General features: G+C 47.7%; 11 protein-coding genes and 1 pseudogene across 31 annotated transcripts; 5 read left to right on the top strand and 7 right to left on the bottom strand.

The window, feature by feature from the left end:
• Window positions 1–9,305: 9,305 nt before the first annotated feature.
• On the bottom strand, window positions 9,306–44,698 carry SLC43A2 (solute carrier family 43 member 2). Of its 7 annotated transcripts, none has more exons than XM_057716226.1 (14): window positions 44,618–44,698; window positions 43,513–43,726; window positions 35,091–35,298; window positions 33,418–33,473; window positions 32,624–32,700; window positions 21,520–21,612; window positions 19,828–19,961; window positions 19,540–19,742; window positions 18,950–19,096; window positions 16,388–16,526; window positions 14,913–15,042; window positions 12,658–12,731; window positions 11,322–11,445; window positions 9,306–10,778 (listed from the first exon to the last, which is right to left on the bottom strand). In XM_057716226.1, the coding sequence occupies exons 2-14, from the start codon at window positions 43,670–43,672 to the stop codon at window positions 10,617–10,619; spliced, it is 1,707 nt and encodes a 568-aa protein (XP_057572209.1). In that variant the 5' UTR covers window positions 43,673–43,726; window positions 44,618–44,698; the 3' UTR covers window positions 9,306–10,616. The 7 variants fall into 7 exon arrangements, with proteins under 7 accessions (XP_057572209.1, XP_057572212.1, XP_057572210.1 ...); XM_057716229.1 differs by lacking the exon at window positions 44,618–44,698 and adding an exon at window positions 44,555–44,604; XM_057716227.1 differs by lacking the exon at window positions 44,618–44,698 and adding an exon at window positions 44,132–44,212.
• A 4,829-nt stretch (window positions 44,699–49,527) lies between these two features.
• SCARF1 (scavenger receptor class F member 1) lies at window positions 49,528–59,398 on the bottom strand. The gene is made up of 11 exons (XM_057716814.1): window positions 59,167–59,398; window positions 58,824–58,885; window positions 58,478–58,579; window positions 57,203–57,728; window positions 56,352–56,570; window positions 55,813–55,941; window positions 54,917–55,020; window positions 53,934–54,054; window positions 52,736–52,860; window positions 52,499–52,645; window positions 49,528–51,824 (listed from the first exon to the last, which is right to left on the bottom strand). Exons 1-11 carry the CDS (start codon window positions 59,382–59,384, stop codon window positions 50,965–50,967), a joined length of 2,613 nt encoding a protein of 870 aa, XP_057572797.1. The 5' UTR covers window positions 59,385–59,398; the 3' UTR covers window positions 49,528–50,964.
• A 651-nt stretch (window positions 59,399–60,049) lies between these two features.
• Window positions 60,050–62,972, bottom strand: RILP (Rab interacting lysosomal protein). 2 transcript variants are annotated; one of them, XM_057716815.1, is made up of 8 exons: window positions 62,745–62,972; window positions 62,578–62,671; window positions 62,386–62,492; window positions 62,053–62,298; window positions 61,654–61,799; window positions 61,143–61,265; window positions 60,435–60,524; window positions 60,050–60,194 (listed from the first exon to the last, which is right to left on the bottom strand). In XM_057716815.1, the coding sequence occupies exons 1-8, from the start codon at window positions 62,970–62,972 to the stop codon at window positions 60,050–60,052; spliced, it is 1,179 nt and encodes a 392-aa protein (XP_057572798.1). The 2 variants fall into 2 exon arrangements, with proteins under 2 accessions (XP_057572798.1, XP_057572799.1); XM_057716816.1 differs by lacking the exon at window positions 60,435–60,524.
• Window positions 62,973–63,660: 688 nt separating this feature from the next.
• PRPF8 (pre-mRNA processing factor 8) lies at window positions 63,661–95,496 on the bottom strand. The gene is made up of 43 exons (XM_057714967.1): window positions 95,429–95,496; window positions 95,118–95,228; window positions 94,437–94,605; window positions 92,072–92,236; window positions 91,767–91,985; window positions 91,435–91,647; window positions 91,183–91,308; window positions 90,982–91,087; window positions 89,851–90,041; window positions 89,604–89,723; window positions 89,329–89,518; window positions 89,076–89,195; window positions 88,831–88,965; window positions 88,357–88,486; window positions 87,782–87,978; window positions 87,450–87,656; window positions 87,172–87,335; window positions 86,885–87,011; window positions 86,574–86,766; window positions 86,123–86,310; window positions 85,742–85,980; window positions 85,369–85,515; window positions 84,970–85,180; window positions 84,658–84,774; window positions 72,541–72,788; window positions 72,259–72,438; window positions 71,917–72,052; window positions 71,632–71,801; window positions 71,329–71,458; window positions 71,062–71,208; window positions 70,620–70,780; window positions 70,121–70,312; window positions 69,337–69,574; window positions 69,075–69,203; window positions 68,063–68,176; window positions 67,805–67,978; window positions 67,330–67,523; window positions 66,370–66,609; window positions 66,130–66,271; window positions 64,748–64,888; window positions 64,473–64,612; window positions 64,166–64,368; window positions 63,661–63,993 (listed from the first exon to the last, which is right to left on the bottom strand). The coding sequence occupies exons 2-43, from the start codon at window positions 95,215–95,217 to the stop codon at window positions 63,839–63,841; spliced, it is 7,008 nt and encodes a 2,335-aa protein (XP_057570950.1). The 5' UTR covers window positions 95,218–95,228; window positions 95,429–95,496; the 3' UTR covers window positions 63,661–63,838.
• LOC130840014 (40S ribosomal protein S15a-like) lies at window positions 83,646–84,156 on the bottom strand (annotated as a pseudogene).
• A 13,771-nt stretch (window positions 95,497–109,267) lies between the features above and the next one.
• TLCD2 (TLC domain containing 2) lies at window positions 109,268–114,578 on the bottom strand. The gene is made up of 4 exons (XM_057716715.1): window positions 114,291–114,578; window positions 113,984–114,066; window positions 113,036–113,118; window positions 109,268–112,457 (listed from the first exon to the last, which is right to left on the bottom strand). The coding sequence occupies exons 1-4, from the start codon at window positions 114,464–114,466 to the stop codon at window positions 112,008–112,010; spliced, it is 792 nt and encodes a 263-aa protein (XP_057572698.1). The 5' UTR covers window positions 114,467–114,578; the 3' UTR covers window positions 109,268–112,007.
• Window positions 114,579–126,067: 11,489 nt separating this feature from the next.
• Window positions 126,068–137,081, top strand: WDR81 (WD repeat domain 81). 4 transcript variants are annotated; one of them, XM_057716413.1, is made up of 10 exons: window positions 126,068–130,000; window positions 130,708–130,815; window positions 131,068–131,258; window positions 131,383–131,573; window positions 131,823–131,988; window positions 132,068–132,233; window positions 132,923–133,612; window positions 134,233–134,378; window positions 134,678–134,857; window positions 135,848–137,081. In XM_057716413.1, the coding sequence occupies exons 1-10, from the start codon at window positions 126,313–126,315 to the stop codon at window positions 136,166–136,168; spliced, it is 5,847 nt and encodes a 1,948-aa protein (XP_057572396.1). In that variant the 5' UTR covers window positions 126,068–126,312; the 3' UTR covers window positions 136,169–137,081. The 4 variants fall into 4 exon arrangements, 3 of the variants coding, with proteins under 3 accessions (XP_057572396.1, XP_057572397.1, XP_057572398.1); XR_009050040.1 differs by lacking the exon at window positions 135,848–137,081 and having other exon boundaries at window positions 132,923–133,626; window positions 134,678–134,809; XM_057716414.1 differs by lacking the exon at window positions 130,708–130,815.
• Window positions 137,082–138,049: 968 nt separating this feature from the next.
• On the top strand, window positions 138,050–144,402 carry SERPINF2 (serpin family F member 2). Of its 2 annotated transcripts, none has more exons than XM_057715840.1 (10): window positions 138,050–138,113; window positions 139,244–139,310; window positions 139,453–139,491; window positions 139,594–139,656; window positions 139,934–140,135; window positions 140,596–140,739; window positions 140,886–141,089; window positions 141,543–141,685; window positions 143,219–143,423; window positions 143,913–144,402. In XM_057715840.1, exons 2-10 carry the CDS (start codon window positions 139,248–139,250, stop codon window positions 144,323–144,325), a joined length of 1,476 nt encoding a protein of 491 aa, XP_057571823.1. In that variant the 5' UTR covers window positions 138,050–138,113; window positions 139,244–139,247; the 3' UTR covers window positions 144,326–144,402. The 2 variants fall into 2 exon arrangements, with proteins under 2 accessions (XP_057571823.1, XP_057571824.1); XM_057715841.1 differs by having other exon boundaries at window positions 138,056–138,113; window positions 139,417–139,491.
• Window positions 144,403–153,553: 9,151 nt separating this feature from the next.
• On the top strand, window positions 153,554–164,630 carry SERPINF1 (serpin family F member 1). 2 transcript variants are annotated; one of them, XM_057717157.1, is made up of 8 exons: window positions 153,554–153,674; window positions 157,544–157,629; window positions 159,016–159,214; window positions 159,821–159,976; window positions 160,373–160,576; window positions 161,604–161,746; window positions 163,290–163,500; window positions 164,244–164,630. In XM_057717157.1, exons 2-8 carry the CDS (start codon window positions 157,552–157,554, stop codon window positions 164,501–164,503), a joined length of 1,251 nt encoding a protein of 416 aa, XP_057573140.1. In that variant the 5' UTR covers window positions 153,554–153,674; window positions 157,544–157,551; the 3' UTR covers window positions 164,504–164,630. The 2 variants fall into 2 exon arrangements, with proteins under 2 accessions (XP_057573140.1, XP_057573141.1); XM_057717158.1 differs by lacking the exon at window positions 153,554–153,674 and adding an exon at window positions 155,377–155,395.
• A 451-nt stretch (window positions 164,631–165,081) lies between these two features.
• On the bottom strand, window positions 165,082–207,194 carry SMYD4 (SET and MYND domain containing 4). Of its 7 annotated transcripts, none has more exons than XM_057714006.1 (12): window positions 206,865–207,191; window positions 205,844–205,989; window positions 192,342–192,486; window positions 182,749–182,838; window positions 180,320–181,484; window positions 177,987–178,043; window positions 171,374–171,556; window positions 170,779–170,942; window positions 169,465–169,597; window positions 168,158–168,274; window positions 167,829–167,952; window positions 165,082–166,709 (listed from the first exon to the last, which is right to left on the bottom strand). In XM_057714006.1, the coding sequence occupies exons 2-12, from the start codon at window positions 205,975–205,977 to the stop codon at window positions 166,556–166,558; spliced, it is 2,466 nt and encodes an 821-aa protein (XP_057569989.1). In that variant the 5' UTR covers window positions 205,978–205,989; window positions 206,865–207,191; the 3' UTR covers window positions 165,082–166,555. The 7 variants fall into 7 exon arrangements, 5 of the variants coding, with proteins under 5 accessions (XP_057569989.1, XP_057569990.1, XP_057569993.1 ...); XM_057714007.1 differs by having other exon boundaries at window positions 206,978–207,191; XM_057714010.1 differs by lacking the exons at window positions 205,844–205,989; window positions 206,865–207,191 and adding exons at window positions 191,814–191,911; window positions 199,730–200,683.
• An 82-nt stretch (window positions 207,195–207,276) lies between these two features.
• Window positions 207,277–254,997, top strand: RPA1 (replication protein A1). Of its 3 annotated transcripts, XM_057714013.1 has the most exons (18): window positions 207,277–207,426; window positions 217,159–217,209; window positions 218,441–218,519; window positions 219,179–219,287; window positions 228,157–228,245; window positions 237,775–237,867; window positions 240,664–240,808; window positions 242,001–242,103; window positions 243,358–243,426; window positions 243,576–243,768; window positions 243,927–244,066; window positions 244,490–244,638; window positions 246,880–247,012; window positions 249,031–249,207; window positions 249,755–249,862; window positions 250,107–250,150; window positions 252,450–252,536; window positions 253,986–254,997. In XM_057714013.1, exons 1-18 carry the CDS (start codon window positions 207,394–207,396, stop codon window positions 254,011–254,013), a joined length of 1,830 nt encoding a protein of 609 aa, XP_057569996.1. In that variant the 5' UTR covers window positions 207,277–207,393; the 3' UTR covers window positions 254,014–254,997. The 3 variants fall into 3 exon arrangements, with proteins under 3 accessions (XP_057569996.1, XP_057569995.1, XP_057569997.1); XM_057714012.1 differs by lacking the exon at window positions 250,107–250,150 and having other exon boundaries at window positions 207,278–207,426; XM_057714014.1 differs by lacking the exons at window positions 217,159–217,209; window positions 250,107–250,150 and having other exon boundaries at window positions 207,313–207,426.
• Window positions 220,247–221,063, top strand: LOC130839715 (motile sperm domain-containing protein 3-like). Its single transcript, XM_057714015.1, has one exon. The coding sequence runs from the start codon at window positions 220,247–220,249 to the stop codon at window positions 220,952–220,954; it is 708 nt and encodes a 235-aa protein (XP_057569998.1). The 3' UTR covers window positions 220,955–221,063.
• Window positions 254,998–261,361: the final 6,364 nt, after the last annotated feature.

Below are 261,361 nucleotides of genomic sequence, written 5' to 3'. Positions count from 1 at the left end.
TCCCACATGCCACGGAGCAACTAAGCCCGTGCAGCACAACTACTTAGCCTGCGCTCTAGAGCCCATGAGCCACAATTACTGAGCCCACATGCCACAACCACTGAAGCCCATGCACCTAGCGCCCATGCTCCACAAGAGAAGCCACCAATATGAGAAGCCACCGATATGAGAAGCCCGCGTGCCACAGGGGCACAAGAGTAGCCCCTGCTTCACTGCAACTAGAGAAAACCCGTGTGCAGCAAAGAACAAAAGCAACCTAAAAATAAATAAATTTACTTAAAAAGGAAGGAAGGAAGGAAGGAAGGAAGGAAGGAAGGAAGGAAGAGAAAGTAAGGAAGAAAGAAATCGAGCCTTGGAGAAGTACGGAAGCCCTGGATCCAGATTGTTGGGCAGAGCTATTGTACTCTCTCTCCTCCACCAACCCATGTGAAACTTCTAACGTATTTCTTCCCTTTGCCTATGGCCTGTTAACATTCGAATAACTTATCTCCCACAATAAAATCATTGATTCTAATCATAAAAAGTGAAACAAAACAAAACAAAACAAACCTTTCTTTTCTTCAAGCTCCCTTGTTTGGCCTCACTGTGCATTGGGCACATGAACAACTCACTTGATCTTGGACTTTGGGTCGTAATGTCTTGTAATGTCCCAGGTGATGGTGAGTGGGCTGCCCAAGGCGGAAACTTGGGAGAGGAGGGTGGAGCAGGTGGTAGTATTGCCATGAGGCTGTGATTACTGCCCCAAGACAGCCCTGAGTATTGCAAGTGTTGGCCATCCACTCCGAGCGCTAGAGCGTGATTGCCCCAGAAGTTCACGCCCAACCCCCTTGGGGAAAGACCAAGAGAGGAGACATCACGACCCAAAGTACAAGATCAAGTGAGTGGCCCGGACCCTGGTCCCCTGACACCCCAGCATAGGGTTTTTTCTCCTACATAATATCAATAAATCATTATTTAACAATTGTCGTGTGCTCTCTCCAGGAAGTAACCAAGCCCTGCTGCCTGGACCTTGCAGTCCAGTTGGGAAAACTACATCTACTCATTCACTCCATAAAATATTGATTGAACGCCTTGCCCTGTCCTGGGCCTTTCTCTAGGCACTCAGGATAGAGGGGTGACCAAGAAAAACAAGGTCCTTGCCTAGCTCAGTAGGGCGAGGCAGAATATAAATAAATGCAGAAATAACTTTAAGTAGAGACGAATGTTATGAAGAGGCTGAACCAGGTGACTGTGGGCAGTGCTGGTGGTATTAGTTGGGTGGTCAGGGAAGACTCTTAGAAGAGGCCATGTTTTGGGAATTCTCTGGTGATCCAGTGGTTAGGACTCGGCACTTTCACTGCTGGGGCCCCGGGTTCGATCCCTAGTCAGGAAACTAAGATCCCACTGCTGGAAAAAAAAAAAAAAGGAGAAGAAGAAGAAGAAGAAGAAGAGGCCATGTGTAGACAGAGACCTGAATAAGAGTTGAGACGAAAGAGCTTGGAGGGCCATGCAGGGACTGGGGGGAAATAAAAAGCGAAACAACCATTAAAATACCTGAAAAACAGCCTCCATCTGGAGGAGTTCACGGAGAGGAGGCCTTGCACTTGCAGAAAACTGGAGACAGAGGTAGCTGGCCATAAAGGTGATCATGTGTGACACAAAGAACAGTGCTGGAAAGGGTCCAAGGAGAGGCCTCCTAGGCTGGAGAGGTGTAGGAAGTGTCTGGGGACAAAGGGGATTTGAGCCAGGTTTGTCTAGAAAAGGGGAATGGCATCTTCGGAAGGAAAGGAACGTATGCAGAGGTGCAGCGGCAGGGTTCTATGTGGGTGGAATTTGGGGGGTGGGGAGGCCAGGGTAGAGCCCCTGGTCAGAGCAGGAGTGGTTCATGGGGTAGACACACACACACACGGGTGGGACGGAGGGTGGGGCCTTGAGAGCCGAGTTAGAGAACTGGCTTTAAGGAATCCCCAGTCCTCATCACTCAGAAACAACTGTTAGCCCGATTTTTGCCATACTTGCCTCATCTCTTTTCTTTTCTTTAAAATAAATTTATTTATTTATTTATTGGCTGCATTGGGTCTTTGTTGCTGCACACGATCTTTCTCTAGTTGCAGCAAGCGGGGGCTACTCTTGGTTGCAGTGCATGGGCTTCTCATTGCAGTGGCTTCTCTTGCTGAGGAGCATGGGCTCTAGGCACACGGGCTTCAGTAGTTGTGGCATGCGGGCTCAGTAGTTGTGGCTCGTGGGCTCCAGAGTGTAGGCTTAGTAGTTGTGGTGCTTGGGCTTATTTGCTCCACAGCATGTGAGATTTTCCCGGCCCAGGGCTTGAACGCGTGTCCCCTGCATTGGCAGGGGGATTCTTAACCACCGCGCCACCAGGGAAGCCCTGGATAATTTCTTATGAATCCACAATGCCATGATCATACAGAACAAAATTAATAATTTCTTGATATTATCTCATACCCAGTTCATATTCAGATTTCCCTTATCATCTAAAAAATATAATTCTGTAGTTTATTTTAGATACTATCAGTATCTGAACAAGGTGTGTATTTTTCTTTTTCTTCACATTTTATTTTCAGTTGTTCTGTTTCTTACATCTCTTATTCTAGCAAGCTTTGCTTCAGGTGTGCGTAAGAGTTAGGCCTTACATGCTGGGGCCACAGCACTCTCCAGGGTGCCCCACTGTGAGCCAACAGTCCCACTGTGGGAACAGACTCCCTGCTGCCTGATGCCCTGGAGTCCCAGCCCTGCCACTTCCCACCTGTGTGACCTTGTGCGAGTTACTTAACCTCTCTGGGCCTCAGCTTCTTCACTTGTAAAATGGGGACGATGGTAGTGGCTGCCTCGTGGGATTGCCGGGCATCCGTAGATGAGGCAATGTACACAAAGCAGTTTCATTCAGGACGTGGCACATTTCTGTGTTTTCATTCTGGAGGAAGGGATGCTGTGAGGAAGGAGGGAGTGACACCACTGCCCCTCGAGGCTACTTCTGCGTGCTCCAGGCTCAACTGGCAACAAGGATATGAATCTCCAGCGTCACAGAAATCTTTCTGCCTTGCATATCTCTGTCTCTCTCCTTCTCTGTACCCATCTTCTCTCCATCTCTCTAGCTACCCTCCCTCTCCTTCTGTCTCTCTTCTCCATCTCTTGGTATCTCTGTCTCTCTGTCCATCTCTCTTTATCTTGCCCGTAGAAGTCTCTCTGTATCTCTTTCTGTCTCTCTTTCTCTGTATCTCCCTCTCTTTTTTTTTAATTTTTAAAAATTATTTGGCCGTACTGTGCAGCATGTACAGGGATCGAACCTACATCTCCTGCATTGGAAGCACGAAGTCTTAACCACTGGACCACCAGGGGGGGTCCCTCTATCTCTTTTTGTTCTCTCCCTGTGGCCCGCTCTGCTCTGTCTCTCTCTTTCTGCTCCTTTGTAACTCTCTGTCTCTGTCTGTTCTCTCTCTCTCTTTAATCTCTCTTGTTATCACTCCTCTCTCCGTCTCTCTGTGTTTCTCTATCTCTCTTTACCTCTCTTCCTGTCTCACCTCCCTCTGCGTCTCCCTCCCTCTCTCTCCCCATCTCTGCCATCTTAGTCTTTGTTACTCTGCTCTGGGTAATGCACCTTTAACCTGTGTTTCTTTCCTCCTCTCTTTGCACTGTCTCCTTTTTTCCCATCTGCTATCTCTGTTCTGTCTTGGACGCTCTCTCTCTCGCCCTCGTCTTGCTGTCTGTACATCTCACGGATCTCATGGTTCTGGCCCTCCGCATGGTTGCTCCTGGCTGGCTGGCCCTGGTTACCGCCTTGCTCACAGCCACACCTGTAACCCATCTCTGGGTATCTCGAGGAGGCTGTATTTCACTGTTTCCATCCTCTGCTCTGTCCCTTCCTGGCTGCTGAGAGCACACTCTTCTCCCAGCCTCGGTCTCAGTCAGTTTCAGCCTCTTCTTGGTTTATTTCTGTCTCTCTGTCTCTCTCTCTTTGTATTTCATCCTCCAAATATTTATTGAGCAGCTGCTCCATGCCAGGCACCATTCAAGGCACTGGCAGTATCGCAGGGACCAAAGCAGTGCTCGTGCCAGCACTCAGGAGGCATTCGTTCTAATGGGGAGAGAGACAGACAGACAGACAGAAGAGCAGACAAAGCATGACCCTGGCTGCCGGGCTTGTCCCCCAGGGCAGAGGAGTGTGTCGGCCAGGCCTGTGAGGTTGGCTGGCTCTGCCCTGTTCTGGGCCCGACGATTCCCTGTCCCTAAACAGGGACTGTGGGTCACTCTAGAAGCTAGACTAGAATGTTTAACCACTTGCTCACTCAACAGCATTCATTATGCACCAGGCTGGGGGAGACTGCGGGGCTGCAGTCCAGACAAGCACAGCATCTGCCAGGGTGGAGGAGACAAGGCAGTGAGGCTTTACCTCAACCCTCCTCTCCCTGCTTCTAACAGCGTCTGGCCTGCACATGGTGAAAAGCTACTCGAGCAGCTATGATATTTAAAAAAAATTTTTTTGAGCCAACGTCTGAAAATGGGGATTTTTTATATAAAACTCAGGATTCCCAGCTTCTCTTGTAAAAATCAGAAGATGGGGCAACACCAGGCTCATTTGCACATGGCCTTAATTGGCAGGAGCTGTCAAGGCTGTCCTCTTAGATGGGGCTGGGGCCCCCAGGTCCCCACCAAGTCCTCTTGTTTCCCTGGCAGAGAGGTCAAGGTCTAGCTGCCCTTGTGTCGCCACAGAGCTTGTGCTGAGGCTCTACTTATATCAGAGAAATATTTCTCTGCGATATCTCCATCAAAAGCGGGAGAATGAAGGTCACAGCAAAGGGATGTGGCAGAGCCCGGCTTTTGAGCTTGCAATCCTGACAAGTAGGAGCCCTCATGTACATCCATCTAGCATCTCTGCCCTACCTGCTGTGCAAGGGACTTGCGGCACATCCCGTCCACAGCTGACCCCCGAGGCTATCCACCTCCCTGCCCTGGGCCTCAAGCCCCCTCCGCCCCAGCAGGGTCAGGAACAAGGCCTCAGACAACCAGGCCATCCCCTCCCATCCCTAGTGGTGGGGATCTCCTTAGGGCTTCTCTGGGGAAGCCCAGTGGCTCTTCTTTTCTGCTGCCACTGCCCAGGGCCCTGGCCTGGCAGGACGGTGGCCAGCTTGGTGGGAAACCTGTAGGAGGAGCAGGTGTACCCATGACCACTGACTTGGGACAAAAAAAAAAGGGGAGGCAAAGATGAGCACCCACCTCAGAACCAGAATTCCCAGCAGCCCTGGGCTTCCCACCCAAGAGAGCCCTTCCTCTTCCCCTCCCCCAGCTCTGCAGAAGTCCAGCTCAACAGCAAAGCTGTGCCGCGGTGCGTGCAACCTAGGGGCGGGGTGGCGGTCAGGGAGAACGTTTCAGATAAGTGACAGGCAAGAGACAAGTAGCAAGGGGATGTGTGACTTAGAGAGAAAGCGACACAGGGGCCGAGGAGGAAGCAGTTCTTAGCCATTCTTGGCAGACATTTATTGAGTGCTTACTGTGTGCCAGGAAGTAAGCGGGTGCTGGAAACAGCCAAGGGCCAGGAGGAGTCAGGGTCAGCTGCTGAGCGGCCAGTGACACTGCACTGACCCTGCGGTGACACAGGCACTATCCCTTCAGGCACCCACTCGGAGGGCCTGGGCTGGGTCCTTGGACAGGGCCTGCCTGGGCCTTTCCAGCCCCCAAAAGGGATTCAGCGAGGTGAGACCCTCTCCCTCTTTGTCCAAGGAGACAGGCACACAGACAAACTCCCACACACTCCTCCAAACACGTTCACACCCGATGTGCCTGGAATACACCCCAGACCTCGACACACATGTGCACACGCGTACACACACACACACACACAGAGGCACAGCCAAGCGGTTTTACAAGGAGGTGGTGTGGAGGTGTTGCCTACAAGCCGTGCCCTGAGTCACCCACCTCAACAGAAAACTATCAGGTGCCAAACACCCACCATTTAGAGGTTATCTTGAGAAGCTTTTGGGCCGAGTCTCTTACCAAAACGTGAAAGATGCAGAAGTGAGCAAGGGGACAACTGCTTAAGGCTTTTGCTTAGAGAGGGGGTCCTGAGAGGGGTAGCGTCGGCAGAAACAGACGTCACTTCCTTTACTCGGCCACAAGTCTGTGCCTGTCAGAGCTGCCTAAAGCCTGTCCTGTTACATGGGCGGGGGGTGGGGTGGAGGTGGTCCTCATCCCCTGTGCTGACTCCTCCAGGGTCATAAACATAATGCCGTCACTTGTTAAGTGCCTATTAAGTGCCAGTACGATAATGTGCAACTGCTTGACATCTGTGTCCACCCAGCCTCCCAGGGAGGGTATTACTGCCATTTTACAGATGAGGAAACTGAGGCTCAAGACTTGCCTAAGGTCACGAGATAGTATGTGTGGTGAGGCCTGTGACCTATGCCCTTCCCTCGTGGCCTCCTCAGCACGGGGAGATGGAGTCTCTGGGAAGGGCTGAGGGGGCCGGGAGCGGCCAGAGGCCCTGGTTCGGTCTTGGATCTGCCCGGGAGGCTAAGAAAGACTAGCTTCAGGGCTGGACATGCTGCCTGCAGAGACCAGGGGCCCAGGCAGTGGCTGCATGTTGACGGGAGAGGTCTGCTCTGCAGTGCGCCACCCACGTGGAGGATGCTGTACCTCTTTCCTGACTCCGTGTCCTCACCACAGGGCTGGGGATGAGTCAGGGCCTGGGTGGGGGACAGGCTTCCAGAGCCTGCCTGTTCACCCTGAGCCCACCCCAGGGGAGCACTGCGGCCTGTGGAAAACCCACCCCCTTTGGGGGTCCTGGGCTCTTAATCCTAACCCCACAGATGGGGTACCTTACTGCCTGACTGCACGAGAATGCACTGTATTATTACAGCCCCGGAAGCCTGACTGTGTTGAGAAGACTTCTCAGAGTATTCTGGCAGGAGCCCCACGCCATAGGAGGCCCACAGCCGGTCCCCTCCCCATCACCCACCCCCAGTGGTGCATATCTGTTTAAATTCATGCAGGCAGAGGTGCAACTGTATCAAAAACTCCACTGGGCTTTCTGTGCCACTGTCTGGGACAGTCCTGCACATGCAGCCCCAATACCAGAGGGCTCCCCATCTTCAGTATGCTTGGGGCCCAGGGCAGCAGGATGCCCTCCTCATGCTGCACAGCCCTGGGCCAGGACAAGGAGGGCTTGAGGAGGAGTTTTCACCAGGCTGACACCAGGTACAAGCGGAAAAAGGAGATGGAGCAAAACAGAAGGGAACTCACAACCTGCAACCCCGTCTGTGGTCTCTACGAGGCTGGGAACCTTCCCTAGGACAGGCCCAGGCAGCGAGGGCCGCAGGCAGAGGCCAGGAGGGCTTGGAGGAAGCCAACCAGAAAGGAACACCTGGACTCAAGTCCAGGGAGACTAGAGAGGCGTGGGTCTCCCGGCAATACTCCTGAGGCTGGCCTGGCCCTGCTCCTCACACTCTGATTGCACCTGCAGGGATGGGTACCACTTCCTGCTCCTTCCTATCAGGAGCCTGGAGAACACACGGCCGAGGCCATGTGGTCCCTTCCCCACGCCTCTCAGGGGTTGGGGTGACCAGAGACTTGCTCCCCCAAGTTACCATCAGTCTCTAGGGCCAAGATGACTCTACTAAGTAGAGCTCACCCTATTCTCTCCGAGGAAGCTCTTGGCTCCAAGAAACAGAGACCTCACCTGTGTCTGCTTCCCTTCCTCAGGCTGTCTCGCCCTGATCCTAAGGCCTGGTGGCCCCTGGGGCTGCTGCTCTGAATGGAATGTCCTAACCTAGAGGGCCTGGGCTGCTCCAATGACTTAAAAACCATATGTGAGTATGGGCTCTCATCTTGAGCAAGTTACTCCACCTCCCTGGGCCTCAATTTTTCCAGCTATAAAATAGGGAGGTATTATCAGGTAGTATCAACTCCTGGCTTGTTAGCCTGATTCAGTGATGGTAATGGGAAAATATGTAACTCATCCATCCTGTACAGTCAGAGCAAAATGACTGGTAAGGGAGTGGGGGGTGCCTGTGGTACCCAGCCCATCTGGTACCCAGCTCCCATTTTCATGCCTCTAATCCCCATGTACTATTGCTCCTTGACTATCTTCCACCCTGAACTCTGGTTTCTCAATGCCTGCTTCTTCCCACAAAGTGCACACGCCCTGCAGGTGGGTGGGAGAGAGGTCGCAGTGCCCGCTTTGGCTGGGCAGGGCACTGCCGGGAACAGCACAGGCTGTGTCTGTACAACATTTTCCCAGTGGGAAGGGCCCTTGCTAACCAGTGCCTCCCCAAATTGCACTCCTTTGTCAGTGGGTCTCAAATGTTGGGGGGGTAGGACCAGAATCACCAGGTGGGGCTTAGCAAAGTATAGACCCCAGCTTCCCTCTAGGTCAGAGGCAAGACCCAGAGGCTACATATTAACCAGCACCCCACAAGCTCCTGCTGCAGGTGGTCACTGGGCCACACGCGGAGGCCGGCTCTGATGGTTAAAACCATTCCTCAGCCGCACACCACACGCCCCCTGGGGAGCCGCACAGCCCACCGGCGCCAAACTCAACCTTAACTCAGCGTTTCCCAAATCTGACAATAAAGCTTTTTTTTAAAAAATATTAGGGAACTCCCTGGCAGTCCAGTGGCTAGGACTCCGTGCTCTCACTGCCAAGGGCCAGGGTTCGATCCCTGGTCAGGGAACTAAAATCCCACAAGCCAGGCGGCACGGCCAAAAAAAAAAAAAAAAAAAAGTGAACCTCTCACAGAACCAGCATTCAAAGGAATGCTTTGGGAAATGGTGATCTCATTCCCTCTCTTTTTAAAAAAAAAATCTGTTTAAAACAAATATTTGCTTTTGAATATTTGAGTGGGTGACGCCTGGGGAGATTAGGTGCATCCCAGGGGCCCGGGCCCGGCCCTTCCTGTTGCCACCCACTCTTCCCGCCACATCCTGTCTCTCCTCTCTTTGAGCCTGCGGCTCTCCTGGGGTCACCGTGTCCTGGGCTCAGGAGGAACCCTCAGCGTGGTTGACTGGTGACAGGAAGTCTGAACAGGGATGAAAGGGGTCAGGACTCGCCTGTTTGGCTGGGATAAGCAGCAGAGGAGGGGTGGCCACACTTCTAAGGTGTCTGCACAAACCCAGTTTGTTTGGGGGTGGGGCGGGGGAGGAAGGTCTTTTCCTGCCCACGGCCCCTCCCGAGACGGCAATCACACCCAGAGAGACGGTGAGCGGCTGAGTGCGACTGGGGCCGGTCCGTGGCAGAAAACCTTGTCCTGCCTTCTCTTCTCAAGCTCACAACAGGCACATGTAGTCATTAACTGGTATGCTAGAAGGGGCATCCCTTACCAGGAGGAAAATGGATTTATTGCTTTATAAAAAGGAGTCTGATAAAACTTCAAAGGAAAAAAAAAAAAAACACCTAAAAATCAATCCACCCCTCTCAGAGCTCCCGGGACGCCTCAGACAATTTCTGAGGGTCGTCAACGTGGGTGGGTAGGTAAGCCAGGCCCGCCTGGCAGAGGGGGGTGGCCTTGCCCACGTGAACAGCGCCAGGGCCCTGGGAGCGTCTGCCAGCAGGGGGCGCTGTGGCCCTGCAGCCGGGGACACGCTCCCCATCCTGAGCCAAGCTGGCCTTGCCGTGGGCCTGGCTGGCTCTGGGAGGACAAGGGGAGGCACCCATAGCCCACCCCCCACCCCTACCCCCCACCACACACGTGTCTTACACACGGCACACGTACACACACCCTGGGCCTCTCACAATCCTACCTCCCCACCCAGGCCTGGACCTCCACGTCTGGCAGCCACAGCCTGACTTCCACCCCCACAAAAACAGCTGTGGGTGTGGGTGTGGGTGGCACCCTGCTGGTGTCCCTTTCACTCCCTTCAGGTCACAGACTGGACAGAGGGTGGCAGCGGAAACGTGCCCCCGGCTCAGGGCCTGAGGGAGGAGGGAAGAGACGGCGGCTCGGCCTTGACCATGGCTCACGTGACCACATGGGACCGTTCAGCCCTCCGTCCACTCCCCAGGCTTTAAGCCAGGGGGGCTCCTCCACAGGCCTCGAACAGGAGGACAGGCCAGGGACAGGCCACAGGGGGCTGGAATCACGAAGGAGTTGTAGCACCAGCAACAGGAAGCGGGTCCTTCCTTCCGCAGGCAGCTCAGACCGGCCGGGGGAGGAGGTGAGGGGCCAGGCGAGGGGGGTGCAGACAGCGCAAGCCTTTGTCCTCAGGCAGGCGTGGTCGCTGGACATGCAGCCGAGCGGCAGGTGGCGGGCAGTGGATGGCAGACGCCTCTGCTTTGCCAAGAGGCAGAATCCGGACACACTTTGTGGGGAGAGGGCCTGCCTGCCTGGGGTCCTCCTGCAGGCACCACGGAGCCCCGAGGCTCCAAGCCGCCCCCCCCCCGCCGAGGGTGGCAGAGCAAAGTGCAGAGCGCCCCTGCCTCCAGCAGGAGAAGCGCCCGTCCAGGCCCTCTCCCGTCCTCCCACCGCGGAGCTCCAAGGCAGGACCAGGGCCCCGGGAGGGAGCGTGGGCTCCAGCGTGGTGAAAGACAGGATCCTGGGGGTGTGTGGAGGTCCTCCGGGGGTGGGGAGGAGGACACCGGGGAGTCACTGGAGCCAGGGCGGGAGGCCACAGTTCCCAGGCGGTGGGCGCTACACGAAAGCCTCCGGGTTGGACGAGCCGTTGAGCTTGAGGAAAAGCTTGTGGTCCTCCCTCTTCTGCTGTAGCTGCCGCTCCAGCCGGCGCCGGTAGCAGATGAGGTAGAGAGGGAGGCAGAAGCCCAGCATGCTCACGACAAGCAGCCCCACGTTCACCTGCGGAGGCGGGGGTGAGAGTCGCCATCACCAGGGGCCGGGGGAGGGGAGCAGGTGGGGGCCGTGGTCTTCGCAGGGCCCAGCTCCAGATCCTTCCTCACTCTCAGGTTTGGGAATGGGGAGCAGGTCACAGGAGGGGAGAGGAAAAACAAACGAGGAGTTTCAAGGGGTCCGAGGGCCTGTCGTTCCACATTCCAGCCTCAGAATTCCCCAGCAGTCCACGGGCAACACAAACTACTGATAAACTCCATGGGTGGGGCCTGGATCGGGACAAGCTCTCAGCACCTGGTTAAGAATCCCGGCCTCCGATAGGAGGGGCAGGGACCGCAACTCGGTCCGATTTACCCCAAAATCAGGCCCAGAAAGGACACTCTTCTCCTCCTGTCCCTTCTGTCCATTCCATGGGGTCCCTGAGTTGATCCTGACAACGTTCCCAACCGCCTGTCCCCGGGGTTCTACGAGCCCGAGGGAGGCCTCCCAGCTCCCAGTCAGCAGAGTGGGGCAGGTGCCCGTAACCCACTGCCCCCCACCCCCGCTTCTTACCCACAGAGGGTCTCCTTGGAGGGGACCCATCATAGCCAGAAACAGGGGCTGCTGCAGGAGAGCGAAGAGTGCACTGATCAGGGACTGCAGACCTGTGAGGCTGCCAAACTGCGTGGAGGGGTACCTGCCGGGGCGGTGGAGAACCTGTCACCGCAGGGGCCACGCTCCGGCTTCCCAAATGCTCCTCGGCCCCAGCCTGGCCCCAGGTGCTGGTGCCCCCAGGCTGAACCTCCAGCGCCAGAGAAGAGGCGGGAATGGCCTCAGAGAACGGTGGGGTGTCCCTCCTTGGACTGCTTTCTGCTGAGCCATTCCGCAAAGTGAATTTCTCTTTTGGACCAGCGTGAGGCCCCGGGGCCCATGGGTGTCTGGCCGAGCCGAGGGGAAACCATGGTGCCTGCAGGAGTCTGCGGCTTGGGAACCAGGCCCAGGGAGCAGGTTGGAGGCTGGGCCTGGCTTGGCTGCACCCTCATCCAGAGGGGTGTTGTGTAATCACGGAAACATAGCATCACAGCCCTCGGCCGACTCCCTCAGACGCTGCCAGGGCAGCCGCAACTTCCTCCAGGCCTGGAGGGGGCGGGGGTGGAACACGCAGACCTGGAATGACCCCCATGGGATACGGCTGGGAGGGGGAGAGAGTGCTGGCGAAATCTCAGCAGACATCAGGCATCGTGGCCCCAGGGAAGGGCTCCTAGCAAGCAACGGCTGGAGGAACGGACTGGTCTTCGGTCAGAGAGAGGCCGTGGATGGTGTCTGGGTTCCAGTGTTTGAGCCAAGCCCCGGCCCAAGGAGGGGGAACGACTGTGGTTCCTTAGGTGTATGTGGCCTCTTGGAAAAGGAGGCAGGTTTCATTTTAGCCAACGCCTGAGAAGGCTGTGGCCAGAACCAGCCCTTTGAGGACCTGGGTGGGGTCTGTCAGGTACATTCTGGGCTCAGTTATTCATGTCACTGCTGCTGCTGGAGGCCACTTGAATGTCAACATTTAGCTGTGGGCAGTCAGAGCCCACCCCTGTCCTCCCTACGGGCAGCTAGGGGAGGCCCAGGACTGGCTGAGCAGCAGCCCCTGAGGCAACAGCAAGGTACACCCTGGCGAGGGGGACCGACTCCGTGCTAAACTTAGCCAAGGCTTGCGGGCACCCAGCTGTCTGCCCACTGACCTGCTCCCGCCAGGTACGGCCTCCCCCTGACACACCCAATGGAAGCCCCGGTGCCTAAGGCAAGTGGATGGACCCCACGTGGGCACAACGGCCCCCTTCAGGCCCTCCGTCCCACCAGGGACCTCCTGCCGGTCACTGCCTTACCCTCGGCCACCAGGCCACCCACAGCCCCCAGCACTTACACGGCGGCGTAGAGGCCCCCGACGGCAGAGTGGATGAATCCTCGCACGATGGTGTGCAGGATGAAGGAGAGGATCTGCAGGAGGGAGAGCCGAGTGTGAGCAGGAGACGTGGGGGGGTCTCACCTTGTCCCCCCCCCCCCCCGTGGAGCTCCTGGGGTCCTGGGCAGAGGGGGCACTGGCACCCTGGAGTTGGCGCGCGCCAGCGCTCCAGGGCCAGCTCCTGATCTGCCAAGGATTCTGAGAGCTGACTGTTAAACAGTCATTACTGACAATTCAATTGTAATAAAGTACAATTCAACCAATTACAGCTGACCTTTAAACAACACAGGGGTTAGGGTGCCAACCCTCCACGCAGCCGAAAATCCACAGATAATTTACAGTTGGTCCTCTGTGTCCAGAGTTCCGTATCCTTGGATTCAACCACCCACAGACCATGTGGGACTCAGTATTTACTACTGAAAGCAATCCGCGTATGAGTGGACCCGCGCCGTTCAAACTTGTGTTGTTTGAGGGTCAACTGTACATTGGAAACTAAGTGAACGAATACGCAAAACCCATCACACCCGAATTATTTTATTCTGTTTTACTATTAGCCGCGCTCTGAAGGTTTTTTTTAGGTCTATCCTAAGTATCATATGATGGTGTGTTACTGTGTCTCCTTCCAACTCCACAGTCGGTAACACGTAACACCGTATTTGTTGATATCAACCATGGTGAGAGCACTGACACCATGGAAACTGGCAAATATCAGAAACCAGGGCTCCCCCCACCACGCCAGCACCTAGAGTCTGCTGCTAAGTGTACGCACGGATGCAGCACTAGGCAGGAGGTCACTAATCGTGACTCCTGCCTCTGCCGACCTGAGGACCGTGCCCAGGTCTCCCTGGTCACCCCAGCCCTCCTGGCAGATGGCTGTCCCTCTCCCCTCTAGCTCTGCTTTCCTGAGGGAAGGCCACGGTTGGCTAGCTTAGCAAGCACTTGTTAACGACTCCTGAGAGCCACGAGCTGTCTACTTTGCTACCGGGACCCTTTGTTTGCTCTTTGCACACAGCCCTGCTATCGGGCTCAGCAGCCAAGACCCGTTCCCGGGAATGCGGGTGGCGGAGGCAGTGGGGGCTGCTCTCTGCCGTGTTTCGAGAAGGCTGTGCCCGAACGTGCACACATCCTTTGCAGGCTCCCCCTTTCCACCTCAAATGCCTTGCTGCCTTTTCACAACTTGCCTTTCAATAAGAACTGGATAACACAAAACGCAGATGACTGTCCTCACTGAGCACTGCCCCACAACTGGACAAGGTGGTCAGGGCAAGAGTCTGCCAGGCGTGCAGAGAGGGCCACCACCAGGAGGCCAGGAGGGCACCAGGGATGCAATGACACTCCCATCTGGAACGCGTACGAGTCTCTGGTGGTTTACTCTGGCTGCACCCACAGTGTTGGCACAAACACACGATAGCTAGCACCTGTGGGTGGTGCACACCTGGGTGTTCAGTGTACTTCTGCACCTGGGTGTTCAGCGTATGGCCGCTTGCAAAAAGGAAGGGACTCTTGCTTTCCTCCTGGACCTGGCCCAAGATACTGTCTGGGCTTGGGTCACACCCATCTGGAAGCGATGCCATCACTTGTACCCCTTCAAAGTTCATAAACTTGGGGACTAGAACTAGAACCCTTTTGTGGACCTAAGGGTGGAGCCAGGCAGGTAATAAAATCGATCTTTCTCGAACTCTCTGCCAAAAGTCAGGTTCCAAAAGCACTGGAAATCTGTGCAAAGGAATTAAACTTTTGAACCCAGATGCCAAGTGGTCACCAGAGTCTTTCTTGAGGCCCTCCTGTACCAGAGGAGCAGACGTTCCCACCAATGCCACAGACTGGCCAGACCTCTTTGGACATCAGACTTCAGCTGTTTTGAGCAAATGCAAAACAAGCAGCCACACAACTACACCACATGGTTCCACCAATGGTAAGATGGTAGTATTCGTGGCATGTAGGATGCCAAAGGACCAAGAAGAATGATACACTTTCACAGAGAAGAGTCTTCTGTGAAAGGCAACGTAACTTTCATTCACAGCTCACTCCCAGCACTGTGCACGTCCAGAGCCCGGCAGGTGGGAGGCCCTCAGTAAATTGCGGTGGGCTGGCTGACAGGTTGGTTGGTTGAAGTAAACCGTTCTCTTTGGGGACGCCTCCCCCATGAGACATCACGCACCTCTCCGTCTCATCATCCCATACCCCGCCTGGCCGCTCCCTCTCCCCACACCCACCTGTAGAGGCAGATTGGGGATGAGACAGGTCACCCCAAAGCCCACGAGCAGCAGGTTTGTGAAGGCGAAGGCCCGCATGGCGTTGGTGATCTTCTGGATCTGCCGGTCCCGCCTCTTCTTCTTCTCACCTCTGTGGAAACACGGAGCACACACAGGAGCTCGGGGATCCCTGGAGGACAGGCTCTCCCAGGAGGTCAGGCCCCGGGAGTCACATCTTGTGGACAGCGCAAGACTCAGAGTCCACCCCCGCGCACGCGCTAGGGACTGCGGGGACTAGACTGGCACGAGGAACACTCCCCACGGCACCCTCGGGACTGAGCGCGGAGCGTGAACCTCAGCGGAGAGGGCGGACACGAGAAGACAGGCACCGACGCCCCACAGGGCTTCCGTGCAGGCTGAGGGGTGATGATGGGGAGGGAGGAGGTGGGTGCGCCCAGGTCAGGATGCGGCAAAGCCGCCTTCACTACTGGCTCCAACCTCACCCAGACCCTGCAGGGAGCTGACGCGAAGTCCGATAATCAGACAAATAAGGGAGAGAGTGGACTTCCCCTTGGCGGGCAGGAAGGGGTGAAGGAGAAACAAGGATGTGGCAGATGGAACTGGAATGGGCACCAACAGCCTTCTGGCTGCAGGACCTGACCTAGATAACAGAGCATTCTCTGTAATTATTTCCCTGTGAATTCACTATGGCGGACTCGAGTCTCACCACCCACACAGATACGCCACGGACAGTCGTGTGACATCCAAGGGCTCAGAGGTGTGCAGGGAGGCCCAGACCCACTACTTTCTCACTGTGTGACCTCAGGCAAGCCACTCGAACACCTAGCTTCAGTTCCCTCATCTGTAAAATGGGTATAACTCATCGAGGTGTTGGGAGGCTTACCTGAGCTATTGTGCATTAAGTGCTTGGCACACGGCCAGGGCCTGATACAATAAAGAGTAGCTTCTTATACTAAGGTGGAGTCAGAGAAGACAGCCCTTACTGATCTTAGAACCCAATCCTTCTACAAAGTAGGACTCTAGTCCCTTGTTTAATTGTCACAATCATGAACAAATCTATTAACATGTATTAAGGTTATAGCTGTTTACTACTCACACCCAGTGGCCCAGACCTTGCAGACAGACAGGACTGCTCTAAGGATGTCTGCCGGGTACCGCTCGTGCTAAGGATCTGCGTGCGTCCCTAGAAGCAAGCGGTGTGATGGCCAGTCATCTGCATAGACCTTCCTCTGGTTTCTCTCCTTCTCTCTTCTAGCTCGGTGCTTCCTAAGCTTTTACTTACAAAAGATTCTCCTCACAGAAGCGACAGACCAAAACGTGTGCTGAGCTGAGTGAGGGCAAGAACAGCTTTGAGCACAGCCCTCTCTCGCCTCTCCTGCTGACTTTAAAACCTCACCGCCCACCCTGAGGCCGCCTAGCACCCGACCGGCGGGCTTCTCCCTCCGGGGGCCGGGGCACGGGCTCTGCCTACGCACTGGCTGGCGTCTTTCTCCTCCGGCTCCTCAGAGGCGTCCTCACACTCCTTCAGCCTCCAGTCCATGATGTAGCCGATGACGGGGGCTGTCAGCAGGCAGAGCAGCTGGAGCACCCCGAAGATGGAGGTGTAGAGGCCGACTGCGGAGGAAGAGCGGCCGGGTCACGGGGGCTGCCGGCAGAGCCTGCGACCCCACAAGCCCTTCGGCGGCCTTCCCCAGAATCCCCCTTGTCACTGCGGGTCATGCCGGCAGCCCGGAGACCTTACCCTCTGAAGTCAAAGCCGGAGCAAGGGGCAGGCCACCCTATTCTTTTCTCTGAATCGCTCGCCGATTTCCGAGAAACAACTAATGAAATCCAGTATGTCACAATGACCTCCCCTGGAAACTCCAGGAAGTCTCTACGACTTTGGGAACCACAAAATTACCAACGCCTGGGACTGAGGCTTCGTGTGTGACTGGCCATCAGTTTTCTGCCTCTAGAAATATACCAGGAAGGCACCACTCACAGGGGCTCTGACGTAAGGGATTCAATCTTCAAAGAGCCTTAAAGTTACCATGGGATTTCTCAGACAAATGGAAGCTGAAAGTTGACTGCCTCACCCCCACCCACATTTCTGGCCTAGAGGGATGTTTGAAGTTCAAGGAGCAGTGTTTCTCAGTGGAACAGAGACAGGCTAGGAGGGGATGTCACGTGTTCCCTGACAATCCCCGCCCCTACTGGCTTACCGGTAGCCATCACTGCATCGAGAAAGCAAAAGTGAAAAAGCAGAGAGGAGTGCGATTAGCAGCAGCAATGTCACAGGGTGTTACAGCCAGGTGGGGTGTTACAGGAGGCAGGCGAGCTCTGGGCCCAGCACACACGCCATTCCCCGCTGAGCCCTGACTCTCAGAAGTGCCCAGCATGGGTGCCTGCTGACGTCTTCCTGCCTGCTGAAGCCTCAGTCATGTGCAGCTGGTGCCTCATCACAGGCGGGCTGGTGAAATCAGGCCTGCGGCACTTGCGGGGGACCGTGATGGGGAAGTGGCGTGGGTGCAGAAGACTTGGCAGAACCAGGGTCTTGCTGCCTTTGCTGCCGCCGTGGGCGGAGAATCCACCCCACACCCAGCGCAAGTATCTGACCAGCCGGCGCTGGTCTCCCATCCACCTACCAGCCCTCTGACCCTGACAGCCAGACGTGTGTGTGTGGGGTGCGGGGTGAAGGGGTGGGGATGGTTTCAGGCACAACTGCTCACAGGAGCAGGATGGGGGAAACCAGTGCCCAGTCAGCTGCAGACCGAATTTCCTGGCCCAACTTCCTCTACTTCTTGAAACTGACTTTTTGAATGCGGGAAACAGATGGAAAAAATGCCTCTTGGGCAGCAAAAGAGTTCTCAGAGAGTAAAAGGCCATGACTCAGCAGCAGGGAGATTTGCCTTCCAAGGGCCAGAGAGGGCCTTTCTCTGTACACGCCTGGGTCTCCACCTGTCTGGGCCTCTGGGTTTACAACAGAGGGCATTTAGACACGCTAGCTTGGCTCTCCCCAAAGTGAGGTGCACAGATTTTAATGAATGTTACATAATAAAGGGCTCCTGGGGTAGAAATTTAGGGGAATATCATTGGACGACACAGAGCGAAACAGGTTATTTTTTTTCTTATCTTCGTGTTTGCTACACATTTTTGCGACGGCACATGATAGGGTTTTTCCGCATTGCTGCCCGTCCAGACACCCATTTTCAGAGTAGAACCCGTACTGTCTGTGTCCCTTTGTCACCTTCCCCTTCTGTTAAGGCTGGGTTTCTCATCCTCTTTACAAACTTATGCCTAGTGTATCTTCCCGGGGTGGGGGGAACAATTAAACCAACTCAAGAGCTGCACACCAGTGAGACCGCCTGTGAAAAGGATTTACCAAATGTGTTTGTCCCGCTGAGGGATGACTCAAGCGGACTCAGCTCAGGCCCTGAGGAAGCACTGACTTTCTCTGTAGAAACGAAACCTCTCATCAGCTTGTGTGCTCTTTGGGAAAAGTGGCAGGTTGGTTATCCGTTCTGTTTACCAGAATTAACAAGCCTGGACTGGATTACACACGAGGAAGGCTCCCCCTGGCCCTGCTTCCCAGTTCACAGGGCACAGATCCCAGGGCGGGCACAGATCCCAGGGCTCCAGCGGCAGCAGCCCGGCCCCCGCCTCGGCCCCAGCCTCTCCAGGCGGCACCCCTGCGGTTTCCCAGAGGATTCCTGACTAATCACCCTTCAACAAGCTCTCAGGTGGAGTACCGTGTTCTCGGCAGTGCTTTCATGTACACACACACACGTCCACCGGCTCCCTCAGGCAACGAAAAACACACACCCCACACCCCAAACACACATAGTTATTTTAGTCCTCTCCTCCCTCTGAACCGGGAAACTGACGGGGACATGAAAGGACACGTGGGCCCGGCTGTGACGAAATGGCTCGTGACACACCACCGGGCCCTTGGATTCTGCCGTCTCATGGTCCTCCCCGTCCAGCCCCAGCCCAACACCCTCTGGCCAGCCGGCGGACCGCCGCTCACGGGCTGCGCCCTGGGCCCAGGGGCCACCTACCCACGTCCTGGTCGCCGCTGACCAGGAACTGGAGGATGTTGTTCATGGCGCCCATGTAGAAGATGAGGCGGAGCTGCGTGACGCACATGGTGACCAGGCTGAGCAGCAGGATGGGGCTGAACACGCTCTGCATGAACGAGGGGGCCGCTGTGGGGAAACGCAGGCGCTCAGTGGGAACCGGGCGGCACTGCCGTGGCCCCCGGCCCACCTGCCACCCAGGGGCTGGGCGCGCGGGGCCGAGAAGCCTGCTTTGCCGACCAAAGCACGCAGGACGGGGTGGACGGCTGGCTGCAGAGGCTGGGTCACTCCGTTGTACAAGACAAGTCGGGGGAATCCCTCACCCTCTGTGACCCTCAGCCTGCAGGGCGGGCTGGATGGTGCCGCCTGACCTCTGGGGGTGAAGTGGGGATCAGGGGAGACGGTACCCACGAAGCCCACAGCCGGTGCTGGTCCCTGTGAAGGGGCTGGGGCTGCGGCTTCCACGTCTGGATGGGCCGCCCCCAACCTTGTCCCTGGGCTGCGGGTGTGGGTGCACGAGCCCCTGCTGACGGCTCAGGCAGGCTTGGGACGTTGGGGCCGTGTGCAGGTACCTGTGGCGTCGGGCTGGCACTTGACCTCCAGGTCCACGGTGGACAGGCACAGCTTGTGGCCCTCCTGCAGCGCGGCCTGCTCCTTGGCGCTCCGCATGGAGCTGCCCACGCTGAGGCGGCGCCCCACCGTGGTCACCTGCTTGTAGAACTGCTTGCCTGTGATCTTGTGGTCAAAGCCCAGCCAGCTGAACTTGATCTTCACCCTGGAAGCCACAGGAGTGTGTCTGTCTCGCGCTGCCCGGGCCCCTGGCTGGCGCGGGGGTGGGGGCAGACGGCACGTCCACTTACGTGTAGTCCATGTCCTCTGGCCCCGGGAAGGGCTCCAGGGGCCAGTTAAAGAAGCAGTTGAGGAAAACCAGCCCAGAGCAGCCGGCCCAGACCACGAGGATGACGATGAAGGAGGCACCGAAGTCATAGATGACCTGCAGGGCACAGTGGGGTAGGGGTTGAGGATGGGGCAAGGCAAAGGGCAGAGCTCACAATGGGAAGCTGGCGCCAGCGGCGGGTAGGGGCCCCCAGCAGCCCTGCTCTCCCGGTGCTCAGCTGCGAGGGGAGGCGCAGCCCTGTCAGCCTGGGTGTTTGATCGTCAGGCGTCTGCATGCCAATAATCTCAGCTCGCCCTGGGCCAAATGCCTCCAACTTGGACCACATGTCATCTCTTTGGAGACGCCTTCTCAGACCACCCATCACTGTCACGTCACCGGTTCACGGCGAACAGCCCTGGCTGAGAGTTTTGACTTTTGATTAATTTTCTCTTCCATTATCAGTCCAGCTCCCCGAGGACAGGAACCTCCAACCTTGTCCACTGAGGTTTCTTGCGCACCTTGAAGCGTACACCTGGTAGGTGCCAAAAAAATACTCGGGGAATGACCAGCTGGATGTCTCGCTTTGCGCCTCTGTGAAATGGGTGTGACACTGGCATGTGCCCTCATGGTGTCAAGGTGGGGGTTAAGCAGATGTGATCCTGGTAGAGGGCTCAGTACAGGGCCTGGCAGGTGGGACGCCTGCGAGCCTGTTAATGTCATCACTGCCATTTATTTCCAGCATGAGAGTCCCCAGCGTGGTGGCGGACAGCTGCCCAGCTCCCCGGGGAGGGGACCAGTGGTTAGACAGTGAGAAGAGGAGGAGGGGGACTTGTAGGCTCCTCCGCACTCCAGGAACGCGAGGATCCCTAAAATCCACCGACCGCTGGCCCAGCCCCTCCAAGCACCTCGATGCCCAGGTGGCCGGTCTTTGCTTCATTTTGTTTTGTTTTTTGGCCGCGCGCCGCAGCATGCAGGATCTTAGTTCCCCGACCAGGGATCAACCCGTGCCCTTGGCAGTGGCAGCGTGGAGTCCTAACCACTGGGCTGCCAGGGACGTCCCCGGCCCATGCCTGTGACTCCTCCTCCTCCTCCTGCTCTATGGCCTTTCCCCCTTGGACCTCAGGAAAGGGGATTTATTTGGTGCCGGTGCCACGGCAGGGAGAAGCCCCTTCTGAAGCCCTTTCAGGAGCAACAGGATTTGGAGCAGGAACTGGGACTGATGGACGGTGAGGTGTTTGCTCCAGCCTGACCCCGCGTGACTTCCACGGGCTCAGAATCCTGCCTGGGAGGGAAACAGCTGAACCAACTTGGCTGAGAGCAGCGCTCTGGCAGTGGCGAGCAAGAGCCCAACAACAACAGACCTGGGGGTGGGAGGACTGGAGTTGGACTCAGGATGGGGGACACTCAGCCCCTCTCTCTCCCCCAGCCCTGAAATGCAAAGGCAGCCTGCAGTCACACCTTGCAGTAATATGCTTGAGTTTTCCATCCCTCACCCCCACCCCCACCCCCTGACTGAGTGGGTTTCTTTTCTTACTCCCACGGTGCCCAGGTGCATCCTCCCAGATGGGGGTGGAGGGAAGGACGGGCCCCAGCACCTACAATGACTTCCTTCTTCGGAGAGGGCTGACGGAGTCTTGAAAGAGACCTCTGCTCAGACACTAGTTCACACCCTCACCTTGACTCCTGGGAAGGTGACTGCCGAGGAGGCATAGGATCCAATCATCAAAGCAATAAACGTGGACCGAAGGTCACCAAACATGTTGGGCAGCTGAAAGACAAGAAGCAAGGGAGACTTCTGCTGAGCGAACAGACAGGGGACGATGAAAAAGGCGGGGAAGAGAGAATCACGTCATCCTCAGGCACCACTGCTCATCTGCTCTCCTCCTCGTGTAATTCACGGGGGAATCAGTCCAGGAGTAATCACAGCTATTTGAAAGTTTTTTCTTCCCAGACTGAGGTTGAGAGTAATGCAAAACTCAGCCTCTGCACGTGAAAGAGCTGGTGGACCTCCTGGCTGGCAAGCATCCTTCCTCTCTGCTCCGGCAGAAGCCAGGGCTCTCCATCTTTGCAGGGTTACGAGGAGACAGCAACAAGCAAAGTCAGGGGCTTGAGGCAACCCTCAGAGGGCACAAGCCTGTGGAAAGCAAGACTCTATTTGGGGATAAGAGCATCATTTTACAAATAAAAATATCAGTGTCCCAGAAGGACCAGATGTCAGCAAAGGCTGCTTTTGGTTCTGAGAAGAGTAGGTCTCTGGAAGGTGCCAATCAGAATTCTGGGGGCTGGCCCAGGAGGCCTGCTTCTGAATTTCTAGGTCTAAGAAGGGCTTTCCCTTACCACCTGGAAAGATCAACGGCAAGAAAGGCCCAGGCTCTCTTCGCTGTGAGGCCACTTTTCCCATCTCACAGCAGCTTGCTCTGGGCCCGCCTGACTTGCCTGCGCAGCTAAAACCCTCAGTCATACAAATCCAGGTATGGTATAATATGGCAACGCGGTCACGGACTCAAACAGACATGGGGCAAAGCGCATCCTCCCAAACAGCAGTCTCGGCTGCTCTGGCTAACCTCAGGGCAGCTCACCCCGTCTGCTGTGAAGGTTTCCCATCCACACCCAAAAGGTCCCTGGCATCGAGAATAGCTCTCTGGATCTGCCAACCTGCTTCACTGCACGCAGGCTGTTCATACGGACCTAATCGATGCTCCCCTTCCCCATCTGTCTGGAATCATTTGGGCTTTTATCAAACATGGGCCATGTGATGGCTGCCTGCAAGGTAATCCACTGTTGCTGAACAGAGGCAGTTTGAATGTGTTTACCTACCTGCCCCTCATCATTTCTGCCTGTTCTGACCACAGTGAAAAATGAAGCGATATCATCAAAATTAAAAATGTTTGCACTTCAAAGGACATCATCAAGAAAATGAACAGACGCACAGAAGGGAGAAATTTTTTTACAAATCGTCTATCTGATAGGGCACCTGAATCTGCAATACACAAAGAAATCCTACCACTCAGTAATAAAAACATAAATAACCATTTTTAAAACGGGCAAATAGACATTTCTGAATAGACGTTTCTCCAAAAAAGATATACAAATGGCCAATAACTGTATGAAAAGATACTCAGTGTCATTAATCATAGGGAAATGCAACTCAAAACCACAATGAGATACTGCTTCATACCCCCTAGGGTGGCTATAAAAAAAAAAAAGATAACAACAAATGTTGGTGCTGATAAGAGGAACCAGAACCCTCCTGCACTGCTGGGAGGAATGTAAAATGATGCAGCCACTTTGGAAAACACTCCGGCAGTTCCTCAATTGAAGATAGAGCTACTATATGACCCAGAAATTTCACTCCTAGGTATATACATACCCAAGAGGGATGAAAACACACATCCACACAAAAACACGTACATGAATATTTATAGCAGCATTCTTTTTTTTTTTTTTTGGTCGCATGCAGGATCTTAGTTCCCTGACCAGGGATCGAACCCGGGCCACCTGCAGTGGAAGCATATGATCTTAACCACTGCACAGCAAGGGAAGTCTCCATTCTTTATAATACACAAAAAGTGGGGATAACCTCCATGCCCATCAACGGATGACTGGAGAAGCAAAATGTGGTACATTCACACAAGGGAATATTATTCAGCCACAAAAAGGAATGAAGTACTGATGCCTACTACAACATGGATAAACCCTGAAAACATTATGTCAAGTGAAAGAAACCAGCCACAAAAAACCACGTAATTTTGATTCCATTCATATAAAATGTCCAGAATAGGCAAACGCATAGAAACAGAGAAGAGACTAGGGATTGCTGAGGGCTGGGGTAGAAGAAGCCGGGAGGAATAGGGAGGAAATGCTAATGGGAACAGAGTTGTGATTTGGGGTGATATCACTGATTCTGGTGATGACTGCATAACTCTATAAATACACTAAAAACCGCTGAATTGTATACTTTAGGTGAATTGTATGGTATGTGAATTACGTCTCAATATCATTAAGAAAAAACAATCGAACAAACACGAATAAGAGATTTGAGATGTTTTGGGACCCGAGGATTAAAAAGGAACACGAGGAAATCAAGAGTGTATGGCCAACAAAGCCATCCTATGGCATGAAGCCAGGGTGGCTCTCCAGCCTCCCCAAAGAATCCCCAGCACACAAAGAGCTCTTCTTCCAGCCCCCTCTGTCCACTCAGGCATCTCAGAAATGTGATGTGCTCATAGGTACCCAGGCACACCCAGGTGAGCACTAAAGGCGCCCAATCTTACCCTTTGCACACCTGCCTCCCAGGTATGCTGTGGTTAAGAGGACACGCCTCGGTTCCTGAGCTTGCACATTTGGGCTGTGCCACGCTGGCTACTCCAGCAAAGCATCTCAGGCATTTCTGGGGCCATATCTGCCCCAGGGGGAATCCAAAGATTAGTTTTGCTTGTATGGAAGGAGGAAACTGTTCCAGCCTGGGATGCCACTCCAGCCAGGGCATGTGAAGGAAGAAAAGGATCAAAGAGGGCTTAGAGGGACTTCCCCTGGTTAAGACCCTGCACTTTCAACGCAGGGGGTGCAGGTTCAATCCCAGGTTGGGGAATTAAGATCCCACATGCTGCGCAGCACAGCCGGGGGGAGGGGTGCTGAGAACCCAACCAAAAGAGCAGATGGAGGGAGGACAAGAGCCACTTGGTGCAGTCAAACAAGGAAACACTTTTGTTGGAGCAGTCACCTTGGGGTACAAAGAGTGTCCCCAACTTTTTGACAGGGCAAGGGCTACTTCTGAAAAACAGCTGGCTTGCTAGCTAGCCCTTTTTCTTCTAGCCTAACCCCAGCTAGAGGCCAACAGAACAACAGGGGCTTGGGGCTAGTGGGCAACTCTGACCTCATCCTCTGGAGTCTCCTCCCTAGACCTGGATCCAGGCGAGAACGGGAAGCTGGGAGAGGAGACCGACCTGACCCCTGGCCCTGGATGAGACCCTCGCGCTCATGCCTGAACAAGGGCAGCAGCCTTCCAGCTGCCACTCCCTGCCTGGAACATTCTTTGCAACACCCTGAAAATTCTCCTCCCTAACGTTATTTGGGTCAGCAGGGCCATTCCTAGGGCGTACAGAGCCTCAGGGCAAACCACACTGTGCAGCCTTCTCACCAACATGTACATCTTGTATTTAAATTATGATTATTTTTCCGGATTAGAAAAACAATGTGTATCCATTGTAAAACATCTGGAACAAAGTACACGTAAAGAATGAAAAATTCCCCTGATATTGTCATGTTACCATTTTGATATACTGTATTTCCTTTCAGTCTTTTTCCTATAAATACCTATAGCTTTGCAACCCAACTGAGATCATACACTGCATATTATTTTATGAACTTTTTTTTTTTACTTGATCTATTATAAATATTTTCTAATTTGGTATTCATCTTCAACATAATTTGTAACAACTGCCTGGTATTTCCTTTCCTGTATGGTCTATAATTTATGCAACCATTTCTCTGATGGTCTCAGATCCTTTTTAATTTTTATCATAAACAACATTTTAATGAACATTCTTGAAGATAAACATACATGCGTATAGCTATTATTTCCTTAAGGTAAATTCCCAAAAGTAGAATCACTGGGCAAAAGGGAATATACATTCTTAAGTTTTTGTGATAACTTCCAGAAAATTTATACCAATTGAAACTGAAAAAACTTACATTTATTGATTGCTAATAACTGAACATTTTTTTCCTACAGTTTTTAAAATCAGTCATTTATAGTCCTCATTTGTCCTTTCTTCCTATGAGGATGTTAATTTGTTCATACTGATTTGGTATAGGCTCTTTATATATTAAAGACCCTCACAGTTTATCCATATACTATAGGTATGTTTTCCTAGTTTGTCCTTTAACTTCTTAAAGGTGGGTTTTGTTTTGTTTTTTTTGACCAATATGTGTTTAAATAGGCAGTCAAAGTCTGTTGCAGCTTTTAGGGACTACCTAACATTTGTGTCAGATGAAATCTCTCTGAAAACAATATCAAGGATGACCTTGACCAGTGAAACCCAAAGCATAAACATTCTGGCAGTAGTCAATGTGTGGTCACAAAATAGCAAGCACAGGATACTAGAAGGTTTCCCAGGGGCATTAATTATTTTTCAAATGTTAATACTAATTGTGTTTTATCCCTTAAGCTACTTCCTTCCCTTCCTCCCAAAGCTGTCACACCTGCCAGAGGAAATTTACCCCATTTGCTGTGGCCAGCAGCTGCTTGATCAGAGGATTTTTCCTTATTATTAAGTTATATAATAATGTAACATAGTTATGCTAATATATTAGATAAGATAATACCATTATTATTGTAACAGCAACTATTATCCTAAAAATCCTCAAAACATCCTTACCAGGTAGGTATCCCTTATTACCCTCTCTTAATGGTACCAAACTTTAGTAGTAGAAAAGTCAAGGGACTCCCCCAAGCTGGTAAGGGTCAAACTTGGGATTCAAAGTAGATCAAGCTTAAGTGCCTAGCCACTGGGCTACTCTGTCTCTTGGAAAACTCACATGGCCCCTGAAGGGTACATACTTGATTTGGGGGACCTCTCATACCTCTCTGTGTTCCTTATTAAGCATTCTGTTTGCTCTCCCCACTAGAGACTTCTCATGGTCCTTTCCAATGCTCCTTTTAGACCTACCTGCCGCCTTCTCTCCCCTTGACCTTCTCTGGCCGACCTCCCCACAGTCCAGGGCCACGCTGTCAGGTGGACTTGCATTTGGCTGTGGACTCTCTCCTGTTTCATTTTCTTGTCTGAGTCTCCTCCCTGACGGGTATCCACATCCCCCTCCCTCCCTCCCTCTTTCCCTCCCTCTCTCTTTCCCTCCCTCTCTCCTTCTGCCTTGCCCGACCTCAGCTGCACATAATGGCCACTCAGAAGCCCTGGTGATGGAGTGGGTGGTGGCGGAGTACTGAGCAGAGAGCCCTAGTGCTGGCTGGGGGTGCCAGGTGGAGGTGGAAGAACCAGGTCTGTGGCCAAGCAGGAAGCTGTAGTGGAGCTGCAATGACAGATGCGGGGGAAAACACTCAGCAGGGGTGGCTTCCTGACCTTGGGTTCCCAACTGCACTCACAGGTGGGGGGCGCGTCCCACCACCACCCCTGCTGCCTCGGGGAGGACTGGGGCTGGAGGGGGCTCAGCTAGGCAGAACCCGCCCTCCGTGCTGGCCGGGCTCACACAGGGATGCCATCCCCACGTGAGCTGGTGGTGACTCACTCTCTCAGCCCCTGCGCTGCACTGTAAACAGGCTCCGGCTGTGTGACCTTCCCAGAGGGGAAAACAGCAGCTGCAGACGGCCCCTCCCCTGGAGTGCTGGCCACAGAGCGCGGCTACTGGACAAGAATCACCAGAAGCCTGGGCTCCAGCACAGGGAGGATGGGCTGTCCTCCTTGGAGGACCCTCTTTAAGATGTCTCTCTTCCCAGGGGCCCCCAAGTCAGGCCTGGGACTTGCTGGTAGGCAGGGACAGAAGAGCCACTGCGTAGCCACCTAGCACCGACTTTCCAAATCAGTGATCTCCCGAGCCCACCAGCTGGGGGCTCACCCTGGCCCTCGGGGAGATGCCACGTGCCGCCCGGGGTGGGGGAGGGGCTGGTATTCTGGCCCTCAGGCCCCTTCCTGAGCCTTGTCCTCAGGTGGCTGCAGTACACACCCAGAGCTCTGGGCAACCTGAATAGGCTGGGATCCAGGTACCAGTCTGGACAAGTGGACTCAGCAAAGCTGGGTTCTTTTCTAACCCTTCACAACTGGCAGCTCCAAGCGCACACTGCCAGGAGAAGGTCCTTGTGGTCACCTTTCCGCTTCACTGCTGAAGGGGTGGGGAGGAGAGGCCACTCCCCCAGCCACCTCGTCCGCTTTCCCAGCCAGGTCCAGCCCTGCCGATGACCCCACTAAACGTTCTGTCCACCCCTGAACGAGTCACGTGCTGGGGGAACTTCGTGAGGCAGAACCCTCTGATGGGTGAATTTTTCCCAGGCCCGTGCTGAACAGGTGACTGCTTCGGGTTCTCAAGGCACAGAACAGAAACCCAGAGGCAGAGCTGGCTCCCAGGCACCGGGAGACTCCCGCGCACCTGGGGCACGTGGGATGCTGTGGGGACCCTCTCCTGGCTGTAGAAATGGGTCAGTGGAGCAGGAATGCTAAACTCCCACACAACCCCCCCCCCCCGGTGGGGGAGGGGGAGCAGATCTGCCTCACCGCTGTTCCCTGAATCCTCTCCCTCCCCTTCTCTTAGGTGTTTGAAGCGGGATGTTTATTTCTCTTCAAACCCAGATCCCAACTCTCATGGGATCATTTCTTCCTCGAGTTCAAAGCCAGACTTCAGTGAATCAAATAGGAAAAGCCCACAGAGAAATGCTTCATCAAGGAGCCTGGCAACACTTTGTCATCACTTTTCTGGGAGGGTTTCGGCTCAGAACTCCCCGGCTCGCCCACACCGACAGGGGTCAGAGTAATGAAGTGGAAAAGACGTATCCACAGTGTTGGCAGCATCTGCTCCCATCTCTAAGCAACCCCGGCCCCGGATTGTCGGGTGGCGGCTCAGAGACGCCACCACGGCCACCGGCCGGTGTTTTCCTCAAGGCCACCGGCCGGTGTTTTCCTCAAGCCGATGAAGCGCGTTAAAGACTTATACAAATGCAAGGCATTGAGCAAACAGACCAGATTGTGCTGTCCAGATGTCCAAGGGGGGAGGCTGAGGCTCGGCACCGCGGGGTGTGCCCTGCACCACCAGTGACCGCACCCTGCTCCTCCGAGGGCGTCTCATCGCCCGGGGCCCTCTGCAGCAGGGACCTGGGGAAGTCAGTGCTAGCCATGAGGCAGCCCACCTGGCATGGGATCCAATCTCCGCTCTAGGGGGCAGGATCACCTGTGAGTACACACCTCTCGGTCTCTGCAGGGACGTCTACAGGCCTGTGGGGAAAGGGCATTCTGCCAACGTGGGGCCCCCTCTCCACCAATGGGAGTAGCGGTTCACAGTCCCCGGTCATCTTTATTTACACCACAGCCCATGCAACACAAAACCCCTTGGGACTCAGAAAGTCCCCCAGTTAAGATTTCCCTGGCAACACATTCCCCCCAGATTCCCAGGTTATCACGGAGTGATTATCCACGGCCCCAGAGCTGTTGTGGGAGATTTGATTTAGGGAGTTCCTAAAGGCGACCCTGAAGACTCCTTTGTCCCCCAGATTAGACCACGGGTTGAAGACCTGAACAGAAAATACCGTTGTGCTGCTAGCTCGGCGTCTCTGGGAACCAATCCTGACAGTTCTGCTTTTTTTAAAGGCCTGGGCTGTGTCAGAACGAGATTCAGCTCTGCTCAGCAGAAGCCTCGACCAGCCCAAGAACATTGCCCAAGAACTCCAGCCCTGCCCTCGCTGATCGGCTTCTCATTCCCCTTTCGGGGTCTGTTCTGGAAAGGCTCCTTATCTGAGGCCTCACGGGACAGAGGAATGCCCAAGGAGGTCCCTCAGGCCAGGGGCCGTGTGGAGGTGGGAACGCATGACATAAAAAGTGCTTGGGGAGTCGAGCCATGGAACTACCAGGGGGCTGGGGGTGGGTGTCGGCCCCTGCCTTCCGACAGGGAATTGTGATTGAACTAGCTTCTTGGTGTCGCCAAGAAGCTTGGTTGTCAGACTTTTTCTGTAAAGGGCCAGAGAGGGAGTATTTTAGGTTCTGCAGGCCATGTGGTCTCTGTACAACTTCACTCTGCGGCCACAGCACGAAAGAAACAAGTGGGAGCGGCTCTGTGCCAGTAAAACGCTGTTTACAGAAACAGTGGTCTGGATGTGGCCTGGGGGCAGCAGTCTGCTGACCTCTGCTCTAGAGCCAAGAATGGGGAACTTAGAGGACAAGCCACCAGCTTCCCTTAAGCAGATTCTTGCTAACCAAACGCTTCAGGTGATGATCAGATGGTTTTCTTGCCTGGTTACTATCTGCCCTGTGCAGCCCTAACCTCCCTGTGGGAGAGCCAGGAGCTAACAGGAACACTCCTGCTGCAGTGCGTTTGGCTTCACACAAGACCTGCTAGAGGCTGATGAAAGCAACAGACTCTCCCCTAGAAAAGTGCACCTGCATGGCGCATGTGTGCACGTGTGCGCACACACACACACAAAATTTGCTTGCTGAGAATCTCAAGGGAGTGCCCAGCCCTCCTGAAACTTATTCACGGACCACTTAGAGGCCTAAGATATCTAGGGTGAGACCCCTTGCTCACTCAGGAAGACAACTAATTTTTCTGTATATGAAAGAGCACTTACAAAACACCTCCCCCCCCCAAAAAAAAGAAACAGCCTGTAGAAAAAGATAAATGACACAAAGAAACAATCACAGGAGAAATACAAGTGATCACAAAAAAGAGGTGAAAAGATGCTCTATCTCCCTAACAAAGAAAAAAAATTTAAAGCATAGTATATCATTTTTCACTCGATTAGACTGGCTAATGTTTATAGGATTGATGACAGGGTATTGGAAGGGGTGTGGAGGAAAACCTCTCAGACATGCTAGAAGGCTCGCATCTGTGTATAACCTTTTGGGAAGGCCATTTAACAGTCTATATTAAAATTTAAAACATGCTGAGGCTGGGGCCCAGCAATCCCACTTTCAGGAATTTATTTTACAGAAATACACGTACAGGGATGTTCACTTCGGCAGCATCATAAATCAGAAAAATTGGAAACCAACCCAAAAGTCCATTAGCAGGAAGCCGGCTACATAAATTATGGCACTTGTATGTGACAGAATCACATGGAACTGCTTAGTAATGAGGCCAGTCTCTAGAGTTTAAAATAATAAGGTAGATTTCTAGGGACTGGCAGGAAAAGACATAAAAGATACATTGTGAAGTGAAAAAGGCAAGTTGTAACAGTACTTCTTTTACATTAGTACATGCAGATTTTTTTTTTTAAATACCGAAGAGTCATTCTAAACTTATGAAGTCATTAGGCTTACAGGATTTTACAGTCCACATTTTACATTTCTAAAATACTGACTTTTTAAAATAAAACTTTTTTGTTTTATAATCATAAGGAAAAAAGAATTCTTATGACCTACTAGCCTCCCCTAAAGGTTTCCTGGACAAAAACTACGAACTCATTTTAAAGACTTTCTTAAGGGGGACTCATGGTGTGGTGGTTTTTAATCTATTTGTCTTAGGCTTTATTACAATAAAGCATCTTTCTCCATTTCAGAGCATAAGCTCCTCAAGGACCATCTCTTTCTTTTATCCTGAAATTCAGAACTGCCATGACCTAGGCAGAGTGTGGCTCAAATAATGAGGGTGATGCCAGATTTTTATTTTTCACTTTGATGAAACAGTTGGTCACGTTCATGCTGTCAAAGCACAAAGAACCGCGGCTCCTGCGTCTCAATTTATACAACTTAGTGGAATCTGTGTACGTTTGACAATTCTACCATATTTCTTAGAGTTTCAACATTTCTCTTCCCCTGGGAATTTGAAAGGGAGGGAGATATATCCATTTTTTATAAATCTACCTGGTTAAAAAAATAAAAATGCATGAAAGAATACAAAGTCAATCTCCTTCACGCCACCAGCGGCAAGGCATCCAGAGTTTCCAGCTATGTGTGTGTCCCCTACTCCCCGAGGACACCATATGTGTGGTCCTGGGCCGAGCCTCCTTCACCTGACACAGACTCCACCGAGTGTTCCATTTCCACGGACCCAGACCCAGGCAGTTCATCCTTCCCACCAGGGCAAAGTTAAGGCAAAACACAGGAAGGGTGAGCAGAAGAGGCACTGAGCCCGGCCTGGCCTCTGGCTCACAGCCTGCAGGCAAGGGGTCACAGAGATGTCAGTACCTCTTCAAGCTCCTTACAAGAAGACTAGCAAGCCTCCAGGGCTCCCCCAAAGCTAAACGAGGGCCCTTCAACAGCATGACTCCTGACTCATTAGTGGAAAGAGAAAGCAGAAGTGAATGCACTGCAAATAAACAGGGATGGGAGGTACTGGTCACGAAAACTTTCTCAAGGGGAAACTGAGGGAGGCCAGACCTTCCTGTGGGACAGAGAACTCTCTCTGCAAGCCTAGCGTTCTCACTTCTTTCCCAACGGCCAGCTCTGAAAGGCACAGCTGTCCGACCAGGTGAGCCTGCTGACAGCTCCCTTCTTCCTTCTTCTTTGACTTTCTTTCAACCCGGACCTTCCTGCAGCCTCTCCCACTTCCAAAAGAAGCACATTTTGTGGCATTCTGGTGCTACCATAGAGGAAACTCAGCATCCCGAGAAGGCTCTCCCTGCCCGGAAGGCTCCCTGTGCCCTGGCATTTACAAAACCAAGCAGAGAAGCAGCCTGTGTGTTTCCCGGAGTTTTTCACTCAGTGCTGAACAAAGCAATGGTTACAGGCAGGGTGACTCCAAGAGAGGTTTGTTTTCAGGTTGCACTGTTAGCCAGAGCTGCCAGAGAAAAGAAAAGAAAGTAGTTTGTTTTTCCTCCCTGGCCCTGCCTTCTCTGGGTACATGACTAGTGAGCTGGTTTCCTCGGCACCTAAGTCAAGGTCAGGAGGCAGGGGACGGGCCGCTCTGAGAGTCTTTAAGTCGGCCTGCAGGACCTCTCCAGTTTGGGAGGCCAAAACTGGCTTTGCTGCCACAACTTCACCACCAGCAACCCTCTGCTGCTTGGGATACCCTGGCAGATGCAGGCGAATGGAGAGCAAGGAAATCGAAGCCAATAAAAGCTGCCTCAGATTCACAAGAAGGTGACTGAACTGGAGATCCTCTTTAAAAAAACCAGTACTTACTGTTAACGAGGTGAAAGTCATGCACATCCCACCAAAGCCATTCAGAGCCAGGGCGATGAAGATGAGCACGGAGAGGGCTGGAAGGAAGCAGGGAGCTCATAAGCAGGGAGCCACGCTGAGCTTCAGGGAGGCTGGGGCCTGACCCAGCGCCTGGCAAGGAGCCGGCTCTGAACATACGCAGCTGAGTGACCAGCCATCAGGCGTTAATGCCGGACACCTGGGGACCTGGCCCAGCCTCTGCCTCATCCTCCTCTTGCCTATTTTATGGAGCTTGGGCTCTTGCAAAAGGTGCATCCCCGTCCTCCTTTCTCCACTAACCTTAGCAGCAAGGGAGAGGCCTAGAGAAGCTGCTTCACTGAAACCAAAAATACAGGTACCCAAGAATCAGGAGATGAGCCCGGATAAGATTTTGGTGAAACTCAAGTCCTATTTTGGTGTTTGTTCTAAAAGTCCCTGTAGTATCAGCCAAGCCCACGACCCCTGCATACACCCCTGCAGTTGGCCTGGTTCTGAAATTGGCATCAATGAGGCCATCGGGGATTGGCCTGGCTTGGCAGTGAGATGGGTGTTTCTCACCCCCTGGGAGCTTCTCTCAGGTCCCTATCTGGGGCCATTATTTGGTTATCCAGCCACCCATCTGTGAGCTTCAGGGAGCTCTCTGAAACTGGGTAATGGCCTAACAGGTGTCCCTCTAACTTGAGCAGTGAGCACCAGACCTGGCCCAGCTTCCTAGAGCACCTCTGGGCACTCTCTCCCCAGTCCCTGACAAAAGGGTAGAAGAAAAGCTTACTTACAGTTTGGGTTACTTGCTCCATATGCGATCAGCAAGCAGGAGACAGCAAAGCAGGCACTGAAAAGAAACAGAAATAGTACACTGTTATTATTGTTATTGTTCATATTGCTTATTTGGGGGTATTTGCTATGTGTCAGATGCTTTCAGAAAATTCACACACATTCTTTTGTTTAACAATTCTAAGGAGTATAATCGGCTCCAATTTACTGATAAGAAAAATAAAACTTAAAAAACAAAACCAAAACAAGGTCCTACTGTAGAGCACAGGGAACTCTATTCAATATTCTGTGATACACCATAATGGAAAAGAATATGAAAAAGTGTCTATACATGTATAACAGAATCACTCTGCTGTACAGTAGAAATTAGCACAACGTTGTAAATGAACTATACTTCAATTAAAATAAATTTTTTAAAAAACAAGTGTTCAAAATAAAATAAAATAAAATAAAAAACTTAAAAAACCAAAAAACAGGTATTCAAATACTCAGGAAGAAACAAACACAAAAACAAAAACTACATTCTCCAAGGTCTCCTAGCTAGCAGGTGGCTAAGCTGGAATTCAAGCCCCAAAGCCAGATCTAGTAAACGCCTCGCCGCACTGCCCCCTCCATCCCCCAGACTGGAGAGGGCGCCAAGGCTGTGAAGCGAGAGAGGACACAGTCCATTCCCCAGGCTCCCGTGCCCGCTCAGCTGGGGGATGGACAGAACCCCGCCACCCCACCGGGCAAGGGGCGATGAAGGGCAGCTTCCAAATCCCCTATACGTGGCTCCAAGCTGGGGACCAAGTCCTCTTGAGCTCCAAAGAATGAATGAAACGGATCCCCCACTCATTCCCTTCAAGGCTACAGGCCTCGCTCATTGCCAACCAGTGCCCTGCACGATGCTCATCCCCAGTGGGACTGGCTCGGGGAGGACCCTGGCCGGGGAGGACCGGCGGCTTGGTGGACTGGCCCTGGGACTGGCAATCTGGAGGCGTATAGCCCAGAACACACCCCGGGAGGTGCATCGGGTGACCCACTAAGGTGCCAGGGGTAGGGAAATACTATGTTACAATTTTAGAATTTTGGAAATTTTACAGTTTTCTCTTTTATAATTTTCAATCTTGGCCACTTTAATTGCTACTTTTTGTACATGCATCATAAAGCACATAAAACACTATATGAGATGATGGACTTGCCCTAGTGGCCATCACTTCATGATGTATGTAAGTCTGATGATTTTGCTGTACCTCAGTCTTATACAGGGCTGTACATCAATTATATCTCAATAAAACTGGAAGAAAAAAATAAAATAAAGCACATAAAACATTAAGAATGACATAAGTGTATATTATTGACAATTACATGTGCTTCTATTAGAGGTATGTATTCATAATCTTTTTTCCCCATGGGGATGTAAGATCAGAAAGACTGGAAACCAGCGTTCTTAATGACAAGCAATTCCAGGCCCTCCCAGGTAGGCCTGAGCCCTGTGACTTTTTTATGCAGACAGGCACAATGCAAGGATCACAGCAGCTACTGATTTGGTGGTAGATGAGGCAAGATCCCCATCCTGGGTAGACATTTTTTTGGGAGCTCCACAGTACATCTAATAGCAGGTAACCAGGATTCCCTACAGTGGGGAGTCTCAGCACAGGGGTCCCACCTGCCCGCCCCTACCCCCAGAACTGACCTGCCCAGCAGCCTGAGCTTCCTCGGGCCATACTTGTCCATGACGATGCCCAGGGGCAGGGTGATGGCACTGAGCAGGAAGGAGCCCACAGTGAAGGCCAAGTTTAGTATCTCATCCTGGGCCTTGCAGCTGAGCCAGCCATTCATCCGGCTCATCTCCTCGTGTTCTGGCTCTGCCGTGGCCCCCACTGTGCTGTTGGTGACATTTTCTGTGTGCAGAGGAAGGGAAACCTGATCACAGGGTCGTGGCAGGGATCCTCAAAGATCAGAGGGGCAGGTGCCCACCCAGAGTCAGCCCCCTGGGAATGCCAGGGCTGGCACTGGGCCCCTTGAGGGCTCCAGCTACCCCCCAGCAGGCTGGGATGTCCACCTGGCCCAAGCTCCCTGAAGCGATAATGCAGAGATTCTTAACTTTTGTTGGGGGTGGGGGGTCACAGATGCTTTGGAGAATCAAATAAAGAAAGCTCTGCTTCTGCTTCTTAGAAAATGCACACAAAGTCTCACCCACAGTTTCAGGGCCTTCAGGTGCCCCTTGCAGCACCCACGAGCCCCAGGTTGGGGTTCCCACTCTGGGGTAACCGACACCTAGAACAGCAGGCCTTGGCACCCAGCATGGGCTGTGGGTGGGACCCTAGGCTGGAGAGAACCTTCTCTGCAGCTCCGCTCACGGAAAAAGTCTGCGGCCAGTATACAGGAGGCCGACCCTAGACCACTTGGGAAAGACGGGCTACTGGTCTCACTGCACTGCCCTGGGTCAGCAGAGGGGCAGGGTGAATGGGCCTCCTTTGCTGCCCAGTACGACAGATTTCTCAAACACAGCCCCTGTGCTAAACCCTCCGCAATGTGCTCACAGCATCAACCACCACATATACTGTGTCATGGAACCCCTGGGAAAGGTGTTTTTGGTTTTTGTTTAAAAAAAAAAGTCCCAAGTAATTTGCTTTCACTTGCTGAAGTGCACCTTTTGTCTTTTTCTCCCTGGGGTCATGATGTCACTGTCCCCTGTGGCCACGCCTGTGCTGTAATTCCAGTCCTTAATGATCCCCTCCAAAGTCCACCCAGCACCAAGACAACGAAAAGACGGAGGAAAAAGTGCTGCGGCAGCGGAGGGCGGGAGGGTGGAGGACAGGCCGGCACGTAGCTGAGGAACGCTCTCCTCTCGGGGACTGCTAGTTAAGAGATGCTGACTAATCCTGCAGAGAGAGGAGCAGCCTCTGATTAGAGGCGAGGTCACGCTGGGAGACTCAAGGAAATACCTCTCTTCAGATAACTGCATGCCTCCTGAGTGCAGCCCTCTGGCGCCAGGGCTGTAAAGCTGAGGTCTGCAAGGCCTGCCCAGGCCTCTCTCGGGGGTGACCCAAGGTCATGGGAAAAGATGCACTTTGGGTGAATCATGCTATATGCCAACCTCTGACCAACAAGCCCTGTGGGGGGCACGTTGAAGATGGGGTGCTGGAACCTGGCCTCTGGGTTCCAATTTTGGTTCTTCTACTTCCTATTTGTATAGCCTTGGAGAAGCGACTTCACCTCTACCTCAGCTTCTTTATCTGTAAAATGGGTATAAGTACCTACCTCTCTAGAGTTTGGGGGAATATAAAAGAGAAGATCCAGATAACATTCTAGAGCTCACATAGACACAGAAAGTGTTTAATCAACAACTGCTAAAAGTTGTTATTACTCCTCCTCTTCCTCCCCCTCCTACTGGTGGCTCGGAATGCGGGTAACGGTGCAACTGGCTGGCCGCAGAGCCGGATGCAGTAACTGGGAGCAGAATTCCATAACTGATCATTCATCCACAGCACGAATCCATGTCATCTCCCACTGGGCCGGGGGCCCTGAAGGACAGGGACTGTGTTCTAGCCACCTGTGTCCCCACCACCTCCCCTTGGTCCGGGTGCACAGCAGTTGTTTACTGAATGAATGAAAACAGCGGTATCAGATCACGTTGACCAAAAGGATCAAGAGAGAAGCAATGAAACAGGACACATGGAACCAACTCGAAGACAGAGGGGATCGAAGGAGATTACAGTCACAATGTCAACCTCCTGAAGCCAAAGAAACAAAACCTAACAAGTCAGGTTCCCACCCCCCTCCAATCCCCGTCACTTTCTCTCCGCTTTCCAAAAGATGCCCCACCACGCCGGCAGTCAAAACACACCACAAACAGGGTCAACCGAGCCCATTAAGATCCGGCTCAGAACTGTCACACACACTGCCTGAGCCAGCGGGCCTGAGCTGCTGGTCCACCGTGGGGCTGCTTCCGGAAAAGCAGAGCTGCTTCCCAGGTCGGCACTGGTTTCAGGTGTCAGCTCTGCCGGCAGCAACAGGAACTGAATGTGAAGCGGGAGGACAGGGTCTCCGCGAAGCAACGGCCACCTCCAGGTTGGTGTGCAGCTGTGAGCAAACCAGCACAGGTGCCACAGAGTGGGTGGGGGAGGGGGCACCCCGGGGTCCAGGATTGCTGGCTTGTGAGACCCGACTGTGGCCACGTGGGGTCTGGAGGCTGTTACGGCGCTAGAGGACACAAAATCACTCAGGGCTGGCGGTGCTGCGGGGTCTACAAGCAGGGAGCCAGATGGGGAGAGGAGGGAGTGAGACAGCACCATCTCTGAGTAGAGGCACCAGGGTGCCCTGCTCCCAGTTCTCCCAGAGAGGAACCACAGCTGGACCTAAATCCATGACTGTACTCCCCGAGAGAGAGAAGATGAAATCCCAAGGCAACATACATGAGGCAGGCTCCCTGATTTGCTCTAAGTGAAGATGGGAACAAAAACATCTTGAATTGTTTAGAGATCTGGTCACCCTGTAACCAGACGGGGGCACAGGGGGAAAGAAGTCAGAGTGGAGGGAAGGGACTCTGTCCCGCCCATCCTTCACCCCAGAGCTGTCGCAACAGGAGCAGACCTTACACTTTGGGCCACCAGCCTCATCTTAAATCCCTGCCAACGGGGCCACCTGGCCCTCTGCCCTCCTAGCTCTGGGCGGTGATGTCCGGCAACAGAGGAGCCAGGGGTGGGGGCGGTGGGGGGGAGGCCAGGCGGCCTCTCGTTGGCCCAGGGAGCAACGTGAGTGCCCCCTGCCCCAGCGGGAACTAAACCTTCCATGAGCCCGAAGCTTTGTTGGCAGTAAACAGCCCACACGCATAATCACAGATCCAGCAGATGCCCAAACAGTCACATCCAGGCTGCTCCTGTCGCTCTGCTCCCCACCGGGACCACTGTGGGCCGGAGAGACACTAACAGATAAACACCCAGGAAGTGCCAAGCCCCTGGGGTGCCCCTCGGCTCCCGGCCTGGAGCTCAGCCCTCACCCCGGCACAGCCTGCTCTGTGCCTCACCTGCACCTGTTTATTACAGACGCGGCCCGGCCCGGCCCAGCCGGGGAAGGTGAACCAAGAAGACAGGCAGGGGGGCTTCCTAGGTGGCGCAGTGGTTAAGAATCCGCCTGCCAATGCAGAGGTCATGGGTTCAATCCCAGCTCCAGGAAGATCCCACATGCCGTGGAGCAACTAAGCCCGTGTGCCAAAAAAAAAAAAAAAAAAAGAAGACAGGCAGGGACCTGGCGTGTCCAGTGTGCAGAGAACAGGCGTAAGGCTGCTTAGGAGGAGACCCGGGGCAGGGAAGGGAGAACAATGCCTGCCCTGTTCGGCCCCACTCACAGCCTCACACACAACATCTTCACAGAGAAAGAGAGGGAGAAAAGAGGGTGCTGCGGCCCTGGGAGGCTCCCCTGACCTCCCTGGATCAAGAAGGGGCTCCCCTGACCCCAGGGAAACAAACCCGGACAGCTGCCCGTATGATGCTTGAGGGAGCAAAGGACCCCTGGCTGGAGGCCCCTCCAAACCTAAGCAGCGCCCCCTCAAGAGAGCAGGCCCCTGGACCCCCTGCTGATGGCCCCCCTGCCCGGGATCTGCTGGCTCTCTCAAATCCCTCGTCTATCCGGCAACAGGAAGCAGCATCTAAGTCTGGCAGGGGGTATGTAGGCGAGAGGTCAGCCTCAGACACGGCAGACCTGAGGCAGGACGCAGACAGTGAGCGGACCGTGCGGGGCAGGCCAGGGCCTAGCCCCTGGGCTGTGGGCACAGAGTGCCGGCCTGTGCTGGCTGCTGCGTTCCGTGCTACTGACTCCTGTGTCACTGAGTGCCATCCCACCCACCCCGTATTCCACATCTGGATACCAGGAGTGTCAGAGCAGGTAAGCCACTTCCCCACAGTCTCATAGACAGTACATGGGGAAGTCAGACTTGAAAGCAAGCTGTCGGACCTCAAAGCTCCTGCTTTTAACCTTCTGGCTGTGCTGATGCTGTACCACCTGCGTGAGAGGCATTTCAGAGAGAAAATGCTGAGAGAATAAAGACCCACAAGGCTGTCAGTGTCAGGGGGAGTGCCAGGCGGCCCTTAATGTCACCTAGTGAGAATGGGACTGCCCCCAAGATGCTCCCACGAGGTCCCTGAAAGCCAACCAAGCTGGACAGGACCTTAATGGGACACCACCAAGAAGCCAGACAGGGCACTGGATGTGCAGGAGGGAAATTAGGTCATGGGAAGGAGGAGGGCAGGGTTGGCAGGGAGGGCGGAGGGCACCAGCTCCTCTGTGACACGTCTCGAGGCTGGAGGCCCCAGCCTCCCTCCCCAAGTACAGAATTAAAAAAAAAAAAGAAAATCCAAAAAACTGAGGGGGATAGTGAAAACAGTCCTACTGACAGCAATAAAAGTGAAAGGATGAGGGGACTTCCCTGGAGATCTAGTGGTCTAGGACTCCATGCTTTCACGGCACAGGGCACGGGTTGGATCCCTGGTTAGGGACTAAGATCCCACATGCCGCACAGTGCGGGGACGGGGACACACACACACACACACACACACACACACGAAAGAATGGGTTTTCAAAAGCTACCACCAGTGAGTGGCCTTTGGCGGTGGGAGGAGACCATAAAAAGGGAGGGCCATGAAGTGGCAAGAACGGTCTCCTGTCCACATCTGCAGCCTCGGCCGGGGCTGATGGGGACCAGGCCTGGCCCTGCTTTCTCAGGGTCCCGGGGGCCAGCTTCCTGCTTTGTTTCAGTGAGGGGACACACAGCCCCCTGGCCACCACAAGCAGAGTAACTGCGTTGGTCAAGAGCACAGAACTGGGGTCTGCTTGGGGGTCCATGGCTGGGCCGTACGGTGGCTTCCTCGGGCAGAAGCCACGTCTCCCACCTTCAGGGCCCCCACCCCACCCCGCACCCGGCATGCGGCAAACCCTCAACAATTCATAAGAGGCCAATAGGTGACTCTGACCTTCTCTTCTGCCTCAGGAGCTTCTTTCTGCTCCAGAATAAAATCCAATCTCCCCAAGACCCCGGCAGGCCCTGGCCCCGGCCCCTTCCCATCTCTCCAGTCATCTCCTGCCTGCCTGTCCTTTCTCTTGTCTCTTTCAGCACACAGCCTGCCCCAGGGGCTCACTGCCCCCTCCTCTCCTGACTCGTCCCTCTGGCCTTCCACGTTTCTGCCTAAACATCAGAGAGCACCCCCACCCAAGCTGAACCAGGTCCCTACGGTGGCTCTCACCCCTGCTCTCTGTTGGGGTCCGACCACGACCACCATTTGGAGCCACGTAGGTCTGTGTATGACTCTTTGATGCTGGCAGACTGCAGACTCCCTGAGGGCCTGGATTGCTCTGCGCCCAGCACAGCAGCTCAGAAAATGTTTAATGAATGTATAGGTCAGATGAAAGAAGAGATTAAACTTCCACAGGGTGCACCAGCCCCCTGAGCTGATCCTGCCAAAGTGACAGAGAAAATTAAGAAAGAGGTTGGACGTGCATGGTAACAGCGGCCATCCAGGGGCCAAAAGGACACAGTTCTGGGAAAGCCGAGGCTGGGAACCCTGTCCGCTCCAGGGGGCCTGGGAAGGCAAAGTCAAGTAAGTGCCAGCCCCAGGTCCCCAGCCCCTATCATCCATCCTGACTTTCCGGGGGACAGGGATAAATAGCTGAGGGGAAATGGAAAACCCAGCTCTTTCTTTCTCCCACCTCACCACGCTGGAACCCGACACTGACATCCTTTCTGTGGCCGGATTCTGGCTGGAGTCCCGAGAGAGAGAGAGCTTAGAGAACCTTTCAACAGGTTCAGGCAAATTTTCTTTGGAGAACAAACCAAACATCAGTCCTAAAAGCAACAAAAAGCTGATGAATTTGCATTTCAATCAGCCTGTAGACTGGTCAGCTTTTCACAAGCCTAATTCAATAAAGGTAATAAATGGCCTAACTGCTTCTCTGCAATTCAGCTGCCCCCCAAGTATGAAGATATTAGGCCGAAGCAGAAATCTTGACCCCAAATCCTCCAGGCACTCCCAGCCAGACAAGACACAGGGATTCCTGGCCCCAAAAGGCAACAGGTTACTCAAACTCCAAGAAACAAGGAGCAAGAAGGCCAGAGAGATAAGCTGTGTGGAATCAGCAGGCCTGCCCGCCGCGGATGCTGGGTCAGCAGGTTTGCCACAGTCAGAAAAGCCAAAATTGGAGGCAGGAACAAAAGCACAGGATAAGAAGTTGATGTTCAACCCACAAGCCTGACCCTTCACCTTCACTCTGATTTACAGGAGGGACCAGGCAAGCCTCGCAAGGGCTTAAACAGCAACTCAGCACTGCATCGGCACAATCTCTGGGGCTCCTCCCACTTCAACGAAGGAAGAAGCCAAGGCTGAGGCAGGAATGAAGTGACCAGCCCCAGCGCCGCCAAGACCACAAAATAAATTATGTCAGTGGACAATGCGGGAGAAAAAAACCCTAGAACCTGACCCTCTGACACCACAGCAGGTCAAAAAAAATTTGACGACCATAGCCCTCTAGTGTGGACCAGATGCAAAAAGCTTCATGTGGGGATGATGCTTCTTTCTGTTTTTTAACCCCTCTGTGCAGCCTGAAAGAAATCACCAGAGGCCAGTAGGAAGAGTCATGATCTACAAGGGAAAAGAGAGGGAGGGAGAGGAGGTGCCAGCACTCCAACCTGTTCCCTTCCAGAGCCATTAATCTCTTAACATCTCTCGAGCAAAGCAGAAAGCTTGTTCAAGGAACAAGGTCTGAGTGACTCTCCCATCTCCCAAGATTTCTTGCTGATGTGGGGAAAGGTCTGCCAAGAACCCTTAGGCTATTAGGAAATATTTCTGAGTGGCTAAAGGCTAAAGGTTATAAGTGATGTACTCTCTGCCCTCTCTCCGGCAGCCTCAGCATCCCCTCCCTTTCTCCTGTCCTTAACCTCTCCCAGCTGAAGCTTCCCAAGTGACTGGAATGCTCAGGAATCTTCCTGGGAAGATCAGAGTAGGAAAACAGGGAGGATTCTACTTGGGCTTATAGGCAACATGAGTTGGTCCAAAGCTTTCTCTTCCCCCAAAATTAGAACTCTAGGGGGTAAAAAAAAGGCATGCCGGTGGTATGATTCAAGGGGTCAGACTTGGGCTAGCTCGATCCAATGGAACTTGGGCAGGGGCTGCTGACAAAGGTATGGGGAGAGACATTGCTGAGTTCAACCATTAGGTAGTCACTGCTGGGGACAGAGAGCAGAGGAAAACATTTTCTATCAAGGTTGCCTAGGAAGGGGAGTAGAAGATTAGAGGGTGAGAGCCACTTGGATCCCACTGTTAGGCTGAACCCCACTGACCTTCAGGAATCAGGATCCGCAAACAAGGTCATTGGGTGTGACCATAGGGGTGGGGTTAGATTTCTTGTAGACAAGCATCCTCAGCCTTCATTCAGCTACTCCAATGTGTGGCAAAGGGAGAGGACAGACCTAGTGTCATTTCCATCTATAACCCCCTTGCCTCTCTTCCGCCCCCCCCCCGCCCCCCCAACGGGGGTAAAAGGCCACTGAGATGTTCTCACAGCCTGCGGGAGGAAATGTTCTTTGGAAAATCATAAAGCAGCAAAAATAGACAAGAAATTGTATCTGACAAGCCCTTTAGAGACTCCATAACGGCCTGACCGAAAAACATCTAGATTTTAGATGAACCTTCCACGGGGTGAAGGCCAAGCCACTTCCTCTCTCTTGCTGCGCCCCAGCCACTGAGTCAGGAGTTCCTCTTTCTGACAGTCAGAGAGTAACATGTTTACTGCAAGGCAAGTGATGTTCCAGGCACTGGGAGGAGAGGAGTCCAGTCATGTTCTGGTGGCGGAAAGAACACCCTGGACTTGGGGGTTCTGGATCTATTACAGTCTACAGCTGTGCTGCCTCAGACAAGTCAGAAGATGTCTGATCAGTTTCTTCAGCCACAAAACAGGGACCATGATGTGTACCCTGCAGAGCTAGCTGAGGATCACTTGGGCCTTTTGCTTACTAGGAGGTGCTGCGCAGCGAGGTGGTCCTGCTGGCTGGGTCTACACCACCATCCGCCCTCTCCCAAAGCCCCCACGCCAGGAACCACCCCGAGTCCAAGCACCCGTCTCACCTGGCTCAGTACACAGGTAGGAGTAAAAGCCCTCCGACTTGAGCATGATGAGCAGCGAACCCCAGCCCAGGAGGACTGCCGAGAAGAGGAGGTTTTCCAACACGGCGGTGCAGGCCATCCACCAGCGGCGCCGATGGGCAGTGGCCAGGGTGGGCGCCATGGCGAGGCGAGGCGAGGCGCGGCGGCCCGGCTCGGGCTCGGGCTCTGCAGCCACCTGCGCACAGACCTCGGCGTCAGCGCCCGGCCCTACCCAGCCGGGGTGGCCTACCCAGCCGGGGTGGCCAACCCGGGCGGCTGCCGCAGCGCGCAGAGCTTGCCACCCCTCCGCGGCCCGGGAGGCAAGTGCGCGCAGGAGGGAAGCCCCAGCCCTGCCCGGGCCCTGGGCCACCCTCTCCGCCGCTGGTGCGTCCGCCTGCCCGCAGCTCTGGGAGAGCCGCCCCGGCCACACAGGGAGACGTCTCCCTCGGCTCACTCGGGGGGAAACTGAGGCATGGAGACACGAAGGGACTAACGCCTGCTCAGGGACGTGGAATTCGTCCTGGCTCCCAGCAGGACTGACGCAGCTTGGGGGCTGGCAGGAGAGGCAGCCTGAGGTCCGGATACCTGGGCAGGGGCATACCTGAGGGCTGCCACTCCCTGGGGCCCTCACCCGCGCCCGCCCGCCCTGGAGACCCTTCCCCAGGCCGGGCTCCCTCAACCATAGGATCAGCCCACGGAGCTCCAGAACGGCCCGCCCACGGCCCACTCATTGGCCCGACGGCACAGGAACTGCCGCGCCATTGGCCGCTGTCTAGGTCGCTAGGCGCTGCGGCCACGCGAGCCCCGCATGGGAGAGGCGAAGCCGGTTCAAACCGGCGGCGCGGGCCTCCTGCGCGACCCCCATCCGGGGCCGTTTCCTTCGGCAATTAGCTGGTTTCTGTGGAAGTGGACCCTCGTCCCCCTGTCCCTCAGCTCCCTCCTCGATTCATCTCTTTCCCGGCGGCTCCCCATCCATTCAATCTCTCTCCTTTCAAATGCGCACAGCTTCTCCCTACGCCCTTACTCGTGCGCCTTCTGCTCCCCCAGCACCCAAGCCTGGGGCCCAGACTCCCAGGATCCAGCTCACCCGGCTCCTCCTGGTGTGTATCGGGCCCGGCCGGCGCCTTTTCTGCCCCCCCTTTTATTCCAGCCCTTTTATTCCGACCCCAAGAAGAAAACAGTGCCGCACGCTGATTGGCCGAGTGGGGCTGGAAACAGGCGTTAACCAATCGGCAGCCACCCGCCCCGCGGCGAGCAGAAGCCGGTTCCGGCCGGACTGAGAGACAAACAAGAGAGCTGGGGGGGGGGACCGGGGGCTGCGTCGGGCAGGGTTTTGGTCTGTTGCTTTTAACTGGAGTCAAAGTCGGGCCGGGCACCGCCAGGGGCATTGCCCCATCGCCTCTCCAGAGCCTCCTCCGGAAGCCCTGTCCCCGGATTGGGTCCTCTGCCCGGCGTTCCGGCGCCCCCGGACTTCCCCTAGCTCCATGCGGGGCCGCCTCGCGCGCCCAGCTTGGCTCCCGCACTCCGCTCTCCTCCAGCGCGCTTCGTAGTCCCCAGCTTCTCTCGTGCCTCGGGCACCACGCCCGATGCTCTGGCTCGTGTGGGTCATCCCTCTGTCGCCGCCTGCATTGCCTCTTCCCCACGCAACGCTGCCGTCCTGTCTGCCATCGGCTTTGTGTCCTGAATCCTCGCTCTCCTGCCCCCTGTAACCCCCATCCAGGCGCTGTCTGCACGTTCCGGATCCCCGGACCTCTGGTCAGGCATGGTGTGCCTCTTCCCTGCCCTCCTGATTCACCGACCCCACTTCTGGGTGCCGTCTGCCCGGTCGCTGGAAAGAAAGTGCCCCTCGGGGATCCCCAAGTGGGAGTTCGGGGCTTGTCTGTTTCCTAGGACGTTGTTTCCTCAGGTGCCCATCCAGACGCTGACCGCCACCCCGTTCCCGCTCTCCTTGGTCCCCTTGGGGACCTCCATCCAGACCGGTCATCAGCTCCCTGCCGGAGTTGACTACCCCATTCCCACTGCCCGGCGCCACCTCCACCCCCTTACTCCCCGTTCCCCAGATGTCTCCTTCAGGTTAGGGCCCCCTCTGCAGTGTCAAACTGCCAGCACAAGTCAGGTCTCCGGGAAAGCGCGTGGGGTCGGGAGGGCTCTAGGCTCCTGGTCTGATCGCCGACCTGGACATGCCCCGAGGAACCGCCAGGGCAGGGGGATGGAGCCTGGACTCTGGAGGTTCAGCTCCATTTGGAGGTTCTCCCCTATCGAAGGCACTAGCGCAACCTCGGCGGGCCCTCGGCCTCCCGTAGATTCATCTTGGTCCCTCGGGCACGCTCTGGGAGCTGGCTTGTCATCCCAGGGCTGTGGGAGCCCCAGCAGCCTCCCGCTCCATGTCCCTGAGTCCGAGTGCGCCCCCTGCCGCCTTGAACTCGCCGCTGGCCACCTTACTCAGACCACGCCTGACTTTGTGGGCCTGGGGAATCCTGGCTGGTTATCTATCCGGTTACCCCACCCTGAAGAATCTCACCCAGGGTTGCAACTGTCACTTGACAGACTTCAACCTTTCCTTCCCTCCCTCCTAGAGCCACCTGCCAGAGGTCTGTCTCCAGGCAGTTGTTCCATACATATTTCTAAACTGTTTCAAACACATCTCTAAAATAGTTCATTTTCTCCCGTTCCCCCCAAAACGTTCCTCCCATCCTTTTTCAGATAATAGCATCACTACCTGCTGAAGTTAAACACGGTGAACCATCCTTTCAGCAAATATTTGTTGGGTATCTGCTGTTATCCTCCCTCTCCATCCCACCCCACCCACACAATCCGTATCTCCTAAGTGCTTATCTAATTTGCCCATGTATGTCTATAGGACTGCCAACTGCTGTTCATTCAGGTTTCAATCTCAGCCACTCGAATCCCTCTCTCCGCCCCACTCCGTCTCAGCGAGCTATGGGAAATGCAAATCTAACCTTGGTAAATCTGACCTCTGTTAGAATGCTTCAGAAACTCTTTACCATGTGCCCTGCAGGATGAAGTTCAAATTCTCCAACCTGACCCACACAGCCTCCTCCCCTACCCTGGCTGACCTGCCTGCTGCTAGATGCTCCAATCACATGGAATTGCTTATAGTTCCTGCAGGTGATGTTTTCTTGTCTGACCCTCAAATATAGTCCCTCTGGAGCAGCACCTCCTCCAGGAAGCCTTTCCTAACTACTCCTCATGATATTCTCCATTATCTTTGTCCACTGATTGTCCACTGTTCATTTGTTTGTCTCTCCCTTTTCCCATTGACTATGAACTCTTTGGGGGCACAAACTATGTCTTACTCAGTTTCGTATAACCAGCTCTTAATACAGAAGCAGAAAGCACACGCACAATATGAGTTTGTTGAATGAAAACATGAACAGGGACTTCCCTGGTGGCGCAGTGGTTAAGAATCCACCCTCCAGCGCAGGGGACATGGGTTTGATCCCTGGTCTGGGAAGATCCCACATGCCGCAGAGCATGGGATCTAAGTCCACGTGCCACAACTACTGAGCCCTCGTGCTGCAGCTACTGAAGCCTGCGCACCTAGAGCACATGCTCTGCAACAGGAGAAGCCACTGCACTGAGAAACCTGCACACAGAAACCAAGAGTAGCCCCTGCTTCCCACAACTAGAGAAAGCCCACACACAGCAACAAAGACCCAACGCAGCCAAAAATGAATAAATAAAATAATAAATAAATCTTAAAAAAAAGATAAGAAAACATGAACAAATGAAGAGGTGAAAGGTGAAAGGTGTCAGCCTCTAGGGACAAAGTATTCAAAGCTGGGAGAATGATTCCAAAGTCCCAAAACAAGCATTTCAGAACTGAGATCTGAATCCAGGTCTAATGTGAATGAAATTCTGTTTTGTTTTGTTTTGTTTTGTTTTACTGGCCGTGCCTCGTGGCTTGTGGGATCTTAGTTCCCAGACCAGGGATTGAACCCAGGGCCATGGCAGTGATAGCACCAAGTCCCAACCACTGGACCACCAGGGAACTCCCTGGGTTTGGGTTTTTTCCTCCAGTCTGTCAGGTGTGTTAAAGGCCCCACACCAGCGTTGCTGGGAAATCATAAAGAAATAAATTATTATGTATAAAATAAGCTACAAGGAAATGTTGCTCAACACAGGGAATATAGCCAATATTTTATAATAACTATAAATGGAGCATAACCTTTAAATCTTGTGACTCACTATACTGTACATGTGTAACATGTAACATTGTACCTCAACTATACTTCACTTAAATCATAAAGAAATAAAACCACTAAAGTACTAAAAGAAAATGCAGAAGATTATGTCACTGATTTTAAAGTAGAGAAGTCCTTTCCATCTTTCCATTATGCATGACATTAAACCTGGAAGTCAAAAAGAAAAAGACTTGTCTAAATTTAAAATTTTAGGGACTCCCCTGGTGGTGCAGTGGTTAAGACTCCGTGCTCCCAATACAGGGGGCCTGGGTTCCATCCCTGGTCAGAGAACTAGAGCCCGCATGGCACAACTAAGACCTGGCGCAGCCAAATAAATATTTTAAAAAATTAAGAAATTAAAATCTTTAACTTCTATAGAGAAAAAGAAGAAAGAAACTATAAACAGCACTAAAAGACCAATTACAGGGACTTCGCTGGTGGTGCAGTGGCTTCCCTAGCAGAGCAACTAAGCCTATGCACCACAACTACTGAGCCTATGTGCTAAAACTACAGAGTCTGCGTGCCACAGCTACTGAAACCTGCACACCTAGAGTCTGTGCTCTGCAACAAGGGAAGCCACCTTGATAAGAAGCACACCCACCGCAATGAACAGTAGCCCCCACTCACTGCAAGTAGAGAAAGCCTGAACGCAGCAATGAAGACCCAATGCAGCCATAAATAAATAAATAAATAAATAACCAATCACAAACTGGGCAAGGAATTAATATCCTTGATATAAAAGTACTTATAAATCAATGAGAAAAAGAACACCTCAACTGAAAACTGGGGAAAGAATATAACCAAATAATCTATAGGAAGCATACAAATAACTGCTAAAGATATGAAAAGAAGCTCAGTCTTAGCATAATCATAGAAATCCACATTTTACTGATACTATTTTTTTCATTTTTTAGTGATTCAATCATATATATATATATATATACACACAAATATATATATGCTTGAAACACTAAAAATACATATATTTGGCCCCACAGTGCGGCATGAAGGATCCTAGTTCTCCAACCAGGGATTGAACCTGTGCCCCAACCACTGGACTGCCAGGGAATTCCCAATATACATATGTATCCTTTTTCACTGTAGTTTATTACAAGATATTAAATATAGTTCCCTGTGTTATACAGTAGGACCTTGTTTATCCATTTTATATATAATAGTGTGTATATGTTAATCCCATCCTCCTAATTTATCCCTCCCTCCCTCCCCTTTGGGAATCATAATTTTTTTTTATGTCTGTGAGTCTATTTCTGTTTTGTAGATAAGCTTATTTGTATCTTTTTTTTAGATTCCACATATAAGTGATCTTATATGATATTTGTCTTTGTCTGACTTCACTTAGTATGATAATCTCTAGGTCCATCCATGTTGCTGCAAATGGCATTATTTTATTCTTTTTTATGGCTGAGTAATATTCCATTGTATATGTTGACCACATCTTCTTTATCCATTCCTCTGTTGATGGATACTTACATTGCTTCCATGTCCTGGCTATTGTAAATAGTGCTATGAACATTGGGTGCAAGAATGATACCATTTTTGATAGCTAAAAACCACAAACAAAAAACTGTTATCTGGGGAATTCCCTGACAGTTCAGTGGTTAGGGTTCTGTGCTTTCACTGCTGAGGGCCCAGGTTCAATCCCACAAGCTGCAGGGCACAGCCAACAAAACAAAACAAAACATAAAACTTTTATCTGTACAAAGAGTTTAACTTTTTAAAGAAGTTTTAACATGTTATTACTTTAGTTATTGTGTGTGTGTGTGCTAAAATAATAACAAGGTACCACTTTTAACCTATCAGATGGGGTGCGGGGAAATGGATACCAACATAATTTATGAGAACACAAAGCCATTCAACTTTTTTTGGAGGGCCATTTGGAGTAACTACTCAATTGTTTAATGTTCTTACCCCATAACCCAGCAATTCCACTTCTAGGAATCTTATCCACAGAAAAACTAGCAATAATGCAAAAAGAAATGTAGACTGAGTTGTCCACTGTATCATTTATTGTATTGAAACAATTATGACTGAATCACTAACCCACATCCCATTGGTAGAGGATGGTTTAAATAACCTGTGTTATTTCCATGTGATGGAATCCCATGTAGCCATTTTTTATAAAGAGAGGTAGTTTTATATTTACTGACATCAAAAGATAGCCAGGATATATTGTTAAGTAAAAAAACAAATTGCAGAACAGTACGTTCTTTTGTTTTCATGCGCACAGAAAAACATCTGAAAGGAAGCATCTAAACTGTTCACGAGATTCTCAGCACACTGGGACAGAGGGGCTTGCTCTTTATTTCCTGACTGGGCAATACAAGTATGTGAGGAAAGAATTCAGAACTAGACCAACAGGCATTCCGTGAAAATTAAGTCTGGCCCCTCCCCCCTCCCCCGGAATCCTCTGGGGAGAAGGGAAATCTCATTTTTACTTTAGACATGTCTATAATGTTAGTACTTTTTATTTTTAACAAAAAACATTGCTTATTATAATTTTAAAAGTTCAACCCAGTGAGAAAAGTAAAATTAATGTTCTCTGTAGAAAATTTGCAAGTCATGCAAACCTTTAAGAAAATAAATATCTGCCACAGTCTCATCTCCCAGAGAAAAATGCCATTTGATGCCTTTCCCTGAAATCTTTTTATGCACATACATCTTAAAAAAAAAAGTCTATAAAACAGTCACAAAATAAACGCGAAATGGAAGAATTCTAAACATGCGTTCTGAGGCCAAAAGGAATGAAATTTGTAAAAAGAAAACTGACTTTATACACGTAGCAGGATAGCATGAACATGCTCCCATATTAAATATTCTTACACAACTTGATTATTGTGGTTGTTTGGGAACCTTTCATAAGGAATATTTCTTTAACTAATCTTTTATTATCGAACATTTAGGTTGTTTCCCATTTCAGAAAAATGTTTTGCAAATGAAGGAAAGAAGAGCCTTTGGGGGGTAAACAGAGTCCAGGGCAACAGAGAAAAAGCCCCTGTAGCCATCTCTTTTTCCTTCCTGACCCCATCCTGTGGGGTCCCTGCCCAGGCCTTCCAGACCCACTTCCGGAGCATGGCCAGGGCCCAGAGCCGACGGGCCTCCAGCTCTAACATGTCCCGGTGGAAGCGCAGAGGCTCCAGCATGTCTTTCCTGATCCCGGGCAGTTCCGATGCCTACGCCCCACCCGTAGTCTTCCCACTCACGCAAGTCCTCAGGGCTCTGGTGGCCCAGAGATGGGTACAACATTCTCATACTGGGGCTCCTCCTGCCCTTCCTCTTCAGCCAGCTTCTGGGGATCCTGTTCTAGGGGGACACCCTCAGGGACCAGCTCCTGGTCCCTCCTTGAGCTCTCGATGCCATCTCCCATCCCCCTGGCCACTTCCTCTGGCCCGGTGCCTGCAGACTCCAAGGCCCCAGTCAGCTCCTCGTTTGGGGCTGAGCTGGAGCTCTGATTGGCAGAGCCAGAGGCCAGCCCGGGGCTGCCCTTGTTCCGACTCAGGGCCCGGCGTGGAGGCTTGGGGATGGCACTCTTGACCTTGGGCTCTCCCTGGCCTTTCTGGAAGCTACCAAAACGGCGGAGGACAGACCGGACGGGGCCCTCCGGTGCCCGGGGTGTCCCTGCCAACATGTAGATCGTGGTCACAGAGCCTGTGCTCTCCTGGACGCTGCCCTCAATGGCTTCCACACGCTCAGCCACCGTCCGGCCACCAAGTGGGAGCCGACGGCGGCCAGTGACTGAATCCCTGGGGCTGGCGGCACCAGTAGAGGCCCTGTCCGTTTCTGCTTGCTCTGGGCCTGTGGACTCCTCAGCCTCCTGGCTTTCAGGACCTGGCTGGGCCCCCCGGGAGAGCCTCTTGGGCTTTCGGAGAGGGCTGGAGAGCTCCCCTGAGCCTCGGCAACTCTGTGGTGCAAACTTGGTGCCTTCAGCAAAGGAGACCGATGGCCGCTTGGCCCGAGCTAGGCTGGACGTGCGTGGGATGGCAAAAGGCGTGGAAGCGTCCTCAGGGGGAGGGAAGGGGCCTCTGGCCAGGCTGGCCTCTGATGACTCTGCTTGGGTCACAGGGACCATCCCTGGCAGAGGAGACAGAAGAGTTTGGCCAGAGCTGGACTGGCCACCCCAGTCCATCCTGCTTACCCAGCTCAACATCTTCCCGGAGGCCCCCAAAACAGGGCAGCGGAGAGGGTGAGGATGCAGAGACTCAGGGGAAGGGCCTGAGTTCAGGCACACCCTACTGCTTCTACCCTTCTTTCGTCACCACTAACCCCCCTACTTTGCACTGATGCCACACTCCAACTATGCTAAAACTGTTTCAGTGCCACACGGCCATGTCCCTCTTACCTCTGGGCCTTTGTGTACACTGTTCCCTCTTTCCGAAACGTCATCCCCACCTCTCCCTAACTTTCCCTGGGCTACCTCCTACTGATTCTGCCAGACTCAACTCCAATACCACGAACACCGAGACATCTTCCCTGGCCCCGGCCCCCCGTGATGTGGCTGGATTACAACCCTGACTTGCATGTCTCCCACAAAAGCATGGATCACTCTGTCCTACACGTGTCTGATTACTGCCATCAGACTATAAGCTTGGGGAGGACAGGAATCTATCTTGTTCTTTACTGCGTCCCACAGCCAGGAAACCTGACGGGTACAGAGTGGGAGCTTGATAAAAGTTTGCTGAAGGAATAAGGAAGAGGTTGTGATGAGTGGGGCTGCTTGGGGGCTGAGTAGGCTGTTTGGGGGCTACCTTCTTGGGGTGGCACGCAGTAGGCGGGACCCTCATCCTCTTCTCCAGACTCGGGATCAGAAGAGAAGGAGTCGTCGGAGGCCCAGCCGGCTGAAGGTGGCTCGATGAAGCTGTGGTTGAAGGGAATCTCCGGATCGTGGTGTGAGACTGTGCGGGGCGGGTAGGGTCCAGGTCAGGTACAGAGCCCAAGGGGAAGCCTTGTCCCCTCACAGCCCCTGGCCCTTAGAACCCACTTACCTGTCACCCAGGGAAGCTTGTGGCTGCTGAGGGAACCACAGGGCAGTGCAGAGCCCAGGGTGGAGGTCAGTGCCCCCCAGACCTGCAGCTTCATCCTGGACATAGCGGTTCCATCTCTCGCTGGCCTGAGGGCACAGGAGAGGGGTCAGTGCGGGAGACCCCTGGTTGGGGGCAGGAGAAAAAGGCCAGGACCATTCTGGTCCCGGGATTCATGGACCCAGCACAGCACCAGCTACCTGGCGGAGCTGCCCCAAGGTGCAGCAACATGTTATTACCATCCCAGCTGAGCTCCAGCTCACCTATCTTTCTGGAAGTGACACCACCTCCAGGAAGCCCACCCTTGTCTCCCCCCAAGCTGAAAGTGACTGCTTCACTCATTACCATTCCTCAGACTATCTGTTCACATGTCCTGGTCTTCCTGGGAGGGGCTTCTCCCCAACCCCAGGCTCTATGCCCCAGGGTGGGGGGGGGCTACTGGGTCTGCTGATCTGAGGATGCCCCACAGCACAGAGGGAGACGGGCTCAAGGGGTAGTGCATGAACTAAGAAGAGCGCATGGGACAAAAGAAAGAGTCCAGAAAATAGGGCACAGGCTTCGTGCATGCCATGACTAGCTGGGTCACCTTGGGCCTGTGTCCTCTGGGAACTGAGAACGGTAATCCTCCTGCTCCCACCCCCTGCCCTGTTCCAAACCTCCACGCTGCTGTGAGCTCCAAGGAGCCAAGAAGGATGAAGAGGTTTTGCAAAGGAACAAAGCTCTGTACGAGGAACGTTCCCCGCAGCAGCCCTCAAGCCCCAATCCCTCCTCGCCTCTCCTCTTCTCGGAAAGCACATTCTCTGCTAAACCACTGCTCAGGCTTTCATGACACTCTCCCTTCTGAGGCCTGCTCTCTTCCCCTGCCTGCCCAGAGCTGTCCTGCTGCTCCTGCCTTCTGCTAGCCTGGTGCCCGGGGCCCCCTGCTCATGCATGACTCAGAAACCAACCCCCCCCCCCACCTTCCCCAAAGGCTTCTGAGGAGGGCAGGCGGCGACCTGGTGTCTCCAGGCCATGGCAATCGCCAGCTACATCACTCGTTACCTCTGTCCTACGTGTGTGACAAGGCCAGCCCACCCCCACCCCTGAAAGGAAACAAGATGCCACCTTGCTTCCACCCATGGCCTGAGCTGTGGGGTCGGGAAGGGACGGGCCAATCTTCCACCTGTCCTTGGGGTCCAACCGGGCAGCCCAGCAGCAGCAGGCACAGCAGGCGATGGCCAGGAGGAGCAGCAGCAGAGGCACGAGGATGCCCGCGATGAGGGCGGCGTCCTGACTGTGAGATCCTGGGGAGAGCAGGGGTCGGGCAAGAATTCAGGGCCTCCTTGTCTCCCATACATCATGTCTCATCTCTAGCTCTGAACTGCCTACTCTGGGGGGATTCTGGGAATCTTCTACCTGTGGGCCCCTCTCTCTCTTCTGAGAGATGTAGACTCTGCTCAGCCTGGAGGCCCCCTCCTCCAGGCAGCTTCCCTGCTGGTCTGTCCTCTCCCAGTGGTCCACAGACTGTTCCACAAACTCTTTTATTTTTAATTAATTCATTAATTAATTTTGGCTGTTTTGGGTCTCAGTTGCTGCACACGGGCTTTCTCTAGTTGTGGTGAACAGGGGTTGCTCTTCGTTGTGGTATGTGGGCTTCTCATTGCGGTCGCTTCTCTTGTTGTGGAGCATGGGCTCTAGGTGTGTAGGCTTCAGTAGTTGTGGCACTTGGGCTCAGGAGTTGTGGCTCACAGGCTCTAGAGCAAGACTCAGCAGTTGTGGTGCACGGGCTTAGTTGCTCCGCGGCACGTGGGATCTTCCCAGCCCAGAGCTCGAACCCGTGTCCCCTGCATTGGCAGGCGGATTCATAACCACTGCACCACCAGGGAAGTCCCTGTTCTACAAACTCTTGCCCCCAGTTCGCAGACCTAATGAGACATCCCATTGTCCAGCCCTGCCCACTCATTTCCTGGGTGTTAGCCCGGTTTCTCAGGGGACAGGGGCTCTGTCACATCTTCAGGAGGCCCCAAAGCATCCACATAGATTTCAGGTAAAGAGAACATCTCTGAAGTGGGCGCAGCCTCTCTGGCAAGTGATAAGGCCCCAGAGCCCATGTAAAGGGCCGTTCTTTCCCCATGACTGCTCCCTGCACCCTTGGTTCCACCTTACCCAACTGGCAGGCCCCAGAGACAGGGTGGCAGATTCCCCCTGGACATTCGCAGGGAACAGAGCAGTTGTTTCCATGGAAGCCAGATGGGCATGAAGTGTTGCAGCTTTGGGGTGACAAAGAGAGACAGGCTAAAGGCCGGGTGAGAAGGCAGGGAGGTGGGCAGGGGACAGGGGAGGGTAGATTTCTGGGCACTGCTCCCCACCCCGACACACACACGTCCCTGGGTGATGCCCATGCAGACTCCTCTGACCTCTGAACCACATTCTAAGCTTCCCTGGCAGTGTCTGGAAGAATCCCTTAGCCCCTAAGCCCATCTTCCAGAGAGACCGCCCACAAACTGCCCCCTGGCTCCCAGGCCCCCCAGGGTGTAAGCCACAGGCAGGGCTCACCTCTCATGACCCCCATCTCGCCCACCTGGCGCTAATGTGAAATAAGCAAGATGCCAATGGAATCCAGAGAACCTTCCTCAGGGTTTGGAGGTCTGAGCCAGGCCCAGCCCTCCCCCTAACTCTCTGGGCCTTGGTCCTCTCCTCTGTAAGATGAGATCTCTTCCAGTTGATACTACATTCTGTCCTACAGGTGGGAAAACCTGACATTGGAGACATTGACATTGCTTATGTTTTCACCACCTGAAGACCTTAGGGAAACAACAATGGGGTTTGGAGCCCTCCTCCTAAATAACTTGTAGTTTGGGAGCCAGGCCTTTTAGATTAAGCATCACTCTGACCCTCCTTTGGAAGATGCAGACCCCACAATAAGAGGAATAACTTTTTAGTTATGAGGATGCTGGGTGGGAATCTGGGAGTCAGAGAAGCCCAGGAAGGGAACTTTAGGAAGCAGATTGCCCAGAGGCCTGACCTAGGCCCCTGCCTCCTTCCAGGACCCCAGTCCTCACCTGGGCCCCCAGTAGCCGGCGTTGCAGACACACTCCCCAGTCACAGCATCACAGGACCCCTGGACACAGGTGAGGCAAATGGAGCCACAACCCTCCCCAAAGGTGCCAACTGGGCAGGGGTCTTCACACCTGAGGTGAGGCAAGACTCAGAATGGGGAGCAAGGCAGGCCTGGCCCCCACGGGGGGCCCCATCCATTTCCCCCCACACTTCTAGATTCAGAGACCCAATTGTCTACTTTTCAGCAGTGAAGCTCAGGTGCAAACAGGGCCTTGAATTTGAGGCCAGACCCAAGAGGTGACAGACTACAGATCCCTGGAGGGAGAGGAGGGCGGGAACTTGAGTGGTGGGGAAGGAAAACCGTGCCCAGGACCCTATTAGCACCCATCTCTCCTGTCTCAGTCTTCACCAAGAGGCGGGCCCCACAGGCCTGTGTGACTGTATGCATTGGGGGAGGGGGCAGCTCTCCCAGAGGGAGCACCTGGGGTGAGGATCTAGAAAGAAGTTATGCCCCCCACCCTGAGCAGGCTGGCCCCCTCACCTGGGCCCCAGCCAGCCAGGGTCACAGTGCTGACAGTGCCCGGTGTCTGGCTGGCAGGCCTCCCCAAGCCGGCAGTGGGGGCACTGCTGCCTGCAGCTCTCGCCAAAGGTGCCAGGAGGGCAGGGCTCATTGCACTGGGTCCCATTCCAGCCCGGCTTGCAGGACTCGCAGCTGCCTGTGTCTACAGAGCATGGCTCATTCTGCTTGCAGTGGCCACAGCTGGGAAGAGAAGGAGACCATGGAGCACTGAGAAGCGGAAGGATGAGGCATCCACCCAGGTCCCCAGGGGCTGGAGGACATCCCGGTCCCAGCTGGGTCACAGGCAGGTTTGAGCCTCAGTTTCCCCATGTTGTACAACAAAGAGGCTGGACAGACTATCTCTGCAGGCTCTAGTAGGATTCCAGCTCTTTCCTAACCCCCCTTTCTGAGCCCCATCTTCCCTGGGTCCCAGGGTCACCAGGAGCTCCCTGCCCAGCCAGGGAAGCCAAGTGACCACCCGAACCTCTGCCTTCCCTTCTGACTGTGGGTGGAACTGGTCAAAGTTTGAAAGCCACTGAGCCTCAGAGGGACCTTGCAATCCTTTTGCCACCTGATTCATTTTTTATCTGTTTCTACGGCTTGCTAGTAGTATTGATATTTTGTTTAACAGTAACCGGATGAAAGTGGTGGGCGAGGCTGGACTTCGGGGCATCGAGAGTCTCTTTTCCCCCTTTCACCCCAACCTTGTCTGTTTCTGCGCTACCTCCTCCCTGCTCCCCCGGGCTCATCCCCGTTCCCTCCCATTCTCTCTCCCTCGTTCACACGCCCTCCTCCCTCCCTTCTCTCCCGCATCCCCCAGCCGCCTGGCTCACCTGTCGCGGCACTGCAGCCCGTAGCGGCCGGCGGGACAGGGCAGCTCGCAGCGCGCGCCGCGGAAGCCAGGCGGGCAGGTGCACAGGCCGGTGGCGGCGCCGCAGCGGCCGCGCACGCACTGGCACGGCTGCCGGCACTCGGGGCCCCACCAGCCCGGCCGGCAGGCGCAGCGGCCCGACTCCTGAGCGCACGGCGAGCCGTGGCAGGCGCAGCGGAAGCTGCAGCGGCGGCCCCACCAGCCCGGCTCGCACAGGCACGAGCCGGTGGCCTGATCGCAGCGCGCCGCCGCCGGGTTGCACTGGCACGGGCGGCGGCACGTGGGCGACCACCAGCCGGGCTCGCAGCGGCACGCGCCGGTCTCGGGGTCGCAACGCCCGTGGGGGCCGCAGGCGCACGGGAACTCGCAGCGGTCGCCCCAGCGATCGGCTTGGCAGTGGCACACGCCCGTGGCCGGCTCGCACTGGCCGTGCGGGTGGCAGGCACAGCTCTCCCGGCAGTCGGGGCCCCAGTACTGGCCCGGGCAGCCTGCGGCAGGGGGTGGAGGCGGGGTGGGGGGGGGGAGTGAGGGTGTGCGCGGTTGGGGGGGTGGGACGGAAGGGGGTCCACTTCCACAAGGAAGAGGGGGAGCCGGGCCCGCCCTCCAGGAGCCGGGGACAGCCTGTCCTCCTGCGGCACAGCTCACTTCCTGCCCCAGCCTCTGAACTACACAAATCCTTAGCACTGGCCCAGCCTCCCACTTCCACATTCCAGAACACACTTAAAGATCATGAGTGGGAAAGGGCCTTGCCCAGAGTCACACAGAAGTGGGTGAGCAGAAGCCGCATCCCCCCCAGTGCCTCCTCTCAACCCTGACTCCTGGTGGCTGCCCTCTGGCTAAACTGCCCACCAACCCCTTTCCCACACCCCACTTCCTGCCAGAGAGGGCGGACCCTCCAGGCACCCTCCACACATGCACGAGGTGTACGTGGGGAAACCGAGGATGCATCCACCGTGCAGTTACCATGGCTCCCCAACGTCCTTCCGGAAGTTGAAAGGGAAGATGAACAGCCCAGAACTGAACCTGTGGGAGGGCTTTGTGGAGGTGGATAAAAACCAGACTCTCAGGGCATCCCCTTGGAGTGTGTCACTTCCTGTGTCTGGACCTCAGTTTCCTCAGCGAAGCTTGGAGAGATTCTGGCCCTGCTGTTCTAAGATTACATTCCTACCTGCTTTGCCTCCCCTCTCCCCAAGTCCTGCCCGGCAACTTTATCCCTCAGGAGAGATTCAGGACTCACGGGAGTTGCACTGGGCCCCGAAGAATCCAGGTTTGCATCGACAGAGGCCTGGTTTCACACATACCTCCTCTTGCTGGCAGGCGTCCAGCCCCTCGCAGATGGCTGAAAAACACCCCACCCAGGTTGGAAGGACTGGAGTGTGGCCAGGGGACACTCTGCCCCTCTCACTGGCTCCTGGTGCCCTGCCCCCCTCAAGAGCTGTTTCCTCAGGGCTGGGGGAGGACCCTAGCTCTAGGGCTCAGGAGGACAAATAGACCCCAGGAGGGTAGGAGGGAAGGGTCATGGGGCTATGTCCTCCCTTCTCCTCTGGTGGCGGTGGGGCGGGCGGTCCAGCCTGGTTACTCACGGATGGTGCATTCTCGATCTTTCTGCCTCCAGCCTGGGCAGCACTGGAGCTCAGCAGAGGGGCTGTGGGGCAGAGAGGGGTCAGCCGGGGGGCAGTCTGGCTCCGCAGGTGGATCACTGTCTCTGGCTGAGATGTGGGACGCTGCCTCAGCCCCAGCAGGCAGGCCTGGCCAAGAGTCACAGCCCCAGTGTCCCCAACCCCTTCCCTCGCTGTCCCTGGCCATCCCACCACCTGCCCTGCCTACCCACGACCCTCCAGGCTGTCCCCAAGCCTCTCTCACTTCAGGCCTCCTTTCCTCACGTCCCCCCCCCCACCCCGCCATCAGACCCCCCACAAGACCCACCTGCTGGCTATGCAGACGTGCCGCCCATTGGGGTCCAGCTCAGACCCCTGGGCACCCCGAGTCCAGAGCAGCAGCAAAGAGAACAGCGGCCCCAGCCCCATGGCGGCCAGTGCAGCGGGAGGGCTTCGGTGAGTCTGGTCCCCACGGCTCCCAACCCCCTCCCTGCTTCCTCCTAAGGCTTTTCCTGAGGAAACCAGGCCGGAGGGGCGGGCTGCCATGAGGCACCTCCCTGAGAGGGTGGGCAGGAGCTGAGAGGACCAGACACCACAGAACTGAAAGCAAAAGGAAGGCCAATGGCAAGGGCTGAGTGGGGGCTTCAGGGGCTGCTCTCAGTGTGGAGGGGCCGGAAGATGAGGCTGTACGTTGCGGGTACTGGGACAGGCGATGGGGTGAGCCGTGGATATCCGTTAGGTCACACTCCCCACGGGAGGCTGGAGCTGGGAGAAGCCTCCCCGCCCAGGGACAACCAAGGGGACCTTCCTGGCAGAGCTGGGCAGGGGCAGACCACGGACAGACAGACATGGAGCAGTTTCTGGGTATCATGGGCAGTTGCTTTATTACATGAGCTTAGGCCATCCGTACAAACACCTGGGATGGAGGTACTCGGCTCTCCATTTCATGGATGGGGAAACTGAGACTCAGAGAAGCAGCACTTTTATCTGGCCCCGGGGGCTTGGCACAGAGATAAAGGAAGGAAGGTAGGCTGAGCTCCCCGTCACACCCCGGCTCAGGCCAGGATTCGAAAAGAGCCTGGGGAGGCTGGGGAAGGAGGGAGCCCTGTCCTCATGTGAGGTCACACATCCACACACACGCTCCAAAGTCAGGCCTCTGGGGCAGCGGAGACCCCAGATGAAGATATTCCTCGAGAGCAGAGCAGGGCCAGTCAGGAGCTGGGGGCTGTCGGGCGGCCCACAGGCTCCAGGTGAGGTGGCTGTGGGGCCTCCTCTCCTCCCTGTAGCTCGCTGGGAGCTGCACTGCCGGTCTCACCTTCAGGGGCCTCTGCTTCACCCCGATACCACAGGCCAAAGCTGGGGGGAGAGCCGAGAGGTGCTTTGAGCCCGGATGTCAGGGAGGTCAAGGATAGGGGCTGAGGGAGGGAGTGCTGCAAAAAGGGGACTCCAGAGGAAGAGAGGGCAGCATGAGGCAGGGCGAGGTAAAGGGGCCACCAGAGGAGCGGGGGGGACAGGCACACTCCGTGCGCAGGGTGCAGCGGGCAAGGGGGGCCCCCCACCCCCACCACCTCTGTCCTTCCTCTTCCCCCAACATACAAACTCTGTATTCTGGACTCAGGGGGTGGGGGTTGGGGGTGGTCTTCCTTATCGCTGGAGAGCAGGAGCCATGAGCCATCCTCATCGTCACTGAGGCAGAGGAGAGAGGAGATGTGAGGACCAATACCAAGGCCCTGAGGGACAGCGGGAGTCCAGCTGTGTGCAGCCTTCTGTGTGGCCCCCAGGAGCAGGCAGGGGAGGACAAAGTGACGTCAGGGCCTCCAAAGGCCAAGAGAAGGAAAAGCTGGGGAGACAGAGGGTATCTTGAGGCATGTGAGATGTTAGTTCCCTGAGCAGGGATGGAACCCGTGCCCCCTGCAGTGGAAGCACGGAGTCTTAACCACTGGACCTTCAGGGAAGTCCCCTCCTGAGGCTTTTATTTGCTACCTTGACACCCAGCAGGCCCCTGACAAGGCTGCAGCTGCAGCCTTGCCTCTCTGACAGCAAACAGATGCGCTGAGACAAGAAACCGAAAACTGACTGTGGAGAAGCAAAGTCAGCAGTCTTTTCAGCAGGATGTACAGCCAGTGTGGCAGGTGGGAGCAGTGAGATCCAGAGAGAAGGGTGGTGGGCTCAGGGGGTGACCAGGCCAGGTTAGGTTCCAGCAGTGACTAAGAGAGGTGACAGGCTCAAGGGGTGACAGGTACAGTCTGAGGGAACAGGCTCAGAAGGTGAGCAGGCTCCATGGGAATGGAGGCAGGGACTCACCTGCTCTCTGCTTCCTCTGGGGTCCCTAACATCTTGGCCTTGATCTTCTTCCGTTGCTTCCTGATAGCCACCTTCATGGCTTCGAGGAGAAGCCCAGGGACCCGGTGGTCTGTGAGCAGCTCCCTACAGAGGAGGGGCAGGGGCAGAGAACAAGTGGTGGGGATGCCAAGAGTAGGTCTCGTCCCAAGTACCTGTGCATGTTGCTCCCCCTTTTGGAAACACTCTGCCTTGCTAACCCCCGACCTTAGCTTAGATGTCACCCCTCCCAGGAATGCTTCCTCGACGGCTGCTGTGGCTGCTGTGACCCTTCGCACTGGCCCCCCCACCCCATGTAGAATAAGTTCCAGGAGGGCAGGGGCTTCCTGATAGACGTCCTCCAGTGCCCAGCATAATGCCCAGCACACGACACCGTGAGTATATCAATGACCCAAAGAATGAGGCCGGTGCACCGACGCCTGGGAACAGGTGCGAGTGGCTCCCCGGAGCCTCCCGCCCTGCCCGGCGCCCTCACCGCTGGAAGTAGGCCAACTCCTCCTTCAGCAGGAACACATTGGCTTTGAGCTCATTCCTCTCCTGAAGGAGCTGCTCAACCTCCTCTCGGCTGAAGCCGCGCTGCCCTACTTTGGGGGGGCGCCCTGGCGACGACGGGGCATCTGCCTGCGGAAGGACGGGCTTGGTCGGGGGGTGCCTCGGCTGGACAGGGACGCTAGCAGGTGGCTGGCAGGGAGACCTGGGAGGCCAGAGCGCTACCATAGATGCCAGACCGGTGCTCTGGCTGAGACTGGGGGGCGGAGCATGGCTGGGGGCGCACACTCGTGCCACCTTCCAGCTTCCCGGGGCTCCTCACCTACGCTGCACAGCAAACCTTTCCCAAGTGCCGGAGTGGTCCCTGACCTCATCCGGCCCTCACCTGGTCATCAGGGGTCCCCGGGGCTCCTGCGCCCGCCGCCGCCGGCTCAGATTCCCGTCTCTGCTTGCACCCGGGCGCCGCAGCCAGGCCCTGCCCCTGCTCCGGAGGCGGCTCCACGGCCGCTTCGCGCCGCGGCTCTCGTTGGCTCTCGCGGTCCCGCGCGGCGCGCAGCTGGATCTCTACGGCGGCCAGCTTGTGCCGCAGCTCCGCATTCACCAGCAGGAGGCGCTGCAGCTGCTCCTGCAACTGGGGGCGGAGCCAGGGGCTGGTGGGCGGGGCGCCGGAGGACCGGGAGAGCCCCGCCTCCGCCCCGCCCCCCCGCCCCGCCCTCACCGCCTCGGTCTCCAAGCTGCGCTGCCGCAGGTCGCGGTTGTGCGCCCGGAGTTCGTCCCGCTGGCGGTCGGTCACCTCCTTGAGCTGCCGCAGCAGCGCGCGCTCCTCTGAGGAAGGGGCGTTCTCAGCGGCGGCCCGTGGTGGGAGGCCCTGAGCCGCCCGGCCCCCGGCCCCGGGCCGGCCCGCACTCACCCTGCGGCCCGGAGCGCAGCTCTCTGCGGAGGCGCTCGTTCTCCTCCCGCAGCCGCCGCAGCTCGAGGTCGGCCTGCTGCGCAGATACCTGCAGCTGGAGAGGCCGCGCTGTCAAGGCCAGGCCCCGGCGGCCCCGCGGGCGGCGGGGCGAGGGCGCCGTGACTCACCGAGGCCGGGGCGGGCCCCACGGCCGCCTTTTCCAGGAGTTCCAGCGCCTGCACTACCAGCGGCACGAGCCCGGCCGCCGCCTCCGGGCCGAAGCGGCGCGCCAGCTCCTTCAGCTCGGTGCCCAGCGCCCCTGCCAGGTGGTACACGAGCTCCGCGGCCGTCCCCGACCCCGCGGCCCCCCGCGGCCCCCAGCCAAGCGCCCCGGGCACCGCCCTCCTGGGCTCCATGTCGCCTCGGGCCGTGACACCCTCCTCCCCTCAGCTGGGACAGGAAAAAGCCACTCAGACCCAAGAAGCGGTCTAGGACAGTAAAGGGTGGGGTAGAAGCGGCAAGGGAGGGGTGATTAAGGGAAGAGGCTGGGGAAGGAGAGTCTCAGTGCCCTGGGCCCTGAGCTGTTGAAGCCCCCAAGGTCACAGGAAGCAGGACAGCCAACTTCCAGCCAGGCGTCCCGGAGCTGAGGCTCAGGGCTGTAAGTGGTCACTTTCTCGAGCCCTCCCCACAGGGCCCACACCAGGCTCCACCCCTGTGTCCGGAGTCATGGGGCCCGACTTGGCTGCCAACTCTCCAGGCAAGAGGTGAGAGGTAGGAGGGCTGTCACTGGCCTCAGCTGTTTCCAAGACGGAGTGACACAAAGCTTAAGGGGCTAGGCTGGGCACCACAGCTGCAGACTGCTCCAGAAGATGCTGAAAAGCGGTGAGGGTTTGCAAGAATTTTCGAAGGACATTGGCACATGTGGTCATGGCAGGAGTGTGAAGCCCCAAGTCCCCTTCAGTTCTCTGAATGTAGAGGATATTCACCCCCACAGCTCCTGAATAGGGGCCTCAAGGATCAGTCCACCAGCTTGCTGTCAACAAGTCTGGCCTGTGCCATCCCTACACCCAGAATTTAAACTCCGGGGGAAAAAACCTCAAAAACTCCTATTTATACAAAATTTATTATACTTTGTTCACAATTACAAGTCACCAGGAGGTCAACGACATAACAAGCACAAAATAGAGGGAAAAGGGGCCAAGCTGCTGAATGTCACCAGCTTGTCTGTGGGAATAACAGGCTCCGGCCTTTGGGAAGTCTGAAGCAGGAGGTGAGGAAACAACTAGGCATAAAGGTCCTCTCGGTCCGCAGAGTAGACCTCGCCCTCCTGCAGGAGAGCAAAGTTGAGGAAGTGGGAGGGTCTGTGCACCTCGTGGTAGAACTCTTTGGGGTTTGCCAGCTGCAGCTCATACTTCATGTTGGGATCATGCCGGACACCTTGGAGTAGAAGGAAAGGGCCAGTGTTGACAAGATCCACCTGCCTCACCCAGCTGGGTCCCTGGGCCATCTCCAAACCAGAGTTCGGCCCCAAGTGGTAAGGGTGATGGCCTGACCCCATCCACACTTTCCCGTGTGCCCCCGCCACCACCCCACACCCTGCCTCACATACCCATAAAGTTGTAGTTCCACGAGGACTGGGCAGGGACCATAAAGAAGCCAAGGAAGCGGTCCGACAATAGCATCTGGACCCTTTCGTAGTGCGAGGGTAGGTAGCCCTTGGGGTTGTTGCCCTTGTCTGTGTTCTGGCGGCCCCACTCATAGCCACTGGGGGTCAGCTTGTAGGCGGTCAGAGTGCAGGAGCCTGGTGTGAAGCTGGAAGAGGAATGAGGACAGAGTCAGAGCTCAGGCCAGCTTTCTGGGCCCTGGCCTGCAATGCCTGCCCCATCATACTTCCTCCCAAGGTGGCCCAAGCCCACCTGCAGGTGATGATAATGGTCTTCTCGCCATCCCAAGATGGGTTGTCAGCCATGATCTTGGCATGGGTGGTGACATCCTGGGGTGACAGCTGGGGGGACTCATTGGGCTGAGTGTGGATCCAACCTAAGGGTTCCATCTCCTATGGGCAGAGCAGTGAAAAGCTTTTTAGAGCCCCGTCTGTAGACAGGAATCCCACCCATGAGAGTAACACCCCTGGCCTTCACTCCACCACCCTGAGAGCAGAAAGCCCTGGTTCTCCCACACCCCCACTCACCTTGAGGTACTCATGCTGGGGCAGCTGGCCAGGCAGGTGCACAGTCTGGTGAGTGCCCCACTGTGGTACCATCACGATGCAGCGGATCTCCTTCACCTGGGGGTTATCTGGTGGGCTCACCCCATACAGGTACCCTGCAATCTGGAGACAAGGGGGTCAAGAACCAAAGAGATTCTCAGTACCAGCCCAGACTTGGGGGCTGTCAGCCCTGTGTTTAATGCCCTTCTCCAAGAACAACGACAGAGTTTCTCAAAATGTGGTCAGAATCTCCTGCCTCAAAAACGCCTAGGGATGCTTACTCAAATTGTTAAACATGGACCTCATCTCAGATTTATCACATCAGAATCTCTTGAGTAGTACCAGGAATCGGCACAGCTCAGACATTCCCCAGTTGATTATTTAAGTATTTAAGTACCGTATCCATAAACAAATGAGCACACAAGCACGCAGCTCATGCATTTCCACAAGCTGAACACATCTTTAAAACTAGCACTTGACAGTACTTTAAATTTTACGTTGTCATAAACAAAGCAAGAAAACTTGTGTCCCTACAAACTCACCCAACACAGGATACTAACAATGTTTTCAAATTCACCAAACTAGGGCTACAAATTAGTGTTTTATAAAATATGATTTTCCCTGATTACTACTAAAATTGACCATCTTTTCATATATTTCCCACCTTCAGTTCCTTTTCTGAACTACCTTCATATTCTTTGCCCATTCTTCTACAATTATCTTTTATAAAAATCAACTTCTGAGAATTCCCTATTCTAGACCCAAACCCATTATATCTTAGGGTTATGCAAATATGTTCTTCCTGTTTTTAGTTTGTCTTTTGTGGTACCCTTTGTCATGCACAAGTTATTAATTTTGATGATTGTTTTGTGTTGTGTCTTATTTAAGAAGGTTATCCCAACTCTAAGACAATATTTCCTTCTAACACTCCACTGCAGTTTAGTATTTTACGTTCAGATTTTTACTCCACCTGGATTTGACTTTTGTAAGTGCTGTGAGGCAGGGATCAAGCCTCCTTTTGCTGACCGTTTCAGTATCATAAAGCACGCTAATCGCACAGATGAAGTGGGATCAAGTGATACGCCACATTCACTATCTACACGTGAATCTGTTTCTGACTATATGATATTCTCTTCCAATAACTTCTAGGCCAATAATACATCATTCTCTTACTTGCCATAGCTTTATAATGTTTTGGTATCTGGTAGGGGCCAAAACCCTCCTCCCTGTTTTGGCTAACCTTGTATAGTTACTCATCCATGAATTTCAAAACCAGCACCTCCAGTTCCAAGAACTCTCAGGTGAGTTTTATGCACATAAAATGCTTGGCACACACTGTGGCCTAGTTGAAGAAACACACTCACTTGAGCCCGAAGGTCAGATATGCAGATAAACTTCTTAAGCACATTCTTGGGAAGAATATAGGTATAACCAGTCTCCTTGATGTCATCAGATGAAACATAGATGTGATTGGTCCTTAGGTGCAGGTTGGCAGCAGAGATGGCCCTAAAAACAGGTAGAGAATGTTGGCATTTCTCAACTCAAGCACCGCAGGTAGGACCAGTAGGCCTTTCCATCCCTACCCCTCTTGCCCCTTATACTACCTGACCCTCCATTCAGTCTTAGATGAGAAAGTCTGGGTCTCATAGTTGCTGGTGGTCGAGGTGATGATTTCGTCACCGTGCTTGTTGACAGTACGAGTCTGGGTTGCAGTCAGCTGCGACTGCTCCTTGGTCTGCTTCTCAATCTCAGCTATCTGCTGCCGCTGCTGTGACGGTGCCGAGATCTCCATGCCCAGGATGATGTCTCGAATTTCCGACTGTGTCAGTGACGCCACATTCACACTGTGGGGACAATGTGGGTCATACCACAAGGATCCCCTCCCCTTGGTCACTTATGTCCTAATGGTAAGAGTGTAACTTGGTGGGACAGGGGAGCCCATACTCTGACCCCAGATAATCCTCAAGTGACACTTAATACGGATAAGATTTGTCACATCCCAGGCTGGCTCTGTGCCTGTCACCTTTCAGCTGTGCTCAAACCTGCTCAGCTTCCATAGTGCCCACTTCTCCTCAACAAAAAACGCCCTGGAACTGGAAAAACTCCCCAAAACAGAAATCCTAGAACAAGTTCTCAATCAGAGTTGGTATGTCAGTCACCCTTACCGGGTGTCTGGAAATCTATGGACATTTTTGGCTGCCACAATGACAGGGAAGGAGAGAGGAGGAAGATGTGTGTGTGTGTCATTAGCTGTGGTACCTGGGGGTCTGGGATGTTAGAACTTCCTGTAATGTATGGACAGTAAGGAAACACCCTGCTCAAAATGGCAACAGTGCCTCTGCTGAGGAACAGTGCTGAAGAGTCAGTCCCAGCCCTGAGATGTGCACACTTCCCACACCATCTGAAGACACTGCCTACCTGCCTCTTCTCTAAAGGCATCTCCAGGATAATTTCTTGAGAAACTTCTGAGCTTAAAATGTTTCAAAAAACCCAGAAGGCATATACTGAGCCACCCATTTTACCCTTTCCAGATCGCTCATCTGCAGCCCCCCCCCACCACTCACTTGTTTTTCTTGCCATAGTCGGCCAAGATAAGGTCCTTGAGCTGCACCTCCACCTTGATCCACTCCTCGTCAGTCAGAGTGGGCCAGATGTGGTGCGGCTCTGTGATCGTAGTCTTGTCTGGCTTCAGGATCACCTTCGCCCGGTCGTTGTTCACATGCAGGGCGCGCAGAATCAGGATGAGGCGGGAGAAAGCCTGGGGAGAGACATGGCAGCACAGGAGGAGGTCAGCTACATGATGTTCTTCTCCTCTCCTCCATCCTGTCCTTTCAGGAGACCCAAGAATCTCTTTTAAACCCTCTGGTGCCCCCCTCACCATGAGTCAACTTGATATGCAGAGTCACTGGCCCATCATAGGCTGAAGATGTGAAAATGGCCCCGTAAGAAGCCTGTGGGAAAACCTAAGGCACAGGACCTCCTTGTGACCCCCAAACCCACTGCTCTTAGAGTGACCCTCCTTGCGAGGTGGCTTCATACCGTGTAAGATGAGATAGTCTTGAGCCAGTCATCATAGAGGTTAAACAGAACCATCTGCGGCTCAGTGGCTTTAAGGATGAGATCCCCAAACTTTTCCACCTTGAGACAAGCCTGGAAGGGGAGCTGGAGCTCTGATCCTTTGATCACAATATTGGGGAAGTCCAGCAAGTGCACCTGAGACAAGATCGAATCCAAGTTTAGAAACGGAACCAGCAGGTCTCAGCCCTTGTTCCTTCTACCTCATTCACCACCTCTCACCTCCAATGGATCCAGCATGCCCTTCCTGGTGACAATGATCTGCTTGGGCTGCTCCTCCACCGGCAGAGATCGGATCAGGGCAGCCACCTCCTCAGCTGTCTTCCACTTAGCCAACTAAAAAGCAAGAGGGAAGGACATGGAAACTGAGTCTCCACCTTCCCAGGTCAACTAGAACAGAAAATCGTAGTCTTAAAACAATTCGACGGTGTTTCCATTGCGCACTGCTATTGACTGTTAGGTACTTCAGAAGTATAGGAAAAAACATTCAATGGCTTTGCCCCTAAAGGGTGTTTCAACCCAGCTGGCCAGGCAAAACTCACACAATACCACAAGCTAGTATCTGATTATATACACACTATGTCAGGGACAAAAGAAATTAAGGCTAAAGGCCATAAAAAGCTGCACAAAAAAGAAGTCTTATGGAATGAATAAGACAGTGATTAACAGGGCTAAGAGAAGAGTTCATTCTGGAAGCAAAGACCTGTAAGCAAAGCCACAAAGGTGGAGATGCTCATCAGGGTTTGGGATGCCAGGATCCCAGACTGACTACCAGAGGGAACATGCTACAGAGGAGGAGGGACTGCGGCTGGACAGGCTGCAGCCCAGCCAGATAGTAAGCATCTAGGAAACCAAAGAGTTAATTCAGCAAAAAGAAAGGGGCTACCAAAGGCTCTGAGGAGGAGAAGAGATATGGTGAAAATGACACTTTAAGAGTGCCTGTTCCCTTTAGAAAGATGACTTTTCATAGCCCTCTTCAAGATAGGTTAGAGATGGGAGATTCAGGAAGCAGAGGCCAGCTTGTAGGTAATGAAGGACCTCAAATATTCTTGGACCTCTTATAGGAGAACACTTTCCAAGTTCAGTAATTCAGGGAAAAAGTTTAAATGAGATGTCCTCAATCTTACAAAGAGAGAAACAGGAGATTCTCTCTCTCTCACATACACAACACCCATATACCAAAGAAAAAGAGGCAGCAAGGTTCCACAGCCTCTCTACCCCTTAATATACTCACCTGCCCCAAACGCTTCTGTCCAGCCCACACAGATGTGTGAATTATCTTGAGAAACAGCTGCCCTGTACGTGGGTTGAAGATGAAGATGGCCCCATTGATAGGCTTGGTGGTCAAGTTCCCTTCAAAGGTCTAAAGAATGATTACATCAGTTAGCACAGTCTAGACTCAACAAGCTTGCCTTCCTTCCAATATGCACACACTTGCCCTGTCACCCTCCCCTAGGCATATACAGAGCCCCACACCCCCACATTGCATCTCTCACCTTATGGATAGTCACTCTGTAGACATTTGTGTCATCCACAAACCAGATAATCTGGTTGGAGAAGAGCTCACCATAGTTCTGAGAGGACAGATAGGGCTCAGTGGGCTCAGATGAATACAGCTGCAGCCCCTTACGGATCCGTTCACGTAACACATACAAGGCAGGGTTTGCCTTCATGATCTTGGCCATGGCCTGCTGTATGAGAGGCTTGCTGCCAGGGAACCAGTTTCCATAGGCACTGTAACGGTGGAAGAGGCAAGAAAGGTTAAGACAAGGCTGGCAGTCCCAAGGACGAGGCAAACTGCAACTCCACAGAGGAGGAAACGGCTGTTGGCCAGGCTGAGAAAGAGTGCCTACTCATGGATGTAGAGGCAAGGAAGAAAGAGTCAGTGACCCAGAGGAGGAAAGGGCCAAACCCTACCTCACCTGGGCAAACTGAAAAAACACATGTATATTAAAGTATGGGGCAGCGGGGAGGGATAAATTAGGAGGTTGAGATCAACATATACACACAACTATATATAAAATGGATAATCAATAAGGACCTACTCCATAGCACAGAGAACTCTACTCAATACTCTGTAATAACCTATATGGGAAAAGAATCTTGAATAGATATATGTATACGTGTAGCCAAGTCACTTTGCTATACACCTGAAACTAACACAATGTTGTAAATCAACTATACTCCAATGTAAAATAAAAATTAAAATAAATAAATAAAAATAAATAAAGTGTGGGGCTCATGAAAAATATCAGTACATGCTTCTGAGCCTCAACTTACCTATGCAGGTTATAGGCCAGGTCAATGGCAATGAGTACACCCGTGGGCGAAGGGTAGATGCTCATGTTGTCTGTGGTGTAGTCCAAGAACTTGGCCCGGGCGTAGCGCTCAATGTCATGGGAATCATAGTCCCCCCAGCGCAACTGGATGTCGATCCAATACTTCTGAGTGGTGGTGCTGTCCATCACATCCCTGAGGGTTGGAGAGTGGTCAGGAGTCTACGCTTCCAGGAAGACACTGGCCTGACCAATACCCCAGAACCACAAGAACTCTCAAGCACTACATCTAAATCTCAAAACCAAACCCTCTGCCTGTTCCAAATCAGCAAGACCCACCAGAGAATTAGCAGACCTGGCTGAGGGTGTTGACAGAATCAGGGGTAGCACCAGCTTCAAATTACAAAGAAAGGCAGCAAGGGATAATTTCTAAAGTAGTGCTGCTAGAAGAACACTAAAACTAAGCTTCCTAGACGCCTAGGGCTGGGTTAGAAGGCACTTACTTAGAGTCGGCCAGCAATGAGGGCCGGGAGACATTCCACTTATAGGAGGCAAAGAGCAGGATATCTGCACAGGAAGAGTTCATCTTATAGGACTTTCGGGGATGGATTGTCTCCTTTTGTACTGTCTCAATTTCCAGTGCATCCAGTTCCTGATCAAATACCTGGAGGCAAAGGTGGAAAGGTTATGACTGGTTATAGAAGCCTACTAAGAATGAGGGATTACAGAACTGGGAGATTGGGGTTGACATATATATGCTAGTATGTATAAAAAATTACTAATTAAAAAAAAACAAATGAAGGCTTACAGAACTTAAGATAATGTGGCACGTGGGACCACAACAGAAATCTCATCCTTGGAGCTCTGAGGGTGGATTTCCCACACCCAAAAGAGAAAGCTGACTGGACTTTTTGTGGCATCCTCTCCCGCTCAATTCTACCCCACCTGACACAAGTCCATAACGATGCTCTCGTGGATCTTCTGCCACAAGTGAGCTCGGAAGATCTGGATGAGAGAGATCTTCAGTGTGGGTATCTTGCCGTGCATGAAGATACCTGTCAGGTCCAACTGCACCTGAAAGCCTACGTACACCTGACAAGAGAAAGAGAGTGACACTAGAGACCGAGATACTTTGGTTCTCAGGACATAATTAAGGAAGTACAAACCCTTGTTTTCACCTTTCCACCTCCCACGTCTACCAATCACACTCACGTTGGCTCGGTTGATGGTAGGGGACCACCAGAGAGTGAATCTACGATTGGGAATCTGGTTCAATCCCGATCGCTGAGCGTTGGTTAGCTTCTTCCACTTCATAGACTCCTCAAAACCACTGGCCTTCTCCCTGGGAAGCAGAAGAGACCAGGCAGTGAGGTCCTGCCATCCCCCAGAGCACTGTTGACTTCCTGGGGTGGCTGCCTGGGAAACACCACAGCACAACACAAAGGCACATAAGGGAAGAGTTCAGAGGGCTGTGACATGTGAGAGGTCACTGTCAGGGGAGAACGGAATCCTCACCAGAAAAGCCCCTCCCAGGTAGGGAAGTAAGTGCCCTTGAAGAGAGTATGTTCCAGAATGCCTTCCACACCACCCAGGGCCTGGATCATGTCTGTACGGTAATTGTTCAGGTTCCAGAGCTTCCCATCATGCCGCTGGTGTGTCCACCAAAAAGGGTTCTGCTTCAAAACCTAGATGGCAAGGCAGGTACAGTAAAGCTTCTGAGTGCCCACTACCCCAGGTTGCCGGCATGGCCACAGACTCTCCTAATTCAGGGAACATCTCTCCACTATCCCCTCCACGTACCTGGTACTGCTTAAAGTCAGTTCGAACACGCCAGCCCTTATCATATGCCAATGTGTGCCGGTCCTTCTGGAAGAGAGTGTTGATTCGAGGAATGCCACGATCCCATGAATCTTCTAGATCTTCTAGGGTCAGTCGTCTGCCAAGGAAAAAAGATCAAAGTTAAACACATACTTACATGAAGAGTTCAGCAATCCTTCCTGCTAAGGATAAACAGCATCAGACATAGAACCTACTTCCTTGATTCCATCAAAAGAAGGCATGCTCTGCTCCTGACCTCCAGGCAGGGTTCAAAGGTCACTCCCCCACTCCCAACAGGACTGCTACACCCTCCTGGATGCCTACCTGTTCTGAGCAATGGCCTCTTGTCTCTTGAGTGCATACTCAGCCCAGACTCGCTGAGAATCAATGAACTCACTCTCCCATGGCTGTATGTAGCGATACAAGTTGGGAATCAGCTGGTCTTCCTCATGGCTCATTCCTGAACGAAAATGTGTGATACCTACATCTGTCTGCTTGGACCACCTGTTTGGGGGCACAACCAAGATAAGAGAAAAAAATGAGGGCTGAAAATAAAGAAACATCCCCTTCCCTCAGGGTCTAGTAAGATTTTCAGCCAAGTCCTACCTGAGGTCAGACTGGGGGATGAGCACATGGCCCATGGAGAGCATGCCAAGTCCACCCAACTCCTTTGGGGTATAGAACACGACAGGGGGGAACCGACTTGGCATCTTGGAGTTGAGGCCAATCTTGATTCGTGTCTGGATCTTGTTCTCACACTTCACCAGCAAGTCCAAGAGCTCCTGGGTGTTCACCACAGCCTCCCGAAAGTATGTCATAAGGCCAATAAGAGCTGTATTCCACTTATTCACAATCTGAAGACAGTGAGAAAGAAAGAAACTGTAGATAAGGCACTGCGGGGAGAGGGTGTGTGGTTGGGGATCACCAGATATTAGTTATATTCTCTCTACTTCTCAAGAAAGATTTGAGCTCAGTGTCATTAGGGAAGTGTGTATAAATCAAAATCACTATGAGATACTACTTAACACCCACTGCCACGGCTGTAAGATAGTGACAAGTGTTAGCAAGGATGTGGGAAAATGGAACTCTCATATACTGCTGGTTAGTGGGAATGTGAAATGGTGCAGCCACATTGAAACATTCTGGTAGTTCCTCAAAAGGTTAAACAGAGTTACCATGATGACCCAACAATTCTACTCCCAGGTTTACACCCAAGAGAAATAAAAGCATATATTCATACAAAAATGCATACACAAATGTTCACAAAGGCATTATTTGTAATAGCCAAAAAGTAGAAAAAAATCGAATGTCCATCAACTGACAAGTAAATAAAATGCAGTACAGCCATAACGGAATATAATTAGCCATGAAAAAGACTGTAATACTGACACGTGCTACAATATGGATAAACCTTGAAAACATGCTAAGTGAAAGAAGCCAGATGAAAAAGGTCACATACATGATCCAATTACATGAAATGTCCAGAATAAACAAACCCACAGAGACAGAAAGTAGATTAGTGGCCGTCAGGGGCTGGGGGCAGGAGAGGGCACGGGGAGCGAGTGACTGCTAATGCGTTTCTTTTTGGGGTGATGAAAATGTTCTGGAATTAGTGGTGATGGCTGCACAATTTTATGCATATACTGAAAACCAATGAATTGCATACTTTAAAAGTGTATTCTCATCTCAATAAAAACATAAAATTATAAAATATAAACAATGTTAAAATAAGACCAAATATAGTAAGAGAAAACGATTAAAACTTAACGGAGGAGGGACTTCCCTGGTGGCGCAGTGGTTGAGAATCCACCTGCCAATGCAGGGGACACGGGTTCGATCCCTGCTTCAGAAGATCCCACGTGGCACAGAGCAACTAAGCCCATGCACCACAACTACTGAGCCTGTGCTTTAGAGCCCATGAGCCACAACTACTGAGCCCATGTGCTGCAACTACTGAAGCCCACACGCCTAGAGCCCATGCTCTGCAACAAGAGAAGCCACAGCAATGAGGAGCCCGCACACAACGAAGAGTAGCCCCCACTCACCGCAACTAAAAAGAAAGCCTGCAAGCAGCAAAAAAGACCCAACACAGCCAATAAAATAAATAAATAAAATAAATTTATAAAAAAAAATTAACAGAGGAAATAAAAACTAACGGGGCCACAGAAACTGCCTTCCCACTATAAACTAGAAAACTAAACAAAGTATATAAAACAGTATTTTAAGAAAACTGACAAATACGCAGCGCCGGCCACGTCCCTTGAGAAAAGGGAAACAATGACGTGAGCCCCCTAAACCTATGGAAAGCAGCAAAAACAGTTCTAAGGGGGAAGTTTAAAGCAATATAGCCCTACCTCAGGAAACAAGAAAAATTTCAACTAAACACTCTAACCTTACATCTAAAGGAACTAGAAGAATAAACAAAACCCAAAGTTAGCAGACAGAAAGAAATAATAAGGATCAGAGCAGAAATAAATGAAAGAGACTAAAAAAAAAAATTCAACGGGGGGGGGGTGCGAAGGATTAGGAGATTGGGACTGATATATATACACTACTATGTATAAAATAGGTAACTAATGAGAACAGACCGCACAGGGAACTCTACTCAATCCTCTGTGGTGACCTAAATGGGAAGGAAATCCAAGGAAAAGGGGATAGATGTTTTACATGTGGCCAATTCACTCTGCTGTACAGCAGAAACTAACACAACACTGTAAAGCAACTATACTCCAATTTAAAAAAAAAATGTAAAAATTGGTAAACACTTATCCCGTAGGTATTTTACAAAGCTAAAGTAATAAAAACATAAACCTACCAAAGAAGTCAAAAGCAAATTTATTTACATATTAAATCATAATATAAAAGCAAGAATACCACAAATGATATCATAATACAATGATTTTAGGCTAGGAGGATTAAAAAAACTTTGCTCCTGTCTGTTTTACGTTTTCCAGATTGTTTTCCATGAACAAGTATAATCTATTATAAATTTTAAACAACTTTATTAAACACACCAGATTCCTTATGGACTGATTCCTGCATTTTTTTTCTCTAGTGTAATCTCCACACATATTTTCTCATACTCCCTATGTTTAAATAACAACCAGTCAACTTGACATGTGTTGAATTTTTCATGATTTTTATATGGCTAAATTTCTGTATATGTTCTTCATTTTACAATATGAACTCTCAAAGATTTTTTTATTTTACTTTATATTAAAATTCACTTTTGTATATTAAAAAAAATTAACAGAAAAGTTCAATGAAAGAGCTCATTTTTTGAAAAGATAAACAAAATTGATAAGCTTTTAGCCAGACTCAAAGAAAAAATGAGGACTCAAATAAAATCAGAAGTGAAAGAGAAGTTAAAACCAACACCACAGAAATATAAACGATCATCAGAGATTACCACAAACAATTACACACCAATAAAATGGACAACCTAGAAGAAATGGATAAATTCCTAGAAATGCACAATCTCCCAAGACTGAATCGGAAAGAAATAGAAAATATGAACAGAATGATTACCATAATAAAACTGAATAAGTAATAAAACAAACTCCCAACAAACAAAAAGTCCAGGACCAGATGGCTTCATGGGTGAATTCTACCAAACATTTTAAAAAGGGTTATTAATGCCTATCCTTCTCAAACTATCTCAAAAAATCAAAGAGTAAGGAAGGCTTCTGAACTCTTAAGAGGTCAGCATCACCCTGATACCAAAACCATGCAAAGACACCACACACACACACACACACACACACACACACACACACACACACACACACACACACAAAACTACAGCCCAATATCACTAATAAATATAGATGCAAAAACCCTCAACCAACTATTAGGAAACTGAAAGGATCATACACTATGATCAAATAGAATTTATCCCAGGGATGCAAAGATGATTCAATATCTGCAAATTCATCAATGTAATACACCACATTAACAAACTGAAGCATAAAAATCATATAATCATTTCAATAAATGCAGAAAAAGGTTTTGACAAAATTCAACATCCATTTATGATCAAAACTCTTAACAAAGTGGGTATAGAGGGAATACACCTCAACATAACAAAAGCCATATATGACAAGCCACAGGAAACACTCAACCGTGAAAAGCTGAAAGAATATCCTCTAAGATCAGAAACAAGACAAGGATGTCCACTCTCACCACTTTTATTCAACATATTATTGAAAGTCCTAACCACAGCAACCAGACAAGAAAAAGATATAAAAGAAATCCAAATTGGAAAGGAAGAAGTGAAACTGTCACTGTTTGTAGATGACATGATACTATATATAGAAAACTCTAAAGATGCCAACAAAAAACTATCATAACTCATCAATAAATTCAGTAATGTGGCAGGATACAAAATTAACAGAGAAATTTGTTGTGTTTCTGAACACTAACTAAGAGAAATTAAGAAAACAACCCCATTTGTAACTGCATCAAAAAACCAAACCAGAGCTTCCCTGGTGGCCCAGTGGTTAAGAATCCACCTGCCAAAGCAGGGGACATGGGTTCAATCCCTGGTCTGGGAAGATCCCACATGCCGCAAAGCAACTAAGCCTGTGTGCCACAACTACTGAGCCTGTGCTCTAGAGCCCAAGAGACACAACTACTGAGACCGAGCACCTAGAGCCCTTGCTCCACAGTAAGAGAAGCCACCACAATGAGAAGCCCACACACCGCACAAGGAGTAGCCCTTGCTTGCTGCAACTAGAGAAAGCCCGCGTGCAGCAAAGACCCAGTGCAGGCAATAAACTTAAAAAAAAAAAAGGCAGAGTGTATTCATTGCCAGTAGACCTTTAGTACAAGAAAGCTTAAAAGAAATTCTTTAAGCAGAAGGAAAACAACACCAGATGGAAACCTGGATCTACATAAAGTAATGGAGAACACCAGAAATAGTAAGTATGTGGGTAAAATGTAACAGACATTTTTTATCATTTTGTAATTTCTATAAAAGATAAAAAGGCCGTTTAAAGCGAAAATAGTAACAAAGTCTCACTGTGTTTATAATACAGGTGCAGTTAAAACACATGACAAAAACACTACAAAGAATAAGGGGAAAAAGAAAGTATTCTATTTTAAGGTCATCATACAATACGTAATGTGATAGTAGACTAGTGGTCACAGTAAGCCAGAGATGTATACTGCAAACCCTAGGGCAACCAATAAAAAACAAAGAAGTGTAGCTAACAAGCGAAGAGTGGAAATAAATTACAATCATACCAAAAACCCCACTCAAACCAAAAGAAGGCAGGAAAATGAGTTACTCAGTTTTCCTGGGTCTGTCCCAGGTATATATGTTATGAAGCTTTCATTTGATTTTCTTCTGTTTAAAAAGTAAATAAAATAGGCAGGAAAAGAGGAAAAAAGCAGAATTTAACTAAACCATATTGATAGTTATATTAAACTTAATTGGAGTGTCTAGACTATCTGTAATGCAAAGACTGTTAAACTGAATTAAAAAGGCAAGAACTAACTAAATGCAACCTATAAGAAGTTAACGTTAATTGTAATGACAGATTGAAAGTATAAAGATGGAAAAAGACATCCATGCACACACAAAACAAAGCTAGCGGGGTACTACTGCTATCAGACAAAGTAGCCTTCCGAACAGAGTCTTACAAGGAATAAAGAGGGACATTTCATGGTGATAAAGAAGTCAATTCATTAAGAAGATATCGTAACTCTAAATACACTACATACCTAATACCAGAGCTTCAAAATACATGAGGCAGAAAAAGATGGACCTGTTAAGCACAAGACTCAAAAAAAAATAAAGCATATAATTATGCCCAAGGATATGAACAATACCTCAATACATATTCCTTCCTGGGGTGTCAATAGAGTTGCTTCTATCTATTGAAATGTCTACGTGTGTACCAGTTGTAAAGTTCATTTCTAATTCTAGCTATATCTTCAGGTACATGATACAGCATTCCACCTGGTACACTCCTTGGTCATCACCCATATGCAGGTTCCTGGACAAAAAAGTTTGTTGGTTTGCATTTTGGTCTCAATGAGATGGCTCCCTGCTCCCCTCCTGCTAATTTCCTGATGACTCCTTGCTGGCTTCCCATCTGCAAGCCAATTACGCTTTGCCCAACTCTGACTAGATATGTAAAAGATACCAGAACAGTCTGAACTTCAGACTTTCTTCCATGCTCAAAAAACACATAAATTTCTGGAAAAATGTCATGTGTCTTTATGCTATAAGCTTGGATGCCTTTAATAAAGTGAATGGTGTCTCTGGGGCCAAAAATAAAAGAGGAACCTGAAAGGGGAAATAAATTCACAACTTTCAACACTCTTCTCTCAGTAATTGATAGAAATAGACAAAAGAAAAAAAATACATAGGACTTGAATGACACAATCAATGAAATGAACCTAAATGACATTTGTAAAACCCAACAATAGCAAAATACAGATTCTTTTTCAAGTACACAAGACAGTCATCATATATGCTAAACCGTAAAACAAGTCTAAATACATTTGAAGACACTAAGATCATAAAAAGTGTTTTCTGACCATAATGAAATTAAACTAGACACTAATGACAGAAAAATACCTGGAAAACCCCTCAAATATCTGAAAATTAAGCAGCTTACTTCTAAGTATCCTATGGGTAAAATAAGAACTCACAAGGGAAATTAGAAAACATTTTTAACTGAATGAAAATGAAAACCTATCAAAATTTGAGGGATGCAGCTAAAGCAGTGCTTAAAAGATTTTCAGCACTGAATATTTCTATTAAAATGAAAGGTCCAAAACTGTCATCATCTAATCTTTTACCTTAACAAACTAGAAAACTAAGAGCAAATTAAACCCAAAGTAAGCAAAACAGCAGAATCAATGAAACAGAAAAGAGAAAAATAAAAATCAAAGAAACCAAAAGATCAATCTTTGAAAAGGATAAATAAAAAGAGAGAACAAACCACACAATACCACATGATATAATCAAGATTTTAAGGTAAGGAATACATTTGCAGACAACTACTGAAATGAAAGATCACGTTGGCTGGAGTTATCATAGGAATTAGTCTCCAGCAAATAATATTCAGACAGGCAGAATGAAGGGACCCCAGGGTGAGGGAACAGCCTGAACCAAATCACAAAAGCAAAACTGAATATCTGGCTTGTGCTCAGGATGACACAACCAAGGCAACAAACCTACAGAAAGGAGAGCCAGGGGCCAGAATGGGCTACATCTGGGAGCAAAGCTTCGGCAGGACAACTCTGAGGCTTAGTAAGTTCTTAGTAAGGACATAGTAAGTTTTCTGACTTTATCTGGTCCTTGGAATCACAAGCTGCATGGCTTGTATCACAGAACACTCCAGTTCTGCTGCAGTTACTAGCGCTTTACTCCCAGAAGGGAATAAGTATGAATTCCCAGGGAGTATCACATTCCTTTAAGAATAGCAAAAGTTCCTGGGGATGAGGGGAGGCAAGAGGGAGAGTTACATCAAGTGACTCCATGTACTAGGTACCATGGTAAGAACTTCACACATATTAAGTCTTCATAAAAGAAACAAATTCAATTTACATAACTTGCCCATCATAGCACATGACCAACTTGGAAGGGAACGTGGGATAATAAAACTGATGTTAGGATGATGGGATTCTGGGTGTTTTCTGGGTTTTGTTAGTATTTAATTTGTTTTTACTGTAAATGAAAACATAACTGGTAGAAAAATTAATGGGGACTTTTACTGTATTCTTTTGAACCATGGTATCTTAGGCAACAAATTTTTTCCATTTAAAACTAAACATATGGCTGGGGCAGGGGCAGGCGAGATGAACAGACAGAGAACAGAGGATTTTCAGGGCAGTGAAAATACTTCATATGATATATTAACGATGGATATGTGTTCTTCACATTAGTCCACACCCTAGAATATATGCCACCAAGAATGAACCCTAAGGTAAATTAAGGACTTCAGGTGGTTGTGATGTGTCAATGTAGGTTCATCCTTGGTAAAAAATGTACCACTCTGGTGAGTGACGCTGATGATGGCAGAGGCTCTGCACGTGCGGGGGCAGGGATTACATGGGAAATCTGTGTCTTCCTCTCAATTTTATTACAAACCTAAAATTGCTCTAAAGAAACAATGTTTTCAAAAAAATAAAACAAAACAAAAGGTACAATGGAAGTCAAAACAAAACAAAAAAGAACAGAGAAATATACCAACTGCTGGGCAAAGATGTTCTTTTCCTCTGGCTTTAGACTTTAAGTCATCTACACATGCTCAAAGGGATTCCCGGGTGAGGGGGACAGAGAGAATGCTGTTTGTGGGAAGCCAGGGAACTCAGCAGGAAGGTGGCCTTATGGTCCTTCATGAGCTAAAGCTAAGTAGGCTGCACCCTGTAAGTCAGATGATCTAATGTAGTGCCTTTCTATTTTCCTTCTGTTAGTCCTGGCCCTTATCAAAGTCTTGTTTAAACGTTCCAGTCTTATTTCATAGCCACTACTAGGACTAAAGGCATCCTGGCTTCAAGCCTGGGCTAGTGCACGGCTAAATACATAAAGCAAGAATGGGGCAGTACCTAAAGTGGCAGCATCAGTAATGATTACAAGTCCTGGGGGGGATGGCGGGGGGGTGGGGGGTGGGGGAAATTGAGGGCAAGAATAGGGCCATAAGGTCCAGCCACCTCTAGCCCTACCGGAAGATTTTCCTTCTATTATCAACCTTGAAAGACTAAGAAATTTTACTAAAAGAACTGCTTTACCTTAACACACCTCAGGAAACAAATTCCAATATCGATTTATCTGATCATAATCTCTGAGTTCCCCCTAATCAATGAGAGCAAACGTTTATTACAAAATTTGTTGAATAAACAGCTTATTATAAAAATCATTTAACTGTCACAAAAGCCCTCTGAGCTAGCTAGCATATCAGTATCCCCATTTTATCAGTAAGGTAACTGAGGTGCAGAGTGGGTGGATGACTTAACGCAGATCCCAATAGTAATGTGGCAGAGCTATGACCGAACCCAGTTTGACTCCAGAACCCATTATTCTAAGGACTATATTAAACTGCCTCCCTGACCTCTGACATTCCTCCTTTACTCAGGCTCTTACCTTTCACACATCTATTCCTTTGATCCCTGCACTTTTTCCCAGGGCCACTAGCCTCTTCTGGTCTCTACCTTCTCTCCTCTCCCCATATCCAGGATTCCAACAGGGGTCAGCACCCTTGACTGCCCTGCATCCGAGCCCTTGGCACTCCACAACAGCCCTCGGGCAAAACCCCAATCCTAAACCAGCACTGCAATCTAGCCACCTTCTTCAGCCCGTCGCTGAGTGCTTGAGTAGCTGAGTGCTTCTGGGAAGAGCTCACACTCACTCATAGCTGTTTTCACTCTAAAACCCTCAGCACAGTTTCTTCAACAGTCAAATCACACCCTCACCACTGTGCTCAAGTGCAACACTCCATGCCCCTCACTCCAGCCCAGGTGAAGCTGACAAATGCAAGATTTGTTATAACCTCCTGCTAAACTTATCTACATTCACATCTAAGCAGACCTCTTTTCACTTGGTTCAGAGGATGCTTCCCTCCGCCTGCCCTTTATCCCTGCTGAGCCAACTCCGCTCCATCACTCGTCACACTTCCTGCTGCACTCTGAACCGCTACTGTCTCCCTCCTGTACACATACACTCCCATCACTCCCATTTAAAAATACCTGCCTTGACCTCTAGCTCCCTCTAGGTGGCGTCTGATGTCCCTGATCCTCCTCTTGCTCTGGCAAACTGACAGTCCTTGCCGTCTCCACTCCCTCACTTCCCATAAAGCCTCACCCACTGCAATCTGGCATCTACCCCCACTATTTCTGAAACAGCTCTTGCTAAGGTCACCAATGACGTCCTGACTGCCAAATCCAATGGACACTTGTCAGGCCTTATCTGACTGAAACACTCTTAGGCAACCGACACTGCTAAGTGCCCGTCCCAATTCCTGACAGGCCTGGCGCCCGTGGCCTGACACTCTCCCAGTCTGGCCACGCTGCTCAGTGTTCCCTATGGTTCCAAACTCATCCCTCTGCTCATCTCACTCCTTACACTTTTTCCAGATAATCTTGCTCACTCTTGAGCTTTCAACAATTATGTTGACAGACTCCTAAATCTACATCTGCAACCCAGACATCTTCTCCAAGCTTCAGATAGCAAAGTTCTCTCCACTTGGACATTCTATAGGAACCTCTAAGTTCCCCCTAACTGCTCTTACTTTCTCACCTCATTTCTCTCCCTGGAGCTTCAAACTCATAATGCTTTTCATCAAATCTAAGAGGTAGTACTGAGGAAGACAAAATACACACACACACACACACACACACACGTACGTATATATTTATCTTGGAATTGAAGAAACACAATATAAATGCCTGCTGGAAACTCTATCTGGATGTCCTCAGCAGTGACAAACTTTTTAGATCCTAAACTAAATCCATTTATCTTCTCTCCTAAACCTGTTCTTCTTCCTGTAGTCTTCCAGTTGATGGCACCAACATCCACCAAGTCACCCATACCAAAAACTAAATGTTATTTTGACTTTCTTTTCCTCTGGCATTTCACCAAAATGAAGCTCTGCTGACTTTACCTACTATTTACCAAATCTGTCCCCTCTCTGTACCTCTACACTCACTGCTCTCACCATTTCTATCCGGGCTTCAGCAGTAGTCCCCAAACCTCAACTTTCATCCTTCTCTTCTGAATCCATCCTCCCCACAGCTGCATGAGTGAACCACCTAACAGAAATCTGAAAAACTCACTCCCATGCTCAAGACCCTTATGGGATTCTTAACAAAGTGGGTAACGCCCTCCATGACCTAGCTCTTGCTTATCTACCAGCCTCCATCTCCTCCACAATTTTATTGCCATAAACCCCAAACTTTTTATGGCCCCACATATACCATGCTAGTTACCTCTTCATACTTCTGACTGAAAGAATGCCCTCCCTCACCTGCCTCTCACATGCTATTTCTTTCAGGAAGTCTTTCTTTCTTCCTCTCCCAGACTGCGCTAGATTCATGAACTAAAGGAATCTCACAAACTCCCAAAAAACAAAAGAGCTCTATAAACACATTGTACTGTAGTTCTCTTAACTATGCATCTGTCTCTCCAACTAGGCAGTGAGCTCTCAGAAAGCAGAGACTTTCTCTCACCTGCAGTGTGCATGTAATGCCTTGAACACAGTGACTATCAACAAACACCAATGGAATGAATGAGTTACACAATTCTTGTTATCTGACTCTAGGAGGATATAAACCAGCCTAAAAAAGACAAAACACTTTTTCCTCACACTATACTCCAAAAAAATGTATCATGAGGGATTTTAGGTAAGGAATATTAAGATAAAAAAAGTATCCTCGGGACTTCCCTGGTGGCACAGTGGTTAAGAATCTGCCGGCCAATGAAAGGGACACCGTTCGATCCCTCTTCTGGGAAGATCCCACATGCCGAGGGGCAACTAAACCTGTGCGCCACAACTACTGAGCCTGCACTCTATATAGTCCAAAGAGAAGCCCGCACAACAAAGAGTAGCCCCCACTACAGAGTAGCCCCCACTCGCCACAGCTAGAGACAGCACGTGTGCAGCAATGAAGCCAATGTAGAAAATGAATAAATTTATTAAAAAAAAAGTATCCTTAACAGAACTATTACTAAAAAATTGACAGCCTTCTTTATATGTTGCATATTTAAAGGGATATGAAGGCCAGAGGAGAGAAAATGTTATTGCTAAGAGTTACTCTAAGAGAAAGTAGGATGAGGTGATTTTTTTTTAATCCATTGAGGCATTTTATTTCTATGTATTACATTCTAGAAAAAAAAACCTAGGATTGCCCCCCATGTGGTTTCATGTCTTGCTTCTTTGCGGTCCACGATGCCAGATGGAGTTCTCAGTACAACAAAACCAAACTGATGGAGCAACAGCAGAATATTCTGCCATTTTTCTAGATCTTTGGGTCACACAGCAAATATGGGGCTGATTACATCATGACACTTGTTTAACCTGCCTGTGAAGTTCACAATTTGCCCGCTCCATGATCATCAATGATTTCAAATTCACCAGTGTAACTCTGCTTCATCATCACAGTTAGAAACTGGACGATGACTCTGGAACACAACCTAATAAGAATCTGGCATTTCCCTCTCTTTTTGGCATTACTGCTCTTGAGAGCATCAGCCAGGACATTCATGTGCATCATTAGTGGAACGGGAAGAGAACAGAAAGAGCAAGGTGACTTTTTAAACCTTGCAAAAACGTAAGCGCACACAGTTAACAAATCCTCGGATTACTCTTTCTCAATTCCAACTGCCTTCTGCTGGGCCTCTGGAAGCAACTGAGGAAGAAAATAAACACTGCTTTTTTAACACACACGCTGTTACTGGTCAAAAGATGAACTGTATGACCTGGATAACAAGCCCAGGGAAGATGCAAAAATGGTGATTTTTGTTCAAATTTAAAAATGCAACTTCTACTCTTACCTTAGTTTAGAATTAACCACAACTACACAGAAGAAAGCTACAGAATTCCTTCAGGGAATTCTCAGGAAACAACTGCGAGGTGATTTGACACTCTAAGCTCTTGTACCGTAAAGCATGGGGACTGGTACACTGAGCACAGTTGGGAAGAAAGGAGAGAGCGCAAAGCAGGGAAGAGGTGAAAGGGATGTGAGAGGGAGAGAGGACACAACTGCCATATGTACCTTGGTGAAGGTGGTGGAGCCAGAGGCCATCAGAATTTGACGCACGCGGTTGTGGAAGCGCTGCATTGACTCATCATCCACACGCAGGAAACATTGAGCTGTCCGCTCCTTAGTAACCTAAACCACAAGGTCAAGGTTAACTCTCTGGAACAACCACAAGAACAAGAACCCACGCTGAGCACCACTAAACTCTACCCTCCGAACAAGGCTCAACTGACTGATGATGGAAAGCTGTGCAGTGTTCCTCACCCCCACCTCCCTGGGAGGTACAGTGGTGGTAATGTTACTCCTACCCTCCCTCCCGGGCTGTACCTCATTCTGTAGGTTCCAGACCCCATCCTTGTGGGTGAACTCCTCATAGCTGGTGCGGCATTTAGGCAGGATGCGGCACTCAAAACCACACATGTTGAACAGCAGGTTGGGGTTGTCCTTACTGTACACAGACACGAAGCTGTTCTCCCACTGAACTGTAGTCACTGAGCGTGGCAGACGGTTCTTGATGTCCCAGAACACTGCCCGACCTCTGCCCACAGAGAACACAGGGTCACATCAGTCTCCTGGAAGGAACTTCCCTTCAAAGGCCAGACTGATGACATCCTGACGAAGTACCCCCTCTCACCCAGGACACCACCTCATAAATTCCCTCTAACTGTCCTCTGGGTCCCTCAGATCGACATCCTCCCAGCTCCCATGGCCCCAACTTAGACTCACAAGTTGACATCATGCTTCATCAGGCGCATGCGGGCGTCTCGGGGCCAGCACTTCTTGTTGTTATAGCCAACGATGTTTTCATTGTTGGGGTCAGGGTGCTCTGTCAGGTAACGCTGGATCAGGTCCCGAGCCTCATCTGCTGTGAACCTGTACCAGACAAGGTGTGTTGCTGAGGCCCGAGTACACTGGGATCTCATGAGCCCTACAGCTCCACAGATGAAGGCCACCCCCGGCCCCCACCCTACTCCCAGGACTTCATCCCATTTTAGAGCCCCAACCCAGCAGCATGTCAACTAAGATACAACAGCTGCTTCCACAAGCTGGACATATACCTCAACACCCTGCAAGGGTAAAAATCCAGGCAAGCGCTCACCTGAAGAAAATATGGATGCGATCAATGTATCTGCAGAAGAGACGGATGGGGTGGGCAGCCTCAGTGGCTATGTCTTGGAAACTGAGAAAATCGTTTGGCATCTGAGGGGGCCCAGCCATCTCACTGGCCCGGTGCAATCCCAACACAAGCAAATCCATCACCAGGCCATAGTACTGTACGATGAATGAGGCAAACTGCAGGCCTCTGATGATCCCGTATGAATTTGTATGGTTCATGTCCTAGAAAGAAAGACAACTCAACCGTGGCCAACTCCCAGGCTTCTCAGGGCCCATCCTCTTTTGCCCTCCCCTCAGCAAATCCCAACTCAGTAGGCCAACCACCCCCCCCCCAATTCTTTGCCACCCTGCCCCCAGGACACACCTTGTAGTTGATGACGACGTTGTTCTTGGCTGTCATGTAGTCGGCTATGTTGTGGTCTACAATGAGGCGCAGCAGCCGATTAAGCAGGGTCAGGTCGATCTTCTCATACATCTTCTCAAATCGTGACTCCAGCATGACGTTGCACTCGCCCTCACTTGTCTCCCACACGTCCTGCAGGTTGTTGATGCCTGAGGAGTAGGAAACACAGGTCTCCAGCAGCTGAGAAATCCCCTCTCAGGGCTAGTGCCTACGGTAGCTATCCTATTCACAACCCGATCACACAACCACTCTACTCAGTCACCGGGATTGCTAAGAGTCAGCTCTGCTCAGTGGAACACCAATACCATTTCCTTGGTACCATGCACAGAGAAACTATGCTGCGTGCCTGAGAATTTTAATGTGGACCTTAACATATCTTCCTTCCTCAGGGGCAATCCCAGCAAAGTTTTACCTTGGCACCACTTGTAAACAAGCAGAGGTGGTGGTTCTGTGTCAGCAGGCTTGATCCAGGGTGGGAAAAGGCGGCGCTTGTCAGCTTCATACCACAGGTACTGGTCCAAGTAGGCATCAGTTATCTTCTCCAGCGGCTCCACATCATACACTGGCACCAGGTGGCTATAGAGATCCATGAACTCAATGCCCACCTGTGGGACAAGGAAGCTGGCTTACATCAACCCACCAATCATCTGAGGCAACCTGCCACCCTGGGAGCCGTGAATGAACAACAAAGCCAAAGGAAAATGTGGGGGGCATCTCACTCACTTCTTTGAAGGCTCTCTGTGTGAGGAGGTGACGCTTGATGCGGGACAATGCCTCATGGGGGTTGTCATAGGCTTGCTCGATCAGACCTAGCTCCTCCCTCTGAGATTGGTTTAACCGAGACTTCACACTGACAAGGCAAAAGGAAAGGTAAATGGGAAAACCAAGAGGAAGCTATCTCCAGAAAGGACTGAGGCTAAGCCTTGTCTCTTCGGACTCTGACGATGATACCATTCTCTCCTCATCATGTCCCCACAGGAAATCTGTCTACTCTACTCTACTCTACTCACCTGTACGCTTCCTTGAGCCGCTCCAAGGCCAAGATGAGCAACTTGGTGTCGTGCTTGTAGGAGAGTGGGGGGAATGGGATGGGTGAGAACCTACGGCTCTCCAGCCAATGCACGGTGGTGGTATACACTGCCACTGCTTCCTCTGCTGTGATGTAAGGCCCGTCCTGAAAGGTGGACATGAGAATTAGCTTCCCACCGTAGCCCCATCCCACCAGGGCAAGGCACGGTCCCAACTTCGCAGTCCACCCTCCTGCCCAGCCCAGCCTACTCTGCCCAACCTTTAGGTAGTTGTGCTGCCGTTCTTGTTCTGCCTTCAGGTAGAGCCGAGTGAGGCGGCCCAGGTTCTTTTTGCAAACAGTCTTGTCTACAGTGGCCCCACGGCGGATCCGTTCTCGGTTGTAGTGGGCAGTGTTGGTCCACCAGTCAGCCTTGGCCTTCACGTATCGAAGGATCATATTCTCTATAGGTGTTGGCAAACCAGGGACCTGAAAGTGCAAAAGGCACAATGAGAAAGTGATGGGAGCCACACGGCCCAAGATAGGCTGGGAGTGGTAATCCTGACCCCAGGAAGATGATGTCCCTGCCTCCTCGGAGCTGGGGAGACACCCACCTTCCAGGGAATGTTGGCCTTCCAGCAGCGCCAGGCCTCACTGAGGTGCTGCAGGATTGTCCGGGCCTTGTTCTGTTTGATCCCCTCAGGCATCATGTCCAGAATGTCATGCATCACAGCTGCCCGAAGCTCAAGGTCAAAATGGGACTCCACTCTCTGCTTTGTTACAGTCTTTGCCACCCCCTTTGAGTGTCGGCCTAGAAGTGAAAGTGAGAAAAAGCAAGATTTGTTGCTCCTAACAAGAGTCTCTACCATCATGCTATTGCTTTACCATGGTTACGATGAAATCAGTAAGTGTAAACAAAGCCCAGCACATGTAAGACAAGTTACATCAGATATTCACAACTCTGCTTCTGAGGAATTTCCATCCTGTAAATGCTGGACAGCCTCAAGGCCGCTGAGTGACGCCCAAGACACAGAACACTAGGTCAGACTCACTGGAGACTGGATGTTAGAGGCAATCCAACAGAAAGGGATTCTCAGTCTCAAACAAGGACCAAAGACAGAACAGGAACACACATGATCTACCCTTGAAGCGATAATGGGAGAAGTTGGACACGCAGAAAACCACTTACCTTCGAACTGCCGGGCCAGGAGGTTGCCCAGCCATCGCTCCAGCAAAGGGGTGATGCCACGCATGAAAAACAGCCAGACCCGCCAGCCAGCAGCCCAGAAGCCACAGCCAGGGCCCTTCCCTACAGGGCCCTAGGATTCCAAGCAGAAGTCACGAATACAAGTTAACAATGCATTCAGACAACAATAGAAAATGGGCCAGAGATGGGGCAAGAAGCACATGTATGGTAGTGATGGGCGAAAAAAGGGAAAACTCTGAGATCTCCATATCCAAAATGAAGTGAGGAAACCAGTAACTGAGATTCTCTATTTAGACCTAAAATTGGGCTTTGGGGGGGGAAGTGCTAAGATTCACAAGATGAGGGCAGTAACGAAACACTCAGAGCCTCTCCAAACAGGTCCCTGGAAAGAGCCCTGACTTGATGTAAAAATGAAGATGGGTCTGAGAATATGACCAGATGAGGGCAGGGTCCTACCGTGTTGAAGCGGTAATAGATGAGATGCTTCAGGTCCTTGCACATGCGGATCTGCCGCATCAGCTTATATTTATACCGGTACATGCCCGTCAGCTGCCCCACATGGGCAAAGATATACTGCAACCCATCTGCCAGCTGCAACACAAGTGCACCATCAGGCTTGAAGCTAGAGCCAGCTCCACCATTAGCCCAGGCTTCACTCAGCTTCCCCACCTGGAACAGGCACTGGGGACTCCTAGCCTCACCTGGAAGGCATCCACATTGCCCAACCGATACTGCACATGACTGTCCACCACCAGCTTCGTTAAACGCAGTACTTCTCGACACAGATGGAAAGCATTCCCAAAACGAGATTTCTTTCTTTCCTGGAAAAGAGGCCAAGAACAGAAACAACATTAGTCAGCAACAGTCTGGACTGGATGCATGCCTTCCTTAGAGGCCAGAGCAACATCAGTCCATCCCTCAGCCCAGGAGACCCTTAAGGTCCAATGCAGGTACCTTGGTGGTGAGTGTCTTGACAGGCTTGAGGTTGAAGTTGTAATCCAGGTGCAGATAGTTGAGGTTTTTACGGTGAATGAGAAGGTTGAGCATGTTATAGCCCTGGCGGCAAACCTGCAGCCCCACCTCCACCCAGTCCAGCTTTGTAGACTGAAAAAATTTGGTGGCTTTGAAGGAGCGGAACAGATATCTGGGGTGGAATAAGGAGTAAGAGTTAGCCTCCTGATTATCTTTGGAACAGAAGTCACCTGAGTAGGGGCCCTAGGGCGCCTCACCTCTTCTTTTGGGCTTTAGGGGGCCGGTGCTTCAGGGCATTCAGCACATAGTACTTAAGCAGCTTCTGGTAGGAGACCCTCACTTTCACAGGCTGCCCAGCAGGACAATGCTCCCGATACCTGAAGAAACGAGCCCATTAGAGCCTGGCCCGTGTCTCCTTCCAGCCACTCTGCTAAAGGCTGTGCACCCGCCCAGCTGGAGGCTTCTCCCCATACATCCCCTACCCCCGTCAGGTGGAAGTCTCACCAGTTCTTGACAAGGGGGATGTCTAGGGCCCGGCGGGTGCGACCAGAGCGCAGGTTGAAGGGCCGTGGGGCCCAGAGCAGGGCAATGCCATTGGCTGTGTTGTCTGTGTAGAGGGGTGTGTCCTTCAGGAAGGGCTCCACAAACTCTGGGAGCTCGAACTCCTCATCATCATCTGGCAATGGTTCCTGGCTCTGAAAGAAGAACCCCCAAGGGTTTAGCTCCTGCTGAACTGAGCAGAGACTACGAATCAGAGAGAAACTCTCTGGGGCCAAGCACAGTGGCTACATATGCCATGGAAACTGGGCTGCCTGAGAAGAGAAGCCCTGAAGGGCCAGGGCAAAGGGGGCCAAGGGAGCCGAGAACAAGGCAGGGCCAACCAGGAAAGTAGGCAGCACTCCTCACAGCCCAACTGGCTCACCACCAAAGGCCTCCCAGAGGACCCCCCAATACCAGGAAGAGGTAAACACTGCAATCACCTCCTGTCCAAGCTCCAAAAACTGGGCTTGGGGAAGGAGATCTGTTCATGTTAAGAACATGATGGCACATGGATCAACATCAAAAACATTACACTAAGTGTCAGCCCCAGCCACAAAAGACCACATACTGTATGATTCACGCACATGAAGTGTCCAAAGTAGGCAAGTCTATAGAGACAGTAAGCAGATTAGTAGTTGCCTAGGCAAAGAAGGTTCAAGGGAAATAGATAGAGTGACTACTGATGAGTATGCAGTTTCTCTATGAGGAAATGAAATAACTGTGGTGACTGTTGTACAACTCTGTGAATAAAGTAAAAACCACTGAATTATACACTTTAAAATGGGTGAATTGTGTGGTAGTGAATTATAGCTCAATAAAAGGATTTTAAAAAAAAGAACGCACTGGAAACAGACCAGAGTAAGACTATATAGAGTCACAGAGAAGAAATAATAAAGCCCAGGTGGCTGATCACAGAAACCAAGACAATAACTTGGTCTGAGCCAAGTGCCAAACTCTCAAATTAGCTGACAGCTCGAGGGGAACACCTAAGGATGGGAAACATGTCTCCCTCTAGCTGAATTTCTATCTAGTAATGCTCTGCCTGGTCAGGAAATTTCTCCTGAAGAGCTGAGGACAAATGTCCTCTCCTCTCACCTTGACAGAGTGTCTGTGGGAAATTGGGTTGATCAAAGGATCAAAGTAGAAAGCTGGCAAATCAGGATCCTCGGTTTTGATGAACACAACATTAGGAGTATGGTACCTGAAATGAAAGAAGAGTCAACCACGGTTCTCCTGCCCTGGTCCAACCTGAACGCCAGCCTCTCCTCTCCCCCAGCGGGGCTCTAGGTCTCTCACCAGGTGAGGTGAACATGGTGAGGAAGGTTGTTGTACAGGTAAGGAAAAGCAATCTTGTACTCAGTGCGAATAGGCTGCCGGATGATGATCTTGTTAATGTCGTTGAACTCATTCCAGTCTTCATCCCTCGGGCACAAAATCAAGGATGAGCACACTAGTTGGGCAATTTGGAAACTAGAATGGGATCTTCAGGATCAAGATTTGATTTTATTTAACCCAAGCGGCCTAAAATCTCTACTCCCTCCAACTTACTGTAGGTTGATGTCTCGGACAAGAGGCTCAAATTTGGGGCCTCCAGGAATGGCCATGTTGAGTGCCTTGGAGGTAAAAAAGGCCTTCAGATCAAACAGATAGAAGTAATTGTCATCTACCAAGTCTGTCAGGAGCTGATTGGCCAGGCGGTAGAGAGTGGACATCATAGGCAGTGTGAACTGCCAGCGTTGGTAAGTGGAACCATTCACATACCTAGGGAAAAAAGAGAGACCCATGATAGGCAGCCAAGCCGTACTACCTATTTGCTCTCCCAGGACCCCTTCTGGAGTTCCAAAACCCTCACAGGAGTGGTAACTCCAATCACCACTCACTTCCGGCTATCCCTCAATGGCTGGTGGTCATAGAACCAGTCCAACACAGGGGCATCCTCCTCAGGGTCCAGCTCTAACTGAATGGCCTCCAGTGGCTCAACATCTAGGATGTTGTCAGCATAGTCCAAAGGCGGCTCCTCATCATCAAAAGGGGGGAAACGCATCCTCTTGAAATGCCTCCTATCTCTTTTTTCTCGACGCATCATAATCCACATTGACCTGGAAGTCAACAATGTCATGGAACAGTTTCCATCCACCGCCCCCGCAACTACCACCACCACACACCATATTCCAGCCCTTCTCACCCCCACTGGGAGATGTAGACAGGCTCAATGACCCAGGGAATCTCATTGACAAAGGAAATGGCTCCAGTGATGTGGTACAGCACAGGCACATCCCGAATCTGCTCCCAAGGCATAGGCATGTTCTCCAGGAGCTTGAGGACTGCATGGGGCATGTACTTTAGGGCACTGCAACAACAGGAAGGGAGATGATTAGAAATGACAAGCTAGGAACTTCCCTAGTGGTCCAGTGCTTAAGACTCCACACTTCCACTGCAGGGGGCACAGGTTCGATCCCTGGTCAGGGAATGAAGATTCTGTATGCACAGCCAAAAAAACAAAAACAAAAAAACAAAAAAAGAAATGTCAAAGTATTCTGCTACCTGTGCCATGCAGAGAAGTCACAAAGTATCCCAGTATCACATTCCACAGAAATCCTGCTTACAGTCCAAACTCTCAAACGTAGTACACAGGCCCTCCAGGACCAGGAACTTTGCCTCCCCACTTCTAACTGTGCCACTTTTCTTCTTAAACTTCACTGTCCACAATACTGGGCTTCAATCCCTCTAAGTCAACAGCTGTCCCCCTAAAGACAACTTTTAGAGTATTTCACATTCTATTCTCTCTCTACCTTTCCATAGATAATAATAAAATATTCACCACACTTTATTTTAACCATTTGTCTCATGTCTATTATGTCACTAGGCTGTAAGCTCCAGAAAGGCCATTATTTCCTGTTCAGGGCTATATCCTCAGCACATAGTACAGTTCTAAAAAATATATATACATATGTTTTTTTGAAATAAAATTTCCATGGCTGTCTTAGGTTGGTTCAGTAAGTGGTTGACATTTTTGTGCAAAAATGGAAAAGGGATCTGCTAAGGTATTTGTACCTGTACTCATATACCTTGGGGACACAAGAAAACAAGAGTACAGAGACTTGAGGAGTTAACTATCCCCCAAACTTGAAGATTCTGGGCACTTAGAAGTTATAGGAAATAAGAATGTACAGGTCTCCTGCTCTGGGGTTTAACCCACTCAAAGGTAGAGATACCTTATCATAGCACCAAGAAGACAAATTAAAACCTCCAGTCCCAGATCAGGAAAACAAACCAGGGCAATAAAGCGCATAACTGAGGGACTTCCCTGGTGGCACAGTGGTTAAGAATCTGCCTGCCAATACAGGGGACACAAGTTCGATCCCTGGTCTGGGAAGATCCCACATATCGCAAGCAACTAAGCCCATGCGCCACAACTACTGAGCCCATGCGCTCTAGGGCCCACGGGCTGCATCTACTGAAGCCCTCACGCCTATAGCCCAGGCTCCGCAACAAGAAAAGCCACTGCAATGAGAAGCCCTCGCACCGCAAGAGCAGCCCCCAGCTCGCATGAACTAGAGAAAGCCTGCATGCAGCAACAAAGACCCAACCCAGCCAAATAAACAAATAAATAAAAGACCATAATCAAGAACCCTCCTACACTGTTGGTGGTAATGTAAATTGGTACAGCCACTATGGAGAACAGTATGGGAGTTCCTTAAAAAACTAAAAATAGAGCTACCATATGATCCAGCAATCTCACTCCTGGATATAATCCAGAGAAAACTATAATTCGAAAAGATATATGCACTCCAATGTGCACAGCAGCACTATTTACAATAACCAGGCCATGGAAGCAACCTAAATGTCCATCGACAGATGAATGGATAAAGAAGATGTGGTACATATATACAATGGAATTTACTCAGCCATAAAAAATAATGCCATTTGCAGTAACATGGATGGACCTAGAGATTGTCATACCGAGTGAAGCTAGACAAAGAAAACAAATATCCTATGATACAGTTTATACGTATAATCTTAAAAAAAAAAGGTACAAATGAACTTATTTACAAAACAGAAACAGAGTCACAGATGTAGAAAACAAGTTTATGGTTACCAAGGAGGAATAGGGGAGGGATAAACTGGGAAACTGGAACTGACATATACACAATACCACATACAAAATAGATAACTAATAACAATCTACTCTATAGCACAAGGAAAGCTCTACTCAATACTCTGTAATGACCTATATGGGAAAAGAATCTAAAAAAGAATGGATACATGTATACGTGTAACTGATTCACTTTGCTGTACAACAGAAACGAATACATTGTAAATCAACTACATTCCAATAAAATTTTTTTTAAAAAAGAGCAAAACCTGAAGATCTGGAAATTATGACAGAATTCTAGTTTTCTCCCTTCTTTGATAACCACCCAGATGAGCTGTCACAGAACATTCAAGTCCCAAAACGATAGAGCAGCTGTCCAGGGCTGAAACGTAAGAGACGGGGAGATGGGAAAAGGGCCAAACTCCAAATGAAATGCTTCCAGGATGCTCCTTACCCCAAGTACACCCTTTTGTCATGGCGAAACTTCCTGTTGGTCATGTCTCCATGGTCTCGAATGATCTTCCTGACATGTTCTGGAGGCATGTCTTCCTTCTGGGCATCCACAAATCCAAACTTCCGCTTTTCCGCATAGCGCTTGGCCTGCAATTGCTGCCATTTTCGGGCTACCAAGACACCTCGGTTTCAAGAACTGCACACCCTTAGCCTACCACTCCCAGCTCTTGCCCCAGGGTAAGCTCCTGTCAGGATGTATAACAGAGAGCAAGCACCCAGCGGAAGCACTCCCTGCCAATTCTCTTGTCAACTCGCTCCGCTTTATTATTATTTTTTTAACACGTTTATCATTGCCTGGCATTTCTGTTACAACACAAAAGTTTTTTGTTTTTACTGTCTGTCTCCCTCACTACAACTTAAACCCGTAAGGGAAGGGGTTTTGTCTGCAACGCTACTGTATCCCCCACTTTCTGGATCAGGGCCTGCAAATAACAGACGCTTTTACCTTTCTTTAAATAGACGGCTTTAGAGACTTGATTAAATGAAAAAATAAATAAACGGAGGCCAATAAGCGCACAAACACCTCATGTTTGGACACTTGCCAAAACCAGGAAACTGTGCAAACCCGCTGCGCGCACGCGCACACCCGCCCCCAGGCGCCGCTCCCACACGCTCCCTTCACCTTTCTCCTGAAGCTTCTCCTCCGACATGTAGTCTGGCAGCGGGGCTAGAGGGCCGGGCACCGGGTTACCCGGCCCTCGGTAAGGAAATACTCCGGCCATGCCCGGAGAATCTGGGGAGCAGCGGAAGAAAAAAAATTAACGAGAGACAGGGCCCGGGCCCGCAAGGGGGGGGCCGCAGGAAGGCGCCGAAACCCCCGCCCTGCGGTCCCGCCTGGCTCAAAGGGCGCCCAGCCCGGCCTGATCCTTCCGGCCGCTCAGCCAGACCCCGACCGCGCCTCCCGCGGCCCGGCCCTTAAAGCTCGCCACGCACCCCTACAGCCCTTCACACAGACAGCCGCTTCCCTGCAGGGCAATGGCGGCAAGCCTACGTCCGCTCCGCGTTCCCAAAGCTAGGAAGTGCGCAACCTGGGTTCAGCAGTTGATCCAATAGGCGCCGACGTGCTCAGACAGATTAGAGAGCCCACCAATTAGAGTTGCAATTCGGGCCGGAGGGGGCGGGTCCACGGACGGAAGTATTTGGACGCGAGGGGGTGTGGTCGGAATAGACGCAAGCCCCGCCTTCCGCGTTCCTGGAGCTGTCTCTGGGGCCTCGGCAGCAACGGGCTTCGGCAGCAACTGGCCTCGGAGCGGTGGAAACCCAAGCTTACAGAGTTTTAATAAATTTGTCGAGATTTGCACGTTGTTCTGTATCTTGTCTCATGTATGTAGACTTGAGGTGCAGTACTGGCTCCGAGTCAGTGAGTCTTTTGTTCTTGCATTCATTCACTAATTCAGCTATCATTTATTGAATGCCCACTGTTGTATTGGGGTTGGGGGAAGGGGGGTGAATAGGGGAGCGGGCGGGGGGCGAGGGGCGTGGGAGGGAGAAGCCAACCTCAAGGAACTCATCAAGTAACCGGGAGGGTAGGCAAGAAACCAGGCTCTCACAATGCCCTGTGATGGGAATTTGGGGGCAGGGCATATAACCCTGCCTATTATGTCAAGGAGGAGTTAGGCAATGAACCTACGAAAATAGAAGAGGTCTTGGAGGACAGCATTGCCGGGTGTTTTTTTCCCCCCTCCTTCTCTATTCCTGTTTTCTGTCTTTGGCAACGGTGACCCTATGAAGTGTATAATGAGTACCCTATAAATGCTTCTTGCCTCCTTCAGGCTCTGTCTACCTCTTGCTGCTTAAATTGCCCTCCGGCTTCTGCCTTCCTTGTTTTACTTTCCATCCCTCTTGCTCCATTTTCTGGTAACAACTTTGAATCTGACCTAACAGATAAGTTTGTTTGAACTCACACCAAGTTTATTGTGGAGTATTCGGAGGACTTGTAACCTATACAGCTTCCTCATCTAGTTGGGAATTTAGGACTCCAAGGAGAAAATGAGAAATATGCAAAGGAGAGTCCAGGCAAATACTGGCAGGTGTGGAGGTTCATATAGTTCGAAGAAGAGAGAGGAACATTATTAAAGATGTGATGGAGATGCGTGAATATGAAGGGTTTGAGGTGGTAAAAAAAAAGAGGAATAAAAAAAGAATCCCAGGTGGTGGTAACTGCTAGAATGAGAGTTTAGGAAGAGAAACAAACATCGCGTGTTGTGAAAACAGCCAGCCAATCAACCTGGCTGCAATAGAAAGTCCAGCTTCTTCTTTTTCATGTTCATTATTGTCATTGTAGTGAGGTCCTTACCACTTGTATAAGATTCACTATGTGCCAGGCATTACTCTAAAACCTGGTAAAATTCTAATATCATCTGTTTTCATTAATAGTATTGTACTAATGTCAGTTTCCTAGTTTTGATTGTCCTACTCCTGTTATGTAAGAAGTTTTCAAGTGGATGAAAGGTACACAGGAACTCTCTGTACTATTTTTTAAACAGCATTTTTGAGAAATAATTTGCATTCCATAAAGTTCACCTGTTTAAAGTATACAATCCAATGATTTTTAGTATATTTACAGAATTGTGCAATTATCTCTACCTGGTTCCAGAACATTCTCACCATTCCCAAAAGAAACCTTGTACTCATTAGCACTCACTCTCCATTTCCTCCCACCTCCTACTCCTCAGCCCTAGGCAACTACTAATCTACTTTGTGTCTCCACAGATTTGCTTGATCTGGACATTTCACATAAATGGTATCATAGAATAGTGACTCTTGTTACTTTGTGACTGGCTTCTTTTACTTAGCATGTTTTTGAGCTGCATCCTTGTGACACATGTATATTTTCTTTGGAGAAATATCTTTTCAGATCCTTTGCCCATTTAAAAATCTAGTTGTCTTTATACATTTTAGATACAAATTCCCTGTCATATATATGATATGCAAATTTTTTCTCCTATTCTTTGAATTACCTTTTCATTTTCTGCATGGTATTCTTTGAAGTACAAGAGTTTTTAATTTGTATATAGTCTACCTCATCAAATCTTCTCTTCTATTGCTTATGATTTCGGTGTCAGATCTTAGACATCGCTGCCTAACCCAAGTCACAAAGATGTAATCCTATGTTTTCTTCTAAGAGTTTTATTGTTTTAGTTCTTACCTGCAGGTCTATGGTTCACTTTGAGTTCTTTTTTCTGTGTTGTGTGAGATAGGGGTCCAAATTCATTCTTCTGTATGTGGATATCCAGTTGTCCCAGCACCATTTGTTAAAAAGACTACTCTTTCCTCTCTGTCAAAAACCAACTGACCTTTTGTTTGTTTCTGGATTCTTAATTCTATCCCACTGATCTATGTTTTTCTTACACTCTCTGTGCTATTTTTGCAAGTTCCATGTGAAACTAAAAAAGTATTTCAAAATAATAAGTCAGCTAATTTAACCCTCAAAACAATCTTACAAAATAGGTTTTATTATCCTCATTTTACTGATGAGAAACCCAGACTAAGAAAGGTTGAGTACCCTCCCTTGGGGCGCATGATCTATTTGTCATTTTCTCTCTAACTTTACCTGCATTAGTTCATTTAATTGTCACAACAATTCAATGAGGTAGGTGCTATTATTTAGCCTCATTTTACACATGAAGAAACTGAAGCTCAGAGGAGCTGTGAGCTACTTGGTCAAGGCCCCAAGGACAGCAAATAATAGAGACAGTAGATACTGGCTCTGGAGCTCATGCTTTTGTTTTGTTTTGTTTTGTTTTGTTTTGGCTGCATCGCGTGGTATGGGGATCTTAGTTCCCAGACCAGGTTCAACCCTCGCCCCCTGCAGTGGAAGCTCAAGTGTTAACCACTGGAAGCCAGGGAAGTCCCTGGAGCTCATGTTCTTAACCACTCTGCCATGTTCTGCTAAGAAGCATAGATGTTGTCGATGAGAAAATTGAGGCCAAATTAAAGCTGGTCTTGAATTCCAAGCAGAGCTTTGACTATTTGCCAATGATTTGACCTATTTGACAATGACAAGCTTTTTCTTTTAAAGCTGGAAAACACTTCTGCCAATGAAATAATTTACAAATGAAGAAACTGACACTAAAAGAATTAAGAACTTCTCTTGGGACTTTCCTGGTGGCGCAGTGGTTAAGAATCCGCCTGCCAATACAGGGGACACGGGTTCAATCCCTGGTCCGGGAAGATCCTATATGCCAAAGAGTAACGAAGCCAGTGTGCCACAAGTGCTGAGCCTGCGTGCTGCAATTACTGAAGGCTGTGCTCTGCAACAAGAGAAGCCACTGCAGTGAGAAGCCTGCTCACCACAACGAAGAGTAGCCACTGCTTGCTGCACCTAGAGAAAGCCCATACACACCAAAGATGATCCAATGCAGCCAAAAAATAAGAATATAAAAATAAATTTAAAAAATAAAAATAAAAAAAGAACTTCTCTTAAGGTCTCTTAACTGGTCAAACACAGTCTGTCTTGAGTTAGTCTGATGAAGCTAAGTTGAAAGTGACCAAGCCAGAAACAGATTGGAACAGAAAATATTAGCTGTCCTTATTATGGACCAGTCATTGCAGCCAAGCCAGTCTCCTCATTGTTTGAGAAGTTTAAAACTGGACATGGAGGTGACTGTAGGATGTACAGGTGAAAGAGTCCTCTGGCTAGAAATAAACAGGTGGCAGCCTAGGAACTCAAGTGAGAGGTTGAACCATCAGTCTATCAGACTAAAGCCATGAGAGTCAGTTCATAAAAGAAAGAACAACAAAAAGCAGATGGGGGAGGCTGGAGAAACGCATGATCTGGAACAGGAGGAGACCAGAAAAAGCCAGGGAAGGAACACCTGGAAAAATTGGGAGAGGCCCACAGGAAGGAAAAGCTTCAAGGAAAAGAAGCCCTCTGCCATGTTAGATGATGCAAGTGGTAGAAGAAGACTGAGAAGGGACACAGCTTGATAAGAAAGAGTTCTCTGACCTAGGAGAGCAGTTTCATAAAAATAAGGGGAGAGGAAGCTTCCTAGTTGCCGAGGAGGTTCATAAAACAATGAAGACGGAACTTCCCTGGTGGTCCAGTGGGTAAGACTCCGCATTCCCAATGCAGGGGGCCTGGGTTGGATCCCTGGTCCAGGAACTAGTTTCCGCATGCATGCCACAGCTAAAAGATCCTGCATGCCGCAAGTAAGACTCAGCACAGCCTACATAAATAAATACGTATTTTTTTTAAAAATGGAGACAATGGAAATCCACCATTCATTTGAAAACTTTGGGGATTCCCTAGCGGTCCAGTGGTTAAGACTCCACACTTCCACTGCAGGGGGCATGATTTAATCCCTGGTCAGGGAACTAAGATCCCGCATGCCACTAGACATAGCCAAAACCTTAAAAAAAAAATTGAACATGAAAGACAAGAATTTGAACTAGAGCAAGAGCGTTAAGAGAAATTGAGATGGGAAGGAAGGTAGATTAGAATCATAGAACTGGCCAGGACATCAGATTACCTTGTCCAAACTCCTATTCGATGCACGAAGTCTTTCCAAAGCATACTTATCCTTAAAGATTTCATTCTACGGACTTCCCTGGTGACGCATTGGTTAAGAATCCACCTGCCAATTCAAGGGACACAAATTTGATCCCTGGTCTGGGAAGATTTCATAAGCTGCGGAGCAACTAAACCCATGGGCCACAACTACTGAGCCCATGAGCTGCAACTACTGAATCCCACACGACTAGAGCCCATGCTCCGCAACAAGAGAAATCACTGAACTGAGAAGCCCTCACACCATAACGAAGCGGCCCCCACTCGCCACAGCTAGAGAAAGCCCGAGCGCAGCAATGAAGACCCAACACAGCCAAAAGATAAATTAAAAAAAAAAAAAAAAAAAGATTTCATTCTACAAAGGCTTAATTCACAGTTCTGCATAGCTCCAGGTTCTGGCCTTGCCAGAGTTCCGAGATTCAGAGGCGAGCAGACCAGACCAAGGCATGTCTGCTGGGAGCTTGCCTTCTAGATGGGAAGATAGACATTAAATAGCTAGTTATACAATTAAGATGTTTAGTTTTAGTTCTTACAAAGTTGCATAGTCTCATAGAACTTGTTACAAAGATTTGTTCCAAAGAACAGCCAACTGTACTCCCTGTGACCATCTCGCTCCCCAAAAGAAGTCACTTTTATCAACTTCCAGTCACTTTTATCAACTTCCGCTGATTATTTTGGCATCTATTTCCATATCACCAAGTAACAAGCTTGTATTGCTATTTCTTGACTTTCTACTTTGAAGCATTATCTACTCACTTCCCACTATAGAAAATGGAGAATCTGGGAATTCCCTGGCAGTCCAGTGGTTAGGACTTGGCGCTTTCACTGCTGTGGCCCAGGTTCAATCCCTGGTTGGGGAACTCAGATCTCGCAAGGGGCTTGGCATGCCAAAAACAAACAAAAAACAAACAAAAAAGGAAATCCAACTCTCCCTTTAGCCTCTCATGGACACACCACTCTTCCCAGTACCCCATACTCCAAATATGATTATATTATAATTTTCATGAGATTAATAATCAATGTTTACATAATTGTGCATGCAGTAATAATAGCTAGCCCTTATATAGCATTTACTCTGTATCAGGCACTTTTCTAAGCACATTAACATTAATTCATTTACTTCTCATGATAATCCTATTAATTTTGTTGCATTATACAAATGAGGGTACTGGGGCACAGAGAGGTCAAGTAGCTTGCCCAAGACCACATAGCTAATAAGTGGAAAATATGAGATTTAAATCCAAGTAGTCTGGCTCTAGAATCTAGTGTACCCTCCCCAGCTTTCTGTGAAGGACAGAGCAGTATTGGAATGAGCGCCCAGCCTCCGAGATGCTCATTTATTTCCCAAGTCTTCAGGTACAGACCTACCTCCTGGGCAGACATCTTCCCATTGCCAACCCATGTCCCCTGTATTGTGAGCACAGAGTGTTAACCACTAGACCACCAGGAAAGTATCCCCTCTCTCCCACCCCTCTGTCAAGTGCACTCACTTCCAGCTGCCTTCTATCTTTCATCAGTAATTTACATGAAGTTGAAATGTAGAAAAACAAAACCAATCATGCAAAAAACTTTATTATGCCTCTCTATACAGATGGTACCCACGGATTTGTAGCTTACTCAAGTAGTAAGCTAGGATTACATTTCTTTTCCTAAGCAACTGTTTGTTTTGCCCATAGTTAATAGCTGCATTTGCTTAGGACTCTTTGCCAACTTCTCCTCTGGCTCTTCATTAGTTTTTTTTTTTTTTTTTTGGCCGTGTTAGGTCTTCACTGCTGCCCGTGGGCTTCCTCTAGTTGTGGCGAGTGGGGGCTACTCTTCATTGCAGTGCATGGGCTTCTCATCGCGGTGGCTTCTCCTGTTGTGGAGCACAGGCTCTAGGTGCACGGGCTTCAGTAGTTACGGTGCATGGGCTCAGTAGTTGTAGCACACGGGCTTTGTTGCTCTCTGACGTGAGATCTGCCAGGACCAGAAATCAAACCCATGTCCCCTGCATTGGCAGGTGGATTCTTAACCACTGTGCCACCAGGGAAATCTCTTCATTAGTTTTTTTTTTAAACAAATTCTTTTATTTATTTATGCATTTAAATTTTTTAATTTTTTTATTGGCTGTGTTGGGTCTTCATTGCTGCACGTAGGTTTTCTCTAGTTGCGGTGGGGGGAGGGGGGCTACTCTTCATTGTGGTGTGTGGGCTCCTCATTGTGGTGGCTTCTCTTGTTGCAGAGCACGGGCTCTAGATGTGTGGGCTTCAGTAGTTGTCGCACGTGGACTCAATAGTGGCCACTGTGTGGGCACAGTGGCTCACAGGCTCTAGAGTGCAGGCTCAATAGTTGTGGGGCACAGGCTTAGTTGCTCCACAGCATGTGGTATCTTCCTGGGGCAGAGATTGAACCCATGTGCCCTGCATTGGTAGGTGGATTCTTAATGACTGCGTCACCTAGGAAGTCCCCTTTCATTTGTTTTTAAATCTCTCTTAAATTGTTCAGACATATAAAGTAGTCTATCAATTTCACCTTCCCCCTCAAAAAAAGTCTTTCCCAGAGCTCTGTGACCTGCTGTAGTATATACCAGTTTCCCTCTCACTTGCTGTACAGCTCTCTTCCTAGGATCTCCCTTCACCATTGACCTGTGAAGTCCTTTTTCCTCTTCCATGTTGGATCTCTTGTTTTCCATATCTGGGTCTTCCTCTTTCTTGATTGGCTCCCTCATTTTCGTGGAGTATATTTTATTTTCTAGTAGTTTTCTGAGAAGAGTACATGGGAGATATATTTTTTTGGACTTTGCGTGTCTGAAAATACCTTTATTCTGCCCTTGTGCTTGATCGATGGTTTGGCTGGGTATCAAACTCTAGTTTTAAATAATTTTCCTTCAAATTTTTGGTGAAATTGCTCCATTGTCTTTTAGCTTCCAGTGTGGTGTTTAGAAGTTCAATGTCATTTTTTGAAAAACATTTTATTTATTTAATTATTTATTGGCTGGGTTGGGTCTTTGTTGCTGCGCATGGGCTTTCTCTAGCTGTGGTGAGTGGGGGCTACTCTTCATTACAGTGCCAAGGCTTCTCATTGTGGTGGCTTCTCTTGTTGCAGAGCATGGGTTCTAGGCATGTGGGCTTCACTAATTGTGGCACTGGGGCTCAGTAGTTGTGTCTCACAGGTTCTAGAGTGCAGGCTCAGTAGTTGTGGCACCCGGGCTTATTGTGCTGCAGCATGTGGGATCTTCCCAGACCAGGGATTGAACCTGTGTTCCCTGCATTGGCAGGTGGATTCTTAACCACTGCACCACCAGGGAAGTCCCTTGATGTCATTTTTTTTAAATAAATTTATTTATTTATTTATTTATTTATTTTATTTTATTGGCTGTGTTGGGTCTTTTTTGCTGTGCGCAGGCTTTCTTTTAGTTGCGGTGAGTGGGGGCTACTCTTTGTTGTGGTGCACAGGCTCCTCATTGCCGTGGCTTCTCTTGTTGTGGAGCACAGGCTCTAGGTGCATGGGCTTCAGTAGTTGCAGCACATGGGCTCAATAGTTGTGGTGCACGGGCTTAGTTGCTCTGAGGCATGGGGGATCTTCCTGGAGCAGGGATCGAATCCGTGTCCCCTGCATTGGCAGGCGGATTCTCAACCACTGCGCCACCTAGGAAGCCCCCCTCGATGTCATTTTGATTCCTGGTGTCTGTATATAACTTTCCCTCCCCTCTGAAGCATTAATCTCAATGTTCAGAAATTTGATTCTGTTGCTGCTTGATGTGAATCTATTTTCTTTCACTGTTCTCGGAATTCCACGGATACATTAATATGGCAGCTCGTAATCTTGGTTTTGAGATTTTTCTGTCATGATTTCATGGATGATTTCTTTCTTCTTTTCCCTTTCTTTCTTCCTTTCTTCCTTCCTTCCTTCCTTCCTTCCTTCCTTCCTTCCTTCCTTCCTTTCTTTCTTTCTTTCTTTCTTTCTTTCTTTCTTTCTTTCTTTCTTTCTTTCTTTTCCTCAGTTCTCTCTCTCTCTGTGACTCCCATTATTTTGATTTTGGGTTTCTTGGACTGGTACCATGATTGTGTCATTTTTGTCCCTAATATCTTCTTTCTAGGAGATTTTCTCAACTTAATGTTCCAAATTTTCCAGGAATTTTTCATTTTCAATATCATACTTTCAGATTTCATGTACTGTTTCTAGTTCTGTCTAATTTAAAAGACAATTTTGGTAGTATGTTATTTCATGCTTACAATATATTCCCTGATCTCTCTGAGGAAAATAGTAAGAGTTTTTTTCTGAAGTTTTATTCTCCATGAATAGTTTTTGCTTTCTCTGTGTTTTCCCCTGTTTTTCATATTCCACGTATTTCATGTTAGATGCTCTCCTCAAGTGCTCACAATCGGTCCTTCAGTTAAACTTGTAATAGGTACTTCCAGTGAAAAGATAGGGCTTCCTAGGTGGTGCAGTGGTTAAGAATCTGCCTGCCAATGCAGGGCACATGGGTTTGATCCCTGCTCCAGGAAGATCCCCCATGCCTCAGAGCAACTAAGCCCGTGCGCCACAACTATTGAGCCCATGTGCCACAACTAGTGAAGCCCACACACCTAGAGCCTGTGCTCTGCAACAAGAGAAGCCACCCCAATGAGAAGCCCATGCACCACAACAAAGAGTAGCCCCTGCTCGCTGCAACTAGAGAAAGCCCACAAGCAGCAAAGAAGACCCAACACAGCCAATAAATAAATAAATTAATTAATTAAAAAAAAAGACAGAAAGATTTGACCTAATTGTAAGGGAAGGGTCACAGAAATGTCTTTAGGAAAAGAGATTTTGGAAATGAGCACTGAGAAGTGAGAATCTACAAGATAAAGGGGGTGGAATAGGAGGAGGGGAGCCAGGAAGATGGAAACAGGGGAGAATGGAAAGCCTACCAGGCACTGGAGATTGTCTGTGCAAGGTCCTCAAAAAGGAAGGAGCATGGTACATTTTATAAACTGAATAAAGTCACACAAGGAATGAAACAGATGGAATTCCCTGGCAGTTCTGTGGTTAGGACTCAGTGCTTTCACTGCTGTGGCCGGGATTCAACCCCTGGTTGGGGAACTCAGATCCCACAAGCTGTGCAGCGTGGCCAGAAAAAAAAAAAGAGTTAAGGTACCATGAAATGAATCTGGAGAGTAGACAAGGGGAGACCATGCAGAGGCCTAATTCACATTATGAATTATGCTCCTATCTTAAAAAGGAGCAGCCACTGCATGGCATTAAGCAGGGAAATGACATGATCCAATTTGCATCTTAACAACCACAGACTGACCACTGTGTGGAAAATAGTCATAAGGCCATTATCATGTCACCCAGGGAAGAGATGATGGTGACTCCAACCAGGGTGGGATAAAAGAAATGGAAAGGAATGGATGAACGTGAAAGCCATTCTGAATTTGGTGATTAATTGGACATGTGGTGGGGGTGGGAGGTGGAGTGGCATGGCTTGAAGATGATTTTTTTTCATACAATAAACTGCATATATTTAAAGTGTACAGTTTGTGGACTTCCCTGGTGGTGCAGTGGTTAAGTGCTCTAAAGCTCGAGAGCCACAACTACTGAGCCCATGGGCCGCAACTATTGAAGCCCGTGCACCTAGAGCCCGTGCTCTGCAACAAGAGAAGCCACTGCAGTGAGAAACCCGAGCACCACTACGAAGAGTAGCCCCCGCTCTCTGCAGCTAGAGGAAGTCTGTGTGCAGCAAAGGAGACTCAACGTAACCAATAAAATAAATAAATAATAAATATATTTTTTAAATGTACGACATTTATTTTTTATTAGTAATGGATATATGGCAATCCCAATCTCCCAAGAAGATGATGCTTAAGTTCCTGTCTTATGCAGTGAGTAGATGGCAGTGCTGTGCACAGATCAGGAGCATACAGGAAAGGGTGTAGGTCTGGGAGGAAACATCCTGGACAAAACCTTGCGTGTCAGAATGCAACAATCCCAACTTCTGCAGGTTTTCAGGTCGTTCTCAGTCTGTGGGTTATTGGATGACCCATTTCTACATCCCTTACCTCTGGTTTCCCTCCCCTGGAGGACTCCTACTTTCCCAATTTCTCACTTAAATAAAATCCTCATTGCAGGCTCCCTGTAGCCTGGTCTCTGGCTTGTTTACTCACTATTATATCTCCTATGTTCCAAGCACATAGTAGGATGTTCATAAATACATGTTTTTTATTGTTGTTCTCGTGTTTTGTTTTGGTTTGTTCGTTGGGTGGTTTTTTGGTTGTGCTGGGTCTTAGTTGTGGCAGGCGGGCTCCTTAGTTGTGGCATGAGAACTTTCAGTTGCAACATGCGTGTGGGATCTAGTTCCCTGACCAGGGGTCGAACCTGGGCCCCCTGCATTGGGAGCGTGGATTCTTAACCAGCGCACCACCAGGGAAGTCCCCACAAATACTTGTTAAAGGAGAAGGACAGGGGAGTGTGCCAGTAACAGCAGAGCCGCGGAGTAAAACGGCACATCTTCCTGAATCGTAAAACTGACAGTTTCACTTGACATTTTGTAAAATGAAAAAAAAAAAAAGGCAAGCATTGTAACTTTTACATTATTTCAAATATTACTTCATATTAAAAGAAATAGATAGGAAAAGATTTTGAAGCAGAATGCAAAGTTCACGTGAATTTTTAAAATTCAATATATGTCAAGGACATGCTGCTGCAGCTGCCCTAGGCTAGGCCCCCTCTCTCCCTCCCCCCATTTCCTCCCTCCCCCCGCCAGCTCCCCACCCTTGCTTGCTGCCAGCGTGGAAACGTTTGGATTCTAGGAAGAGCTGAGGTTAGAGGAGGAAGGGCAGGAACTTGAGAAAAACGATGCTTGGACAAGCTGCGGAGGAGAGCGAGTGAAGGGCTGACTGGCAGTGTGGTTCTGGGCCAGGACAGCAGCAGGAATCTGTGGCATCCCTGTTCCTTGGCTTCTCTGTCCTCTAGCAGTGCCCTGACCTGGGATCCAGGGCAGAGAGAGCCTCTGTGCCAGCCTCTCAGCCCCCGGGATTAGCAGTGCCAACCCGTGAAGTTCAAGGAGGTGAAGGAGTCCTTCCAAAGGCACAGGCTGGCAAGTCAGAGTGAGGGGGCAAAGTTTAACCCAGAGGAATCATTTACCACCCCTGGAATGTCAGTTACTACCTCAGAGCCTGTTTGAGGGGTTTTGGGTGGTGGTAGGCGGGGGGAAGGTCCCCTGCAGGGCCCCTCATTTCCCTTGCTTATACTTCTAAATGCGGCCCACGTGGCCTGCATTCTTATCACAGTCGAAAGAGCTCATTCAGTCTGAGAACCACTTTCTTGTCTATTTCCTGAGGAAGGTGTGCCCAGGGAAGTTTTTTCCCCCATCTGGTTAGAGGCAGGGAAAGAAGGTGCTCGCATCACTGAGTTAACACTGTTCATGTCTGCAGGGGAATGCCAAGAGGGACCTCTGCCCTGCACAGTTATTGCATTCTTGAAAAGTGCAGAAATCAATACTTGTGACTAGAAGTCTGCCTTTCCAACTGAAGAAGCATCCTGACTTGTAAATACCACCTCAGAGGCAATTTATCTGATTTGATTGACCTTCAGTTGTCAACTTTCTACCTTGAAGTTTCTCCATTCCTTGCCCTTTCTATAAAGGGGCAAAATAGTGTAAAAGAAGGATCCCTGGATTCTACTTCTGACTGTGCCACAACCTAGCTGGGTGTACTTGGATAAGTCACTTAACTTTTCTAGGCTTTAATTTTCTGCAAGGGAATTTCCTGGCAGTTCAGTGGTTAGGACTTGGTGCTTTCAGTTGTGCGGCCTCGGGTCAATCCCCGATTGGGGAACTAAGATCCCACAAGATGCACAGCACAGCCAAAAAAAAAGGGGGGGTTAGAAAATGAAATGATAAAATAATCTTGAAGGTGATGTGTTAATAAAGACTCACTGTCACAAGTGAAAAAAAATTAGCTCATACTTACGCAAGCAAATCTGGGAGTTTTTTGAATTGTGTAACTAAATGGTCCAGGGAAAGTTCTTGCTTTAGGCAGAGTTTGATCCAGTTATGTAAATGATGCTAGAAATCTCTCTCCATATTTTGAATCCTCTTTTTCTGTCTTGGCTTTATGCTCAGGGAAACTATCTGATATCAACCTACTGGCTTAGCAATGTTAGCACACAGTACATCTCAGCCAAAAGCTCCAGCAGAAGGCAAGGTGTGGAAACTCATAGCTCTGCTTAAGACATGAGCTCATCTCAGGGAAAGAGGATACAGTGTTCTGACTGGCTAGGCCTGAGTCACATGCCCATTGAGGGGGGAGTGAGAGAAGAGCTAGGCAGGCAAAAATAGCAGATGTCGGACACAGGTGTTATAATAGAAAATAAACATTCACATGGGCTTGAGTCCAGACCCTGTCACTAACTAGCTGGGTAATTCTGAGGAAATTACCTTGGTTTTCTCATCTAAAAAATAGGATGCATTTCTGTTGTGTGGGATTAAATGAGAGACGTTATCAAAGGTACCTCATGTAGTAGGAGCACAACACATGTTCAGCCTGGGAGGTTATGATTTTAAGTTCATGATTCTAAACAAATACTTTACTTAAATAAAGGAGCAGCTCTTTAAAGAATAATTTCCCTTGTGTAATCTCCTGCACAGTGAGGGCTCCTAATCTTCAGGACAAATCCAGGTTTTATACACAACAAAGCTTTGACAACTCAGTTATGGAGATTTCTGTTTAATTTTCTTTTCTTTTTTTCCGACCATGCCCCGTGGCTTGTGGGATCTTTCTGGACCAGGGATCGAACTCTTGCCCTCCAGTAAAAGTGAGGAGTTCTAACCACTAGACCACCAAGGAATTCCCTAATTTTCTCGTTAACTCAAGATAAATTTAGCTAAAAGATTCTTTTGGGGTCAACCCTTGGCATTTGAGAATCACTGTAAATTGTCTGAGTCCATTTTCTTGCTCTAAATCCATCCTACTGAATACATTTGCTTTGCTTTTTCACAGTAAAGAATCTTAGAACAATTTAGGGCTTTGTAGGTCAAAGAGTTAGTGCCAAGAGATCTTCTCACAGCAAATGCTGGATCCTCCATGACCCATCATTGCGTTATAAACCAGGACAGCACTGGAGCCAAGAAAAGTGACTCAAAATAACCATACTCACAAAAGACTGATGCTATTATTTGCATAGCAATTTATTAATTTTTTATCAGGATAGTGCTCTGAGACTATAAAATACCAACATTTCCCATCCAGGAGAGCCCCTCCCCTGTGCCAGAAGACAAAGAATTATTCATCAGCCAGTAGGCATGGAGTCAGTCTTGAGGACCACTTCACTGGGCCATGGTGAGGTCTGACAGAGCACTGCCATGGCGACCCAACTCACTGTACCAAATACAGCATCTGCCAACCTCTGCATTTTTGAGCTTCTCTTTTCTAGGTTCTCAGCTGACTCTGCTTCTTCAATTTCCATCATTTCACCTGTAACTGGTCCAGTTGATGAGATGTCCACTTACTCAATTATAATCACAATCCAGTCCTGCCTTCCTAAAGTTTCACTGGATCACCATGATGGAAATTCATATGTGATCCCAAATTCTTCAAGTGTCCACTTGTGTCCTCCCCACCCCCCCTTCCCATATGGGTTTTACTAGTTAACCCACGGAAATAGCCATATTTCCCTAATGGTCAAGTTCTTGAGCACCCTTCATAGATACTACCAAGTTTTCCCAAGAGAGTAACTCACTTGGATCGTGAATTCATAGCGGTGGCAAAAGAAAAGGGGTAGGGCTTGGAATGAATCAATATTGACATCAACACATAGCCAGGGAACAGATTCCTCCCATGGTTTTGTCACATTTCTTTTTCTTTGAAGGCTCAAGACAATGTTTTTGTTAAGGCATTTGGTTCAAATAGCAAATTGAGATTTGAAGATACTACTTCTGGTAAGGACAAACTCTCTGATAGAATTCTGCTTTGTTTCTCCATCTCAACTTCCACACCTTTGCATCTCCGGTTTCAGTCTGATTACATTTAAACCCTCTGCTCTTCTTTTCTGCCTGTGTTTACTTCCAACTGGCGCAGTTTCTTCTCAGTCTCTATTTGTCATTTTCCCCCCTTTGTGCCTTGGTTTTAACGACTCTCTGATGGGGACATCTCACAATCCCTCTCGCTCTTTTTCCACCTGTCTCTGTGATGGTTTTTCCTCTCTCCATCTCTGCCCTCCCTTTGTTTCCTTGCTCCTTCCTCTGGCTGTTTATTTCATCATCCTGTCCTCCCCCCATCTCCTTTATTCTGTGATTCCCTTCAGTCCCTTTGCTTATTCTTCTGTGTCATTTCACATCCCCAATGCTTACTTCTCAAGGTCCTACCAGTCTCTGCCTCTCAGTTCCTGTCAACCCCTGCCTCTGTGCTGTGCACTGTAGCTGTTTGTCCTTTGTCTTTCTGCTCGTCTCCAGCTCAACATATTGCCTGCTTTTTCTGTCAATGAATCTTTCCATTGGCTACCTCCTCCACCTCCTGTTCTTCTGCTTCTCAGCTCCCCTGACTAATCCCCCTCGTCTCTATTTCCACCTCTCTCTCCTCTCACTCTGCTAATCTATCAGCCACTGTTACCTCTGTCTCCCTGGCGTCTAGTGGTTCCTCCTTGTCACTCACTCTCCCTGTTTCACTGTCTAGACTGTCTGCACCTTTGGGGTCCCTTCCTATCAGCCTCTGTTTTGCTTGTCTTTTTTATGATCACCTAACCAATTCTATAATTTTGGTTCTTCTCAGCATCTATAACAGATTTTCTTGAGATTTCTGCCAAGTATTCTGTCTTGCCCTCCATCTCTCTTGGTCTCTGTCTCTTCTGTGCAACAAATCCTTTTCTTTCTATCTGTCCTTCAATCTGTGTATGTCTGTGTCTTTCATTCCCTTTGTCTCTCTTGAGCTCAGCGTTTTGCTTTCATTTTCCTGTCTCTTGCTTTTACTCATGTATCTTTTCTGTGGGTGATTAAGGGTTATCTATTTCTGTCCATTGTTTAGTAGAATAGCAATCTTAATCTGCTTACACTTTTCATAACCTGGATGTTCTGCCTGAGGAAGGGAGGGGTCTTGTGCAACAGAAAAAATGCAGTAGAAGCAGCAGGGGAGAAATGAGAGCTTGTAAATGAATCCCAGAAGAGAGTCAGATATTTCTTAATTCCTCTGCAGCCAAGTGGAAGTCTTACCTCATCTGCTTCTGCCTCTGCCCTCATTCTTCCACAAAAGCCTGAGCCTGGCAAGACCCTACACTGGGCACCCAGAAAGGGTGGTTGAGTTCCTGCTATGGCTTGGACTTCAGTATAGTCTTGAGAAGACAGACCTAGCCCCGTGCTCTCATTCCTCTAAGAATCTGCATTTTCTTTGAAAACATCAGAAGACACTAAAAAGAACAAAAAAGTAAAAGATGCTGGACACAGTAGGACTAGGGTGAAGTACAAAGAGAATAGGGTGACTCTGAGAACCAGAAATGTCACCAGTAATTGCTGTGGTCCAGTTTCTTCTGTCTCTTGGCCACCGTTATGTCCATCCCTACTGGCTATACATAGTACCTGTTGTGCCCTCCTCCCTTTGTCATAAGTTGGTCATAGGCAAGGTCTTTTCTCTCTGATCCCACCCCTTCCGTAGTAGATCTCTCTCTGGTCCTAGTAGGACTTCACATTTCCTCATCTGTTCCTATGCTAAAGCAAAGTGTCTCTGTTCCCACTGGCAGTTTCATCCAGCTTCATGCCTCCTGCTACCCTTTATTGGTAACACAGGCTGTACCTCTGGAGTGAGTCTGCTGGAAAGTGTGGTCATCTGATAATGGGGTTCAGTGAACAATAGCCCAGGTTCCCACCCATCCATGAATATTAGCATTTCTTCTCAGATCCTAGGAACAGAGGAGTTAGCTGGAAGAGGAACTGAGGTACTGAAAACCCAGTCCAGGCCTTACCCCTGGGGGACAGTGCATTGAAGACCACCATCTCCTTGTCCTGGTCCTCCCTCCCCCAGGACTGGCAGAGGAGGGGCCTGAGGCTTCTCTTTAATCTTTCAGGCTGAGAGTGGAATCATCCCTGGTGACAGGCTCACCATCACATGTCCTGGTGCCCCTGGTTTCTTTGTGCCCAGGGGTGGGTGGGCGGGGCCGAGACGGCAAGACATCACTAACTAAAATGCGAACACACAGTATGATGCTCATGGCACCCACAGTGACCAGTCCAGTTCCACCAAGGATGACCAGAGCAAGAGGCACCTGGTGGTGTTGCCGAATCAGCCACAGACTCATCCATCCCAGTGGCACCAGGCGGAAGAGGGCCAGCGTAGTCAGGGTGGCCCAGCTGGTCACACTGAAGGCCAGGGATGGGGCCTGGTGAGAAAGCAGCAGCAGCTTCCGTAGGTGCAGGCAGCTGGTGTTCAGCTCCAGGAGCAGAGATACCACAGAGAAGCCCACGTAGTGGCCGGACAGAATGGCGGTGCTGAGGCAGCTCACTACCTGGAGAGCCGAGGTCAGAGGTCAGAAGATCTTCCATGACCTACCAGCCATCATGTCCCATTATCCCAGTGCTTGAGAGGGGCTCCCGAGCATTTTGTGGCACTCCTCCCTCAAAGCCAACCTTCTGCTTACCCTTATGTTAGAGGCCTGAATGGGCTTGAAATAACCCTCCATAGAATGGAAGCAGCTTTGGCCCCGAGGCCATCTGCCCTTGGAGCTGCAGCATCTGCACAGAACTGCCCCCTCATGTGAACTCCTGTGCTTTCACACCCCATCCCCACTCCTTATACTGGGGCTCTCCCTTCTCAGAAAAGCTCCATAGTCAACAATTCTGCATTCATTGCCTGGACACCTGTGGGAATCCAATCTCCTTAAGCAGTGCTCAGACCCCCAGCTGTGGGCAGCAGTCAATCCCCCCACCCCCCCACACACCCCAGTTCAGTCTAAGGTTGGGAGGATCAAGTGCCCGCAGGGATCAGAGACTCTCTGGGAAGTCGCAGGACAGAAAGTTGGTGAGAGATCGGGGATCCCAGGCTGGGCATGCCTACTTTCCTGTCTTGCCTCTCCCCAAATCTCACCACCAAATGGTGACAAAGAAGTTCCCAGGCCTGGCCCAAGGTCTGGTTCCATAGCATGTCAGCTCCATCGGCCAGGAAATAACCTGTGGGCAAGAAGGGGAGGGTGGTGTTAGGCTTCCCCCAAGGCAGTGTACAGTCTGGAAAGGAATCTCCACCTGCCCCCTCATCTCAGGTGGCCTCAGCCCGCAGTGGCTTGAAGCAGTGATTGAGGTTGGGTTCTCGGTGGTGAGAGCACCGAATCCTAGCCACTAGACCAGTGGTCAGTGACAAGGCCCTGGCCCTATGGCTTTGCAAAAAAAAGAATTCCCACAAAGATGGAAAGTAAAGAAACAAGTGAAGTACTTATTAAGAAAAAAAGAATACGTGTGGATAGATACAAGGGCGGACTCAGAGAGTTGCGCCCTCACGGCAGTTTGAATCATTTTTATGGGGCATTTCTTCCGTGTTTCCTTTGAGCAATCATTTTGATTTGCCTGGGTCAGAGTCCATATTATGTGTATCTCAGGATTTTCCCGTGTGTGCGTGCGCATCTCTTAGCCAAGATGAATTCTACCAAAGAGTAGGTTTGGCCACTTGGCATCACTCCCCTTTTGACCTCCAAGGAGCCTTTCTGCGTGTGTATAGTGGGGGGAGGTCTCCTGACTTCCAGGATGAGGAACATGTGGTCTCATCTTCTGTCTGAGCAGGGCCCAGCCTCCTCTCTTAATTATCCTGTTATTCCTGTCGCAGAGTACGGGTCCACAGGGAATGAACTCTGACCGTTTGCCCTGTGGGCCCACCTGTCTCCTGCCTCACCCCTTTTCCTAGCTCTTGAGTTTCTCTCAGTAAAGCCGCCAGAAACATTTAACCCCATCCAGGAGGGGAGGGGGAAGAGGAAGGAGACCTGGGATTACTGTCTGGAAGGTTGTCCCCCACCCCAAACTGGTCCAGCCTCTCCTACAGACTCACCCACAGATACAGCCACCAGCATCAGGGCCCAGGGCGGGTGGTTATGAATCGGATCCGCCGCCATCTGAGGGTGCAGCAACAGCCTGGAGGAGAAGGGGGAGCCACGGTCAGCGTCTGTGCAGACCCTGGTCTCATTCTCCGGATGTGGACCAGAGCCACACCGGCCACCCATCCACATCCCCACCCCGTCTCAGACTGTTGAGGTCTCACATGGATTCTAAAGGTGCCGCTGGGTCTTCTAATCTCAGCCTTCCACCCCTCTCCCTCACCCTCACCACGGGGCCTCCCAAACCTCTAAGCCCCGCACCCGAGCAGCGCCCCCGGCCCCGTAAACAGGCTGTGCACCAAGGAGACACAGATGTTCCGCCACTTCCAACGGTCCTGGGCAGCAGATGCAGGCGTGGGCAGCAGCTGCAGCCCCCAGTGCAGCCCCCGGAAGGCGGCGAAGGAGGCGCCGGTCACGAGGAGCCCAGAGGTCGCCATGGCCTGGCGGGCGGGCTCGGTCCGGATCGGTCCCGTGGGCTCCTGAGCTCTCAGCTCCGACGCATCTAACGCCCCCGGCGGGGACTGCGACTGCTTCCTGGCAAGGCTGGGTCCCCGGGCTCCCCCGCCCGCCCCGCCTTCGAAATCTGCTTTAACTTTTCCAGGGCTCGTCCACGCCCCCAACCCCCGGCTGGGTGGTGATTGGAGCAGCCGTGGGGCCACCGCCCCTGGAGCCGCAGCAACCGACCGCGTCCCGCCCTAGCGGGGGAAGGCGGGGAGGGGGCTTCCCTGGGACCAAACCCTGAAACAGAGCTCAGGGAGGCTTTCCGGGGATGTCGAGAGGGGCCTTCCCGAGCCTCATGTGTCCCGAAGTCCTCGCAAATCCAGCAATGGGTCGCTAATCTCACCTGACACTCCCAGAGACCCCCTTAACTTTCACCTCCTTTACCCTCTCTAGCCTCTCACCTGCTGGCCCTCCTGCCCACCCCACCCACACGCAGCCCCGAAGTTGGAGGCCAGAGCAAATCCACTCCCACGTGCCCCCGCTCTGCCCCGCGCCCCACCCCGCCTCGGGTGTTGGGGGAAAGGGCAACTCACTTCCTTAGAGCCACCCCTTCCCGAGGTGTCCAGACCTTTAACACGTCCCAGGAACCCCGTAACTCCAGGAGTCCTGCCCCCTTACATAGTACCTCTCATAGGGAACAACAGCTCCCATTTTGGAGAAGCGACCCACTGGGGCTCCTCCCCTAACCCGTTTTGGGGGTCCCCCAGAGGAGCCTTATTGAGAAAGGGAGGCAAAACGAAATCACTCATTCCCATAGTCTTGATAAGCACTTCTCCCCCAGGGCTTGGTACCTGTTAGGTGGAGGAGTATCTCTTCCAATCTGAGGTGGCAAGGAGAGGTCACACAGGGTCACCTCAAGATTGGGACAGAATCAAAGAGAAAAAAAAGGACCCATCTGGCTTTCAGCAACGGGACTGTTAGGATTCTAGAACCTTTCAGCCTTGGGGGTGGGGAGATTTTCCTCTCCTGAAGAGTGATAGGTTTTTACTGTTTTCCTTCTGTCTTACTCCACTCCACACCTCTTTCGGTGGCTGTTACCAGTTCAGATAGCTGTTCCCTGTACAGGAGAGGGTGGATTCCAGCTACTCCCAGAGAATAAAATTCGTAAACCAATAGGTGCTCCCCCAAACGTTCTCACAATCCCCCTCCTCCACCAAAACCCCATTAAGTCAATGGGGCTGGGGGCTTCCCTTCATTCTTCCACACCCACCTCTCCAAAAGTTTAAAAAATTACACTGATTTTTTAAAATTTTATTATATGAAAGTCATACACAATTAATGTAGAAAATCTGGCAACTACAGAAAACCAAACAGGAAAATTACAACTACTTTAGTCCATCATCCAAAGATAACCATTATTATTAACAATATGGAGTATGTCTTCAGTCTTTTTTTTTTTTAACTGTTTTCTGTATGTAAGTATACACCCATATTTAAAAAGACAAAATTGAGATCACATAATACACACCATTTTTATAACCTTTTTAATATTCAGAGACCATTTTTCTTTCCAGTCAATTGTTCTTCTACATGACTTTTAATGGCTGTGCAGTATTCCACCATCTCGATGGATATACAATAATTTACTTAAGCAACCGCCTTTTGCAAATTTTCATTATAGCAGAAAAGAAATGAATTCCCAACCAGATAGCTGCTTCTCATTTTTCCCTACTGCAATGCTGGAATGAACATCTTATAACTAATCTGTATTTTCTTAGGATAAATGACCAAATGTAGAATTACTAGGTCAAAGGCCATGGAAACTTTTAGGATGTTTGATACATATTACCAAACTGATATGAGTAAGGCTGTACCAATTTGTACACCCATGTACAAGAGTGTTACTTTAGTACTCCTTTGCCAATAACTGGGTCTTATTTTTTCTGTTTTAGTTTGCTACAGGAAAAATACTTTCAGCTATATTTGCCTTTCTTTAATTACTAATGAAGCACACATTTTCACCACGCATTCAAATCCATTTGAATTTCTTCAATTCAATGAATTTTCCGTATATGTCCTTTCACAGCTGGCTCCTGCAGCTTGAGGGTGCTTATATACAAATTACATGGTGGGGAGAGGTGGAAGCAGGAGGATGAAGCCAAGGACACTTTCATATGGTCCCACATCTCTGAGGGAGGCAGAAAGACTGGGGAGCAATGGAGAATGAAGTAGATGGCTGGAAGCTTGTCCTTGACGGAGACTGGCTGTCCTCCCTCCTCCTGGGGGGCTCCTGGCCTTTATGGGCCCCCCCACTGCAGGATGTCCAGACAGGGCCCTATGCTCTCCAGGCCTGGTCCTTCACTGGTCTTCCACCTGCCTCTGTGTCCCCAGGCTGCTCGTCCTCATTTCTGCTCCATGATGGGTGAGGATGGCAGAGCCACATCCCCAAGGCTGGAGGGAGGCACTGTGGCCAGTGAAGCGAGGAGGGGAAGAAAGCACAGAAGCAATGTCCAGGGACACAGCGACCTTTGTTGCCACCTCTGAGTGGACTTGATCTACTCACCCCCCTCTACCACGGCCCCATACATCCAGCTGAAGCTGCAGAAGGGTGGGTTCAATGATCTACTCTCCCCTAAATCTGTTTCTCATAAATGGAGAATAGCACCCAGCTCCCTGCACAACCCCTGTTCCCAAACAGAACAGACAGGTTCCTGTAACCTCTGAACTTGATCACCTTCAGGCAGGGAGACTGGGCCAAGGCTGAACCACACCAGAGCCTGAGCCCAAGAGTGAGATTAGATCAGGAGCTGGGGGTGGCAGGTTAACTGTGCCTGATGTCCCTAAACGGATCACATCCCATAACCCTTCTCTTCTGGTCACTGGAGGGGAGAACTGCACAGGCCTGAGCCAAACCTCACACACTAGCCTGGAAAAGTAAGTGGGGGAAGAGAGTAGTGGCAGCTGGAACCCCATCAGGGGCTGCAGTCCTGCTTTGGGAGGTAGGGGAAGCCTGGGTCACCTTTGCTTGGTGGGAAGTCAATGCAGAGACTGAGTTCCCAACAGCCCCTTGCATCGGTCTAACCCTAGTCCCTCCCTCCAACCTCCACCCCCAGCTTCTGGGGCTCTGGTCAGGGATGGGGGAAGGGCAACAGCTTATGTGAAAAGCTGTTTTGTTCCCACCCACAGCAGAGGAGAGCCCAGGCTCTCAGTCCACACAAGTGGGCTTCTGATTCTCTCATGCACGCGCAACTGTGCAATTCCCCATCTCACAGGTGGAGAAGACCAGACAGGAGCTCTAAGGGTCCCACACAGAGGTGAGTATCCCTGAATCTACAGTCTAGGCCAGGCTAAAGAAATACAGGGAAAAAGTAAGAGCACGGGAATGACTACTCAGATGGGAGTCTGAGTATGACCTTTTCCCTGAAGAGGAACCGGACTTCTGAACTTGGAAAGCCCAGTAAGAAAGAATGAGGGACAAGGAAGGAAGGAGGGTCAGGAAAGACATCTAGGTAAAGGGGTAGGCAGGGTTTTCTTTGCTCCACGCACCACTTCTTCCCATTGTCACACAAAGACCAACTAAGACATCTAGGTAAAGGGGTAGGCAGGGTTTTCTTTGCTCCACGCACCACTTCTTCCCATTGTCACACAAAGACCAACTAAGACATCTAGGTAAAGGGGTAGGCAGGGTTTTCTTTGCTCCATGCTCCAGTTCTTCCCATTGTCACACAAAGACCAACTAATCTTGGGTAGTCAGAGCCATCTATTCCCAAATTCAGCCAAGGTCTCTAATCTGAAATTTTCTCTCTTGCTGGGTCAATCTGGGTGAAGGTTCTCCAACTGAATAGGGTTCCCTTTCCCAAAAGGTATCATTACTCCTGCTGTTCAAACCTTCCCAGCCCCAGTTCTGTCACCTTCCGGATGAGGGGGAGAGCAGCTCCTTCTCCTCTTTCTCCTCCTCCTCCTCGAAGCCAGGGGCAGAGGGCAACAGTTCTTCAACTGGCAGCTTTAGCTGGGTCAGGACATAAAGCTTGCCACTGAAGAACTACTGCGGCTCAGCCAGGTGAGGATGTGGGAGGTACAGGTTCCTAAAGGGAAAGGAAAGAAAAAAGGGAAAGATCTGAGCAGGGCCCTGTCACAGGGACACTGTCCCCCCGGCCATCAAAGTCCAGCCCCAGGAGATGTTCAGCCTTTTAATGAAGGGTTCTTGGCTCTGACCTGGGCCTTCAGTGAGAGATAAGGAGCAGCTTTAAACCTACTTCCTTGCTTCTCTTTCCAGAACTGAAGGCTGTAGAAACCCAAATCTGCTCTCACCACGCCTTTGTCCCAGCTATGCACAAGGGCCCCCAGCCTCCTCAGCACTGAGAGGGCAGGAGCTGGGAGCCTGAACACACCCCACCAGTCACCCAGGTATTAGGTGAGAAGCTGTACCTCAGGTCTTGAAATGAGCGTTCAGGGATCAGCCCAACTGACTTGGTCCCAGGGATTTCAGCTGGAAGAAGAGTTCTGGGGGGCCTACATCTGGGGAAGACTGATGAAGGGAGGAGGTCTAGAGTTTGGAAGAAGCTCAGCGGAGACTTGTGGGACTGCAAGGAGAGGACAGGGGACCAGAGGCTGGAGGGGAGGGAGGTAGAGCAGGGTGGTTGGGCAGCTTCCCCAGGACTCTTAAATGCCAGGCATTCCGCTTGCGCATTCCGGGTACATCTGGTATGAATTCCAGGCTGTCTGCCGGCCCCTCCATGTCTGAACTTTGTTCCAAGTTCCAAGCCCCGCCCCCACAGTTCCAACGCATGAATCAGCAGGAAAAGCCGGGCCCTGCAGCATGGCCCAGAGAGGGGGCTGGGGGCGTGGCAGGCTTGAGGGCTGTGAGCTGAGGAGGGTGGGTCTGTGCTGACACTCAGTCCAAGGGCATGGCCCATGCCAGAGTAAGAGGCCAAGGTGGTCTTGCCTGGAGATTTCTATACTCAGAGAGTAAGAAAGATTAGGGTGGGAGGTTTTCAAATTACAAAAGCCTCTTGGGAGGCATGAACTTTGTGGTCTCTTCCTTCTCGCAGGTGCCCAGTCCAACTCCTTCTCACTCCTCTCTGTCTGAGCACGCTCTGTGCAGCCCACAGGACTCAGCTGCTGCTGAGAGTCTGTGCCAAGCAGGTGCCCTTGGCTGCAGGGCGGGGTGGGCCCAGGGCACTGACCCTCTGACCAGCTGCTCCATCAACCCCTTGGCACCCTGACAGCTCCTAACCCAGTCTGACAGCCAGGATGACAGGCCAAATGAGTTGCAGGCTGGAACTACGGCCGGAGGGAGGTGGGGGCAATAGCCTAGCCAGAGGCCACGGGGAGGGGCCAAGAGTTGGCCGAGAGGTGGGGAGAGAGGGAGCCCAGTGATGACTAACCCAGGCGCCCCACCCAGCCAGCCGGCTTCCCAGGCGGTCAGGGCCAGGCCTGGGCTAGGGGCCCCACAACCGGACAGGCTGGGGGGAGGTGCAGAGGTGACCTTCTCTCGGCCCAAGACGGCCAGTTAGGCTGGGGAGGGGGGGTTAGAGTTCCCAGGCTCTCCTCCTGCCTGCTCCCCCCACCACCCCGCGGTGAAACCCTAACCTTTGGGTTGCATAAGGCCCCCGCACCGCCGCCCCCTACTCCTCTCCCCTCCCCCCTTACATAACATCCCCTGGAGGGAACGAGAGGAGGGGCCGGCCCGCCCAGAGACCCCTTCCCTGCCAGTCGCTCAACTGGCCCTGACCCAATGAATGCCGGTAGAGGCAAAGTACCTCCCCGCTACCCGCCCCGTCCAAATCCTCCCCAAGCTGGGAGGCCGGCTCCCGTACCCTCGGACCAGAGGGCGCCGAGGTTAGCCGCCCCCAGCCCTCCGGCCCCTCGCCTTCCTCCCAGCTACCCTGCAAAACCTTCCGCACGACTACTGCCCCGGACTCCTTCTTTAAACCTCCTGCACTACTCCAGCCAGTCCAGGCCCCTCTCCCCCCGGAGCGCCCCAGCCCCCGCCGCCCCCTCTCCCCTCCCCCGGAAGGGCAGGGTGTGGCCGTCAGGACCCTACTTTCCCCCAATACCCCGTTAGCACGGTTCCCTCCTGTGAGGCCAGGACCCCAGCTCACACCCACCTGGTGCTGGGTGGGGGGGTGCTGAGGGTAGGGGGGCAAATCAGGGCGTCCGATCCCCACGGCCGGCGGCGCTGTCTCTTCCCAGCGCCCAGCACACACCGGCTCCAGTCTCCGATCAGCTGGCGGCGTCGTGACGCACAAACTGCGATTGCACCGCCCAGGGCCAATCACCGCCCACTGCTGGGCAGCGTGACCACACCCACTCGGGGGCGCCAGCGCTTCACCCTGGTCCCGCCTCCCCGTCCGTCTCACCTCTGACTGGCAAGGAAACCACCCCTTTGCCTAGTGGAGTAGCGCTAAGCCACGCCCACCAACTCGCGAGCTGGCCAATGGGTGAAAAGGTGTGGCTCAACCCTCTGCCTAGGCTACTTGCTAAGAGGGCCGCTACGTCAAACCCGAGACCTAAAAAGCAGAAGGAAGTAAAGGCGTGTGTGTCTGCAGTGCATACTGGTCAATGTAGTTCTCGGTCTGACACCTCGTTCCCAGAATCCAGCGCGCTCTGTGAGTTGGCATTTTTAAACTCATCTCCGTATCCATCCCTGAGAGTCCTTAAAGGGCTACAGCCCCTCCTTTTTGGAGCCGTGAGTGGTTCTTTTAGACAGCCCCCAAACGGATTCACTGACCTCTTGCAGGAGGCGATAGCTGTCTCAGGAAAGGTAGAGCAGGAGAGGCAGCAGGAGCGAGAAGAACTAACGGTGGAAATCAGCCCCCAGGGCAGCCAGACTCTTCCTTTGGAAAGAGACCTCCTGTGAGGTTTTGGGGGAGGGAGGACTGCCCACCTCGGCTGGCCCCAGCTTTCACTGGAGAGGTCTAGTCCACCCCTCCTGGAGCCTTCCTAATCAGAGGAGACGTCTGGTAGGAGATGTCTCGCCTTAGTCACAGAGAGACAAAGCCTCTCAAGCAGCAGCTTCCTAACGAAAGATTTATAGCACAGTCTTCACCTAAGGGTAGAAGGAAGACGTGTGGTCAGAAACTAGGGGCCTGGCCCGGCCAAAGAGCAACTGGCCAGCAGCCCCATCCTCTGCCCGATACCCCCATTCTGTCCCGCCCCCCAGAAGCTCTTCACTGACTCAGGCCTACTTAGGGAAGAGATTTCAAAGGTGGAGACCAATGAGGAGGCTGCTCCGTCCCCAGAGGCCAATCAGAGCATAGAGGGGCGGGGGATGGGCCAAAAAAAGGGGAAAAAAACCCCCAGAAGGAACCCAATGACTTGGCAAAAGCTGCAGAACCGCTTCGTTAAAGGGGCAAATCTGAGATCCACCCCACCTCAATCACTCGCATCTCTTCACCACCCAAAGAGGGACGTGTGGAGATGGACCCATGAGTTTTCCATTAGCTCCCAGTTGGGGACGAGGGTAACAGCCTGGAGTGTGAGATAGTTCCTTGTGTAGTAAAGAAGGGCTCCACCGAGTGATTACTTTGGCTCCTAGGAGCTCCAGGATGCCGAACCTGTGTTCAGAACCTTGTGCCTTTAAGGAAGCTTCCTGCCTTCCACCCCAGTAACAGCTGATTGTTGGAAAGTGTGACCTCTGGGGACGAATCAGCTGTCACCACATCCTCCTCCAGTTCTGCCCTCCTCTATCCTTTTATCCCCACCCCACCTTGGGTGGTGAGGGAAGGAAGGAGATGAAACCCCAAATATGGGGGACCTGCTTGTATGTTCTTTCCTCTTCTCTCTCACTCCGACACTGTCTCCCTCCCCGACCCTCTCTCTTCTCCTCCCTCTCTCTTCTCTCCCCGCTCTTCCTCCCCCAATCTGCTGGTTAGTTCTTCAGATGCTCTCAGCATGGAACGAGAGGTATTTCCTGCCGGCACAGTCAGCTGAGACCCGCCCTCCTCTGGTCTGGTTGGGAGGCCAGTGTTGGGGAGGCCCAGAATGGTGGCTGCCTGGTGTGTGGGTGCTCTAGGAATGGGTACTGGGGAAGGTCCAGTGAAGCTGAAGACCCTGCTCCCCAGGCCAGCTGCCCCCTACTCCCTGCTCGAGTTTTTCTCCAGACAGGGTCCTGCTAAGGGTATCCTGGCGTTGCCCACTTCTAACTGTTCATAGACACGCCTGGCTCTCTGCTGCTCCATGTTTCACACTTTCACCCCCTCCAGCTACAAAGGTGCTAATGTGGAGCCTCCCAGGGGCTGCAGGTGGAGCACAATGGCCCCAAGAACCAGGGGCTTTGGCTGGGAAGTCCTGTGCCGGAAAACCCAGGTAAATATTTTGCCCCAGCCCTGAGCTGGGAGTCCGGGTCACTCCAGGACAAGCTTCGTGTGAAGTCCCAGGACTGACTTGGCAAGGCTGGGAGAAACTGAGCAGGGTCTTGGCCAAGCTTGGAAGAAAGAGAAATCTCATCAGCTGCCCCCGTTCTCCATTATCCTTAGCAGAGAAGTCCCATTCCCTTCTCACCCAAGGCCCTTGGGGTAGGCCCTTTCCCGTTTGTTCTAATTTTCCATGTTCCCACCCTCTCACTCTATAGGGCAAAAGCACAGGCTTTGAGTCCAGGGTTTCTCAGTTATAGCACTATTGACACTTTGGGCTGGGTAATTTCTTGTGGGAGTGGTCTTGTACATAGTAGCTTGTTTAGTGGCGTCCCCAGCCCTATGACAATGAAAATTGTCACCAGACATGACCAAATGTCCCCTGGGGGCCAAAATCGCCCCCAGTTGAGAACCACTAAGTTAGACAAACTTGGATTCAAATTCCAACTCTCACCAGCTGTGAGCCTGATAAAGATACTTCACATCTCTGAGCCTCAATTTCCTCATCTACAAAACTGAATGAATAATAAACTCATGGCTTATTGTTGGGTTTTAAAAAGGAATATGTTTGAAAATACCTAGCACAGTACCTGGCCCACAGTTGGTGCACTAAACATATTAGCTTCCTTCACTTTTCTCCTTGCCAGATCAGGAAGAGCTAACCTCACTGAGCATGGGCTGACGGCTGGGGCTGCTGCAACTGCCTTCTCTGACCATCCAAGCCATGACCTCCAAGAAACTCAGTACTGAGTTTGGCAGGAGAGTGGCTAATCTGGTACCAGATTCCCCAAAGCCCAAGGGTGCTTGGGTTGAGATTCAGGGAGCATTTGGGAATAAAGCTGTTACAGAACATTATATCTCAAGATGTGGCCTGCATATTGCCAGCAGCAGAATTACCTAGTGCTTGTTAAAAATTCAGATTCCAGGGTCTCAATCAGAAGTACATCAATAAAGTGTGAAAAACCACGGTTTTAGAGCTTGGATTGGGGAAGGTGCCAGTATCCCAGAAATCTTAGTGCCCCGTACTGCAAGGACATCCCTCTTTAAGGGATGGAAAGAACTATAAGAGGTAAGGTTAGTTAGTCAAGGTCATTGCTGCATTGCAAGCCAAAACCACTAGAGGGCAGAGCACACACAAACTTGCAGAAAGAAAAAGTAATGCCTGCTCAGTCTAGGTAAACTGAGACCAGAGCAAAGAACACGCTGCCCAAAATTTTACTGGTGCTAAGAAGCAGGCACAAAGAAACTTCCCTAGTGGTCCAGTGGTTAAAAGTCCACGCTCCCAATGCAGGGGGCCCAGGTTGGATCCCTGAACAGGTAACTAGATCCTGCACGCAGCAACTAAAAAAAAAAAAAAAAAAAATCCCACATGCCACAAGGAAGATCCCACACGTGGCAGTGAAGATCTTGCATGCCACAACTAAGACCTGGTGCAGCCAAATAAATAAATGAATATTTAAAAAAATAAATATTGAAAAAAAAAGCAGGTGCTACCTCCAAGGATATAAGATTGTCAAGGAACACCTAATTTCCCTGGTGAAAAAAACAATAGTGCATGATGGTTACCAAAGGGAAAATGTTGAGGGGGAGGGATAAATTAGGAGCTTGGGATTAACATAGACACAATACTATATATAAAATAGATAACCAACAGAGACCCACTGTATAGCACATGGAACTCTACTCAGTATTCTGTAATAACCTATATGGGAAAAGAATCTGAAAAAGAATGAATATATGTGTATGTATAACTGAATCACTCTGCTGTACACCTGAAACTAACACAACATTGCAAATCAACAATACTCCAATAAAATTTTAAAAACAAAACAAAACAGTGCGTGGCAAAGGAGTACAAAGAACATTGATTTTAGAATGAGATAGGCCTGGGTTTCAGTCTTGGCTCTACCACTTCTTAGCTATGTGACCTAAGCAAGTTCCTTAAGGTAGTCAGCTTCCTCATCCTAAAAGGGATCTAAAACTATCTTCTTAAAAAGGGTTGTGGTGAGAATTAAACAAATCAAAGTATGCAAAGTGCTTAGCAGGATGCCTGGCTCCTAACCAGTGCTCATAAATGGTGGTTGTAAGTTATTATTGCCCAAGGTCAAGAGACCAAACACATCAGGGGCTCTGGCTTCCCCTTCAAGAAAGATACAGATGGAATCAGATCATGGCTGAGCCATTCCTGTCTCCTCTCTAATTAGGACTTTATTTTTTTCTTAAGTGCCTTTATGGAGCTCCCACATCTCCACACCCAACTTCTACGTGAGGCAAACTCTCCCTCTAGGAGCGGGACTCAAAAAACAGAGAGAGTGGGTTTGCTGCAGACAATGGCCTATCTATCCTGCAAATGAATCAGAACTGAGACTCCTTGAAGGAGGCCTGTAATTTTGGTGCCAGCTCCCTGGTTTGAGCTCCCTGTCTGTGCTGCACCCTCCCCCCCAGCCACCCTGGCATCTGCAAGGTTCTGACCACAGCAGGCAGGCTCTGTAGCACTGCAGAGGCAGATTTTCAACAGGAAGTCTTGGAGGAACATTTCCTCCCAAGAACTCCAGGCCTTTGAGCCTGGGCCAGTTCCACTTCCCTCCCCCGGATTGCCCAGAAACTTAAAAAAAAAAAAAAAGAGGGCTGTCAGTGGGGAGGATTCTGGGGCAGAGGATCTGTGCACCAGCTTCTAAGTCTCCATTCTGCCACTTGCACAAGCCTCTTTGGAGGCTCTTCGTTTTCTCCTGTGAAATATAAATAACTGTCCTTCCTATCTCACTGAGTGTTGTGAGGGCCAAATGGAATGTTACTGATGACATATTTTGGAAAATTAAAAGCTCTTTCTTTTGGAAGGCAGCATGGAGGCGGCGAAGGGACTTATATCAAAAGTCCCAGCTCTGCTTTGGGTTTCTCATCTGTAAAATCAGAGCGAGGTGGTGGTGGCGGCGGCAGGGAAGATCAGCCAGTTAAAGGCTGTGATCTCTATGGAAAGCCTCCCTAGGTCCGCCACTCGGCACTTGAAGGAGGAAGTGAGGAGGGGAGGGGAAATCTCGTAGGCCGCTCAGTATCCCCCTCCCCTGCCCCTTGCAGCCGCGGAGGAAGCGAAGCCGCCACCAGGCCCAGCAGAGCGCTGGGAGGGAGGGCGCCGAGGCCGGCCGGGCGGTGGCGCGAGCGGGAGGCGGGGTCCCCCGGCCCAGTCGAGCCACGTGCGGTTGTTTCCGTGCCGGGGCGATCACGTGAGCAGCGTCAGCTGACCCGTCACGGTGGAGCCCGGCGCTGGCGCCCCGCAGCCCCCGCCCCGCCGCGCCCGGAGCGCAGGACCCTGCGGAGGGGTAAGAGCGCCCTCGCGCCCCCTCTGTCCCCGGCCCGCCCCGGCCTGCTCCGCCCCAGCCCCTGTCCCTCGCGCATCCCCACCCACCCGGCCTGGCACCCCGGAAGCCGTGGCGAGGAGGGCCGTGGCCGGGCTCAGCCCCGCGCCGCCCCCAGGCGGCCAGGAGGGGATGGCCCTGGGGAGCTGGGAGCGGGAAGTCGCTCTTACCAGCGAGGCGGAGGGCTGGTCACCGCCCTCGAGCCCCGACATGGAGGAGCTGCTCCGGGGCGTGGAGAGGGACCTGAACATCGATGCCCGGCAGCTGGCTCCAGCCCCGGGGGGCACCCACGTGGTGGCCCTAGTGCCCGCGCGCTGGCTGGCCAGCCTCCGGGAGCGCCGGCTGCCCCCGGGACCCTGTCCCCGCGCAGAAGGCCTGAGCGAAGCGGAAGTCAGGACTCTCCTGCAGCGCTCCGTGCAGAGGCTGCCCCCAGGCTGGACCAGAGTGGAGGTGCACGGGCTGCGGAAACGGAGGCTCTCCTACCCGCTGGGCGGCCTGCCTTTTGAGGAGGGGTCGGGCAGCCCGGAGACCCTCACTCGCTTCATGCAGGATGTGGCCGCCCAGAATTATCGCAACCTGTGGCGCCACGCGTATCACACTTATGGGCAGCCCTATAGTCACAGCCCTGCCCCCGCAGCTGTCCCTGCTCTGGACTCCCTACGACAGGCTCTGCAGAGAGTCTATGGTTGCCCCTTCCTGCTAGTGGGCGAAGCTGCCCAATGGCCATCGTATGCCAGAGATGGCTCCTGTCCCCCTCGGGGCAGCCCTGCTTCTCCCAGTCTTCTGAGAGCTGAAGCTCTGTTGGAGTCGTCAGAGATGCTCTACGTGGTACACCCTTATATGCAGTTCTCCCTGCATGATGTAGTCACCTTCAGCCCTGCCAAGCTGACCAACAGCCAAGCCAAGGTGCTCTTCATTCTTTTCCGTGTGCTGAGGGCCATGGATGCCTGTCACCGCCAGGGACTGGCCTGCGGGGCCCTATCTTTGCATCACATCGCTGTGGATGAGAAGCTTTGCAGTGAGCTTCGGCTGGACCTGAGTGCTTACGAGAGGCCCAAGGAAGATGAGAATGAGGAGACCCCTGTAGCAAGGAATAGGTCAGGCATTGAGCCTGGAGAGGAGGGAGGAGGGGGACCTGGGTGTCCCACCTGCCAGGAGGAACTTAGGGGCCTCATGTTAGACTGGGTGCATGGCCGCATCAGCAACTTCCACTACCTCATGCAGCTGAATCGGTTGGCAGGTCGGCGGCAGGGAGACCCCAACTACCACCCAGTGCTGCCCTGGGTGGTGGACTTCACTACACCCCGCGGGCGCTTCCGAGACCTGCGCAAGTCTAAGTTCCGCCTCAACAAGGGGGATAAGCAGCTGGACTTCACGTATGAGATGACGCGGCAGGCGTTTGTGGCAGGTGGTGCGGGAGGCGGGGAGCCGCCTCATGTTCCTCACCACATCTCCGACGTGCTCTCTGACATCACATACTATGTGTACAAGGCTCGGCGCACACCCCGGTCGGTGCTCTGTGGACACGTGCGGGCGCAATGGGAGCCCCACGAGTATCCTGCCAGCATGGAGCGTATGCAGAGCTGGACACCCGATGAGTGCATTCCCGAGTTCTACACTGATCCCTCCATCTTCTGCTCCATCCACCCTGACATGCCTGACCTGGACGTACCGGCCTGGTGCAGCTCCAACGAGGAGTTTGTGGCTGCTCACCGGGCACTGCTGGAGAGCCGAGAGGTGTCCCAGGACCTACACCACTGGATTGACCTCACCTTTGGCTACAAACTCCAGGGCAAGGAGGCTGTGAAGGAGAAGAATGTGTGTCTGCACCTGGTGGATGCTCACACACACCTGACCAGCTACGGCGTGGTGCAGCTCTTCGACCAGCCGCACCCCCAGCGCCTGGCTGGGGCCTCTGCCCTTGCTCCTGAACCTCCGCTCATCCCCAGGCTGTTGTTTCAAACCATCCAGGAGAGCACAGGCCGGGAGGACTTCCCAGCACCGCTTACAAATGGCACAGGCAGGCCGGTTTTGGAGGCCACTCCCTGTGAAGCTGGCTGGGCTAGGGACAGGCCTGTGGCAGGGGACGATGACCTGGAGCAGGCCACAGAAGCTCTGGATTCCATCTCCCTCGCTGGGAAAGCAGGTGACCAGCTGGGCCCCTCTTCCTCCTCCTCCTCCTCCTCCTCTTCCAGTCAAGCCCCCCCAGGCCTCCTGCCTTTCTCAGGGGCCTCAGCCTCTCGACCAGGCCGCCGGAACAAAGCTGCTGGGGCAGACCCTGGGGAAGGTGAGGAGGGCAAGATTCTTCTTCCGGAGGGCTTCAATCCTCTGCAGGCTCTGGAAGAGCTAGAGAAACTGGGCAATTTCTTGACCAAAGGCCTGGGGGGTCGCTTGGAGGTGCCTGAGCAGCCGCAGGTCCAGCCACCCATGCAGCTGCGGGACCTCTTCCATCGGGACATGCAGGCGCTGGGTGTCCTGTTGGCTGAGATGGTGTTTGCCACCAGGGTCCGGACACTGCAGCCTGATGCGCCTTTGTGGGTACGCTTCGAGGCTGTTCGGGGGCTCTGCACACGCCATCCCAAGGAGGTCCCTGTGTCTCTGCAGCCTGTGCTGGGTACGCTTCTGCAGCTGAGTGGCTCTCAAGGCCCCATGGTTGCAGGGAGGGGCAAGCTGGACCCACTCTTTGAGTACAGACCCGTCTCCCAGGGATTGCCCCCGCCCTGCCCGGCCCAGCTCCTCAGCCCCTTCAGCTATGTGGTTCCCTTCCCCCCATACTTCCCCGCACTGCACAAGTTCATCCTCTTGTACCAGGCAAGGCGCGTGGAGGATGAGGCCCAGGGCAGGGAGCTGGTCTTTGCTCTGTGGCAGCAACTGGGCGCAGTTTTGAATGACATCACCCCCGAGGGCCTGGAGATCTTGCTGCCTTTCGTGCTGTCACTCATGTCTGAGGAGCACACAGCCGTGTATACAGCCTGGTACCTATTTGAACCTGTCGCCAAGGCACTGGGCCCCAAAAATGCTAATAAGTACCTACTGAAACCTCTCATTGGTGCCTACGAGAGCCCCTGCCGGCTACACGGGCGCTTCTACCTGTACACTGACTGCTTTGTGGCCCAGCTGATGGTGCGGCTGGGCCTGCAGGCCTTTCTCATCCACCTGCTGCCCCACGTCCTGCAAGTGCTGGCTGGCGCGGAGGCCTCCCAGGAGGAAAGCAAGGGCCTGGCGGGGGCTGCAGACGATGAGGAGAGTGGGCTCCCAGGGGCCAGGCCCAGCTCCTGTGCCTTTGGGGAGGAGATCCAGATGGACGGGGAGCCTGCTGCCTCCTCGGGCCTGGGGCTCCCGGACTACACGTCTGGCGTCAGCTTGCATGACCAGGCCGACCTCCCTGAGACGGAGGACTTCCAGGCCGGGCTCTACGTGGCCGAGTCCCCTCAGCCCCAGGAGGCGGAGGCTGTGAGCCTGGGCCGACTGAGTGACAAGAGCAGCACGAGTGAGACCTCCCTGGGCGAGGAGCGCGCGGCAGACGAAGGGGGCGCCCCGGTGGACAAGAGCAGCCTCAGGTCAGGCGACAGCAGCCAGGACTTGAAGCAAAGCGAGGGCTCCGAGGAGGAAGAGGAGGAGGAGGAAGGCTGTGTGGTGTTGGAGGAGGGGGAGGGGGAAGGGGAGCAAGATGACGTCCCCGAGGCGTCTGAGCTCACGCTCTCCGACACGGTGCTGTCCATGGATACGGTTGTGGCCGGTGCCGGCGGGGCCGATGGGGAGGAAGAAGAGGAGCCGCTGACCGAGCAGTCAGAGGGCAAAGAACAGAAGATCCTTCTTGGTGAGTTCACGGGAGGTGTTGGTCTAACAGGCACCATCTGCTGAGCCCCTGCCCTGCGCCAAGTAGGGGGTCGAGCAAATCCACACGCAGCAGAGCCTTGGGCCTGCCGCTTGGAGCTCACGTCCACGCTCTAGGCAGTCTTCCATGAGCACAAGTTCTGTTAGTGCTGCGAAGAACCTGGCTAGGTACCACAAGGGAATATAAAATGGGGCTTAGATCTTGTTTTCAGGGGTCAGAGAAGCCTTCCTTGAAAGTAGGGCCGGTTGAGGTTCTATGAGGAGGAGGTAGCTGGGCAAAAACGGCGGGGTCTGTGGTGGGAAGAGCATTCCAGGCGGAGCGGACATCACGTGCGAGGCTCTGAGGCTGTCATGGTGCCATTAAAGAATGTGAGAAAGGCCAGTGTGGTTAGACTGAGAGGGTGGTGGTAGCCAGGGCCTCCTTTAGGAGTTGGGGGAGATGTACTGAAAGGGTAACCTTCCTGCAGGTTACGCCCGAGTCGAGGTGCCTGGAGCAGCCCCAAAGCCAGACTCCCACAGGCCAGCTCTGCCCCTGCTAAAGGGAGGCTGGGGGCGTGGGGCAGCCCGGCTCTGGCCGGGCTCCTGGGCAGAGCTGGAGTCAGCGTCGGCTAGGTGGGGTCCGCAGGGTGGGGTGGGGGAGTAGTGAGCCGCCGTTATCCGACGAGCCCGGGGCCTGCTCCCGCCCTGCAGATACGGCCTGCAAGATGGTCCGCTGGCTGTCCGCCAAGCTTGGCCCCACCGTGGCCTCTCGCCACGTGGCCCGGAACCTGCTCCGCCTGCTGACGTCGTGTTATGTTGGTAAGGCCGGCGCTGGGGCTTCCTGCAGCCCTTTCCCCATCTTCGGCCCCTGTAGCGGATCCTGCCTGCTCTCACCTCGGACCACCTGCCGGCCCGGTCCTGGGTCCTGGTCTGTAAGCTCCTTCCTCCCACGGGCAGGGCACGGGGAGATCCCAGACTAGAGCGAGCAGGAGCGGCCGCCGCAGTCCCTCAAGGCCCCCCTCCCTCCTGCCCTCTGCCAGCTACTCAAGGCTGCTGGCCCTTCCTTGGCAGGGCCCACGCGGCAGCAGTTCACCGTGAGCAGTGGTGAGAGCCCCCCGCTGAGCGTGGGCAACATCTACCAGAAGAGACCGATCCTGGGCGACGTAGTGTCGGGCCCCGTGCTCAGCTGCCTCCTGCACATCGCCCACCTGTACGGGGAGCCGGTCCTCACCTACCAGTACCTGCCCTACATCAGCTACCTGGTCAGTCGCCACTTGGCAGCCAGGGTCTGGGGGTGCTGAGGGGCCTGAGGGCCGACCCAGGACCTCTGGGGGTCCCAGGGGGGTCTGTGGGGCCACCTGGCCCTCATCCGCTCTGTGGCTCTAGGTGGCCCCGGGTAGCACCTCAGGCCCCAGTCGACTGAACAGCCGCAAGGAAGCAGGGTTGCTGGCAGCGGTGACTCTGACCCAGAAGATCATCGTGTACCTCTCAGACACCACCCTCATGGACATCCTGCCCCGTATCAGCCATGAGGTCTTGCTGCCTGTGCTCAGCTTCCTCACTTCCCTCGTCACGGGGTAGGGCCCTGCCCCATCCCTCGGGGGAGCAGCCCAGCTGAGGGGGCTACCCAGGGTGGGGGGTTGTCAGGAGTCCTGGTTCTCGTCCCGGCTGAGTGACCCTGAGCAAGCCATACCTTTCTGTGCCTCCGTTTCTCCATCTGGTTTGGACCAGCTGGGCTCACAGCTCCTTGCGTTTACAGCTTTGGATAGATCTGGGCAAGCCCCGCAGGGGCGGCGGGGGCTGGAGCTTATAAGCTCTGTTTCCAGGTTCCCAAGTGGAGCCCAGGCCCGGACTGTCCTGTGTATGAAAACCATCAGCCTCATCGCCCTCATCTGCCTGCGCATTGGGCAGGAGATGGTCCAGCAGCACCTGAGCGAGCCCGTGGCCACCTTCTTTCAAGTCTTCTCTCAGCTGCACGAGCTTCGGCACCAGGTGGGCAGACCTGCCTGGCTGGGGTGGGCTGGCCGGGGGCGGTGGCCTCTGCTGACCCCCCCGGGCTTCCCGCCCACAGGATCTGAAGCTGGAGTCCGTGGGCCGCAGTGAGGGCCAGCTGCCAGAGGTGGCCTTCTCTGACGGGCAGCTCCGGCCGGTGGACCCATCCCTGCTGGACGAGCTGCAGAAGGTGTTCACCTTGGAGATGGCATACACAATCTACGTGCCCTTCTCCTGCCTGTTGGGTACTGGCCCATCAAGTCCCCTCACAGCCTCTGTGGCTACGCCTCTTCCCCTGGGAGGGCCCCGCCATCGCCCAGCCCCTGGAGTCAGGAGTGGGGGTTAAGCACAGTTCTCTGGGTCAGAGCAAAGGGATCTGGCCTTAGGCCCCCAAGTCCCAGTGACATATAAGCAGGGACTGAGCGTTGGCCAGCACGGAGGCACAGGAGCAGCCTAGTCTGTCCCTGGGGCAGGCAGGGGAGGGGGTCAGGCTGCCGGACTGACGTCTTAGGAGCCGTCTGAGGGGAACGAGCAGCCCACCGTTCCCGTAGCTTCCTGTACTGGCCAGGCCCTGTGCCGAGCATTTACGTGTGTCATTGCCCTGAATAGGATGAACAGCCCTGGTCAGATATGTTGTCATCCCTCCACTGAAATCTAAGCTGTGGGAGGGAGAGCATGACCTGTCTTGTTCACCGTTCTGTTTCTGATGCCCAGCGTGGCACCCAGCACGTGTGGAAGATGCTCATGTGTCCATACTGAAGGAGTGAATCCACATTTTTCTGGGGAGGAAACAGGCTCAGAGGCGAGGAGTCACTTGCTTAGAGCTGCACAGCCAGTACCTGCCCTGTCCTCTGCGGTTCCCAAGCCCTTGGGTGGGTGGTGGCCGTCGCTTCCTGTCTCCCCTAATCTCAGGACTTCTCCCGCTCCCATCCAGGTGACATCATCCGGAAAATCATCCCCAACCACGAGCTGGTGGGGGAGCTGGCGGGGCTGTATCTGGAGAGCATCAGCCCACGCAGTCACAGCCCTGCCAGCGTGGAGCCCACCGCGCCCAGCACCGGCCCCGAGTGGGACCCCCAGGGTGGGGGCTGCCCCCAGGACGATGGCCACTCAGGGACCTTTGGGAGCGTCCTGGTCGGGAACCGTATCCAGATCCCGGATGACTCCCAGCCTGAGAGCCCCGGCCCGCTGGGCCCCATCTCTGGGGTGGGCGGTGGGGGCCTCGGCAGCCAGAGCGAGGACAACGCGCTGAAGCGGGAGCTGCCGCGGAGCGCGCACGGGCTGAGCGGGAACTGGCTGGCATACTGGCAGTACGAGATCGGCGTGAGCCAGCAGGATGCCCACTTCCACTTCCACCAGATCCGCCTGCAGGGCTTCCCGGGCCACTCGGGGGCTGTCAAGTGTGTGGTGCCCCTGAGCAGCGAGGACTTCTTTCTGAGTGGCAGCAAGGACCGCACCGTGCGCCTCTGGCCGCTCTACAACTCTGGGGACGGCACCAGCGAGACAGCCCCACGTCTCGTCTACGCCCAGCACCGCAAGAGCGTCTTCTTTGTGGGCCAGCTCGAGGCCCCGCAGTGTGTGGTGAGCTGTGACGGGGCTGTGCACATCTGGGACCCCTTCACAGGTGAGCGGGCCCAGGTGAGGCCTGTTCTGTTGCTGCTGTCGTGTACTCCGCCAAGGGTGGCAGGTTGGGGTGTGATGGTATGTGGTTGGGGGTGACCCACCGAGGCCACAGAGGGGAGCATTTAGGACTTGGAATCCATCATATCTGAGTTTGAATCGGCTCTGACAACTTACTGGCCAAGTGACCTCGAGCAAGTCACTCTGCTGCTGGAAGCATCAGTTTTCCCATCTGCAAAATGGGAATCAGAACAGCTGTTTTAGAAGAGAATGCATAGGGGTTTGGCTTAACGTGGAGCACGTAGTACCTGGTTGGTAAGCAGTTGCTTGGTTGGTTTTTTGTCATCATTGTAGGGAGAAATAAGGTTAAAAAGCAGAAGGTTGGGGGGTGGAGTTGCATTGAGGTAGACGGGGAGGTAGCTTTGGCCAGGGGGTGCTCTGTGAAGAGAGGAGCCTGTCTTGGCCATAGAAGTAGGAAGGTGGGAGGGTCAAGAAACACCTTCAGCCCTTTCGAGGTCTCCTGGGATGTGGGAGGCAGGTACGGGGTGGGTTGGGGGGATAGAGGAGTCGGGGCTCTTCCATCAGTGGCTGGGACCCCAGATCCACCGTGCCTTTCCTTCCCAGGGAAGACCCTCCGCACAGTGGAGCCGTCGGACAGCCGTGTGCCTTTGACTGCTGTGGCTGTCATGCCCGCCCCCCACACAAGCATCACCATGGCCAGCTCTGACTCGACCCTGCGCTTTGTGGACTGCCGGAAGCCTGGCCTTCAGGTCAGGGGCGTCCCAGTCCCTGAGGCCTGGCCTGGGTGCCTGGCAGAGAAAAGAGACCCCTGAGGAGAGGAGGCCCGGGCAGAGTTTCTCTTTGGAGACGGACCACCTGCAGCAGAAAACCCTGGGGTGGGGGGGGTGGGCACTGGGACTCTGGCCTGGAATGCGGGGAGCCCTCCCGCTGGTGGGCGATGAGGCTCAGGCCTTCCAGCTGTGTGTGGTGGGGGGTGAGCTGCACCTCGGGGAGACGCAGGTTGGAGCAGGTGGCGGTGGTGCCTCAGCGTGTCCTGTTCTGCCTGCAGCATGAGTTCCGCCTGAGCGGTGGACTGAACCCTGGGCTCGTCCGCTCCCTGGCTGTCAGCCCCAGTGGCCGCAGCGTGGTGGCCGGCTTCTCCTCGGGCTTCATGGTGCTCCTGGACACCCGTACGGGCCTGGTTCTGCGTGGCTGGCCTGCCCATGAAGGGGACATCCTGCAGATCAAGGTGACAGACCAGGTCCCCTTCCCCACCTTGCTGACTGCTGCAGCCCTGACCTGCCCCATACCTGCCCGAGGACCCACGGGCGGGGAGGGTCAGGAGCCAGGGAGGAGGCAGGCCACGGGGCGGGAACCAGGGGGCCGAGCTGACCCTGCTGCTTCCTGGAGATGTTCTAATGAGTAACCCTTGTCCATATTTGTCTTGCTTGGAGGATCAGGGGTCGGGCCCTGTCCGTGACCTAGTCAGGTTAAATAAAGCTCAGCTGGGAGGCTGTTTACTGCCCCCAGACCACTGAGCAGAGTCCATGCCCCCTGCTGGGCTGCTCTGGTGGGGGCAGGGGCGGATGGGGCATGGGAATCCCCCACCTCTGCTCCCACCCCATTTGCAATCACAGCCCTCAGGGAACTGCTCAGGGAGGTACAGGAGGGGAGGCACAGGGCTGTTCGTGGGAGGGTTTTTCCTGGCATCTGGGACTCCCTTCCCACCCTAAGTGGCGGCCAGGGGACATGCACTGCCACTGCTCGTGGCAGCAGCCCCTGGCTCCCTCCGGGGGCCCCCAGGGGATCCTGGGTTCTGGGCGCCCCTGAATTCTGAGTTTCCAAGACAGCATCAGGGGGTCTCTGGCGTCAGCCTGGATGTTAATCCTGGCTCTGCCACTTACTGGCTCTGTGACCTCGTAAGATTACTTCACTTTCCTGAGCCTTAGTTTTTCCCTCTGTAAAATGGGAACAGCGACATCACCTATCTTATGGAGTTGTTATGAAGGTTAACCGTGGTAAGACGTTTAGCATGTCTGACGCCATGCTTGATGTAGTAGGTGCCCAGATTATGATGATGACTAGGTTGATGACACTTTAATATATCCATAGTAACTAATTAATATAATGTGGGAGGGTGGCAGCCTGCCCCTGGCTGAGGACGCGCTGTCTTCCTGGGAGATGTGGGAGGAAACAGGAAGACCCTGGGCCCTGCTGAGGCTCTTGTCTCCCCGGGCAGGCGGTGGAGGGCAGCATCCTGGTCAGCTCCTCCTCCGACCACTCCTTGACCGTCTGGAAGGAGCTGGAGCAGAAGCCCACGCATCACTACAAGTCCGCATCCGACCCTATCCACACCTTCGACTTGTACGGCAGCGAGGTGGTGACCGGCACCGTGGCCAATAAGATCGGCGTCTGCTCCCTGCTTGAGCCGCCTTCGCAGGCCACCACCAAGCTCAGCTCCGAGAACTTCCGTGGCACGCTCACCAGCCTGGCCTTGCTACCCACCAAACGCCACCTCCTGCTGGGCTCAGACAACGGGGTCATCCGCCTCCTGGCATAGGCTGAGGCGAGAGCTGGCCAGGTGGAGGTGGGCACACGTCCTTCAGGAGTCCATCCCCCACCTTTGTTTCCCCAGCAGCATCCCTCCTCGCAAGCCTCAGGCCATCCACGCCCTAGGTATCCACATGGCCTGCCAGCTAGGGGGGCGTGGGGGTCTGGGCTCCTGAACCCCCAAAGCCACTGAGGCTGCCAGAAGGGATCTCATTCCTGACTTGGGGCGAGGCGATGCTGCTGGAGCCAGCAGGAAGGAAGAGGGAGAGCCTGGGGAGAGCATCGCTGCCCTCTCTTCTCTCCAGCTCCACCCTCTGCATCCACATGGGGACAGGAAGTTCTGGGCAGGGGAAGGGGGACTCTCCCTGCCTAGCCAGCCTCCAGCCACAGCCCCCTTGCTGGGCTCTCTCTGCTCCTGTCCTACAAGGACAGGGACACTGCCCCAGTCCAGGACACTGATGGTGCTTGGACTCCAGCCTCTAAGGGCTGGCCGTGGTCCAGGAGTTAAGGGCCTTGGGCTGGGGTTTAAGTGTCCACCCAGCCAGGCCCTGCCCAGTGTGGGACCAGTAGGGGAGGAAGGGCAGGACCAAAGAAGGGAAGATGGTCTGGGCCAGGCGGTGTCTGCCAGGAGTGACCCCACGCCTTGCCTGCCCGCCCCTCACCACAGTGTTTGTGCCTTGAGCTGATGAGGCAGCCTCTGGGTCCAGAACCCCTGGGGGAACCGGTCCAAGACCCTGAAAGAAGGGGCGAGAAGAATCATCTCTGCATCTCAGGTCTCCCTCCGCCAGGGGACAGGAAGACCTAGGCATCCCTGGGTCCTCACATTCTGGAGCAGAGATGAGGTCTAAGGCTAGGCCCCTGCTGCCTTTTCACTATTTGCAATAGATGTAAATATGATCAATAAATCCTTTGGAAGAGCCATGGAACCGAGCAGGCTTCTCTCCTTTTTTCGCGGCACACGGGGTCTTAGTTTCCCAACCAGGGACCAGGGCATTAAAGCTGTGCCCCCTGTAGTGGAAGCGTGGAGCCCCAACCACTGGACCACCAGGAAGGTCCCTGAGTGAGGCTTTTCTTGATGGTGGTGCCTGGGTGGGGAGAAGTTGAAACCCTGCAGCTTCCAGGGCAGTGAGGACAGGGTGAGGAGGTGGGAGGCAGCCTGATCGTTGTTTTTCAAGCGGTACAGGGTATAGGGCTTCTGGTTGGTGCAGCACTAGGCCAGTTTCCAGAGCCCTCACCCTTGAGAAGGGTAAGGAGGCACTGCTCCCGATGAGGTAGGGTGCTGGGAAAGGCTGCGTCCCCCCTCATCTTTTCTCTCCCCACCCCCTGCCTTCTGGACCCAGGTTGGAGGGAGCCACCCAGGAGCCTGGGCATGTGAGCGTTGAGGATGGGCATCCTGTCCTGGGTTCCCCGCGTCGTCTCTGGCAGCTGCCCCTTCCCTGCCCTTGGGAGAGTGAGGCAGTTCTGGGGGAGATGAAAGGACATTGGAAGTGGGAACTTAGATGTAACTCTGAGCCCAGCTCTGTGTCCTCGGGCAAGTCACACAGCTTCTCTGAGCCTGGCTAAAGCTGGGGTAACCCCCCACTTCACGGGGTCACTGGAAGGCCTCTGTCCTTCCTGGATCTGCTCTCCAGCTGAGGATAGCCTTCTCGACTGTCTCCTGAACCTCCTTTCTCCAGGCTCAGGTGGGACCCATATCTACGCGGCTTCCAGGTGGCTGTCCCAGTATTAGATGCCCTGGTGGGAAAGGGGCTTTTGGTCCCAGTATCAATGTTTAACCGGATGTGCAGGTCAATATTTACCAGAAGAGAAAGCAACTGGAACAGTGGTTGGCTGAGAGCAAAGGTCCTGGTGGGAGGGGAGGGCTCAGCTGGGCTGGCTGGAACCCGGGCAGAGCGTGGGGAGCACCCAAGTGGGGCCAGAGGGACACCGTGTACAGCAGCGAGGAGCCTGCAGAGGTAAGCGGGGAGAGGTGGTGGCTTGGCCTGGAGTTGTCCGCCTTGCTGTGGGGGTCTGGGCTGATTTATTCAGGAGGCTTGTCGCTTCCCAGCCGCCTAGGGTGCTGAGAAGCCGAGGTGGGGGTTCTGGGGGGAGGTCTCTCTGGGAAGTGAAAAACTGGAGGCCTTTTCTTGCCAGGAAGCTTCAAAAACTTAGGTTGGAGATCAGGGCCCTGGCCAAGGGTCCTTGTGTGGGATGGGGATGGGGCTGGGGGTGACAGAAGGATGCTTGAGATGGGGTTGGGGTGTGTGTGTGTGAGACCTGCTCTGAGGCCAGACCAAGACCTGCCCATCCCCACCTGCCAGCCTGGCTTCCCGGAGCAGCCTGGGCAGAGTGGGGGCCGAGGCCTGTGTTTTCCGTAAGTCCAAAGGTGGCTCTGGCCAGAGTCATTCATTGGGCTCTGCTATTGGGTCAACAAGGCCAGTCTCTGGCCCAGCCCACCACCCCTGCTGAGACCACAGGCCTGTCCACCCTTGTGGGCAAGAGCAGGCCGGCCAGAAAAGGTGGGCCGCGGGACAGCCGGTTGGATAAGAGCTCTGGGGAGGGAGCCCCAGTATGGAGGAGGCTTCAGGGAAGCCCTCGGACTAGGCTGACAAGAGCCATTGCTGAGTGCCAGGCCATGTAGTCAGAGTCACAAAGACTGACTTAGGCTGGTCCCCACAGCACACATGGGAGGAGGTAGGGACTTTTGCCATCATTGACAAGAGAAAGCAAAGCCCAGAGGGGTTAAGGGAGAAGTCCTAGGTCCTCTGCCAAGAGGCACAGCCTGGATTCAGACTCGGGTCTGACTCACAACACCAGGCCTTGAGGAATGAGGAGTTTTCTTGTTTGGGTGATATCTTCCCCCCATGAACTGAGACATTTTCAGTGCATGAAATGTGAAAAAACAAAACACGAAGGGGAAAAAGCAATTCGGGGGGGAGTTCAAACAGCTCACCGCTCAGAGGGATGTGCTTTGGGGGTGTGTGCTGAGCTGGCCTCGTCCCCTCCGTGGTAATGGCTCGGGACGTGGCTGTCCGAGAACGTGTGGGTGGGGTTCCGCGGCCGGTGCGGGGGCGAGGTAGGAACGGAGGCTTCCCGTCCTGCACAGGAACATGGCGCGGCTCTGGGGGCTCCTGGTGCTCAGCTGGTCCTGCCTGCAAAGCCCCTGCTCAGCGGTGAGCCTGGGCCTCGGGCTGGGTGGGGCGGGGAGGCGGCTGCGGGAGAGGCCAGCGGTCTCTGAGAAAGAGGAGGGGGCTGGGTCCAGGGAGGGCTTGGCTTTAGGGGTTCCCTCGCCTCTCCTCATCCCTTTCTCAACAGTTCTCTCCTGTGAGTGCCATGGAGCCCTTGAGCCTGCAGGTACTGGGGAGGAAAGGCCCCAGGGGGCCTCGCCAGTGGCTGGTGCAGGGTGGGGGGACCTATGGGAGGGGTCGCTCTCCAGCTGCCTCCTCCTTTCTTCAGCTAAGGAGCGAGGAGACCCAGCAGAAGCTGCTCCCACTGTCCCTCCTCAAGCTGGGCAACCAGGTACAAGCAGGTGGGGCTGCGGAAGAGTGGGTTGGCCCGAGGGGGGGGCCCGTCTGCAGGGGCAAGGAAACGGGGGAGCGTGGCCGTGAGGCTGAGGCCTGAAGGGAGAGGGTGCGGGGGACCAGAGGAAGGGACCTAGTCCCCGGAATGCCATTGCTCATGTCTGCACCGGGACAGTGCCCTGCTGTCCCCAGCACAGGGGCTTTGAAGGAGATTTTCAACACGGAACCTGGAGCTGACCCCTTGACCTCACGGACCCCCCCATCTGTCCCTGCAGAAGCCTACTGCCCACACTGCCCTGATGAAGGCCCCAGGAGACTGCCAGGGGGCCCCAACCCTGGAGCAGACCCGCAGGCTGGCCCAGGCCATGATGGCCTTCACCGCGGACCTCTTCTCCCTGGTGGCCCAAAGCTCCACCAGGCCCAACCTCATCCTGTCACCTCTGAGTGTGGCCCTGGCCCTGTCACATCTGGCACTAGGTACTGCGGGAGCACCTGTCCAGATCAGCAGAGCTGGGAGGCCAGTAGGAACTCGCTACCTCCTCCAGAGTTCACTAGCGAGTGCTTCCTCTGTCAGGGTCACTTGGATGTTTGGTAAAAATGCAGACTCCAGTCTCTGTGAATCAGAATCCCGGGGATTGGTCCCGGGATGTGCTTCTGGAGACTTTTGTGCAAGAGTTTGATAGCGACAATGTTTCCATTGGACTGGAGGGGCTCACTGTGGGACACTGAGGTCCAGAGAGGGAAGGCGTTACGTTGAGGTCACCCAGATTGGCAGCAGCAGAGATGAAAGTAAAACTTGGGAGTCCTGTCCCTCAAACCAGCTCAGGATATGGGAGGAGACAGTGCAGTCTCGCGGGCATGCTCGCTGTAGGTATTTAAGAGGGACGGAGGAGGGCAGCGGGGGTGGGAAGGACCATAGCTGCCGTGTCCCCTCCAGGTGCTCAGAACCAAACGCTGCGGAGGCTGCAGCAGGTGCTGCACGTGGACTCCGGGCCCTGCCTCCCGCACCTGCTCAGCCGCCTCTGCCGGGACCTGGGCCCTGGGGCTTTCCGATTGGCTGCCAGAATGTACCTGCAGAAAGGTAGATCCTGGTGGCAGGCACTCCCTAGGTGGTGCCCTGGGGTGGACAGGGGTGAGGGAGACGGGTGTGGGCTCAGGCAGCCAGTCGGAGCACTCGTGGCTCTGGAGCCTAAGTCCTAGCAACAGCCTGTGGGCCCTTCTGTGTAGGATTTCCTGTCAAAGAGGACTTCCTGGAACAATCAGAAGAGCTCTTTGGTGCAAAGCCCATGAGCCTGACGGGAAGGAAGGGGGATGACCTGGCGAACATCAACCAATGGGTGAAGGAGGCCACGGAGGGGAAGATTGAGGATTTCCTCTCAGATCTGCCGGATGACACAGTGTTGCTTCTTCTCAATGCCATCCACTTCCAGGGTGCGCTCCTCCCCTTCTTGGGTCCCTGCCCTCAGCCCCTACCCTTGCCCTGTAGGCACACTTTGTTCTGAGGGTCCCTCTTCCTCCCCGGGGCTGGACCGGGAGGCAGGGGGGAGGGTAGGAGACAGTTAACAGTGTGGCAGGGGGGAGGCCCAGGAACTGGATGGGGCTGTTGTGGAGAGAGTTCCCTAGGTGGAAACGGAGTCTTAAAAGACCCAGGGGGAGGTTCCTGGGCACATGACAGGGCCGGGGAGAAGGCAAGCCCAGATTCTGCAACTGCTCCAGGGAACAGACCTCAGATTAGCTGGGTATCACCTGGCACAGCATCCCCTGGTGCCTCAGCCTCCACCTTGCGCCCCTTGAATGGGTTCTTGGTGGGATGGGGAAGAAGCTGGTGGTGTAGAACCTACCTTGGCCCCAGTCTATATGGCCCCTGCCCTCTGCTGGATGCAGGCTTTTGGAAGAGCAAGTTCGACCCGAATCTCACGCAGAGGGACACTTTCCACCTGGACGAGCAGTTCACGGTGCCAGTGGACATGATGCAATCCCGCACATACCCGCTGCGCTGGTTCCTGCTGGAGCAGCCTGAGATCCAGGTCACCCTTGACTGCTCAGGCCGGGCTGGGTGCTGGGAGGTGGGGAAAGGAGTGGGCACCTGTGGAGCAGGCATGGGGGTCAGAGATGGGCCCCACCTTCTTTGCAGTCAGATCGCTGGGGCAGATGGTTCTGAAAGGTCTCGCTGTGACCCCATCCAGGGGGACTGAGACTCCAGGCTCTCTGAGGTTCATTCATTGGGCATTTGCTGTGTGCAGATACTGTTTCCAGGCACTGCGGGTTTAGTGGAGCGCAAGGAAGACCAGATCCCTGCTCTCAGGAGGGAAGACACACAGTGCATGAGACAACATAAATCAACAGGATAATTTCAGATAGTGGGGGAAAGGTATTTTAGTAGAGGGGTCAGGGAGCCCTCTTTGAGGAAGGGACATTGAGTTGAGACCCAGGTGATCTTTGGTTATGTGGCTTTATTACAAGGACCCATGGGTTGTGGGCAGCACAGGACCTCAGCACCCCGAAGCCTGGGAGATGTGAGCTGAGCTCTCACACAGTGCTCCTTAGAAGGGAGGATTTGGTGGGGATGGATTTGTCAGCATTCTGATGGAACATTCTGATTAGAGAGAGTGCTCAGCTAAGCTATCCCTTGCTCCCAGCCTAAACATGGTCCTCTTGGCCTGAGCGGCTGATCCCTGGGCCAGTCAGCTGTGGCTGAGGGTGCAGCGCTGGTTAGTTTCATAAGGCCACTTCTGAGAGGGGTTGTGGGCGAGGCAGGCCCTTGGGGCAGCGTCCCGGCCTCTCTCCAGTTCCCCCGACACATGGACCATCTGGTTTGCCTCCCCACTAGTTCTATTCCTGCTGCTCCTTCCCGCCAGGCTGTGTCCTGCCCACACTTCCTTCACCCTTTCATCTCCATCCTTTGCCCTCCTTGGCATTCCTCTTCCTCGCACCCGCCCTCTGCAGGCTGCCCTGGCCCCCAGACGCTGGCACGCCCCCTCCCACCACAGGGGTCCTGCCCCCTGGGTGCTCTGCCTGGACCCTGAGGGGTCACATCCACCAGGGCCCAAGAAGTCCGGTGGATTTCATACTTCTTCAGCTGCAGAAACTCCGTTCGTATGACGTCTTACCCCAAATCACAGTATAAATACACAGCCAGGCAAAGTCACTGTTGGAGGAGAGAGGGATGGAGAGGGTACCACCCTTGGCAGGGCCTCCACTACTAGGGCAACCTGGTCTATTGTATGCATGGAGGAAGTGAGAGGCGGACACAGGGGGTTCCTCACCCTGAGTCACAGGCTAGCTGGTAGCAGAGGAGGAGAGAGAAAACCACCATTTACTGAGTGAGCACTGCCTATGTGCAGACACTGCTAGAAATTTTAAAAGCATCTCTTTCCGTCACACGTGAGCCGGCAGTGTGCGCAGGTATTGTTACTCCACAGGTGAGGAAGTGGAGGCTCAGGGAGACCCCACACACACCTGTAAAGGATGGAGTGTCTCATAAGTGATGCTGGCCCTGCCCTGGCCCCCAGGCCTGGGTGCTTTCTGGTCCTCATGCTGTCTCCGTCCCTTGTCTGTAGGTGGCTCATTTCCCCTTTAAGAATAACATGAGCTTTGTGGTCATCGTGCCCCTCCACTTTGAGTGGAATGTGTCCCAGGTGCTGGCCAATCTGAGCTGGGACATCCTGCACCAGCCCTTGGTGCGAGAGAGGCCCACCAAGGTCCAGCTGCCAAAGCTGTATCTGAAATACCAACTCGACCTGGTGGCCACCCTCAGCCAGCTAGGTAAGGAGGCTGGGTGATATGTGCCCTTGGACCCTCTGTTCTGGGGAGGAGTGGGGGGGGGGCAGGGAATGAGGACCTGCTCTGCCCAAGACCGAGCATTGCAAAGAATCCTGGGTGGAGAGCTGGGGGTGGCATGTGAGCCTCGCTGGCTTTCCTGCAAGAAGCACCGGGAGCTCAGTCTCATGGGGTCGGCAGATGAGGAATCAGGTACTTACAATTCCGCATAAGTGCTAACACAGAGGACTTCTCTCTAGTTCACCCAGGAAAATATTGGGAAGGCACCTGTCCGGATATAGGGGCAGGAGATCAGGGAAGGCTTCCTGGAGGAAGGACTCTTTAAGCTGATACATGAAGGTTAAATAGGAGTTAACCAGCAATCTGTGGATTCAAGGTGTACCCTGGCCAGGATGCCAGACACCCTCCCAGGCAGGTCCAGGCAGCGTGTGGGGCAGAAGGCAGCTCTGACCGGCCATCTCCTGCCCTGGGCAGGCCTGCAGGAGCTGTTCCAGGCCCCGGACCTGCGTGGGATCTCGGACCAGAGGCTGGTGGTGTCCAGCGTGCAGCATCAGTCCACACTGGAGCTCAGAGAGGCCGGCGTGGAGGCGGCCGCGGCAACCAGCACGGCCATGTCCCGGATGTCCCTCTCCTCCTTCAGCGTGAACCGGCCCTTCCTCTTCTTCATCCTCGAGGACAGCACGAGCCTGCCCCTCTTTGTGGGCAGCGTGAGGAACCCCAACCCTGGTGCGCAGCCGGAGCGCAAGGAGCAGCAGGATTCCCCTGACCACAGGGACTCTTTCCAGAACCAGAAGGCCTACCCCCGCGGAGACAAGCCCTTCGGCCCTGACTTGAAACTGGAGCCCCCCTCGGAGGAGGATTACCCCCAACCTAGCAGCCCCAAGTGAGGGGCTGCGGCCGCCAGCATCCCGGGTCCCTGCCTGGACCAGCCTCTCAACTCATGTGACTCTTTCCAAACAGCTTTGTGGGATTGGGGGTGGGGGCTGGGGGAGGGGCGCAGTCTGGGAGAGGGGAGGAGGGGAGCCATTCTTTTGTCTCCTCTTGGGGAGTTTGGGGTGGGGTGGTGCTGGGAGGAGGGCAGGCGTCAGGGACCCATGGGCCTCGGTCCTGCAGCATTTCTTCCAAAGGGGCTCAGAGGGTGTCCTTGTTTGGGGCTTGGGCGGAGGGGCGGCCGTGGATTCATTTTTGTCAGGACGTTAGCTAGGTTATTCCTGAGGTCGGCTGGGGCGCCTCCACGCCTGTGTACCCGAGAGGGAGGGATGGGGAGGGGTGGACACCCTGGCTGAGGAGAGGGGGCAGCCCCAGAGTGGCCAGCGCGGTCGCGGGCTTGCACGTGCAGGCAGGGGTCAAGCACCCTGCACCACGGCCTCTACTCTGAGCAGCCCAAGGCCCACCGGTCTCCAGCCCACCCTGTGCCCTCAGTCTCCCCGCTGGTCCTTGGAGGTACCAACACTGCCAGGACTCCCCTTCTTTCCTCTCCCCTCTGTCCCCTCTGCCTGGTGTCTCAGTGGCTGAGGGGGTGGGGGCATTCGCTCCCAAAGGCTCTTTTGTAAAGTTTTTGTAGTGATTTTTATGCCACGTGAATAAAGAATGAATGGGCCCGTCTGCTTTGATGTCACTGTTCGGGGCATGGGTGGGAGCAGGGGGGCTGCGGGAAGGTGGGAGGAGGCCCCAGAGCGGACACACCGAGAACCAGGCTGCGCCCCAAGGGGCAGCGAAGCGGCCCTCTCTGTGCCACGTTTGGCCTCTGGCCGCTTGCCAGCCCTTCTCCGCCGCGCAGTCCCTCTGACCTCGCCAGCCTGGCTCTGCTCTCAGCCTGTTCCTCTCTCCCGGCCTCAGGCAGCCGGCAACAAAGGCAGCTCAGAATAGCGCCAGCCTCCTGCTTTGGGAGAAGAACTGGCAATTACGGAGTTTGAAGAGTTTCTAATTACATGCCGGCCCCTCTGCCAGGAGCTGGCGCCCGCCAGCCGGCGGGGGGCAGGCTGCCGGGAGCACCCAGCTCCAGCTGGAGGCTGTCAGCGCCTGAGGATTTGGGGGAAGCCATGAGGGGCACCTTGGCACAGGGCTGGGGGCAGCATGGGTGTCCACGTGGGTGGGCCCTTGTCTGTGAGTGCAGAGTGTCCATGGGGCAGCAGCCACCTGTGGCCCTGTAGTGTGGTGATGAAGAGCAAGTCCCTGGGATGGGATCTCACTTGTTACAAACCAGCAGTGTGGGGAGATGGGAAATAAATCAACCATACATGGTATGGCAGAGGGTGATGAGAGCGCTGGTGAGAAATAAAGCAGGGAAGGCCTCCTGGAGGAGGTGACTTTTGGAGCAGCGACTAGAAGGAGGCAAGGGTGGGTAGCGCAGGACATCTTGGAGAAGAGTGTCCTGGGCAGAGGGGTGGGAGCTGCTCGAGAGGTTCAGGTTGAGCAGGAGATCCGTGGGGCTGGAGTGGAGGGGGTGAGGGGGGGAGACGCAGGAAGGAATCAGGAACTGAGGACAGACCCCTGAGGGCTTTAGGGCCGAGGTAAAGACTGTCGTTGTCATCTTAGGAGAGGTAAGAGAGAACTATAAAGTTAAATCAGCAAGCCCATCAGGTTAATTTTACCTTCTGAGTTTTTCTCAGCTCTCTCCTCCTCTCCATTTGGGCTCTAGCCATGGTTTGGATCTAGTCCTCACTCCCGAGGGTCACTGCTGTCACCTCCCGGGTTCTCCCTGCTGCTGGTCTGGCTGCCTTAATTGCATCGTCTGCCCTGTAAATGCTCGTCGAGTGCCTCCTGTGTGCGCAGCAGTGACCCAAGCTCTGGGGCTGCAGCAGTGAAAAATCCAGCAAGTCTTTTACCCCGCCAGAGCCTAAATCTGGTAGTAGAGTGGTCTAGACAATAAACCAGTTAAAATTTGGGGTTGAAATATAGTATGCTAAATACAAAAGTCATAGCTGTACCTAAGCGTTATGAATTTGTTTCACGAACCAAGCACCCCTGTGCAACCAGTACTCAGATCAAGAAACAGTCCTCACCCTCCTGACTTCTGATAACAGACTAGTTTTTCCTGGTTTTGAACTTTAAAAAAACATTAATTAATTAATTGGCTGCATTGGGTCTTCATTTCTGCATGTGGGCTTTCTCTAGCTATGGTGAGCGGGGGCTACTCTTGGTTGCGGTGCCTGGGCTTCTCATTGTGGTGGCTTCTCTTGTTGTGAAGCACGGGCTCTAGGCATGCAGGCTTCAGTAGTTGCAACACACAGGCCCAGTAGTTGTGGCTCGTGGGCTCTAGAGCACAGGCTCAGTAGTTGTAGCACAGGGGCTTAGCTGCTTCTCGGCATGTGGGTTCTTCCTGGCCCAGGGATCGAACCCATGTACCCTGCATTGGCAGGGGAATTCTTAACCACTGCGCCACCAGGGAAATCCCAGGTTTTGAACTTGATGGAAAGGAATCATGCAGTCTGTGCTCTCCTGTGCCTGGCTTCTTTCATTTGACCTCCTGTTTGTGAGATTCATCCGTGTGGTTGGGGATGGCAATTACTCAGTCACTGTGGAAGGCTTTCATAGAGGAGCACCGTGGTCTGAGGTAAGCTCTGGAAGGCTCATTTGGCTGCTGGGTGGAGAGCAGACTTAGAGGGACAATTGCAGGAGGAGGGGGGCTGGTTAGCACACAAGAGACGTAGCTGGCTTGGCCCAGGGTGAACTGCAGGAAAGTGGTCAGACTTCAGGTATATTTTGCAAGTGGACGTTATAGAATTCGTGCATAGATTGTATGGGAGGTGGAGAGGAACGGAGAGGCAAGAGTCAAGGATGATGGGGTTCAGCATGCAAAACCCCGGATTTTTGTCTTGAGAAGATGGGTTTTACTGAAATGGGAATCAGAGTGAGAGATTTTGAGATTGACTAGAGATTTCCATTTTGAACATGACTAAAATGTCACACTAATATAGGATGACCATATGTCCCAGTCTTCCCCGGGACAGTTCCAGTTATGTCTGTGGTTCCAGCTAAATTCATAGCACCCGCTTTTGCTCTTAGAAGGAAGATGGAAAAGATGCGGTTTGTGAGGTGGGAGGAAAATGGGAGGGTGCGGAGAGTCAGGGTTTCAAGGAGGAGAAACAGTTTGCTGTTTCGAGGGCAGAGATGTCCATTTGGTGGTCATGCAGAGGTCACCCGTGAACGTGGCGACAGCAGTTTCAGAGGAGAGCTGGGCACAGAAGCAAGTTGGAGGGTGAGGGGGGAAAGGCACTGAGACAGTGCAGATGCAAGAGTAAATAGCTCTTTCCCGCGTGGCTGGGAGGGAGGATGGTGAAATGAACAGTAGCTTTAGGGGATGTGGCAGAAAAGGAAGTGTCCTCAAAGAGGGGAGTAGCAGGGGCTGTTTAAAGGCTGTGGAATGGTCCTTCAGAGAGGGATACATTGATTATGAAGGAGCGGGGCTACCTGCAGGAGCCTAGTTCTTGAAGAGCACCAGTGCAGGCCCTCTCCCTTGGCAGGCGTGGGACACACTGCTTTCACTCTAATCGGGAGAAAGAGAAATCTTCTTTCTTTATAAGTTATGAATAATTAGGACATACAAAAAGGTATAATAAATTGCATAAGGCCACTGTCCAGCTTAAAAAGTTTTCTCAATATAGTGATAGCCCTACATTCCCTTTCCCAGTCCTTCCCCTACCCCCAAAACCATCATCCTGAATTTGGTTTTTATTATTTTCATGCATTTCTTTTACTTTCACCACATGAGGTTTAATCCCTGAGTGGTATATATTATAGTATCATTCTGCGCGGTTATTTTGTTTTCTTTTTTGTTTTTTGGCGTTTGTTTGTTTGTTTTTTTTTTTTGGCTGTATTGGGTCTTGGTTGCTGCCTGTGGGTTTCTTCTAGGTGTGGCAAGCAGGGGCTACTCTTCCTTGCAGTGCGCTGGCTTCTTATTGCGGTGGCTTCTCTTGTTGTGGAGCATGGGGTCTAGGCTCATGGGCTCCAGTAGTTGCGGCGCATGGGCTCAATAGCTGTGGCCCTCAGGCTCTAGAGTGCAGGCTCAGTAGTTGTGGTGCCCAGGCTTAATTGCTCTGAGGCATGTGGGATCTTCCCAGACCAGGGCTCGAACGCGAGTCCCCTGCATTGGCAGGCGGAATCTTAACCACTGTGCCACCAGGGAAGCCCCATTCTGTGTGTTTTAAAGCCTTCCACAAATGCATCCTCCTGCAACTTGCATCACTCCGCATTGTGAGATGAATCTGTGCTGGTCTAAGTGGCTTCCCTTTAGTATTCCTCATGGCTGTAGGCTGTGCTTTTTCACCCTGTAGCTAATCTCCTGTTGATGGACATTCAAGGAGCATTCCCCGCCCTCACGACATAGTGCTGCTGTAACATTCTTGCTACAATCCTTGTGAGCATGTGTAGTCTTTTCAGCTCACACGCTTAGGAATGGAATTGCTGAGTTGTGGGTGTGGGTTTTCCATCTTTTACTGCCAGGGCCGCCACATGTGGTTATGCACAACTTTGCCATTTGTTCCCAGATTGTTCTTCAAAGGGGTTGCATCAATTTACGTTCTCCTAAGGAGGGCCTAAGAGATCCTGGCTGTCCACGTGCTCACCAATACTTGGTGTTGTCAGACCTTTCAATTTTGCCCATCTGATAGGTATGAAATATACTCTTCACAGTGTGGTTTCAATTTGAATTCCTCTGACTACCTGTGAAAAACATCTTTTCATAAGTTTATTGGCCACTCAGGAGTCTTCATCTGTGAATTACCTGGGCCTGTTTTTCTGTTGCATTGTTTTCCTTTATTTTTTTATTGATTTGTAGTTCTTTCTATTACAGTTAGTTATCTTTTTTTTGTCAGTTATCTGTGTTACAAATATTTTCTCTTGGTGTGAGGCTTGTCTTTTCATGTTGTTTTATGGCATCTGTTCATAAAAACAAGTTTCTGATTTTAGTGCCAAATTTATCAATCTTTTTTATAATTTGTGCTTCTTTTGGTGTCTCGTCTAAAAAAACTTTCCTACTCAGAGATCTCAAAGAAATCCGTCTATACATTTTTCTAAAACATTTACAATTTTTCCTGTTGTGTGTTATGTGTTTGCATTTGCTTTTTAAGCCATTAAAATTATCTTTGAAAGGATACTTATAAAAGAGATTAACATCCACTGTCTCTAGGGAGTGGAATCAGATGACTGGGGATCAGAGTGAAAAGAAGACATTCAATGTGTATCTTTTTTTTTTTTAACATTTATTTATTTATTTATTTGGCTGTGCTGGGTCTTAATTGTAGCATGCGGGATCCTCGTTGCAGCATGAGGGATCTTTAATTAGGGCATGCAAACTCTTTATTTATTTATTTATTTATTTATTTATTTATTTATTTTTTGGGGGTACACCAAGTTCAATCATCTGTTTTTTTACACATATCCCCGTATTCCCTCCCTTCCTTGACTCCCCCCACCTCGAGTCCCCCCCACCCTCCCCACCCCAGTCCTCCAAGGCATCTCCCATCCTCGAGCTGGACTCCCTTTGTTATACAACAACTTCCACTGACTATCTATTTTACAGTTGGTAGTATGTATATGTCTATGCTACTCTCTCGCTTCGTCTCAGCTTCCCCTTCACCCCCTGCCCCCTCCCAAACCTCGAGTTCTCCAGTCCATTCTCTGTATCTGCGTCCTTGTTCTTGTCACTGAGTTCATCAGTACCATTTTTAGATTCCGTACATGTGAGTTAGCATACAATATTTGTCTTTTGAGGGCATGCAAACTCTTAGTGGTGGCAGGTGGGATCTAGTTCCCTGACTAGGGTTCGAACCCAGGCCCTGTGCATTGGGAGCCTGGAGCCTTGGCCATTGGACTATCAGGGAAGTCCCTCATCGTATATCTTTAGTTGCTTTTGAGTTTTGAACCATATGAACAAAATACCTATTTGAAAGTAAGTGAATAATTTAAATCAAAAGTCATTAAAAAGGTTCTGCAGGGAACCCTCCTACACTGTAGGTGGGAATGTAAATTGGTGCAGCCACTATGGAGAACAGTATGGAAGTTCCTTAAAAAACTAAAAATAGAGCTACCATATGATCCAACAACCCCACTCCTGGGCATATACCCAGAGAAAACCATAATTTGAAAAGATACATGCACCCCAATATTCATTGCAGCACTATTTACAATAGCCAGGACATGGAAGCAACCTAAATGTCTATCGACAGAGGAATGGATAAAGAAGTTGTGGTACATATATGCAATGGAATATTACTCAGCCATAAAAAAGAACAAAATAATGCCATTTGCAGCAACATGGGATGGACCTAGAGAGTGTCATAGTGAGTGAAGTAAGTCAGACAAAGACAAATATCATATGATATTGCTTATGTGTGGAATCAAAAAAACAATAAAATGAACTCATTTACAAAAGAGAAATACAGTCATAGATGTAGAAAACAGTCTTATGGTTACCAGGGGGTAATGGGGCAAGGGATAAATTGGGAGACTGGGATCGACATATACACACTTATAAAACAGACAACTAATAAGGACCTACTGTATAGCACAGGGAACTCTACTTAATACTCTGTAATGGCCTATATGGGAAAAGAGTCTAAAAAAGAGTGGATATATGTATATGTATAACTGATTCACTTTGCTGTACACCTGAAAGTAACACAATATTGTAAATCAACTATACTCCAATAAAAAATTTTTTTTAATAAAAACATTAAAAAAAAGGTTCTGCAAAAACAGACATTGTTTTTCAGAAACATTTAAATCTCTAATGTACCTACAGTTAATCTTTGTATATGGTGTGAGATATGGATCCAGTTTTAAATTGTCCACAAGGATAGTCACGCCTGCCCACCTTTCTTTCTTCCTTTCTTTCTCTCTCTTTCTTTCTTTCTTTTTTTTCTTTCTTTCTTTTTCTTTCTCTTTCCTTCCTTTCTTTCTTTCTTCTTTTTCTTTCTTTCCTTCTTTCTTCCTTCCTTCTTTCTTCTTTCTTTCTCTTTCCTTCTTTCCTCCTTCCTTCCTTCCTTTCTTTCAATAAATTTATTTATTAATTTATTGGCTGTGTGGGGTCTTCATTGCTGCACACAGGCTTTCTCTACTCGTGGTGAGTGGGGGCTGCTTTTCATTGTGGTGCATGGGCTCCTCATTGCGGTGGCTTCTCATTGCGGTGGCTTCTCGTTGCGGAGCATGGGCTCTAGGTGCATGGGCTTCAGTAGTTGCGACACATGGACTCAGTAGCTGTGGCTCACAGGCTGTAGAGTTCAGGCTCAATAGTTGTGGCACATGGGCTTAATTGCTCTGCAGCATGTGGTATCTTCCTGGGCCAGGGATCGAATGTGTGTCCCCTGCATTGGCAGGCAAATTCTTCACCACTGTGCCACCTAGGAAGTCCCCCTTCTCACCTTTCTATGCAAGACTCAGATTCACATATTCCAACTGTGCTGCCATGATACCCTATAGAGCAGTGCTGTCCAATAGAAATACAATGCAAACTGCATTTGTAATTTTAGATCTCCTAGCAGCCACATTAAAAAAGAAACAGGTGAAATTAATTTTAATAATGTATTTATTTAACCCAATATATGTAATCAGGGTCAAAATTATTGAGATTGTTCACATTATTTTTCATACTAAATATTCAAAATCTAGTGTATATTTTATACTAATAATAGATCACAACTCAGATCGGCCACATTTCAATTGCTTTGTGGCCACATGTGGTTAGTGGCTATCGTATTGTATGGCGTGGCTATAGAGACCACTAGCACAGAATGTGAAGCATTATATTGGAAGGATCTGTCCTCGTATCAGCCTCTGTTGTTAGCCAGTGAGCTTCTGAAGGGTGGGCATTGAGTTTTAATCATCTACTCCTTCTCTGTGTACCTAGTGAGTGTTTTGAGTAGAGGTCCTCAATTTTTGGTTGAAAGGATTGAACTCTGGGGACTTCCCTGGTGGTCCAGTGGCTAAAACTCCACGCTCCCAGTGCAAGGGGCCTGGGTTTGATTCCTGGTCAGGGAACTAGATCCCACATGCCGCAACTAAGAGCCTGTGTGCTGCAACTAAAGACCCTGCATGTGACAACTAAAAAAAAGATCCTGCATGCCTCAATGAAGATCCCGCAGGTGGCAACTAAGATCCCTTGTGCCGCAACAAAGACTCAGACCTGGCGCAGATAAATAAATAAATAAAAGAAAGGATTGAATTCTTTGTTTGTTTTTTGTTCTTTTGTTTTTGCCATCCATGCAGCCTGTGGGATCTTAGTTCCCTGACTAGGGATTGAACCTGGACCCCATGCAGTGGAAGTGCAGAGTCCTAACCACTGGACCGCCAGGGATGAACTCTTGACTGTTGATATATTCTTCCTTATATAAAGTTGAACTTGGTTCACTGGAAAGTTCTACGCAGGGGCCCCAGCTCTGCTCCTTGGAGCCTCACATGAGGTGAGGTTCCCCTAAATTTTCTCTCCCTTCCTTCTCTGATCCCCCCTTCTCTGAACGACCACTGGACCCACACACGCCTAGAAAACGTTTTGGTACATTCTCTAATCATTTTCCATGTCAGTATTTTAGTCTCACAACCACAGTGCGAGTTCCTAAATGCCCTGAGGTGAGCAGGGCCTCTGTACTCTCCTCCCAGGTGACCTCTGAGGTTCCCATGTGGCCTCCTCTCGGGACTGATGTTTACAGTACATCTCATGTCTTCCTCTGGTCAGATATTTTCCCCACTGCCTTTTCCGATCTTCAGAAATCAGAGCACTTCAGGGCTGAAAATACACACAGACATCCCAGTACCATCCCCTCATTTTTCAGCGAGGAACGGGAGGAACCATGAGCAATGTCTTGCCCGAAACCCCAGTACCAGAACCAAGGACCAGGAAAAAACCCAGAGTCCCAGTTCTGGGCCAGGGTTTCCTCTATTCCAGCCTCTTCCTGCCAGACTCATCCTCAGTGCCAGCTCCCAACCAGGCTAGCCAGGCTGCCCTGTCGGGTGGGAAGGCCAGGGCCCCAAAGGAAGGCCTGGTGGAACAGTGGGTTGTGTGAACGTGTCTGTCTGGGGGTGTGTGGCCAAAGGGCAGCAGTGGGTTAAGGTCAACACCAGACAATGATGCAATCACAGCCTCCAAATTGAGTGCAGGTCACTTTAAGAAAGGAGTAGCTGTAATCTGAAGCCTGCTGGACGCTGGGTTAGGAGGCAGCGGGAAGCAGCTCTGGTGCTAGCAGGAGCCCCCTCAGTGTGCAGACCTAGGCTGGGCGAGGAACTGCAGCACACCCACAGGTAAAGCAGCTCCCTGTCTGGTGTGCATGTGTGTCAGGGGAAGATGAGAGGCTTGCCTGGGCTGGCGGGACCCGGGGTGAGCCAGGCGTACTCCAGGGAGCAGAAAAGAGGGGTGCGGGGGGGAGGAGGGGGGGGAGAGACAGTCGTTCCTGCAGCTTGGGCACCAGGATGAGTAGATGAGAGAAGGCAGAGGGAGTTGGGGGTCAGAAGGCCAGAACCCGGTTATCCCCAGCCCCCATGCACCACTAGGAGAAGAGGCTGAAAAGACTCTTGAATGAAGGGTGGGAAACAATGGAGCAGGGCAATGGCGGGGAAGAACCAGAGAGCTCAGCTGCTGGGTCAAGTCTGATCAGCGCCTCAGGGGGCTCTGCAGCCTTGAGGGAAGGAGGCTGTTGGGAAGCTGTGCCTCCACTGGGGCAGCTGGGAAGGCAGCTCCCCGCTGACTTTTCAAAATCAACTGGTGCTGATTTCAAAGGTAACTCCCCGACACTGCAAGCAGCTGGCCTGTGAGGAGCCCTCCGGGGGGAGCTGGGATGGAGGACAGCTGGGTCCTTCTATCCAGTGCCCACCCTTTTTCTTGGGCCAAATCAGCTGTCAGGAAAAGCTGGGAGACCAGTGAGGGTTGGGCCTCTCGGAAACAATGACCGCTATTTAGCCCGGTCGATGCATGGGATTTGGGGGCTCAGCTGCCAGAGCTGGAGAGAATGGCTCTTTGCACCCTTCATGCTCCCCAGGGCAAAAGCCACAGCAAGGAGCGGGGCTGGGCCAAAGAAAAGCTTCAGGCTTCCCAGAAACCCCATCGTTGTCTGGTCCATGCCGTCCACCAAGAGTTCAGCCCCCAGGCTGAGGGAAGGAGGGGAAGCGGGCCAGGGAATTCTGTCCCTAAGGCTGGTCCTTTTGGGGGGTGGGGAGCTGAACCTCATGGGTGCCCTGGCCCCACTCATTCAGGTTCCAAAACATCAGGAAAAAAGGTTGCCTGGGGACTGGTGGGGTCACCATGGTGGGGTGTGCCTGGAGGGGACCCCTCAGAATCTCCCTCCCAGAGCCAGGAGAGAGGGTGGTGCCTTTCCCTGAACTGTCCATGAGGTCCACCGCCATGTGGCTTGAAGGCTGTGTGGTTCTGGGAGGAGGTGGAGGGATGGTGTTTGTCTCACAAGTGGGTTTAATCTGAAACACATGTACTGGCTCAAGTTTATCCTCCCAGCTTGAAGGCAAGATCACAAAATCGCAGTTCCCTGTGTCTCTTGATTTGGGCAATGTGGCAGGAAGGCAGACCTGAGCTTGGCCCAACTGCGAGGATATCTGCCTCCTCCCCATGCCCTCCCCCATCTGGTAGGACAGGAGCCTGGCTTGGACACTGCCCTTTGGACAGGATGGCACCTCGGTCCCTGTGCCCCTGGCCCGGCGATGGCGGCCTGGCCCAGCCCCCAGAACAGTCACCTTGGACAGGGCACCGAGGGTGCTCAGAGGGGCCCCCTGCCCCATGCAGACCCTTACTCTCTCCCTCTCACTGCCCTTCTAGGGGGCTTTCAATAATCTCTCGACTTCCTTCATCCCCAGGGCTCAAGGTGGAGGATTCAAAGAGGCGCCATTAATACTGTGCATCCCGGAGACTGGCTCTGGGCCAGCTGTGGACCCGCGTGCCTTTCCCCGCCAGGGTCCCGCACCTCATCTTTAGTCCTCAGCCCACCCACCTGGTGACAGGGATCACATGACCTGAGGTTCGGGCCCAGACTCTGTAGGGACTCCTACAGAAAAGGTGCCCTTGACGTGCATTTGAACTTGGTTTCCTTAAACCCCATGCCAGGAGGACATCTCCTCCCTCCTCCCTCCTATCTCAGTTCCCTACTCTGGCTCAGGGACTAGAGCTAAAAGCTTTTCCTCTAGCCCTGCGGCTCCTGCCTCTCGCTGAATTTCCAGTCTCCGCTAAACCAGTCTGCTGAGGCCCCCGCCAGCTCTGGGTGGGGCTGGCTGAGGGGAGAGGGCAGCTGTGAGTCTGGACAGCGTTAAGGGCTCTATCTTGCACTGCAGAAAGCTCTTCCTGTTGTTTCAACGGAATATTTTTCCCTGAGCGGCAGAGGTGGCCGTGCAGGAGAACAGCTGACTGAGAACATGGGGGTCTGTGGAACTCGCTGGGAGACACATGCTCGAGATCAGGGTTTAGAGAGAAAGCTGGGCTGGTGCCCCTTGGCTGTCCAGCCATAAGCCGGACAAACTCAGAGGCCATCTTTTCTTTGGTGGCCTTTCCTGCTCTACAATGCTGTCCAGTGGATCGTCAGACTTAATTTTAAGGACTTTGGCCAAAAGTCACACACGGCCCTCTTAATTTTCCTACTCGTTCTGAGAAGTCAGAAGAGTGTGGTGTGTGTATGTGTTTGTCTGTGGGTGTTTATGGGTATACAAAAGGAAGAAAGCGCTTGAGACCTTGGCCTGTGTGTGTGTGTGTGCGCGCACATGTGGGTGTATTTGTGCTGTGGCGGGGGGGGGGGGGGGGGGGGGGCCGGGAAGACAGATGGTGAGTTCTTGACTTGGCAGTGTAGATGGAGGGAGAACAGGGACCAGCCAGCGCTCCTGGCTGCTGAGACTTTGTCCCACGTTCTAACCAGGAGGCCTCTCAGAAGACCTTATTTATGAACTCCCAGCTGCCTTCATCCCCTCTTACCTCCACATCCTCACTCCAGGGGTGAGCTCATAGAGGCAATGAATGTAGGAAGGCACGGGATGCAGGAGACCTAAACCCAGAGTTCCCTTTGCCCTTGTGGTCTGGGGTTGGACCAGAGTCCGGTCCAAAGAGGCTACTGCTCAGGAGGCGAAGGGACATGGGTGGTCTTACTCAGAAGTGAGGTTACTTAACCTGAAGGAAATAGTTCTTGGGGATCTCAGAGCTAGTTCTGAGCTGGTAGGGGGAAGAGGACCTGGCTCCCCAGGGGAGAAGGGGGGGCCTGGGGTTCCAGAAGTAGGGAGACATTTGGCTCAGGGATCATTGGAGAACTTATCTGTCTCTGGTGCCGCTAAGTGCTATTAAGGCATCATCTAATTTAATTCTCATCACAATAGACAAGAACTACCTGATTTCCATTTTACAAGAGAAGACATTGGGATTTAGAGAGGTGTTAAGACACAAAATTGATGGGAATCCCCTAGCAGTCCAGTAGTTAAGACTCAGGGCTTTCACTGCCAGGACCCAGGTTTGATCCCTGGTTAGGGTACTAAGATCCCGCAAGCCGCACACAGAAGACACAGAATTGAGATTTGAATCCAGGCTGTTTGACCCTAGACCATGAGAATAAGAGCTTTTGACACAGAACTGTCCGAGAAGGGAATGTGTCACTTACGAGGCCACAGGTTCCAGGGCAGCGGAGTTCAAGGAGAGAGTTTGAGAACTTCTTTGAGGGTAGCAGGGGCTGGACTGGATGCCCCCATTCTCTATATTCTGTGATTCTACATCTGAGACCTAGGTTCTGCCCCCATGCTGTTACTAGACATTGACCCAAATCCCACACAAAGAGCTGGTCAGGTGCCTGCAGGGAAAAGCCTCAGTGTGCCTTTGTGCTGGACCATATCCACACAGAGGATCCCACAGCTGGGTCTGTACTGCTCTGGAGATTTAGGCTCAAAGGTGGGTTTCCTGGCACAGACAAGGGATGAAAACACAGGCTCGCCATAGGACTGTGGGCTGTGAGGCAGGGGGAGGGCTGGGGAGGTACTCAGGGGGAGGGACCAGCAAGCTGAGGGTCCACTTCCAGCCCAGGGAGCCTGGAGGGAAGGTGCTTAGTCCTGCCAAGGCCCTGCTCCCTGCCCAGGGTGGCTGGGCAGTGCAGGGTGGTGGGTGAAGGAAGCAGCCTGCCACCTCTTTTGCTTTCTCGCAGGTGCCGGGATGCAGTCCCTCGTGCTACTCCTCTGGACTGGAGCCCTCCTCGGGTACGGCAGCTGCCAGGATGCCGGCCCAGAGGAGGTCAGTGGGGGGGGTGGTGTGGTGGGAGCCTGGGGTGGGGGGCGCGTTGGCAATCCCAGCCCCTCCTCAGTAGGCAGCATGGGAGACAGGACAGCACCCAGGTTGCAGGCTAGGCTCTGGCCTTTCTTTCCAGACAGGGCCTTGGTTTTTCTATCAGCAAAACAGAAAGTGTGTTGCCCTTCCTTTCAGAGAACAGAGTGGGGACAAAAATAAGATGCAACAAGGTGGAAGGCAAAAGTGATCTAACAAGCCCAGGGCTGTCCCTTCAGTGAAGACCTTTTCTCATTACCCTGCATTTCGTGCGGGTCTCACTGAGTGGGTGGTGGTCTTGGATACATGTTCCAATCCTGACCAGGATGCAGCGGAGGGGTAAGAGTGTGGAAAAGCCCCTTTCCTGTCCAGAGAGAGCACAGCTGGGTTGCAAAGGCAGATGCGGAGAAGCATATGCTCTGTGACAGTGGGGGTGGGGTGGGGTGGGTGGGGATGACTGCCATACGTGGGACCAGGGCAGGTGGGGCATATGGGCTGAGCTCTGGACTTTGTCTCGAGTTCTGAGTTTGAATTCTGGTTCAACGTCCCATTAGCTTTGTCATCGTAGACAAGTCGCTGTTACTTGAGTCTGTTTTCTTATCTGTAAAATGGGATTAAAAATACCCATCCTTATAGGGCCATCGTGGACAGTCACTTATTTTTTATCTACTGAACACCTAGTCTGTAGGCGCTGGGGATGGGTGGGAATATGAAAGACTCAGTTCTGGCCTTCAAGGAACTCAGTGTTTTGAGATAGTAGTCTTTGGGGATATCACTTACATCAACTAGTGTGAAATGAAGTAACTCAAATGGAAAGAACGAGCACAGAGGCTGGCATGTGGTAGGTGGTTAATATATAAGTGGTAGTTGACTCTAAAAAAAAAAAAGAGTCGGAAAACCAAAAGGTGCCTTCAGATTGGGGCCATCAGGGGAAGTCTGTGGTGGAGGGGGTGATATCTGATCTGGGCCATGAAAGACAGGGAGGGTTTGATAGGAGGGTCCATGTGGGGACCCAGGAGCAGTGAGCAAGGGTGAGCAGATGGGGAGCCATCCTCTGGCCCGAGAATGGAGTTTCTTGGGAAAGGGGACTCCTCTCTCTTTTTTTTTAATGTGTCACAGGCCTGAGGCTCACAGGTCACTGGTGTTTAAAGCTGGCCAGCTAACCTGTCTTCTGGGTTGCCTCTGCCCAGCAGCGCACCTCTACAGGAGCAGGGGACACACACGCATTCTAACATCAGGCTAAACGTACCATCCTCAGGCAGGACAGCCCTCAGGGACCGGAAGGACAATCCCACTTGAAGTGATGAGACCAGTCACCCCGTGCTCATCTTCACTGGTCCCTGTGCTCACCTGCAGGGCTCCCTGGCCCCCGGGACCATGGAGGTGCCCCTGGAGGAGGAGGATCCCTTCTTCAAGGTCCCTGTGAACAAGCTGGCGGCGGCCGTCTCCAACTTCGGCTACGACCTGTACCGCGTGAAGTCCAGCCAGAGCCCCGCTGCCAACGTGCTGCTGTCTCCACTCAGTGTGGCCACGGCGCTCTCCGCCCTTTCTCTGGGTGAGTTCCCGATGCAGCAAGCCCTGGGTCCTAGAGCCATGTATCTGACTCTAAGCCCTGGAGACACTCACTCAGGGCGGGTGAAGAGGACCGAGAGGCTGGGCCTGGGGGGGTCGTGGTGTGTGCGAGTGGGAGCTCGAGGGGCAGAGCACTGCTAACACCGGTGTGTAGCCTCGGGACACTTACTGACATTCCTAAACGAGCTTCTCCTACACACCAGCCTCACTGACTTGGCTAGGTTCTGGGGATGTAACTGCACACAAGTAGGCACGGTCTGTGCCCTCGCTCGGGTCACACAGCTGAGCTCATGGGGAAAGTAATAAAGAGGAAACTGCAGAACAGTGTGGTAAGTGCTGTGACGGAGAAGCACGGGGACCCTAACCCTCACTCCTGCCCTTATATCTCTCTAGGCCTGATGCCTTTAGCCTACCTTCAGGAAAATCTATTTTTCTTCCATTGCCTTCAAATTCCTTCCCACCTAGAATGTCTCCAGTGCCAGCAGAGGAAAAGGCTCAGGGTGTAGTGTCCCTGCTCTGAACTGGGCGCTGGTCTGACTCGCGCCCTGGCAGGCAGTTTCAGAGGCTCACACGCCCGTCCCTCTGGCAGGAGCGGAACAGCGGACGGAATCCAGCATTCACCGGGCTCTCTATTATGACCTGATTAGCAACCCAGACATCCACAGCACCTACAAGGAACTCCTTGCCTCCGTCACCGCCCCGGAGAAGAACCTCAAGAGTGCTTCCCGAATCATCTTTGAGAGGAGTGAGTCACCCTGCTGGCTTGGGCTGCCTGAGGCGTGTGGGGCTCCCTGCTGTGCATGGGGGTTGCCTTCTAAACACCAGAGCATGTCTGCCTGGGCCACGCCTGGCCCTGGGGAGCAGGAAGGGGCCCCGTGAGCCCAAAGAGGATCAGAAAGAGGAAATGGGTTGAGGGAGACAGTGGGAAGGTTGGGGGAGGGCAGAAACATGAAGAGAGACAGCAATGAGTGAGATTTGTTGTTCCCTGGGCACTGGACGGGAGCTCTGGCGAGTTCCGGGAAGGTGCCAGGCAGGAAGTCAGGGCCTGCTGAGGGTCAACCAGAACCTAAGCCCGGCAGGCTCTCAGAGAGGATGCTGAGTTAGGTCTCAGGGCACACTAATCTCTGCCGTCTCTTCGCAGAGCTGCGGATAAAAGCCAACTTTGTCACACCCCTGGAAAAGTCCTATGGGACCAGGCCCAAAATCTTGACCGGCAACGCTCGCTTGGACCTTCAGGAGATGAACAACTGGGTGCAGGCCCAGATGAAAGGGAAAATTGCTAAGTCTACGAGGGAAATGCCCAGTGAAATCAGCATCCTCCTTTTTGGTGTGGCTTACTTCAAGGGTGAGGGCTTCTCCACTTGGCTTTTGACCAAGGGTGGACAGTGGGTGTCAGATGGGGCCAGGAAAGAGGGGAAGTCAAAGAAGGCAGAAAGACACGTGCCTGAGGGCTGCCAGCTTGTCATCACACCCAAGGCAAACATTGGATAACTGCCTACAAAGTGTAAGGGGCCATGGAGAAAGATGAACAGAAATAAGGGGGCACTCCTACTCTTGTGCCTGTTTGGGGCAGGCACTGGTAGAGGGTCCAGGTCCAGCTCTGCCTGTATTGGCTGGAGAGCCCTGCATAAGCTTCACAGCATTTTGGGGCCTGTTTTCTTGTCTCTCACTCGGGGATGATACACTGACTTCAGGGACACATCTCTAACATTTTTCTAGGCTGTGGTGACGTGTCCAAGTCTATTTCATGGTCCCAGGGTGAGGCCAGACCTATTCATATGAGGCTTGGGTGGGATTTTGGGCAACCTCCCCTTAAAATATCTATCAGGCAGTGTTGAGAGTGGACCCCTAAACTCCTAGAGAAAAGCCCTCCCTGAAGCATTGAGCTACGGGAAGTGAAAGATGCTGTTACAGCATGTTAAAGGCCACGTTAAACTATAGGCTCGCTGTGTGAGCGATGGCTAGTCACTTCACCTCTCTGGGCTTCTGTGCTTTTATAGCTATGAGAGGGTCGATGACATGATGTCGAGGTCCCTTCCAGCCTCTGGCCTCCCTTGATTCTGTGTCCGGGACACATCACTGTAGAAGTGTACACCAGCTTACTTTTCTCCTAGGCTATCACAGAACTTGAATAAACCCAACAATCAACCTATTTCCTTCTGAGTTTACGTATGGAAAGTATTCAGGACCCTAGAAATACTGTGGTCCAGACTGTGTATTCTGAAATAGCATAATTCCCCGATGTGTCAGGGCCTCTGACGACTAAGATTCCTGTAGCCAGGCAATTTTCAGCAATATGCTTTAGCCTCAGCATCGTCCCAATGCCGTTCTGGTCTTCTGGGGCTCAGGGCACTCCATTTGTTTCATTCCAGGGCAGTGGGTAACAAAGTTTGACTCCAGAAAGACTTCCCTACAGGATTTCCACTTGGATGAGGAGAGGACTGTGAAAGTCCCCATGATGTCAGACCCTCAGGCCACTTTACGCTACGGCTTGGATTCTGATCTCAACTGCAAGGTCTGTAGGGGCAGCGTGAGTGGTGGGTGGGGGACAGGCAGGATGGTATAGTGGGAATAGAATGACCTTTGAGATCCGACAGCTGTCTAAATTTTACCTGCTGTGTGACTTTCAGTTAGTTAATAGCTTCTCTGAGCCTTTTTTTCTTAAAATCAAGGGATGTAGTTATCTAAACTTATCCTCTCACTCAGGGTTTGCTGTAAGGGTTAATAAGGTAATGTGAAATGGGCCCTCAAGAAGACTGGGCAACTGAAGAGACTTCCCTGGTGGTCCAGCAGTTAAGATTCTGTGCTTCTAATGCAGGGGACACAGATTTGATCCCTGGTCGGGGAACTAAGATTCCACATGCCTTGTGCCCACCACACGCAATAAAAGTACGCAGTGTCATGATCAATGTATACGTGTGAATAAATCTGAAAAAGTGCTAATAAGCATGAAATTTAAAAGTTAAAAAAAAAAAGTTTGGGCACTCAAATGCTGGTTTTTCTTCTCTTTTCTTTCCTTTTTTCTATTTTTTTGGGGAGAACTTGTATTTCTAGAATTCAAAGCCAAACTTTAAAAACTGTCACAGGGACTTCCTAGGTGGTGTAGTGGTTAAGAATCCGCCTGCCAATGTAGGGGACACGGGTTTGAGCCCTGCTCTGGGAAGATTCCACATGCTACGGAGCAACTAAGCCCGTGAGCCACAACTATTGAGCCCATGTGCCGCAACTATTGAAGCCAATGTGCCTGGGGCCCGTGCTCCGCAACAAGAGAAGCCACTACAATGAGGAGCCTGCGCACCACAATGAAGGGCAGCCTCGCTCGCAGCAACTAGAGAAAGCCCGTGTGCAGTAATGAAGACCCAATGCAGCCGATAAATAAATAAAATAAATAAATTTATATGTATAAAAAAAAAGTCACAAACTCCAAACGGCTCGCATTCTAAGTCTTTCATACCTGACTTTTGAAAATTTGAAGTCAGTAGTTCTTAACTTTTTCCTTTGGGACAAAGAACGCCTGAAGCACTGGTGAGAAATGCCGTATCTGTGTTTCTGTAGATGATTCCGGGGCTGTTGGGACCCCTGATGCCATCTCTCCCATGGACCTGAGGTTAAGGACCTCTGCTCAAAGGACCATTGTATCGCTGCTTCTGTGCTGCTCTGCCAGCCCCCCCCCCCCCATTTCTAGTCCAGGGCTCTGTACATAACAGAGGATCAGTAACTGTTGGCAGACAAACCTTGGGAGAAAACACAGACCTGGAATTCAATTCTAGCTCTTTAGAACCACAGGAGAAAAATCTTTAAGCAGATAACTTCAGTTGGTATTAGGCTGAGAAAAGAAAAAAGACAACAGCCTACTCTTTGCAGAAACATCAGTAGACATCTTGCTGCTGGAAACTGTTACATAGATGTAGAGGGACAACTGTTACACAGATGAGGGGCTGGGGAAGCGTGGCAGTGCCTGGTCACAGGAGAGGAGAAGGCAGTTCCGGGTGTGTGTCTGTCACTAGGCTCCTGGGCTCCAAAGGACTAACCTGTGTGCTCCCTCTGTGTTGTTTCAGATCGCCCAGCTGCCCTTGACCGGGAGCATGAGTATCATCTTCTTCCTGCCTCAGCAAGTGACCCAGAACTTGACCTTGATAGAAGAGAGCCTCACTTCTGAGTTCATTCATGACATAGACCGAGAACTGAAGGCTGTTCAAGCGGTCCTGACCATCCCCAAGCTGAAGCTGAGTTATGAAGGCGAACTCACGAAGTCCGTGCAGGAGCTGAGTATGTCTGCAAGACCTCTTTGCTCCTGGGGTGGGTGGGGTGGAGCCTCTGAGCCTTCCACCTTGCTAAGCAGCACGCAAAGGCTGCATGGCCTTGTATGGAGGCCAGGGATGACTCCTTAATTCTAATAGTGCTGGAGGGCAAGACCGAACTGCCTTCCTTATCAGACTCATTCCTCAGCCCCAAGAGCATACATCCTGTAACAGGAACTCAGAACACTGCCTCTCAAGATAGGTCTGTTGACCTGGTTTCTAATCGTAACCTCACTTGCTGTGTGCTCTTGGGCAAGTCACTTAACCCTGAACCTGCCCAGAGCTCTACAAACCTCACAGAAGGTCAAGAGTGGTGTTCCACTCCCAGCTTGCTTGCCTTCTGGAGAATTAGGGTTTAAGAATCAGGATTGTATTCTTCTTTGTGGTGCTGATGAGGCGAGCTTTCCTTTTTTTTTTTTTAAGCTGTGTTGGGTCTTTGTTGTTGCACGCGGGCTTTTCATTGCGGTGGCTTCTCTTGTTGCAGAGCATGGGCTCTAGGCACATGGGCTGCAATGGTTGTGGCTGGAGGGCTGTAGAGCGCAGGCTCAGTAGTTGTGGTGCATGGGCTTAGTTGCTCCACAGCATGTGGGATCTTCCCGGCCCAGGGACTGAACCCGGGTCCCCTGCATTGGCAGGTGGATTCTTAACCACTGTGCCACCAGAGAAGTCCTGAGGCAAGGTTTTAACAGAACTCTCTCTCAATTTCTGCAGAACTGCAGTCCTTGTTTGATTCACCAGACTTTAGCAAGATCACAGGCAAACCTATCAAACTTACTCAAGTGGAACATCGTGCTGGCTTCGAATGGAATGAGGATGGGGCGGTTACCACCCCCAGCCCAGGGCTCCAGCCTGGCCGCCTCACCTTCCCCCTGGACTATCACCTTAACCAACCTTTCATCTTTGTACTGAGGGACACAGACACAGGGTCCCTTCTCTTCATAGGCAAAATTCTGGACCCCAGGGGTACTTAAATATTCCAATTTAATGTTCAAATACCCCAGAAGAAGAAAACTCTAGAGGGATGGCAGATTATATATTACATGAAGGCTGCCCCTATGTTTCAATGTATACTTTACAATAAAAGTGCTTTATCCTTAACTTTTGTTACCCTGTTCTTCCTCCTATTTTGAGCTATGCTAAATTTAACATGAAGATAAATCTCTCTTTAGGAATTTGCTGGTCCTGTATTTATAGCCTGGGTCTACCTAAACTCTGCAGAAAGTCACCATGTGAGAGAAGAACTTTAGTTATCTGCACAGTATAATGTTGGGACTGATTCTCTGCTCTGTGAGGGTTTACACTCTAGGACACTCATCTCCCTGGGAAGGGATTTCCTCTCTCCACAATCAGTGGACCATGCTCTTAAATACACTGGACTTTTGGTTTTAATGCAAGCACAGATATCCCCCAGTCAAGCTAATGTCGCCTGACAACATAGGATAATATGTAGACAGATAGGGGAGGAAGTCTGTAACTTCAGGAAATAATTCTTTATTTTATAGAGCATTTAAAGAAAGCTCTCAAGTTTATACAAGATGAGGCCTGCTACGTAAAATTCTACACACATTCTTTTTCAGGAAGTGGACCTATTTTACAAAGTATAACAGAACCTTTTTCAGGAACAGGAAACGTGCCAAGTGTTTGGAACAGAACAACTACAGAATTGGCCACAGGACTAAATTTTTCTGCTTCAAAGAGTTAGCTCTACCAAAACATCTCACTGGCCATGGCCCTTGCCACAGTGAGTTAGTAGAAAAGAAGATACATGAGATTCTGCCTGCCCTTCATTCAAATGTTTGAGTGCGAACTGTGTTCTGAACACTCAGCTTCCTGAAAAGCTACTGCCAGGCAGCTTCAGGGCTATTCAGTTTCTGATTATAATGCCGGGGCAACCACCGGGCACTTCTTGGGCATGGCGGGCTGGGCAAGCTCTCAAAGCAGTGTGTATTCTTTTCCACTAACTCATCTGAACCACTTGGTCCCCAGTGGTGATAGAGCACTCAGGGCTCACACCCAGAGTCTCCTGGCCTTCTGCCTGGGATGAGGTTTAGACTATTGCCATACATCTAGGTAGACAACAGCTATCATTCCTACCTTTTGTCTCAAGTTTGAAACCACTAGCAGCAATGCCCACACCCTTAGCATCTTCTGAAGTTGTTTTTTTCCCCCCTTCTCAGTACTTATGCAATCTGTATTTCATTTGCCTGCTTGGGGAGGTAGGAAAAAAGCAGTCTCTTTCCATGTTTGCTAATAAGCAGAACTCAGAAAGGATGTGTTATAAAGTCACTGCTATAAGCTTGATTTTAGTAGTGCTTGGTCAGTGGGTCTGCCAAGAGTACAGAATGAAAGCCAGAGAATAAGGACTGGAAAACTGGTAGAAAACAAATTTAGAGTTGCCATCCTAGGAAGAAATTGCCCAACAATAAAATGGCCCCGTATTTATTTCTCTGTTCACAATTTACACTCCACCGGTTTTAACAAAGGATTCAAGGAAGCTGGATACCAGAAATGAAACTGTGTCTCCAGAGGTAAGGAGCCTCACTGATTTCTTGCTTTATAATTATTTTTCAATTACAATACAACTATTAAGAGTTTAAGTTCTCACTGGAGTGGTATACAATATTTCATTACCACTAGAAACCATAGGAATGTTCCAGGGAAACAGACTATCATCATTTAGTGAGGTGGCGACCAGCCAAAACCCCAGGCTAACATCCAGATGCCTGCAGATCAGCTAAAACCCTTTTAAAGGGCTTAGGCTCTCCAGACACCAGTTTTAAGTCTTTTCTGGGAGCTGGGAGTTTTTGTTGGAGAGCAGTTAACTACTTCAAGAAACATGCATCAAAATAGGTGAGCATGTCTCCAACTGCAGTGCTTTCCAAATCCTCCCCTCCCCTCATACCCTCGGCTTGAGACTGTCAGACAAGTCCTGTATTTTCTTGGTGACAGTTCAGCAGCAACAGACCCTCTTCAACTCATCCCACACAGGCTTCTCTCCTGTTGGTCAAGGTCACCTGGGGACCCTATTTGTTGGGTCCCCCAGGGATGGGTGGCAAGTCCAATAAACAGGATTTCATCTTTTGCAGCTCCTGGACCTCGTCATTCCAAGGGCCACAATGCACCAACAGCACCCTCTCTGCCTGTTGTATTGTGGTCAGAGCTTCAGGTACCGCAAACCTGAACCAGAAGAGGGAAGAGGAGTGAATCCACTCATTCAATCAGGCAAATGTTAACTGAGGGCCTACTCACACCCTGTGAAGAATGTAAAGTAGATAATTTTTGTCTTCAAGGATTTTACAATCGAGAAGGGCAGATAAGACTCACAAACACAATGAAAGGCAGAGTTTGAGATGAAAGTTATGAAAAAGAGTATAAAGCTTCCAGGATCCAGAGAAAGAGGCAGATCTCAAGGCACTAATCTGATACTCACCCCAAGGTTTGCTCCGGAGGCTTTGTCTGCCTATGACCTGACTCTGCACCCCTTTGCCCTCTCTCGGATCGGATGGACAGATGGGCTGCTTCTATGTCTTGGGTATCAGGTCCACCCACCTCATAATCCTAGGACTGAGCTTCAAACGCTTAACCACACCAATGGCAGCTTTACCAAGGCTGGACATATTTCATCTAGAAACACTGACGTGAGAGCCTCCTAATGATCCCGTTACAAAAGTGGAGGAGGCATCAACTCATGTGCCCCACTGTTCTTTCCTTTTAACCTTTAAAGCTCGGTTTCTCAGCCTTGACACTACTGACATTTGGGGCTGGATAATTCTTAGCTGCGGAGGGGGAGGGCTGTCTCGTGCACTGTTGGATGTTTAACAGCATCTCTGGCCTCTACCCTGAGTCATGACAATTAAAAATGTCTCCAGACACTGCCAGATGTCCGCTGGGGAACAAGATGACTTGTGCTTGATTACGACCGCTTTAAAAGGAGTAGGACCAGGGAGAAGGAAGAGGCCCTGGAGCTGAGGGTGCTGAGAATGGGTGCTGAGGGAGGGAAGTGTGAATAACCACCACCAGGGACCGAGAAGAACCGCTCTGCTGGTGGGGGTGGGGGTGGAAAATTCTCCCCGGGAGACTCCCTTTAGAGCTAAGAGAGTCCCCATATCTCTCAGGAGGAAATTCTAAGGCTTCAAGTTTGTCAGCAGAACAGAAGGAAGGATCTCTCCTAAAGGGGAAATAAAAACGTGTCAACATGCTTAAAAGCACCGTAGGAAACAGGGAATACACAGAAGAGCCTAATAAAAGAACAGTATGTGGCCTGACAAAGTGCTAGGAAATGAGAGAAAGGCTTACCCATTGAAGAAGATTTGGGCCAGTTTGAAGAGCTCATGGCCCATCTCAACACTGGACGGCCCGTGGCGAATCTCAACCACTCGGAGACTCTTCTGCAGATGGGTAGCTGACTTCTTCCAGTCCCCTGCAAAGAAAGGAAAATCTGGTTCCAGAAAAGAACCGCAGTCAACTGGGGATGAACATTTTCAGGGTGAGGAAAGCTAAATGAAAGTGAGAGCAGCCTGTTGAAAAACTAAGAGAACCAGCCAGATGAAGCTAAGGTCATGACCAAATACACAAGGCAGGCTCGTTCCTCGCAGCGGAAGTGAAGGTGAAGACGCACGCCATACCTAAGGCAGCGTAGGCCCGGGCCAGGTGGTCCTCGATTTCTCCCACCTTGCTGTGTTCCGCTGCCAGGAAGCTCTCAGCATCACGCCGGCACCCCAACAACAGCTGAATAGCTCGCTCTATCAAGTCAAAGGAAAGCGGCCTCATTACAGACACAAGCCCAGGCTTAGAAATGAGAACCCAGCCCTTAAATTCCCTACGGGCTGGGCTGCATGTGGAACTCTGCACTTTGTCTCCTTGGGCTGTGATCAACCCACAATGTTTGTTCCAATAAAGCTGTTCTCTTATGTTTTCCCTTTCACTAGCAAAAGGTGCTGGGTGAGGCCTCCTCACATTTACTCTGGGTTTCCAATTTCAGTTTGAAGTGGAATCACTACATTCCATTTATGGTCATTATTTCTCTCAACTCAGAAATCTAAGCTAAAGGTCAACTTTCATAAAAATAGGGTAAATAAATTCCCACGACGTCAAGCTCTTACGCAGAGTTTTCCAGGGTAACGAGGGGTTCCATCATTCCCTTTCTGGAAAAAGCAGGATACTTATACCCATTGGACACATGCCCCACTGCTCTTTATTTTTTTTATTTTTAAAACATTTATTTATTTACTTATTTATTTATGGCTGTGTTGGTCTTAGTTGTGACATGCAGGATCTTTTGCTGTGGCGCGTGGGCTCAGTAGTTGTGGTGCTCAGGCTCTGTGGTTGCGGTGCACATGGACTCCAGAGGGCATGGGCTCTGTAGTTTGTGGCATGTGGGCTCTCTAGTTGTGGTGGATGGGCTCAGCAGTTGCGACGCATGGGCTTAGTTGCCCTGTGGCATGTGGGATCTTAGTTCCCCAACCAGGGGTTGAACCCAAGTCCCCTGCATTGGAAGGCGGATTCTTAACCACTGGACCACCAGGGCAGTACCCCCCACTGCTGCTCTTCAGAAGAGACATGATGCTCTGATGAGGGCAGAACAGTTTCTCTAGGGAATTAGGTCACAAGGCCCTGGAATTAAAATAAGTAACACCGAACTTCTGGATATGCACAAAGATCACGGACGTCAGAGGTAACCTGTTAGTCTTTAACTAACTCTCTGATGCCTAAGAGAACAACAGCTTAAATCAGCTGGCCCTTTTTCAAGGACACCATGCACACTGAGCTGGTAAGGGTTTGGTCTCATCGGCCTACATAGCCATCTTGTGGCTGGCATGGGGATAATGAAATTCAGTTCTTCAGTCTTCACTGAGTATCCTTGAATTCAAGGTGATCTCAGAATGAATAAAAGGGAAGGGGCTGGAGGACCAAAGCAGGGAGCCAGTCTCACCTAGTTTGCCATTTCTGAGAAGCTTCTGGGCCATCCCCACCTGCTGCCGAAGGTCCTGTAGCCGAGAGACTAGGTGACCTCTGCTCACTGATTCCGTACAAGATGCGCTGCCACAGCTCAGGACATCATCTCCCTGTGGAAGTCAGTTTTGTCTTTATTCCTGTACCAGAATCAGCTAGCGACCCTGCATGTGCTTACACGACAGGATCGCTCCAGAGCTTCTGACCCTACAGGCAAAAGAGACTCCTGTAGTAACACACGATGACCAAGGGGGGGACTGGATCTGGTTTGACAGCAACAACTGTAATGAAAGCAGGAGCCGATCCCGGCTTGAGATTTAGTTTTTGCAACCAAAGTAAACTGGTATAGACCACAATTTCTTTCCACCTCGAGAGCCCCTTTCTTATTTCTCTCTGGGGCTGGGACTTCGGATGACAGACACATTTCTAGTGGTTATGAAAAAGCCAGAAGAAAACCAACAGGAAACGGTGCTGGGTGAGGCCTCCCCACATTTGACCTTGGGTTTGTGACTTCAGCGTTCCGGCACAACCCAACCAGCTCTCTGTTCTATTTACAGATTCTCTACGACATTTGCTGGTTTTCAGATGCCAGGATCTGTGGCCCCATTTGGCAACAGCAACCTGATTTCTCTTGAGGATCCCTCCCCACCTTCCTGAAGTCAGTGCCTGGTAGCTGAGTGGGGAGCAAGTGGCTCTGATCTGGCGCAAATGGCTGGAGGGAAACTCTGTGCCTCTGATTTTCCTCCAGCCACAGGTATCCGGTTGATGAGACACAATAAGACTTTTGCCCAGATCTCTGTTAGAGTACATATGTTTTCATCCTTCTGGACTGGGAGGATCTGAGGCTGAAACTGCTGGCAGCCATCTGGCCACCACAAGAGGGAAGTCTTTCTGAGGTTGGGCTAAGTGAGAAAATGGAGGTGAGGGAGGTGGAAAGAAAAATTGGGTCTTGGTGACATTATTTGGGCCCCTGGATCATGCTGTACTTGAAGTACCCCTATCCTGGGACTTAGTGATTTACTTGAGCAAATAAATTCCTGGTCTCCCCCAACCCCAAATCAGTTGAGGTGGGATTTTCTGTTCTTTGCAAGATAAGATCACTAAATCCAACCTCTCCCTGTGGTTCCTGCAGGGGGATGGTCAATGTGTGGGGAAGATGGGTGAAAGGGAAGAGAGAGTATTGCTCTCAGCACCTCAGAGTCCCAACAGCTTCCTCCTAAAGATTTAAGGCCTTTCAGCTGGATAACTGACCTCCAGGAAAAGCAAAGAGAAGAGAAGGGAGAAAGAGATTCACCTGCAGGAGTGCTCTGCAACGGTGACAACAGAAATCTTCCTGCCCGGGCCCCTCCGAGGGGCTCTGCTTCTCACGTTCACAAGGCGGACAGTTGCAGTCAAAGAAATACTGAGACCTCAGCTTCTGGCGCCTCTCGGCAACACCCATCCTGCTCTTGTGAGGCCCTGCAAAGAGACCACGCTTGGCCGATCTTTAAAGCAAGAGAGCATCAAGCACTACTTAAAACTCCTCAGCTTAGCGGAGGGTCTGATCCATCATTCATCACGTGACAGGTACATTTTACTCAAACATCTGTGGAACTAGATACAGAAACAGGCTTCCAAGTTGTGGGGACAGGAAGAAGAAGAAACCACGGAGTTGTTCCTGGCCCATTTTCAGAAGAGGACATTTACAGGGATCAAGCAGTGAGATACACGGCTGTGTAGACACAACCGGGCCTAGCGAGGAGGCTTTCTTCCCCACAACTACACACTGCCTGTGCCATGAAACAGACCCTGGAGAGGCGAAGGGCACCCGCCCCGCGGCCTGCTCACACATATTCACCTCGTCCTTTCCTGCTGGAGAAGGGTGGACGGGGGGAGGGTGGATGGCTCACCGTAGCAGTGGAGAATCTCCTGCCCTTTTCTAATCTGCTGTGATGCCCGAACGGTGGCGACAGTGCTCGTGAAGGACACGCTGGTGTTGGGGCTGCAGGAATGGTTTAGGAGGCTGACGACGGGGAAGAGGCCTGTGGCGAGGCGCACCTGCCTGCTGTCCGTAATGAGGTTCTCTTCAGATCCTGAAAGTGCAAGAGGAAAAAGGGAAAAATGTGTCAGGACGTTCGTCCTGGCCTCGCACCCCATTCCTCAGAAGATGAGCTGGGCAATCGGGCCTGAAGCGCGGCTGAGTCACAGCTCCACAAGCCGGATCCGATATAAATCAGATGGAGTGTGACTCAGAGCAAACTCTGGTCCCCAGGAAGCAAAGCAAATGAGCACATGAAAAGTCCACCAGAATCTTGGAACCTAACCACTGTGTCTCAATACCACAAAAAAAATCCAAAGATTAGAATTTATAGAAAATAATAAAAAACGAATTATCAGTAGGGAGCCTTCTAGACAGACACTTTCACAATGTTCATGACGACATGGAAACCAGAGTACCCGCTGAGGTTATTTCCTAAAGACGTTTATAGTCCAAGCGCTCCTGTTTAACAGGTCTTTGATTGGTTACTAGAACAAGTAACCTAATTACTATCCTAAACAGGCCTATCACATCATATATTTAAAAAAATCAATATTTCTTACGCTCCCCTCTTCATTCTGCCCTCTGTCCCAACTTCACGGGAAATCAGTCAAGCAGTAGTTCTCATTGAAAAAAGCTCTCTGGATCACTTCTATTCCAGACAGTCTCACGTCCCAAATAATATCTTCTTTGAAACATAATTAAATCAGCAATTTAACCAAGTGACGGAAAATTAGGAAGGAAGGAAGAAAAAAGCCTCTAAGCAGTGAGGCTATTTCTGCAGCAAGGCTCATGCACTTATATTCGTATGTGAACTCCTCCTATTCTCCAGCAGGCCCACTTGCTCTTATTTTAGCCACAGCTCTAACTGGCGTGGCTATTCAGTTTCTCAGCCCACAACAGTCCAGAAACAGAGAACTAATAAGAGGCAGGTTTTCTGACAACGGCAAGGGAGATGGTGACAGACTGGAGGAGGAGGCAGAGAACTTACACAAGAATAACAGCCTTAGGGCAAACAAAAACATGAGCACCACTCGAGTTTTACTTACAACTGTAACATGTCACTTAACCAGAAGTTCTCAGACTAACACTATACTTGCACGGGACTTTGTAATAGTCATACATATCTCAGGAGGATGCACAGTACAGATGACCTTGGGGTACAGATGACCCTGGGCGTACAGAAAGGCTTAAACTGTGTTCAGCAGCCTTGGTGTAAGCATGAGGAGACTGTGCTTTCAACAAACCTGGCTGAAATACGAAAGTTACTGGTACTTAGAGGGGAACTTTCAGTTTTCTGGAAAACTGATGACCCATCAGACAACTGTATCACTGTATATGGCAGGAATCTCAGTGTACCCATCACCAAATACTGTGGTCTAGGTACATATGAAATGAATAAAGAAAACACAAACCATCATGTGAAAATGTTCTAGAAAGGAAAACATGAACTACAAGGAATAATATTGTCTCTCTGCAGACAATTCTATTCCCTGCTGCTGTGGAGGACAAGAATTAGAACAGGTAAATAAAATTCGCAGGGAATCCAAATGGCTCCATTTTAGTCAACAATTCTACAAATTGTGTTGAAATCTTTCCTTGCAGCTTCTCCTAAATGCTTAACTGATTTTCGTGTCCCCTCACCCCCACCCTTGTCCAATGCCTGCCTTCTGGTGTATGTGCTAATGAGCAGTGGAAATGCTAAAAGGTAAGCAGGCAGCAGGAAGGAGCAGTACAGGGCACAGTGTGTAGTCTGAATAATCAGCCTCTACATAATTAAAGGTTGACTTGCATTCCCAACTACTGAAAACTGGCAATCTACATGGGAACAGCTGCTAAAGTCTCCCCTGAAAGAAAAAAATATCACAATACCGTGAGTAATGTCAGCTTCGTGAATTATTTCTGGATTATACTCTAACAGAAGTAGGCCCAGGAACTGAGTGGGGTGAGTATTTATGTCAGAGTTGAATCTCTCTCTAATTATCTCTACAAAATTAGGTATTGATTTTAAAAATTATTCAATATTTTCCATTAGTCATCTATTAGCAGAGATAGTAGAAAATGAGAATGTGTATGTACCCTAACAACCAAATTTAATATGTGACATTTTGTGCACAAAACAAACAGAAAACAAAAAGAGGGACTGATTTTTTTTTTTTTTTACAAAAAGTGTACCTTGTTAATATCCTTAGTACATTTAAAGTGGGATTCAAGTAAAGAAAAAAAAAAAGATTCATTCACAATACTTTCAGAATATACCTATTCTGGTAGATATTTTACAAAACAAGAAATTTTTGTGTATCACAAGTAATTAAGGACCCACAGTGAAGGTAGATTCCTCAGCTGCTGAAGAGTGAAAGCAAAGGGCAGTGAACTGACCTGAACCTCCGCAGAACCTCATTAAGCCTCATTACGACACCAAGCCAGATACATCACGAATATGCCATTCCCACCGAGACAGACCCACACATACCAAGGTCTGGGATGTCATCAGTGGCCAGTTCTATCCCTTAAAATGAGTACCAAAGAGAGGTTTCTGAGGAACTTTGATTAAACAGGATTTATGCAAAGATAATAACATACATTTTTATAGGTTTTTGTCAAAGTCTATCCAAGTTAACACTTTAATCCTTCTGTGCTACTAACGAAACAGCTGTTAATGAAATTCAATGAGAACACTAAACTGGGAGTTGCTGGAACCCCAAAGAAATAATAAAAAGGGATGAAACAAGATTAGAAATATTAGCAGATTGAGACAAAATTAGATTGAATTCAAAAATGAAAGTGAACGTTGCTGGTGGGCATGTAACTGGTACAACTTTCCTGGAGGGCAATTTTGCAGTATGTATCAAGTGCCTTAAAAATGTTCATGTAAAAAAAAAAAAAAAGTTCATGTAGGGGAGGGTGCGAGGGAGGCTCAAGAGGGAGGGGATATATGTATACATATAGCTGATTCACTATGTTGTACAGCAGAAACTAACACATCACCGTAAAGCAATTATACTCCAACAAAGATTAAAAAAAAGTTCCTGTAAAAAAATGCTCATATTATTTGAACTATTTTTATTGTTTAAAGAAACTAAATTACAAAAGAAATACAAGGAGTCAGAAAAAAAATTAAAACTTAAAATTATAGAGAAAATAACAGTCATTTATAATCCTCCCAGTCAGCTATGAGATTTTGGTGCATTTTCTTGCAGTCTTCTTTCTAGCCTTATACATGGAATTTTTAACCTACTTGGCAACATGGTGCACACAGTAATTTGTAAGTTACTTCTTTTTCACTTAATATATCATGGCCATTTCTTTAAAGCCTAACCTGAAATGTATATTATAATTAAAAAAAAACAAAAAACAACCAACAAAGCAACTCTACCATGCTGATTAAAAAAAAAAAGATACCATTTTTTTCCCTAAGTTCTTTATTGGAATATAATTGCTTTACACTGTTGCGCCAGTTTTTGCTGTACAACAAAGTGAATCAGCAGTATTTTTACATATATCCCCATATCCCCTCCCTCCCACGACTCCTTTCCTCCTTCCCTATCCCAGCCCTCTAAGTCATCACCCATCATCGAGTTGATCTCCCTGTGTTATGCAGCAGCTTCCCACTAGCTATCTATTTCACATTTGGTAGTGTGCATATGTCAATGCTACTCTCTCACTTCGTCCGGGCTTCCCCTTCGCTGCACCACCCCCACCCGCCTCCTCAAGTCTGTTCTCTACATCTGCATTTTTATTCTTGCCCTGTCACTGGGTTCATCAGTACCATTTTTTAAGATTCCATATATATGAGTTATCATACAGTATTTGTTTTTCTCTTTCTGGCTTACTTCGCTCTGTATGACAGTCTCTAGGTCTATCCATCTCATTACAAATAACTCCATTTCATTCCTTTTTATGGCTGAGTAATATTCCATTGTATATATGTGCCACATCTTCTTTATCCATTCATCTGTTGATGGGCATTTAGGTTGCTTCCATGTCCTGGCTATTGTAAATAGTGCTGCAATGAACATTATGGTACATGTTTCTTTTGGATTATGGTTTTCTCAGGGTATATGCTCAGGAGTTGTATTGCTGGGTCATGTGGTAGTTCTATCTTTAGTTTTTTAAGGAACCTCCAAACTGTTTTCCATAGTGGCTGTACCAATTTACATTCCCACCAACAGTGTAAGAGGACTCCCTTTTCTCCGTACCCTCTCCAGCATGTATCGTTTCTAGATTTTTTGATGATGGCCATTCTGACTGGTGTGAGATGGTACCTCACTGTGGCTTTGACTTGCATTTCTCTAACGATTAGTGATGTTGAGCATCTTTTCATGTGTTTGTTAGCCATCTGCATGTCTTCTTTGGAGAACTGTCTATTTAGGTCTTCGGCCCATTTTTGGATTGGGTTATTTGCTTCTTTGGTATTAAGCTGCATGAGCTGCTTGTATATTTTGGAGATTAATCCCTTGTCAGTTGCTTCGTTGGCAAATATTTTCTCCCATTCTGAGGGTTGTCTTCTTGTCTTGTTTATGGTTTCTTTTGCTGTGCAAAAGCTTTTTAAGTTTCATTAGGTGCCATTTGTTTATTTTTGATTTGATTTTATTTCCATGATTCTAGGAGGTGGGTCAAAAAGGATCTTGCTTTGATGTATGTCATAGAGTGTTCTGCCTATGTTTTCCTCTAAGAGTTTTATAGTGTCTGGCCTTATATTTAGTCTTTAATCCAAAAAATGGTATCTTGTTTTAATTACTAGACAGGTTAGACATGACCATCTTTATTACTACTTTGATAAAGTGCTTGCTTACGTATATATTTTAACAGCTTTCCTGAGATATTATTTATATACCATAACATTCACCTATTTTAAGTGTAATTCAACAATTTTAAAGGAAATTTACCTAAGTTGTGCAGCCATTACCACAATCCAGTTTTAGAATATTTTCACCACTATGCGTATTTTTAAAAGTCGATTTTAAGAGTTGCATAGTTGCTAGAAATATTCTCTCATTTTGTCACTCACCTTTTAATTTTTGTTTATGGGTTTTTGGGGGTGGGGAGTGTTAAAACAACAACTGTTTTATTTGCTTACAGTGCTGTGTGCCAGCAACTTTGGGCTCAGCTGAACATCTTTTTCTGCTAGTCTGGGATTACCCACACGATTGCCGTCAGCTGGCACGTGGTCTTCTGCCCGCAGGGAGGCTAGCCCAGGCTTGTTCACAGGCCACACCATCATTTTAAGAAGGTAACAATGGCAGCTGCAAGGTCTCTTAAAGGCTTTTTGACTCATTAAGTCACATAACATCACGTGTAGTGCACTCCACTGGTCAAAGCAAGGTTCAGCACGCGAAACAGATCCTACCTCTTGATGGGAGAAAAAGCAATGTCAAGTTGCAAAGGGGCAAACATATAGGGATGGGAGAAACTGTTGTGGTCATTTTTGCAAACAGTCTTCCCTAGAGGCCTGGAGGTTCACCCACTCCTCTCATTGTCCATATGAAAATACTGACCCACACAGAGGGTCAGTGCCCTGACCTGAGAGTAAGTGGTTAGAGTGAGAGGAACAGGAGCTCAGGTCTGCTGCTTCCCACGCCAGTGGTGTCATTCTTTCAAGGACCTCTTTCACCTACATTCTCTATATTCTTTTCTGATTATAGTGTTTTTAAAACTTGGTATTTAAGTTAAATCTAGCTATCTTCTAATTATCTAACTTTGGTATTACATAATTTAGAAAGCTTCTCTCACCAACCTAAAACTGTAAAAGTTCACTTATCTTTTTCTAGATATTTTATGGTTTAATTTTTATTTTTTATTATTATTATTTTTTGGCCACACTGCGAGAATTGTGGGATCTTATTTCCCTGATCAGGGACTGAACCTGGGTCCTCGGCAGTGAGAGCACAGAGTCCTAACCACTGGACCACTAGGGAAATTCCATTTTTACATTTTTAAGTGGTTGAAAAAAGATAAAAAGAATAATTCTCATGACATGAAAAGTTATAAGAGATCAACTCTCAGTGTCAATAATAAAGTTTTATTGGAACCCAGCCAGGCTTATTCATTTCACGGCTGTTTTCATGCTACAAGGGCAGTTGAGTAGTTGCAAAAGAGACTATACGGCCTGCAAAGCCCCAAATATTTACTATCTGACCCTTTACAGAAAAAGCTGGCCAAACCCTGGTCTACAGGACATAAACTTCGATGGATATATCCCTGAATCCCCTATTTTATTATGTTGTCTTGGTTTCCAGATCCTTATTGTTAATATATTTGATCAAAGTCAGAGTGGAATATTAAAGTTTCTTACAACTATGGAGTTTTTGCCAGTTTCCCTTTGTATACTTAATCACTTTTGTTTTATAGACACAATCTCTATGTTCCTGAGAGCTAAGGTTGATGATATATTTCAGAAGAATCTCCTTTACAAAAATAAAATGCCTTCTTTGTTCTACTAGTATCTTACCTTGAGTCCTACTGTTTCATATTAATATTAATACCTTGATTTGCTTGTGATTCCTGACATGTCTTGCCCACTTTGTGGTGTAGTGCCACTTCTGTAAACAGAATATAGTTGGATTTTAATCTTTTTGACCCATTCTGAAAGATTCACTGAATAGAGTTTAGCACATTTATATTTACTATTATAGACTCATTTTTATCATCTTCCTGTCTTTTGCTCTGTGAACTATTTTTTTTTAATGTTTTTTGTTTTCTTCCCTAGAATGAAGGGAAAGGTATACAACCAATTTTAAATTTACTAGAATGTTACCACCGCATGAATAAGTGTTTTTAATTTTAAAGATATAGAAAAGTTCAAAGAAGAAAGTAGCAGTCACCCACATTTCCACTTTCAGAATTCATCACTATTAATTAAGATTTTCGTGTTTTTACTTCTAGTGTTATTTTTTTCTATGTATATGTGTGTGTGTATATATATATTTAAAACACCATATAAGTAAGAATAAATCATGCATAAAATATTAGAACCTCATAGATGAGGACAGTCTCCAATCCTCTTCCTATCACTCCAAGTTGCCAGTACTATGCTACATATCAATTTTTCTAGTCCTTTTTAGCCACAGAAAATACAGGTATTTCTGGCTATATACAGCCTTCCTACTAAAATTTATTCTTAACAACTTGTGAAAAATTTTACCCAAAACTTGCTATGCAAATAAAAAATCGACTGTAATGAAATCTCATGCACAGGGAGGAAAAATCTTAGGCTAAGATTCTCTGACTGTAAGAGGGAGGCCAATGAAGGAAGGTGGATGGAAAACACTTCCGTTTGTCCCTATGGCTCTGCCATCCTGCCTCAGGGAGTCAGCCTGAGTTAGCGGTCACTACTATTGTTTACCTAGCCAGTATTTTCCATAGTTTTCAGAGCTACTGACATTTATATCTTTTTTGTACGTTCTACTAAGTATTTTAGAGGCAAGATGCAATAGAATCAAGAGTTGGCAGCTTTTTGCCATATAATCTAGAAGCTCCATATACTATTCTTCCTATTCAGAAAAACAAAACAAAATGAAAACAGTATTTTCTAAAATGCCAATGAATGTACCTTAGGGAAAACATAATTCTGGAAAAACACTCAACAGATATATTTTAGAAGGTAGCAATGGCTCAAAGCAGCAAAAGGCAGGGAAGAAAACGGAGACTAGCTTGCAGTGTGATTCTGTTGTATCGTGGGATGAGGCCAGCTATTTTTGGCTGTTCCATGCGTTTCAGGATGGGGAATTGAATCCTGCCCCCAAATACCTCCAGTGCAATACCTACACAGCATATAACTTGGCAGCTGAATTAAAATTAAAGATAAAAATATATAAACAAATGTTGATAAAATGCTAGATTACCTAATATGAGATGATCAAAGGAGCTAAGCATGTATAGTTTAGTGAAGCCACATTTAATATTAATCTGCCTATAAATCCTAGGTGTAGATATGACCTAATTCCTCCCCTCCACAGAGTTAATTAGGAAATTGAGAAAAGTATAATAAGCTGATTGAATCAAAACAAACTACCTGCTAAAATGGAGATCATACAATAGAAATACTGGAAACACCATTTCTTTTCTAATAATAGTACCCACTGTCAGTACAGTCGTGTTAGAGATGGCACGCGTGATGCTGGGCACATGCAACCTCCCCATCTACCTGAACAGCCTCTTCTACAGGGTCTGCTTCAGGAAAGCAGGGCTAGGCTGGTCTGTGTCTAGAGGTGGCCCCTAGATTGCTGGCCCCCTGACCAGAGGCCGGCCCAAACACAGGCTGGCCAACAGCTTACGGCGGTATTGCGTGGAAAGCTGTGCTGGGCCAGATTCCTCTCCTGGAAATTTAAAACAGAAGACTGGGAAAAAAAAAACCTGTCAGTTGAAAAGAGAAGAGACAGAGTAGCTGAGTCACAGGAGTGAGTTAAGATTCTGATACCTTAACTGCAGACCCTGCTCCTTTTGCAGTCTTGTTTAGCCATTGTTTCAGCTTTCCTTCACAACCCAAAATTAATAGTGTAATAGGTTTTTTGTTTGTTTGGTTTTGGTAATAGGGTTTTAAACTTTAAAGTATTTCTACAAACAGACACATCAGCTTCACAACTCTGTAAAGTTACGTGGGATTAAACTATCCATTTTGCAGATGAGAAAGCTGGTAGGATCAAAATCATTTAAGGTCACATAGCTTCTCAATGGCACAATCATAAGACAGCTGTGTTTTTCCCTTAGACCACTGATTTGTTTGAATGTTACTGTTGTCCTTTACAGTTCTTTCTCTCCAAACATAAGCTACATCAAGAACAATACTGTAAGGCAGAGAAAAGAGTTTCCCTCTTACCTGTTTGCTGTATGGTCGTTATTGCCTGAGCATTGCACTGTAGCTGTAACATGTGTCTCAGCATGGCCGCTCCCCAAGTATTCAACTCTGGATGCAACACAGGAGCCTCTGCCGCTTTCAGCTTAGATGATTTCAGACCTGTTGTGAAGGCCTGTAAACTGGCCGCTTCGAGCTGCCTGCACAGTGCAGACACGCTTAGAGCACAGACGAATTTGTGCTCAGGGCTGTGGTTTTCGGTATGCGGTAAAAGGCTGAAGACAGCATTATAATTATTTTCATACTTCCCGTTAATATCACATCCAGGAATCGGGGTCTCAACCATTTTACCCTTTTTTTCACTCTCCTCTCCCAGGTCATAACTGAGTATTTGTGCCAGATTCTTGCTTTCAGGTAAACAGATGTCCCTGTTAGTAATCTCATCACAGAGCTTATTTACGACTTTGCTGACATCCTCAAATCTAGCTAAAAGAGCTGACCTCAGGGCAATGTGGCAAAAAACACCCAGCGTGAGAAGCAGCCCACCTAGAGAACACTCTACACTATGGTAGAGATGCCAGGCCTCCTGCATACACTCATGGCTGCAATACTTGGCATAGCTGCAGCCATCACAGGGAACTGGGGCCAAAGTGTGCTTCAAACATCGGTGACAGTAGAGGTCCCCACTGGTAACCCTGGTATTCCACTTGCTCTCTAGGCCATGATGTCGTGGTGGCATTTCTCCTGGGTTAAGGACACTCACAAAAGCATCCTCTTTCACCAGAAGCTCTCCTGGGAGGATATCTTTTGTGGCAACCAGATAGCGGCCTTTTAAAGGGTCTGTACATAAGCTGACAGAGGATGATGCACCGGAAATGTGTTCATTCTCTTCCTTTAGCTCCATATCCTTAAAGGCTCTGGTTAGAGCTGCTGGGAAGGTTTCTGTGTGATGGTCCTTTCCTTGTACCTTTACTTTCAGACGACAGAAGGTTTTCTGCAGAATCTGAAATTGGGAAGCTGTGAGAGTTGGTTTGGCAGCAAAGTTACTTTCAAGATCACTAAGGGTCTGGCTTGCCTCGTGTGGTCTCCCCAGTGTCACCAGACACTCTGCCTTACGCAACAGCAACTTGGGTTGCAATCTTTCTGGATATCCATGTGTCTGTGCTCTGACGATATCTTTAAGGCATGTCTGAAAACAGAAAGGAAATCCCCAAATGACCCTTGGTCCATACTCTTAAATGCCCACTTGAAAGTCTTCACAAAAATCTACAAGTTAAGGATTATTAAAAATGGAGCAACTGCAATCATGTGCTTCTTTCTTTAAATCATACTTTACTGTGATCTTTTAATTGAATGATTAGAAATACATACTGAAGATATTATTATGTTTCACTGTCATTAAATATCTCTGATTCTAAGGAAAAAAGTCTTACAGATAGAAGAAGCATAGTATGGTGATTAAGAGGGCATCCCAGGACAGACTCTGCCTCTTACTAGTTGTATGACCTTGTGCAAGTGAATTAATTTCTCAGCATCTTAGTTTTCTCATCTGAAAAACAGGGATAACAATACCTCACAGGGCAGAAACAAAGATGAAAATAAGGTAATATACCTAAAGTGTTAAATAGATGCTTGGAACACAGTATATGCTCAACATATGGGAATCATTATTGTAAGAAGTAAAAATATAGGGGAGTTATAAAGGGCTAAATATTCCACAAGGCCTTCCCATCGCTGTCTTCAGCAGCCCAGGCCCTTCTTGCTTCAGGCCTGGAGTTAGAGTCCTGCTCTTCTCTCTTAGTCCAAAGGGCTTAAGTGTGAACTTGTGGTTACTCAAATAGTTCTTAACTCTAGGGTAGAATTAAAATTTTTGTAGAATTCCAAAATGGATGTGGCCAAATACCATTTTAGAATTTGTCCTCACATCTCAATTTGGGGATGAGGAGGAAGCCACTCATCTAAAGCCTCCCTGCCAACCCCCTCCCCCACCCCGGCACTGCAGTGCAACTTTTACTTTCCCACTCAGAATGCATATTGAGGGTGAGACGTATTATTGCGGGGGTATTCTTGAACATGTTCATCTACTTATTAAAAAAACCACCCCAAACAAGTAAATAGCTTGCAAACACTTGGAACCTTAAGTATTATTAGCAACATATCTCATAGCTGGTCTTGACACTGAGCACTGCTGACCCACTGTATATAGCCCACGGCCCTGGGGAACGTGCAAGTCTCTTCCTTGCCAACCAACACTACTCCATGTTATCACCTGTGACAGGTGAAATGAATCAGGTGAAAGAACAAATTTGGGAGGATATCAATTTGCTTCCAATTCAACCAGCTGCATGTGGCTCAATTTTAGTGTTCTAAGGTAGAAACAGGGATGAAGGTCTAGTCCTCCAGTGAACCCCCTGCAGATCTTCTCCAATCACGTCAGGCATCCTGATACTCACTTCATACTGACCCAGGTGGAAGAGGGCTGCAGAGCGATTGGCGTAACACAGTGAAATGTCCTCAGAGTTAGGCCTTGAATGCGATACTCCCTGAAAAACAATGACCTGGTTAAAGGTATACGTGGAAACTAGCATCTTTAGAGTTTTTTCGTTTTTTTTTTTTTTTTTTCCAGACAATAGCGGCTCTTCTACTGAAGATCGTATGCAACTGGGTAAGTTACTGGATCTCTTTGTGTTTCATCTGCTTCATTTTTAACTACCTTAGAGCAGAGCTGTGAAGATAAAGTGAGGAAATAAATATGTAAAGCACTTTGAAGACAGCAGCTTCAGACAAAGCTTCAGTCACAAACAATACAATTGTGTTTACCTTTAGGTAAATGAAAACTGAGGATCATAACCGGCACATAACAAAGTGTGAGTGGAACAAATAGAAATTCACAAAAGAAACAGTAACAATATGTGGGAAACCATTCATATGTAGATAGTCAAATACATGGAAATGAAAGCAGAAAAGGGCTATTTTTTTCTACCACCAAATTGGCAAGGATTAATGATAATCATAAAGGTGGCATCTCCAATCACTGGAGAAAAGATAGAGCTTATCCAATAAAAGTATTGGGACAGGACGACGCATGAGGGTGGCGGTGAGGAGCCGCTGCTCATGACTCGCTGGCCCCAAGAGGGGTCTTTGGGGGGACGTTCCTAGCAGCTGCCGAAACCATTTGTTTTGGGGATCCTCCCTGTTTCTCCCCCGCTCGGCACTGGCTGTCAATGCACGCTTTTCCTCTGTGGAACGGAAACATCCCTCTGGACAAGCTGACGAGCTCCAAGACCCAGTCAAATATAGTGGGAAGAAAGTCAAGAATTAGCCATTCTATGAATATATCAGAGCAAAGAGAAGGTCCAGGCTGAGTGGTCCAAGCATAAACAAGATAAGAAGAAGCATCTTGGCACCAAGCAAATAGAAAACACAAAAACATCACAGAAAAAGAAGTAACACAATCTAGAAGAAAACATAAATCAAGAAACAGATTTCATCTCTTCTCTTATTTTACCATAGGCAGCTCAAAGAAACCAGGCAGCACTCTCAGTGCCCTGCCTGGAAATTTCCGTAGCTGGATCATCCTGTTCATCAGACTGAATATTCGTTTAATCCAATACTTGGACATTAGTCTGAGGCTTGGACAGTCTTCTATAAACACCTCTATCGCCAGGACAAGCAACCCCAAAAGTTTGCACAACCATGAGGAAACAAAGAAACACCATGCAGGCAAAGGAGCAGGAAAAAAACCCACAAGACCCAATAAATGAGGAGGAAATAGGAAAAATGCCTGAAAAAGAATTTAGAGTAATGATAGTAAAAATGATACAAAATCTCGATAACAAAATAGAGAAAGTACAAGAAACAGTTCACAAGAACTCAGAAAAACAAACAGCAATGGATAACAAAATAACTGAAATTAAAAATACTCTAGATGCTATAACCAGCAGAATGACTGAGGCAGAAGAACGAATAAGTGAGTTGGAAGACAGAATGGGGGAAATAAATGCCACAGAGCAGGAAAAAGAAAAAAGAATAAAAAGATTAGAAGACAGTCTCAGAGACCTCAGTGATAACCTTAAACGTACCAACATTCGAATTATAAGCATCCCAGAAGAAGAAGAAGAAAACAAGAAAGCGTCTGAGAAAATATTTGAAGAGGTTATAGTGGAAAACTTCCCCAACATGGGAAAGGAAATAATTCACCAAGTCCAAGAAGCACAGAGAGTCCCATACAGAATAAACCCAAGGAGAAATACACCAAGACACATATTAATCAAACTAATGACAGTTAAACACAAAGAAAAAATATTAAAAGCAGCAAGAGAAAAGCAACAAACAACATATAAGGGAAAACCCATCAGGATAACAGCTGACCTTTCTACAGAAACTCTGCAGGCCAGAAGGGACTGGCAGGATATACTGAAAGTCCTGAAAGAGAGAAACCTACAGCCAAGAATACTCTACCCAGCAAGAATCTCATTCAGATTTGAGGGAGAAATCAAAAGCTTTCCAGACAAGCAAAAGTTAAGAGAATTCAGCACCACCAAACCAGCCTTACAACAAGTGCTAAAGGAACTTCTCTAAGTAGGAAACACAAGAAAAGGAAAACACCTACAAATACAAACCCAAAACAATTAAGAAAATGGTAACTGGAACACACATGTCAATAATCACCTTAAATGTAAATGGATTAAATGCTCCAACCAAAAGACACAGACTGGCTGAATGGATACAAAAACAAGACCCTTCTATATGCTGCCTACAAGAAACCCACTTCAGACCAAGGGATACATATAGACTGAAAGTAAAGGGATGGAAAAAGATATTCCATGCAAATGGAAGTCAAAAGAAAGCTGGAGTAGCAATACTCATATCAGACAAATTAGACTTGAAAGTAAAGGCTATTAAAAGAGACAAGGAAGGACACTCCATAATGATCAAGGGATCCATTCAAGAAGAACATATCACAATGGTAAATATCTATGCCCCCAATATAGGAGCACCTCAATACATAAGGCAAATGCTAACAGCTATAAAAGGGGACATCAACAGTAACACAATAATAGTGGGAGACTTGAACACCCCACTTACATCAATGGACAGATCATCCAAACAGAAAATCAATAAAGACACACAAGCTTTAAATGACACATTAGACCATCTTGACTTAATTGATATTTATAGGACATTCCATCCAAAAATGACAGACTACACTTTCTTCTCAAGTGCACACGGAATATTTTCCAGGATAGATCACATCTTGGGTCACAAATCAAACCTCAGCAAATTCAAGAAAATTGAAATCATATCAAGCATCTTCTCAGACCACAACGCCATGAGACTAGATATCAATTACAGGAAAAAAACTGCAAAAAATACAAACACATGGAGGCTAAACAATTCACTATTAAACAACCAAGGAATCACTAAAGAAATCAAAGAGGAGATCAAAAAATATCTAGAAACAAATGACAACGAAAACACAACAACCCAAAACCTATGGGATGCAGCAAAAGCAGTTCTAAGAGGGAAGTTTATAGCAATACAGTCCTACCTTAAGAAACAAGAAAAGGATCGAATAAACAACCTAGGATCGAATAAACAACCTAACCTTACACCTAAAACAACTAGAGAAAGAAGAACAAAGAAACCCCAAAGTGAGCAGAAGGAAAGAAATCATAAAGATCAGAGCAGAAATAAATGAAAAAGAAAGGAAAGAAACCATAAGAAAAATAAATAAAACTAAAAGCTGGTTCTTTGAGAAGATTAACAAAATTGATAAACCATTAGCCAGACTCATCAAGAAAAAAAGGGAGAAGATGCAAATCAACAGAATTAGAAATGAAAAAGGAGAAGTAACAACAGACACCTCAGAAATACAAAACATCATGCGAGACTACTACAAGCAACTATATGCCAATCAATTGGATAACCTGGAAGAAATGGATACATTCTTAGAAAAATACAATCTTCCAAGACTGAACCAGGAAGAAATAGAAACCATGAACAGACCAATCACAAGTACGGAAATTGAGGCAGTGATTAAAAATCTCCCAACACACAAAAGCCCAGGACCAGATGGGTTCACGGGTGAATTCTATCAAACATTTCAAGAAGAGTTAACACCTATCCTTCTCAAACTCTTCCAAAATATTGCAGAAGGCGGAGCACTCCCAAACTCATTCTACGAGGCTACCATCACCCTGATACCAAAACCAGGCAAAGATGTCACAAAAAAAGAAAACTACAGACCAATATCACTGATGAATATAGATGCAAAAATCCTCAACAAAATACTAGCTAACAGACTGCAACAGCACATTAAAAAAATCATACACCATGATCAAGTGGGGTTTATCCCTGGGATGCAAGGATTCTTCAATATACGCAAATCAATCAACGTGATACATCATATCAACAACTTGAAGGATAAAAACCATATGATCATTTCAATAGATGCAGAAAAAGCTTTTGACAAAGTTCAACATCCATTTATGATAAAAGCTCTCCAGAAAATGGGCATAGAAGGAAATTACTCAACATAATAAAAGCCATATATGAAAAACCAAAAGCCAACATCGTTCTCAATGGGGAAAAACTGGAAGAATTCCCTCTAAGAACAGGAACAAGACAAGGGTGTCCACTCTCACCACTATTATTCAACATAGTTTTGGAAGTGTTAGCCACAGCAATCAGAGAAGAAAAAGAAATAAAAGGAATCCAAATTAGAAAAGAAGAAGTAAAATTGTCACTCTTTGCAGATGACATGATATTATATATAGAAAACCCTAAAGACTCTACCAGAAAACTGCTAGCACTAATTGATGAGTTTAGTAAAGTAGCAGGATACAAAATTAATGCACAGAAATCTCTTGCATTCCTATACACTAACAACGGAAGAGCAGAAAGAGAAATGAAGGAAACTCTCCCATTCACCATTGCAACCAAAAGAATAAAATACCTAGGAATAAACCTGCCTAAGGAGGCAAAAGATCTGTATACAGAAAACTTTAAGACATTGCTGAAAGAAATCAAAGACGACACAAACAGATGGAGGGACATACCATGTTCCTGGATTGGAAGAATCAACATCGTGAAAATGTCTGTACTACCCAAAGCAATTTACAGATTCAATGCAATCCCGATCAAATTACCAATGGCATTTTTCACAGAACTAGAGCAAGAAATCTTACGATTTGTATGGAAACGCAAAAGACCCTGAATAGCCAAAGCCATCTTGAGAAGGAAAAATGGAGTTGGTGGAATCAGGCTTCCTGACTTCAAACTATACTACAAGGCCATAGTGATCAAGACAGTATGGTACTGGCACAAAAATAGAAAGGAAGATCAATGGAATAGAACAGAGAACTCAGAAGTAAGCCCAAACACATATAGGCACCTTATCTTTGACAAAGGAGGCACGAGTATACAATGGAAAAAAGACAGCCTCTTCAATAAGTGGTGCTGGGAAAATTGGATAGCAACATGTAAAAGAAAGAAATTAGAACACTTCCTAACACCATACACAAAAATAAACTCTAAATGGATTAAAGACCTACATGTAAGGCCAGACACTATAAAACTCCTAGAGGAAAACATAGGCAGAACACTCTATGACATATATCAGAGCAACATCCTTTTTGACCCACCTCCTAGAATCAGGGAAATAAAATCAAGAATAAACGAATGGGACCTCATGAAACTTAAAAGCTTTTGCACAGCGAAAGAAACCATAAACAAGACTAAAAGGCAACCCTCAGAATGGGAAAAAATAATTGCCTATGAAACAACGGACAAAGGATTAACCTCCAAAATATACAAGCAGCTCATGAAGCTTAATACTAAAAAAGCAAATAACCCAATCCACAAATGGGCGGAAGACCTAAATAGACATTTCTCCAAAGAAGACATACAGATGGCCAACAAACACATGAAAAGATGCTCAACATCACTCAGCATCAGAGAAATGCAAGTCAAAGCCACAATGAGGTATCACCTCACACCAATCAGAATGGCCATCATCACAAAATCTGGAAACAACAAATGTTGGAGAGGGTGTGGAGAAAAGGGAACTCTCCTGCACTGTTGGTGGGACTGTAAGTTGGTACAGCCACTATGGAAAACAATTTGGAGGTTCCTTAAAAAACTACAAATAGAACTACCATATGATCCAGTCATCCCACTCCTGGGCATATACCCAAAGAAAACCATAATCCCAAAAGAAACTTGTACCATAATGTTTATTGCAGCACTATTTACAATAGCCAGGACATGGAAGCAACCGAAATGCCCATCAACAAATGAATGGATACAGAAGATGTGGCATATATATACAATGGAATATTACTCAGCTATAAAGAGGGATGAGATGGAGCTATATGTAATGAGGTGGATAGAACTACAATCTGTCATACATAGTGAAGTAAGCCAGAAAGAGAAGGACAAATATTGTATGCTAACTCACATATACGGAATCTAAAAATGGTACTGATGAACTCAGTGACAAGAACAAGGATGCAGATACAGAGAATGGACTGGAGAACTCGAGGTATGGGAGGGGGCGGGGGGTGAAGGGGAAACTGAGACGAAGCGAGAGAGTAGCACAGACATATATATACTACCAACTGTAAAACAGTCAGTGGGAAGTTGTTGTATAACAAAGGGAGCCCAACTCGAGGATGGAAGATGCCTTAGAGGACTGGGGCAGGGAGGGTGGGGGGGACTCGAGCGGGGGGAGTCAAGGAAGGGAGGGAATACGGGTATATGTGTATAAAAACAGATGATTGAACCTGGTGTACCCCCCAAAAAAAAAAAAAAAAGTATTGGGACAAGTAGCCACTGAGGAAAAATAAAGCTGGTTCTCGACATATGATAAACCTTTCATTAGGATAAATTCCAAATGGATCAAAATCTTAATATAAAAACTGAAACTATAAGAGCACCAGAAGAAACTAGATAAATACTCTAAAGTGATGCTGGAGTGAGAATACCTTTCTAATTATGACACAAAACCCAGAAGTCATAAAAGGTTAATAATTTTGACCACATAAAAATAAAACATTTCTTTGTAGCAAGAACCAATAAAAGCAATATCAAAAGACAAACACTGAACTGGAAAAAATATCTGCAACTCCTATTACAGGCAAAGGGCTCATTACTTTATGAACAGTTCCTACCGATCAATAAGATGGCAACTAATAATTCAGTAGGAAAATAAGCACAGTCTAATGGGAAATCTAATGGGAAATATAAATGGCTCTTAAACAAATGAAAAAATGCCCAACCTCATTTATAATCGGCAAAGTGCAAGTTAAAACTCTACTGAGATGCCATTTCTTACTTACCAGACGGGCAAAGAAAACTAAAATTGATAGCATACTGAGTTGGCATAGGCATGGGACAATGGTCATTCTCATACATTGCTACTAGGAGGGTAACCTGGTCTCACGATTATGGAGGCAATTTAGCAATCTCTCTCTTTTTGTTATAAACTTTTATTTATTTATTTATTTATTTATTATTTATTTGCTGTGTTGGGTCTTCGTTGCTGCGTGCGGGCTTTGTCCACTTGCAGAGAGTCGGGGCTACTCTTCATTGTGGTGCACAGGCTTCTCACTGCAGTGGCTTCTCTTGTTGCAGAGCATGGGCTCTAGGCACGGGAGCTTCAGTAGTTGTGGTGTAAGGGCTTAGTTGCTCCACAGCATGTGGGATCTTCCCGGACCAGTGATCAAACCCGTGTTCCCTGCATTGGCAGGCGGATTTTTAACCACTGCACCACCAGGGAAGTCCAGCAATACATATATCTCTTCATACATATATCTATAGATCTCCATTGGCCCAGTAATTCCTCTTCTAGGGATTTAACCTACAGACATAATCTTTTATCCTATAGATACGTGCAAAATAACATACATGCAAAGCTTCTCATCACAGAATTGTATGAAGTAACAAAAGATAGGAAAAAAGGTAAATACTGATCTAAAGGACACTTATTAAATAAATTACTATTATAGCCATATAACAGAATATAAGTGGAAAAAGCACAGTGCTAAACAGTGTGCCCAGAATGCTATGTATATAAAAAGAGTATATGCATGCAGGAGTGGGAGATTATTTGTATTTATTTATATGCTGAAGTACCTCTGGAAAGATACCTTAAAAGTGCTAGCTTCTGGGGCTTCCTAGGTGGCGCAGTGGTTGAGAATCCGCCTGCCAATGCAGAGGACGCGGGTTTGATCCCTGCTCCAGGAAGATCCCACATGCCACGGAGCAACTAAACCCGTGCGCCAACAACAAAAAAAAAAAGTGCTAGCTTCTGGGGATGGGAAACGAGTGGCTGGGGGACAGAGGAATTAGAATGCACTGTATACTCTTGCACCTTTAAAACTGTAACTATGTAAACACATATCCTATTCCAAAATAAATAGATAAAATAATGATAATAATACCATAATAACCACTATTGCTTAGGATATAGAGAAATGAGCATTCCTATACTCTGCTAGAAGTGATATAACTAGTTTTTTCCTGGAATGATTCAGCATCAAGTGCCAAAGGCCTTAAAAAAAAAAAAGTACATTCAATTGACCCAGCAATTGCCCTCCTAGGAATTTAACCTAAGGAAATAATCAGGTGCGTACAAATATTTACATAGAAAGATGCTCCTCACAGCTTTATGATACCAAGCAATCTGCCAACATTAGGAGATGTTAAATCGAGTACAGTTCTCTGTAATGGAACGCTAAGCCAGCCATAAAAAATCATGTTCTACTGGAAAATTTAATAACATGAGAAAACGGTCACAATAAATTGTTGAGGGGGAAAAAGGCAGGTTACAAAACAGTCAGTGCAACATTATTACAATTTTGTACAAGAAAAACATATTTTCAGAGGAAAAAGTGGCTGGCTGGATATAAGCAAAAATATTAACAGTGCTTATCATTGGTTATGGGATTTTTTTCTTACTTTTTATGCTTGTCTATATTTTCCAAGTAAACATATATTACATTTACAATCAGACAAAAATAACAGATATGATTTTTAACAAGAAAGAAAATAGCAGCTCCATGGAAAATTGCAAAGTACTGTAATCACCAAAATACTAGGAACACTCATCTCCCTTTACATTCAGAGCAAACCTTAATTTTTTGTCTGATTTCACTTTTTAGTTTACTTATTTTCCTTGAACAACTTCCCCTGTGATCACATTTATGACACACATGCATACAGCTGAAGAAAGATTAGCTCTGGAAAAGAACTGCTATTAAGCCATTTATCAGTGATCATTGTATCTAACGGATTTTCGTCCTTCAGCAATCACTAATGCTTACATTATTCAGCTAAATACTGTGTTGCAGCGTTACAAAGCAGGACTTTTATCAATTTCAGAAGATGCTGCTGTAGGTCTGATAGCTTTTGGAAACTAACTCCAAACTTTAAGCATAGGCCTGTTAAAGATGCAGAGTAGGGGGTACACTCTTCAAATTCACACTCATTCTTTCAATATGCAAGGTTCACAGACCTGGTTCAAAGGGTCGATACCTTCTTGCATTAAACCCATATTTATCTCTAACAAATTATGGCAGGAAGTCTCCCAGGGATCTTGTTCCAGTTCCGACTCTGGAAGCAGGACAATAAGAGCAATAGATTGTTAAAAGCCACTATTCCTCCCCAAAATCTAGTTCATTGATGGTTAGTGTAAGAATTTTAAATATTCGTTGACAACTTTCAATATGCAGTTCAACTGGGCTGTGGCAGTTGAGCTTCTTTTCCTTCCTGAATCCAAGTCATACTGGCTATAAGCTAACATGGTGGCTAACCCCAAATCCAGCTGTTCTCTCAACTGGGACTATCACACTAACAGCCTCATCAGGTATTCAGACAAAAAAGGCACACAATTCAGTGAGAGCTGATAGACACAGGTGAGGGAGGCCGACACGTCCAATAAGACTGTGTCTGAAGGAATATGAGAAGAGAAGTTTCTTGATGGAATTCAGGACATGTAATACAAACTAGCCTTTGTTTCAGAATATGACAGGGGGTGTCTTACCTTAGAGTACAGCACTGTGGCTCCCATATAATCCTTCCCCTGAAATTTTTTGTTTCCTTCTTCTCTGTAGAAAAGGGGAGCATTGGGGTCCTTTTCAACAAGGTAATCTCTAGAAAGCCTTTTTAAAAACATCTCATCCTCAGGTCTTCACGAAGAAAGAAAAAACAACCACAACAAAGCACAAATTTGTTATTTCAAGGAAAACTCTTGCCCATTGCACCTGAAATAGGAGTGAGTGCCTACAAAATACTGGGACAAAAGAGGTTGGATATATTATATAATGTGACTGGGGGAAAAAAATCTTTGGTTTCAGAGACACAGGGGCTGGAATTTCTATCTAGAGGACAGAATACAGACTTTTTCCTCTTTATCTCACAGATACTAGCCAGTAAACCATTCCTTGGATAATGCATTACATAGAAGCTGGGGTGTGGAGAACGTCATAATACACAGAGTCCTTGCACCAAGGCATACTCTCACCTAAACTTTGTTGGAAACACTTGAGTGATTGGTTGACGGAGGCGGGGTGGGGGGGAGGGAAGGAGGAGGAGGAAGAGGAGGAGGAGAAGGAAGTAGAGGAAGAGGAAGACAGAGGATGAATCATAAAGTAAATGTAGGGAAATGTTAACATTTGGGGAATCTGAAAGAAGGCCATCGCACAGCAATTCTTTATCCTATTTTTGCAAGTAAATCTGAAATTATTTCAACCTGCAAAGTTTTTAAAAATAAGTATATGGGGCTTCCCTGGTGGTGCAGTGGTTAAGAATCTGCCTGCCAATGCAGGGGACACAGATTCGAGCCCTGCTCTGGGAAGATCCCACATGCCGCGGAACAACCAAGCCCGTGCACCACAGCTACTGAGCCTGTGCTCTAAAGCCCACGAGCCACAACTACTGAGCCCATGTGCCTAGAGCCAGTGCTCTGCGACAAGAGAAGCCATCTCAATATGAAGCCTTTGCACTGCAATGAAGAGTAGCCCCCAACACAGCCAATACAAAAAAAAAAAAAAAAAAGTATATGAATTCTCTAATATATAAATACACAAACATATACTTTTTTTCCAATAAAGAAAAATAGTATAGAATAACCTAGACTATACTCTTTGATTATACAATGCAATGAAGCAAAATATGAATAACATGGGAACTAACAATTCTCTTAAGCAACTCTTGGGTCAAAGGGGAAATCAAAGTCAAAATCACAGAATGTTTAGAAAAATGTTTTTCAAATTTTTGTTTACAAAGACCCACGATAAGAAAAACCTTTCACATTGTGATTCAGTATGACGCATCTGTGTATGTACATATGGAAATTTCACAAAATATTATTTATCTTTAAGTTAACATCAAATATGATTTTAATATTTAAACACACCATAGAAAAAAATATCAAAATAAATAACACAAAAAGAAAAATAAGGAAAGACTTTATTTAATTCAGAAGGTGTGCCTGCCTGTTCTAAATTTATTCCAGTACAGAAAATATGAGGACAATACCCCATGCATATTTGGTACACCATAGATCCTATTCTTTGTTTTATTTGTTTTTGTGTTGTTTTAAATTAGGTTAAACCTGAAAATCCTATTCAAACAAAAAAGTTGTGGTAAACAGTAATAACAGCAAAATTCTTCTTGCCTAACAATGGATATTCTTTAATTTTAATCCAAAATGATGATAAACTCAATGTTTTTGTAATTGTTCTTCAGTGTAATTAAGAACTAAGCTGCAATAATTCATTCTTTCTTCCTGCACCAAATTTAACTCAGTAATTAATTTAAAGTTTTGAAAAGCAAATGATTGGTCTTCCTTTTTTCAATATTTCAGATTTTCTTTTGGAATGCTATAATAAAAAAATTTGTGGAAGTGAGATGAAACAATTTTCTAATTAATCTTTTTAATTTTGGTAAAATATTTTAAAAACTGTCATTTTAGCCATTTTAAAGTATATAGTTCAGTGACATTAAGTAAATTCACAATATTGTGCAGTCATCACCACTATCCATTTCCAGAACTTTCTCACCAACCCAAACTAGAACTCTGCCTTCCAATGCAGGAGATGCGGGTTCGGTCCCTGGTTGGGGAACTAAGGTCCCACAAGCCAAGGGGCAACTAAGCCCACAAGCTGCAACGCAACTACTGAGCACGTGGGCCACAAGTAGAGAGTTGGCATGCTGCAACTACAGAGCCCACGCGCTCTGGAGCCTGCGCAACACAACTAGAGAGAAGCTCGTGTGCCACAACTACAGAGAGGCCTGCACGCCACAACAAGGATCCCCCATGCCACAACGAAGATCCCACGTGCCACAACTAAGACCTGACACAGCCAATAAATAAATAAATAAATAAATATTAAAAAAAAAAAAAGAATCAATCCCTGCATTATATAGATTATTTCAGAGCATATAAAAAGATGGGAAGCTCTCCAATTCATGCTATGAGGCTACTAAAACTGATACCAAGAGTTGACAAATAGAACACGAAAAAGAACACGCAGGCTAATACCATTTAACATAGATATAAAAATCCTAAAAATAACATCAGCAAATTGAATCTAGCCATGTGTTAAAAAAATGATAGATGATAAACAGAGTTTATTTCCAAAACAGTTCAACTTTAATAAATCTACTGATGTAAATCTTGCATTAACAGATTAAAGGAGAAAAAGAATAGGATCATTCCTCCCAAAAAAGGACTGATAAAATTCAACACTTGGGACTTCTCTGGTGGCGCAGTGGATAAGACTGTTCTCCCAATGCAGGGGACCCGGGTTTGATGCCTGGTCAGGGAACTATATCCCACATGCATGCTGCAACTAAGAGTTCACATGCCACAACTAAGGAGCCCGTGTGCTGCAACTAAGGAGACTGTCTGCTGCAACTAAGATTCGGCACAACTAACTAACTAAATATTTAAAAAAAAATTCAATACTTATTGGAACTTCCTTGGTGGTCTAGTGGTTAAGACTCCACGCTGCCAATGCAGGGGGCTTAGGTTTGATCCCTGATGGGGAACTACATCCCGCACGCAGCCTACAGCTAAGAAGTCCGCATGCTGCAACTAAAAGAGCCTGCATGCCGCAACTAAGACCTGGCACAGCCAAATAAATAAATAAATATATAAAAATGAATATTAAAAAAATTTAACATTTATGACAGAATATAGGGCAACTTCCTTAAACTGAAAAATGGTATATACTATAAACCTATAGCAATGTCCTAAATGGCTGTTACTAATCAACATTGCACTAGAGGTCTAACTAACGCAATAATTAAAAAGGGAAGAGGTACAAATATTGCAAAGGAGGATCACTGTTTGCAGATATACTTACTAAAAATTGTAAGTGGACTGGCATAGAAATGACTAAATAATGTGAAAGTACAGTGAGGTTGCCTGTTATAAGGTGATTTCTAGCTTATATTTATGAGTTACATTACTAACATAATCATCAGTTAGAGAATGTAATTGGGGGGAAAAGTTTTATTCACAAGAACAACAAAAGCCTTGCAAGAAGTAAGAATAAATCTAAGAGGGAATGTGCTAGACCTATATAAAGAGAATGATAAAACTTTACTTAAGGACATAAAAGAAGCCCTAAACAAGTGGCAAGACATACCCTTTACTTGAGTGAGGAAATTTAATATTGTAAAGATGTCAAGTCTCCCTAAATGAATCCATAAATTCAAACACAATCCCAATAAAAAACCCAACAACACTTTTTACTGAACTTGACAGTCAATTCTGAAGTTCACATGGGGGAAATGTATACAAAACAGCCAAGATATTCTTGAAAAAGAATAATGACTGTGTACGTGTGTGGGAACTTGGCTTAACCCGTAGAAAAGCCACATTTGTACCAAACTTCCCTGCTTTCAAGTGCTCCTTCTCACTACACCTAGTAATAAAATCTCAGGTGGGAGACCATTCCTGTGGTTAAAGTAGGATCGACCCCAATTTAGTAAGCGGGTTGGGCATGTGATATGGGCCTGGCCAATCAGAGGAGCCCATACCTTTGGTTGAAGGGGTGTGCATGCCATCAAAGTTAGGCTGATCAGAGTCCAACCCAGACTTTTTCTGCCAAAACTCTTGGGAAAGATGGCCTCTTTTCTTGTGGTTATTAAGCTATTATCAGGGTGTGCTCAAGGCTACCAATGGTTATACTGCCCACCAGGTGGAGAGAGTCTGTCTGATAGGTGAAGAGATACAGAATCTGATGACATCTCCTGAGCTCCTGGATACAACTCTGCTTGAAAATAGATGTGCCTTTGCACATCCCAGTTTCATAGCCTATAGATTTCCTAATTTGAGCTGAGTTTCTGTCACTTGAAACTGAAAGAATTCTAATATGATAAAGTCTGGCAATTAAAACGCTTTGGTTTTGGCACAGAAATAAAGTCTAGAAACACACTTATAGATAAGTAGGAATTTAATTTTTAATAAATGTGGCATTTTGAAGCACTGGGTAAAGAATAGACTATTCAATAAGTGATGTGGGAAAATTATCTGGAATAAAACTTAGGATATTTCCTCACATCATACACAAAAGTAAATTCCAGGTAGATTAGAGAGCTAAAACTAAAACACAAAACTACCAAAAAAGTTAGAAGAAAATAATATTTTTATAATCTTGGGGAAGAAGAGACTATCCTAAAACACATAACCCAGAAGCCATAAAAGAAAATGACAGATATGGCTGTATAACAGTTAAAACATATTCACACAATTTATATATGAGAGACACCATAAGTAAAATTAAAAAAAGATAAAGAATAGACTAGGAGAAAAATTAGTAACATATATAGCAAAGAAATACACAGCCAAATTCATGAAGACTTCTTATAAATTAATTAGAGAAAGACAGACAACCCACTAAAGAAACGGGCAAAGGACACAAATGAAAAATTCACAGAAGAAATATAAATGGGTAACATCGGAAATGGTGCATTACTTCACTAGTAATCAGATAAATTCTAATTAAAACAAGATTATATTGTCCTTAAGGTTGCCAAAACTAAAGACTGTTGCTTTCTTATGTTGGTGAGGACAAGTTCATGGTAAACAGGTAAAGCTTTCTTGGAAGTCAATTTGGCAGTATTTACTAAATTTAAAATGCTCACAACCACTGATGCAACAAATCCTCTTCTAAGAAACTATCTTAAGTTCTAAATACATGTACAACAACATATATGAGTTGTTCATTGCAGCATGGTTTGTAACAGTAAAAAAACAAACAAAAAACCCAAAAAAACCCACCAACCACCTGAAAAGAACATAACTGCCCATCAATAGGGAAAAAAATAACTAAGTTGTGGCATAATATACTAGCAATATCATGTGGTTGCTGAAAAGATTAAGGTATGATGTTGGAAAAAAACACAGAACAAAGCATGTAACAATCTAACAGAGGAGAAAAAGATACGTACACATTTATCTACAAATGTATGAGAATACATAAAAAGAACCAGAAAGTTCTAATAACTTGTGGTTATCTCTGAAAGAGAGTGAGAAGGCTAAGGGGGAAAATTTCATGTTTTACTTTATTAACTGTGTCAAATATTGTATGATGGGAAGGTACTTGTATCTGTCTAACATTTATAAAAAGAAAAACAACAAGCCAAAGAAAAAAAAAAGTATAACCTAGTACCTGAACTGGCAAGGCTCAAGGCTGAATTATTTCATTCAACCAAAATCTGAGTGCCTCTATGTGCCAGACACTGTAATAGTTGCTGGCACAAACATAAACAGGTAAACCTTGAACTTGAAAGGTATGTGTTTATGTGTATATATGAGGCTGTCATTTATGTGTCATAATGGGTTATTATTATGTGCCAGCCACTGAACAGCTTTACCAGACTGTCACTCAATCAATATTTACTGAGTACCTGGTTTTTTGTTTGTTTTTTACAATTTGACTTTTTCTTATTAGTAATGTATATATGGCAATCCCAATCTCCCAATTCATCTCACCCCAACCCCAACCCCCTCGAGTACCCCTTTGTTTTTTTTTTGACACTACACTACTCTTGCAGAAAGACAAACAAATACCAACATGGTTCTTGCCCTCAAAGAGTTTAGTCTAGTAGTAAAGTAGACATTAATCAAATGATTACACGAATATAAAAAGGAAAGGTAGGCAGTGTTGTAAATGCATAAAAAATGAAGATGACCCAGCGGGGACTCAGGGAAGGCTTTCCTGAGGAAGACTTGGCTGGTTCTGAAGGATGAGCAGAAGTGAATTAGTTCTCAGGGTATGGTGGGATGCGTAGGAAAAGTCCTTCAGGCAAAAGAAATACCCTAAGAAGAGGCCCTGTGACAAAAAGCAGCACAGTGCATATCAAGAACTAAAAGCAGGCCCATATGCCTGATAGGGGAGTGTGGTGGGAGAGGAGGCCAGAGAGATAGGCAGTGGTCAGACTGCAACGTCTTACTGGCCACATTAGGAATTTTAGTCTTTACTGCAAGAGCAAAAGAAACTGGTTTTAAGTGAGAGTGACAGAATATGATTTGTGTTTTGAAAAATGCTTCCTGCTGTGATGGAGAAAATAGTTTGGAGGGAGGCAGGGATGGATATAGGAAACCAGTCACGAAGCAGTTGTAATGGTCTAGCTACCGACAGTAATCTGGGTTGGGGAAGTAACGGGAATGTATTAGCTTTTTGTTGCTGCTATAACAAACTACCACAAAATTAGTGGCTTAACAGCCTGGGCTCGATCCCCAGTTGTGGAACTAAGATCCCACAAGCCACGCAGCCTGGCCAAAAAAAAAATTAGTAGCTTAAAAGAAACAAACAAACAAAATATTATCTAACAGTTCTGCAGGGAGGAAGTTTGGCATGGGTCTCAATGGGCTAAAATCAAGGTGTTGGTAGGGATGAATTGTTTTCTGGAGGCTCTTGGGGAGAATCTGTTTCCTTGCCTTTTCCACTTTCTAGAGGCTGCCTACATTCCTTGGCTTGTGGCTCCCCTCCTCTGTCTTCTGAGCCAGCAATGGTGCGTCTCTGACCATTCTTCCACAGTCGCATCTCCCTCTGACTCCTCTTTTCTCCCTCCTTTTTTTCTACTTTGAAGGACACTTGTGATTAAAGTGGGCTCACCTGGATAATCCAGGCTATTCTCCCTGTCTTAAATTGGCTTTTTTAGCAACCTTAATTCCATCTGCAACCTTAATTTCTCTTTATTATGTTACCTAACATATTCACAAATCTGGGGATTTATGACATGGACATCTTTGGAGTATATTTTTCTGTCTGCCACATGGGGAAATAGAGGAGACTGACTTGATGTGATTTTATATATATATGTGTGTGTGTATATATATATATATATATATATATATGCACGGTTTTTTCTTTGGTTATTTTTTTAAATGTTTTTATTTATTTATTTACTTACTTACTGTGTTGCTGTACGCGGGCTTTCTCTAGTTGCAGCGAGTGGGGGCTACTCTTCATTGCAGTGCGTGGGCTCCTCATTGTGGTGGCTTCTCTCTTGTTGTGAAGCATGGACTCTAGGCACTCAGGCTTCAGTAGCTGTGGCACGTGGGCTCAGTAGTTGTGGCTCACAGGCTCTAGAGTGCAGGCTCAGTAACTGTGGTGCATGGGCTTAGCTGCTCCATGGCATGTGGGATCTTCCCAGACCAAGGATCGAACCCGTGACCCCTGCACTGGCAGGTGGATTCTTAACCACTGTGCCACCAGGGAAGGCCCAGTCAGTCTGTTTCTAATGTTTATTTTTTCTCTTCATTATGTCATTTTTATACCCCTCTGCATGTTTAGTAATTCTGTGTTCCTGATACTGTGTATGGAGGACATAATGAAGCAAGATGACATCTTCCACCATGAAAGTGCCCCCTTTCCCATGCTAAGCAGACAGGATGAGGGGCTGGCCTACCTTTATCAAGAGTTGAACTGGATCAGAGTTGGGCTACAGTTTTATTAACACTCAGTACACCTCTGGTGTCTTCATGTTCTTGGATGTGGACCTCCTGAGCTTTTGGCTGAGAGACTTGAAGCTCTCATGCCTGAAAGTTTTGGTCTCAGGACGTTTTGAGTTAGGATTTTTAACTTATCACATCAGACGTTCAAAATCCAGCAAACATCTTGAAAGGAAGACTATATGTGTGTTTGTTGCAGGCCCCTGTCCACTAGTGGGATTCTGCTCCCCAGCATTGCAAGACTGCTGGAGATTTTATTCTGCCTTTTTGGTAGGCCTCCTGCACTTCCTGAGAACTCAGTAAACGTTCCATGAGGCAAACGGACTTTAAATTTGGGTCTTGAGTTTGGGCATCTTGTTTCCAATCCGTCACATCAGCCCCAAATGACTGCCAAAAGGTCTGCTTGTTTCAGTTTCCCCCAGGGCAGTCCCTATGCTTGGGGCCAGCCTGATCCTCAGCTGTAATTACCTCTGTGAAAGACCATGGCTAGCGATCGCCCAGGAAGGAGCCTTTTCTCTCTGGAATTTTAGTCTATCTGGTCCTTGTAGCTCTCTGGTGTTTTTAAAAATATGACCATTATAAGATCAATATTTTTTAGTTGCAAAGAGTACTGCCTGTTGTGACCTATTATATGCTACCCACAAGCAGAAGTCCTATTTGCCAAATCTGAAAGAAATCTAACATTCATGGTCCTACAATGGACACAATTTGGGAATGGATTTAATATGGGGTATGAGAAAGAAGAAAAAATCAGGCATGACTCCTAGGCTTCTGGGTAGTGCCTGGATAGATGGTGGTATAATTCACTAAGGGATCATGATGATTTGAAGTAAAAAGGAGAAAGATTATGAGTTATTTTAAAATATAGAATGGTGGACAGGTTTCTAGTTTTAGGAACTGAAATAAGGCAGTGTGGTTCATTAAGGTAGGGACCACTGGGGGACTTCACTGGTGGTCCAGTGGTTAAGACTTAGCCTTCCAATGCAGGTGGTGCAGGTTTGATCCCTGGTCGGGGAGCTAAGATCTCACATGCCTCATGGCCAAGAAACCAAAATATGAAACTGAAGCAATATTGTAACAAATTCAATAAAGACTTTAAAAATGGTCCAGGGGCTTCTCTGGTGGCACAGTGGTTGAGAATCCACCAGCCAATGCAGGGGAAACGGGTTCGATCCCTGGGCTGGAAAGATCCCACATGCCACGGAGCAAATAAGCCTGTGCGCCACAACTACTGAGTCTGTGCTCTAGAGCCCGAGAGCCACAACTACTGAAACCTTCACGCCTAGAGCCCGTGCTCTGCAACAAGAGAAGTCACTGCAATGAGAAGCCCACACACCACAATGAAGAGTAGCCCCCACTCACCGCAACTAGAGAAAGCCCGTGTGCAGCAAGGAAGACCCAATGCAGCCAATAGAAATAAATATTTAAAAAATGGTCCACATCAAAAAAATCTTAAAAAAAAAAAAGATAGGAATCACTGGAAGGGAGTCTAATTTTGAAGACAATATTGTGAGTTTGGTTTTGGATATGCTGAATTTTAAGTATCTTTGAGGCTTTAAGTAGTCAGTTGGATTTAGATATTTGTGTCTCAGAGGAGAAGTGAGGGCTAGAGATATAATTTTAAGGGTAATCGGAATATAGGAGGTTAACTGATGTCATGGGTGTGAATGAGGCTGAATGGGTTGAGAATACAGAGTGAAAAGGAAAGAGGGTCTAGGCTGGAGTCTTGAGGAACTCCAACATTAAACAAGTAGGCAAATCCTCTTCTTTGATTTATATTCCTTTCAGTGCTCCAAAACTTCAAATTTGGATTCTTATGGATATTCCTTTTTATTGTTAGCAAGCTATATCAACTTATCTTGGGAAAACTTTATTATCCAAAGTTTTCATCGGCAGTTCTCCATAGTTTTTGGAAATTCTGTAAAGGGAACCCACAGATCCTGTAGAGTTTTAACACTATTTTTCAAACTGCAGGTCATGACTCAGTAGGTCATGAAATCAGTTTAGTGGGTCCTGATTAGTACTTTATTTTATTTATAATAAATTTATTTATTTATTTATTTTATTGGCTGTGTTGGGTCTTTTTTTGCTGTGTGTGGGCTTTCTTTGGTTGTGGTGAGTGGGAGCTACTCTTCTTTGTGGTGCGCAGGCTCCTCATTGCCATGGCTTCTCTTGTTGCGGAGAACAGGCTCTAAGCGCGTGGGCTTCAGTAGTTGCAGCACAGGGGCTCAATAGTTGTGGCTCACGGGCTCTAAAGCGCAGGCTCGATAGTTGTGGCGCACGGGCTTAGTTGCTCTGTGGCATGTGGGATCTTCCTGGAGCAGGGATCGAACCCGTGTCCCCTGCATTGGCAGGTGGATTCTTAACCACTGCGCCACCTAGGAAGCCCCTGATTAGTACTTTACAAATGAGATCAATAGAAGGGACAATATCAAAAAGTACATCACATGTAGTAAGCATCTACACTTTCTTCCCTGGTGAAATTTTCCAGCCTCGTGGCTCAAAATGCCATGTAGTAATTCCCATGTAATTTATATCTCTAGCCCAGGCCTCATAAACTCCATGCTCATTTAGACATCCCCACTTGGATGTCTACTAGACATTTCCAACTGAAATATGAACCCCTAAACTTCCTTCCCAAGATGGCGCCACCTGCAGTTTTCCCAGGTGATGGTAATTTCACCCTTCTATCGTCTACATCCCTAGAGTCACTTTTCACTTCTCTTATTCTCTAACACACTATATCCCATCTGTCAGGAAATGCTATTAAGTACACCATCAGAATCCAACCACTTCTCACCATCCCCACTACTACCACCCTGGTCCAAATTACCATTACCTCCTCTCTCACTTGGATTAAAGCAATAGCCTCCCAACAAGTCTCTTTATTTCCACTCTTGCTCCTCCTATAGTCTACCCTCAACGCAGTGGTCAGGGCAATCCTTTAAAACAGGGATCAGCAAACTTTCTATATAAAGTCAGAGAGTAAACATTTAGCCTACGTGGGCCAAGAGGTAAAATCAAGGCTGTTACATAGGTACTTATACAACAAAAGTAAAAACATGCTTTTTAAAACTTTTTATAGACAAAATTCAAAATATAATAATTGAGTACAACTTCTTTTGTGACACAGGTCTACTAATGATAAAAACGAAAAAGAAAATTTTAAATGGATACCATCTTGCTAAACTGGATGTTTAGCAATGTTCCCATATCATCAAATTGATTACAAATGTTTATCTGTAAAAACCATTCTTAGCTGATGGCCACACAAAAATGGGCAGTGGGATGGACTTACCCTGTGGGTTGTTGTTTGCTGACATCTGCTTTAAAATATAATCAGATCACATCACTCTTATCTCAAAACCCTGTGAATTAGTTTTCGATAGTTGTGCAACAATTACCACAAATTCAGCAGATTAAAATAATACTCATTTATTATCCTCACAGTTCTGTAGATCAGAAGTCCAGGTGGGCTTGCCTGGGCTCTCTGCTTAGGGTCTCACAAGGCTGAAATCAAGGTGACCTCATACATAGAGGGTCTGGGAAAGAATCTGTGTCGAAACTCATGCAGGATGTTGACAGAAGCCAGTTCCTTGCAACTGCAGGTCTGAGGTCCCCATTTCCTTGCTGGCTGTTAGCCAGGAAGCACTCTCAGCTTCTAGAAGCTGCCCGCATTCCCTGTCATGTGTCATGTGGCTGCATCTTCAAAGCCAGCCAAAGCACATTCAGATTTCATGCTTTGAATCTCTCTGATTACCCCATTCTGCTACCAGCTGCGAAAAACTCACTGCTTTTAAAGGTTTCACCTGATTGGGCTATGCCCACCCAGTAATTATATCTCAGAGTCAGCTGGCTTGGGACTTTCATTACATCAGCCAAATCCCTCTCCAGCAGTGCTTGGGTTAATGTTAGATTGAATAACCAGGGGACAAGAATGTGGTGGCGGGGAGCGGGGCCTACCACGCCCTGCTAACACTTCCTACTCAAAGCAAAAGGATAAGGCACTAAAAAAGGACCAATGCGGTTTGTACCACCTGCTCTTTCCCAGCTCCCCTGCATGTCCCATTGCCTCTCTGATGGTATTTGCTACTACTTTCTATCTGCTCACCCTGTTCAGCCACCACTAGCTGTTCATCCAACCTGCTGTTGCTTACACACGCCAGACACTCTCCCACCTGAGGACCTCTGCCCAGAACGCTCTTCTCTCAGATATCTACTTTGTTGACTCCCGTATCTCCAAGACTTTGCTCCACTTTCACTCTTTCAATGAGGCCTATCTGACTACACTACTTAATATTACAACCTGTACTCTCGCTCCCAGCACTGCGTAGTGCCCCTACCCTGTTCAATTTTTCCTCTTTTCTACTGTACTTATCATCTTTAACATATTATATATTTTACTTATTTATGATGTTTATTGTCTGTCCCTCCTTGCTAGAATTAACCTCCTCAAAGGTAAGGATCTTAGTCGAGTTTTTTAAATGACGTATTTTTGTTTACTAAGCACCTAGCACAGTGGCTGGTACAAAACAGATGTTCAATAAAAATTCACTGAATGGGGCTTCCTAGGTGGCACAGTGGTTAAGAATCTGCCTGCCAATGCAGGGGACACGGGTTCGATCCCTGCTCCAGGAAGATCCCACAAGCCGAGGAGCAACTAAGCCCATGAGCCACAACTATTGAGCCTGTGCTTTAGAGCCTGTGAGCCACAACTATTGAGCCCATGTGCTGCAACTATTGAAGCCCATGCGCCTATAGCTTGTCCTCTGCAACAAGAGAAGCCACGGCAATGAGGAGCCCGAGCACCACAATGAAGAGTAGCCCCCACTCACCGCAACTAAAAGAGCCCGCACACAGCAAAAAAGACCCAACGCAGCCAATAAAATAAAAAAATAAATAAATAAATTTATAAAAAAAAAAAATTCACTGAATGAAGTTTGGGAAACTCCTGTTTCAGTTTTTTATTTATTTAGTTTTTATTTTTATTATTTTTATATTTTTGGCTGCACCGCATGACATGCAGGATCTTAGTTCCCCGACCAGGGATCAAACCCATGCCCCCTATAGCAGAAGTGCAGAGTCTTAACCACTGGACTACCAGGGAAGTCCCTTGTTTCAGTTTTTTACATACGTATGTGTGTACTAGGTTGTGGTGTAAAATATATTTCTTATTGAAGAGTGCAGTCAAGAGTGTTTGCAAACTACTGGGATTAGACTGTATATGACCTCTACGGCTCCTTCCAAATATGAGCATTTATGAATTTCTATGTGCAGCTAGTAAATCTCCACTATATCCTCTGGGATATGGCAAGATGCATAGCCTAGTGGCGACAGCAAGGCACTGATTATTGAAACATAATACTGACACCAAAAAAGCTAAATAGCATCCCTACCTGTTCTATAAGTAGGTTAAAAAGAACTGTGGAAACACTAAGAACTGTTAAATGCCCCAAAATATAAATATCTGAACTTAATTCTTCCATCAAAAAGAGATATAATTGGAAAGCAAATCACAAAAGAGAACATTTTCCAGATCAAAATTTCCCTGGTGAAGGCTTCCATTCACTTACTGAAGAAGCGAAGATGAGTGAAGAAAGATATCGCTCAAAGCCTCTGCTGTAGAAATCGTGACCTGAGTGGACTTGGGAAGCAAAGACCACTTCTGAAGTACGTATGACTTCCACTCATCCACTGGCAGATCCATGCTACTTTAGATCTAAAAAATGAGTAAGAAAATAAGGAATTCAAATGTCTACAAATGCACAATTCTAGAAAATCAAGACTACATTCAAGCAAGCATGAAGCAACAAAATCGATTCTTGCGGTCTCTTCCTATAGTTGTTTACATACAGAGGAAGGACCTATTGTCTCTCACACCAACTCACTCAACATCCCTTCATTCAGAAATACTTATTGAAAGCTGACTTTGTTCCAGGCATCATACTAGGTAATCGTTACACAATGATGAATCGGCTCTCTTACACAGTTCAGTTTTTTCTTTTCAACTCCCAGGTCACTCCTTTAGTGCAAGCCTGTACCAGTTCCTGTGCGGCATTCCTTCTGGAGTGTCATAACTAGTCTCCACACCCACACCCTCTGACCCCCCCACTTCCCCATTCCATATTCAACCCATCCTCCACATTGAGACAGATGGCAGTCCTCCACCTTTAATCCATCAATGCTCCTCCTAGCATTTGAGGAAGCCCAGTACAAACCCTTCATTATCTGACTCTTGACTTACTTTCTAATGCTCAAGTCTCATTTCCTTCTCTGTACCCTACTAGCCTAGCTACTCAAAGCCATCTCCAGCTTGCCAGGGTATTCATCCCCCTAGTTTTTGCAAAGGCTATTCATTCTCTCTACCCTCACTTGGAGTCCACCTGGTAACTTTCCACACATCCTTCAAGACTCAGTTCAAATGGTACCTCCTCCGGGGAAGAACGTCCCTGATTTTTCCACCTGTGACAGCAGTGCATTTTGTGTCTCTCCTGGGGCCCAAACCACGTCTACCTTGAGTTAGGGCTACTCATAGCAGAAACTTCCTCGACAGACTGTGCTCCCCTTTGAGGGTAGGGACCAGGTCTGATTTACCTTGAGAGATCTCCCAACGTGCCAAGCTCAGGGTCTGGCACCTGCGGGAGCTGAGCTCTGGGATGCTGAAGGAAGCAAGTCACTGTTCTGACTACATTTAGTAGAAGAGTTACCAGGGAACAGCTCTATCACGCCTCTGAGCTACCAGATCAGCCTCTGCCCGCCAAAGGCCGAGGGGGTACGTTTTCGAGAGCCTGCTCGGAAAGCTTCCGGAACGACTCCACCCCGCGCCCTTCGCCGCGTCCGCTGCACGCCTCGCGCGTCACGCTTCGCGCGCCCCGCGTCGGCCCCGCCACCCCGAGACTAGGCCCGGGACCTGGGCTCCGGTGGGTCACGTGGGCCGCCCGTCTCGCCTCGGCCAATGCGGTGACGCCTCGGCCCCTAGACCCGCCCCCATGCCGTGAGCACGTCGGAGGCGGGGGCGGTCCACGCAGCTCCCCGAGCCAATCGCTTTGGAGCGCGCGGGTCCCCGGGAGCAAAGCCAGCACTGCGGGGGGAGCCGGAGCGCGCGAGTTGTGGCGGCGGAACCATGGTGGGCCACCTGAGCGAGGGGGCCATTGCGGTGAGGCACTGCCTGCGGGCCGGGTGCGGGCCGGGGTGGCTGTGGGCCCTGGGGCTGTGCGGGGTGGAGGAGGGGGAGAGAACGCGGGAGGAGGAGATAGCGGGGGCCGGGGAGGAACCGCCGGATGACTCCCTAGAATCATCATTCCTCAAAGCCTTTTTCCCATCGTCTTAAAAAAAAAAAAATCACATTTCTTCTGCTTAAGGAGATGAAACAAAATAAACTGTTGATTCTCGCCCATCTCTTCCGCGCAGCCACTCTCGTTCTCCTCCCCTCCCCCCCATCTGCAGCCAGACTTTTCCAGAGTTGTCAGTTTGAAGTTTTTTTCTTTTCCTCGCCTCCCATTAACCCTTCAACCGTCTCCAATCAGTCGCTGCCCTGATTCCTATAGAAGTAACCCTGGCTGAAGTCAGCAGTGCCCCCAGGTCGTTAAACCCAACAGACACTTGAGATTTAAGTTTACCAGAGTTCTTAGCAGCGTTTGACTGTTGAGCCTCGCATTCTTTTGGTAACACCGTTTTCTTTTGGTTTCTGTGGCTCAGCTTGGCCTGTCTTTCCCCGTCTTCTTTGCAGATCCCTCTGTAAATCTTTGTTGACTCAAGGCTCTGCCCTAGGCCCTGTTCTCCCGAGACCATCAAGTAACCATCTATACGTCAATTGCGCGCCAGTGTCTGTGTCCGGAGCCACCTTTACTCTGAAAGACAAACCTCTATCATCTGCGTACTTCATATCTCAGAAACATTTTAAATTCAAGATGTCCCAAAGCAAATCCATTCAATTTCTAAATTTGGGCCTCTACTGTACCCTGTCTGGATGGGTGTCACCATTATTCATTAAGTTGTACCATCCAGAATTTGTGGAATCATTCTTCCTACAAACTCCATCACCCTGGTGTCCAGTCTTTCCCCAAGTCTGGTGTGTTTTACCTTTGCATATATCTCCTAAATCCATCTACTTCTCTCCATCCACACTGGCACCGTTGTTTCTGCCTGGCCTTCTCACTTCTACCCAGCCGAACCCTCCTTCTGCCATTCCCATCATAGCATATTCTCACCTGTTCTTTCCTCCTTTCCAGCCTTTTTTTTTTTTTAAACTTAAACAAAAATCTGGGTATATTTTATACTCCTGCCTTGCACAGGGTCTTTGAACATTCTTTAACCTGTGCTTACTGCCTGGGTGGTTCTTCATTCTCCTCTTGCCGGCTATCGTAATTTTCAAGTCTCTGCTTAGTTACTTCATCAGAGAACCCTTCCTTGACTCCCCTGGCTAGGCTAAATCCCTTTATTTTCAGCCCCTAATTCCTGTTTGTTCACGATATTAAACTCTTGCGTTTCCTCTTCTGTCAAATGAGGCTAATCGTACCTAGTACCTATTGCCTAAGGTTAGTGGGAGGATTAAGTGAGCTATTAAAGTGCTTAGTCCATGCCTGATATGTAATAAATGCTCATTATATTTTACCTATTATTAATAATCACAGATGTGATTTTACATTTATATGTTGTTTACTTGATTGATATCAGTTACTTTGTATCTCCCCCCCCACTGGATTGTAAATTCTTTGAGGCCTGAAATTATGTCTGGTTTTTTTTTTTCTCAACATAGTCTCCCCAATACCTGAAGCAGTGCTGGCAAGTTTTAGGTGCCCAATAAATGTTTGCTAATTGCGTGTGAGGCAGTGAAAAGAAAGGGACAGAGATGGATGGGGAAGAACAGTTGGCAGAATCGAGTGAATATTTTAATAAATTAGAAAGAATTAACCCTGAGAAGTGATTGCAAGTTGTAGTCCTTGTTTACTTTGTAGCTGCTACCCTGCATCTTTGAGACAAATTAGGAATTATTCTTCACCTTTGAAAAAGAGTGACCATGGTATTATTTAAACAATTTGATGAGTTAATTTTGGCTATATTCAAAATTTTGGAAAGCTGTTTCCATTGTTAGGCCAAGTATTACTTAGGTTTTGTTCATAAATGATGAAGAAAATTTGTGTGTGTGTGTTTGTGGCGATGGAGTGTAGAGAACCTTTATCAAGTTTGTTTATCAGCTAAAGCAAGTAATATTTTAGTTCAAAAGACATAGACCCCTCAGAGGATAAGCAACTAACACTCAAATAGTAGAGGCTAACATAAAATAAGAGAGTATGCGTGGAACTATTGTGGTAAATAGGACTGATAGCATTTGTATCTTGGGTAATTAGGTAATACAGAGAAAGGGAAAGAACTATCAGTGATCATTTCCAATGTGCCAGATACTTTATTATAGTCAGTACTTACAGTAACCCTGTGCTGTAGATTTTTATAATTAACCCCATCTTACAGAGGAAGAAATTAAAGTGCAGAGAAGCTAAGTAGTTTGTGCATGAGGAGAGAATTTGCACAGGTGCTCTTGACCATCACGTTCTGGTGCTTGGTATTTTTTCTTTACAATTTTATTGAGGTGTAATTGACATACAGCACTGTGTAAGTTTAAGGTGTACAGCATACTGATTTGACTTACCTCATGAAACAATTATTACAGTAAATTTAGTGAACATCCATCACCTCATATAGATAGAAAATAGAAAGAAGTGTTTTTTTCCTTGTGATGAGAACTGTTAGGATTTACTCTCTTAATAACTTTCACATATAACATTGTTAATTATATTTCATATATAGCATTGTTAGTTATATTAACCATGTTGTACATTACATCCCTGGTACTTATTTATCTTATAACTGGACGTTTGTACCTTTTGACCACGTTTGTCCAGTTCTTCCTCCCTGTACTTCCTACCTCTGGTAACACAAGTCTGATCTCTTTTTTTCTATGAGTTTGTTCATTAGTTGTTTTTGAACTATAATTGGCCTACAATACTGTGTTAGTTCCTGGTGCACTATATAGTGACTCAATATTTCTGTGTATTACAAAATGATCACCACTGTTGCTTTGTATTTTTATTAGCAATGTTAATTTGGAAAATTTAAGTCAATTCTGTCTTAAATGTATATATCATGTTATATGTCCCAGAAGAGTAAGTCTTACTATATTCACTATTTATGATACAAATAAATTAAAAAGAATAATAAAGTAATACATACATTTGGTTTTAGAGTCAAATGAAACAAAAAGGTGCTTCATGAAATTACTGACCCACCCCTTCCCCCATTTCTGTTCCCCGGAAACAGCTACTTTAAAAAAAAGAAAAATCACCTTTACTGAAGTTCAATTTTATTTATGTATAATAACTATAATGCATGTTGTTTACAAACTATATGCAGTTTGATGAGTTTTGACAAATGTATACACCACCTCAATCTTCTCCTTCTCCATCCCCTGCCCTAGGTGGCTGTAGGCAACCACTGTTCTGAGTTCTGGTTTCTATGACTATAGATTAGTTTTGACTGTTCTAAAACTTCGTATAAATGGAATCAAATAATATGTGCCCTTTTGTGTCTGGCTTCTTTCTTTTAGCAAAATAATTTTTGAGATTTATGCATGTTGTTTCAGTAGTTTGCACCTTTTTATTGCCCAGTAGTAGTCCATGGTATGAATAAATGCAACGTGTTTGTTTACCTGTTGAACATTTGGGTTATTTTCACTTTTTGGCTATTATGCATGAAGATGTTATGAACTTTTATGTACAAGTCTTCTTATGGAAATATATTTTAATTCCCCTGAGATAAATACCTGGGAGTACAATTGCTGGGTCATGTGCTAACTGAACATTTAACTTTATAAGAAATTGCCAAACTGTTTCCAAAGTAGTTATGAGAATTCTGGTTGCTTCGTATCCTCACCAACACTTAGTTTTGTCCATCTTTTTCAGTTTACCTGGTCTAGTCAATGTGTAGTGGTATCTCACTGTGATTTTAATTTGTATTTCCCTGATAACTAATGATCCTGAGCATCTTTTCATGTGCTTTTTGGCTGTTTGTATGTCTTTTGTGAAGTGTCTGTTCATATCTTTTGCCTCTTTAAAAAATTGAGATGTGTCCTTATTAGTTAGTTGTAAGAATTCTTTATTTAATCTGGACATGTCTTTTGTTAGATAAAAGCATTACATATATTTTCTTCCAGTCTGAGGCTTGCTTTTTCATTCTTTTAATGGTGTTTTTTTTTTTGAAAGAGCAGTTTTAAATTTTGATGTTCAGTTGTTTTTTTCCTTTTCTGGATTGTGTTTTTGTGTCCCCCCAAATCTTTGTTTCCCGCAAGGTCACAAATCTTTTGTCCTGTGTTTTCTTCTAGAAGTTTTATAGTTTTAGTTTGTATTCAGGTCTATAGTCCATTTCAAGTTTATGTATGGTGTATAGATCATTTTTTCCCATGAAGATATTCAGTTGTTTCAGCCCCATTAAAGACTGTTATAAAGACTATAATGTTCCGTTGAGTTGTGTTGTCACCTTTGATAAAATTTTTATATTAATATATGTCTATCTCTGGAATGCCTATTCCGCCATTGCTCTGTATGTCAGTACTTACACCAATACCACATTGTCTTCATAACTGTAGTTATATAGTAAATCTTGGGCAGTGTAAATTCTCCAGTTTCATTCTTTTTCAAAATTGTTTTACTGAATCTAGCTTCTCTATATTTTCATATATATTTTAGAATCATCTTGTCAACTTCTAATAAGCCTGATGGAATTTTGATTGATAGTACATTGCATTTATAGATCAATTTGGGATTAGTTGACTTCTTACAGACGTTGAATCTTTCAAGCCATGAACATGATATATCTCATTTATTTATTTAGGTTTTCTTTAATTTCTCTTAGTGTTTTGTAGTTTTCAGTATGCAAGTCTTGCATATGTGTTGTTAGACTTAGGTTTTTTTTAATGGTATTTTAAAATTTTCATTTTTCAGTTGTTTATTGCAGTATATACAAATACAGTTGATTATTGCATATTAACTTTGTATCCTGCAAAGCTGGTAAATTGACATGGTAGTTTTTTGTAGATTCCTTAGGATTTTCTATATACATGATCATATCTGTACATGAAGACAGTTTTATTATTTACTTTTCTATCTGTATGCCTTTATTTCTTTTTCTTGCCTTATTGCATTAGTTGGGAGCTCTACTGCCGTATTGAATAAAAGTGATGAGAGCTATATCCTTGCCTTGTTCCTGATCTTAAGGGAAATCATTCAGTCTTTTGCCATTAAGTGTGATTGGTAATTAGATTTTTTGGTAGATGCCTGCTACCAGTTTAACCCTCCCTTCTATTCCTAATTTGCTGAGACTTTTTATAATGAATGAATGTTGAATTTTGTCAAATGCTTTTTCTGCATCTGTTGAGATGATTGTGGTTTTTCTTCTTTATTCTGTTAATGTGACAAACTACGCTAATAGATTTTTGAATGTTGAGTAAACCTTGTCTTCTTGGAATAAACCTCACATGGTTACAACATATATCCATTTTGTGTAGTGCTAGATTTGATTTACTAATATTTTGTTGAGGATTTTTACATCTGTATTGATCAGTGATGTATAGGTCTGTAGTTTTCTTTCTCACAATGACTTTTTGTAATGTTTTTTCTATCAGAGTAAAAGTAACATCATAAAATGAGTTGTAAAATGTTCTCTTCTGTCTCCTGAAATAATTTATGCAAGATTTGGTGTCTTTGTCATTAAGTGTTAGGTAGAATTTACCAGTAAAGCCATCTGGACCTAGAGTTTTCTCTTTTGGAATATTTTAAGTTATAAATTTAATTTCTTTAATAGCTATAGAATTATCTAGATTTTCTGTATTTTTATGTAGTTTTGATAATTTATATTTTTAAGGGACTTATCCATTTAATCTAAATTGTTTCATAAGATTCCTAAAATTCTCTCATTTTATATATGTAAATATAAAATTATATGTGTATGTGTGTATATGTATATACACATGCACGTATACATATATATATGGGATTTATAATGATGCCTTTTTCATTCCTGGTATTGAGAATGTATGTTTTCTTTTTCTTGACCAGACTAGCTAGAGGTTTATCAATTTTATTGATCTTTTCAAAGAACCAGCTTTTGGTTCAGTTGTGTTTTTCCTATTGTTTTATCGATTTTCTATTTCATTGATTTTTGCTCTTTTATTATTTCCTTCTTTCTGTGTACTTGGGTTTAATTTATTGTTTTTCTGGCTCCTAATGGTGGACACTTACATAATTGACTTTGGACCTTTTTCTTCTCTAATGAGAGCATTTAAAGCTATATTTTTCCCTCTAAGAATTGCTCTAGGTACATCCCACAAATTTACATAGATTGTATTTTCATTCTATTAATAACTTTCTGATTTGTGATTTCTCCTTTGGCAGATGGGTTATTTAGAAAGTTGTTGTTTAACTTCCAAGTATTTGGAGGTTTTCTAGATATCATATTGTTATTGATTTCTAGTTTAATTCTAGTGCAGTCATATAACAGAATCTGGATGAATTCAACTTTTTAACATTTACTTAGATTTGTTTTATTGCCCAGTATGTGGACTGTCTTGATGAAAATGTTCCAGGTACACTTTAAAGAATGTGTATTTTGCAGTTGTTAGATAATCTCTTTAGGTCAAGTTTGTTGATAGTTTAAGTTTCCTGTATTCTTATTTCTACATTTTTTGATCTATTTGCCCTGTCAGTTACTGAGAGAATGTTGAAACCACCAATTATAATAGTGGATTTGTCTGTTTCTCCTTTTCATTATGTCAGTTTTTCCTTCATGTATTTTGAAACTCTGTTGTTAGGTGAACACATTAATCATTGTGTCTTCTTTAGGAATTAACCCTATTATTACTATGAAATGTCCTTTTTTATCCCTGATAATATTCCTTATCCTGAAGTCTACTTTGTCTGCTGTTAATGATACATCTTTTTCCAGTATTTTATTTTTAATGTCTGTCTTTTTGTATTTGAAGTGCATTTTTATATGGAGCAAATAGTTGGATCTTTCTATTCATTACAATAATTTCTTCCATTTAATTGGAGTACTTGAACCATTTATGCTTAATATAATTACATGTTTGGGTTTAGATTTTTTGTTTTGCTGCTTGTTTTTTATTTGTCCCATCTTTTCTTTGCTGTTGTTGTTGTTTTTCTTTCTTCTCTTTTTTTTTAACTTTTCCTTTTCCTGACTTTTGGATTATTTGAGTATTTTTTATGATTCAGATTTATTCCACTATAACAGAATACTATAGACTAGGTGATATAAACAGCAGATTTATTTCTCACAATTCTGGAGGCTGGGAAATCCAAGATCAAGGTGCCCATATTCTGTTCTGGGTGAGGGCTGTCTTCCTGGCTTGTAGCTGCCATCTCACTGTGTGCTCACATGACCTCTTCTTTGTGTGTGGAGAAAGTGAGTTCTGGTGTGTCTTCCTCTTTTTATGAGAACAGCAGTCTCATTATGGGGGCTCAACCTTCATCTAAAACTACTTGCCTCTGAAGATCCCTATCTGCTGATACCATCATATTGAGGGTTAGAGTGTCATCATATAAATTGGGAGGTGGGGCCAGGACACAGATGTTCAGTTCAAAACATAGTGCTTCTCAAGTGTTTTGATTTTAGAATACCTTTCACTCATAAAAATCATTGAACCCCTGCCAAAGTTTTTGTTTCTATATTAGAAATTTATATCTACCTTACCATATTTGAAATTATAACTGAGATATTTTAAAAATATTTATTCATTTAAATAGTAATAAACTCATCTGTTAACATAAATAACATGTTTCATGAAAAACAGTTATATAGTTCAAAACAAATAGAAAAGTGACACTGTTCTACATTTTTGCACGTTGCTTTAATATCTGGCTGATAAGAAGACATGACAGCTAGATTTTCATATCAGCTTCTGCATTCAGTGTACGGATATATGGTTTTTTGGTTGAACTACATAGAGGAAATCTGGCTTCAAATATGTAGTTAGAAAAAGGAGAGGAGCATTTTAATAGCCTTTTCAGGCTTTTTTGATCCTTCTGATCTTGTAATATAATAAGAAATATATATTTAGTCTTTGTCCAGTTTCTGGTACACAGAACTCCTAAAACCCTTGGAATTTCTTGAGCATGGGAGGAGCCTTTTTTGTTACTCATAATAAGGCCCTTTCAGCCATACCTGAGTTTAGCTTAATGAGGTAACTCTTGGTGGACCCCAAGGTAGCTTCAGGATGGGACCTGATTGCCAGGGGAACCAACGATGTGATTAAAGAGTTGGAACTTTCTGCTCTACTGCTCACCCCACGGGATAAAGCCTGGAGACCGAGCTAATCACCAATAGCCAGTGATTTAATCAATCATGCCTATGTAACCGGGCCTTCAGAAAAATCCCTAAACAACAAAGTTCAGAGAGCTTCTAGGTTGGTGAACACATTTTCAGCTTGTAGTTCTCTAATAGTTCATCTTTACCTGGCCTGTGGCTCCTCATTCTGGGTATGCACAACTTAGAATTCAGCCAAAAACTCAAGGGAACCTCTACATAAGTTATTGAAATTCTTTCTCTGTGTAGCGCCATCATTTTGGGTACTCTGCATCCAGGAAGTCCAGCTACCTTACATCCCTAAACTGATCTGTGCTCAGCAGGACTGCTTTGTCCTTGGATTCCCTTCCCTGTGCTGTGGTCCACAGGTGCCTCTGTGCAGAAACCCAGGGTGATTGTAGGGCTCCCCTCATTTGTTTTCCTTTCAGGGATCACAGTCTTGTTCTACCTGTTGTCTGGTATTTGAAAACAGTTTATATGTTTTTGTCCAGTTTTTAGTTTATGGTTAGAAGAGCTAGTCTGGTATCACTTATTTCAGCACGGGCAAAAGCACAGGTCAGACAACCAGTTTTAGCTAGCTAGTTTTTCTGATGGTTACCTTTAAATGATGGCTTTTTAAAAACAAACTAAAAGCCTGATTGATAGTTATTTTGGTTTTGTTAGAAATTATTTTTGTAATTGCTAATAGAGTCATGAAGTTTAACATTCAAAAAGTATAAAAGAGGATGTAGTGCAAGGTCTGCCTCCCACACGTGTCCCCCATCACCCGATTCCTCTCACAAGAGGCAACCAAGAATAAAGATGCAGATACAGAGAATGAACTGGAGGACACGGGGTTGGGAGGGGAAGCTGGGACGAAGTGAGAGAGTAACATAGACATAGATATACTACTGAATGTAAAATAGATAGCCAGTGGGAAGTTGCTGTATAACAAAGGGAGATCAACTCAATGATGGGTGATGCCTTAGAGGGCCAGGACAGGGAGGGTGGGAGGGAGGGGATATGGGGATATGTGTATAAATACAGCTGATTCACTATGGTGTACCTCAAAAACTAGTACAAGCGTGTAGAGCAATTATATTCCAATAAAGAGCTTAAAAAAATAAAAACAATAAAAAATTAAATTAAAAAAGAGGCAACCGGTGGTATAGAAACATCTTCTTAAGGTTGCATAATATTCTGTTTTAAGGATTTGCCATACTGATTTGTCTGATTCCCCATTAATGGGCAGTGTAGGGAAATAAATGTGCTGTTACGAATAATGAGTGCATATGTGATGGCAGCATTTTAGGTGTAGGTAAGTGTATCCTTGTTGGTAAGTATGCATTCCACTTTTATAATTTTAGGATTTGTCCAGAGTGATAAAACTTAAAGTAGATTTTCAAATAATAAGCTCCAAAGAGGGTCTTTTAATAATGTGATCTGTGGTTTATTCCAAATACCAAATTAAATATACGTCAAGTTTTAATCAGGACTTGAGTGCCCATCTCACAAGAATCTGTTTTTACTTTTTCAGGCCATAATGCAACAGGGGGATACATCCATAAAACCCATCCTCCAAGTCATTGTGAGTACCTGCATATTTTTATGTCAAACGTTTTTTAAACTTACATATAATTATAAATTACATTTGATAGAGGACATATAGTCCACTTTAGGAAATTCTCTCCATCGTCACAAAAATAGTCCAGTCCATGTTGTAACTCTCAGAGAGGAACCAGGCTTTATTTATTTATTTTTAATTTTTATTTTATTTATTTATTTTTTTATTTTAATTGTGGTGCACTGGCTTAGTTGCTCCGTGGCATGTGGGATCTTCCCAGAGCAGGGATCGAACCCATGTCCCCTGCATTGGCAGGCAGATTCTCAACCACTGCGCCACCTAGGAAGCCCCCAGGCTTTATTTTTAACGTTATGTTAGCCAGAGTTTGACTTTCAGAGGTTCAGATTTGAGGCTTTGCCTTTCTGTTCTTTCCACAGTCGGTGGGTGCTGTGGCGCTGTACACAGTTACCACTGCCTTCTGGGTTGTCTTTCTGCCCTGGGGTTTGTCTTGGTCAGATCCGCCTCACATATGGCCTCTGGAGAGATCTACCTGAAAGGAGCTTGTCTGCTTAAAAGTCTTCATTAACCCCATCATTCATTTAAGGAGGTCTCAAATTTTAGTGAGAATTTTAAAAAGCAGTAGGAGCAGGATCCCGGATCATACTTGCAGATTCTGAGTCAGTAAGCCTGATGGTCTGTGTCCCTGTTACTCCTAAACTCACTGCCAGTCATTACTTAAGGCTGTTTTCGTATTTTGTTTTCTTCAGAAAGCTGCCTCTGATTTCCTTCAAGCTGGAATAAGTGTCTTGGCTCTGGCCCCTTGCCATTATGTGCATACCTCTGCTATGTCTCTCTGCCTCCGTCTGCACCCCACCTCTTGGGGACAAGGATTTTATTTTTCCATTTTGTATTTTTATCATGTTTCCTACATAGTACCTTACATATATTAGGCGCCTTGTTGTATTTTTTTTAAATTAATTTGCAATCAAATTTGAGTTAGGGAGAGAGAACACAAGCGTATTGGCAACTTACTTTATTCTCATCTATGTTGTTTTTAGTAATGTTAGTAGAGAGAGGTTGGTGGGAGAATCATCAAATCCAGTTTTCTTTTACTTGAATTTAGGCGTGAAGAGAATGGGCAAGCAGTTCAGTGTGTGCTGAACTAATGGCAAACGCATTCTCCTGCCACTTAAATTTACTTACCCCTGGGGACTGAGCAGACAACCTGGCTCATGAATCGTGTTTTCTCTTCTAGAACATCCGTCCCATTACTACAGGGAATAATCCACCCCGTTATCGACTGCTTATGAGTGATGGATTGCATACTCTATCTTGTACGTATGATGTATAAATCTAGGAATTTGTATTTAAATAATAAAAACGCACCCAACACTTTGATTGCAGTCATTGTAGCATTCCAGAAGTCTACATTTGCTTGGCTGTGCCTTCATAAAGACAGCATTGCAGTTGGCAGAGAGCATTCTAACAATAGACTGGGTCTAGTGGAAAGCTGCCACTTGGCTTAATTAATTTTCTCTAACTGGTGCTCTGTGCTTTCTTTGATTAATTTCCCTTAGGATGATATTGACATTTAGTGAATGTGATTGGTTAGTTGTCCTATACTTGTCTTTTGGGGGTTTTATTTCTGTGTTGGAAGCTTTACAGAGAGAAAGGAGAGAATTTGCAGAATATATGCTTACTATCTCTAGTCACAAGGTGAAGGACCTAGAAAAGATTTTTTTAGTCTTTGTCATGAAATCTGAATGATGGAAAAGATGATTTGGGGCACTTTAAGAAATACTTAATTTCAGAGTAGCAGCAGATGTTTAATGCACAGCAAATTATTACTCTTTCACTATGCAGGGCCCGAGTAGTTTCAATTTCAGGAACATATTTAAGGCATTGTTTTTCTTTGCTGGTACAAGTATGATCAGCTTTTAGATTGTCATGACTGAAATGTTTTAGAGACTAAAGTAATCTCTGTGCTTTTCAGCTTTCATGTTGGCAACACAGTTGAACCCTCTCGTTGAACAAGAACGATTGTCTAGCAACTGTATCTGCCAGATTAACCGATTTATTGTGAACACTCTGAAAGATGGAAGGTATGTGGTACATTTTTTCTGTTCTGTTGTGTTGTAAAATGGGACTGATTTTTAGACAGAGAAGTTCATTGCGTGCCAAAATTCAATTAGGAGTTGAAAAGGCAATGGTGAGCTTTCAGCTAAGAATTCACAGCTGTTGAGTTCTGAACTCAGGCAACTAAAACATGGCACCAAAAGGAGAAAAATATGGAACCAAACTGGAAATTTCAGAGCAGGAAATTAAAGCCCAATGCAGAACTCTTACTTCTAATCTCTTAAGCAGCACTGATTTTAGGATTCTCTCTTTAAGTATCTTTTAATGAAATGGGGTCACTTATTAGGGCAAAAGAAGATGTAATTAATTATGTAACACTGCTCCATTTTTGCAGTCCCAAATCTTTCATAGTAAACACTTTTCTTCAGCCAACAGAGTATGCTGAGTATATACAAGATGCTACATGCTAGAGATATAGTGGTGAACAGAACTGTTATTCACACCTGATTAACCACTGCTGAAATGTTTTTTATTGGCTTGCAGAGTCATATTTGCTAAATCTAGGGCAATTTAAAAGCCAAATAAAAATAAGGACTTCCCCGGTGGTCCAGCAGTTAAGATTCTGTGCTCCCAATGCAGAGGGCCTGGGTTCTATCCCTGATCAAGGAACTAGATCCCACACGCTGCAACTAAGAGTCTGTATACCACAACCAAGAAGGCCACATGCTGCAGCAAAGATCCTGTGTGCCACAACTAAGACCTGGTGCAGCCTAAATAAAAAATAAATAAATGAATAAATAAATAATATTTTTTTGAAAGCCATAAATGGAAAGCAATTCATTAAATAAATAAATAGGAGATTGGGAACTGGGACTGAAGGCGAGGGCCAGGCCTGGGGGCCGTGAGGGGCTAGGTGTATGGGCTTTATACTCCAGGCCCTGTCCCCTGAGCTCTGCCCTCAGGTGTTCCACCATCCAGAGCTTGCATGCGCTGTGGGGCACCCCACGACCAGGAGCTGGTGGGTCCGGGGGCTCCTGGGCGGAGGTCCCGGGGCACCCCTCCTCCCTCGGGACCTGTTGTCCCAGTCCTCGTCTTTCCCCCGGAGCTAGTATTCAGGGCAGACCAACGGAGTGGACCTCGGCATCTGCTGACCCTCTGTAACCCCACGGGAGCAGCGCTTCGCTTCCGAGTCCTGTGCACAGCACCTGCCAAATACACAGTGTTTGATGCGGAAGGAAGCGTGAAGCCTCAGTCCTGCACTGACATTGTGGTTCGCCACGTGGCCCCCAATCCCAGCCACTGTGACATCCAGGATCGCTTTCGCATTGAACTGTCTGAGGAGGGAACAGATGGCCGAGTGGTGGGGCGCAAGGACATCACCTCGATTCTGAGGGCCCTAGCGTACCCCCTTGAGCTTCAGGGACAGCCTGACCCAACACTCCACCCAGATCTTCCTTCCCGGACAGCACCACCCATGACCCAGCATTTCCTGGAGAACCCCCACCCGCAACTGGCCACCAGCTCCTTCCTCCTCTTCTTACTGATGGCCACATTCTCTGCGGCCTTCCTGCTGCTCCTGCTCCAGGATGAAATTGGCAGCCAGCTGCCCCAAATCCTTCTCGTCTCCCTGGGACAAAAATTGGTGGCAGCCTACATCTTGGGCCTCCTGCCCATGGTGTTCCTCCGGACCTGAGCTCTCTGCTCAACCTCCACGCCCCGTCTCCACACAGGGACGTGAGACAGCCACTGTGATGCTCATAGCCTTGCCTCAACTTTTCCTTCTGCCCACCCATCCCCTACCACCCCAAACCCAGGGATTTGTATTCATTTTCCAAGTTGAATAAAATAAGTTTGTAAAATTGAACTGACAAAAAAAAAAAAACCCCAAAAAAGAAAACTAACTAACTAAATAAAGAGTAATAGATTGCAACCTATTCAATAAAATAGGAATTCATAAGTCCATACTGAATAAATGAATACATGGGGGTGGGGGGACAGAAAGCTTTTCCTCACAATAGAATGCCATCTAAAAATGTAGATGGAGTGATGAAATTAGAAAATCACCGTTTGGCAACCATTATAATATTGATTCAGGCAGGAAACATTAATAGGTGCTATATAAGTTTCCTGTGGTGGCTGTAACAAATTACCACAAATTTGGTGTTTTAAAGCAACGGAAATTATTTTCTCTGGAAGTCAGAAGTTGAAGTCGGTTTCACTGGGCTGAGATCATGGTGTTGGCAGGGCCTGGCTCCGTCTGGGAGCCCTCTGGGAGAATCCACTCCTTGCCTCTTCCAGCTTTGGGTTGTGGCTGGCATTCCTTGGCTTACAGCTGCATCACTGTAATCTCTCTCTCCATGGTCACATTACCTCTTCTTTTTTTTTTTTTTTTTTTTAATGTTTTGTTTTTTTTTTTTTTTTTTTTTTTTTTTGGCACACGGGCTTAGTTGCTCCGTGGCATGTGGGATCTTCCTGGAGCTGGGATGGAACCCGTGACCTCTGCATTGTCAGGCAGATTCTTAACCACTGCGCCACCTAGGAAGCCCTACCTCTTCTTCTGTCTGTGCCAGGTCTGCCTCTGCCTCCTCCTTAGAAGGACGTATGTGGTTGTTTTAGGGCCCATCACACAATCTGGGTTAAAATCACTGTGTCAATCCTTAATTTAATCATATCTACAAAGTCCCTTTTTGCCATATATGGTAACATTCACAGGTTCCAGGGATTGAGATGTGGATATCTTTTGGTCGGGGGTGGTCATTCAGCCTAGCACAGATGCTGAAACAAGTGGTGAAAGTTATTTATAGGGTAAAAGTAAGTTATTTATAGGGTAAAAGTACCTCTCCACAGCATAATTATTAATTGTAAAAGGAAAAGAAGCAACTTTACAGTGGAGAAAGCTGGCAGACCGCACCTTATTCTGGTGATTGATGTTAACATTACCAGTAATGGAACAATTAGAAGTCATGTAGTACCTGGTAGAATGCAGTGAAAAGAACACAGCATCAGTACTATTATATTCTTGCTAAAGATGCATAGTCTCTACCCAATCATGAGGAAGCCTCAGGTAAATTGAGGGATATTCTATAAAATCACTGATTTTCAAATTTTAAGCATGAAAGTAAAAGAATCTAGATCAAAGGAGTCTAAAGAGATATAATTAAATATAACAAGTGATCCTGGACTGGATCCTATTGCTATTAAAGACATCATTAAGACAATTTATGAAACTTGAATGGATTCTGTGAATTAGATGGAAGAATTCTTTATGTTTCAAGTTCAATAACTTAACTAGGCTATGTCTCAATGTCAGTTATTCCTGGTTTTTTTTTTTTTTTTTTTTCTGGTGCGTGGTGTATGCCCTTTCAGTCTGAAGTCGGTTGTCAGTGAGATTTTTCTGTTGTTATTCCTTAATGATCTTTTCTATTTCATTTGAGTTCCAGTTTTTACTAGAACTTTCAGTCTGTTCTAGTCTTTATTCTAATGCATGCGTTGGATAAATTTAAGATTTTCCAGCATATAGTTCAGTTTTTAGCTTTCTGTGTTCTGTTCCTTGATGTTTATAGTTTAACTATTAGATGTATAATAATACTGCTTTGGTTCTGTTTTTTCTTCCTTAACTTTTCAAGCTCCCTTTTCTTCTCAATCTCATTTCATCTCATCTTTTGACTTTTATCGAATTCTTAGTGTTATTTTGCCAACCGCGCTTGGAAAGTATCCCCTTTCCTGCCTTATGCTTTCTTCTGGATTGGATTCTTAATTGTCTCTGCCTCCTCTGTTCTTTTTATACACTGCTGTGTGTTGCATTGTCGCTATGTCATTTCTTTTTATCTTGTTCATGCTTAATGTGGGCAGTTCTGTCCAGACTTCATTTGCTCTGACATAGTCTAGGCTAGGTACATCCCCTTGCCAACCTTCCCACTTGGGACCTGTTATCTTCCGCTCCAGGCTGCCTTGAGTGGTGCTTTCTATCCACTTTTCTGTCCTCTAGGGCATGGTGTAGGGGAGGGTGGAGAGCTTTGTTGTGGTGGAGTACAAAAACCTGAGCTTCATTCTCTCCAGTCACAGGTGGAATTCCACTCCTGTGGGCTTTGCCTTATTCTGCCCCTTCAGCAGAGTTGTGTGCCATGTGTTCCTTCCTGCCTCTGCTGAGAACCTGTGTGTGTACGACCGGGTTTATTCCTTACCTTGTTGATGGTCATTTAGGTTTATTCCAAACAGGCCTTTAGCAGTCATCCTCGTACGCTTATCTTTACATGCTCATGCTGTTATTTCTTAGGAGTTGAGTATTAGAAATAGAATTGTGGGGGTCACAGGACATCTGTTGTAGAAAGCATACCAACTAGTATACTCATGAGCCTTGTGTAAGAGTACCTGTTTCTGAATAAACTTATACACAGACACAGAAATTAGATTTTTGGTTCCCCGTGAGGGAGTGGAGAGTGACTGCCATGGAGTGCAGGGTTTCTTTTTGAGGTGCTAAAAATGTTCTGAAGTTAGGTAGTAGTGATGCTTGCACAACTCTGTAAATATACTAAAAACCACTGAACCATACTTTCAAAGGGTAAATTTTATGGGTATGTGTTCAATAAACCTATTTTTAGGAAACAAAAAAAAAATACCTGTTTCCCCTTAACCTTGTCAACGTAGCAGATATTACTGATTTTGTTGAAAATAACTGCCAATCATCATTATTTTAATTTAAATTTCCCTCTTAGTAAAAGGAAGAAAATAGATACGGAAAATAATAAATTCCCCTGTTAGTGAGGTCAGGTATTCTTTTCACATATTTATTGACTATTTGTATTGTTCTTCTTGTAACTTATTTGTGTAGTTCTTCTCTGAATAGCTTTTGATTATATACTTTGTCTTTTGTGTGTGTGTGTGTGTGTGTGTGTGTGTGTGTGTGTGTGTGTGCGCATGCGCAGGCCCATACATGCAGGAGGTGCGTGTAGGGGGGAGGAAGCTCAAATATTTTATCCCACTTTATGTTTATGGTGTCTTGTGATATGGAGTTAAAGAATTTTTAAAAAATCTAGTCAACTTTGTCCATTTTTTCATTATGACTTCTGAGTTTCGTATTTTGCTCAGGAAGCTTCTGGACTGGGTTATAAAAAATATTTCTTAGTTCTTCAGACATTTCTGTAGATTTTTTAAAATAGACTTTAATACATCTGAGGTTTTGGTTTGTTTTTATTTTTTATTTTTAAAAGCAATTGGATTATTTTAAGTTAAGGTTTTTTGTTTTCTATTGAAGTATAGTTGGTTTATATTATTGTATTAGTTTCAGCTGTGCAGTGTAGTGATTTGATATAAAGTTTACTTTTATATAGGGTATGAAGGAGAGATTTAGCTTAATTTTTCCCAAATGGATAGTCCATATCTTAGAAGACTTATTATTGTAAGGAGTTTATTTCATTCTGAGTGTGATAGGAAGCTATGGGCTTTCTAGCAGGGGAGTATTGGTATGATCTGATTTAAGTTTTCTAAAGTTTCCAAGAGATTATTTTGATAGCTATATGGGGAATTGATGGTTAGTAACAAAAATAGATAAAGAGAGACTAGTACTCCATTTATCTGACTCTGTTCTGTTTGCCATCTTTTCCTTTGATCTGTTTGTCTAGTCCTGTGTTAGTGCCAGAGTTTGTTTTTTCTTTTCTTTTTTTTTTTTGGTGACATCTTCTTGAGATATAATTCATATACCATACAATTCATCTGTTTAAAGTGTAAAATAGTTTTTACTATATTCAGAGTTGTGCAGCCGTTACCACAATTAATTTGAGTATTTTATTATCCCCCCAATAAACCCTGTACCCTTTAGATACCACCCCCAAACTCCCCATCCTCCCCAGCCCTAGACAACCACTAATCTACTTTCTGTCTCTATAGGATTTGCTTATTGTGGACATTTCATATAAAAGAAATCATATAGTATGTGGTCCCTTGTGGCCGGCCTCTTTTACTTAGCATAATATTACATATTTTCAAGGTTCATCCACGTTGCACCATGTGTCAGTACCTCATTCCTTTCTATGGCGAAGTAATATTCCATCCTGTGGACAGGTCACCTTTTGTTTATCCAGCTATTTGGCCATTAGGGTTGTTTCCACCTTTTTGCTATTATGTATAATGCTGTGGATGTTTGTACAAGTTTTTGTGTGGACATGTTTCCATTTATTTTATATCTATGTATCTATCTAGGAGTGGAATTGCCTGTCAGATGGTAACTTTATGATTAAATTTTTGAGGAACTACCAGACTGTTTCCAGAGTGACTACACTAATTACATTTCCACTAGCAGTATATGAGGCTTCCAGTTTCTCCACATCCTCACCAACACAGATCATCCTATCTGCCGTAGTGTTTTCAGTTCAAGTATCATCTGTAGAATATGTTAGTAACTTATAGATGATGTCTTCCTTTACTTTTTCCTCCCCCCAAATTTTCTTGGTAGTTTTTCTATATTTATTCTTCCATATTTTTTCTTCTTCTTCTTCCATGTTTATTCTTTCAAGTATCAAAAAAAAAAAAAAAAAAGAAACCAAAAGTCCTGTCAGAATACAAAGAATTGCAGTAAATTTACATAGTATTTGATACTGAGTCTTTCCATTCAAGAATATGGTATGTGAATCCCCATATGTCCTGCCATTCATCTTCAAATTATCACTTGATATCTAATCTTTTTTTATCTAAATCCCTTCCACATCTACCCTCTATAATTTTGAAGCAAATCTCAGACATATTATTTCCTCCATAAATGTTTTAGTGTATATCTTTAAAAGGTAGTAATTCTTTTTTAAAAACTCCATTTTTATATCTGAAATATCAAGTGTTCTGTCACTGTTTGGTTTCCAACTATTTGTGTGTGTGTCTAAATAATTTATCTGGATCAGGATCCAAAGTAACGTTTGCACTGCAGGAGGTGGATAGGTCTTTTAAGTCTCTGTGAATCTAGGCTCCTCCTCCATATCTTTTTCCCTCCCTTAGTGTTTATTTGTTGGAGAAGCCGGGTCATTTGTCATTTATCCTCATGCACCGTTTCCCACAGTCTAGATTTTGCTGATTGTATCTTTATAAAGTTGTAATGTGTCCTCATCATCTGTGTTTTCCCTAAATTGGTATTGGTGTATTCTTTTGATGCGCTGTTGGATTCATCTTGCTAATATTTTATTTAGGTTGTATGTATATTACAGAATAAAATTAGTGGGGTTTTTTTAATATGTTTTTTCTTAGGTTTTGGTATTAGGGTAATGCTAAATGATTAATAAGCCTTCCATTTTTCTATGTTCTGGAGTAATTTGGATAATCTTGGAAGTTAAATATCCACTACTAAATATCTGTCAGAAAGTTTTTATAGTGAATTTGTAGGTACTATTCAGGAATGGATAGTTTCAAGCTTATTTTATGGAAGTAACATGACCTTGATATGAAAACCTGATAAAGGTAGCACAAATTGATCAATTGTATGTGAAAATCCAAAATACAGCAATCAGACCATTTAAAGAATACATCACGATGAGGTTGGGCTTGTTACTGCTTAAATACTGCTCCAGACCATCTACTCTTTGTTTTTTTTTTTTCCTTTTGGCCACACTGTGCGGCCTGTGGGACCAGAAATCAAACCTGTGCTCCCTGCAGTGGAAGCATGGAGTCCTAACCCCTGGACCTCCAGGGAAGTCCCCATCTACTATTTTTAATGTCCATCCAGACTATGTTAATTCAGACCCCTGTCAGTTCTTCCCTCTGTTGTTCTTCCTGCCTCCAGTTGTGTTCCCCTCAGATTCCTTCATGTTGCAGTTCTCTTTAAAATACGAACGTGATCATGGCATTCTTGTCCAACCACGTATTGAGCAACGACTGTGGACCAGTTGCTGCATTAAACACTGGAAGACACCTGCCATTACTGAAAGTGCAGTTTAGTAGGAGAAATAGATAATAAAGAATGAATATACAACTAAAATATATATGTGAGTAAATAATCAAATAATGAACATATAATTAACCCAAATATTAATAATTACATGTCAATGTATATTAATTAAACCTGAAAGAAGTGATCTGAAAGAAAGAAATGGTGGCCGTAGAAAGGAGTATAACAGAAAACTGATCTAAACCAAAGATTAAGGAAGCATCTCTTAAAGACGTGATGTTTGAAATAAATATTAGATGAAGCAGAATGAGAGACCTTTGCAGTTAGAAAGCACATACAGAGGCCTTGTGGCGGGGGAGGGCAGAATGTACACCAGGAGCTGAAATGAAACAGATGGTGGAGAGGAGAGCGCCACGGGGAAGCAGTGCAGGATGAGCTGGAGAGGTTAGCGCCAGGCCAGACCTCACACAGCCTTGGAGACCATGTGAAAAGGTGTTTAACTTTTGGCCGAAGGTCCTTGAGAAGTTATTGAAAGGTTTTAATCGGAATTAAAGATGGACAAAGAACTGGAAGTTCTTAGTAGTAATCACGTTAAAAAAATATCTACAGTCATACTGGTTTTCACTGGGAAAGGTAATTGTTCAGATAAGTGTATGTTTCTGAAAACGGATTATTTCTTGTTGTGCCACATATTCCTGGGTTTAGTAATCTAAATTCTTATCATGTCATTTGCTCCTTGAAGATACGATATGCAGTAAGGACACTGCATTTTAATTAAGGAACTAGATGGGAAATGAAAGCCCTGCAATCATAAAAGGCCTTGATAATGATTCAGTGAGAGTTTAAGGAACATATTTGTGTAGGAATCGATATCATATATTTCTCGAGTTATTCAGTAATGAAAAACAGTTGACAAAGGGAAATAGTTTTATCATACTGATTATTGGGGGAAGCTTTTTAAGTAGCTTGTCGTTTGAAGGGCTTCTGAATTTATTTTTTCTAACGTTTCTATTTCTTTGCCTTTGTAGGAGAGTGGTTATTTTGATGGAGTTAGAAGTTTTGAAATCAGCTGAAGAAGTTGGATTAAAGATTGGCAATCCAGTGCCCTATAACGAAGGTAAAATGTTTCTAATAGGTTGTAGCACTCAATTGAATACCTCTTTATAGATTTGGAATTCTTCCTTTGATATAGTATGATTTATTACTCTTACTAAAACTAGACATTTGGGAGTCTAGGAACCAGGTTATTTCAGGGTTTTTTTTTTTTTTTCAATACTGCAGAAATGATGGTAGGACTCTGTAAAGGAAAAACCTCTTCTCTGTTTTTCTCTACACACAACAGTCGTACATACTTCTGGCTCTTCTGTGACCAGATGTGTGGGGTTTTTTCCATCCGATAAGCAGTTCTCCTATTCTCTGTGGACACCAGCTGGGTCTCCTACAATTCAATTTAGTTCTGACTCTAGCTACCCTACCTGGAGTTAGCCTCAGATCTCCCAGGGTAAGGGCTCAGTTCCACTGGACTGCCTCCACCCCTCACCCACACTCCCCTTCAATCGAAAGTCCAGGTAGTTATCTGTGCTTCTGACCAGCTGGCTATAAATTGTAGGTTCCTCCTCAGGTTTGATTAGATGGATTTGCTAGAGTGGCTCACAGAACTCAGAGAAACAGTTTACTTACTAGATTACTGGTTTATTACAGAGGCTGTAACTCAGGAACAGTGAGGGAGAAGGGCAGGCATAAGGTGAGGTATGGGAAAGGGGTGCAGAGCTTCTACGCCCTCAGGGAGTGCCATCTTCCTAGCACCTCTATGTGTTCATCAGTAGGAGAAGCTCCCCAGACCCTGCCCTTTGGGGTTTTTATGGTGGCTTCCTTACTTGGGCATGACTTTATTACTGGTGACATTCTGTGCTTTGAAATCTACTTTGTATGCTGTTAATATAGCCACTCCTGCTTTGTTTTAATTAGTGTTAGCTTGGTGTACATCCTTTTCCATCCTTTCACTTTTAACCTACTTATGTCTTTATAATAAATGTGTATTTCTTGTAACCAGTAAATAGGTGAGTTTTGATTTTTTAATCCAATTTGATAATCTCTGCCTTTTAATTGTGGTATATACTTTAACTTATCAAGGTGACATTGAGTGGCATTATACTACTTCACATATAATGTAAGACTCTTACTTCCTTTTCTCCCCTCCTAGTCTTTGTGCTATTGTCATCATACATTTTATCTATGTTATAAACCACACAATACATTGCTGTTATTTTTGTTTAAATAGTCAGTTAACTTTTAAAGAGATTGATTTTTAAAAAAATACTTAGTTATTTAATTTATTTTGGCTGCATCAGGTCTTAGTTGCAGCATTTGGGATCTTCGTTGCATCATGCGGGATCTTTTAGTTGCGGCATGCAGGTCTTTGTTATGGCATGCATACGCTTAGTTGTGGCTTGCACGTGGGATCTAGTTCACCATATAGGGATCGAACCCGGGCCCCCTGCATTGGGAGTGTGGAATCTTACCCACTGGACCATCAGGGAAGTCCCTAAAGAGATTTAAATAATAATAAAAAAAATTTATGTATTTACTCATGTAATTGCCATTTCTGGTGCTCTTTATTCTTCTGTCTAGATCCATATTTCCAGCTGATGTCATTAGCATTTCTTGTAGTAAAGATCTGCAGGTGGTGAATTCCTTCAGCTTTTGTATGTCTGAAAAATATTTTCCCTTTGGCTCTCTGAAAGCCATTTTTGCTAAGCACAGAATTCTAGGTAGATAGTATTTTTCTTTTCAGTGCTTCAAAGGTGTCATCTTGCTTGCATTGTTACCCCAAAAGAACTGCTGTCATCCTTATTTTTGTTCTCTATTTAACATGCCTTTTTCTCTAACCACTTAAAAAATTTTCTCATGATTGTTAGTTTTGAACAGTTTAATTATGATGTACCTTGGTGTTATTTTCTTCATGTTTTTTTGTTTTGATATTCATTTAGCTTCTTGGACCTTATTTGTGTAGTTTTCATCAAATGTTTTGGGACATTATTTGGCCGTTGTTTCTTGAATATCTCTCATCCCTTGAGTCTCCAATTACACGTACATGAGGCTGCTTGAAGTTGTCCCATGGCTCATTGATGCTGGGATTTTGTTGTTGTTTATTCTTTTTCTGTGTTCCATTTTGAATAGTTTCTATTTGCTGTGTTCAGGTTCACCGATCTTTTCTTTTGCTGTGTCTGTCTCATCTGGTGTACTTCATTTCTCAGTTGTAATATTCATCTTTATGAACTCTTTGGTTTTTGTTATATCCTCTGTGTCTCCATGTAATTTTTATGATATACAGAGTTCAATTATAATAACTGTTTGAATGTCCTCTACTGCTAATTTCAGCATCTGTGTCAGTTCTTGGTCTATTTTAATCAGTTGATTTTTTTTTCCTTCCTCATTATGAAGTGTATTTTTCCACTTCTTTGTGTGCCTGGTAACCTTTGAATGAATTCAGACGTTGTGATTCTTACCTTACTGGGTGCCAGAAACTTGTATTCTTGTGATTGTTCTTGAGTTTTTTTCAGGGATACAGTTAACTTACTTGGAAACAGTTTGATCTTTTGGGGTTTTGCTTTTAAGATTTGTTAGATGAGATTAGAGAGTGGCATTTATTCTAGATCTAATTATTCATAGTACGGAGGCAAGACCTGTCAGAGTAGTCCCAATGCCCCGTGAATAGGATGTTTTCCATTTTGGTTGTTAGAAACAGGTGCTATTTCTAGCTTGTTGCAAGCACCGGACACTGTTCCCTAAGGTCCTCTCAGATGGTTCCTTCTTTCCTTGGCCTCAGAGAGGGAACATCAGCCAACCAATACTCTGCTGACTCCTTGAGGGGAACTGTCCACAGATCTCTGAAGGTCTCTCTGCAGGTCTCTTCTCCAGTGCTGTGTCCTGAGAACTCTAGACTCTCAACTCCATCTCCTTAAGTGGGGGTGGTTCCTCCACACCCACTTCCTGTGGCATAGCCTGAAAACTCTTAGGACAGTCAGCTGGTGCAGTCACACTCATCTTGTTTGTTTCCCCTGTCTCAGGATCACTGTCCTTCACTGCTTAATGTCCAGTGTCCTGAGAATCTTCTGTCTCATGTATTTTGCCTTCTTTTTGCTTATTTTAGGTGGGAGGGTCAACCTGGTCTCTGTTATTCCATCATGTCCTGTACATAGTTTTAAAAGTCAAATAGGGACTTCCATGGTGGTGCAGTAGTTAAGAATCTGCCTGCCAATGCAGGGGTAACAGGTTTGATCCCTGGTCCAGGAAGATCCCACATGCTGCAGAGCAACTAAGCCCGTGTGCCACAATTACTGAGCCTGTGCTCTAGAGCCCATGAGCCACAGCTATTGAGCCCACGTGCCACAACTGCTGAAACCTGCGTGCCCAGAGCCCATGTTCTGCAACAAGAGAAGCCATCTTAATGAGAAGCCCGCAAGGAAGAGTAGCCCCCGCTTGTCACAAGTAGAGAAAGCCTGCGCACAGCACAGCAACAAAGACCCAAAGTAGCCAATAAATTAAAAAAAAAAAAAAAAAAGTCAGAGAGTTTTGCAAATGTATTCTTCAGAGCAAAACCAAATAGCATTTCCCTGCCCTGCTCTTCTTTGGCCTCTGGCTCCTGTCCAGAAGCTGTTTCTCGTTTCATGTTTGTGTATTTGTCCATTAAAACTTGTATGCTTTTAAAAATTGAAATATTAAGATAATCAGGTATTTTTAAAATAAACATTAATTTTTGTTTTAAATTTTGAGTATATAATATAGTTACATCTATATATAGTCAAAACTATAAAATTACATAGAGAAATCTTACTCCTGCCCCTGCCTCCTCCCTTCCTGTTCCTACCCACTGCTGCCCCCTGTAGGTAACCAATTTTAGTGGTTTCTTTTTGTCCCTCAGGTGTTTCTTAATGAAAATATAACCAAATACATAAATTATATATTTTCATTCATAATCCACTTTGCTTACATCAAAGGCAGGATACTATCTTGTCTCTTTTTTCAATCCTGTTTTTTTTTTTAATTTCAGCCTATAGATATTTTCATATATATACTTAGAGGTCTTCCTCATTTTTATTTATTTATTTAACAGTATAGAGTATTCTGTTGTGTGACGGTTCCATAGTTTAACCAGCCCTTTATTGATGGGCACTTGGGTGTTTCCATACTCTGGCTATCGAAACAGTACTGCAGCAGATAACTTTATACATATGCAGGTACATGAGTAGAGGGGATTTGATTGCCAGAGGTGAGGTTGTTGGATCAATGGACAAATGCCTTAGTGGTAGGTAGATATGCTTGGGTTCCCGCCATAGGATGTGTTGTTTTGCATTCCCACGAGCAGTATGTGAAAATACTGGTTTCTTCACAGCTGTGCCAAGAGTATGCTGCTAATCTCTTGATTTTTTTTAAATCAATCTGATAGATGAAAACTTGCATCTCAGTGTAGTGTTTAATTTGTATTCTGAGCAAGATGAGCATCCTTTTAAATGTTTAAGGGCTTTTTATTCTCTGTGAACTGTTGTGTTGTCCATTTTTCTTTGGGGTTGTTTATCTTTTTCTTCTCAATTTTTAAGAATTCTTTAAAAAATAGGGGAATTAGTCCTTTGTTTCTGATATGTTACAGAATCTTTCTGACTTTGCTTATGGTGTTTTTCTTTTTGCTACACAGCTGGTTTTTTTTGTTTGTTTGTTTTTATGAAGTTGAATTTTCCACATTTTTTTTTATATAACTTTGGGTTTTTGAGCCATAGTTAGAATGGTCTTCCTCACTCCAGTTAGAAAGGCATTCACCCATGTTTTATTCTAATACTTGTGCGATTTCATTGTTTGTATTTAAGTCACCCATGCTGTTTCTCTCTTACAGTTGTGATGTCTTGATTTGTGGTGTTTTGGGCTTCGCTTTCACACAATTTACAATTTGTCTCTTTCCCCTAGTTTCACTGAAGATTCAGTCTGTATGTGGAATGTTTGATTATGGGATGGGTATTCATTCTTCTTGTTGCTCTGTATGATTTTTAGAAGAAGTGGGAGCGTTTGGGACTAGGTCATCAACATGCTTCTTCCAGAGGTGGAAACTTCTAGATTTTAATTTTTACCTCCACCAAGCATAATAATTTGGTGCTTTAATTTGGTAAGGGGAATCTGGAGCCTATTCAGGTAAAGTTTCAAAATAGTAAATTGGAACATCTCAACTGTTTTGCAGTAGTAAAATTTTGTTAAAACGAGCACATTGATTATCTTCTTCTCAGCTTTTAGGAGGGAGAGCCAAGACAAAGCAGTACTTAGCATCTCTGTGAAATCTTCTGATGCCATAGGGGTGAAGGAGAGATGGTTTGCCCAATTTATCACCTTTGGCCAGATTTCTTACGTTTTTTATGTTGTATTTAATTGAATGGTTGCTTTGGACATTTTGTCTTTCAGGGGCAAAAATTATTTGAGGTAAAGGTGGAGATGAAAGGGTTAAAAGATGATTCTCACTTGGGGTCAGGACTGTAGAGCTATGGAAAACGCTCCTTTGTCTCAATGCCCAGTGTCACTGGCTTTTCCCTTTCTTCAGGGTCTGTTAAAGTGCAGAGGGATGAGATGAGATTTTGCTGTTCAAGAGTATTTGCTGTTGAATTTCGTTGTAACCGGATCAATAACACATTGTTACTTGGGCCATCATGAAAATAGCTTTGTCACAGTGACGACTACCTTATGGGTGCATTGCACAGAAGTGGTTTCTGACAGTCTGTTGGAAAGCAAGGAGACTGTTATTAGTGGGTGGAGAGGTAAAGTTGGATTTGTATCCTCCTAGCATCTAACCTAGGCCTGTAACACATCTGGTGACTCGTAAAATTAACTCACTAGACCCAACCCAGAAACAGGCAGAGGAATTCCAGAATGTGCACTGAAATTGTCTCATGGTACTAGTACCACATTAAGTAAAGATACTTATAAAATTTTCAAAATGTGAGAAGTAAAATTTCAAACAGAATTCATGTTTCATACAATATTGTTTTGGATGGCTGTGAATCTCCCATATTTACCAGTATATATTTTTTATTCCATGTGTGTGTTAATTCTACGTACCTACACTGTTTCTAACCAGAATATTTTACTTAGACATAAATTTCTTAGTGTGTTGCTTAGTAACTAGTATCACTCATTATCAAATGATACTAGTCGGAATTTTTTTAGCCAGACTCTGTCCATTTTCTGCCAACAAGAAACTGTAATTATTGGATTGACTCTTCCTTATATTCTTTGTGGTTATTGTTAAGAAAGTAATTACTGGTAGAAATTGAGTTTTTTGTTACTCTCAGCTGGTGGCTCATTGACCATTATAATGATAATAAAAAATGGTAGGTGTGAGTGCAAGTACCTTGAGGAGCTAGAGTCTGCTTTTAAACATCCTATATCCCTCCTGGGTCAGAGCCAGCGATAGGAAGCTAGCATACAGCAAAAGGGCTATGACCTCCATCCACCTTATTAGAATGATTTGGTTTGCAGGTGGTGTAAAACTGAAGATTATATGTTACATCAAAAGTTGAGTCTCTGTATTACTGCTTTGGGGTGTAATTTTAATTTTTAGAAAGATTATTATTTAGTTGTGTACTAGTTTCTCTTAGGTCTTGTGGTCATCGGCTATGTTGCAGTACATTAAATTGAAGGACAGTTGTTGCTGTGTAGAATGTACCAACATTCTTGCCATCCATTTGGTTGGTTTGGGACTGTCTCTTGTCTCTTGTAACAGATTTACAAATGTGGTCTGAAGCAGAAATTAAGGATTGCTCTAATAAATGGATTAGTAGCTTTTCCTAACTGCTGGATATCGTGGTTGTTAGTTATGTTCTATATAATTAGAGTTTCAGCCACCAGAATTGGTTGCTTAGTATTAAAAATTAACTAAAAGTTGTTAAACTGAGTGGACCTAGTCAGGCAAACCTGGGTTCAAGATTAGGTTCTGCCTCTTCCTACCTGTGTGACTCTGGGGAGGTTACTTGACCTCTTAAACCCACTTTTCTCATCTGTTAAATGGGTACAATAATACTATCTGTATATATTTTATATATAGTACTAAAGAGTAAATGGAATAATGCACTTAACCTTGTACCTGGTGCATAGTAAGCATTTAAAAAATCGTAGCTATCATGAATATGTCTATTACAGGGCCTAAGTGAAATCTTGTTAAATATATTACATTTCGTTGACTCAAAGAATCCAGTGATTATAAAACTATACCATTATATTATATACTACTAAAAAGGAATTATAACATTAATTGTAATCCATATGTTAAAATGTTTAAAAATGTTCATCTTGCAGTGGGTAAATAGATAAGTTACATTTTTTTTAATCTGGTACACATAACATAAAATTTACATCTTAGTCATTTTTAAGTGTATCATTTAGTGACATTCAGTACAGTCATTGTTGTGCAGCCACCACTGCCATCCACCTCCAGAACTCTTTCATCATCCCAGACTGAAACTCTGTACCCATTAAACAGTCACTCCCCACTCCCACCAGTTCTGGTAACTACCCTTCTACTATAGATACCTTATAAAGGTTAGTTACATTTTGATGGAAATCAGTGTAAGAAATCAGCAAGATCCTGGGACCACGTCCTGTTTAGCAAGATGCTTGGAGAAGCAGATGTGGTAAGGGAGAAGGGACTTGAGCGTAGTGCAGGTATGTTTGAGACAGTGGAGAGTTGGGAGGAATTAGGGTGGAGTATAGCAGGGATTTGTGTATCTTCATGGTTCCATCTTGAATGTTTAAATATTTTGATTCATTTGAATAAAATTTCATGAAGCAGGTAAAAATGCAGATTAATTTTTTTTTCCAACCTCTTGGCCCCAATACTGTTTACTGAGCAACTCATCTTTTCCCTACTGGTTTAAAAAAAGGTTCACTGTAGAATTTCAGAATGATCCTTCATAAAGACACATTGTCAAAGGAGAACAGTTCTCCCATGCAATCTCATATGACATTCTGTAAATTCAGAGGTAATGGAGGCTAAAAAGTAGACATAAAAATTCATTGCCAATAATCTTGGCTTGGGACTTCCTGGTGGCGCAGTGGTTAAGAATCTGCCTGCCAGTGCAGGGGACGTGGGTTCGATCCCTGGTCCAGGAAGATCCAAATGCCGTGGAGCAACTAAGCCCATGTGCCACAGCTGCTGAGCCTGTGCTCTAGAGCCCTTGAGCCACAAGTACTGAGCCTGTGCGCTGCAACTACTGAAGCCTGCATGCGTAGAGCCCGTGCCCCACAAGAGAAGCCACCACACTGAGAAGCCTGAGCACCGCAACGAAGAGTAGTCCCCGCTTGCCGCAGCTAGAGAAAGCCCGAGCACAGCAACAAAGGACCTCCCCACCAAAAAAATAATCTTGGCTCTTTTTTCTATGTAAATAAGGCCTGTCAGTTTTTCTCTCCATAAGAAGAACTAAAGAATAAACAGTTCTGTTTAACCCTTTTAATTTGATGCTAAATTTATTTTACTCTGATAGCACAGTTAACTCTCATTTAGTTGTACCAGTTAAGAGTAACATTGGCAGAAGGAAATGAAATCAGTGTGCATTGTGCCCATTTGAGTTAGGCCCTTGGAAAACCCAGCAGGAATAAACCCAGCAGTGGAAGAAGCAGAGGCAAGGTGGCAAGCTGGGAGCTTTCCCAGGGGTGCTCACCAAGTCTGTTTTTCTGGCTCTCCAGGAAATGTTTTGAGCCGCACTTGTGTGCTGCAAGCACTCTTGGTGAGCAGCGCAGATTGGGTTGACTTCCACTTTTAGTGCCAGTCACAAAGGCAACATCCAATTCCATAAATCTATTATTTTTTTTAATTAAGTGTATTTTTTCAATTTTAACATTCTTCAGTTTCATAAACATTTGCGGAAAGGGTGAGCGGCAAGTAAATACTCTGATGGTGTGGCATTTCTTATTTTCTGCTTGAGAGACATGTTTCATTTCCCCTCCTTTTCCTTTTAATCTTCCTGTCTCCCCACCACACCTGCTTCTGAACTCCATCCTTATCGCTCCTGCTGTGACAGTTCACTAGCGCTTCATGGTACCTAAGGCGCTTTCAACTCTTATTTTCCACCAACTGTCAATTGCAAAATAAGGTTGCTTTGTTTGGGAGGGAAAGGGTAGAATCCTTTCTGAATGTCTTCTTTCCCTTTGAAGCAGGAGCACTTCAGAGACAATTGAACTGCTTTTAGGTTTTTGTTACCACCCAGCTTTTTCTTGTGATAGATCCTGCCGCGAACACAATTCTGTTGATAACATCGATTTGTTGCTATGGAAATAGTGGTAATGTCACAGGCTCAGCACAGTGACTTTACTTCAGGTTCATGCAGGAGAAATGAGCCAGGCTTTAGGGGAGAACCTCATTAAAACTGAAAGCTATCAATTATAAGCAGGTGAAAGGTAAATGGAGCCAAGCTTTTAGGTAATGAAAACAAAAGTGAACCCCTGTCGCTTTCGCTGCATGCAGTCAAGGGCCCCAGCATGAATTCCGACCCAGGAGAGTCTTTGACAAAAATCACAAATTTACACTTTCTCAGAGTATTTCTTCTACTTAAGTTTGTATCTCTTAACCCAAGCTACTTGCTCTAAAATGGTCCTTCTCTTTTGATCCTCAGGACACGGGCAGCAGCCAGCAGTTCCTCCTCCAGCCTCAGCAGTCAGTCCACCAACCAGCAGGCCCCAGCAACAGAATGGGAGCTCAGGAGTGGGTAAGGCCGCCACGTGAGGACACGTGCTCATGGTGTGTGGCAGGCTTTTGAATGATAGTTTGCAATTCAATCGGTGACTAAAGGGAGTTTTCAAAATGCCGTTCATGACAGTTGCTTCTTGCAAAGAATAATTCCAATTATTATTGTAAGATGTGTGATTGAAAAAATGATTAAAGACAGTCTTTTAAAGATACTTAATAGGCTTTTTTTTTAAAAAATCAGAATGATACATTGTTCTTTGTTAGCAGTTTATCTGGTAGTTTCTCACTTATACCCTCTTGACTAAGTGAATTACATGCCTTTTAAATTCTTGCCTTTTAACCCTCTAGGATCCACATATTACATCTGGCTTGTCTCTCTGCAGGTTCCCCATCTGGGGCTCTCTTGGGTATTTATCTTAGCTTGAAGACAGTATCATTTATGCTGGTCATTGGTCCTGCTTCTCTGTCTCACAGATGAGAAACAGTTTCTTCTTTTTAACTTTCTCTTCAGCAGGTGCCAAGTGGCTGTGATGGAATCGTTTTGTTTACTTCTTGGCCTTTGCTTTAGGGACCTCCTCGTGTGGGATGTCACCGTTGAAAATTACGATTTGTAGAATTTGGTTGGAAATTTATTTTGAGAGTTTCTTTTTTCTGTCACAGCTTCACATACATCACCTCCTCCCCTCCCCTCAACTATTAGTTTCTATTTTTCAATGCTAAGATTCTAAGAAAAGCAGGGTTAAGACATCACTAATGTTTCCATGAAACCTGCAGGACGTTATGTCTTTTTCCCCGTTAGTCTTTGATGTTTTTATCTACATTGCAATAGCTAGCTATCTTCTACCCATCTCCCTTTATAAGTGGATCTATTTATACACAACTCTCAAATTATGTACTGTTGAAGGGGGGTGGTGGAATAGATTATCTAAAATGGTAAATACCCTAAAAGTCACTTCCTTAGGCTGAAATACAAATAGTATGTTATTCTTCTCCCTCCCCCTCCCCCGCGCCCTACAAATTTATCTTTCCAGTTGTCTATCTTTGGCTTATATTGAGATTCATTTTAAAAAATCAGTTAACATTCCCTAAACACATAACTGGGTACTGAAAGAAAAAGGACTGGAAGTTTATTGAGGGGAGGCTGCCAGCCTGAAAACTGGATGTGTGTGTGTTTTATGTAATTGTATATTATAGGACTTGCCCAGTGGCGCAGTGGTTAAGAATCTGCCTGCCAATGCAGGGGACATGGGTTCAAGCCCTGGTCCGGGAGGTTCCCACATGCCGCAGAGCAGCTAAGCCCGTGTGCCACAACTACTGAGCCTGAGTACCACAACTACTAAAGTCCATGTGCCTAGAGCCCGTGCTCCACAACGAGAAGCCACTGCAATGAGAAGCCTGAGTGCAGCAACGAAGACCCAGTGCAGCCAAAAATAAATAAATAAATAAATAAATAAAAATATTTTTTTAGAAAATTGTATATTGTATACTAGGTATGTATTCTACAGAGTATGTGTGCTTCCCTGCATTACCTTGAGGTAATTGTTACTGTTCAGTGTGTAGTCGTTTCTTGATTCCCCAGTTAGCAAAGAAAATTTTAAGATCTTGGACAGTGTATGTATATTTTTTACTAAGTGCTACAAATGCCTAGAATAGTGCAGTATGTGCTGTGGAAACTCAATAAATAAATGCTGAGTAATGGAAGATTTACATTTCTAGCCAGATGCCATTCTAAAGAAATGTTTTCATATAGAAGGTATGAAATCATTGGACTAGATTATCTTTTCTGAATTTGGAGGTTGAAGCTTTGTGTGTTTTGGTTTGGTTTTTTAAAAAATATTTATTTATTTATTTATTTGGCCGTGTCGGGTCTTAGTTGCAGCACGTGGATCTTCATTGTGGTGCACAGTCTTCTCTCTAGTTGTGGTGAACAGGCTCTAGAGCATGCGGGCTTAGTTGTCCCATGGCACGTGGGATCTTAGTTCCCTGACCAGGGGTTGAACCTGTGTCTGCTGCGTTGGAAGCGCAGAGTCTTAACCACTGGACCACCAGGGAAGTCCCTGGAGGTCGAAGCTTTATAGAAACAGTGTGCATGTGAAGGATTTCATCTGCTTATAGGCTTTACGTCATTACGTATCCTTCCCAAGTACAAGGCAGCTGCTTAGGCTTGGATAAAGGAGTCAAGAAGGGGTCATGAAAGCCAGCCACCTACTTGTCTTGAACTGAAAACCGATTCTTGCCCTTAGCTCCCAACTAAACCCAATCCCGTAAACTTCATTGTAGACTTTCCTTTCCTGTAAGACCAGTTGGGAACTGGAGTTTTCTGGGGATGTTTAGAGGCGATGCATTGTGATAGGTATCCTGCACCTCAGATGGTTCACCCACTGTGTCCCTGAATTCCTAGCCTTGCTTTTTGCTTTTTCTCTTATGCAACTAGTGACTTGTCATGAGTTTCACGAGTCAGGAAGGTTGACTTTCTTTTCTGACCCATTATCTTGCTTGTTGACACAGGGGGGAAGTTTAAGAGGGTTGACCTCCAAAATAGCAGTGTCTGGGTTCATTCCTGTTGTTAGCTTGACCTCAGAGTGTAAGTCAGCAGATACAGTTGCAAACATCTGCTTGCCCAGCCTTCATTCTAGATCTGTCTCTAGCCTCCTGTTTCAGTCTCTGTTTGATCTCCAGATCTCTTGATTATTTAAAAGGAAAAACTTTGCCTCTCATCTTGTATGATATCACTAGTAATTAAGAGTTCTTGCAAAAACTTACTATAAAATTTAAATAAAATAATGATTGTCCTTCTTTGTATTTGTTTTTCAAGGTTCCACTGTATCTAAGGCTTTTGGTGCCTCAAAGACATTTGGAAAACCTGGACTAGGGAACACAGGTTCCAGCCTAGGGAACAGCTCTGGGGGAACACAGGCCAAAGTGGTGCCCATTGCCAGCCTCACCCCTTATCAGTCCAAGTGAGTTATTTCGTGGAATAAGTTTAGAAGGGACTTAGAAAAGAGTATGAGAGGTTATTATGGGCTCTTGAGTTACTTATATGTGAACTTCAGGGTTACCGTACATAAAAGGTTTCCTCCTCCCCCCCCCCGCCCCCTGAGAGGGGGAGGAGATTACAAATTATAGCAATCTTTAACTCTCTTAAAGTAAAAGAATGGCAAAAAGAGCAGTCGGCCATAGCCTATGGAGTTTCATTCATTTTAAAAGAATTTGAAATTTAAAAGATTTAATGTTTCAAGAATTGGTAGGTAGTCTTATGAGTAAAAATAAATATTTGTTCTAATCCAAAAGGTATTTCATCTTCTCATCATATATATAGGTGACTTTTAGTCTAAAAATTATTACTGTGATTTAGATGGCTAAAAGAATCTGTGCTATTGGTAGCAACCATATTAATATAACCTGAACAGATATTTCTTTTATATGACTCTTTTCCATTAAAAATCAATTTTAGCCTTTGAAAATTAGTGAGTGCTCTTTTCAGAATTCTTTCAAATATGTTTTTATTTGTTTTTCAATTCTTTGCAATATAGGGAAGATCTGTTCCCCTGTGAAATTATAAGTAAGGTAACTAATGTGCCCAGCACCTACGTTCAGGATGGCCACTAGGACTGGCTGTCAGATCTTGTGCCTCCTTTTTCTTGTGCCTCCTCTGTCTAAGGTCACAGTGCTTGAGGGTGTTTTCTTTTGGTGCCTTAGCCAACACCATGTTCCACACCCCTGTATTTATATTCAGTGTGTTGGAAACGAGACAGAAGTTTGACATCAGTTATATCAGTTCCCATAATTGAAAATAGTGGCAAAATATAATTGCTGGTATTACTGCATTTTCTATCTTAGAACCTTTCATTAAGGGGATAGTGTTGCCTTGGTGATGCTTTTTGGAGAAGAGAGAGCGTTCATAAATTTACTTATTTGACAGGAGAATGAGTCAGTGTTAAATCACCTTGTGTGTTTTACTATTTGCTTATTCTATAAACTGTCAAACCTGGATGTCATCGTGGGGTTTTTAATTAGCTGAATTAAAATACAGCTTACACTGAAAAATGGAATATGCATAAGATAAGAAAGGCTATAAGAAGATGATAGGGAACCTTTCAGATCTTTCCCAGGTAAGACTTCAGACACTAATATAATCTATTTTGTTTTTAGGTGGACTATTTGCGCTCGTGTTACCAACAAAAGTCAGATCCGTACCTGGAGCAATTCCCGAGGGGAAGGGAAGCTTTTCTCTATAGAACTAGTTGATGAGAGTGTGAGTATTTATCAAGTTGGGAAAGAGGAGTCGTCGACTCTGAGAAACAGAGGGCTCATCTCTGTGAAGGCCTGAGAGGTGAAAAACAATAAGTAGGTCAAGAAGAAACAAGATTCTTCTTGTTGTTTTTCCTCTCTTGTAGTCTTATAATGCTGTCTGGGGGCAAAGGGTTAAAGTCATAAATAAAATCCTTGATCTCAAATGAAAGCATTTGTAGCAGTAGAAATTAGTTTTCGAAATGTAAGTAGCCTCACGGGCAGGAGAAACCAGAGACGCTGTTTGACTTGCTGGAAGGCTTAGTCGAAGCGCCAGGAGGGAATGTCTGCTTAGGAGACAAGTGGAGCCTTGGGCCACAGTGGAAGGCACGCAGCAGCCTTGATTCATGATAAGCGATTGGTTTTGTGGGAGGTGGATTCTGGCTGTGCAGGGTTATATGCTTTACTGAAACAAAACCAAACCATGATAAAGAGACGAAAATCCAAGTTGCGGAATCTTGACAGTCTTGTCATGCTATTTCTCTGTCCATTAGTTTCATTTATAATTCCTAACATACTTCAAGGATTCTTTTCAAACTGCTGCATATCTCCTATTTGTTCAAACCTGTGAGAGGGCAGAAGAAAGTAGTTGGTTTTTTTGTTTGTTTTGTTTTTGGGAGATGGAATAACACCCCAACTGTATTGACTGTGAGGGCAGAATTGGTGTCAGCACCTAATTTTTTTTTTTTTTTAACCAAATGATTGGTCTCATCTGTCATTTGGCTCAAAATTCAGCTGTTAATTTAAGTTTCTTCTCCATCTGTAGCATTTTGACTGATGGGAAAGTAAAAGTGAAAATCTAGTCACAAGCAAGTTGAAAGTATGACTTGTTTTTCACATTTTTGGCAATGAGTCCTGAGTATGAAGTAATTCCTCGCTGGGTGCAAACGTGAGGGGAGCTCGTGAATCACGGGGACTCCGCGTACTTCCCTGGGGGCTTTAGTCATGTCACTCCGTGTTCAGAATTGTTGGGTTTTTTGTTTTTGTTTTTTTTTTAGGTTTCTAACTTGAGGTTAGTGAAGCACAGAAATGAGATCACTAGTTAAACTTGGGCTGTTTCATTGGAGTTAACTTTAATACATGACTATGAACTGTGTGTTTCTGGGCTGACTGTGCTGCTGCTTTCTCTAAAGAAGTCATTTTGACACTAAGGTGTCCTGTTTTTCACCGGTAAAACTTGAACTCCGCAATTCTAACCTGCTCTCGCACGCTCCTGCAGGGTGAAATCAGAGCGACTGCTTTCAATGAGCAAGCGGACAAGTTCTTTCCCCTGATTGACGTGAACAAGGTGTGGTGGTGTGGAGTCTGGGACGGGAGCGGCGTGGTGGGGCAAGGCTGAGGGGATGGCTGTCGCTCGGAGAGCTGTGTGGTGGTGAAGGGTTTTCACATCCGGTTTGATGGCCTATTCCGCGTTCTGTGGCGTGGCCTCTCTTGCAGGTCTATTACTTCTCTAAAGGCACCCTGAAGATCGCCAACAAACAGTTCACAGCTGTCAAAAACGACTATGAAATGACCTTCAATAATGAGACGTCCGTCATGCCCTGTGAAGATGGTCATCATTTACCCACAGTTCAGTTTGATTTCACAGGGATTGGTGACCTGGAGAACAAGTCTAAAGACTCACTTGTAGGTAAGTCTGCGCGTGAGAACGAAGTCAGTGGTGATTATTAGTTTTGTTTGCAACATATAGGGGAGGTGTGAGACGTGAGTGCTTGCTGTTCAAACTCCGGTCGTGCTGTAATGGGAGCCTTGACCATCTCTTGCTAAAACGTTGTGCCTCTGTTTTAGACATAATCGGGATCTGCAAGAGCTATGAAGATGTCACTAAAATCACAGTGAAGTCTAACAACAGAGAAGTCTCTAAGAGAAATATCTATTTGATGGACATGTCAGGGAAAGTGGTGAACGCTACTCTGTGGGGAGAAGATGTAGGTACCCGCGTTGAGCAGTGGGAGTGTGTGCAGAGAGGCGGAGATGTTGAGAGCTTCCCAGGTGGTGGTCTTGCCCTGGGGGCTGAGGGGCTTTGGCCATGTTGGCCACTAGACCCTTCCCGATGAAGGATTGGGCTGTCTGGGGAATATTTGAAAGCCTTTATTTCATTTACTTCTGTGAGATTTGCTATGATTTAGGTTTCACGTAGTGAAATGCCCTTTGCTCTAACTCTCGATTAGTTTTGATGTGTCTCTGAGCAGATTCTTGTGTGTGAGGTTCTCGTGTACAGATTCCACGTGCCGTTTATTGCAGTCACTCTGCTATTGGCTGTTTCATCTGTTTTCTGTGAAAATGTTCTGTGTGTTCTTCCTGCCAGTGATGCTTGTTTGTATTTGTTTGATGTCTTTGTTGTTATGCAGGCTGATAGATTTGACGGTTCTAGACAACCCGTGATGGCTATCAAAGGAGCCAGAGTTTCTGATTTTGGTGGACGGAGCCTCTCCGTTCTGTCTTCAAGCACCGTCATTGTGAATCCTGACATCCCAGAGGCCTATAAGCTTCGTGGATGGTAGGTTTTATGGGGCTAAGCACAGGGGTTATTTGAGCCTGGGCTTGGAGAAGAGCTGGTTCTTTTGGTTCCTATGATCAGTATGTGAGCTGTCTGCCAAGCAGAGAGCTTCGTTTCTGAGTGGAGCAGTTCCTATATTTCTTGGAGGCTTTATGCCTTCTGAGAGGATGGCTCTAAAGCCCTAAAACTGACAGACCTGTAATCCCATGACAAACCTGGAGAGTCGCAGGGAGCAATTAGGACAGGAATGCTGCCCGCTGACCTTGATCCTGCGAAGCAGGTGAGGCCAGGCTGCAGCAGCTGTGCGCTGAAGCTCTGTGAGCAGAGGCGTCTTTCTTTTCATGACTCAAAGCTGTGGGCTTCTGCGGTGCGGGGAGAGAAAGAGCTTTCTTGTTCCGTGCAGTCTCAGGTGCCAATCGCATCTTCTAGTGTGTATTCACTGGACTCTGATCAAGTGCGGTGGGCACAATGGGCTTTTGTGGGCATTACGTTGTTATTCACAAAGCGCTCGGGGGATGAGGAGAGCCTGCTAAAATCTCTGTGCCATGTCGAGCTGTTTAGGGTGTTAAAACTCTGCCTTAAAAGAGCACTTCAAACTGAAGCATGGTATGCAAGCATTGATATGGTCAGGAAAAGCCCTGGAACTAACTGGAGCGTCAGTAATTTGTGTAGTGGCAGTCACAGCGGGGAGTGTGTTGGTTTCCAACCATGTCTCAGGGTTTGAGTGACTAAAGAACTAGCTCGTATGACATACTTCCCACTTTTATTTGAGCCTAATGTGAACCAGTAGCTTTAGTATTTGACTAGTTTCATGAAACATCTACTGGCATGACCACGTCATTTAAGCCAGCCTTGTGCACGTGGGTCTGTGTTTAACTCTTCTGGAAGCTGGCATTGCATTGTAAGGCAGGGCCTGTTCGTTACTAATCTGATCAGATGTAACCACAGCTTTGGTTTGTCCTTATTGCTTGATTTTCTTTCAGGCTCTGGAGCTCGACCCCAGGTTAATTGCGTGCCCACATTAAGGTCTTCATATTATACTTGTCGATAACTTGTGCCCAGTCAGCATAAAAAGACATGGCTGTCCCCAGAATAACACAGCTTGGCATTGATCAAAGAGAAGCTCAGTGTACACACCCCACCTAGGCAAGGACTGGAGACGTTTAGATCTTGGTTGCAACAACGTGGAGTTTTTACTGTAAGAAGGGCTCCTCTCTCCTTGCTCTGTTGACTCCTGATGAGCTGTCTTTGGTGGCAAATGTCTCCTTGGAGTTTTTGAAACCGTAAACTTGTGTAGCTAGTCGCGGTGAAACAGATTTATGGACCTTGCTGTGCCTCTGTGACAGATTTAGCCACTTATCTGACATAACAAAAAGGCAATTGTCTGCAGCTTAGGGCAGCATCCATTCTGTTCCATGCTCTCCTTTTTTAAGGACCCTCTTCTGTATGTGGTTACTTCTAGTTATCCTCCTTTTGGGTGACATTGGCATGTTTTTAATCTCAGACTGACTCTTCCCTGCCACAAGTATGTTTCTGAGACACTTCCTCTTGGGTCCCCTTTCCTTCATATTAGCTGATATGTGATCAAGAAATGTAACCAATTTTAATAATAATTTGACAAATTAAGTTCAGCTTTAATATTGGCATAAGTAAAATATCACTAAGATAAATCTACAAGGAAACAGATAAATAACTTCTAAAAAATTACTTTGGATTATGTAATCTTTTGAAATTGTACCAGACTTAAAAGATCTTTCACCATGGGAACACTTTTTGCTACCCTGTTAAAATAGTCCACTGTCCCTTTCTATCCTGATACGTTTCAGGGATGATAAAAATGCAGCTGCTGAGCAAGAATGAGCATCCGTAGCCCAAAGAACTGTTCCAGAGCTCTTCATTGTTGCTTTTTTTGTTGTTGACTTTCCGGGTTACTGTTTTTAGTCCTTGGGCCCTGCGGCCAGTGTTGATATATGCAAGGCTAATTTAAAAAGTTTCTGTGGTAGTTTGGCACTGTCTTTCTTGACCACCAGGGGGCATCAAAGCAATTGAGATTAAAAAAAAAAAAGAGGTCATTCCATTTCTGCAGTAGACTTCAGATACAGTGAGGAAGATACTGCCATCAGTCCACTTGGGCATAACCCATGAAAGTTGGGTGGGGAGTGGATAGCCTGTATCTGGCATGTAGAAATAAGTATCATATTCAGTAAGCATATGAAGTGCCTGTTATCCTTTATTTTTCAGGTTTGACTCAGAAGGACAAGCCTTGGGTGGCGTTTCCATCTCCGATGTAAAGGGTGGAGGGATAGGAGGGAGCAACACCAACTGGAAAACTTTATATGAGGTTAAATCGGAGAACTTGGGCCAAGGTGACAAGGTATCTGCATTCCTAACTTTCTTCACAAAAGCATGTAAGATGTGCGAGAGGATGAGTTTTCAGATCCGATTTCTGGTACCAGCTGTTAGACCTTAATTCAGAGCTGTGATTCTTACCTGGGGCTCTACCCAGAGCGTGGCGTGGTGGTTGAGGACCCCAGCCGAATGAAGGAGCCATGCTTTCTCACAGGAGTATGTTATATCCCTCAGGTAGGCTGAGGCAGAAAGATGTTCAGAGCTCTGACTTAGAGGGTTGTGTAATTCTCGGAGGGATCTTAACAGAGTGATAGGAATCAAGTTGTGTATTGTGTGAACTGCCTTCGGATCTGTATTTCTTTTCTGTGATTGTTCCTGCAAACCAAAATGCCCGCATACCAGGAAGGTGGCTTTTGAGATTATAGCTCACCCTGAGCATTCGTCAGGCTCAGCCAGGCTCAGCCACAGACCACGGGCGGGCGGGTCACATGTACCCTCCCTGGCTGCAGAATATTAACGCCTTGCTGGCTGAGCGCTGCTGGTATTCTCTGGAAAGAATTGGCTCTGGTATTTGACCTTAGTTGCAACTTCCCTTTCAATGTTTGTATTTAATGACCCTCCTCCCATCTTGATCTAAACCTGTATTCTGTCAGCAGTTCAATATTTAAATCATTTATTTCTCCTTTATGCTCCCCAAACCAGTAATTCCTGCTTTATTATTGTCATATTACACAATATAGTTTTTATTCCTTACTGTCTCATTTCGCTCTACTCTCTTATCCTTCATTGTCAACGACTGCAACTCATATTGCTGTCATACAGCATCCTGAGAGTGAAACATTGGACAAATCTGTGTCACTCTTTGGGTTCTCTTGTCAACCAGTTTCTTTCTTAGATCTAAGGGTAGACAGTACATAACGAGAAATCAGGCCTAGAGAGCACCTGTTCTCATCTAAACCTTCAAGTCACACTTTGAATCTGGACCTTACCTGGAAGGAGAGCCCTTTAGGCATTCTCCTCGGAGACTCCCCTTCTCTGAGCCTTTTAGAGGGAGGGTTTGTCTGAGCTCTTTAAACATCCACCTTATTGCTCTGCCTCTTTTGGTCTGAAACATCAGGCAGCCGCAGAGGCTGCTGACCTGGCCCTGAATTCGGAGTACACCCAGAGGGAACTGCTTGCCCCCCAAAATTATTCATCCCATATCCTTTCCATGTGACTTAAAAGGAAAGCAAGTAGCAGCAACGTCAAACCCATGCATGTGACTTGGTGCTTGCTGCATTTACTTACCAGTGATGTCTCCACTTTGAAGGTGCTTGTTCAGTCTTTCTGCATTCTGCTGGATCTGATGGCTTAGACCAGGGGTTCACAAACAGGCCCACCTGCTGTATTCAGCCTGCCACCTGTTGTAAACACAAGTGTACTATTGAAACTAGCCACCCGCTCTCACCTCCACACTGTCTGTGGACAGACTTGCACCACAGCAGCAGGGCGAGTGGCTGCCACAAAGACTGTGACCCAGTGACTTAAAGCCTGAAGTACTGACTGTCTGGCTTTTTATGGAAAAAGCTTGCCGACCCCTGGGCAGACAGAGATACAGGTGAATCTAGACACTCGAAATCACTGCCGCTGTTTTTAATGTGGTAGGAATGGTTGAACGTAACTGTGCTAGATTTTACTGCATTGCTCTCTATTTCCTGGTTTTGTTACCTTTGGAGGGTCAGAGGAACAGGAGGAACAAATCTTTGTCTCTCGAAGTCTTTGTCTTTCATGTAGTCTGTTTAAGTTTTAATTAATGTAGTCTCATTTAGAATTAACTCCTGTTTTATAAAGGAATAATATGCTTTAGAACTTGGTTCATTACCTTCGTGGGGTTTGTAGTCCACACAAGTGACTTCTAAAACTATAGAATGAATTATTCCCTGTAATCACACTGTGATAGTGAGAATTAGAACACGTAAACACCTACCCCTCATAGGTAAGGGCAAATCCAGTCCTGAACATAGGCCTGTGCTCTGTGTCTCATGTCACTCTTTTATCCTGAAGCCCGACTATTTCAGCTCTGTGGCGACAGTGGTGTATCTTCGCAAAGAGAATTGTATGTACCAGGCCTGCCCAACTCAGGACTGCAATAAGAAAGTGATTGATCAGCAGAATGGGTTGTACCGCTGCGAGAAGTGTGACAGTGAATTTCCCAATTTCAAGTACCGCATGATCCTGTCAGTAAGTAGAATGGGTGGATGAGGACCACTCTGCTGTTTCTTGAGTCCGTACCAAGTGCCAGACACCGTAGAGACTAGTTGTCTCTGAGTTAGGCTTTCAGATTGTCTGGGACGCTCAGCAGTGACTGAGAGCTATCTTATGGAGTGCCTCCTGGTGACTGAAGGATGTACAATTTAAAGTGCAGAGGACATTGGAGGCTTGTTCAAAACCTTTAGTCCAAAGGCCATTGCAGCTGGAGAGCCACTGAGTGCCGTGTGCCCGGATTCTGCACCTCAAGGAGAGTTTAGTTGGGCTATATCTCCACTGCTGTCTGAAATCACACATCCACACCACATCGTGTTCCTGCTGTGATCCAGGCTTAACATTTTGAACTTCTTTCTTGGATACTTTTTACATTCTTTGAAAAGAATATAGCCTATGTAGTGGAAATGGCATTTTTCGCTAGAAATCATTTTAATGAGTGGAAAAAGTTAATCTCCCTTGTCTCCTTAGTGTGTCTTCCTTTTATTATTTCTTTGCTGAAGTAATGTGGAGTTGTGTTTTTTAGGTAAATATTGCCGATTTTCAAGAGAATCAGTGGGTCACATGTTTCCAGGAATCTGCAGAGGCCATCCTTGGACAGAGCACTGCTTATCTTGGGGAGTTAAAAGAGAAGGTCGGCCACGTCTTGTATTATTACTGTAATAGTTCCCATGCTGTAACACTTACCATTGTTTGCTCTTCAATATTTTTTGGTTTGTTGCTTTTGGGTGTTGTATATAGTTTCTCAGTGATGATTATTTGAGAGCTCATCTGATTCTGTCTAATTGTGTCTACTTTGGATGTGCTAACAATGAGGTTATGAAGTAATATATGTAAAATGCTTTAAAAACAGCACTTTTTTCTCCTGTTACTATTAGCACACCGGGAGTCAGTGGGCCTGCAGTCATTTGAGATCTAGAAGGTATCTTCTAAAATAAGCCTTAAGTACAGATGTGCTTTTCCTTTTCTTTTCTTTTTTAATTTCCATCATGGTATATCCTGGGATGTTGAATAGTTCCCTGTGCTATACAGTAGGACCTTGTTGTCCGTGCATTCTATATATACTAGTTTAAAACTACTAACCCCAAACTCCCAGTCCATCCCCCTCTCCCCACCCCCACCTCGGTAACCACAAGTCTGTTCTCTATGTCTGTGAGTCTGTTTCTGTTTCGTAGATAGGTTCATTTGTGTCATATTTTAGATTCCACTTGTAAGTGATATCATATGGTATTTGTCTTTCTTTTTCTGACTTACTTCACTTAGTATGATAATCTCTAGTTGCATCCATGTTGCTGCAAATGGCATTATTTCATTCTTTTTTATGGCTGAGTACTATTCCATTGTGTATACGTACCACATCCTTATCCATTCCAGATGTGCCTTTTTAATGTAATAAACACTTTTCTGAACAGTTGAGTCAAATCCTGGTTTAAATTCACATATAAAAAAAATAAAAAATAAAAAAAATAAATTCACATATAAGGTACTTGCTTATTTCATGTTGTCAGATGCAATTTTTATGAAGTAAATTTCTTTCATAAGATAACTTTCTCTCTTTCATTTTTATAAAGTAGTGTTCTCACATATTAGTTTTCTTTAATTCAGGGAATAGATTACTAATTATCCTAAACTTAGGAAAGATATTTGCTCAGATAAAGCATATAAAGACCCATAAGCCATATTTTCTGAGCCACACAGATTAGCATCTTATCTATAGATTCTCCCCCGCCATTTTCCTCAAGATCTGTCCGGATACTTGTAAAAGCCACTAACAAAAAAAGATTTGTCATTTGTTTTGGGGGGGGGGGTGTGCTTTATTATTTTTTTAATACATTTAATAACATGCATTTTATTTTTTTTTAAATTTATTTATGTTTGGTGTGTGTGTTTTTTCTTTTCTTTCTTCTGCTCTGTTTGGCTCTGCCCCTGTGTCTCTTTGAAATTTTCTATGAGCTCTCTGAAAATAATCCCAACAAGCCCTTTTATAGAAATAAGTGGAATTGACTTTAAAGTATGATGGTATCTTTTATCTGTTTTGCCTGGTCCTCTATTTTCATATCAGATTTTAAGGCTCGAGGCAGCCTTTCAGGATTTTTTATGAGCTTATTACATTTGACTGGTTTTACTGCCAGTGAATGAGGACATATAGAAACTCTTCCCTCAGGAACCATGATATTCTTGGAGTACGCGCTCCATGCTTTCACTAATCTTGAAAGAATGATGGCAGCTGGTATGATTTTCTGAAGGTTTAACACATTGTTTTATTTACATACCCGAAAGCCTGAGGTCTGTGTGTGTGTGTGTGTAGTAACCTTTACACAAAAAGGTTCTGTATATAATAAAGCTACTTTCATGTTCCAAGCGGCTTGCAAAGATAACATGAACTATTAATTTTATAAAAAGTTATTATGCATTTATTTTATACATTTTTATATAAAATGCTTTCTCTAATTCCTCTCTGTTTACCAGACTTTTTTTTTTTTTAATTCAGAAGCTTAATCAAATAGTATTTGAGGGGCCTACGAAAGAGGGAGAGAGGACTGTGGTTTTTACACTTTTTCCCTGACCTTTGCCTACTTTTCCTGTCGTCTTCACGTACTCACCAAATCTGTAGTTGTAAACCCAGAGGCTGAAATAATACATGTGACAACTTGAACTTTTCTCTGAGTGTTCCCCCCTCCCCCTCCCGGTTCCTAATTTGTGATGAAGATGCTGAGCCTCAGATCTATTCCGTCACAGACTTTTAAAGTTTAGAAATGTGTTTCCTAAGAGTGTTTCAGTTTTTTTCTATTGTGGTAAAATATCCATAAAATTTACCATTTTAACTATTTTAAAATATAAGTTCAGTGGCATTAAATACCTTCATATTCTTGTGCAGCCATCACCAGCACCCAGCTCTAGAACTTTCTCATCCTCCCAGGCCAGTACTCTGGACCCATCAGACACTAACTCTGCATTGCCCCTGGCTGCCGTCATTCCACTTTCCCTCTCTATGAATTTGAATTCTCTAGGTAGAGTATCTTAATTTTTAATAAAATTCTACCTGAACGGTTGTATGTGATGAAATGTCACCTGTCGCTTAGTCATTCCTAAGAAAATGTTAAACCACTGGGGGTGACCGTTTTCTCAGGGTTTTCCTCAAAGGCTTTTCAAAAATCTCACAGATATTTTCAAATGGTCTGGTAGTTTCCACGCCTACAGTTTTATGTTTGTTTTTGCAGAACGAGCAAGCATTTGAGGAAGTTTTCCAGAGTGCCAACTTTCGATCTTTTACATTCAGGATCAGGGTCAAACTGGAGACCTACAATGTAAGTAACGTCACCCACGGTGCAGGAGGGGGGTTGGCCGTGGGGAACTGCTGTTTGTCCCCCACGACGGCATTGAGATGTTCACTGTCAGTTCCTTGCTTACTGCTTTCCAGACCCAACACTAAGCACCCTGCGTTTATTACTCATTGAATCTTCCCGACTCCAGGGTACCCTTATTATCCCCGTTTTCAGATGAGGAAACAGACTTAAAGAGAGGTTGAGGGTCTTGTCCAGTGTCAGCATCCAGGGAAAAAGTGCTGTGTGACCTTTTCAGTGAAAACCTGGGGGTTTTTGGTTTGTGTCCTGACAAAAGGGACTCACATCTTCCACATGGTTTGGGTTCTAAAGTCGGTGTGTGAAACAGAGACCACATGTAGTTAAAAGTACCTTGAAAATTCCTTAAATGGCTCATAACATCATACAGTTGTAAAGTCATGAAAAAACAGCCTTTATTGAGTACTCACTGTCTGTCAGATACTGTTCTGCACCCTTTACCTGCATTGTCTCACTTCATGCTGGCAGTAACCCTGTGTGTAGGAACTATTCTTACCCCTCCTTCTTACCAGCAAGAAAAATGTAGGCATACGGAGAATGAGTAACGTGCCTAAATTCACATGCTAGCAAGTGGCGGAGCTAATAATTGCACGCAGGCAGTCCAGCCTCAGAGCTTCGCTCTCAGCCACGCTTAGAAATAAGACTGGGTTTAGTTGGTACGGAGCATACTGGAGTGTGCGAGCCCCCAGGCTGGCCTCACCTCGTTCTGCCTCTGAAGGCACCGTCCACCCTAGTGAGCCGGTGGGGGGAGAGAATTCAGAAAACTTCTCTGCTTGTTTCAGGGTTTACTCGTTCTGTTTTATTGTCAGACCTTAACCCTAACACCTGCTGTTAGCTATGCTTGGTTTTCTGAGCATTAAATGAGAGAGGGGCTCCAGATGTCAGTGTTACAGTGTTGGGGTGGGGTCGGAAGGGAGGGACGGAAGGGTCACTTGGTGTGGACAGGGGAGGTGAAAGGCAGCAAGGTCACCTCTTGCGGGGCTGAGATGGGCCCACGGCAGGTCTCCCTCCTCTCCCCACTGCCCCTGCTTTCAGAGCCAGCTGTGTGACTTTAGGAAGTCACTGTCTTCTCTGGGCTCCTGTTTCCCCCTCTGTAAAGGGAATAAATTGAACCTGATGAGCCCTCTAAGGTCCATGGCGCTTGGAGTCTGGGTTTCTGAGTGTTTGGCAGCATGAGGAGCAGGTGAAGAGGGCCTGTGTGGAAGGGAGGCCTTTGTCCACGCTCCCAGCCCTGGAGACTCTGCCCTGGGCTCCCAGCATCATTGTTTCTTTATTGGAATGGTGGAACTCTGAACCCAGCAGGTCTTTGTGATTTCTCCCACTGGGATCATTGAAACCGCTGCCCCACGGCCACAGGCTTTCCTTGGTTCACAAATCGCTTTTCTCTTTTGAAAGGATGAGTCTCGAATTAAGGCCACTGTGATGGACGTGAAGCCCGTGGACTACAGAGAATATGGCAGAAGGCTGGTCACGAGCATCAGGAAGAACGCGGCGATGTGAGCCGAGCCTGCTGACGGGCAGGAGTTTGTAGATAGAGGGCTGAAGCGAGCAGACCTCACACCCCCGCCCCGCCCCACTCTGCCCCACGCATGACAGCTCCGTGTTGACTGCACGGTGCAGAGCGCCTCTCTTTGGTGGACTAAGCTGTTGCCTCTCATGCACATCTGGGAACCCACTGGCAGCAAAAGGAAGGATGCTCGGATGGCTGTGGTGTAAACTGTGTCAGACCTCGGGGTCACCTGGCAGGGAGTGTAGAACCAGTCACTCCCTCTCTCTTAGGCTTTTGTCAGTTTTATTAAGATTTCATTATCTTCAACCAGGAATTATGTCGTGAGTAATTGACCCTAAATCTTCAGACAGTGGAATAAATTATGTAAGTAGGGTTTCCGCTTCTCCAGTGGTGACACCTTCGCAACTCCGGTCCTTCTCGGGAGGGAGAGCCGAGAAGTAGCCTTGCAGAGGAGCCTGGGTGTTTCAGTACACGTCTTCCTAGAATTCAAAGGCTCTCTTTCTAGAGGTGCCACACAGTTGTTAATGCTTGGAATGGCAATAGGGTAGAATTATTAATCAAAGTCGTATCTTTTATATCTGAAGAATATCCTTCCTTCAGGGCTTAATAGACTGAGTCAGATGGGTCTGATATTAATCAAAATCGTCTCTTCTGAGAGAGGCTGATAAGCATTGACTTGCCGTCCCCTAGGGACACCCAGGCAACTACAAAGCACTGCTTTAGTTTTCCCTTCAATTCATGTTGCATTTGGGTTGGTATGCCTTTTCCACCTGTACATATTTCCTGCATTTGTATGTTTCTTTTCTCGATTAAAGCTACGTTAAATAGAAGGGATTTTGAAGAGAGAAGCCCTTTTGTTTCCATTGCTTTGTTTAATAAACAGTATATTCTCTGCTCGTGAATCCTACTTTCTTTGAATGCAAAGGGTTCTTGTAACTGGAAAGCAATTAATTAGCCTTCATAATAAATGTTCACTTGGGGGAGATGTTAACTCGTTACAAACTCGAAGATTAGTCCAAAGCATGGAGATCATTCTTTCTAATGTTTGCAACCCTGAAATGCATCTTTAAAAGGAATGAAAACACCAAAAACAAAAAGCCATTGTGTCCAAGAATGCTGACAGTGTGGCACTTTGGGATTTTATTGATGTTTACACAGCAGTCCTAACACCGACCAGGCTTTGAAATGTGAACAGACAGTGAGCTGGTAAGAAAACAGTAATTATGCTACTGGGCTTTTCAGTCAGCGAGAGCTTGCCTGCTCTGTGTGTTCCTAATCATATTAATTTAATTATCTGTCCGGTGGCTGCAGCCCGCCACTTGGCATGTGCTGCACACCTCTCTCCAAGCACCCAGGCAGCGTTGCAGTCTTCCTGCAGCGCCAGGCCCTGGTTTTTCATCTGGGCGAGTGTGGCACATGGAGGCCTTGGGTGGAGCTGGAGAACGAGGACGTCCTGTCTGTGTCATCCTCAGCTGTCCTCTTTCTGGAGGAACCAGCTGGCGCTAGGCAGGGTGACTCCCATTGCCCAGAACATAGAGCGGCCTTTTCTCAGGCCCACTAATTGTCTGGATACGTTCTAGTCTCAGAAGATGGCGACTGGGCCGTACTTGATTTTCTGGCCGAGGCCCCAACGATTTTTATGGAAGCTTCTTTCTGTCTGACCTTGCTCGTAAAGCACTGACTAGAAAATTACAGTCTTCAGCACTCTGGTGGATTGACAAATTGTGGGTTGGAAGTGGCAATCCAGCTTTCAGTCCCGTAACCAGTCTTTTACATCCACTGCTTCCAGCCTTTCCTCCTCTCCCCATCATGGCTTCCACCCCGTGAAGAGCGCTGACCAGCAGTGTGACCCTGACATGTCTCCGGAACATCATACCAGCCACCACGTGTTCTCAATGACCACGCGGTGACACCAGCACATCTACCCGGATGTGATTAGAAGTCCACGGGGGATGTTCTCAGATGGGGCGGATCCTCCAGGGAGGATGTTTAGCAGATTTCCCTACTAAAAATCAGATCACCGTTAGAGGAGCATCAGAGATTGTCTCCACTGTTATGCTTTTAAGAGCCTCAGGTCCCTGAGGGTTGCCTAAATAGATTCTGGCCCGCAGTTCTTAGAATTCTCCTGGAGATAGTTTACCTCGAAAGGCTGTTGTTCTATTTCTCATCTTTCACTTAGAGATCAATGTTTATTGTGCGTACACCATGACATCAGCGTTAGGCAATTAGGAAAAAATCTTATCATTTCGCCTTTGTTTTAAATGGCTCTTGGATTCCCTCCAGTCTCATTGTGAAGGAGGCAGGGGGTGGGGAAAGGGTAGTAATCTGATTTCTGTCCATATTTTCAGTGTTTTATGCTTTCCATTAAAGCCTTGCTAATCTCCAGCATGCTTGTTCTGACTTTTTGAACTGCAGGGTCAAAAACGTCCCCTCCCCTACTTTTTTTCCTGAGTGGCCTGTTTTCGAAAAGTATAAATAATATTGATCATGGTGTTTAATTCACTAATGAAACCCATGGTTATTGACTACATAATTAATACACTGTCTAAAAGTGAAGTTTGGTAGCCCAGTATGTAAAGGTTTACATATTGACTGGTGTTTCTTTGGCAATATGCCTTCTAAGGTTTTATTTATAGAAAATGAAAGTGTTGGTTCAGTCTCCTTTCCTGGTCACTTGTTAGAAAGCCACCACTCCCCCTGGTAAATTGATAGCTTCCTTATCTCAAAGAGAGGACTTCCCCCCCCCCTTGTGCCCCCCTTCCCTTTGTATGTGGTTTGTTAGCTGTTAGTTTTATAATCCACTCTGCTGGTAGAGTCCTGGCTTTCAGAAACACTTTCGGGAATAATTTTTTTTCCTCAAAAAAGAGAAACCTTAGATGTTTAATTTTCATTGTTTTGGAAAAAACCCTCAACGGAGCATGTTTTATTATTAAGCTGTTAAGTATTGTTAATGTCAAAGAAAAAAAGGAAAAGAATGGGTACTCTTTGGGCCATTGATTATTTCCTAACACAAGTAATCCACGTTCATTGTAGAAAAATAACCTGCAGACAAGAAAAAAAATTGTCCTTAATCCCACCAATCAGCAATAACTGCTTGTATAGCTGACTACTTTTCTCTGTGCTTGTGTTTGTATAAATAGAATTTCAACTTTAAAATGGGATTGTATTATGCATATTATCCTGTAACATTTTGCTCCTAGCACTAAAGGATGGACCGCTTTGCTATTTTAATAAAAATAGATCTGCATTGTTTTTTTTAAGATGTGCATAATTTTAATTGGTCCTTGGCTATATGGATGTGTAAATTTATTGATCCAATTCACCTACTGGATACGTATATTTTCTTTTTTAAAAAATTTTTTATTTATATTTTGGCTGCGTTGGGTAGTTGCGGCACATGGGTTCAGTAGTTGAGGCTCACGGGCTCTAGAACGCAGACTCAGTAGCTGTGTGGTGCACAGGCTTAGTTGCTCCGCAGCACGTGGGATCTTCCCCGGACCAGGGATTGAATCCGTGTCCGCTGCATTGGCAGGCGGATTCTTAATCACTGCACCACCAGGGAAGTCCCGGATGTGTATTTTCTAACTTTAAATTTTATTTTCATTGAGATATAATTAGCATATAACATTGCATTAGTTTCAGGTGTACACATACTTTCTAATTGTTATCATAAGCTCAGCTTTTGGTGGGTAGGAGCATTATCCTTTGTTGCACTGTGAAAATGTGTGCCTTCTTTTCTTGTTCTGTGCGTTTCCCTGATTATGCCTTCTTTGCCTTAGTCCACTGATGGCTCCTCTGACCCTGTATACCATCAAGGGCTGGCAGGTGATTTGATCTGGCACTAGAATCCTCTGGAGCAAAAGCACTGACTAGAGAGGAGAGGATCAAGGAAGGCCCGAGAACCACGGGTGGCTTCATCCTACCTTTCACATGGACGGGGTTGTGGCCTGAATCCTCTTGCTTTCTGCTAGAAATGGCCTCTTGAACACATCTGAGTTGCTTTATCAATCAACCTGATTCTTTATCTAAAGCTATTAATGAATGATTATTACAATCTTTTCATTATATTTGCGATGGCAGTTTCAAATCATTGAGAAAAGTAGGTAGCACCTGTCTTCATTGAGCACCTGTGCCACCCTCTCCTAGATGACTTCTTTTTTCTCTTTTTTTTTTTTTGTGCACCACGCGGCTTGCAGAATTGTGGTTCCCCAACCAGGGATTGAACCCATGCCCTCAGCAGGGAGAGCGTAGAGTCCTAACCACTGGACTGCCAGGGAATTTCCCTAGGTGACTTTATTTTTTTTTTAATTAATTATTTTTATTTGGCTGGGTTGGGTCTTCATTGCTGTGCATGCGCTTTCTTTAGTTGCAGTAAGTGGGAGCTACTCTTCATTGTGGTGCGAGGGCTTCTCATTGCGGTGGCTTCTCTTGTTGCGGAGCCCAGGCTGTAGGCATGTGGGCTTCAGTAGCTGCAGCATGTGGGCTCAGTAGTTGTGGCACACGGGCTTAGTTGCTCCACGGCATGAGGGATCTTCCTGGACCAGGGATCGAACCGTGTCTCCTGCATTGGCAGGTGGATTCTTAACCACTGTGCCACCAGGGAAGTCCCCCTAGGTGACTTTAAATCAAGATACCTTGTCCCCAAGAACTGCGGTCTATTTGGAGCAAGGCTTGGGGCTAAGTAGTAATATCACAACTCAAATTAAAATTCAGTAAATGGAGAGATCACTGGAGACTTGGAGTCATCAGAAAAGATTTCACAAAGAATTGGGTGATTTGAGACTCACAAGTCGTAGCCTTCATTTAGGGCAGGGGCCATCTGATCTGTATGGAAAACACACCACACCTGCTAACAGCCATTCATTCCACATTCACCACCGGCAAATGAAGCTATGCAGATGCAGTGAGAATTAGGTAGATGGCATCAAAGGAAACTGGGTTCCTGTGTGAGTACTGTTTGACCACAGCTGGTATAGGAGGACTCGCCTATATTATCTATTGCCAGGTCCCTAACTCTTGCATTGGGCTTGTCATAAGAGTTTGTGACTTGCCAGTGAACTCATGGCTGTTCTTGAGACCAAACCCACCACCTGGCCATTTTTATAGCCTTCCAGCTTTGCCAGGCTCCTGATGGCCGTCACCTTGGACGCCCTACTCCTCAGCTGTTGATAAATCTCAAAGTGTATAGTTTTCAAGAAAACAAGTTGTCTTTCGGCTTTGAATACAGACCACGTGAAAAACAATCCCACCTGCCTCGTGAGAAATATTTATATGCAATTCAAAAGTAAGCATGTAAACTTTTAATAATTGTGAGCCATTCTTATAAACTCGTACCTGCTCCCTGGGGTATTACCCCGTTGGTAATTGGAAGCTTGTGCTGTCATTAAAAATGACAGCTTCCTCAGTTAACATTCTTGGTGCTTGTAAAATGCAGATAACTCGGCCTATATTTAACTTGTGTGGTGCAGCTTCCTTTCCATGGTTAGGTAACCAGGGGCTGGTGCCCGGGAAAGCAGGGGAGCTCGCTGCAGAAAACGGCAGCTTTGTACCCATGAATGCCCTACCCCGAAACGGAGTCAGAACAACCAGGACTTTTTAAAAATAAGCTCTGATTGGACTCTCATCTCTCCTCTCGCAGTTGACACTGCTGTTCCTGTTGAAGTTTATTTATATCTTCAGTCAGCCATGATACAGAGGTCATTTCTATTGGCCTAAAATTTCAGAGGCTTATGTGTGCCTCAGAAAGCTGATCTCCCCAGCACTCTGGCTTGGAATGCAAAGCTGGTCTTTTGTAGAAGCTTTTCTGCCTCCACGGCACACCACCCCGCCTCCCACCACCACCACCACCACCACCACCACCAATTTCTTTCTCCATCATTTATTTAAAATTTGAGTAGCTTTCGAAGCTGCATCCCTGTAAACGAGCGCTCCTCCTCTAATGGGCTCTCTCCAGGCAGCAAACCTTCCATAAAGGAGCCACTAATTAAGCAGAAAACGGTTTGTCTTGCTTAGCCACGTTCCATGAATCTAGCAGTCAATTTAGAAGATGGCAACATCCTTCTTTATGGCTATGATTTTAATAATATTCTTTTGTCTTTCCACCAGCGGTTAGGGTGGGGGGGTGTGTGTGTGTGTGTGTGTCCTGTTCCTGTCTTCCTCTCCATCTTGAAGAGGAAGATTCGTTGCCATGGACTTTTTATGAATATCCTTACTAAGAAGGATCAAACCCACGCCGAGCCTTCCTGGTTGGGGAGCGGGGCTGTGGGAAAACGTTTCCATTTGCAGTGGAGGCACACACGGCTTTCAGGATGTCTGTCCGTCAAATGGCTCTTATCGTGTTGTGAGAGGCCCGCATGGCTCTCTGGCCTCCTCCATCTGAGGGAGAATTGAAGGTGTTAGCAGGCTTCCCTGCGCAGCGTCGCTCCCGGGTGGACGTGCACACCCCAGCCCAGCGGTACATGCCTCCTAATAGAACCTTTAGCTCCGAGCCGAGTCTCATTTTGTGTGTGTTATTCAAGTGCGGAGGCTGGGAAAAGCAGAGCCCTCTTAATTAGAGAGCGACATTCTTGCATAGTAGTGGTGTTCCGTTGGTGGCATAATTGTCACAGCAAATTACCAGTTAGGTTAAATATTGAGCTGGTAGTTCTCGGAGCTTCAATTATTTGCTCCACCCCGCCCTCCCCACCCACTCCTCCTCTCGCCATCACCTGCTATCCTGAACTTCTAACTTGATCTTCTGCCAAGTGGTAGCTTTTAAATGAGGCTTAGAGAAGATGCACTTTACAGCGGGAGCAATAAATCTGGCTTTGGGGCAAGTTATAGGACGCCAGGAACATCTGAATGAGGGGTGCAATCTTTGCTCGGTGTTGGGGTGGCTGGGAAGCTGGGTCATCTTTCCCGACTTCTAACTCCAGCTATAAAACTGCTAGGTCAGTCGGTATATCTAGCGAGGCTGTCTCCTGATGTGAAAACCCCATTTGAGATGCCACAAGAAATGCAAAGGAAATATGACTCGGTTCCTTCTCTCTCAATTTTAATCCCTTCGGGGGAAGGCCCACAACATGGAAGAACACTTTTTATAAACAAGCCAAGTGAGAGAGAGCAGATTGAGTGTGTGATGTGGGAAAGGAGCCAGTGGAGAGGAGGCAACAGACTCGGGTGGAGGCAGTCCCAACACGTGTGAGTTGTCACCGTGCGGGTGAGAAAAATGGACTGGCAGGGAGAAAAGAGAGGTCCATTTCCAGCTGAAGGAACGGCACAC

Source organism: Hippopotamus amphibius, chromosome 17 (assembly GCF_030028045.1).
Source record: "Hippopotamus amphibius kiboko isolate mHipAmp2 chromosome 17, mHipAmp2.hap2, whole genome shotgun sequence".
NCBI lineage: Eukaryota > Metazoa > Chordata > Mammalia > Artiodactyla > Hippopotamidae > Hippopotamus > Hippopotamus amphibius.
The sequence above is the reverse complement of the archived record's forward strand: the minus strand, read 5'-3'. Positions and strand labels throughout refer to the sequence as shown.

Excerpts from the sequence above, each read along its gene's own strand:
- SERPINF2 (XM_057715841.1), top strand. The coding sequence starts at position 139,248 with ATGGCGCGGCTCTGGGGGCTCCTGGTGCTCAGCTGGTCCTGCCTGCAA. Across the intron at positions 141,090-141,542 it reads CAATGCCATCCACTTCCAGG|GCTTTTGGAAGAGCAAGTTC; the intron begins GTGCGCTCCTCC and ends TGCTGGATGCAG. Across the intron at positions 141,686-143,218 it reads TGGAGCAGCCTGAGATCCAG|GTGGCTCATTTCCCCTTTAA; the intron begins GTCACCCTTGAC and ends CCTTGTCTGTAG.
- RILP (XM_057716815.1), bottom strand. The coding sequence starts at position 62,972 with ATGGAGCCCAGGAGGGCGGTGCCCGGGGCGCTTGGCTGGGGGCCGCGG. Across the intron at positions 62,299-62,385 it reads GCAGCTTGGAGACCGAGGCG|TTGCAGGAGCAGCTGCAGCG; the intron begins GTGAGGGCGGGG and ends CTCCGCCCCCAG. Across the intron at positions 60,195-60,434 it reads GAGTCCAGAATACAGAGTTT|CTTTGGCCTGTGGTATCGGG; the intron begins GTATGTTGGGGG and ends CTCTCCCCCCAG.
- SLC43A2 (XM_057716226.1), bottom strand. The coding sequence starts at position 43,672 with ATGGCGCCCACCCTGGCCACTGCCCATCGGCGCCGCTGGTGGATGGCC. Across the intron at positions 19,962-21,519 it reads TCACCTTCCCAGGAGTCAAG|GTCATCTATGACTTCGGTGC; the intron begins GTGAGGGTGTGA and ends TGTGCCCTGCAG. Across the intron at positions 19,743-19,827 it reads CCAGAGGACATGGACTACAC|GGTGAAGATCAAGTTCAGCT; the intron begins GTAAGTGGACGT and ends TGTGGCTTCCAG.
- SERPINF1 (XM_057717157.1), top strand. The coding sequence starts at position 157,552 with ATGCAGTCCCTCGTGCTACTCCTCTGGACTGGAGCCCTCCTCGGGTAC. Across the intron at positions 157,630-159,015 it reads AGGATGCCGGCCCAGAGGAG|GGCTCCCTGGCCCCCGGGAC; the intron begins GTCAGTGGGGGG and ends GCTCACCTGCAG. Across the intron at positions 159,977-160,372 it reads CCGAATCATCTTTGAGAGGA|AGCTGCGGATAAAAGCCAAC; the intron begins GTGAGTCACCCT and ends GTCTCTTCGCAG.
- SCARF1 (XM_057716814.1), bottom strand. The coding sequence starts at position 59,384 with ATGGCAGCCCGCCCCTCCGGCCTGGTTTCCTCAGGAAAAGCCTTAGGA. Across the intron at positions 52,646-52,735 it reads CAAGCTTCCCTGGGTGACAG|TCTCACACCACGATCCGGAG; the intron begins GTAAGTGGGTTC and ends CGCCCCGCACAG. Across the intron at positions 51,825-52,498 it reads CTGCGTGCCACCCCAAGAAG|GGATGGTCCCTGTGACCCAA; the intron begins GTAGCCCCCAAA and ends CTCCTCTGCCAG.
- SMYD4 (XM_057714006.1), bottom strand. The coding sequence starts at position 205,977 with ATGGATCTGCCAGTGGATGAGTGGAAGTCATACGTACTTCAGAAGTGG. Across the intron at positions 181,485-182,748 it reads TCCACCTGGGTCAGTATGAA|ACATGCCTTAAAGATATCGT; the intron begins GTGAGTATCAGG and ends TTCTGTTTTCAG. Across the intron at positions 170,943-171,373 it reads GGAGATTCTCCACTGCTACG|GGCCTCACAAGAGCAGGATG; the intron begins GTGAGCCATCCA and ends GTCTCTTTGCAG.
- WDR81 (XM_057716413.1), top strand. The coding sequence starts at position 126,313 with ATGGCCCTGGGGAGCTGGGAGCGGGAAGTCGCTCTTACCAGCGAGGCG. Across the intron at positions 131,259-131,382 it reads TGCCCTACATCAGCTACCTG|GTGGCCCCGGGTAGCACCTC; the intron begins GTCAGTCGCCAC and ends CTGTGGCTCTAG. Across the intron at positions 134,858-135,847 it reads GGGACATCCTGCAGATCAAG|GCGGTGGAGGGCAGCATCCT; the intron begins GTGACAGACCAG and ends CTCCCCGGGCAG.
- RPA1 (XM_057714012.1), top strand. The coding sequence starts at position 207,394 with ATGGTGGGCCACCTGAGCGAGGGGGCCATTGCG. Across the intron at positions 240,809-242,000 it reads CTCACCCCTTATCAGTCCAA|GTGGACTATTTGCGCTCGTG; the intron begins GTGAGTTATTTC and ends TTTTGTTTTTAG. Across the intron at positions 244,639-246,879 it reads GCCTATAAGCTTCGTGGATG|GTTTGACTCAGAAGGACAAG; the intron begins GTAGGTTTTATG and ends TTTATTTTTCAG.
- TLCD2 (XM_057716715.1), bottom strand. The coding sequence starts at position 114,466 with ATGGCGACCTCTGGGCTCCTCGTGACCGGCGCCTCCTTCGCCGCCTTC. Across the intron at positions 114,067-114,290 it reads GGGCCGGGGGCGCTGCTCGG|GCTGTTGCTGCACCCTCAGA; the intron begins GTGCGGGGCTTA and ends CTTCTCCTCCAG. Across the intron at positions 113,119-113,983 it reads GCTGGTGGCTGTATCTGTGG|GTTATTTCCTGGCCGATGGA; the intron begins GTGAGTCTGTAG and ends TCTTGCCCACAG.
- LOC130839715 (XM_057714015.1), top strand. The coding sequence starts at position 220,247 with ATGCGCTGTGGGGCACCCCACGACCAGGAGCTGGTGGGTCCGGGGGCT.
- PRPF8 (XM_057714967.1), bottom strand. The coding sequence starts at position 95,217 with ATGGCCGGAGTATTTCCTTACCGAGGGCCGGGTAACCCGGTGCCCGGC. Across the intron at positions 89,724-89,850 it reads ATCCCCCTTGTCAAGAACTG|GTATCGGGAGCATTGTCCTG; the intron begins GTGAGACTTCCA and ends TCGTTTCTTCAG. Across the intron at positions 85,181-85,368 it reads ATGAAGCATGATGTCAACTT|AGGTCGGGCAGTGTTCTGGG; the intron begins GTGAGTCTAAGT and ends CTCTGTGGGCAG.